Source organism: Hypanus sabinus, chromosome 3 (assembly GCF_030144855.1).
Source record: "Hypanus sabinus isolate sHypSab1 chromosome 3, sHypSab1.hap1, whole genome shotgun sequence".
NCBI lineage: Eukaryota > Metazoa > Chordata > Chondrichthyes > Myliobatiformes > Dasyatidae > Hypanus > Hypanus sabinus.
In genome coordinates, this window is record NC_082708.1 from 92,025,411 (window position 1) to 92,313,768 (window position 288,358).

General features: G+C 43.5%; 1 protein-coding gene across 2 annotated transcripts; it reads left to right on the plus strand.

The window, feature by feature from the left end:
* Positions 1–10,157: 10,157 nt before the first annotated feature.
* Positions 10,158–192,466, plus strand: nectin3b (nectin cell adhesion molecule 3b). 2 transcript variants are annotated; one of them, XM_059964779.1, is made up of 6 exons: positions 10,158–10,449; positions 88,570–88,911; positions 128,216–128,515; positions 164,381–164,498; positions 173,074–173,225; positions 190,718–192,466. In XM_059964779.1, the coding sequence occupies exons 1-6, from the start codon at positions 10,392–10,394 to the stop codon at positions 191,305–191,307; spliced, it is 1,560 nt and encodes a 519-aa protein (XP_059820762.1). In that variant the 5' UTR covers positions 10,158–10,391; the 3' UTR covers positions 191,308–192,466. The 2 variants fall into 2 exon arrangements, with proteins under 2 accessions (XP_059820762.1, XP_059820763.1); XM_059964780.1 differs by lacking the exon at positions 128,216–128,515 and having other exon boundaries at positions 10,160–10,449.
* Positions 192,467–288,358: the final 95,892 nt, after the last annotated feature.

Below are 288,358 nucleotides of genomic sequence, written 5' to 3' on the forward strand. Positions count from 1 at the left end.
CAAGCACCTCTGCTCCATCCACAATCGCAGAATTTCCAGGTGGTTTTTCATTTTAGTTCCTATCTCCTTTCCCATCAGGATCCCACCAGAAAGGCCTCAAAACTCTGTTTCTTTCTGGACATTAAACAGAACTAGTTCCCCTCTACCACCACTTTCCTCTGTCTAGTGGAACTTGTCCTCACTCTTAATAATTTCTCCTTTGGCTCCTCCCATTTCTTTCAAACAAAAGGTGTACCCATGGGCACTTGCATGGGTCCCAGCTATGCCTGCTTGCTTGTCAGCTATGTGGAACTGTCAATGTTTCGAGCCTATACAGGTGGCTGTACCACACTTTTCCTACGCTACATTGACGACTGCATTGGTGCTGCTTCCTGCACCCATGCTGAACTTGTCGACTTCATCCACTTTGCCTCCATCTTCCACCCTGCCCTCAAATTTACCTTGTCCATTTCTGACACCTTCCTCCCCTTTCTCGATCTCTCTGTCTCTATCTTTGGAGACAGTTTATCTATTGATGTCCTTTAAACCTTCTGGCTCTCACATCTACCTGGACTATACCCCTTCCCAACTGTTACGTGTAAAAGTACCATCTCTTAATTCCTCCATCTCCACTGCATCTGCTCTCAGGATGAGGCTTTTCATTCCTCCTTAGGATATTCTCCTTCTTCAAAGAAAGAGGCTTTCCTTCTTCCACCATCAGTGCCACCCTTTTATTTTCTTTTATATTTCATCTTTTCTATTTCATGCATGTGCACGTCTGCTCTTATCCCATCCTCCTGCCACCCTACCAGGAATAGGATCCCTCTTATCCTCACCTACCACCCACCAGTCTCCACATTCAGCATATAATTCTCCCCAACTTATGCCATCTCCGATGGGATCCCACTACCAAGCACTTCTTTCCCTCTCCCCCACTTTCTGCTCTCTACAGGGATCACTCCCTATTCATTTGTCCCTCCCCAATGATCTCCCACCTGGCACTTATCCTTGCAAGTGGAACAAGCTCTACACCTGCCCCTACACCTCCTCCCTCACTACCATTCAGGGTCCCAAACAGTCCTTCCAGGTAAGGTGACACTTCACCTGTGAGTCTGTTGGGGTCACATACTGTGTCCAGTGGTCTCGGTGTGGCCTCCTGTATATCGGTGAAATCAGATGCAGATTGGGAAAATACTTTGCTGAACACCTACACTCCATCTACCAGAACAAGCGGGATCACCTAGTGGCCACTCATTTTAATTCCACTTCTCATTACTATTCCGATATTTCTATTTATGGCCTCCTCCATTATGGTGATGAGACCACACTCAGGTTGGAGGAACAAGACCTTGTATTCTGTCTGGGTAGCCTCTAAATCGATGGTAATGCCCCCTCTCTTCACCAATTTCCATCCCCTTGTATATATTTTGCACACTTGTTTGTCCTCACTTTTGTGCGAGGTTTTTCATTGATTCTATTGTGTTTGTTTCTATTTACTGTGGATGCTCATCAGAAGGTGAATCTCAAGGTAAGGTCAGAGTATATAGGCAAATACAAAAAAGAAAATAATAATAACAAATAGACCATAAATATTGAGACTACAAGTTGTAAAGTCCTTAAAAGTGAGTCCATTGGTTGTGAAGTGAGTTCAATGTTGGAGTGAATGAAGTTTTTCCTGAACCTGGTGGTGTGAGAATTGAGAGTCCTGTATCTTCCTCCTGATGGCAACAGTGAGAAACGAGCATGGTCTGGATGGTGGGGATCCTTGATGATGGATGCAGCTTTCCTGAGATAGCACACCTTGTAAATGTGCTCAGTGGTGGGGTGGGCTTTACCTGTGATACAATGGGCTGTGTCCATTACTTTTAGTCATTTTTTTTCTCTTCTCAAGCACACGGGCATTCCCGTACCAGGCCGTGAAGGAACCAATCAGTATAGTCTTCCCTGTCAAAGTTATAGATGACATGTTGACTCTGCACAAATTTCTGAGAAAGTAGAGACGCTGCTGTGCCTTCCTTGTAATGGTATTTACATGCTGGACACAGGACAGATCCTCTGAAATGATAATACCAAGTAATTTAAAGTTGTTGTCTCTCTCCATCTCCAAACCCCAATGAGAACTGGCCCATTGACCTCTGGTCTGCTCCTCCTGTATTCAATAATCAAAAACCCTAGTTTACAGTTCGTCCTCCAATCCAGGCATTATGCCAGTTGTGATGAGCATTAACAACTTGATATCTTTGTTAAGGGAAATTTGATCGAAGGAGGAGGAGAGTGGTATGTAGGGTTGTGTAATACAATGTGTTCATAAGGAACAGGAAAACAATGACACTCTCTCAGTATTAGTTACAAAAATGATTATTAAATACCAGCTAAAATAACCAACCTGCACTCCCCCAGCCCCCCACAAACACATACATACAAACACAAACAAATACACACACACTTCCATAATTATTAACACTTCCTCACACTCAGAAACACCTCAATTTGCCAGTATCTTCATGTTATTAACAAACGGTGCTATTAACTGAGAAAATGTGACATTTCAATTGGGTGAATTCTAGTAAAATGCTTTGACAAATTTGTTATTCTGTATTTTTTTCCAAACCATCATGCTATGCTTTTCTTGGTTTTACTTCTATTCTCTGCTAATCATGAAGGCCCTAAGTTAAGTAAATAGCATAAAAAATGAAATAACAATAGACAATAGACAATAGGTGCAGAAGTAGACCATTCGGCCCTTCGAGCCTGCACCGCCATTTTGAGATCATGGCTGATCATCTACTATCAATACCCGGTTCCTGCCTTGTCCCCCATGTCCCTTGATTCCCCTATCCATAAGATACCTACCTAGCTCCTTCTTGAAAGCATTCAGAGAATTGGCCTCCACTACCTTCCAAGGCAGTGCGTTCCAGACCCCCACAACTCTCTGGGAGAAGAAGTTTTTCCTTAACTCTGTCCTAAATGACCTAATCCTTATTCTCAAACCATGCCCTCTGGTACTGGACTCTCCCAGCATCTGGAACATATTTCCTGCCACTATCTTGTCCAATCCCTTAATAACCTTATATGTTTCAATCAGATCCCTTCTCAATCTCCTTAATTCCAGCGTGTACAAGCCCAGTCTCTCTAACCTCTCTGCATAAGACAGTCCAGACATCCCAGGAATTAACCTCGTGAATCTACACTGCACTTCCTCTACAGCCAGGATGTCCTTCCTTAACCCTGGAGACCAAAACTGTACACAATACTCCAGGTGTAGTCTCACCAGGGCTCTGTACAAATGCGAGAGGATTTCCTTGCTCTTGTACTCAATTCCCTTTGTAATAAAGGCCAACATTCCATTAGCCTTCTTCACTGCCTGCTGCACTTGCTCATTCACCTTCAGTGACTGATGAACAAGGACTCCTAGATCTCTTTGTATTTCTCCCTTACTTAACTCTACACCGTTCAGATAATAATCTGCCTTCCTGTCCTTACTCCCAAAGTGGATAACCTCACACTTATTCACATTAAACGTCATCTGCCAAGTATTTGCCCACTCACCCAGCCTATCCAAGTCACCTTGAATTCTCCTAACATCCTCATCACATGTCACAGTGCCACCCAGCTTAGTATCATCAGCAAATTTGCTGATGTTATTCTCAATGCCTTCATCTAAATCGTTGGCGTAAATCGTAAACAGCTGTGGTCCCAATACCGAGCCCTGTGGCACCCCACTAGTCACCACCTGCCATTCCGAGAAACACCCATTCACCACTACCCTTTGCTTTCTATTTGTCAACCAGTTTTCTATCCATGTCAATGTCTTCCCCCCAATGCCATGAGCTTTGATTTTACCCATCAATCTCCTATGTGGGACCTTATCAAATGCCTTCTGAAAATCGAGGTACACTACATCCACTGGATCTCCCCTGTCTAACTTCCTGGTTACATCCTCAAAAAACTCCCAACAGATTAGTCAAGCATGATTTACCCTTGGTAAATCCATGCTGGCTCGGCCCAATCCTATCACTGCTATCTAGATATGCCACTATTTCATCTTTAATAATGGACTCTAGCATCTTCCCCACCACCGATGTCAGGCTGACAGGTCGATAATTCTCTGTTTTCTCCCTCCCTCCTTTCTTAAAAAGTGGGATAACATTAGACATTCTCCAATCCTCAGGAACTGATCCTGAATCTAAGGAACATTGGAAAATGATTACCAATGCAGCCACAATTTCCAGGGCCACCTCCATTAGTACCCTAGGATGCAGACCATCTGGACCTGGGGATTTGTCAGCCTTCAGTCCCATCAGTCTACTCATCACCGTTTCCCTCCTAACGTCAATCTGTTTCATTTCCTCTGTTACCCTATGTCCTTGGCCCATCCATACATCTGGGAGATTACTTTGTGTCTTCCTTAGTGAAGACAGATCTAAAGTACTTATTAAATTCTTCTGCCATTTCTCTGTTTCCCAAAACACCCAATTCATTCTTCAAGGGCCCAACATTGTTCCTAACTATCTTCTTTCTCTTCACATACCTAAAAAAGCTTTTGCTATCCTCCTTTATATTCCTGGCGAGCTTGCGTTCGTACCTCATTTTTCTCCCCGTATTGACTTTTTAGTTAAGTCCTGTTGTTCCTTAAAAACTTCCCAATCATCTGTCCTCCCACTCACCTTAGCTCTGAAATACTTCCTTTTTTTTAATGCTATGCAATCTCTGACCTCCTTTATCAACCACTGTGGCCCCTTTCCCCCCCTTTGAATCCTTCCTTCTCCGAGGGATGAACTGATTTTGCACCTTGTGCATTATTCCCAAGAATACCTGCCATTGCTGTTCCATTGTCTTTTCTGCTAGGATATCCATCCAGTCAACTTTGGCCAGCTCCTCCCTCATGGCTCCATAGTTTCTCCTGTTCAACTGCAACACTGACACCTCCGAGCTGCCCTTATCCTTCTCAAATTGCAGATAAAAACTTATCATATTATGATCACTACCTCCTAATGGCTCCTTTACTTCAAGATCGCTTATCAAATCCTGTTCATTACATAACACTAAATCCAGAATAGCTTTGTCCCTGGTTGGCTCTCGTACAAGCTGTTCCAAGAATGCATCCCATAGACACTCTACAAACTCCCTATCCTGGGGTCCAGCACCAACCTGATTCTCCCAGTTCACCTGCATGTTGAAATCCCCCATAACTACTGTGACATTACCTTTGCCACATGCCAATGTTAACGCCCTATTCAACTTGCACCCAATATCCATGCTACTGTTTGGTGGCCTGTAGACAACACTCATTAGGGTCCTTTTGCCCTTACTGTTCCTCAGTTCTATCCACACAGACTTTACTTCTCCTGATCCTATGTCCCCCCTTGCAGAATCTCATTCCTCACCAACAGGGCCACCCCACCCCCTCTGCCCACATTTCTGTCGCTACGATAGCACGTATACCCTTGTACATTCATATAACCATATAACCATATAACAATCACAGCACGGAAACAGGCCATCTCGGCCCTCCTAGTCCGTGCCGAACTCTTAATCTCACCTAGTCCCACCTACCTGCACTCAGCCCATAACCCTCCACTCCTTTCCTGTCCATATACCTATCCAATTTTACCTTAAATGACACAACTGAACTGGCCTCTACTACTTCTACAGGAAGCTCATTCCACACAGCTATCACACTCTGAGTAAACAAATACCCCCTCGTGTTTCCCTTAAACTTCTGCCCCCTAACTCTTAAATCATATCCTCTCGTTTGAATCTCCCCTACTCTCAATGGAAACAGCCTATTCACATCAACTCTATCTATCTCTCTCAAAATTTTAAATACCTCGATCAAATCCCCCCTCAACCTTCTACGCTCCAATGAATAGAGACCTAACTTGTTCAACCTTTCTCTGTAACTTAAGTGCTGAAACCCAGGTAACATCCTAGTAAATCGTCTCTCTCTAATTTATTGATATCTTTCCTATAATTCGGTGACCAGAACTGCACACAATATTCTAAATTTGGCCTTACCAATGCCTTGTACAATTTTAACATTACATTACAACTTCTGTACTCAATGCTTTGATTTATAAAGGCTAACATTCCAAAAGCCTTCTTCACCACCCTATCTACATGAGACTCCACCTTCAGGGAACTATGCACTGTTATTCCTAGATCTCTCTGTTCCTCTGCATTCCTCAATGCCCTACCATTTACCCTGTATGTTCTATTTGGATTATTCCTGCCAAACTGTAGACCCTCACACTTCTCAGCATTAAACTCCATCTGCCAACGTTCAGCCCATTCTTCTAACTGGCATAAATCTCCCTGCAAGCTTTGAAAACCCACCTCATTTTCCACAACACCTCCTACCTTAATATCATCGGCATACTTACTAATCCAATTTACCACCCCATCATCCAGATCATTTATGTATATTACAAACAACATTGGGCCCAAAACAGATCCCTGAGGCACCCCGCTAGTCACCGGCCTCCATCCCGATAAACAATTATCCACCACTACTCTCTGGCATCTCCCATCTAGCCACTGTTGAATCCATTTTATTAGTCCAGCATTAATACCTAACGACTGAACCTTCTTAACTAACCTTCCATGTGGAACTTTTTTCATTTTTCATTTCCCAGGTCTGATCTCCCTGCAGCCATGTCTCCGTTATCTCAACAACATCATAATTACCCATTCGCACCTGAGCTTCAAGCTCATCCGCCTTATTTCTGACACTTTGTGCATTCAGATATAGAATTTTTAGCCCATTTCTCCTCTCTCTGTTTGAATCGCTGCCTATTGTGCTTAACCCAGCTCCCCGAACTCCCATCGGGCTATACGCCCCTAGAATTTTGTTGTCCTTCCTAAATTTACTTATTCTTTCTGCACATTTAACTCCATGTGCTGTCAGACCATCCCTCTATACATGTGTCCTCCTCATCACTTGTTCCGCCTCACCTTTCTCTATTACACACTTAATATTCTGGAACCGTGTAGTCCCCACCTGTCTACCTGGTCTACAGGTTTAAAATACTTGATAGAAGAGGTAGAAAATAAATCACCTTGAAAGTATATAGTTGTGAGCATAAGAGCTAAGATCAGTGGTAAGCCACTCAATAATTCTGGCCTGCTCTGCCAATTGGTAAGATCGTGACTAATTGTTTCAATGACAGAGTGTTTTGAAAAATAGTGATCACAACATAATTTTTAAGAGAGTTATGGATAACAGTAACCATGGACCCCGGGGGAAAGTACAGATGAAATATGTCTAATCCTCCCCATTGATGCTGTCTGACCTCCTCTATTCCTCCAGTATTTTGGGTGTTGCTCCTGATTCCAGCATCTGCAGTCTGTTATGATTCCCTGATCAAAATGCAGGGCTGGCATATTCCAGACAAGGTTGGGAAGCTGAGATGTGGAAAGATGCTGTAAATTAAAAGAGAAAGGAAGCATATGTAAGACAATAGACAATAGACAATAGGTGCAGAAGTAGACCATTCGGCCCCTCGAGTCTGCACCGCCATTCTGAGATCATGGCTGATCGAGGTTTAGGAAGTTGAAATCAGATAAGACCCTTCGGGGAAATGAAGAAAGCAGGAAAGAACTCAGAGTGAGGGCCTCCATCGGTCATAGTTGACCATGGATATTGTGTCCTAGCTGTCTAGAAATGCAAGCCTGGGCAGTATGATAAGGGGAGCAAGCTGTCGCCCATGTAGCAAGCTCCCCCTCTCTATGCAACTGATGAATCCAAAGGACCAGCAGAGACCAATACAGTTTGATACCAGCAGCATCGCAGGAGTTGCCAGTCAGCATTGAACTCAATGTAGGACTACCTTTGGCACTCCAGCTTTGGATTTTTCCCTGTGTTTACTCCAAAAGGCTTCCCCATGACTGGCTCTAGCTGCAAGGCAGTGGAGGTTTGAGATCGGAGTTTTCTTTCTCCTAGATGAGGTGCCAACCATGGCTGACAAACCCCATCTGCTCAAAGTGACTGGTTTTAAGGCAGCGGTAACCTGCCTTTGCCCCTTCACCTGTCAGTAGAATCATTTCCACAGGGCTTTGTAGCTAAATTACATATGAAGCTCAGGAGCTGGACTTGGTTGTCAGAGGCTACTTGAGGTGCAAGCCATTGGGAAGATTTAATAGGTAGTGGGAGCTTGTCCCCATTACTGTGCCCGGCTATAACAACCTAATAACAATCAGAGTAACAGGAGGATAACAAACAGCCAAAAGAATATCTTCAGCAAGTGAGATTACGGAAAATCCCAAGGTATTTTATACATAATATAAAAACAAGACAGTAGCTAGGGAGAGGCTAGAACTGCTCAAAGACAAAAGAAGAAATTGATGCCTAGACACAGTGGAAGCTGCATGGTACCAAATGAGTACTTTGCACTGGTATTCACCAAGGAAAACAATTTGCAGATCAGTGTGGGCTATGCTAATATTTTTGTGCAAATTGATATTAAGAATGAGGAGGTACAAGAAATTCTACAAATGCTGGAAACCTTGAGTAACAAACACAAAATGCTGGAGGATCTCAGCAAGTCAAGCAGGATTTATGACAAATAACCTTAATAAGGAACTGAGATACACGATCAGGGACCATTTGGAGTATTGAGGGTGGAAGTTGCCTGGAGTGTGCCACCAGTAGAATTGGTGGAAGCAATTTAAGAGGTATAGGTAAGCACCTGAATAGGTAGGGGATGGAGTGATATGGATCATTTGCAGGCAAACAGTTTAGTTTGGCTGGCCCAAGCATTTGAGGCCAAACAGCCTGTTCCTGTGCTGTTTTTTGATGTTTTATGAATTGATCTACCATATTTTTTCTTTCACTATGGCACACTGATCTTGCCTTACTGCCTTGGATACTTCTAAACGTTCTTCTTTAACAGCTTTAAAATATTTTTAGCATTTTTCCTGATTTATGTTAAGCCAGGTAGTTTGTAGATTCTTGCTTTCTGTCTCTCTATATTGGATTCTGTTAAATAGTAATTCAAAAACCATGTTATTTTCCAATATTGTGGTTCTTTCCCTGAAACTTGGTGATTCTGGAAAATTAGCACCTATATATCTACAATCTTGTAACCAATTCTCCTAGGTACTCTAGGTAAGTTCAGCAAAATTTGGATATTTGTCAGTCCACTGCTCCACAGTTTCACTCAGTACTATTTCCTTGGTTTTATTATTTTCCTGAATTTTCCCTAATTCCCGAACTATAATTATTTCTGGAAAGTCACTTGTATCCTCTACAGTAAAGAAAGCTACCAAATAGTTGATCTCCTTTGTTTCACATTATCAATTTCCCTGGTTTACCTATTATAGAACTAGCTTCCTTTAAAAAAATCATTTTTTAATTTTTTTCCAATTCAATAGGGTTAAGATTACTCCAAGCCCTTTCTTGGGAAGAGTCTGTGGGTGCTGGAAGTTTGGATTTCATTAGGTAGCCCATTATCTGCAAGCACGGCCAAAATAGATCTTAGGGCTTCCTCCTGTGTCCAGTCAGCAACTCAAAGTGAATTGTGATTATGTTAAATATTTGCAGTTCTAAAAATGTATTACCTGCAGAAAATCTTTAAACTTTCTAATATTTAAAGTAGATTTAAAATGTGTAGACAACTTTCATAAATCACTATAACTTATGTAAATAGTGAATTTATGAATAGCGAAATTGAGTTAATGTTGTTGATATAAACCATTTGCAATTATAAGAACTATTACAATTCTTTATACTTTATCTCTAAGTTTTAACCTTTATTACAGATTTGAACAATGCACGATTTTGACGGACATTCTGCTTCCCGTTTGCAGTTGTTGATCGCGACACCTGCGCGACGTCCCTGTTAAGGTTGCTAATATTTTTCTAAACGAAGTAACTGTATACAATATATAAGATATTCACAAGATGTTACTTTGACAAAGAGTGAATGCAATTGCTGAAAAAAATCACCAATCCTTTTAAAATGGTGTACTTTTAAGGTTGACTTTAATTTTGTCATTCCGAATAAGGGCATCTTTTAGTGATGACCTCGCAGAACTGGTTCCTTTAATTAATGTGTACGGGGAGCGGTTATGGGAGGAACAATTTGTATCTTGATCGCAACTTGAACATCAGCCGCACATGAATTAACAAAATGTACTAAAGATGACCTGGACAGTGGGAGCAAAGAATTAACCCGGCGTTCCCGAGACTGTGGCGTAGGTGGGTGTATCCGTTTGTGGAGTGGTGTTGCTAGCACCTCCCCTCGCCGCCCTGTTGCAGCAGGCTAGGGCACGGAGGCAGCGGCGCCGGACCCCAGTCCAGTGGAGTCCAGTCCCGGCTCCGGCTCCGGCTCCAGTCCAGTCCGGTTCCGGCTCCGGCTCCGGTCCTCCCGTTCTCGCGCTGCCTCATTGCTCAGCGAGCTCAGTGGTCAAAGATGGCGGGGAGCGAGGCTCCGGCACCGTTATTGCTGTGGATGCTAGTCTTGGTGTCGGGTAAGGACACATTGGGGTCGTTATGCTTTAAAAAGAATTATTTGTACGCTTCCTTGTTTCGTTTATCGATTGCTTTTTTCGCTCGTTATCTCTGGCTGTCGAACTCGTAAGTAGAAGTTTGTCGGAGATTTCTCCCAAGCGTTGAAAGTCTGTGTTTCTGGAATCAAGTTAAAAAAAAATCCTTCAACTTTTACCCCCGACGCAATTTGGTTCACGGTTAGTTGAAATCGGTTCACACAAGAATGCCAATTGTAGTTGTTAAATTTCGAACAACTAACTTTTAAAGATGAGCGTGAAGAAAGATTTGTGGAGTTTTGAGACGTTGGTGCTTTATCTGTTTTAGGGGTTGATTGTCTTCGTGAGGCTGGGGGTTGGGGAAAACAGGTAATTGAACCCAGCCCAGCCCAGTGTCATGTGACCACTTTTCCTTGTTAAAGAAAGGTAACCGCTTGTCAATTACTAGGCAACTAAATCTGGAATGAAGCACACCCCAGGAAACTCGCAAACAATCCCTTTACTTATTTAATGTATGTGTTATTTTGGCGTACATAAAATCTGCCTAATGGCAGTATAGATGAGTGTTTCTGACAACACTGACCATAAAAATGAGGAGATATGTATATATAGCTGAATATCTAACTATTTAGCAGAATGTTCTTTTAGCATAGATATATAAATATAACATCTGAAGTAATTTGAGTTTCTTTGCCATTAGCAAGAACGATTTTCATTACATTGTATGTGAAGTTTCAATTTTATAATGAACAGATTTGTACAAAGTTCAGGATGGAGACTTCCTTTTAATGAGCAAAGATAAAGATAAGATTCAGTATTGGGACAATGGGTATATGTTGAAATCAAATTTACTTGTTTACTCAGTGTATATAGTCCTGTTTGATCTTTTTTATTTGATTAAAGTGCATAAGTGAGCAACTGCCTGTAGTACAACATGAACTGGATTGGTTTAAGTTTATTTGAAAAGGCCCTCATATTTCTTCTTTTGCCCTATTTGTGTTTAATATGTAATTAGTGCATGAAAGTATTCATATCCTTTCTAAATCTGTTTGGAAATGTGGCTGATTTTTAATAAAGAGACACCATATTTTATATATGAGGATGAAAAGCACTGTTGGTGACTTTTATTCAGCTAACTATCCAGGAACAGGGGGTTAAATAAAAACCAAGATATGACTTGTCATATTTTATACAGTGGATTCCAGTAATTGGGACACTTCAGGACCAGTACATTTTGGCCCAATTAAATGGCTGCCCCAATTCCGAAGTTTTATGGAAATAAGTTAAAAGTGCAAAAGGAACAAACTACTGTTTCAATGAGTACCAAATTATGTATTTAATAAGATATAGAATAAATTAGAATACTACCAATACTACTACAGCAGAAACATAGAAAACCTACAACACAATATAGGCCCTTTGGCTCACAAAGTTGTGCCGAACATGTCCCTACCTTAGAAATTACTAGGCTTACCTATAGCCCTCTATTTTACTAAGCTCCATGTACCTATCTAAAAGCCTCTTAAAAGACCCTATTGTATCCACCTCCAGCACCGTTACTGGCAGCCCATTCCACACACTCACCACTCTCAGCGTGAAAAACTTACCCCTGACATCTCCTCTGTACCTACTCCCCAGCACCTTAAGCCTGTGTCCTCTTGTGGCAACTATTTCAGCCCTAGGATAGCCTCTGACTATCCACACGATCAATTCCTCTCATCTTATACACCTCTATCAGGTCACCTCTCATCCTCTGTCGCTCCAAGGAGAAATAGACGAGTTCACTTAACCTATTCTCATAAGTCGTGCTCCCCAATCCAGGCAACATCCTTGTAAGTCTCCTCTGCACCCTTTCTATGGCTTCCACATCCTTCCTGTAGTGAGGCGACCAGAACTGAGCACAGTACTCCAAGTGGGGTCTGACCAGGGTCTTGTATAGCTGCAACAATTCCTCTTGGCTCCTAAATTAAATTCCATGATTGATGAAGGCCAATGCCTTCTTAACCATGGAGTCAACCTGCACAGCTGCTTTGGGTGTTCTATGGACTAGGACCCCAAGATCCCTCTGATCCTCCACACTGCCAAGAGTCTTACCATTTATACTATATTCTGCCATCATATTTGACCTACCAAAATGAACCACTTCACACTTACCTGGGTTGAACTCCATCTGCTACTTCTCAGACCAGTTTTGCATCCTATCAATGTCCCACTATAACCTCTGACAGACCTCCACATTATCCACAACACCTCCAACCTTCGTGTCATCAGCAAACTTACTAACCCATCCCTCCACTTCCTCATCCTGGTCATTTATAAAAATCACGAAGAGTAAGGGCCCTGAGGTACTCCACTGGTGACCGACTTCCATGCAGAATATATAGAATCTCTCCATTGCTATTGTACTATAAAACTGTATAAATTCCTGATAGTTCTTTTGACAAAGGAATTCATTCTGTATGAACAGTGCAGACACCTAGTGTAGCTGATGGACTGCTTTTCTCCATAACTTCAGCAGGCTCCAATCGGACTCCACCACCAGTACAGAGCTTTTGACAGTTGCGCCCACCACATTTTCATTGTACCATTGAAGACATTTGTTAGTACCTTCAAATTCTTTGTAGTTTGTAACTTGCTGCAAGGAGGAATGGGTGAATTGTGCTCCATCATGTTGTGCAAAGCTAATAGAGACTTATCCAAAAATACTGTAATAGCTGCAAGAAGTCATTCAACTAAGTACTGAACAAAAAGGAATGAATACTTTTGAACTGCTGACATTTCAGTTTTTGAATTTTTAGATTTTCATCCTTTACAATTTTACTTTTTTTGGGGTTCTGTGTGTGTGTGGGTGGGGGGGGGGAATGAGCATGTAATTCATAAATAGAAAGTCTTTGATCATAAATTGATCCAAAATCCTAGGTTGTAATACTCATTGATGTGAACAAAGGGCTGGCGGCTGAATAGTTTTTCAAGGCACTGGGTATAACAGTGCATAATATTCCTATTTTGTATAGTTGTGAATGTTGCCGCTCTGCCACGTTACTTTAGCCCATTCGACAGGTTGGTGGTGATTTTTTTCATACACCTGTTGGTGATTTTTGGATTGATTGTTACTGACAGGTTGTTTGGACAGTTGTTCTGAACAAACAGCTGTAAGGATCGCTTGCATGCAGAAGACTTAAAATATTTGAGCTATGCAATCTATCCCATTGTGATGCTTCAACTCTGAGGATTTTATTGATCTAGTTATAATATTTCAAGTTTGCACTTTAAATGTAGTTGTATTTTCTCATGATCAAGGCTGTGCTGACAAGGTCAAGATTTAATTTCCTTATTTTCTTATGAGAATCTTTAATTGCTGCAGTTTTTATGCTGGCATACTTTAAAAGTGCCATTGTTTTAGCTGAGTAATTACGAAACAACAGCAAAGCAGTTCATGTAGAGATGATGTATGTGCGATTGGAATTCAGTCAGTGCTGTTACCTTATGCTAGCTTTAAATAGAGTTTGTTGGAGGGTGAGTTACTGAGAAGCATTTTATTGATGGGACCGGATGGATCATATGGCAATAAAGTAGGTTGCTTTGTTCTATAGAGGAGCTTGATTTGAGTTTATTTGCCCAGTGGAGAACAATTTCTACTATGGAGATGGTGGAAATATTTTGGAAGGCAGGAGCAAGATGCTTAGCTGTAGAGATCTATGGTGGCTTATCTGTAGATTAACGTCATTTAAGATAGAGCTGTGAACCATCAAAGTTTACATAGTTCTGGGAGTAAGGAGGACTTTGAGGCCTTTCTGATGGGGTATGGAAGTGTATAGAGTCTGGAAATCCATAGTGAAAATGAGATGACCAGGGCTAGGGAACTTGAAGTCATTGAAAAGATCAAAAGCATTTCATGGATGTAGGTAGGAAGGGACAAAACCAGGGGAGATAAAACAAGGTAGAGGTATCCATATACAAGTTCGGTGGAGCAGAAACAATGGGTCTACGTGGACAGTTAGGTTTATAGATCTTTGGAAGGGGGTAGAAATGCAAAGTGGAACTTTTAACTCTGAGGAGGTTGGTGGTGGTGGTGGATGGAAGATCCCCAGAGTTCATAAGGTGCAGGTGACAGTGGCTTAGTGGGGTCCTGTTCAAGAAGTAAGTAAAAGGTGGTGTCTGAGAGTTGTCGCCTGGCCTTATCAGGCCTCAAGGGTGGCGATATTTGATTACTTCTGGTGTCATGTGCTAGTGACATTAGAAATCGAAAGATAAGCTAGATGAGTATGTGGCTGAAGAGCTGGTTTAGGGTATGGGTATTTAGGTTCTGGATTGTTGGGATCTCTGGAGGTAGGGGTGACCTGTACAAGGATGGCTTACCCTTGAGCTAGAGAGGGACCAATTACCTTGTAGGAAAATTTGGTAATGCTACATGGGGGATTTTGAACTAGAATCAGAATCTGGTTTACTATCACTGGCATATGTCATGAAATTTGTTAACTTTGCAGCAGCAGGACAATGCAATACATGATCAGTATATTAAAAAAATCTGAATTGCAGCAAATATATGTATGTTAAATAGTTAAGTTAAACTAAGTAGTGCAAAGCCAGAAATAGAAAAAAACAGTGAGGCTGCGTTCATGGGTTCAATGTCCATTTAGAAATCAGTTAGCAGAGGGAATGAAGCTGTTCCTGAATTAATAAGTGTGTGCCTTCAGGCTTCTGTATCTCCTTCCTGATGGTAACAATGAGAAGAGGGGCTGTCCTGGGTGGTGAGATGCTGCCTTCCTGAGGCACACTTCTTGAAGAGGTTTTTGATATTACAGAGGCTAGATGATAGAGATGACTAATTTTACAATTTTCTGCAACTTACTTCAGTCTGCAGGGTTTGGGACTCTTAGTAGGAGTAAGTCATGGGATTAAAGAATTAGCCAGTGAGAGCAAGTTAGTAATCAGGATAGTTGGGAGGGAAAGGAATACTCAGTTGAACTGCATTTATCTGAATGCACAATGCTCAACAGGTAAGGTAGACCCGCTCTGGACGTGGAGTGGCTCTGGGGATTGGGATGTTATATTTGTAACAGAAACATGGTTGCGAGAAAGACAGGACTGGTAAGTCGGGTACAGATGCTGTAGTGATACTAGGTTTGTGAACCCTGTAGAATTTTCTCTATTTCTGCATAAATATGACCTAAATGTGACCAGATCTTCACCCAAGTACTAAAACTAGATAAAGAGAACTCTATTAAATAAATAATACAAAATATTATTCTTGTTCATTTATTTATTGAGATAAATTGTCCAATATTACATGTATTTGTTGGAAGAAGTATGAATCTTTGTTTTCAGTAACTGGTGTGACCCCTTTGTACGGCAATAACTTCAACCAAACAATTCTGGTAACTGTTGATCAGTACTGAACATGAGCTTGGAGGATCTTCAGGCCATTCCTCCTTACAAAAATGCTTCAATTCTGGGTTGTTGGTTGTTCCTTGCATGAACTGCTTCCATAACATTTCTACAGGATTAAGGTCAGGACTTCGACTTGTCCATTCCAAAACACAAATTTTCTTCTTTTTGAACCATTCTGTGTTGATTTACTCTTGTCTTTCGGATCATTGTCTTGTTACATTATCCAGTTTCTAATAAGCTTCAGGTGATAAACTGCTACCCTGACATTCTCCTGTAAAATGTCGTAATACAATTTTGAATTCATTGTTCCCTTAATTGCAAGCTGTCCAAGCCCTGAGGCAGCAAAGCAGCCCCAAACCATGATGCTCCTTCTACCATGCTTCACAATTGGGATGAGATTTTGGTGTTGGTATGCAGTGCCCTTTTCCCTCCAAACATAGCAATGTGGATTTCTGTCAAAAGTTCAACTTTTGTCTCATCTGTCCACAGAACATGGTCTCAGAAGTTGAGACATGCAGCAATGTTTTTTTGAGAGCAGTGGTTTCCTCTGTGGTGTCCTTCGATGAACATTATTCTTGTAAAGTGTTTATAATAGTGGACACGTGAACAGAGACTTTAGCAAGTTCTAGAGATTTCTACATGTTTGTTGCTGTTACATAGAACATAGAAAGCCTACAGCACAATATAGACCCTACAGCCCACAAAGTTGTGCTGAACATGCCGCTACCTTAGAAATTACTAGGCTTACCCGTAGCCCTCTATTTTTTTAAGCTCCATGTACCTATCCAAAAGTCTCTTAAAAGACCCTATCGTATCTGCTTCCACCACCGTTGCTGGCAGCCCATTCCACGCACTTGGGTTCTTTTTCACCTCCTTCAGCCTTGCATGTTGTGTTCTGAGTGTGATCTTTGCAGGATGCCCACTCCTAAGAAGGAGAGTGTCAATAGTACTGAATTTCTTCCATTTGAAGGCAATTTCTGTTACTGTGGACTGATGAACTCAGGCCTAGCAATGCTCTTGTAGCTTTTTCCAGCTTCATGCATTTCTACAGTTCTTCTTCTAATGTCCTCGGAAAGTTGTTTTGATTGGGGCATGGTGCACATAAACAGGTCTTTCTTGAGAAGATCAGGCTCTGTCGGTAACCTGACTTTGTGTGTTTTTTTATAGATTAGGACACCTCTACAACCCACACCTCCAATCTCATCTCATTGATTGGAACACCTGACCCCAAATAACTTTTGTAGAAGGTATTATGCCAGAGGTTCACATTTTTTCCAACAAATATATGTAATGTTGGACCATTTTTCTCAATAAATAAATAAATTAATTAATTAACAAGTATAATGTTTTTTTGTGATATTTATTTAATTATGTTCTCTTTATCCAGTTTTAGGACTTAGGTGGTGATCTGATCACACTTTAGGCCATATTTATGTCGAAATAGAGCAAGTTCTACAGGGTTCACAAACTTCCTAGCACATCTCGTATATTATGCTTAGTGGCAACATTCTTTGGGGATTGTCCACTGAATTAGTAAATTGGTTAATTATCGTCATGTTCTGAGATATAGTGGTAGAAGGGAAAATAATAACAAAATGCAGAATGGAGTTACCAAGAAAGAACAGTTCAGGCAGACAATAAGGTGCAAAGCCATTATGAGGTAGATTGTGAGGTCAGGAGTTCATCTTATCATGTTTAGGGACCATTTAGTAGTCACATGTCAATCGGATAGAGACCTGGTGGTAAATCTTTATTTTCTGCAGTATATAATGAGCTAGAAGAGAGAATGTTGTGGATGGGAGATGTAATTGATATTTTTTTACAGGGTCAGTGAGGTAATATGTGTGAACTTAGAAACAAGAGGATCATTCTAGTGGGGCTGTATTATACATCAGCTATTAGTGGGAACTTGAACAGGTGCTCAGTGTTGTGAAAATAATATGTGTTTTAGTGGAAGATTTTAATTTCCCTGGTATTACCTAAGCTACACAATATCTTAGGGACTGGGCAGGGTGAAATGTATCCTGGTAAGTTTCCTGAATCATGAGTCCTACATGGAATGGTGCAATACTGGACCTCTTGAGGAATAAAGCAGGGCACGTTTCTAAAGTGGCAGTTAGAGAGTTCTTTGGCTCTAGGGATAGTTTTAAGACAGTGATGTAAATGGATAGGAGAGGCCAACAGATTAGGGACCTAAACTAGAGCAGAGCTAATTTTGGGGGTGTTGGGTAAAATTTAACAGAGCCTCTTTGAAAGGAAAGGTTTGAATGGGAAATTGGAGGCTTTTAAGAGTGTAATATCAAGGTTGAGAGGTTCTCTAGCAATATTGAGAGTAAAAGCGTGTCAATGGAGAGAGGAGGTCTTAGAGGTTTATAGAGCCACCAATCCCTTTAGCCACATGAGATGGGTGGAATTTTTAACTAACTTGGATTTCTGTAGTGTTCTCGCTCGGGTGTAACGGAACGCCGAACTAAGCACCGAATTAAACCTTTGTCAATGACGACAGGATCACAGTAAGATTAACCATTTACTGTTCACTCTTCCACATTAACGTATGGTGAAAACTATTGATAAAACAATACAAGATTTGTACAGCATTTGTTTCCTTCTTGATATTACATTTACATCGTAAATACTTGCAAGAGTAAAACTACAACAACTACATTACATTAAAGTGCAGCATACAGTCAGAATCTACCTACGCCATTGATTGCTTTAAATACACTTCAACACAAACTATCCACAACTCGTTAACTAACGAAAACATAAACCTTATCGACCGTCGTTACTTTTAACAGGATCGGCGTTAACATTTTAATTCAACATATCGATTAACTCATGACTTACAGCGTTGCCTTCACAATGTTCCTAGTGCGTAGAGAGAAAACTTTGCTGGCTCTTGCGCTCGCACATATCTTGACCCCCACCTTCCCGTTTCTCAAACCGATATTTTCCCACAGGACGCAGTGAAACCGGATGTGACGTCATCGCATGCCGCGATATCTCACAATGAATTTACTTTAAACAATCCTAACTTTAACTAGAATGCTAACAAACAAATTACTAAGTGAAAATATTATAAACTAAATAACTGCCATAAAGGCAACACAATTTCACTTGGGGGGGGGGGGGAATTCAAAGTTAATAAGAGATAAGGGAAACTAGTGGAGATGTTTTGGAGAGCATTGATACTACCGGGAAGGAGGTAATTGCAACCGTATATCACACATAATGAAGTACTTTGAGAGGTTGGTTATGGTGTGAATCAACTCTTGCCTCTGAGATGACCAGGATACATTCCAGTTTGACTACTGCCTCAACAGATCGTCAACCGATATGAGCCAAAGCTTCAGTTTCTCCAGTCTAGTGGCCACTCAGCTTAAACATCAGAGTACAAATACGCCAGTCGGCATTGGGGGTGAACTGTGGGGCCCAGCAAATAATTCCAATCATAAGGAATGTGTGCCAGAGTTTTTTTTACTTGGGTAGATTGGCTAGTCACCGAATATTCTAACAAACTTCAAAGTAACCTGATTTGTTGCATTATGATTTGGTATGGCAATTCAAATGCACAGGAACCTCTGAAGCTACAGAAAGTAGTGTACTGTGTCCTATACATCATGGGCTCATACGGTATCTTTCCACCATCATTAGAATCTACAGAAGTGCTGCTGCAATAAGGCAGCATCCATTATCAAAGATCCCCAACATCCAGGCCATGCCATTCTTTTGAGTTACCAGCAAGTAGGCAGTACTTAAGTCTAAACACTCACACCACTAGATTCAAGAACATTTACTTCCCTTGTACCATTTAATTGCTGTTCAGCAACACTATGCACAAAAAATAACTTTGTTTTTGTTCTACTTGCATTATTTCTTGTGAAAATTGGGTATAATTTGTGATTAATTTGTTTTTCCTTGTGAATGCTGCTGACATGATGCTTTGTCCCTGAAATTCTGTGATGCTTTTCTTGCAATTGTGTATACATCTATGTCAATAAACTTGACTTTGACATTTAGGTGGCTAAATCTGCAGATCCTGCCTTAGTGCATCCTTGAACTATGTTGGAGGCTAGAGAATTGTGGAGGCTGTTTTGGAGATATTTGTTTCATCATTAGCCAATAGTGAAATTCTGAAGACAGGAAGGTGGCTAATGTCTGTTGGTTAAGAAGCATTGCTAATGAGTTAGTTAAAGGTTTGTCATGTTGCATTAGTGGTAGGGAAGTTGCTGGAGGGAATACACCCCATCCTCGTTATGTGTCTTCAGACAATGCAGATATTCACAGCTATGCGAGGAACCTATTTCTACCAATGTCTCCTTATATGCATCCAAAACTCACAGTTATGCGAGGAGCACTGCTTTCCCGCCAATACAAGTCAGGTGCGCGCGCTTCACAATCTGACTTATGCCAGTCTTGCATTGGTTTTGGCAAGGTGTGGCTGTGCGATCTTGCACTCCTAAACTTTTGTTGGTTTTACCTATGGTGCAGTGATTTTGTGCTTGAAATATTTAACTATGCCTCCTAAGCGTCCGATGTCATGTCCTGGGCCAGCAGCCAAGCGGCAGAGAACCGCTTTAACACTAGAAAAAAGTTGAAAATTATAAACAGTGTGGCATCAGGTGAAGGTAACACAGCTCTGGGACGCTACTGCTGGGAACAGAATCTTGCCTTTAAACACTTGGACAGCATTAATCCTAAAAGTGCGTTTCCTGCCGCCTAACACAACATCGCTGATTCAACCACTCAACCAAGGTGTGATCCACATTCAAGGCGTATTTTTTTATATGGCAAACTAACTCTGAGATGCAACAGACGATTTTGAAAATCCTGGGAGTTTACCAACGGTGAGGGAATGGTGGAAGTCGGAACACTTGGCACAAATGACGATGGACATAGACCCAAGTTTAGAACGGAGTCAGCATTTTAGTCATTTCCTGCTGTCAGCCCTTCTTCCCTACAAGCAAATTTATGCTGAAAAACAAAATGCTGCCAAGCAAACAACCCTTACCACTTTCTTCAAACCGGTGTCACCACTTGCTGCTGGCAGTTCTAAGAGTTCTATCAGTCTTCCTTCACCCCTTGCTGTGCTTGATATGATCCCGACACAACCATCCACCTTATCCATGTAAAGCTGCCCAACACCACAACAATCACTCATCTCCCAGAGCAAACACACCTGCAACTGTTGGTGAGTACTGTACACCCTAGTATGTTAACTTTCTATGATTTATTACATTGAATATTACCTTAAATTGATGAAATATAATACGAATGTTGCCTTGTGGTATTTCTTTTGTGTCGTATTGGTATGAAAATGTGAATAAATTACAGATAAAGCATATTTAGGAAGCCCTCTGGAATGCATCCCTACTTTCTCCACTTAAATAATTATTCACATTATATGCCAACTGCGAGGAACGTATCCCCCATATATAACGAGGATAGAGTGTACTGTGGGTTTGGATAAAGTCTGATCAGGCTTCAGCTTGGGTCTGTGCTTTTAAGTTCTTTGAAGAGGTAACAAAAGGGTAGATCAGGGTAGCGCTGTGCATATTTTTTGTTTGAATTTTAGCAAGGCCTGTAAGCTTCTGCATGGTAGGCTGATCAGGAGAGTTGGGTTTCATGGAATCCAGGGAGAGCTCGTTCAGTGGTTTTCAAAATTAGTTAAGAGGTAGAAACCTGAGGATGCTGGATGAAGGTTGTTTCTGGAATTGGAGGCTGGCAACTTGTGGTTTGCCACAGATAAGTGTTGTGATCCCTGTTGTTCCTTGTTTATATACATGCATTCACATCCACATTATGAGGCGTAATCAGTAAATATATGGATGACATGAAATTAGGAGATGTTAATAGGAAAGATTATCATCGATTGCAGGGGATCCAGATCATTTAGGATCCAACTGGATTTCAATGTAGGTGAATGTGAGCTGGTATATTTTGAAAGTCAAACCAGTAAAAGGCTTTGCTGGGTATAATGGAACAGAGTGACTTAGTGCAAGCTGATGGATAGTCTAAAAATGGTAGACAGGCTGGTGAAAAAGGCATTTGGCATGCTGGCCTCATCAGTCAGTGCATTGAGTATTGAAGTTGGGACATTATATCGCGGTTGTATAAATCATTGAGGATGCTCCTGGGTACTCTTCTTTTATATTTGTGCAGTTTGTTGTCTTTGCTGTGTCGGTTTTGCATTTGTTCTATTGTATCTTTGTATTTGCTGTGAATTCCTGCAAGAAAATGAACCTCTGGGTAGTATGTACTTTGATAATTTACTTCGAATGTTGAATGGCAGAATGGATTAGTTCAGTTAGACATCATTAGCTTAATTAGTTTGGCACTGCATCACAGACCAAAGGGCCTGTTCCTGTGGTGTCCTGTCCCTTGTTCTAGTTTCTCATTTGTAATATTTCTATAGTTGAAATTATTTTTATTAAAACAGGAGGAGTTTTGTGATAATAACATAGACCTAGAGTAAAGGAAAGGGCCCTTTGATCCACGTTTAAGTGCTTATTAAGATACTTAAAAGTTGTTACATGCCTTCCCAAGTTCTTGGGCAGTATGTTTCAGCTTGCATTTGTCTTTTGGTGGTGGTGGTGGGGGGTGGGTGGGGAGGAACCCTCTACATCTCTTATTACCTTTACCTTAAATTTATGCTCTTTATAGGGAAAAGTTTCTCAATGTCTACCTTTTAATGCTGCTCATAACTTTGCAAGTCTCTATCATGCCCCACCCACACCTCAGACACTGCTGCGACAACCAAGGGAAGCAAACCCACCTACCCCATCTCTCCTTGTGACTGGAGCATTCAGTCCCAAGCAATAGCATTGTAACTTTCATTGTTACGCTCTCCAGTGATATTACAACCTTCGTATAGCATAGTGGCCAAAAATTCACACAGTGCTCTAGCTGTGATCTAACCAAAGTTTTATAAAGTTGTACTTGATTTCTTTGTCCTGGCTGATGAAGGCCAGCACCTCATTTGCTTTCTTCATCACTTTATCTATTTCTGCTGTCACTTTAGAGACCCATAGATTTATAAACCATGTTCCTACTGTTTGTCAGTACTTCCTAAAGCCCTACCATGCATAATACACGTCAATCCTTAACACTTATGAAAAAGCATTACCAGTTATCTGGACTAAATTACACCTGATGTTGTAGCACTTGACTTAAAAGCTAGTTAGGATCAACATGCAATCTAAGATTATCCTGCTCAATGTCAATACCATCATCACTTTTGTGTCCTTTGTGAACAAATCAAACTTTGTATATTCATTTTAAGTTTGTACATACAGTTTTAAAAAAAGCACTGTAAAAAACACCAGGACTGGTGATTACAAAAGCAGCTCTACACCATTATTTCTTTCTCCAATTAACATGCCAGCTCTGGATCCATCTTTCCTTAGCATCCCATGCACTATTCCCTCTAAACTGTATGGCCGTGCAGTAACTGAAACGCTCTTGCACACAGCCATTGTTGCCGCACAGCTGGAAGTTTCTTTTATATAATGCTAATATAATTTTAAAATCTGTGCTAATATAATTGTGAAATGCTCTGTAATTTTATTAATCCTTACATCTTCTAAATAATAAATGTACCACAATCTTAACTTTGAAATGTTTTAAAGCCTCATCATATTTACATTGTCAGTGTTTCAAGCTGCAACACTGTTACAAATTGTAACAATAAAAACAGAATGGAAGTCAGTAACTCATTGTTAATAGACCACCAGCCGACAGATTGTCAAAACCATCTAGTCAAAACATTTATTTTTGCCTGTCAGTTGTTTTGACTGCCGGATGTTGTTTATTTGTGTTGTGAGTTGTGGTTTGTGTTTGGTGTGCTAATTTCAAAAAAATACATTTAAGTGCTGTGAAGTGTTCAGCCCTATAAAAAATTCCTGCTGAGGGTAATGGTTGGTCCATGCAGCTGTTTTTTTAAAAAAAAGATTAGAGGGAATGTTGAACCAATGTTGGGTCAGCCTTTCATGTTTATCCATGTCAATTCCATGTGGAGTATATCAACTGCACAGCCCTAATCATTGTTTTTATTCAACCAAATTAGTTAGAAAATGATCTCCCACCAACAAAGGCATGCTGATTAATTTTAATCAGCCTTTTCCCTTTCCTATCCCTCAATTTTTTTTCCAGTAATTTCCCAATCACTGACATTAGGCTTTTTGGCCTGTGATTATCTCTGCTGCTATTTTTGAATAAAAACTCCACGTTTGCTGTCCTCTAGTCACCCAATAGTGAGATTTAGAGGTTTACAAGTTTAGAGATTTAAAGATTTACAATTTAAAAGGGAGATTACAAACTCTTGCAAGAAACAATGTTGCTATAGTAAAGTGATTTTAACTTTCCACATATTGACTGGGACTCCAGTAAGGTAAAAGGAATAGATGAGATGGTTTGTCAGAGTGTTCAGGAAAATTTATGTAATCAATACATAGAAGCCCCAGCGAGAGTGTGTGTGTGATACTTGATCTGCTGTTAGGGAATGAAACAGGACAGGTGACAGAAGTTTCTGTAGAGGAACATTTTGTGTACAGTGATCATAATGCCATGAGTTTCAAGATAATTATGGAAAATGATGGGTCTGGTTCACAGGTTGGGATTCTAAATTGGAGAAAGACCAATTTTGATAGCATCAGAAAGGATCTGGCAAGTAGGTACTCTCACTTACCAATTTCAAAAGTGAAATTTTAAGAGTACAAAGCTTGTTTGTGCCTCTCAGGATAAAATGTATAGGTATTGTGTCTAGGATACATTGGTTTTCGAGAGATATTGAGGCCCTAGTTTAAAAAAAGGAGGTGCACAGCAGGTAGGAACAAGTTTGGTAGTTGTGGAGTTTAAGAAATGCAAGAGAACACCTAAGAAAGAAGTCAGGAGGGCTAAAAGACATACAGTTGCCCTAGCAGACAAGGCGAATGAAAACCTCAAGGGATTCTGCAGATATGTTAAGAGCAAAGGTATTACAAGAGATAAAATTGGTCATCTGGAAGATCAGAATGGTAATCTACGTGTGGAGCCAAAAGAGATGTGGGGAGATTTTAAATGGACTTTTTGCATCTGTATTTATAGGTACAGAGTCTATAGAGGTGAGGCAAAGCCACAGTGAGGCCAAGGGCCCGATGCAGATTACAGAGAAGGAGGTGTTTGCTGTCTTGATGTAAATTTGGGTGGATAAATCGCCTGACGAAGTGTTCCCTCCAGTCCTTGGAAAGGCAAGTGCAAAAGTTGCAGAGGCCCTAGCAGAGATATTTAAATCATAATTTGTGACAGGTGAGGTACAGGAGGACTGGAGGGTAGCTAATGTTGTTCTGCTGTTGAAGAAAGGCTCTAAAAAAAAATATACCAGGAAATTATAGGCTGACATTAGTAGTAGGAAAGTTATTGGAAGGTATTCTTAGGTACCAGATATGAGTATTTGGATGAGCATGGTCTAATAAAGAACGGTCAGCGTGACTTTATGTGTGGTAGGTTGTGTCTAACCAATCTTGTGCCATTTTTCAAGGAAGTTACCTGGAAAATTGATGTTGGCAAGGCAGTGGATATTGTTCGTGTGGACTTCAGGGCATTTGACAAGGTCCCATGTGGGAGGTTGGTCACAAGTGTTCAATTACTTGGCATTCAAGATGAGGTAGTAAATTTTGAGGGAGAAGCCAGAGAGTGGTGTTACGTACCCGTGACAGTGTTACCCTTGTCACGTGACAGGTGTTGAAGCTATACTGGACTTGAGGTAATGGTTTTGTGATGGTGGAGTGATGTCATTTTCCCGCCAGTAGAGGTCATGTGACAGGTTTTTTTTTAACAGGGTATAAAAGGAGGACCCCTTCCTGTGAGGAGGGGCAGTTCGTGGCTGGATTTGCCATGTTGACTTCATGCCACTGCGTGATTTAATGTTATGACGCAGTTTAGTTGAAAGATGGAGTTTTATCTAATGCCTAAAGTTTAAAAGGTCATTGCCAGCAGTTTCTTTATAATACTGCCAGTTGAGAATCAGTGGAGAGTGAAGATCGGAGTTCAGGAGTCAAAAGATCGAGGAAAGTCGATTTCGATGGTGAAACAGGTTCGACCTTGTTTTGATCCTCATTCGGAAGGAATTCGTTGACTGTGCTCGTGTTAATCCCTGTGAATAGCAGAAAGGACTGAGTACAGTGTTGTAAAGGAAAGGTCAGTGCCTTTAAGCCGTTTCATTCTTCATCTTTCTAAGTCCCTCGTGGGAAAAGTTCGATTTGGAATTGCAACAAGACAACGTGAAAGAGAATTTAAATCATCTTAAAAAGTCTCTCCCTTTAATGGACTGTAAGCATTTTGAACTTTCGCAAAATTACTTTGAAGAACTGTTTTTGCAACATCACTTTAAGAACTGTTTAAGCTTCATTGCTTTAAGAACTGTTTAAGCTGCCACACAGCAGCTGATTTCCAGTTACGTTAGTGATTTGTTTACTTTTGGGGGGTTTGTTTTTCAGTTTTTAATAAATGTTTTGTTATCAAACCCCTGCCTCACTCATATATTTATTGTTGCTTGAATCCGTAACAGTGGTAATAGATTGTTGCCTCTCTGACTGGAGGCACATGAATAGTGGGATGCTGCAGGGATCAGTATTGTGACCATTGTTTGTCATCTGTATCAATGATCTGGATGATAATGATGATGATAATCTGGATCAGCAAATGGGCTGAAAACTGGCAGTGGAATTTAATGCAGACATGTAGGCTATGTCGAATGATATGGTACTGAGAAGTATAGTAGAACAAAGGGATCTGGAAGTATAGATTCATAATTCTTTGAAAGTGGTGTCACAAGCAGATGAGGTTGTAAAGAAAGCAGTTGGTGCGTTGGCCTTCATAAATTAATGAATTGAGTGCAGGAGATGGGTTGTTATTTTGAAGTTGTATGAGACATTGGTGAGGCCAAATTTGGAGTATTGTGTGCAGTTTTGGTCACCTACCTACTGGAAAGATGTAAATAAGGTTGAAACAGTACAGAAAAGCATTTACAAGGATGTTGTTGGGACTGGAGAACCTGAATTGTAAGGAAAGATTGAATAGATTAGGACTGTATTCTTTAGAACATTGAAGATTGAAGAGAGATTTGATAGAAGTATACAAAACTATGAGAAATATAGATAGGATAAATGCAAGGCAGGTTTTTTCCATTGAGTTTGTGTGGGACTACAAGTAGAGCTCATGGGTTAAGGTTGAATGATGAATTGTTTAAGGGGAACATGAGGGCAAACTTCACTCGGGTTGTGAGAATGTGGAATAAGCTGTCAGCGTAAGTGGTGCATGCAATTTCGATTTCAATGTTTAAGAGAAGTTTGGATAGGTACTTGGGTGGGAAAGCTATGAAAGGCTAAGATCTGGGTGCAGGTCAATGGGACTAGACAGTTTAAATGTTTCAGCATGGCCTAGATGGGTCAAAAGGCCAGTTTCTGTGCTGTAATTTTTTATGACTCCGTCAGGGTCGTGGCCTGAACCATCGACTGTTTACTCTTTTTCCATAGATGCTCCCTGGCCTGCTGAGTTCTTCCAGTTTTTGTGTATTAAGACTGTAAGATACAGGAGCAGAAGTAGGTCATTCAACCTATCGAGTCTGCTCCACCACTCAATTATCAGCTGATCCAATTCTTCCAGTCATCACCACTCCCGTGCCTTCTCCCCATACCCTTAGTTGCCCTGGCTCATCAGGAAGCAGAGCAAATACTTGCATTGAGGAAAACAATTCTGAATTGTCTTGCTGCTTATTTCTCGCCATCCATCAGTGACAACAATGACTGCATTTTGAAGTACATGCAACTGATGCTATTTTAAAAACTTCCCTCGAAGCACGGTGTGTCTGACAACCGCACAAGTTCATACATCTGATGCTACTTAGTAATTGTTTGGCAGCAGCCTCCTGCCCCAATTGAATGGCATAGTGTCCTAAATAAATGAAGGGAATCCTGGCTATTTCCTGCATTAGTTTTTGTTATTTAAGAGTTGTTCCAAATAGGCAGATGCCTTGATTGATCAATGGCCCAATTAACTGAAATCCGCTGTACTTGCCTCCACAAATCCTGGCTGTGCACATCTGGCCTGAGATTTAATTGAAAAGCCGTGGTACCACATGTTGCCTTCCAGCAGCATTGAGGAGATGAAACATAATACAGCACTGTAAAGGCTCTTCAGCCCGTTTATTTTCACTTACACCATGATCAATCTAACCCTTCCCTCCTACATAGCCCTTTTCATCCTTAAAATTTTATATTTGAAAATAACCCATATTCTGTTCATTAATCATAATTTTAAGTAATGATTGAGTTCAAAGTGCTTGTGAATTCAAGGTGCTATTTTAATCTTGTGCTACTATTGAGCATTGAAGGGAGTTGTTTTTGGAGTGTATCTTGGTATCTTGGTATAAGTACCTCTTATCTCATTACCAAATATGTAGATAAACCATCTCGACCACAAGGGACATATGTAAACAAGATACATATGTAAACTTATGGAATACTGAGTTGTGTTAGCATTTTACTTCAATGATGGTAGACTGTTGCAATATATGTATTTCTGTAACACTGGGAAAAGATCGTTATGGATATAACTATATCTTAATATTTCTTATAACTAAGAAAAACTTGGACAAGTACATGGATGAGAGGTGTATGGTCCAGGATATGGTCCAGGTGCAGGTCAGTGGGACTAGGCAGAAAAATGGTTTGGCACAGCCAAGAAGGGCCAAATGGCCTGGTTCTGTGCTGTAATGTTCTATGGTTCTATAAGTTTAAGTGAAATTTGTAGAATCAGTTCTGCTGGGCTTAGTTAACTAAGCCACGCATGAAGACTTGGTTGTCAGAGGCTATTCGAGACTCACGCCATTGGGAGCATTTTTAGATAGTAGGAGCTTATCCCTACTATTTTCCCCCCTACCCTTCCCCCCCGACCAACAGTTATGACGACTTTAAGAATCAAGCCAGGAGAAGGGGCAAAGGCAGTTTACTGGAAACTTAGAACCAGTAGCTTCAGGCAGATGAGGCTTGTCGGCTGTCAGTGGCTGCTCATCTAGGAGAAGAAAAAATCGTGTGAAAACTCCTCTGCCTTGTGGTTATACCCACTCAGAGGGGAGGCTGCGGAAGTAAACCCTGAGGAAAAATCTGGATCTGCAGTTCCTGAGGCAGTCCTGCTTTTGAGTTCAACCCTGACTGGCAACTCCTGCAATGCCACTGGTGCCAAACTGTATAGGTCTCTGCAGTTCCTTTAGATTCATCAGCTGCATGCCTGCTGCATTGGCAATTGTTCACACTCCATATCGTACTACCCTTTCTCGTATACTGGCTTGCTTATCACGTAGACAGCTAGGATGGTCAACCCTGATCCATGGAAGGCCTTGCATTAGGATAAGTATAAACCTTGTGGGTAGGGCGAATTACAACAGTATTAGGCAGGAGCTAGGGAGAGTTGATTAAGAGCAGCTGTTTTCAAACAAGTCCCCATCTGACCTGTGGAGGCTATTTAAAGACCAACTGCACAGAGTATAGGACCATGTGGATTTCCTCCCACAGTCTAAAGATGTACTGTTGGTCATTGTAAATTGTCGTTGGGCTAAGATTAAATTTGGAGATGGCTGGGCTGCAGAGCTCGAAGGGTCAGAGGGACCTATTCCATGTTATAGATTGAAAGGCAGAAAGATTAGATTAGTTCGGCACAACATGTGGGCCAAGCACCTGTTCCATCTTCGACAAATTTTAATTTTGGCCTTGACTGTTTGGATTGTCCATGAATCATGTGGAGTAATAAATTGCTCAAACAGATATCCAACTATTCCAATTATTTTAGATAATGGTAAAACATAGTATTTAGACCATTTAAATTATGTCATTTTTTTCCCTTTCTTCCCAAAACCCATAGACTTAAAGTCTTAAATCTTGTGATTTATTTTTGTGTATTGAATAGAGGTCCTCCCCAGGTTACAAAATACTCGACATGTAACTCATTCATGCAGAAGAGGGTTTGGGAGACAGTGGGATGAAGTAGTTGGTCAAAATGACAATAAAAGGTGACTTGAATAGAACCTGATGGTTAAGGGGTAATAACTGTTACTGAACCTGTTTGGGTGAGTTCTGAAGCTCCTCTTCTTGATGAGAAGAGACCATGGCCTGGGTGGTGGGTGTCCCTGATGATAATGCTGCTTTACTGTGACAGTGTTTCATGTAGTTGCCTTCAGTGGTGGGGAGGGCTTTATCCACGATGGGCTGGGCTGTATCAACTATTTCTGTAGGATTTTTCATTCAAGGACACTGGTGTTTTCATACTAGGCTTTGATGCAGCCAGTCAATATACTCTCTGCTGGACATCCATTGAAGTTTGTTAAAGTTTTAGATGTCATACTGAATCTTCACAAACTCCTAAGGAAGTAGAGATGCTGCCTAGCTTTCTTCGTAATTGTATTTGAATGCTGGGTCCAGGAAAAGTCCTTTGAAATAATAATGCCTAGGAATTTAACCCTCTTCACTTCTGATCCTCTGCGGACTGGCTCATGGACCACTGGTTTCCTTCTCTTAATCAGTTCCTTTGTTGTTATGACACCACTCAGCCAGATTTTCAGTCTCCATCCTCTGCTGATTCATCACCACCTTTAAATTCCCCTCTGGCAGTCAGCAAACTTGATTATGGCATTGGAACTGTGTTTAGCCAAGTAGCCATAAGTATAAAGTGAGTAAAGCAGGGGACTAATGACACAGCTTTGTGGTGCAGTTGTGCTGATAGAGTTTGTGGAGGAGAAGTTGTTGCAAATCCGAATTGTCTGCTGACAATAAGTGAGGAAATCCAGGATCCAATTGCACAAATTGGTATCTCTCCCATCTCTTTCAGCTCCACACATTGATTATCTCTCTGATCTCCAGAGAACCAATTTTGTCTTGGTATTGTTTGGCTCTCAATATATCTGTAGAAGCCTTTAGGATTCTCCTTCACCTTGTCAGCTGGAGCAACCTCATGTTGTCTTTTAGCACTTATGATTTCCTTAAGTGTTCTCTTGCATTTCTTGTACAAGTCAAGTACCTGATTTGTTTCTGTCTGTACCTCCTTTTTCTTAACCAGGGCCTCAATAACTCTAAACTTGTAATCCTTGTTTTTATTCTGACTGGAACATAGACACTCTCTACACTCAAACTTTCACTTTTGAAGGCCTCCCACTTACCAAGTACACCTGTGTTTTTTAAAAAAAAACAGCCTGTCCTAATCCACACTTGATAGATCCTTTCTGGTACCATCTAAATTGCCCTTTCTCCAATTTAGAATCCCAACCCAAAGACCAGTTCTATCCTTTTCTATGATTACCTTTAAACAAGTGGCATTTTGATCATTAGATGCAAAGTGTTCCCCATCAGAAAGCTTTTGTCACCTGCCCTGTCTCATTCCTGAATAGGAGGTCTAGTGTCCCACTCTCTCTAGCTGGGACCTGTATGTACTGATTAAGGAAACTTTTTTGAACACATTTGACAAACTCTTTCCCATCCAGCCCTTTTACATTATGGGAGTCCTAGTCAATATATTGAAAGTTGGAATCACCTACTATCACAATCTTCTGTTTCTTCCAACAGTCTGTGATCGCTCTACAATTTTGCTTTCCTGAATCCTAACATTCGTTAGGTGATTGATAATATAATCCCATTAAGGTTGTCGTATCTTTCTTAGTCCTCGTTTCTACCCATAAAGCCTCACTAGGTGGCTCACTCCAGCCTATCCTGACTGAACACTACTGTGACATTTACCCTGCCCCTCCCCTTTTAATGCCACCCCTACCCCTTTAATTCCTCCTGCTCTATCACGTCTAAAACAATGGAATCCCGGAACATTGAGCTGCCAATTCTACCTGTCCTGCAACCAAGTCTCACTAATGGATATAATGTCATAATTCAATGTGTAGATCCATGTCCTAAGTTCATCTGCTTTTCTTGGAATACTCCTTGCATTGAAATATATACAGCTGAGAACATTAGCCCCGCCATGCTTGACCTTTTGATTCCTGACTTTGTATGTAGGCAGAACCACACTTTTCTCCACAACCATTCCACAATCTATTCTGGCGCTTTGGTTCCCATTGCCCTGCAACTTTAGTTTAAGCCTCCTTCCACCCCCCACCCACCCGCCTGTTGAGCACTAGCAAATCTTCCTGCTAGGATGTTAGTCACCCTCCAGTTCAGATGTGAACCATTCCTTTGCTAAAGGTTCCATCTTCCCTGGAAGAGAGCCCAGTGATCCAAAAAATCTGAATCCCTCCCTCATGCACCAATTCCTTAGCCAAGTCTTAAACTGTATGATTTTCCTATTTCTGGCCTCACTGTCTGTCCTGACTTATCAACCCCTCAGCCTCCCAAATGATCTGGCGTTCATCCAGTTCTAGTTCCAACTGCTCAACATGCTCTGTTAGAAGCGGTAGCTGGATATACTTCTTGCAGGTGTAGTTGCCTCCCTGGAGCTCTCCTGTCTTCCCACATCCTCCAAGAGGATCACTACACTGTCCTGCCTGGCATCCCCACTGATCTAAATGTGCAACAAGAGTTTCGGGCCGAGACCCTTCATCAGTTTCTCCCTACAGATGCTGCCTGGCCTGTTGTGATCCACCAGCATTTTTTGTGTGTTGCTTGAATTTCCAGCATCTGCAGATTGCCTTGTGTTTATTTTTATTGGTCCTTGCCAAGTGCCTAATTATGCGCAATCCAATGTCTCCTTGGGAACTGTCTTCAAAATATGCAGATAACCCCCTGCTTGCTTCTTTTAAGCTCTCTCTCCTACACAAACCGATGTCTTCTTGGGACTGTGGCCTGCAAAATAGATCATTTGCTGATGGTACTGTGTGAATTTTAGTAGAAGATTTGATCTGTTGTGATTAGAATGGAGTTTCTGACTACCCTTGCAATATTTATTTTAATACAGCACAGTTAGATTATTTGTGTTGTTGAGTGTATACTCTTGCTATATGTGAAATGGCTGCCATTTCCCCAACACTGCTAAAGAATGCACAAATCAAGTGTTGTAATGCACTTGGGGGAAAATGAATTCTTCATCAGTTTCTCTGAAACAATTGCAAGATCTTGTCATAAGAAGCAGCTATTACAGATGTTTAGTGCATCAGTATATTTTCTTCTTAGCACCATTGAAAAATGCAGACAGTGGTAGCCAAATATAAAATACCACAAAGTTAAGTGTTTGATTTGCTATGCCTGGGCACTGCCCCAATTCACACATGGTCTATTGGATTTCAAGTATTGTTAATGAAAAGAAACCTCTAATTTCAGACAAAAACAGCAGGGTGGGGAATAATTAGCAGCAGTGAAGTGATCCAGAAATGTTCTGCTTTTTTCCTGATTGTTCAGGTAATCTTGCATGGTTCACTAATTAATTTCAAGAACTCTAATGAGCGTATTTGGTAAGTTTCTTTTCCCATGTTCTTATCTGTTTTAATAATCTTTTGTGTAAATAAATCTAAAAACCAATTTCTGGAAGCACTCAGGTCAGGCCACATTGGTGGAAAGTGAATCATGTAAAGAAGTGTTCCAGTAGAAGTGGTAGAGGCAGGTTCGGTATTCAGGTTCGGTATTGTCATTTAAAGTAAAATTGGATAGGTATATGGACAGGAAAGGAAAGGAGTGGAGGGTTATGGGGTGAGTGTGGGCCAGTGGGACTAGGAAAGCGTTCGGCACAGACTAGAAGGGCTGAGTTGGCCTTTTTCCGTGCTGTAATTGTTATATGGTTATATGTAACATTTTGTACCCTGGACCCCTCATCATAGGAGATAAAGACTAGTGCAGGTAGAGGAGAGTGGGTGAGCCAAAAGGCAGCAACTCTGGGATAATGTCAAATGATCTGATGTGGCAGTTAAGAAGCCTTTAAGATTAGATTAAGCTGCCTTTTCTGTGTACTACAAATGGAAGGATTGTAGAATGTGTCCAGCCAGTCAGCCCACACATAGAAAGGTACAGCACAGAAACTTTCTCTTTGGACCACAACATTATTCCAAACGTGTCATTTTAAATTAACCCCATCAGCCTGCATGTGGTTTATATTCATCCATTTCCTTCCTGTTAATTGTCTGCCTAAAAGCCTCTTAAATGTTGCTATTTGTAAGTGCTTCCACTATTTCGACTAATAACACACTCAAGGCACCTTTCAGTCTTGGTTTAAAACGTTTCTTTGTAAATCTTGTGCCTTCAAAGTTTGGGAAGTTAAATTAGGACAGAATTTGCACAGTAAATGGCAAGGCCCTGGACAGTGTTGTAGAACAGTGACCTTAATTTCTTAAAAGTAGATGGGGTCATAAGGAAGGCTTTGGCACATTGGCCTTCATAAATGAATTTTTTGAGTACAAGAATAAAGATGGCATTTTGAAATTGTATAAGATACTTAAAGATTCAAAGCACATTTATTATCAAACAATGTATGAATTATACATCTTGAAATTTGTCTGCTTATAGGCAGCCACAAAGCAAGAAACCTGAAAAACCCAATTTTAAAAAAAGACTAAAAAACACTGCACAGAGAAAGAGGGAGGAGATAAAAACACACATCATGCAAGCCAATGGCATCCCAAATCAGAATGAGTCCCATATCCGCTCTCGGAGCAGACAGAGTAGATCCAAGCCTCATACCAGCTGGATCAGTTCACAGTAGTGGTCGCCAACCCGTCAATCGTGATCGACTGGTCGATCTTTGAGAATTTCCGAGTAGATCCTGAAAAAAAGAAAAAAAGGAAAATAAATACATCAATACTGTTGAGAGATTGTTTCCGGGTTGCGGGGTTTTTGTTCCGTTGTTTCTGCCCAGTGCGCATGTGTCTAGCTCCCCCACACTACATAGTGTAATTCAGTGGTCCCCAACGACCGGGCCAGGAGGAAACAATATGAGTCAGCTGCACCTTTCCTCATTCCCTGTCACACCACTGTTGAACTTGAAAACATGCGAGGTTAGCAGTCGCCTAAACGCAGTGACACCCTCGCATGGCCAGCGGGAAGTACTGTTGCTACCGGCCTGGAGCGCAGACAGATGGGCGCCACCTCTAAACCTGTTTACCACACCGAATGTTCGTGGGGAACCCGGTGCTAAAATATTCACAGATGACCTAATTTGGGCTCAGGGTTTTGTAAGTAGCAGAGCAGCTACCGCGCTGTGATCTACTGAAACAAACTTCTGTCAGCCGATAGATCCCATCTACCTACGGTGGGGGGTGGGGAGGGGCGGGCGGGCAGGCACCTTGCTGCACCCCTCGCTCAGTTGGTCACTCTTTCCAGACTGCAACCGCCGCGGCCCCAGTATGGGGACCACTGGCTCTGATCTTGTCCTTTCATCCCACCCAGTTGCACCTGGCCAAGGCATCTGGCGGTGGGCAGATGGGAAGCTGGAGTTCGGGTCCGGAGGCTGTCTAATGAGGCAATGAAGCCCTCAAAACTGCTTCGGCACCTTGAGTCCAAGCACCCTGCACTTAAAGACAAATGCGTTGAGTTTTTTGAGTGGGAAAAAAACGTGAGCAAGTGGGACAGAAGCTAAGTGCCGAGAACCGAGAGCCGCAAAAACTAAATTGCAGAATAGACTGGACATAAGGAACATGTTGTGTTTAACACCACCCCCCCCAGGTCGGTAGGCCGCAAGAATATAGTTAATAGTAAACCGGTCCGTGGTGCAGGAAAGGGTAGGTACTCCTGGTGTTTATACATTACTTCTGGGCTGTGGGGTTTTACTTCCCGTCTTTTCTGCCCTGGTACACATGCGTGTAATTAATCGATCTGGGGTCGATCTTGTCTTTCACTAAGGCCGAGGTAGGAGATCTTGGGCTTAAAAAGGTTGGTGACCACTAGTTCACAGCTTCAGCCCCACGGACAAAGGAACAAACATTCACAGGAATGTGAACGAAGTTAATCTGACCCTTGCTTCTGTACCCAACAACTGGGCTTCCAGTCTATCTGGGGTGGTTTAAATTGTACAAGCACCACCTGGTGCCATATTCTTGGACCTTAATCCCAGCACCCCAATACACTTGGGCCACCCAGCCCAAAGCCATCCTGAATCTCAGCAAATCGGCTCTGCGCTTGGAGTTATCCAACTCTTCCACATCAACTCCTCTCCAAATTGCTCACTCCACCTCAGGCAGTGATGCAAACTCCACTTTACCTCGGCTCAAATACGTTGCCCTCTCAGTGTCCCAACATGACTCACTCCCCAAACCAGTCTCACCTCCTCACTGTCTGTGGTGATAGTTCACCACAATTTGCTTCAGAAAGGTGTTATAGGTAATGCATTTATTCAGATCTCTTGCCTATGGTTTACCAGTAAGCTGTCACATCTTCAGTAGTGCTATTTAAACCACCATTTAAATCTTAAAATAGGAATATTGTGATTTTTTTGGTCACCTACCTACAGGAAAGATGTAAGTAAGATTGAAAGCGCACAGAGAAAATTATAGACAGTAGGGGCAGGAGTAGGCCATACGGCCCTTTGAGCCAGCACCACCATTCACTGTGATCATGGCTAATCATCCACAATCAGTACCCCGTTCCTGCCTTCTCCCCATATCCCTTGACTCTGCTATCTTTAAGAGCTCTATCTGACTCTTTCTTGAAAGCATCCAGAGAATTGGCCTCCACTGCCTTCTGTGGCAGAGCATTCCATAGATCCACAACTCTCTGGGTGAAAAAGTTTTTCCTCAACTCCATTCTAAATGGCCTACCCCTTATTCTTAAATTGTGGCCTCTGGTTCTGGACTCCCCCCAACATTGGGAACATGTTTCCTGCCTCTAGCGTGTCCAATCCCTTAATAATCTTATGTTTCAAGGGAATTTACAAATTTACAAAGGAATTGCTGGGACTTGAGGATCTACGTTAATGGGGAGGGTTGAATAGGTTAGAACATAGAATATTGAGGTGAAATTTGATAGATGTAAACAATATTATGAGGGGTATAGATAAGGTAAATGTTAGCAGGCTTTTTCCACTGAGGTTGGATGAGATTAGAACTATAGGCCATGGTTTAAGAGTGAAATATTATAGGTTTAAGGCGAACATAAGGGGGAGCTTCAGTCAGAAGGACCTGAGAGCGTGGAACAAGTTGCTAGTGCAATGGTGGATGTGAGGTCAATTCAACATCTAAGAGAAATTTGGATAGTTACGTGGATAGGAGGGGCATGGAGGGATCTGGTCCGGGTGCCTGTTGATGGGACGAGGCAGGTTTGGCGTGGACTAGATGGACTGAGTGGTCTGATTCTGTACTGTAATGTTCGGTAACTTTATAACATAAGAATACTAACTGGCACATAGTTCTCTGAAACTGGCCAGGGTGTTGAAGACTTATTTGATATGTTTGCCTTCTTTGTTGAGGGCATTGACTACAAGGTGGACATGTGGGAGACAGCATATATTGGATTCTAGAGCAACAAAACTTCTGTAGGCAGATTAGGCAGCAACTGTAGAGGGAAGTGAACTGTCGGTCTTTTGGGTTAAGAACCTTATCTTATCCAGATGAAGGGTTTCGACCAGAAATGTCCATTGTCCACTTACTTGCATAGATACTACCTTACCTGCTGGGTTCCACCAGTGCTTTGTGTTGTATTGCGTCGAGTTTGGATGTCACATTTTTTTTTACAACTGTACAAGATGTTGGTCAGAATACACTTGGAGTATTGTGTGTTGTTCTCATTGCCTAGCGATAGGAAAGATATACAAGCAGTGTAGACAAAGGAGATGCAGTGGATGTGGTGTACTTGGATTTTGAGAAGGCCTTTGACAAAGTGCCACACATGAGGCTGCTTAGCAAGATAAGACTCCATAGAATTACAGGAAAGTTACTAGCATGGGTGGAACATTTGCTGATCGGCAGAAAACAGAGTGGGAATCGTATTGTGTGGCATGTGGCCAAGTGGTTAGGGAATTCGACTAGCGACCTGAAGGTTGTGAGTTCAAGCCCAGCCAAGGCAGCGTGTGTGTCCTTGAGCAAGGCACTTAACCACACAATGCTCCAGTCTACCCAGCTGAAAAGTGGGTACCGGTTAAAAAAAATGCTGGGGTCAACCTTGTGATAGACTGGCATCCTATCCTGGGGAAGTCTTGTACACTCAGTCGCTTCATTCTCAGTCACTTCATGCCACAGAAACTGGCATAAGCACTGGCCTGATGAGCCACAAAGGCTCAGGACAGGACTTTGATTCTGGCTGGTTGCCAGTTACCAGTGGAGTTCCACAGGTATCAGTGTTGGGACCACTGCTTTTTACAATGTTTGTGGCTAAATTTGCCGAAGATACAAAGATAGGTGGAGGAGTGGGTAGTGTTGAGGAAACAGAGAGCCTGCAGAGAGACTTAGATAGTTTAGGGGAGTGGGCAAAGAAGTGGCAAATGAAATAAAATGTTGGAAAGTGTATGATCATGCACTTTGGCTGAAGAAATAAACAGGCGGAGTATTATTTAGGTGGGGAGAGAATTCAAAATGCAGAGATGCAAAGAGACTTGGGAGTCCTTGTGCAAGATACCCTAAAGGTTAAGCTCCTGGTTGAGTCGGTGGTGAAGAAGGCAAATGCATTCATTTTCAGAGGTATAGAATATAGAGCAGGGGTGTGATGTTGAGGCTCTGTAAGGCACTCATGAGACTACACTTAGAGTATTGTGTGCAGTTTTGGGCACCTTATTTTAGAAAGGAAATACTGAGATTGGAGAGGGTTCAGAGATGCGGAGAAGTTACTTTAGTTAGAGGGTGGTATTTGTGGAATTTGTTGCCACGAGCGGCTGTGGAGGCAAAGTCATTGGGTGTATTTAAAGCAGAGATAGATGGGTTCTTATTTCGCCAGGGCATCAAAGGGTATGGGGAGAAGGCAGGGGAGTGGAGATGACTGGAAGAATTGGATCAGCTCATGATTGAATGGCAGAGCAGTCAATTGGCCAAGTGGTCTACTTCTGCTCCTGTATCCTATGGTCTTGTGTCCTGATGTTGGAAAGAGTGCAGAAAAGATGTTACTGAATGGGAGGGCTTACTGGGGAGAGGTGGAAGCCAAGGTAAGATCCTTCCTTTCTTTAGTGGAAATGGATACTGGGTCAGTGGTGAGTTCGTCATCTCAGATGTGGGAGTTGTGGGAGAACTCTGGTTTCCTTGATAACTACAGTGTCGATAAACAATATTCACCCCCCCAGAAGTTTTCATGTTTTATAACATTGAATCGCAGTGGATTTAATTTGGCTTTTTTTGACATTGATCAACAGCAAATACTCTTTAGTGTCAAAAGTGAAAACAGATCTCTACAAAGAGATCTAAATTAATAGAAATATATTAAAAAACTGATTGCATAAATATTCACCGCCCCCCCCCCTCCCTTAATAAGACAAGGTTTTATAATTAGTTAAATGGAGATCCATTTTTGGAGACCTGTGTGCAACCAAGGTGTTCCAATTGATATAGTGAAAATACACCAGTATCTGGAAGGTCCTAATTGCTGGTGAATCAGTATCCTGGCAAAAATTACACCATGAAGACAAAAGAACCCTCCAAGCAACTCCACAAAAAGGTTGTTGAAAAGCACAAGTCTGGAGGTGGTTGCAAGAAAATTTCAGAGTTAAATCAATCATCAAGAAATGGAAAGAATATGGCATAGTTGTACATCTGCTGAGTACAGGCTGTCCTCAAAAACTGAGTTACCGTGCAAAAAGGGGGCAAGTGAGTGAGGCCATCACTTGCTATGACATTTCTTGGAGTTACAAGCTTCAGTGGCTGAGATAGGAGATGTTATGCATACAACTGTTGCCTGGGTGCTTTACCAGTCGCAGCTTTATGGGAGAATGGCAGAGAAAATACTCATGAAATCTCTGCTTCAGTTTGTCAGAAGGTAGGTGGGAGACTGAAGTCAGGTAAAAGAAGGTTCTATGATCTGATGAAATCAAAATTGAGCTTTTTGGTTATGTCATGAAAAACACACAACCCCTTCCGTGAAGCATGGTGATGGCTGCATCATGCTGTGGGGATGCTTCACTGCGGCAGGATGTGGAAGGCTTGTGAAGGTAGAGGGTAAAATGAATGCAGCGAAATATAGGGAAATATTGGAGGAAAACCAGATGCATTTGGCAAGAGATCTGTTCCTTGGGAGAAGATTTGTTTTCTGGCAAGGCATGAAGCCAAAGCTACACAGGAATGGCTTAAAAGCAACAAAGTTAATGTCCTGGAGTGGCCAAGTCAGAGTCCAGACCCCATCCAATTGAGAATTTGTGGCTGAACTTGAAAAAGGCTGTTCATTCAGAATCCCCATGCAATCTGACAGAGTTTAAACAGTTTTGGATGAAGAATGAGGGAAAAATTGCAGTGTCCAGATGTGCAAAGCTGATAGAGACCAATCCACACAGACTCAAGGTTGTAATTGCTGCCAAAGGCGCATCCACTAAATACTGACTTGAAGGGGGTGAATACTTATGCAATCAATTATTTTGTGTTTTATATTTGATATTTAGATAACTTTGTGGAGATCTGTTTTCACTTTGACAGGAAAGAGTTTTTTTTCTGTCATAAAAGCCAAATTAAATCCACTGTGGTACAATGAAAACTTATGGGGTAGGGGTGAAAACTTTTTATAGCCATTGTACATCTGATAACTGCAGTTCCTTACGGACTATGTGAGGGAACTGGAGCTGCAGCTGCATGACCTGAGGAGGTGATAAATAGAAGCTACAGGGAGGTAGTCACCCGAAGTTTCAGGAGACAGGTAGCCAGGTGACTGACAGGAGAGGAAAAGACAAAAGGCAGAGAGTGCAATGTACCTCTGTGGCTGTTCACCTCAATAATAAGTATACTGCTTTGGAGGTTGATACTTTTTTGATTATTAAGGAGATCAAAAGTTACAAGGAGAAGGAAGGGAATTGTGTTGAGAAGGGTAGTAAATCTGGCATGATAACCCAATTTTGCTCCCATATCTTGTCTTTTGGATACTTTTGGGGCAGGGTGGATGATGACCTACCAGGGGAAAGCCACAGTGACTGGTCTCTGACATTGTCAGCCTCTATGCTTTAGAAGTTAAAGGGGTGAACTTATAGTTAAAAGTTAAAGGGTTAAAAGTATGTCTGTCTGTCTGAAGAGTAGTGCAATGTTGATGGGAGATTCAATAGTTAGTGAACTGACAGGAGATTCTATGGACGTCATTGATTTAGATGAGGGCATTGAAAACTATATCAGCAAGTTTGCTGACGATACTAAACTGGGTGGCAGTGTGACATGCGAAGAGGATGTTAGGAGAATACAGGGAGACTTGGATAGGCTGAGTGGGCAGATACTTGGCAGATGTCATTCAATGTGAATAAATGTGAAGTTATCCACTTTGGAAGCAGGAACAAGAGGGCAGAGTATTGTCTGAACGGTGTAGAGTTAGGTAAGGGAGAAATGCAGAGACCTAGGAGTCCTAGTTCACCAGTCAATGAAGGTGAATGAGCAAGTGCAACAGGCAGTGAAGAGGGCAAATGGAATGTTGGCCTTTGTTACAAGGGGAATTGAATACAAGAGCAAGGATGTTCTTTTGCATTTGTACAGGGCCCTGGTGAGACCACACCTGGAATATTGTGAACAGTTTTGGTCTCCAGGTTTAAGGAAGGACATTCTGGCAATTGAGGAAGTGCAGCGTAGATTCACTAGGTTGATTCCTGGGATGGCAGGGCTGTCTTACGCAGAGAGATTGGAGAGTTTGGGCTTGTACACGCTGGAATTGAGGAGATTGAGAGGGGATCTGATTGAAACGTTTAAGATAATTAAAGGATTTGATAGGATTGAGGCAGGAAATATGTTCCAGATGTTGGGAGAGTCCAGTACCAGAGGGCACGGATTGAGAATAAGAGGTCAGTTATTTAAAACAGAGTTGAGGAAGAGCTTCTTCTCCCAGAGAGTTGTGGAGGTGTGGAATGCACTGCCTCGGAAGACGGTGGAGGCCAATTCTCTGGATGCTTTCAAGAAGGAGCTGGATAGATATCTGATGGATAGGGGAATCAAGGGATATGGGGACAAGGCAGGGACTGGGTATTGATAGTGAATGATCAGCCATGATCTCAGAATGGCGGTGCAGACTCGAGGGGCCGAATAGTCTACTTCTGCACCTATTGTCTATTGAAAGAGGCTCTCAGATGGTATGATGTGTCTCCCAGGTGCCACAGTCACGGATAGCGCAAATCAGGTCCACAGCTACTTAACGGGGAAAGGTGAGAAGCCAAAAGTCATAGTATATACAGGTATTCCCCCCCCTTTACAAAGATGGAGCATTCTTATGAAAGCTTTCTTAAGCCGAAATGGCGTAAAGCAAAGAACCATTAATTTATATGGGAAAAATTTTCGTAAAATGAAAATCCTTTGTAATGTGCAAACAGACTAATGTAGGTCTTTTGTAAAAGTGAAGTGGTGTAAAACGAACATTCGTAAAGCGGGAAACACTTGTATTAGTATCAAAGACATGAATAAGAAAACGAATGACGCGAATAGAGAATAACAGGAACTAGATGGGAAGCTGTAAATCAGGACCTTGGGAAGTAATCTCTGGATTGCTGTCTGTCATGCACCGCTGAGGGTAAGACTAGGAAGATTGGCAGGAGTAGGGTTTCAGATTTGTGGTACATTGGGATTTCTTCTGGGGAAGGCATGACCTGTTTAATTAAAAAAAAGGATGGGTTACAGGTGACAGTTGGTATACAGGTAGATGTAGTGCATAGGGAGACTGACGGTGGATAAGCAATCAGTGCAAAATTGCAGTCAGTGCCATCTATTGAGTTGAAGTTTGTATATTTTAATGCAAGAAATGTCAGGAACAAGGGTGATGAATTTAGAACATGGATTTGTACATGGAAGAGTGATGTTTTGGTCATTATGGAGACCTGGTTGTCACAAGGGCTGTTAGATGTCTGGGGTTTAGATGTTTCAAAAGCGACACGGAGGGAGATAAGAGTGTTGGGAGAGTGGCATTGCTGCTCAGGGTTAGTATAGCTATCCATCCCACAGCAGGATGTCCTGAGGGACTGTCAACTGAGTCGGTATGGGTGGAAGTCTGAAACAAGAAGGGAGCAATCATAATAATCACAATAATATTGTGATTATTCTATAGACACCCCCATTAACAACAGAGATACTGAGGAATATTGGGTGAGGTAGATTTTGTAAAGATGCTATAATAGGGTTTTTATCAACTAATATAGATTGGCACTTCATTTGTGCAAATGATTTGCATGGGGCAGAATTTATTAACTGTGGCAGGATGGATTCCTGATGGAATATGTAGACAGGTCAACTAGATGAGAGGCTGTACTGGATTTGGTACTAGGCATTGAACCTGGGCAGGTGTCAGATCTCTTGATGGGTACACGAGATGTGGAATATCTTGTCAAGAGGAAGAAAGAAGAAGCTTAATTAATGTTTAGGAAACAAGGATCAGATAGAATTCTAAAGAGTTACAAGGTAGCCAGGTAGGAGCACAAGAATGGATTTAAGAGAGAAAAAGGGGCATGACAGGGCCTTGGCGACTAGGATTAAGGAAAATCCCCAAAATGTTCTGAGAATGAGAAGACCAGGAGGATAACTAAAGCAAAGGTCAGACTGATCAAGTATAGAAGAGGAAATGTACCTGAAGTTGGAGGAGATAGAGGAGATCCTTAATGAATACTTTACTTCGGAATTCACTAGTGAAAGGGACCTTGACATTTGTGAAACAGCATGAAACACGCTGAATTTCTATAACATATCGACGTTAAGAAAGAGGATGAACTAGAATTATTGGGGGGGAAATAGGATAGATATTTCCTGGGGTCAGATAGGATATCCCCAGGTTATTACGGGAAATGGGGTAAGAGATTGTTGCGCCTTTGGCGATGATTTTTGCATCCTCACTGGCCCCAAGAATGGTAGCAGGTGATTGGAGGTGGCAAGTGTTATTCCTTTGTCCAAGGAAGGAAGTAGGGATGAACCTGTGAATTATAGACCAATAAGTTGTACTTCAGTGGTGGGCAAGTTACTGGAGAAGATTCTTGAGACAGGATTTGCAAGTGTAGAGGGTTTTGTATGTTACTGCGTATGTAATCAAAATGGCATCTTTGTTTTGTTAAAAGTAAGAATGCTTTTTTGTTATGTAACTGCAGAGAGGGAGCTTTCTCTCGCTCTCGCAGCTTGTTTAGGTTATAGTTACTGATAAAGAGAATTGTATAAAGAGAATTGGGATGGATGTTATTCTTTTTTGTGGATCTGTGAGCTATGGTTTTGTGGACTTTTGGGAGTTGGAGAGGGTATCGCGAGGAAGGTGGACAACGCTGGAGGCACTCTGGTTGATCACTGCGGGTGGTCCCAGGTGCGCAGGTTGTGGAGGGTGGAGAAGATTGAATAGTGGACCGAAGACTTCGATGGTTGAGCTCCAACAATGTGCACTAATTGACTGAACCCTGATAAGTTCTGGCACCTTTTCTTTTTCTTTCATATATATTGTATTGCTATTAATCACTTAGTTCTAGTAAGATATATAAAGTGTATTCTGTAAATGTACCTGGTGTGCAGTTTGATATTGTGTGTGCGAGATTTTGCTAGTGTGCATTTCACAGCATCCACGTATACCGGGGTGTGGTTTGGTGGGTGGACATGCACCAGCTGACTGCATGAGTGTTACGTTTGTGGGGTGCTCGTCCCGGATTGAATTTGTGGTGAGCTGTGAAAAACGCCACGTTCAGTAGTGCAGAGGTGGATCGTGATAAGTTTGTAAAATGGTGTGAGTTAGAGGACATACCGGTGAATTATGCATGTGTGGTGAGCGGGGTGAATTTCTGCATTTTGGAAGGTGTGTTAGTGCGGGGGTTGAGTTTGGCCAAAGGTATGGGGCAGATAGAATTGCTGGTGAGAAGGTGTGGTAAAGAGGTGGAGGCTAGCTGTGTGTTGGTTTAGATGTGTGCTGACGTTATGACGCTGGAACTGCCAGCGACGGTCAGCGTCTCGGGGGAAGTGGGGCCTCCACACCCTCCTAGAGGACGAAGGTGAGGAGACACCAGAGGAGGAGCTAGAGGTGACCCCAGGGTAGGTTCCAGTAACCAGTAAAGGGGTGGGAAGGCTTGGTCAGGCCCCACCTCCCAGCTAGAGGGGAGGCCTCCGAGCTGGCAGCCGCTCTTAATTCCCTGGTGGGAGTGGCTGAGAGGCCACAGCCGAAGTTGGGGGTTTTCTCAGGAGCCGCGCCTACTCTGGACGGGGAGGTTGGCTTTGATACCTGGATCGGAAACACATCCCTGTTGTTAGAGGCATGGCCAGGCTTGGATGAGGAAAAGAGAGCAATTGATGGGAAGCTTGAGGGGCGCGGTGGCTGGAGTGGTCTGGGAGCTGAAAGCAGAACAGCCCTCAGCTTCATTGGCGGAGTATTTAGAAGCTTCGGAGGGGGTGTTGGGACTGTTAGGGGATTCCTGGCTGCCTTTAGCGGAGTTTCAACACATGGAGCAAGGGAGGGGGGAGAATCTCTCAGATTACATATTTTGGCTAGAGAGGATGCTTACTGGGTTGTGGCACCGGGGGGGGTAGTGAAGACGGACGAGGTGGCGAGGGTGAGGATGAGTCAGATATTTAGTGGTTCCCTGGAGGAGGACAAAGTGGCTTGGAGTCTCCGGCAGTCCTATAAAAAGAGCCCCCCCTCCATCATTTGGGCAGCTGCTCAGAGAGGTGCGGGAGGAAGAGAACGCATTGGGCCGAAAAAGGGGCTTGGGCCACTTGGGTCGATCCTCAGCAGTACAGGAAGTGGTGGCCGGGTTGAGGACTGAGAAACCCATGGGGTCCCAGGGGAGTAGGGACCCCCTTTTTGAGGGGATGGGCAGGGGGAGAATCCCCTTCTGGGGACGACCCACGCAGTGGGCTGGGAGTGCCGGGCGTCCCGGGAAAGGAAGGGTGGCGAGTAGCATGTGCTTTAACTGTGGGAAAGGGGCATTTCCGGCAGGTATGTGAGCAGTCAGGGGTGTGCTACAGCTGTGGGGAAGAGGGACACTTTCGGAGGGATTGTGAGAGACAAGGCGTCCCGTGGAGGGAAAGTCCTGGGTGACTAAGAAGGGAGAGGTGTTTGGAAACTTAGGAGAAACTCAGTGAGGGAACGGACTGGAGTCTCTGGAGGAACATCTTCCCAGAAATCAGCCAAGGGACCGCTGAAAGCCCAAGCCTTTATTCCGGCTGGACTGGTGGGACCCCGTTCCAGCGTGTGTTTACGAATAGAGGGAGTTTATGTAAAAGCCAACCTTGACACAGGATCGCAAGTTACCTTATTGTACCGGTCATTCTACAACAAATATCTAAAGAACTTGCCAGTAACCCCATTTGACGCACTGGAGATTTGGGGTGTAAGTGAGGGTGACCATCCGTACGATGGGTACCTGTCAGTGAGATTGGAGTTCTTGGAGGGCGATGTGGGAGTGTCTGAAGCTATTGAGACGTTGGTGTTGGTTTGTCCGGACCCGGTGGAAACCGGTAGCGCTGCTCTTCTGATGGACTCCCCTCTTGTGTGACGGCTCCTGGGAGCCTGTAAGGAGAAGGCGGGGGGGAACTTTCTGGAGACCCTCTCAGTACACCCAGTGTTTCGAGCAATGTTCGAAGAAGTGGGTGACCTCCAAGGGCTGGATCCAGCAAACGAGGGACGGTGTGGTGTACGCAGGCAAAGCCTAAAGTGATATGGCCGGGGAGGTGGCACTCGTGATGGGGACCCCCAGACACCACAAGCGGTGGTACATGCGAGGCGGATAGCCGTGAGTGTCAGGAACTCTACGGAGAGAGAAATCACCTTTAAGAGAGGGCGCATTTGTTCCTGGTGACAGTAATGTCTAGCGCCCCTCTGAGGCCCACTAAGGGGGAAGGTTTGGAAAACACAGGAAAGCTGACTGCTGAGGCCTTTAACTTTGGGAACTCTCCTGTGCTGGTGGCATGGAAACGCAGGCTAGTGGAGAAGATGTTGAAGCTGGAAGATGTTTTTTCCCTTGGCGAGTTTGATGTGGGCTGCTCCAAGAGCACTCATCATACCATCCGAGTGACTGAGGGCACCCCGTTCAGAGAGACGTCACAGCGACTGGCCCCTGCAGATGTGGAAGACGTGCGGCAGCACTTGTGCAAGTTAAAGGGAGCTGGAATCATCACTGAGTCCCGAAGCCCCTATGTGTCCCCAATAGTAATGGCCCGGAAGAAGAACGGAAAGCTACGCATGTGTGTAGATTATAGGACTTTGAACTGGCGCACTGTCCCTGACCAGTATACAGTCCCGGGGGTCGAAGATGTGCTGTCCTGCCTGAGTGGAGCGAAGTGGTTTAGTGTGCTAGGCTTGAGGACTGGATATTACCAGATCCCGATGAGTGATAAGGAGAAGACGGCCTTTATCTGCCCACTGGGATTCTTTCAGTTCGAACGAATACCCTAAGGCATATCAGGGGCCCCAGCCACCTTCCAGAGGCTCATGGAGAGGGCTGTGGGGATATGAACCTGCTCGAAGTGCTGGTGTATCTGGATGATCTGATAGTGTTTGGAGGAATATGAGGAGCGGCTGCTGAAGGTGTTGAGCCGGCTTAAAGAGGAAAGGTTGAAACTTTCCCTGGACAAATGCCAGTTCTGTAAGCCGTCAGTCAGCTATGTTGGCCATGTGGCGGCTCTTTTCCTAGCGTATGCGAACCGACTCACAATTAGATAGCCTACGGGGGTTTGCGAGCACAGAGCTTTGGAGCCTCTTCGCCATGGGGGGCCGGTTGACAGAGGCTTAAAAGTGAGGCTGAAGTTTTCGAATAAAGTTTTTCCTTCGACTGCAGTTACCGACTCCGTGTCGTAATTTTAGCGCTGTTTGTAGCACACCGCTACAATTGGTGACCCCGACGGTCCAAACGATTTTTGGACCAGAAATGACCGACGCCGCCTCTGTTCATGCGGTTTCGTTGAAACTGCCGGGTTTCTGGACACAGCGCCCGGACCTATGGTTCCAGCAAGCCGAAGCCCAATTCCACGTTCGCCGGATCACCTCAGAAGACACCCGCTACTACTACGTGGTGGGCTCCCTCGACCAGGACACAGCTGCCCAGGTCGCGGAGTTCGTACAGTCGCCCCCGGCAGACGGCAAGTACACGGAATTCAAAGCCCTGCTCCTCAGGACTTTCGGACTCTCACGGTGCGAGCGGGCTGCCCGTTTACTGCACCTGGATGGCTTGGGCGACAGACCTCCATCGGCTTTAATGAATGAGATGTTGTCTCTGGCCGAGGGACAAACAGGCCTCATGTTTGAGCAGGCATTCCTGGAGCAGCTGCCCGAGGACATACGCCTGCTGCTGTCCGACGCGGATTTCAGTGACCCCCGGAAGGTGGCAGCCCGGGCGGACTTGCTGTGGAACGCCAAAAAGGTGAGCGGGGCGTCCATCGCACAGATCACCCAGCCACGCTCCCGGCAGCAAACTAGTCCAGGCCCGGCCGCAGAGCCCACTAACCCCCGGCCCAATGACCACTGGTGCTTCTACCACCAGCGGTGGGGCGCAGAAGCCCGCCGTTGCCGCCCGCCCTGCAAGTTCCCGGGAAACGCCAGGGCCAGCCGCCGCTGATGGCTACGGCGGCTGGCCATCGGGATAGCCTCCTGTATGTGTGGGATAGCAGGTCGGGACGCCGCTTTTTGGTCGATACTGGGGCTGAGGTCAGCGTTTTACCTCCGACGAGTTACGACACTCGCAGCAGGGCACCGGGTCCCCCCCTGAGGGCCGTGAATGGCAGCACAGTAAGGACCTATGGCACCCGTCAGGTGCAGCTACAGTTCGGCCCCAGCCAGTTCACGTGGGACTTCACACTGGCCGCCGTAGCCCAACCGCTTCTGGGTGCGGATTTTTTGCGAGCTCACAGCCTGCTGGTTGACCTGCCCAGGAAGAGACTGGTACACGCCGAGACCTTTCAGACGTTCTCCCTGGGCGCGGCCCAGTTGCCAGCCCCTCACCTCGGCTCCATCACGCTGTCCGACAACGACTTCACCAGGGTCCTGGCGGAGTTCCCATCGGTTCTGGCACCGCAGTTCACAGCAGCCATGCCCAGGCACGGCGTACAGCACCACATCCCGACACAGGGACCACCCCTCCATGCCCGTGCTCGGCGGCTTCCCCCGGACAAGCTCCGACTGGCGAAGGAGGAGTTCCAGAGAATGGAGGAATTGGGGATCATCCGGCGGTCCGACAGCCCCTGGGCTTCCCCCCTGCACATGGTGCCCAAAGCGACGGGGGGCTGGAGACCGTGCGGCGACTACCGCAGGCTGAACGAGGCTACCACACCGGACCGCTACCCTGTGCCGCACATTCAGGACTTTGCGGCAAACCTGCACGGCGCCCGGATCTTCTCCAAGGTCGACCTTGTCCGAGGGTACCATCAAATCCCGATGCATCCTGACGACGTCCCCAAGACGGCTCTCATCACCCCGTTTGGCCTCTTCGAGTTCCTCCGCATGCCGTTCGGCCTGAAGAATGCCGCACAGACGTTCCAGCGGTTAATGGACGCGGTGGGACGGGACCTGGACTTCGCGTTCATCTATTTGGATGACATCCTCATAGCCAGCAGCAGTCGTCAGGAGCATCTGTCCCACCTCCGTCAACTCTGCGCCCGACTGAGTGAGTACGGTCTTACAATCAACCCTGCCAAATGCCAGTTCGGACTTGATACCATTGACTTCCTGGGCCACAGGATTACTAAAGACGGGGCAACCCCTCTGCCCGCTAAGGTAGATGCGGTCCGCCACTTCCCCCGACCCACCACGGTCAAAGGCCTTCAGGAATTCGTAGGTATGGTCAATTTCTACCGCCGCTTCCTCCCTTCAGCTGCCCGGATCATGCGCCCCCTGTTCGCCCTGATGTCGGGTCCGAGCAAGGACATTACCTGGGACGAGGAGTCCGCCGCCGCTTTCGTTCAAACGAAGGAAGCTTTGGCTGACGCCGCAATGCTAGTACATCCCAGAATGGACACCCCTACCGCCCTCACAGTGGACGCATCAAACACGGCAGTCGGTGGGGTGCTGGAGCAGCTCATCGCAGGTCGCTGGCAACCCCTGGCGTTTTTCAGCAAACACCTGCGGCCACCCGAGCTCAAGTACAGTGCTTTTGACCGGGAACTGTTGGCGCTCTACCTGGCAATCCGGCATTTCAGGTACTTCCTAGAAGGTCGGCCCTTCACCGCGTTCACGGACCACAAACCGCTTACCTTTGCGTTTACGAAGGCATCCGACCCCTGGTCATCCCGCCAGCAACGCCACCTGTCCTACATCTCTGAATACACAACGGATGTCCGGCACGTCTCGGGTAAGGACAATGTCGTGGCGGATGCGCTCTCTCGCCCTACCGTTCATGCCCTTTCCCAAGGGGTAGACTTTGAGGCACTGGCAGAGGCACAGCAGGTAGATGAGGAGATTCCGAGTTACAGGACTGCAGTCTCTGGTTTGCAGCTCCAGGACTTCCCCGTGGGCCCAGGTGAGAGGACCCTACTCTGTGACGTCGCCACCAACCAGCCCCGTCCGGTCGTCCCCGCAGCCTGGCGGCGACGTGTTTTCGACTCCATTCATAACTTGGCGCATCCCTCCATCCGGACAACTGTCCGGATGGTTTCCAGCAGGTTCGTTTGGCACGGACTCCGCAAACAGGTCAGTGAATGGGCCAGGACGTGCATGCACTGCCAGACGGCCAAGGTTCAGCGGCACACCAAAGCCCCACCGCAGCAGTTCCATCCCGCCCACCGGCGTTTCGACCACATTCATGTGGATATCGTGGGCCCCCTGCCAGTGTCGCGCGGAGCGCGTTACCTCCTGACTATCGTGGACCGGTTCACAAGATGGCCAGAGGCGGTCCCGCTCACCGACACCACCTCCGAATCTTGCGCCCGAGCCCTGATCGCCACCTGGATATCCCGCTTTGGTGTACCAGCCCACATTACCTCCGACAGAGGCGCCCAGTTCACCTCCAGCCTGTGGTCAGCTATGGCCAGCCTTTTGGGGACTCAGCTGCACCACACCACTGCCTACCACCCACAGTCGAACGGGCTAGTGGAGCGTTTCCACCGTCACCTGAAGTCGGCCCTCATGGCCCGCCTGCGAGGAGCCAACTGGGCGGACGAGCTTCCCTGGGTCCTTCTCGGCATCCGCACAGCGCCCAAGGACGACCTGCACGCCTCGTCGGCCGAGTTGGTATACGGCGCGCCCCTGGCCGTCCCCGGGGAGTTCCTACCAGCCCCGAGGGGGCAAGAGGAAGAACCCGCTGCAGTCCTGGGCAGACTTCGCGAGAAGCTCGGTAACCTGGCCCCCATACCCACTTCACAGCATGGGCGGCACCCGACCTGCGTACCCAAAGACCTACGGAACTGTAAGTTTGTGTTTGTACGAAGGGGCGGGCATCGGCCACCGCTGCAGCGGCCATACGAGGGGCCGTTTACGGTGCTCCGGAACAACGGGTCCACGTTCGTGCTGGACGTTGGGGGGAAGGAGGAGGTTTTCACGGTGGACCGCCTCAAGCCGGCCCATGTGGACCTGGCGCAACCGGCCGAGTTTCCGGCGCCTCGGCGCAGAGGCCGACCTCCCAAGCAGGTTCTGGCCCTGGCTGTGGACATTGGGGGGTGTATCGCCGGTTCTGGGGGGGGGTTATGTGGCGGCTCTTTTCCTAGCGTATGCGAACCGACTCACAATTAGATAGCCTACGGGGGTTTGCGAGCACAGAGCTTTGGAGCCTCTTCGCCATGGGGGGCCGGTTGACAGAGGCTTAAAAGTGAGGCTGAAGTTTTCGAATAAAGTTTTTCCTTCGACTGCAGTTACCGACTCCGTGTCGTAATTTTAGCGCTGTTTGTAGCACACCGCTACAGCCACATAATTTTGGGAGAAGGAGTGGCTGCTGATCGCGATAAGATAGATGCAGTGACCACCTGGCCGAGACCCCAGAAGGTGAGCGCGCTATGCTCGTTTTTGGGTTTCTGTGGATATTACTGGCGATTCGTGAAAGGGCATGCTGAAATGCGTCACCTGTTGAACCAGCTATTGTGTGGCTATCCACCTGTGGGGAAGAAAAGGAAGGGGGACCGAGGGCAGGAAGCAGGAGGATACTGGAATCCGGCGGAGCCTTTCGATCAAGATGGGATGATCAATGTGAGGAAGTGTTCCAATCCCTGAAGAGGGCGCGACCCAGGCCCCGGTGTTGGCTTTTGCTGATCCCCGGAAGCCGTATGTGCTGCCCATTGATGCCAGCTGAGAGGGTCTAGGGGCTGTCCTGTACCAGGAACAGGGCAATGCATTGAGGCCGGTGGCATTTGTCTGCTGAAGCTTGTTGCCATCGGAGAGAAACTATCCCACTCACAAGTTGGAGTTCCTGGCGCTGAAATGGGTGGTGGTGGACAAGTTGAGCGACTGTCTATACGGGGCCAAGTTTGAGGTGAGACTGGATAACAATCCTCACTTATATCCTGACTTCGGCGAAACTGGATGCCACAGGACGTCGGTGGTTGACAGCTTTGTCGGTATATGATTTCAGCCTGAAGTATCGGCCGGGAAGCAAGAATATCGATGCGGATGCTTTGTCACATCAGGAGCCTGGGGAACCAGAGATGGACGAGGAGTAGGAGAGCAATCCTGCCCCTGGAGTGAAAACCATGTGTAAGTTTGCTATCACTGTGAAAGCCAAGGAAAAGGAGAGGCCAGAGCGAGCAGTGGACCCATTGAGGGCTTCTGATGACACCCTGCCCCCGGTTTACTGTGACCTGACTGCCCTGAAGACTAAACAGTTGCTGGAACTAAGTCCAGGGGAAGTGGCAGCTGCTCAGCGCAATGACCCGGACATTGGCACTGTTTGGAGCGCGGCGGAGTAGGGGGATGTGGCGTGGGCAGAGAAGTCAAAACACGCTTTGGTGCCTTGTTATTGAGGGAATGGCCTTGGTTAAAGTTGAAGAACCAAGTCTTGTACCGGGTCACGTCGCCCCCAGACCACCCCCAGCGTTGGCAGCTGGTCATGCCTGAGAAATATCGGAAGACTCTGCTCCAGGCACTGCATGATGATTCAGGGCACTTGGGGTTGGAAAAGACCTATTCATTACTCAAGGACTGGTTTTACTGGCCCTAGATGAGGGGGGAGGTTGAAAAAAACTGTGAGAAGTGCAGTTGTTGCATCAGGAGGAAGACCCTGCCTGTGCAGGCGGCTCCTTTGTCACACTTGCAGAGTGTGGGACCCATGGACCTGGTGTGTATGGATTTCCTGTCTATTGAGCCAGACACCAGCAACACCGCGAATGTCTTAGTCATCACAGATCACTACACTCGATATGCTCAGACATTTCCCACTAAGGATCAGAAAGTGACTGCAGTGGCGAAGGTGTTATGGGAGAAGTATTTTGTTCATTATGGCCTTCCCAGGCGGATCCATAGTGATCAGGGACGGGACCGAGGGCCGGCTTATCCATGAATTACTGAGTATGCTTGGGGTTGAGAAATCCAGGACCACACCCTATCACCTGCAGGGTGATCCTCAGCCTGAGAGGTTTAATCGGACCCTGGTGGATATGCTTGGGACTCTGGAGATTGATCAGAAAAGTAAGTGGAGTCAGCACATCGGACATTTGGTTCACTGTTACAATTGTACTCGCAATGATGCTACAGGGTACTCGCCCTATTATCTGATGTTTGTTCGGGAAGCGAGGTTGCCCATTGACTTGTGTTTTGGGACTGAGGTGGGTGAATTACCTTCGAAGCCGTATCTGAAGTATGTGTCCAATATAAGGAGAGAGTTGAAAAGGGTGTTTGAATTGGCTGAAGCAGCGGCCACCAAGCAGAATCAGAGGAATAAGAGGAGGTATGATCAGAAAGTGAATTTCGCCCAGCTATTGCTGGAAGACTGGGCGGGTCCTTATGCAGAATTTAGGACTACCTGGGAAGCACAAGTTGGTGGATCGCTGGGCAGCTGCCCCCTATGTGGTAGAGAGCCAGATGCCGAAACTACCTTTTTACTGGGTGAGGCCCGAGGATGGGAAGGGGCCTGTCAAGGTACTTCATTGGAGCTACCTGTTGCCCCTGGGTTGAGAAGTGCAGCTGGATCAAGAGCCAGAGTGGGAGGTTGTGCCCAGTGTGAGGGCGAGGGAAGAGCCTGCTGCGGAAGAGACAGAACCAGTCATCACCTTCCAGGAAGGGATACTGCTTCAGAAGACAATAATTCAGGTGTGTGGGTCCCGTTTCCGTTTGCTAATTCCCCCATACCAGAAGAAGAGGCTCCTGGCCCTTCCCCCGCTGAGTTAGGTGAGAGGAGGGGGGTGTTGAGGGCAGACTGAGATACAGCTGGCATTGGGGGGAGAGAGGGTGGAACCCGAACACGAGACAGACGGCTCGCAGGTGAAGAGGGATCCCAGTGAGGGAGAGAGGAGGGTACAACAGGTAAACCGGGGGTGTCTGAGCCTGAAGGGGTGGCAGAGGAGGTACGGAGGTCTCAGAGAAGTAGGCACCCACTGGAGCGATTGACATATGCGGTGTCAGGGGAACCGAGTGTGATCTCTACTGTCCTGGGAAGTTATGTCACTGCTTTCTGCACTTGGGTTGGGTTTTGTGTCTTGCAAGAAGCATTGGGGAACTCTGTTAATGTCATGAGGGCATGACTTTTGTTGGTGGGGGAGAGAGTGTAGAGTGTTTCGTATGTCACTGCGTATCTAATCAAAATGGCTTCTTTGTTTTAAAAGTAAGAAGTTTGGTGGGTGGACGGAATATCCCCTAGACATACACTAGCCGATTGCGTGAGCATTACACGAGCATTTGGAGAAGCATAGTCTGATTAGAGTTAGTTGACATGGCTGTGTGAGGGGTAGATCAAAACTCGCAAGTCTCATTGAATTTTTTTGAGGATGTAACAAAGTATCCTGATGAAGGTAGAGCAGTGGATGTGGTGTGTATGGATTTTAATAAGGTGTTTAATAAAGTTCTCATAATGGGCTCATTCATAAAGGTATGGGATCCAGGGATACTTGACTGTGTGGATTGAGAATTGGCTTGCCTATAGAAGGCAGAGGGTGTTTGTAGATGGAGTATATTCTGCCTGGAGTTTGATGACCAGTGGTTTTCCACAGTGATCTTTTCTGGGACCCCTGATCTTTGATTTTAAGAAATGACTTGAAAGAGGAAGTAAAGGATGGATTAGTTTGCAGATGACAGGAATTCTGCTGGAATTGTGTTTAATGGAGGTTGTTGTAGGTTACAGTGGACATTGACAGGGTGCAGAACTGTGTTCAGAAATGGCAGATGTTCAACCCAGAGGAGTGTGAAGTGATTTTCTTTGGAAAGTTGAACTTGAGGACAGAAGAGAGTTATGGCAGGATTCCTAGTAATGTGGAGGAATAGAGGGAACTTGGGGGTCCACATCCATAGATCCCTCAAAGTTGCCATGTGTTGATAGGTGTGTTGCCTTTATGGCATTTGTTTAGTTTATAATATTTTTGCTTTAGTAATTCGTTTGTTAGCATTTTTTAGTTAAAGTTAGGATTGTTTAAAGTAAATTCGTTGTCTGTGATATATTGCGGCATGCGATGACGTCACATCCAGTTTCGCCGCATCTTGTGGGAAAATACCGGTTTGAAGAAATGGGAAGGAGGGGGCTCACATGTGCAAGATCAGCGCAAGAAAAGTTGTCTTTTACGCACTGGAAACATAGTGAAGCAACACCGTAAGTTCATGAGATAATCGATAGGTTGAATTAAAATGTTAACGCTGATTCTGTTAAAGGTATTGACGGTTGATAAGGTTTATGTTTTCGTTAGTTAAAGAGTTGCAGATAGTTTGTGTTGAAGTGTATTTAAAGCAGTCAATGGCGTAGGTAGATTCTGACTGTATGCTGCACTTTAATGTAATGTAGTTGTAGTTTTACTTTTGCAAGTAATTACGATGTAAATGTGATATCAAGAAGGAAACAAATACTGTACAAATTTTGTATTGTTTTATCAACAGTTTTCACCATGTTAATGAGGAAGAGTGAACAGTAAACGGTTAATCTTACTGCAATCCTGTTTTCATTGACAACAGTTTACCTCGGTGTTTAGTTCAGAGTTCCGTTACACCTGAGCGAGAACACTACAATAGGATTGTTAAGAAGGCATGTGGTGTGCTGGCCTTCAATTGTCAGGGGTTTGAGCTCGAGCAGCGATTTAATGTTACAGCTCTATAAAACCCTGGTGAGGCCACACTTGAAACATTGTGTTCAGCTCTTATCGCCTCCTTATCGGAGGATGTGAAGCTTTAGAAGGGGCGCAGAGGAGATTTATCAGGATATTGCCTGGAATAGAAAGCATGTCTTCTAAAGATAGATTGAGTGAACTCAGCCTTTTCTCTTTGGAGAGGAGGAGGATCAGAGGTGACTTGATAGAGCTTACAAGATGATAAGATCCATAGATTGAGTGAACAGCCAGAGACTTTTTCCCGGGGCAGAAATTGTTAATATGAGGGGACATAATTTGATGATGATTGGAGGAAAATATAGGGGGATGCCAGAAGTAAGTTTTTACCCAGTGGGGTGGCTGGTGGAGCAGTCAGATGCATTTGGGGCATTTAAGAAACTCTTAGATAGGCATATAGGTGATAGAAAAATGGAAGGCATGGTTAGATATATATTAGAAACATAGAAAGCCTACAGCATAATACAGGAATAAAAACACAAAATGCTGGCAGAACTCAGCAGGCCAGACAGCATCTATGGGAGGAGGTAGTGACAACGTTCCAGGCCAAAACCCTTCATCCTGATGACTCCTGACTAGTACGATTCCCATATGCTAATTATGCAGTGACGCACTTACTGTGAATTAGGGTATGGCGTTCAAGGGAATAAAGTTCAGAATCTGCCCTTTCTTGTATGAATTTCTGAAGCCCGCAGCCCATCCGAGATTCCTTTGACTTATCTACCTTTAGGTGGAGAGTCAGGTTTTGCCTGAGCTATTATGACGTAACCTTCCCCATTATTGAGGTTGGACTTAAACAGCAGGTGATTGACCAAAGTTGTTAATCCATAATGAAAATGGCAGAAGCAGACTAAATGAGAAAGGTGTGTAGGCAGTATAGTGTGGTGTATCTGCAATTATAGATTCATACCAGCACTAAGCAACCAACAACAGCCATTGTATCTGTTGTATGAAAATGTTTTCTCAAAATAACACCATCAAGGCTCCTTGAACATTTGAAGAGAATGCACTGTGATAGAGCAAACAAGAAGTTGGCTTATTTTCTGTCATTTTATGAAAACTTTCAGAAACAAAGCACTTTAAAACACATTTGCTAGCATTTCAAAACAAAACCTCAATGGTTTGTGTGCTCCATACAACATTTCATTGCTAAGTCTGGAGGAGGGTTCTGAGTATGATTTTGCATTAGTTACTCCAGACCAAATAATTAAAATGATTCCAGTCAGTGACAACTCTGTTCAAAGATGAATAGATGATGTCTGAGAATGTGGAAGACACATTGTGCAATATACTTAAGACAACAGAATTTGCTCTACAGTTGGATAAGAAATTTTGCCAGGCAACAAGTCTTTGCTTCGTGATTATGTTTGCTTCATAAAAGATGATGGGATGGTTCAAGGGTAATAGGAACACATATGAAGATGGAGTCAGTATTTTGGGTTGTTAAACAGTTTTTCAAAAAGAGGTACATGCATTCCACTCACCAACATCTTGTTACAAAACCCCTAAGTAATGGGCTGCACAAATCATTAAATACTGATACCACAGTGGTAAATAAAATCAAGTCCTGTGCTCTCAGTTCTCAACCATTTTGATAGTTTTGTATTGAGAATGATAAACAGTTTAAATGCTTGCAGTTGCACATAGTCAGGTGGTTCTCAAAATTAAACTGTCTGAGATGCTTTTATTGTGTGAAACTGAGAAAATTTATTGTAGGTTCTTAATTCTTGAATATTCTTAATTCATCAATTAAGAATATTAGGCATTGCTTATTTGTCAGAATTATTCATAAGGTTTAATGAAATATATCTTCAATAGTAAGGAATTGATGTGAACATAGTCAAATCAGTTGTCTCCATATTTCTGTCCAAGTTGACCCTATTTAAGTGCAGCATTAGTCATTGTGACCTTTTCCAATTTCCAAACCTCTCTGAGTTAGAAGACAAAGAATGAATATCAGATTATGATCTTCAAGTATATTGTGCCCACATCGGTGAGTTGCATAAAGACATGTCAGAGTTTTCAGGAACTTCTCTTGATCTAAATTTTAGATAGGGTAATAAATCTATTCCTGAAAGTTTGTAATGAGGAATTAACAGGAAGGATGGAGGAAGACCCAGTCTCATTACAAAATTACTTGAGCAAGGTTCAGAAAGTCATATCAGTGCTTTTGGTTGCATAAACAGATCTATGAATGTCATATTTAGTGGAGCACAGTTTCAGTGTACTCACCCAAATACTTTCAAAGCATTGAAACGGACTGCAAATCACTGAATGTGGGGATTTGATACTCCTGAGTAACATTCAACCTAATGTTGAAAAGTGGATATCACTGCAGCAAACCCATCCATCTCATTGAGAGGTGAAAAAAGCAATGAAGTAGTGAATAAATTATGCTCTAAAATTGTTGATGAAATTTTTTTTGCTGTAATTAAATCATTTTACTTGCAACCTTAAATAGAATTAGTGGATAAACTCTTCTCGGGCTTCCAGCCGGATGCAGATATTGATTATAACCAGCTTTTCAATAACAATCTCCCCCATCTTCATCGGGGATGATGCCTGGGCACATCTAGTCCAGTGGTATTTATACTCCTCTCCCCCCCCCCCCCCCAATAGTCTGTCCTTCCTGATCGTTTACAATCGAATTACAGTTCTTACTTAGAATGAGACCTTTGTCTTTGCTGAAATTCTTTTCCTCTGGTTTCATTTCAATGGCTTCCTTTACTGGAAATCCCAAAAGCCGTTGGTGTGGCACAGCAGTTTTGTACAGTCAGAGTCAATCCACTGCCAATACAATATTCTGCTATGATTTCTGCAGGTAACCCAAACCGATACACCTCCTATGCTCCTTGATGAAGGTTTCCACCAAGCGTCTGATACACACTGGCCAATATATGCTGCTCCACGTTTTCAGGGAATCCTGTAAATGCCAGCTGTCCTGAGCCCAGGTTATTTTTGACCCACATAAGCAGTAATTTAAGTTTCCTTCCAGGTTTGTGGATGGTATTAATCGGGTATTCAGGATCCTGGCAATCCTTCCAGAAACCGTGGAAGTATAGGCTAGGCAGACTTCCTGGTGTTTCTGTTGGCCCTTTTTGATTTCCAAATTGATTTCCTTCACCTTGTAACAAATCTGTAGAAATGTCTTATTTCCTCAGGAGACTTTCTGGATCAGAAATAGTTTTCTCATGGTTAATCAAAGTCGAAAGAGCAGCTCTGTGTTGGGAGGTGTGATGACGACTATTACTGTTGAGATCTAAGTCCGTGTGATTGGGTTTCTAATAGAAGCCATGCCTAAGGCTACTGTTCAGTTTCCATCATGTTATAATGAACCGGCGGCAACCATTCTTCTCCATCTCCATTGTAAAGTGAATGGTTGGATGTACATTGTATAGATGGTCTTGGAACTGTTGGAGTACATAGCGTCCACTAGGCCACTCTACGAAAGTGTCATCTGGCATATCTGAAGGAACATTTGGCGCGCAAGGGTGATGAACTCAAAGCCCTACCGCGAAGTCCTCCGTTTGGCCATAGCCAATGGTGAAGCGATTACATGGCCACTCCGTCCATTTGTTCATAGTAATCATTTTAATGAAGTTGGTCAGATTTGTCCCCAACAAAGGAAGACAGCATGGTCATTAAATGCTAAGCAAGGTAGTAAGTCAGAGAATCTATCCCACTGACAATAGGCCTTGGGGGATCTCTCCTTGTGAGCCTATTAAGTCTTGGTGGTACTGGTGCCTGAGGCAGAAGTATCTTGCGTATGCCTGCTGGCGGTCTTGTGTTCCTCAGTAATCAGCTACCTTGATTAACTGTGTGAAAACTATTTTGCACCCGGAGAGTCTCCCTGAGGAAATATGATGACTATGCATGACGTACCTACAGAATGGCTGCAAGGTGAAGGAAATTAATTGGGGCCCTATAAAGTGGTAAAGAAAAACCAGGAAACCCAACAACAAGGAGGAACCCATCGCTACTGCCTGTCTTCCCTATATTTCCATGGTTGTTGATAGGATCACCAGGACCCTGAAGAAATACCAGATTAATAACATCTACAAACCCCTAAGGAAGCTCAGGTCACAGCTTATGCAGATCAAAGATGACCTGGGACTCATTTACAAGATTACATGTCCCAATGGCTTTTGGGACCGCCTGGTAAAGGAAGCCATTGAAATGAGACTAGCGGACAGGAATTTTAACAAGGATGAAGGACTTGCAGTAAGTAAGATCTCCAATTCGATTGTAAACAAGGTGGGAAGGTGGAAACCTGATTGGATGTGGACCATCTAATCAGGAGGGACAAACTATGGGGGTATAAATATCACCAGACTAGACATATCCAGGCATCATCCTTGATAAAGATGGCAGAGTCTGTCATCAAAATGTCGGTTATAATCGATACCTGTGGAAGCCCGAAGAGTTTAATCATTACATATGCCAGGAAAGTACTAGATCCTTTTTCAGATTTGAGTATCTTTTGCAATTATTTGTCTCTTTGAATTTGCAGCACCGTCTTTCTTTCACTGTACATCATAACCAAAATCCTTTATAGTTTTTAATGTTATGGCCGGAAAGGGAGAGGAGATATTGGGAGCCAATGGAGCAGTAACCCAAAAAAAATTGGGAACCACTGTTCTAAGTGTTAGATATGGATACAATGGCTATTTTTTTCAAAAAAAAATTTTCATAGGTACAGAACATGGATGAGAAAGATTGGTTGATTTATAATTGTGCATCACCTCTACGCCATAGGTACCGCATACCCTACGCTGTAGTGTGGTGACGACGCTGACTGCAGCAACTGTGATTGGTCCGCTTGGTAGCATTGCACTTCCAGTTGCTTCTTCTCCGCCATGTCTGTACACAGATGTAAAATAGATGAACCAAATCATCAAATCTACCTGCTGACATGCGAAAATGTTTGAAATGCATTTCTTTGTCCATGTCTCTCACGAAGAAACTCAACACAGTGGCATAGAAACCCTACTGCCAACTAGCGTTTTGGCACACACCAGTGCATGCTACGGCATAGAGCCTATACAGAAGTGAAAATCAGGCCTACAGCGTAGCCTGTACGCAGAAGTAGAAATCAGCCTTTAGAGGGATATTGGTCAAACTGAGGCAAATGGAACTAGCTAAAGCTCTCACTCTATGACTTTGCCCCTCCAATATTTGATATTCCATTCTGGAAAAATAAAGGACCATATGTATCTACCCTATCTATGCTTCATAATTTTATGTATTTCTTTCAGGTTTCCTCTTACTCTCTGACATTCCAGGAAAAAATTATCAAAGTTTGTCCAACTGTCTATTGTTAATATTCTGTATTCCCATGCACCATCCTGGACCCTTCCTGTAATGTGGGATGACTAGAGTGTTTTACAAATGTACAATGTTTGTACATTACTTTCTGGCTTACTCATTGCAGCAAGTGATGAAGCCATGTGTGCTTTATGCACCTTTACCTTCCTATCGGTGTTCCAACTTTCAAGAAAGCTATGGATTTGCACCCCAAAATGCCAACAGTAATTAAATGCTCCTAACAATCTTGCTATATATGTTTTAATGTATGTGACAAATAAAGCTAATATTTCTCTCACATTTAGTCTCCAAATGTGCAAAATCTTACACTTGTCCAGATTAAGCTCTTATTTGCCACTTCTCTGCCCATATTTACAACTAAACTATATCCTGCTGAATAATTTGGCAATCTTCATCACTATCAACACCTCTACTAATTGTTGTTGTCTGCAACCTTAATTGGCCCACTTACAGTTTTTGACAAAATCATATATATACATACAACAGAGGTGCTAGTATGGCTCCTTGCACAATGCCACTTTTACAGATCAGCAGACACAATTAACATGCTTCTACCACTGCCCTGTGTCTTCTGTGGCCCAGGTAGTCCAATCGTCCAATTCTTCATAGAAGACCTCTAATCTTCTGAATCAGCCTGCAATGAGGGAGTAATTGACGGCTTTACCAAAGTTCATGTGTACTACATCGACTGCCCTACCATCATCAGTCATCTTCAGTATCTCCTCAGAACCTATAGGTTTGTAAGAGGATCTGCTCTGCTTAGTCATGCTGACTAATGTTAGTAAATTTCCTAGATGTGAGTCAATTGTATCCAAGAATCTTTTCCAATAATTACCTGAGCGTTGTTTTAAGGATTTGATTTCCTGGTACAGTATTGGCTACTTTCCAGACCAGGCCTTAAGGACTTGCCCACTTTTGTGTTCTTTAAGAGCTCCAACAATGATACAAAAATGATAACAACAGAGCCATAATGATGGAGGCAGGAAATAAGACCATAAGTCAGAAGAGCAGAATTGGGTAATTCCATTATTGCTGATTTATTACCCCTCTCTACCCTGTTTTCCTGCCTTTGACACCCTGATTGATCAAGTACTTATCAACCTCCACTTTAAATATATACCATGACTGGGCTCCACCTCTGTCTTTTGCAGTGGATTCCACAGATTCCCTGCCTTCTGGCTAAAGATGGCCTTCATCTATGTTCTAGATTGACATCCCTCTATTCTGAGGCTGTTCCCACTGGTCATAGATTCCCTACTATAGGAAACATGCTCTTCACATCCCAGGCCTCTGAGTATTTGATCACTCGCATTCTTCTAAACTCCAGAGCCATCAAATGCTTCTCATATGTTAACCCTTTCATTCTCAGAATAGTTCCTATGAACTCTTCTGGACCCTCTCCAATGGTAGCACATCTTTTCTTAAATAAGGGGCCCAGATCTGCTCACAACTTAAAAATGCCCTGTAAAGCCATTGCGTTCTTGCTTTTATATTCTAGTCCTCTTGAAAAGAATGCAAACATTGCATTTGCCTTCCGTACCACTGACTCAACTTGTTAACTAACCTTTAGGGAATCCATCATGAGAACTTTACACCTTTGATTTTTTTCTTTGCTAATTAACCTTTGGTCTGGGGAATGTGAGACAGGTTGGATAAGTTTTTCAATGTGAGAACAAGTGCTACCATGTAATTAAGTTTATAGGAGTTGGGGAACTTGTTAGCCATATGTTCAAAGAAGAAATGGAGGTCCTTCAAACCACCTTAATGTGATAGGTATAGAGAGGACCAGGAAATGAGAAACTCTCAGATGCAGGGCATCAGATGCAAGTTGAAAGGGAATGGACTCACAGAAAGGATGGTATCTAATAAGAATCTAACAAGTTCAGTGTGGCAAGACCAGAATGAAATGGTAGGTCTGCCAGATATTCCTGCTCGTGCATCTATGGTAGAAATTAGCAGCAGGTAGTCTGAGGCACTCTAATATTGAAAACATTAGGAGGAAGAGAGCGTGGGAGAATGGCTGATGTTTGGTGGGGTTATAGCCCAGAGGGAGGAATAAGGATAGAAACATAGAAAACCCTACAGCACAATACAGGCCCTTTGGCCCACAAAGTTGTGCTGAACATGTCCCTACCTTAGAAATTACCAGGCTTACCCTTAGCCATCTATTTTTCTAAGCTCTATGTATCTATCCAAAAGTCTGTTATGACCCTATCGCATCTGCATCCACCACTGTTGCTGGCAGCCCATTCCATGCACTCACCACTCTGAGTAAAAACCTAACCCCTGACACCTCCTCTGTACCTCCTCCCCAGGACCATAAACCTGTGTCCTCTTGTGGCAACCATTTCAGCCCTGGGAAAAAGCCTCTGGCTATTGTTACGAACCCCGTAACTGGGTCACTTACCAGCAAAGATCGAGAGGTCCATTGAAGTCTGATGGTACTATTTTTAAAAGTCTTTATTTATAAAGGGGCACAAAATTAAGATTAATACAGACATTCAGATAATATATGTCGTCAATACTTAATCTAAAAACGTGGGTATAATAATAATCATCAATTAAGCAATAGCTCTATCGTTTGTCTAGGGCAGGGGTCAGCAACCTTTACCACTGAAAGAGCCATTTGGACCCGTTTCCCACAGAAAAGAAAACACTGGGAGCCACAAAACCCGTTTGACATTTAAAATGAAATAACACTGCATACAACGTTTTTTTTTTGCCTTTATGCTATGTATAAACAAACTATAATGTGTTGCATTTATGAAATCGATGAACTCCTGCAGAGAAAACGAAATTACATCTCTGCATGCAACAAAAACATTTTGAACTCCGACAAAAAGACGTTGGGTTGAAGGTTACTTTTAAGTAAAATACTCAATGTCTATTTGAGTCCTTCTTGTATTTATGAAAAACGCCGAACTTAAATTTTCCGTCAGCAGCAAACCAAAAATAACATCAGCCAGCTGTCAACCTGAAAAATAAAAGGACTATTTCACTGAACAATGAAAAAATAAGAATATACGTAAAATAATAGGCAATTAAAATATTTATCATACTTGGTTAATGGGATTTCTGCTCTTGGACCTCAGCGCACAGTGTCTGCACATCAGGGCTGTATGACGTCACCTTCATCTTTACACAGGATAGCAAGCTGTCATCTGTGAGGCGTGCGCAATGTTTGTTTTTAATAAAGTTCATGTTGGAGAACACCTGCTCACACACATATGTGGATCCAAAGATCGACAGGACTCCCAAGTGCATACTTTTTAATGTTTACATAAATGTCGGGGATAGCATTCCATGTTTCGAACACAAGTTTGTCTGGTTTTAGGAGGTTTTCAATATCACTCCATTTGTGATTCTGAGCAAGAACGGCCTTCTGACGGGCAACATCTTCAAGGTCTGCTGTCAAGCGTCTAAACTTGGACTCCCATATGTCTTTGTCGGCTATGTCGGCCAGTTCCATCTCAAGATCAGGTTGACTCACACCTGCCAATGCAGTCGTATTCAGTAGGGATGGATCGATGCTTAGGGGAGTGACCGGGAAGGATAATGTGTTTTTTTCCTCTCTGAACTCACAGAAGCGTTTCCCAAATGATGTTTGCATTGCGATGATTGCAGAATGTAAATACTCCGAGTTTATCATGTCGTGACCTTGTTTGAATTCTCAAATTGGGGGAGTGAGACAATGTGCCTTTCTGTAAATCTCTGGCAAGCACTGTCAACTTGCGCTCGAATGCCAAAACATGTGTAGGGCTGGACGTCCTTTCCCCTGAAGAGCTGTGTTCAGTGTGTTCAGGTGCGCTGTCATGTCTACCATGAAGTGTAGCTTTTCCAGCCACTCTGGCTGTTCCAGCTCAGGAAAGGTGAGCCCTTTGCTGCCCAGGAAAGTTTTCACTTCTTCCAGACTAGCGACAAAGCATTTCAGCACCTCCCCTCTGGTCAGCCACCGGACTTTGTTGTGCAGCAGGAGATCAGAATATGCACTTTCCAGCTCGTCCAGTAACCAACGGAATTGACGGTGATTTAAACTTTTTGCCATTATTTTATTGACAATCTGAATGACAACATCCATTACTTCTGTGCATTCTGGAGGAAATGTTTGAGTGCACAGTGCCTCTTGGTGCAAGATGCAGTGAAAAGTCAGCAGCTTTCTGTCCAGCGACTTCTGCAGTAAAGCCACAAATCCCTTGTGCGCTCCTGTCATACCCATCAGTAGCTACTGACACCAGGTGGGTGGTCTTTATTCCTTTGGCTCTTAAACAATTCAAGACAGCCTCACAGATGCCCTCCCCCCGTGTTTGGTCTTTTAGAGGTATCAATTCAATCAGTTCTTCCTGTGGCCCAGCAGAGTTTACATACCGGCAGAACAGCGCTATTTGTTCAATATCACCTTTGTCTTTAGACTCGTCACAGGCAATCGAGTAGGCCACAGCTGAACTGATGTCTTTAATTTGCTGTCTTGTGATGTCTTCTGCCACTTTTATGGTTCTGTCTTTGACAGTCTTTGCAGAGAGGGACATATCCCTGATTTTCTGCACAATTTCACTCTTGTTTTTAAAGTCCGTGAATAGATGTTCTGAAATCTTAATGAAAGATTCTTTTATATATTCACCATCTGTAAACTGCTTCCTGTGCCTGACTATTTCCTGAGCGTCAACATAACTAGCGTATGTAGTTGATTTTCCAGACTTCACTTCTTGAAATGATTTTTGCTCAGATCAACCTTCCGCATCAGTTCCGAAACGGCTTTTTTTCTCTCATCTCCATCCGGATATTTTTGAGCAAAGGCTGCGTGTTTATTCTGGAAATGTTTGCTAGTTTCTCATTGCATACTAAGCATACCGGTAAACCAGTCTCGTCAGCAGTGAAAGCAAATGAATCTGTCCACGTATAATTAAACGTTCTGTTTTCTTCAGTCACTTTTCTTTTTTTAGAATTCTCCATAGTTAGCCTACCTTGGATCGAAAAATTAAAGAAATTGCGCACTGGCGGGTGTCAGGCATTGGCAGTGGTGACGTATATTAATAGCGATAAAAACACGTTGTAGCATTGTGCTACACGCAGTCAGTAAACTGCAGTCAAAGATAACTTGATTCGAACTAAACAACCTTGCTTTTAAGCCTCCCTCAACCCGCCCCCCCCCCCCATGGGCGCGGATGCTCCAAAAGACACGTACTCACAAACCCCCGTAGGCTATTTCCCTTAGCCTGAACGCTGGCTAATTGTGAGCCGGTTCGGATGTGCCAGGAAATGGGTCGCCACAACGTTTTATTTAGATTGTACAAGATCACCATAATCTTCAAATTTAGAATTACATTTCAAAAACTAACAAACTAACATAAAATACATTTTAATTAAATACTCAACATTTATTTTCCAAAGCCACAGGGAGCCGCAGCACAGAGATGAAAGAGCCGCATGCGGCTCCGGAGCCGCGGGTTGCCGACCTCCGGTCTAGGGGATATTGTATTGCCCGATGGAAAGCTAAAAGTCACTGTCCTTTCAAGCTGCAGCTCTTTTGGGTTTAAGAGAGACGGTTTTAAACTTGTCCGGGTCTTTTATGAGGCCAATCCATTGAGTCGGGGGAGTTGGTTCCCCGTTGTTAGTTCCAAGTCATTTTCCGTGGTACCAGCCACCAGCCCCCAGGCAAGGGAATCGAACGCACGTGGCTTCCTTCAAATGGCTTCCCGCTATTACGGGATCGCTAGCGTTTCTTCTGGTGCGTCTGAGGGGTTGTTCCTACAGCCCCTCTTTTATTCTGACTCGCAGGGTCATAGATGTCAATCAGGTTGTGGGTGATGCAATCTCTCCCTCAACCAGCCCACTTTGCCCGAGGGCATTCACGTAGCAGAGCATCTCAATCCACAAATCTGTCTCTAAGAGACAATGGCCATGTCCCGTAGCTTTACATGGCTATGGGGGAGGTGGGGGGGAGAAATGTGACATCCTGCACGACTCCCCCTGATGTCTTGGGCCCCCCGTTTGACTCAACCCAACAGTGATCCGGCGATTCTCACAAAGGAGGGGGCTACGGACGTAACACTATCCACACGATCAATGCCTCTCAGTATCTTACTCACCTCTATCAGGTCACCTCTCATCCTCTGTCACTCCAAGGAGAAAAGGCAAGTTCACATAATCTGTTTTCATAAGGCATGCTCCCCAATCCAGGCAACATCCTTGTAAATCTCCTCTGCATCCTTTCCATGGCTTCTACATCCTTCCTGTAGTGAGGTGACCAGAACTGAGCACAGTACTCTAAGTGGGGTCTGACCAGGGTCCTATATAACTGCAACATTACCTCTCTGCTCCTGAATTCAATTCCACGATTGATGAAGGCCAATACACTGTCTGCCTTCTTAACCATAGAGTCAACTTGTGCAGCTGCTTTGAGCGTTCCATGGATTTAGACCCCAAGATCCCTCTGATCCTCCACACTGCCAAGAGTCTTACCATTAATACTATATTCTTCCATCGTATTCTTATATATTCTTCCACCTACCAAAATGAACCACTTCACACTTAGCTGGGTTGAACTCCATCTGCCACTTCTCAACACAGTTTTGCATCCTATCAATGTCCCACTGTAACCTCTACCAGCCCTCCACACTATCCACAACACCTCCAACCTTTGTGACACCAGCAAACTTACTAACCCATCCCTCCACTTCCTCATCCATTTCATTTATAAAAATCACAAGGAGTAAGAGTCCCAGACCAGATCCCTGAGGCACACCACTGGTCACCGACCTCCATGCAGATCATGACCCATCTACAACCACTTTTTGCCTTCTGTGGGCAAGGCAGTTCTAGGTCCATAATCCAAGGGGACTTGGATCCCATGCCACCTTACTTTCTCAATAAGCCTTGCATGGTGTACCTTATCAAATGCCTTGCTGAAATCCATTTACACTTCATCTACTGCTCTTACTTTATCAACATGTTTAGTCACATCCTCAAAAAATTCGTTCAGGCTTGTAAGGGACTACCTGCCCTTGACAAAGTCATGCTGATTATTCCTAATCATATTATACTCCTCCAAATGTTCATAAATCCTGACTCTTAGGAGCTTCTCCATCAACTTACCAACCACTGAAGTAAGACTTACTGGTCTGTAATTTCCTGGGCTATCTCTACTCCCTTTCTTGAATAAGAGAACAACATCTGCAACCCTCCAATCCTCTGGAACCTCTCCCATCCCCATTGATGGTGCAAAGATCATTGCCAGAGGCTCAGCAATCTCCTCCCATGGTAGCCTGGGGTACATCTCATTCAGTCCCAGGGACTTATCTAACTTGATGTTTTCCAAAAGCTCCAGCACATCCTCTTTCTTAATATCTACATGATCAAACTTTTCAGTCCGCTGCAAGTCATCACTACAATCACCAAGATCCTTTTCCATAGTGGATACTGAAGGACGTTGAACATAGTGGATTTTGATTTTGAGCAGAGTGTTGCAAGTTTAAATTACCCTTTGAAGAAATCAAGTTTAGTTCTTCTGCCTTGTAGCGGAAGTTGAAATCCATATACATTGAGATTATTTATTCTGCTACTTTAAGGTACTATGAAAAAATAAGATTATGCTTCCTTTTGATACTTTGCATTAAACTGACATAATTTGTTATAATAGCTTTACCATATAAACATCGACAAATTTATTAATCTATAGATCCATTATATCATCTGGAAAAAATTGTGTTGAAATTTAGAATAATAATTGTAATCTAGATATTAATGGGAAGGTTAGGATTTATTAACCAATAGTTGCTCTAGTGAAATTGATGGTGAGCCTTTGCTTGCAACAAAGGCCTGCTTGAAGGCACTCAGCTGTTTTAACTTCGATGGACAAGATTTTGACTGACTAGTCAAGTCACGATTGTGTATGATGTAGTCTCATTCATCGGGTATCATCTTGATTAAATGGCCTGGATGATGACAGATGGGAATATGATGATTCTGGTTAATTGGGACACATTGGGATCAGTACATTTTGGCCGAAATATGTAGCTGCCTCAACAAGTCAAAGTTTCATGGAAATAGTTAAAATGGCATATTGACTGGCACCTCCTGAGTGCAAAGGGGATAGATGGGGCTGAATTTGTCAGGTGTGTTCAAGAACGATTCCTGACACAGTATGTGGACTGGCCGATGAGAGGAGGGGCTATACTGGATCTAGTTCTGGGTAATGAACCTGGTCAGGTGACAGACCTCTTGGTGGGGGAGCATTTTGGTGAGAGTGACCACAACTCCCTTAGCTTCAGCATAGCTATGGAAAGGGATTAAATCAGACAAAATGGTAAAGTGCTTAACTGGGGAAGGGCTAACTTCGAAGGGATGAGGCAGGAACTAGTGAGAGTAAATTGGAAGCAGATGTTCAAAGGGGAAAGCACAGAAGTAATGTGGCAGAAGTTTAGGGACCACTTGAGCTGGGTTCAGGATAGGTTTGTCCCACTGAGGCAAGGAAAAAATGGTAGGAAAAGAGAACCGTGGCTGATGAAACATGTGAGGCATCTCGTCAAAAGGAAAAAGGAGCATATGTTAGATATAAGAAGCAGGAAGTAGGAGGGGCTCATGAGAAATATAGGGTAGCCAGGAAGGAGCTAAAGAAAGGACTTAGGAGAGCTCGAAGGGGGCATGAGAAGGCCTTGGCATGTCGGATTAAGGAGAACCCCAAGGCGTTCCGCGCATATGTGAAGAACAGGAGGATGACGAGAATGAAGGTGGGACTACTAAAGGATAAAGAGGGCAACATGTGCCTGGAGGTGGAGGAGGTTAGGAAGGTCCTAAATGAATACTTTGCTTTAGTATTCACAAGTGAAAAGGATGTTGATCATGATGAGGTTGAAGTAGAGCGGGCCTGTGTTGGATAATGTGGAGCTTAAGGAAGAAGTAGTGCTGGATCTTCGTAAAAACATTAAGATTGATAAATCCTCAAGGCCGCATATGATACACCCCAGGTTGTTGTGGGAATTGAGAGAAGAGATTGCAGGAGCATTAGCTACGTTCTTTGAATCCCCTTTGGCTACGAGGAAGTGCCGGAGGACTGGAGAATGGCAAACGTAGTTCTTTTGTTTAAAAAAGGTAATAGGGAGAAACCTGGGAACTATAGACAGGTGAGTCTTACATCAGTGGTCTGCAAACTACTGGAAAAGATTCTTAGGGATAGGATCTACGAGCATTTGGAGAGGTACAGTCTACTCATGGATAGTCAAAATGGCTTTGTGAAGGGAAGATCGTGCCTCACGAGCCTGATTGTTTTTTCTGAAGAAGTAACAAAATAAATTGATGAGGGTAGGGCAGTGGATGTGGTCTACATGGACTTTAGCAAAGCATTTGACAAGGTCCCTCACGAGAGACTCATCCAGAAAGTCATGAGGCATGGGATAAGTGGACCCTTTGCTGTTTGGATAAAAAAAATTGGTTTAAAGGAAGAAAGCAGAGACTAGTTGTGGAAGGAAAGTATTCTGCCTGGAGGTCAGTGATTAGTGGAGTGCTGCAGGGATCTGTCCTGGGACCCCTGCTATTTGTTATTTTTATAAATGACCTGGATGTAGAGGCGGAAGGATGAGTGAGTAAGTTTGCAGATGACACGAAGACTGGAGGAGTTGTGGATGGAGCTGTAGGTTGTCAAAGGTTACAAGACAGACTGCAGAGTCTGCAGGCTGCAGAGTTGGGCAGAAAAATGGCAGATGGAGTTCAATCCAGATAAGTGTGAGGTGATGCATTTTGGAAGGACAAACCAGAAGTCTGAGTACAGATTAATGGTCAGTTACTTAAAAGTGTTGATGAACAAACAGACCTTGGGGTTCAAATCCATACATCCCTCAAGGTTGCTGCACAGGTTAGAGTAGTTAAGAAGGCCTATGGGATGCTAGGCTTCATTAACAGGGGGATTGAGTTCAAGAGTAGCGAGGTCATGGTGCAATTCTACAAATCTCTGGTGAGACTGCACTTAGAGTATTGTGTTCAATTCTGGTCACCACATTATAGGAAGGATGTGGAAGCTATGGAGAGGGTGCAGAGGGGATTTACCAGGATGTTGCCTGGTTTGGAGAACAAGTCATATGAAGCAAGGTTAGTAGAGCTGGAACTTTTCTCTTTGGAGCGCAGAAGAATGAGAGGGGACTTGATAGAGGTCTACAAGATTATGAGAGGCATAGATAGGGTGGATAGTCAGTACCTGTTTCCCAGGGCACCAAAAGCAAACACCAGAGGGCATATGTACAAAATTAAGGGAGAGAAGTTTAGGGGAGACATCAGGGGTAAGTTTTTTATACAGAGGGTTGTGTGTGCCTGGAATGACTAGCCAGGGATGGTGGTGGAGGCTAAAAACTTCAGGGGTATTTAAGACCCTTTTGGACAGGCTCATGGATGAAAGAAAAATAGAGGGTTATGGGGTAGTGTGGGTTTAGTACTTTTTTTTAAGGATTATATGGGTCGGCACAACATGGAGGGTTGAAGGGCCTGTACTGTGCTGTAGTGTTCTATGGTTCTATGGCATACAAAATGCCATTCAATTGAGTAACCAACAACCTAAATTAAATACAGAACAAAATCTAACAGTATTATTACAGTACTATGAAACTGTTAGTTCCTAATAGTTATTGATGAAGGAATTCATCAAGTGTACTCTGCTTTGTTCTTTTGATTGACTGTAAATGACCAAAATCAGTGGAGATAATGGGACTGCCTTCATACAATGCTTTTGATGATTGCATCAGCCAAATCTTCATTTTCATTGTAGCCGTCAAGGTGATTGTCAATATCTTAATTCTTTGTATTACGTAGGCAATCTACATTAGGGGTGCATAAAGAAGAGCTATTTTTTAATATCGGGGTGGCAATCAAGATTTTAAAGGCAGAGCAGTTTCTCTGAATTGCGTAACCAATCTGCAAGAGAGATTCATTAGAAAGGGCCAATAAGAATAGTTCAAGGGTTCCAGGGTTTGGAGTGGCTTTGGCACATCAGGCTTGGGTGGGGTAAATTGTCTTGCAAGTTAGTCTCTCTCTTTGTTCTTATTTGTTCATTCCTCATCTGTTAGGGCATTAGTAATTTAGTGTGAATGGGTCCAGGGAATGTGTGTTGTACTCTGTGTGGGATGTGGAAAGTCTGGGAGACCACCAGTCTCCCTGATAAACATATCTGCAGTGAGTTGCAGCTCTTGAGAGAATGTATTAAGGAACTGGAGCTGCAACTAAGTGACCTTCGAGTCATACGGGAGAATGAGGAAGTGATAGACAGGAGCGACAGGAGGTAGTTACCACTAGGTTGCAGGGGACAAGTAACTGGGCGACCTTCAGAAGAAGCAGGGAGTATACTTGTGGCCATTCCCCTCAATAAGCATACAACTTTAGATACTATTGAGGGGGTGATCTACTGGGAGGAGCCACAGAGTGACTAGGTCTGTGGCTCTGAGTCTGGTGCTGTAGCTCAGAAGAGCAGAAACGTGAAGAGGACTGCAGTGTTGTAGGAGATTCCATAGTTAGAGGAACAGAGATGAGGTTCCGTGGACATGATATAGAGACCCAGATGGTATATTACATAACAACAACACACACAAAATGCTGGTAGAACACAGCAGGCCAGGCAGCATTTATAGGGAGAAGCGCTGTCGACGTTTTGGGCTGAGCCTGGTGCCGGGATCAGGAATGTCTTGGGTTGGGTTCATGGCATTCTCAAGGGTGAGGGTGAGCAGCCATGAGTCTTGGTACATATTGGCACCAATGATGTAGGGAGACAAGGTGAGGAGGTCTGAAAAGAGATCTTAGGGAGCTAGGTAAAAAGCTGAGAAAGCAGGACTTCCAGGGTAGTTATCTATGGATTGTCTCTGCCCCATGCCATTGAGGGTAGGAATAGAGTCATTGGGATCGCTTCTGGGGAAGGTATGACCTGCACAAAAGGTCAGGTTACACCTGGATCCGAGGGGGTCCAATGTCCTTGCAGGCAGGTTGGGTAGAGTTGTTTGAGTGAGTTTGAACTAATTTGGTAGAGGGATGGGAACCGGAGTGATAGTACTGAAGATTAGTCAGCTGGTTTACAAACAGAGGCAATGTGTAGTGAGACTCCCAGCAAGGGGAGGCTAATGATGAGGCAAAATTGCCGTCAACTGGGTGAGCTGCACTGTAAAAGGCAGACAAAATCGAAAAGGTGTTATATTTAAACATGCGGTACATGGAATAAGGTCGATGAACTTGTAGCACAGTTACAGATTAGGAAGTATGATTATGTAGGGATCACCACTGAATCATGTCAGAAAGAAGATTACAGCTGGGAGCTTAATGTCCAAGGATACACATTATATTGAAAGGACAGGCAGAAAAACGGGGTGATGTGGCTCTGTTGGTTTAAAAAAAATGAAATTAAGTCATTAGAAAGAGGTGACTTAGGGTTGGAAGGTGTTGAATCATTCTCTTGTGGGTCTGTGGAATTTCAGTACTTAATGTCTCCACATTATAAGTAACATAGGTTCATCCATTTTACAATTTCCTGCTGCTGAGTTGTCATTTGTTAAGACAAATTTTGGTGAGTAACAGCCAAGTGTTTATTTTGTGTTTATTTTGTAAAAAGATCCCAATGGGAATTATATACAGACCCCCAGTGGTAGTAAGGATGTGGTCTACAAGTTACAACAGGAGATAGAAAATGCATGCCAAAAGGACAATGTTACAAGAGTCGTGGGTGATTTCATTCGGCAGGTAAATTGGGAAAATCAGGTTGGTGCTGGCTTCCAGGAGGGGAAGTTCCAGAACACCTATGAGATGGCTTTTTAGAGTAGCTTGTGGTTGAGCAAGATCAGCTATTCTGAATTAGATGTTGTGGAATAAACCAGAATTGATTAGAAACCTTAAGGTAAAAGAACCCTTCAGGGAAAGTGATCATAATATGATTGAATTCACCCTGAAATTTGAGAAGGAGAAGCTAAGGTAAGATGTTATCAGTATTACAGTGGAGTAAAGGGAATTACAGAGTCATGAGAGAAGAGTTGGACAAAATTGATTGGAAAAGAACACCGGCAGGGATGATGGCAGAGCAGCAATGGCTGGAATTTCCAGAAGCAACTCGGAAGGCACAGGATATATATACATCCCAAAAAGGCAGAAGTATTCTAAAGGCAAGATGGCACAATCACGGATAACAAGAGAAGTCAAAATAAAAGCCAAAGAGAGGGTATCTAATAGAGCAAAAATTAGTGGAAACCTAGAGGATTGGGAAGCTTTTAAACACCAATAGAAGTCAACTGAAAAGTATTAAGAAGGTAAAGATGGAATAAGAAGGTAAGCTAGCCAATAATATTAAAAAGGATACCAGTAGTTTTTTCAGATACTTGAAGTGTAAAACGTGAGAGATGAATATCGGACCACTGGAAAATGATGCTGGATGGGTAGCAATGAGAGGTAAAGAAATGATGGATGAACTGAGTAAGTATTTTGCATCAGTGTTCACTGTGGAAGACACTAACAGTATTGTGGTGTCAGGGGTCACGAAGGGATGCCTTTCAAGTTGTCCATCATGTCCTTCACCACTAAGAAATCGTCCAGAGTATCAAAGCTGTGTTATTTCTAACATAACACTACAGAGATTTACTGTAGTCATGTATTTTCTGTTGCTGCTCCATAGTTTTTTTTTCTCCCATTTTAATTGTATACTGGATTCTCTATTAAATTTTGTGAATTTTAGAGAAAATATTAATGTTTTGAGGCTGGAACATAGAACAGTATAGCAAAGGAGCAGGCCCTTTGGCCCATAAGTTATGCTGACCAGCTAAAAAGTAAATTAAAAAAGTTAAAACCCTAAAACCAATCCCTCCTACCTGCACAGTCTCCATATCTCTCCATCTTCCTCATATTCATGTGCCTATCTAAACGTCTGTTAAATGCCTCTAATGTATTTGCCTCTACCGCTATACCAGACAGTGCATTTCAGGCATCCACCACTCTCTGAGTAAAAAAACTTGCCCCTCACGTCTCCTTCGAGCCTGCCCCATCTCGCCTTTAATGCATGCCCTCTGGTATTAAACATTTCTACCCTGGGGAGAAAGATGCCCGCATACTCTATCTAAGCCTATCATGACCTCTGTTAGATCTTCCCTTAGCCTCTGCTGCTTCTAAGAAAGCAACCCAAGTTCGGAGTAGTTCGGAGTACAGGGCTATGGTGGGAAACTTTGTCACATGGTGCGATCAGAATCATCTGCAGCTTAATGTGAAAAAGACTAAGGAGCTGGTGGTGGACCTGAGGAGGGCTGAGGCACCGGTGACCCCTGTTTCCATCCAAGGGGTCAGTGTGGACATGGTGGAGGATTACAAATTCCTGGGGATACGAATTGACAATAAAGTGGACTGGTCAAAGAACACTGAGGCTGTCTACAAGAAGGGGCAGAGCCGTCTCTATTTTCTGAGGAGACTGAGGTCCTTTAACATCTGCCAGATGATGCTGAGGATGTTCTACGAGTCTTTGGTGGCCAGTGCTATCACGTTTGCTGTTGTGTGCTGGGGCAGCAGGCTGAGGGTAGCAGACACCAACAGAATCAACAAACTCATTCGTAAGGCCAGTGATGTTGTGGGGGTGGAACTGGACTCTCTGACGGTGATGTCTGAAAAGAGGTTGCTGTCCAAGTTGCATGCCACCTTGGACAATGACTCCCATCCACTCCATAATGTACTGGTTAGGCACAGGAGTGCATTCAGCCAGAGACTCACTCCACCGAGATGTAACACTGAGCGGCATAGGAAGTAATTCCTACCTGTGGCCATCAAACTTTACAACTCCTTCCTCGGAGTGTTAGACACCCTGTGCCAATAGGCTGGTCCTGGACTTACTTCCACTTGGCATGATTAACTTATTATTCAATAATTTATGGTTTTATATTGCTATATTTCTTCACTATTCTTGGTGCGGCTGTAATGAAACCCAATTTCCCTTCGGATCAATAAAGTATGTCTGTCTGTCTTCTGTAACCTCTCCAAAGCCACGATGTCCTTCCTATAGTGGGAATGATCAGAACTTATGCAGTACATTATATGTGAGCTAACCAGAGTTTTATATAGTTTACCCAGCCTCAGTCATCAAACTGCTCTATGTAGATGACATCTGCATGTTCAGAGGTAGATCTCCAAATTTTAGTTAACACTTTCATGAAATACGAGAGAATGGGCCTTAACATTCATCAAAATAAAGCCCTCCCAATCAAGTGTGACAGTGGAAGAGTGTGTATGGAACCGGAGGAGATAGTAGAGGTACTTAATGAATACTTTGCTTTATTATTCACTATGGAAAAGGATCTTGGTGATTGTAGGGATGGCTTGCAGTGGATTGAAAAGCTTGAGCATATAGACATTAAGAAAGGGAATAGAGATAGCCCAGGAAATTACAGACCAGTGAGTCTTAATTCAGTGGTTGGTAAGTTGACAGGGAAGATCCTGAGAGGCACGATTTATAAACATTTTGGAGAGGCATAATATGATAGGAATAGTGGGCATGGCTTTTTCAAAGGCAGGTCATGCCTTCCAAGCCTGATTGAATTTTTTGAGGATGTGACTAAACACATTGATGTAGCAGTAGATATAGTGTACATATATGGATTTCATCAAGACATTTCATAAGGTACCCCATGCAAGGCTTATTGAGAAAGTAAGGAGGCATGAGATAAAAGGGGACCTTGCTTTGTGGATCCAGAACTGGCATGTCCACAGAAGGCAAAGTGTGGTTGTAGACAGGTCATATTCTGCATGGAGGTCGGTGATCAGTGGTGTTCCTCAGGGATCTGTTCTGGAACACCCTCTCATTGTGGTTTTTATAAATGACCTGAATGAGGAAGTGGAGGGAAGGGTTAGTAAGTTTGCTGATGATGCAAAGGTTGGTGGTGTTTTGGATAGTGTGGAGAGCTGTCACAGGTAATGGTAGAATGCCAATAGAATGCTAAGCTGGGCTGAGAAGTGGCAGATGGAGTTCAACCCAGATAAGTGTGAGGTGTTTCGTTTTGGTAGGCCAAATGTGATGGCAGGATATAATATTAATGGTAAGATTCTTGGCAGTGTGGAAGATTAGAGGGATCTTGGGGCCCGAGTCCATGGGGCACTCAAAGCTGCTGCGCGGGTTGACTCTGTGGTTAAGAAGGCGTACAGTGCATTGGCCTTCATGAACTGTGGGATTCAGTTTAAGAGCCAAGAGGTAATGTTGCAGCTATATTGGACCCTGGTCGGACCCCACTTGGGGTACTGTCCTCAGTTCTGGTCGCATCAATTCAGGAAGGATGTGGAAGCTATAGAAAAGGGGTGCAGTGGAGAGTTACAAAGGATGTTGCCTGGATTGGGGAGCATGACCTATGAGAATAGGTTGAGTGAACTCGGCCTTTTCTTCTTGGAGCTGGGGAGGATGAGAGGTGACCTGATAGAGGTGTATAAAATGATGAGAGTCGTTGGTCGTGTGGATAGTCAGAGGCTTTTTCCCAGAGCTGAAATGGCTAGCATGAAAGGGCACAGGTTTATGGTCTTGGAAGTAGGAGAAGTAAGGTCTTGACAGAGGAGATTGCAGTGTTAAGTTTTTTACATAGAGAGTGGTGAGTGTGTGGAATGGGCTGCCGCTGATGGTAGTGGGGGTGGATACAATAGGGTCTTTTAAGAGACTCCTGGATAGGTACATGGAGCTTAGAAAAATAGAGGGTAACCTTAGGTAAATTCTAAGTAAGTGCATGTTCGACACAGCATTGTGGGCCAAAGGGCCTGAATTGTGCTCTAGGTTTTCTGTGTTTCTAATCTGCCACCACTGCAAAATCTCTGCCAGTAAAAGTCTAATGAGACAAAGGAAGAATTGGACAATTTCCCATATATTGGTCATGCTGAATTGAGACATCAGTGAAGTTCATTGATGTCGTGAGTGAGCCTGCACTGGTTGTCAGAGGAAATGTTTTCAAGTTCATGACTTAAAACCCACACACATTGTGGTCTACCTGACAGTGATTCCTGGCCTTTATACTTATGAGGCACAGAATGGCAACAGCAGACACTTCATTTAGGGTAGACTTGCACAATAGGGCACTGATGCGTGCAGTAGAAAAGTGACCTGGGAATATAGATCCATAAGTCCTTGAAAGTGGCATGACAGGTAGATAGTCATAACGAGAGCTTTTGGCACATTAGTCTTCATAAATCAGAGTAAGTATTGAGTATAGGAGTTAGGATTTGTGTTGTAGATGTTAGTGAGGCCAAATTTGGAGGATTGTATGTAATTTTGATCAGCTATCTATAGGAACAATATCTAAAGCTTGGAGTGTAGAGAAAATTTACAACAATGTTGCAGGGACTTGCAGACCTGAGTTAAAAGAAACATTGCAATAAGTTGGGACGTTATTCCCTGGAGTGTAGGAGAATTTGAAGGGAATTCTTAGGTGTTTACAAAATTGAGGGTATTGATAGGGTAACTGCAAGCAGGCTATTTCCCCATAGACTGTATAAGATGAGGTCATAGGTTATAGGCAAACGATTAAATATTTAAGGGGAACCTGAGGGAGAACTGTTTTACTCAGTGGGTGATGCCAGTAGAAGTGGTAATGAAATTTCAATTGCAAAATTTTAACAGAATTTTGGATAGGTGCATGGATCAGGGATATTATCTGAGTGCAGGAAGATAGATCAGGGCAGGTAATGGTCAGCATGGACTAGATAGGCCAAGAGCTTGTTTCTCTGCTGTGGTACTCTGACTCGGTACTCTACATGCCCGAATTTAAGGATGTTATTTTTGAAGATGATAGATACTGTATCACCATCTTATCTTCCACAATTCTGTAGATACTGGAATTATTCATGTCAATTGAAAGGTAGCAAACCTAATCCATTATGAAAAGCTGAGGGGGTTGGTGCCAGAAGGAAGAGAATTACCAAGCTGTATGGAAGTAAAATGTGGAATTCATAATGAAATATGCAACAATGGATCATCTTTTGGGGGATACAGCATTGAGGACTGTCAATGTAGATTTATGAAAAGTAAATAACTTTCGAACTCTGTTGGAGTTCTTTAAAAATTTGATTAATAGAATATAGAAAGGTGACCCAGCAAAGATGGTCTATATAGGCTTTAATAAGGATTTTGTTAAGTTAAGTTAGTGTTACATGTCCGGCAACAATGAATATAGAATTGAGTCAGATTTTATTTTATAAACAAACATAAACATTTATTAAACTATGTTCAACAAAAGTGAAAAGTAAGCAAATGACTTAACAGGAAGTTAACTGCTGTACGGCAACTCTGGAACAGTTCTTAAAGTGGTAAATGCGAACAGTCTTAAAGTGATAAATGCGAACGCAGTCTTAAAGTTGTAAATGCAAACACAGACTTAAAAGTGGTAAATATGAAAGTCCAAGTGATTTATACAGTCAATTAGGGGAGACTTTCCTGAAGTAACAAATTCCTCGACGACATGACGTTTCTCCTGATCCCAGCTGAAATATGCCTTGTCCGAAGGATTCACAACGAAGGAAATAAAAACGGCTTAAAGGAACTGACCTTTTTCTTGGCGAATGAACACTGCACAACCCTTTCTGCTCTTACAGGCAGGGGTTATCTCAGATGCAGGTCACTATTTCCTGAACATAGATTCAATAAATGATTCCTGTATTAACTGCCGAACGACACCAATTTTACTTGATCCTTCGGGTTCCCGTATTCGGTAAAATCATTTTCATTTTTAGAATCTTTTTATTGATATGTAATCTTCTACAGTATAAAATGATACAAAACTTCAAATTGAGATATATATAATTAATAAAGCCGAATAATAAAAAAACTAATCATAATATATGAAAATGAAAAAAAAAATTATGAAGAAAAAAGAGAACCCCAACTAACTAAAAAAACCTCCACTATTAAAAAAAAGGAGAAAAGGAAAAAAAAACACATTAAGTATCAACCACCGGAGCAATACATCTTACCATTTTATATATATATATATATATAGAGAAAGAGAGAGAGAGAGAGAAAAAGAATCATCAACTGCCAATTCATGTTTATATAGAATAAAATTGGAAGGAAACCATATAAAATAATTCAAATTAAATGATAATATTTGGCAAAAGAGCCCTATCTTTTAAAATCGAATCGAGGTTCAAAAGTTCTACTTCTAATTTTTTCCAAACTGATACATAACATTACTTGAGAAAACCATTCAATTAATGTAGGGGCAGAGGTATCTTTCCATTTTAATAAAATAGCCCTTCTTGCCAACAATGTAATAAATTAAATTACATCTTGATCTGACGATGAAATACCCTGAATATGATGCAAAACTATTCCAAATAGAACAGTCAATGTATTAGGTTGTAAATTAATTTTCAGAGCTTTAGAAATTGTAGAAAATAAAGATTTCCAAAAAGATTTTAATTAAGAACATGACCAGAACATATGTGACAAAGAGGCTACTTCAGTTTTACACCTATCACAGTAATTGTCTGTGCTAGGAAATATTTTGGATAGTCTCTCCTTTGTTAAATATTAACGGTGAACAGTTTTAAATTAAACAGTGATTGGCACATATCGAAGAAGAATTTACCATTTTTAGAGCTCGCGACCAGTCTTCAATAACAAAGATCAAATTAAGTTCTTTCTCCCAATCTTGTTTGATCTTTAGTGAGAGGTTATCTTTTTGTAGTAAAAATAAATTATAAATTCTACCGATGGAACCTCTTACTAAAGGATTCAAATTCAAAATGGTATCCAACAAACCAGATTCTTGCATATATGGAAACTTGGATAAGTATTGTTGTAAGAAATGTCTAATCTGAAAATATTGCAGAAAGTTTGTATGAGATAGAGAATATTTGCTAATTAACTCTTCAAAAGTCATCAATCGACCAGCACAAAATAAAGCTGTAGAAGAACGGATCCCCTTATTTTTCCATAAGAGAAAAATGGGATCAGTTGTGGTAGGTTTAATAAAACGTTTTTGATATAGAGAGCTAGACAATTTGTTGTTTAAAATTTTAAAAATTGCGAAACTGAAACCAAATCCATAAGGACTGTTTAATAACAGGGTAGAGATTTAAATTTGGAATTTTAAAGAGCTGTAAAAGTAATGGAGCTCCTAATAATGAGTTTAAACAAAATTGTTTGACAGCTTTTAATTCCAAATCAATACAAACTGGTTTTTGGCTCTTATCGAGCTAATATAACCAAAAACATAATTGTCGGATATTAACAGTCTTAAATTAGGAAGTGCAAGTCCACCATCTTTTGTTAGATTTTTGTAAATGATACTTATTAATTCTTGGTCTTTTATTGTTCCAAATAAAGGATGAAATTATAGAGTCAATTTGATCAAAAATTGTTTAGTTAAAAAGATAGGTATATATTGAAAAACATTTAAAAATCTAGGTAAAATCATCATTTTCACGGCATGGATATGACCTATTAAAGAAAGATTCCATCTAGAAAATAGTTGTTTCATGGAATCCATTAAAGGAACTACATTAGCCTTATAAAGATTATTTTTTAGTAATTATAATACCTAAATATTTAAAAGAATTAACAATTCTAAATGGAATATCATTATATATAAAAACAAGGGCATTTAATGGAAACAATTCACTTTTATTCATTAAGTTTATACCTGAAAATTTTCCAAAATCTTTTAATATTTCCAAAATCTTTTAATATTTCCAAAAGATTAGGAATTGATTCCTCAGGGTTCGAGATAAAAACCAAAAGATCATCTGCGTAAAGAGAAATCTTATGTATGGTCCCATTCATAGAAATGCCATGAATATTTTTTAGCTTCATGGAGTGTTATGGCCAAAGGCTCCAGTACGAGATTAAATAATAAAGGGTTTAATGGACATCTCTGTCTAGAACCACGTGAAAGTTGAAAACAAAGAGAACCTGAAATTATTAGTAATAATCGTAACAATAGGATTCTTATAGATAATTTGAATCCACCTATTGAAATTATTACCAAATCCACATTTTTCTAATACTTTAAACAAATATGACCACTCAACTCTATCAAATGCCTTTTCTGCATCAAGAGAAATAACACATTGGGGTTCCTTAGATAATGATGAATATATAATGTTCATTAATCTCCAAACATTGGGGAAAGAGTAACGACCTTTAATAAAGCCTGTTTGATCCTTAGGGATGATTTTAGTTAAAATATTTTCCAAACATTGAGCCATTATCTTAGAGAGAATTTTTGCATCCATATTTAATAATGAAATCGGTCTATATGATGAACATTCAGTAGGATCTTTATCTTTCTTAAGGATTAAGGAAATAGAAGCTTCATAAAAAGAAGATAAACTACCCTTCTCAAAGGATTCATGAAATATTTCCAAAAGGTATGAAGAAAGTAATCTTTCAAATTTTTTGTAAAATCCTACTGAATAACCAAGTCCAGGAGCTTTACTTGATTACATTGACAACATAGCCTTCTGAATTTCATGCTTAGTAATTGGAGCATCAAGCATCTGTTGATCTTCAACAGTAATTTGAGTAAATTTAATCTTATGTAAAAAAAAAAGCCTTCATTTTGGAGCGATTTGCAGGAGATCTATAAAGATCAGAATAAAAATCCTGAAAAATATTATTGATGTTTTCATGGTTACTTGTTATATCTCCATTTTCTTTATGAATCTTTAAAGTTTGTCTTTTACCTCTAGTTGCCCTTAATTGGGAAGCTAAGAGCTTATTATTTTTATCCCCAAAATTATAAAACTGACTTTTCAATTTAAGCAAATTTCCTTCAATAGGATAAGTTAATAATAAATTATATTATGATTGTAATTCCACTCTTTTAAATAAAACAACATTTGGAGAGGTTGCATTGATGTTATCTTTAATTTGTTTAGAGATTTTATCTAATTCCATTCTTGTCTGTTTCTTCAACTTAGCTATATACGAAATAATCTGACCATGTGAATAGGCTTTTAATGTATCCCAAATCACTAACTTTGAGATGTTTCCTGTATTACTAAGGAGAAAAAAAACTTATATCTGAGTTTCAGTAAACTCAACAAATTCTGAGCTTTGTAACAAATGTTCTGGAAAACGCCAAAGTGGTCTGGTAGAAGCAACATCTTCCAGTTCAAATATTAGGTTTAAAGGAGCATGATCAGAGATAAAAATTGCATCATATTCACATTTCTGAACATTAAATAGAACTTGAGGGTCGACTATAAAATAGTCGATTCCTGAATATTTATGAACATGTGAGAAAAAAGAATATCCTCTATCACCAGGATGCATATGCCTCCGGACCTCAATTAAGCCATAATCAATTAAATCAGAATTAATAAGTGATGCAGAACGATTAGGGAATTGATGTTTGGATGATGACTTATCCATTAAAGGATTTAAACAAGTATTAAAATCACCACCCATTAATAACATATATTCATTTAGATCAGGTAATAGAGCAAAGAAAGCTTTAAAAAGTGAGAGATCATCAACATTTGGTCCATAAATATGAACCAAAGCTATTTTCCTGTTATGTATTGTTCTTTTAACAATCAAAAATCTACCATTAATATCGGCTATAATATCCTCCTGGTTAAAAGGAATATTGGAATCAATAAAAATAGAAACCCCTCTAATTTTACTTTGAGAGTTTGCATGAAACTGAGGATCCTTCCAAAATTTAAAAAATCGATTTTTATCACATAACCTGATATGTGTCTCTTGTGCAAAGATTGTATCAGGTTGGGATCAGTTAATAGTTTTAAATGTTTTCTTGCCCTTATAGGATGGTTCCAACCACGGACATTCTAACTTAACACATTTAACTGTTTAAATATCATCGTGAGACTTTGTATCTAAAAAGAATAGTTGGATGCATGTCAGGATAAGATAGTCGAGAATGGCAGAAATAAACAACAATAATAATTATTAGTGTATGCTCTGGGATTCCATAATGGGGATAAAAAATAAGAAAAGAAAAAAAACCCACCCAGACTACAAAGCCTGGAAATAAGTCGATATCAATCGACGCAAGCCCCAAAGAATGCATAAAAAACAATTATAAACTACCTGCCTAAATATAAAGTAAAAATGAAAAAAGTAATCTGTCTCCCTCTTCAGGATATAAAACTCAATATAAAACAGTTGACATATAACTCAATATAATTGATTTAGATGGAACTGTTCTTTTAAAAAAAGAAAAATGACCTTCAATTTTGAGAATAACTTCCATAATGTTAGATAAGGAAAGAGAAACACATCCAAAAAAATTCTTGAAATATTTACACAGAAGAAAAACAATCACCATCTTTAAATTATCCAACCTATCTTTAAAAAGTGAAGAAATCCAGATAATTACTTAAAAGATCTTTACAAAAGCATACGGACCAAAAAAGCAATTAATTCATTTAAATGCTACAAACAAAAAAATTCTAGATGGTTCAATTTATCTACAGACTTTCAACCGTTTTTCCACTATGTCTTCTAAGTTTAAAACCATTCAAACCAGTCTATTTCAGAGATAAAAGTACATTTTAAGGTAAAGACTTTTTATAACCATCAAATCTTTCGATTTCATCACTCCTTATGTTGCGAGACAATCGAACAGTTGTAAATCATTCAAACTTCAGGCTTCAGACTCGTCAGGCAGAGAATTAATAAAACGCAATGCTTCAGGTGGGTCATCAAAAATACAATCCCCAGAATTTTTGACAAAAAAGCCTTAATTTAGCTGGGTATTGAAGCGATGGATAAAGCTTTTTTTAATAAGCTGTATGCATAGCTGGAGCAAATCCAGGATGTTTCTTAACAATTTCACGAGGAAAATCTTCAAAGAAGCGAATCTCCAAACTTTGAAATTGAAACAACCTTTGTTTTCTTGCAAGCTTAATAATGCTGTCTTTGTCTCTAAAACGAAGAAAACACACAACAATATGCCTGTTTTTACCTTGGTCCAAAAGTTTTAAAGCACCGATTCTGTGAGCCATTTCAATCTCCGGCGGTTGTGGCCAAGCCTCTGGAAGTAAAGACTGAAACATTTTAGCAAAATAATCCAGTGTATTGGCAGGTTGTGATTTCTCTTTTAATCCAACAATTCAGATATTATTCTGACAGGACCGAGCTTCCAGATCGACGATTTGTTGTTGAGTCTTTTCCAAACGAGAAGAAAGGTCAGGTGCATTTTGACTAACTTTAAGATTGAGGCTCAGATAATCAATTTTTTCCTCAAAAGGGAGAAATTTATATTTTAGTTGAGTTACTTCAGTGATGATATAGCTGATTTGAGACTATACCCAAGGTGGTTCCTCCGAGGACTCGTCAGTTTTTTTAGGCTTTCCTTTGCCTGGGTCCGGATTCCTTTTGATGCTTCTTAGGGTAGACATAATTATAACTGTTGCTCTACAGATCCAACTGAATAAATTTAAAATTCAAAGTTTAAGTCGGAAAAGGGAGAGACTAAAGGTGGACAGAAAGAAACTATGTCTTGCATGTCCACAGGCGGGAGGCGGAGTCCGGTAAAGTCTTTACTCTCCAATACTTAGACTTTAAAATTAAATCAAAGATACATCAAACAAAACTGGCAGCGATTGGCGAAACTGCCGGCACAACGATTCTGTACTTTACAGTAGAAAGTAAAACTCCACTTTAAAACGAAACTGCGTCATGAGACAAATACGCAGCATAATGGAGTAACTGACAAATTAAATGACAACTCAACTCAAAAACTCCCAACGTCACAGCAGGCTTTCCCGTTTTATACCTGTTGGAACATGTCATCACATGACCTTACACTGACGGGAAAATTACATCACCCCACCATCACAAGACCATTACATCATGCTCACCAGATACACAATTACATCATGGTATAAGACAGTCGCAAGATACCCACGGGGTATGCAACATTATTAAGGTTGGAAATTATGAATTCAAGAATATTTTGATAGGGATTGGGAATTAGATAATGGTAAAAAGGAAAGAGTAAAAAGAAACACTTTTTAAAATTGTTAGCCTGTGATTATTGGAGTGCAAAAGGGATCTATGTTTGGGTCCTTGTTCATTGCAATCTATGTATGGGACCAAATGTCATTTACCAACTTTTATGATGCTAAACCTGTGGGATTGTGAATACAGAGGAGATTGGCAACTTGCTTCATGGGTTCTGGACAAAGTTGAGTGAGTGAATGGGAACATGGTAATGGAATACAATATGGGGAAATACTTGGCTATCTACTTTGAATGTTGTGATTGAATAAACTGAGCCATAAGATGTAACTGGTAGATGTAAAAAGTTTTATTCAAAACAGCAGATCTTTTGCAGAGAATTGAGTTCTCTCCTCAGTGTGTTATACTTTTTAAACACTAAGACAAAATTATTAACCTTTCAGTGGCTATGATCATCAACTTTGCCTGTCTATATTGAAAATATTAACTTTGCAGAATTACATATTTACAACTGTAAACTGGAATGATGTTTCCTGTAGATTTTACTGCCTTTTGTCAAAACTTTTTTTTCCCAAAATCTTAGAGCGCCATCTTATGTTTTATGCTTTATTGCAGGTTATGTTCCTTTTGTTACTCTTATTACTTCCACAGTATGAGATAGTTGAAAGTAAATCCATGTTTTCTGTGACTTGAAATCATGTACGGCTGGAGTTAATTTGCATATGTACATATTCTTCTATATTTTTATTAATTACATGCATAGACAAATACAAAATACATTATGATATTATGGAAACCACAACAACGTTGAAATGCCCCATATCTATGAATAGTAAGTTAACCATAATATTGAAAAGGTATATTTTTTTCTAATCTAAAGCAAAATCAAAACCCCCATAACAAAAAAAAACAGAAGAGGAGAAAAACCAGCTGTTTGGTTAAAAGAGAAAAAAAATCTTGGATGTATAGTCTTAACTTCAAACATATAGTAGCCATCATCATTGCTGAACAGTCGAAGATTGTGAAAGTAGTTCCTAAAAGGTCCCCATAATGTGAAAAATCTTGTCTCGGTATAGAAATAGAACACCTAATCTTCTCTAGATTTAAACATGGCATAGCATCAATCAACCAATGGGCATGAGTAGGCGGAGTGGCATTTTTCCATTTAAGCAACAAAACTCTTCTGTCTAAAAGAGAAATAAAAGCCAAAATATGCAAATCGTTTGGCTTAAGAGTAAAATCATTTCCTCCAACAATGCCAAACAAGACAGTCAGAGGGTTGGGTTTAAAGTTTACTTTAAAAAGCTCCGAGAAAGTTTGAAATACTTCTTTCCAAAATTTATCAAGCTGCGGGCAGGACCAAAACATATGAATTAGAGAGCCCTCTTCGACTTTGCACCTATTACAGTATGGAGAAAAATCTGAGTAAAAACGAGAGAGCTTATCTTTAGTCATAGGCTTTATGAATTACTTTAAATTGTAAAAGAAAGTGATGCGAACATAATGAAGAGATATGAACAAATTTAAAAATGTCATTCCAAGTATCATTATCAATTGAAATCTGTAGGTCTTGTTCCCAGAGATTTTTTATTTTGTCTAATGGGATGTTTCTCATTGCCAACAACATACTATAAATATTAGAAATAGGTCCATTATGAAAAGGTTTCAGAGTAAAAATTGTATCAATTAAATTCTTATCTGGACATTTAGGAAATGTATGAAGTTGAGAATGCAAGAAGTCTCTAATTTGTAAATATCTAAAAATGTGAGCTTTATGATGATTGTATTAATAGATATTTGATCAAATGAGGAAACACTGTCTCCAATCAACAGATCCTGAAAACATTTAGTACCTAGTCTATTCCACTCTTTTAAAAACTACATCAGTCAAAGAAGGTTTAAAAAAAATTAGAAAAAGTGGGACCAGAGAGTGAAAACCCAAATATCCCAAATATACTCAGTTCTTGCCTCAGGAAAATGGACCTGCTAGAATTTCTTTCTTTTGCACCATCATTTAGCTTTTAGTAATACAATCCTCATCACTGTCCTGGTGGAGATCACATTCCTGAGTAAAGACCAGAGCTTGAATTTCAACTTTGAAGCATAATAACAAACAATGAAGAGAAAATCTGCAGATGCTGGAAAACCGAGCAACACACACAAGATGCTGGAGGAACTCTGTGGGCCAGGCAGCATCTATGGAAAAAAGCTACCAGTCAACGTTTCGGATTGAGACCTTTCATTAGGACTATAATACTATGTGCTGAAAGGAGAGCTTACAGTATTTTTTATAGTGTGTGGAAAAGTGAACTTTTGCTATTGAATTATTATTTTTATATCTTAACAGGGGCTTTGGCTAGTCCTGTTGCAGTTGATCAGAAAATATCTGCAATCTTGGGGAAAAATGTCACCTTAAAGTGTTTTGTAACTGTGAAGGAAAATGTAACGCAGATCTCCTGGGAGAAGCAAGAACGTGGAACTACAGACACTGTTGCAGTGTTTCATCCTAAATATGGAATTTCAATCCAAGGAGATTATTCAGGAAGGGCTGAGTTCACAAATCCATCTTCAAAAGATGCAACCATTGTTATCACTGAAGTCAGATTTTCAGACTCTGGAAACTACATCTGCAAAGTGGTTACCTTTCCGTTGGGAAATTATCAAGAAACAAGCACAGTGACTGTGATTGGTATGTATATTCAACATTTTGCTATACTGTACAAGGAGAATTAAGGATTAATTTGGTTAAATGTGGCAAATTTCCTGCTTATCAATTTGCCACTAAAGGAATTCAAAGAAACAGACATCTGATCTGTTATTTGGGGTGTGGTGTTGGGAAAGGAGTAACCTGCATTTCTAATTAGCAGTACAAGTAGAGTGGTCAATGATATTTAAATAATTTCTTAAAATGGCGAAGTTGTCCATATGGAATTTGGCTTTGTTTCTCTGGATTTACCTTAAACATCTGTGCCATTCATTGGAGCTATTCCATGTATAATGTTGAGCAACATTCTCAGATGTCTTGTATCAGTATGTATTAACATATCAGTATATATTTCCCCTCCTGACACCAATCTGTAAATTCACTTTCTACCTATATAAGTAATTTTACAGAACTTTCTGGATTAGCGCTATGATAATGCTGTTAAATAGCCCAATTACTCACTGTTTCTGCACTCTCCATTTTTAGTGCGTATTAAATCCCGTTTGAAATGTACTATTGAAAGAATTTATAATGTGCTTATATGAAGTACATTCTTAGCCATAGTAAAAAGTTGTATACAAAAATATTGTTATCCCTTTTGCCAATTCTTAGATTTTAATCCTCTTGTCATTAATTTTGCTGTCGCTAAATGTTTCTACTTATTTTCTTGATCACAATGCTTCATGATTTAGAGCATTTGTATTAGGTTTCTCTATAAGAATTCCTTTTCTGAGGAAAATGGCACCAAGCTCTTATCTTTACATTAAATAAACTCGTGTAGCTGTGGCCTGCTGAGTTCCTCCAGCGTTTTGTGTACATCAATGTGATTTCCAGCATCTGCAGATTTTCTCCTGTTTGTAATTCTGCTTACAGCTAAACTACCATTCAACACCTTCCACTATGCTCTCCTCTGCAGCCCATTCAAGACCATGATTTTCTTTTTCCAATGTTTTGCTTGTTAAGTTCAGCACAATTTCTTTTGAAGTATGGGTGTAATTACAAAACCTAGAGCCAGCATATCTTTTAGCATTCTTGATTATTTGCAACATCTTTCCCCCACCCCACCATCATTATTCTATCGCCTAAGGGGAATGTGCCCTTTATTTTTATACTGCCTTTGCTTCTATAATTTTGTGCATCTCAACACTTAACTTTCCAAGAAAGTGCCCTGCAGATAGACCGATCTTCCAAGATTACATTCTTCCCGCTCTGTCAACCTACTCTTAAACCAAAAGTTTAAAAATGAACTGTGGATGCTAGAAATTTTGTTTTAATTATTGCAAAAGATGGAGATCACAAAGGGATTAAGGGAGTATGTGTGATAGCAAGAGAGCCAAGGGGGGAGAGGGTAAAGATGGAATGAGTTCAGAGAGGGTGGTGAGAGCGTGCTAATCACAAATACTCTTGAGGGAGTTTTGGGGAGAAGTAGATGAATAATAATGAAGGGAATGGAACTTAAAAAAAAGTACTGAAATGGAATGATGTGTATTGAAGAGAAGCAAATCATTGACAATACTGGAAATCTGAAATAAAGATCTTTCTAGGAATATTTAGTAGGCCAGGTAACATCTCCAGATGTCCTTTCTTTAATTGGACAGTTTTGATTCTATTGGAAGACTAATGATCTGAAATCGTTTACTTCATCGAAGTTCTGAGAGCTGTAAGATGAATGCTGTTCTTTGAGCTTGCATTAGTATTCATTGAAGGCCCAGAACAAAGTTGTCTGACTGGGAATAAGACTATAAGAATTAGGCCATTTAGCCCATCAAGTCTGCTCTACCTTTCAATCATTAGTGGATTTATTTTTCCCTCTCAACCCAATTCTTCTGCCTTTTCCCCATTATTTTTAATGCTGTTACTATTCAAGAACCTATCAATCTCCGCTTTAGATATAGCCATAGACTTGGCTTCCAGAGCTGTCTATGGCAATGAATTCTATTTGCCCACATTAGACCCATTATCACTCAACATCTCTCAAAGTACCATCCAAACTCCTTTTAAACATTGTAATTTTATCTGCTCCTACCACTTCCTATGGCAGCCATTGAAGACGATCATCATCCTCAGATGATGATTATTCCTCAGAAACTTACCCCTCAGATCTTGAAATTTGTCTCAAAGTGCAATACATAGAGTTTAGAACAGTACAATACAAGACAACGTTGTGGGCACTTCAGCCCATGATGTTGTGCTGAACTTATTAAGCTAATGACTCAACCATATCGCTTCCTGTTCTGCATATTAATGTGCCTATCTAAGAGTCACTTAAAACTTCTCTCTAGATGCTTCTACCAGTACCCATGATTGTGCATTTCAGGTCTCCACACTCTGCTTTAAGAAACAACTTGCCTTTCACACCTCCTTCGTACTTTCCTCCTTTTGTATAAAGTGCATATATTCTAATACTAGACACTTCAGTCCTGGAAAAAATACTCTCTGTCTATTCCATCTATATTCACATTATTTTTAAATTTCTATCATCTTCCTTTGCCCTCCATTAGTCTAAAGAAGCTGCCCCAGCTTTTCTAATCTTTCCTAATAGCATATTCTCCAAAAGAGGCAGCATCCTGGTAAACCAATTTTCTTGTAGCCTCCATATCATTCTTGTAATAACATATCAAGAATTGATTACATTTCTCTAAATGTGATCCAACCAGAGTTTATTAGGCTCTAACATAACATAGACCATTAGGCATAGGAGCAAAATTAGGCCATTCAGCCTGAGTCTGCTCTGTCATTTCATCATGGATCTCACTCAACCCATTACAGGTTTCCCCCGCTATTCGAAGGTAGAGCGTTCTTTTGAAATAGTTTCTAAGCCGGAATGTCATAAAACGAAGAAGCAATTACCATTTATTTATATGGGAAAATTTTGTGAGCATTCGCAGACCCAAAAAATAACCTACCAAATCATGCCAAATAACACACAAAACTTAAAATAACAGTAACATAGAGTAAAAGCAGGAATGATCTGATAAATACACAGCTTATATAATGCGGGAATACTTTTCTACAATTATTACAGCACTGTCCACCGCAGCAAAAATCTCACGCAAGTGCTCTCAGCAGCACTCGCGGTAAAAACACACAGCGCAAGCGCTTCCAGCAGAAGCGCTCTTTCCAGTAACCTTTAAGCTATGAAGCTACTGAATAACACATAAAATAGAAATAATGTATGCCATGGACGTCAAGTGATGACGTAGGATCAAGATGTGGAAATCCAGCTCTCCCGTAAAAACCAATAAAACAAAGTTTAAGTGAAGAACAGTTAATAACTACCTTCTAGAAACTACTTATAAACAATTCAGGACTATCTTTAGATATGCCTCCTAAACAGAAACAGAAGAGAACTACTACTTTGAAGACAGCGCGAGTTGGCAGGGAAAGAGGCCCGGCCGTTTTGGTGGAGCCTCGTACTCAAGTTGGATCTCTTCCCAACGAAGAGAATGTCGCCTCCGATGGTGCAGGGCAGGAGGCTGCGGCAATATCAACCGTCTCTAAGAAGAAACAGCGGGAGCTGCGCATGCGTGAAGAAATGGGTATGCACAAACAGGTGCAAACAAAACTACAAGTTCCAACTGTGACTGGAAGTGAAAATGAAAGTGAATCAGAAGTAGAATCAGACTCTCTGGAAAACACAGATGAAGAAATAGATGATGAAGAAGAAGAAGAACAGGAGGAAATTAAAGGTGGAAGACTTTCTGGAGACATAAGAAAAGCCCTGATACAAATAATGCATGAATTAAAAGTAATAAAAACAAATATTAGAAATGTGAAGATTACGCTTGATAAGGTGGTGGAAAAACAAAAGAAAATGGAATAAGAAAGTTTAAAAAGTTGGAAGAAAAAATGGGAGACACCACTGAAAGAGTGTACAAGATGGAAGATAATATCCTTGCCTGGACATCAGAAAGAAAATGGTTGTTGGAAAAAGTAGATGTGTTCGAAAATTTCAGCAGTCGAAATAATATTAAGATTGTTGGTCTTAAAGAAGGTATAGACGGAGAAGATTCAATAAAATTCTTTCAAAAATGGATCCCGGAAATCTTGAAAATGGAAGAGGAAAGTCAGTTAATTGAAATTGAAAGGGCTCATAGAGCTTTAAGACCAAAGCCCCAACAAGATCAAAATCCACGATCAATCTTGATAAAATGTTAAAGATATCAAGATAAAAAGATCTTGAAGGCAGCTGCTCAAGGTGCTAGAAAGAAAAATGGGCCATTGATGATAGAAGGGAAAACAGTTTTTTTTTATCCTGATATAAGTTACAACCTTTTGAAGAGGCAGAAGGAATTTAATTCAGTAAAAAAAATCGTATGGGAAAAGGGTTATAAATTTATATTGAGCTACCTAGCAACACTGATGATTTTTTTGGATAACGAAGAAAAAAGGTTTTTTACTGATCATCAGAAAGTGGAGGAGTTTGTATAAGAACTTCCTAATATTCGTGAGATGCGGTAAAAATTATGGAAATGAAATGGATTAAGGATAAAGACTGAGATTGGGATTGGATTTGATGGACATTTAAGAGTAAAAGAATATACAAATATACTTTAAGTATATGACAGAAGGGGAGCAAGATAAAAAAATTGAGGAATATTAATTGGGAGTAGAGATATTAATTTTTTTTCTTCTTCACTTATATTGTTTTTTTGGCTTGGGGGAGCTGGAGAAGCTTCTGATTGATTGCTGCGGGATTCACGTGTGTAATCATGACGATTGCCATGACCTGTAAAATGGAAGGGGGTAATGTGTTTCTATTCATTCACAACATTAGTGGGGGGGGGGGTATTTTGTTATTTTTTTTTCTTTACTATCTATCTTTCTTTTGTTTTTCTTTTTTTGCCTGGATGATTGAGGGGGGGAGACACATAGTAACATGGAGAATTTTAAAGAGATTCCCCAAGGTGTTATGAATGACTAAATTACTCAACTTTTAAAGTTTTAGTGTTAATGGGCTTAATGGACCTGTGAAAAGGGAAAGGAGTTTTAACATATATTAAGAAAATGAAAGGAGATGTAGCTTTATTGCAGGAAACACATTTAACAGAGACAGAACATCAGAAATTAAAGAGAGATTGGGTTGGAAGTGTTATTGCAGCTTTATTTAATTCAAAGTCGAGGGGAGTTGCAATTTTGGTTAATAAAACCTTACTGATTAAAATACAAAATGTACTAATTGATTCTGTGGGGAGATATGTGATTATACATTGTCAAATCTTTTTGGAATTATGGACTGTTATGAACATTTATGCACCGAATGAAAATGATGCAAAATTCATACAAGAAGCTTTTTTGAATTTGGCCAACGCACACGATAAAATATTAATAGGTGGAGATTTTAACTTTTGTTTAGACGCAGTTCTAGATAGGTCAACTAAGGCTGTTACAAAATCAAAAGTAATAAAGCTAACTTTATCATTGATGAAAGACTTAAATTTGATTGATATATGGAGAAGAATTAATCCAAGAGAAAGAGATTATTCATTTTATTCAAATAGACATAAAACTTATTCAAGGATTGATTTTTTCCTATTATCAATGAATATTCAGGATAGAGTGAAAAGTGTGGAATATAAAGCGAGAAGACTGTCAGATTATTCCCCCTTGATAATGACAATGATAATGATGGATAAGGAGGAATTGATTTACAGATGGAGATTTAATTCAATTTTATTAAAACATCAAGATTTTTGTGATTTTATGAAAAAACAGATCCAGTTTTTTTGGATACAAACTCATATTCAGTTGATGATAAATTTATACTATGGGAAGCAATGAAAGCATATTTGAGGGGCCAGATAATGTTATACTTCTAAAATTAAGAAAGAATTTTAAGAAAGAAAGAAAGGTGGAAATAGATCAATTAGAAAAAGAGATTACAAAATTAGAAAAAGAATCCCAAAGATATATGACAGAAGAAAAACGAAGACAAATTGTCAATAGGAAGCTACAATATAATACACTCCAGAGATATTAAATAGAAAAAGTAATTATGAGAACTAAACAGAGATATTATGAATTAGGTGAAAGATCACATAAGGTTCTTGCTTGGCAGTTGAAAACAGAGCAGGCTTCCAAAACAATAAATGCAATTAGAACAAGTGCAAATAAAATTACATATAAACCTTTAGAAATTAATGAAACTTTAAAAATGTTTTACTCCAAGTTATATCAATCAGAATCACAAAATGAGGTTGCTGCGATAGAAAATTTTTTATCACAGATAATTCTTCCAAAATTGAATTTGGAAGAACAGAAAGGATTAGATATGCCCTTTACATTAAAAGAGGTTGAAGAAGCTTTAGGATCACTCCAGAGTAATAAATGTCCAGGAGAAGACAGTTTTCTGCCTGAATTTTATTAAAAAATTAAAGATTTATTAATCCCTCCCTTTATGGAGTTAATATATCAAGCGGAAAGAACACATAAACTTCCAGAATCTTTTTCGACAGCGAAATACTATTTGGCAATAATAGTATTGCCAAAAAAAGATAGAGATCCTTTAAAACCAACATCATATAGGCCTATCTCTTTGTTGAATACGGATTATAAAATAATAGCAAAAATTTTATCTAATAGATTATCTAAATATTTACCAAAATTAATACATATGGATCAAACAGGCTTTATTAAAAATAGACAATCGGCGGATAATGTAACTCGGTTACTTAGCATAATTCATCTGGCACAAAAGGAGGAAATGAGTGTGGCAGTTGCTTTGGATGCAGAAAAAACATTTGATAGATTGGAATGGGACTTTTTATTTAAGGTATTGGAAAAATATGGGTTCGGAAAATCTTTTATAAAATGGATTAAAACCTTAAATACTAGTCCCAAAGCTAAAGTAGTGACAAATGGTCAAATTTCAACATCATTCCAGTTAACAAGGTCAACTAGACAAGGCTGCCCATTATCAGCTGCCCTATTTGTATTGGGGATAGAACCATTAGCTGAATTAATTAGAGCCAATCCAGATATTGTGGGCTTCAGAGTTAACCAGGAGGAGTATAAAATTAATTTATTTGCTAATGATGTTCTGATTTATCTAACAAACCCATTGCATTCGTTGCATAAATTATCTTTTAGATTGGAAGAATATGGGAAAATATCAGGGTATAAAGTAAACTGGGATAAAAGTGAAATTTTACCCCTTACTAAAGGAGATTATAGTCAATGTCGATTAGTAACTCAATTTAGATGGCTGACAAATGGTATAAAATATTTAGGTATAAGAGTCGATAATGATATAAAGAATTTATATAAATTATTTACCATTATTGAAAAAAATTCAAGAGGATCTTGATAAATGGATGATGTTATCAATAACATTAGTAGGTAGAGTTAATGCTGTAAAATGAATATATTTCCTAGATTACAATATTTATTCTGAACATTACCAATTCAACTGCCCCAGAAGTTTTTTCAAGAGTTGAATAAATGTGTGAGGAAGTTTCTTTGGAAAGGTCAAAGAATATCATTGGAAATGTTGACGTAAATTTGACCTAGGAAGGTTACAACTCCCAAATTTTGAGAATTATTATAAAGCAAATCAACTTAGATTTATTGCATCTTTTTTTGATGAAGAAAAACCGGCATGGATTAGAATAGAGTTGGATAAGATAGGAGAAAATATACCATAAGATTGTATATATAAATGGCAATTCAAATGGATATGGGAAAAGGAATCTCTTATATTAAAACATTTGGTCGATCGATTTATGGAATAAGATAAATGTGGATGATGAGATAAAGAAATCTTTATTAACAAAGAGAACCCTAATTCAAAATAGACTTATTCCTTTTACAATGGATAACCAACTTTTATATAACTGGTTTCAAAAAGGGATCAGATATATAGGTGACTGTTTTGAAGGAGGTATATTGATGTCGTTTGATCAGTTAAAGAATAAATATATGTAACCCCCTGGGTCGCTTCAGGGTCACTCAGCTCGTTTCCGTCTAGGGGGAGCAGCCTTCGGCCCCGCCAAACTGGGTCATCAGCTGGTGTGGATGCTGTGTGATGTCCTCGCCTTACCCAAAAAAAACAGACTGTACATCATAAGCGATTAAATGAGTACAATTTCTAAAGGTTACTATAACTAAGTGATTAATAATGATACAGTATATATGAAGAGAAAAATTAAAGAAAAGGCGCCAAACTTATCAAAGTCCAAACCACTTTGTGCACAACCGTTGGAGCTCAATTTCTGAAGTCTTCTGGCCACCATTCGATCCCCTCTGAACTCCTCGACTCGCAGCTCAGGACCCTCTGAACTCCTCGACTCGCAGCTCAGGACCCTCCGAATTGTCAACGAAGCACATCTAGCTTCATCCCCCCCCTCCTCGGAGTACCTCCCGGCCTCGGACCCCCGCTTGGGGTCCGATCCTCGCCCAGCTTACAGCATTGCGTCCTCTCTCTCGACCCCTTCGCGCCGATCTCCCCAAAAGCCAGTCAACAAAAGCTTACATACTCAGAAGAAAGAACATTAATCCCCATTTGGTTTACAAAGGAATATAATTCTTCCAGCACTCTCTCGCAACAAGGAAACATTCCTGCTTTTAACAAAACAAAAGAAGCCCTTTTGATTACATACACAGTAACAAAGGAAAAAAAGAAGAAACCCCCTTTACACACAAAATATCAAATAACACACTTTTCTGATATTTTCAATTAAAGGCTTATTTAAGAGATAAACTGGGTCAAACAATGTTAATGCCAAAACCTAATGAAATAGAAATTTTAATTCAAAAAGGAAAAATTAAAAAAAATACGACTTGTATGCATAATTTGATTTAAAAACAGACAATTAAACCAGGAATTCATAAGTCAAGACAAAAATGGGAAACTGATTTGAATATTAAAATTGATGAAAAAAATTGGTCAAGACTATGTCTTGATAGTATGACAAATACAATAAATGTCCAACTTAGATCAGTACAATATAATTTTTTACATCAATTATAAATTACACCACAAAAAATAAATAGATTAAGCTCAAATTTATCTGACCAATGTTTCCGATGTAATCAAGAAATCGGTACTTTTTTACACTCTACTTGGTCTTGTTTTAAAATTCAACCTTTTTGGATAAATCTAAGACTTTTACTGGAACAAAGTATTGGAATACAACTTCCACATAACCCGATATTATTTTTATTAGGCGATATTGAAGGGATAATACCGAAACCTAAATTGAATAGCTATTCAAAAAAGCTATTGCAGTTACTTGGAAATCAGATTCATACCTAACTATGGACTGTTGGAGTGATGAAATATATAGCTGCATTCCACTTGAAAAAATTACTTATAATTTAAGAAATGAATATATATTTTTGAAAATTTGGCACCCTTATTTACAAAAGATGGGATTAAATATATAGGTCCTTTGAAGATAAAATTATTAGTTATTTGGGGGAAAAATAAAGATATATACTAAAGTTATTTTGAACTCCATGGAGCATGTGGGGATCCTCCAATATCCAGGCAATCTTTCTTTCTTCCTTCTTTCTTTTTTTTTCTTTTTTCTTTTTTTTAGACCGGGATGTTAAGGGGGGAAGGGTTAAGGGGAGGGGGGAGGGCTAATATTAATTTTTATTACTCTATTATTCTATTCATTCTATGTAATTCTCTTAAAAATTTAATTAAAAAAATATATTAAAAAGAAGAAATAACGTACGCCCAGTGTAGTTTCACTTATCGGAATTGGGAAGACAGTGAGGACACAGATGATGGTGTGATAGGCTGAGTCGTCGGAGGTTGGGGTGGTGGGAGGTAGAGGAGTCTGGGGTGTCATCTCATCGTCGTCTGTTTCCATCAGGGCAGGCAGGTCACCTCTTCTATGTCTGCCTGCCTCAATGTCGAAGGTTGAGTTTCGTCGTCTGCTGTGGCTGATGTGGAAGGATTGAAAAACCACAATATGCTTGACTGCTTAGCCTCGCGCATTTTTCTATCATACAGTTCTTTTAAGCACTCAAATCATCCTGCAAATATGCCCTAAACCTATGTACCCTTTCAAAGTTAGTCATACTTTTCTGCAGTCATTGCAGCGTTGTCAATCTCACGCAATTGCTTCTCGTTCAGTTCCTGGACGTCTTCACTGCTGAGTTCAGTTTCAATTATTATCCTTTCCTCTTCATCAGCTCTTCATCTCTCAGTTCTTGGTCATGGGATGCCAAAACTTCTTCAACATCATCTTCGTCAACTTCCACAAACCCTTAGTCAAACTCACTATGTTCTTACTTCGTTCACCATGATCGAAACATTTAATTTTGTCTAGTTTTACACTCTTAGGCTTTTCTGATACCTTAGAACTCATCTTGTTAACAGATGCACAAAATAAATCGACATAAAGCACAGATGCTCACAGGCATGTGTTTAAGCAATGGAGGCTAGAATGCAGTTCTGGGGGAGGAGCTTGGCTGCTCGGCGTACGCTGCCTTTTTTCGTGCACTGACTTTTTTTGTAAGTGGAAACACCTGTTAGCAAAAACAGGTAACTAATGTAGGTCTTTGGTAACAGCGAGTTGATGTAAAGCGAACGTTCGAAAAGTGGGGGACACCTGTACACCTATCTTCTTGCTCTGACCATTCGGTAAACTATCAATTTTTGCTTAAGTATACCTGTGGTTCTGGCCTCCAAAGCTGTCTGTGGCAGAGCATTCCACAGACTCACTCCTCTGGCTTAAAAAAAATCCTGCTTATCTGTTCTAAAAGAACACCCCTCAGTTTTGAGGCTGTACCTCTAGTTCTGGACATCCCCACCATAGGAAACATCCTCTTCAAATCCAACTTGTCTAGTCCATTCAATATATGGTAGGTTTCAAATAGATCCCCAGCATTCTTTTAAATTCCAGTGAGTACAGGCTCAAAGCTGTCAAACGCTCCTCATATGTTAACCCCTTCATTCCTGGAATCATCCCCGTGAACATTTCTCTGGACTCCCTGCAATGACAACACTTCCTTTCTGAGATGGGGCCCAAAACAATTGACAATACTTCCAAGTGCGACCTGAATACTGTCTTATAAAGCCTCAGCATTATACCTTTTTATATTCTATTGCCCTTAAAATAAATGGCAACATTACATTTGCCTTCTTTACCACATAAATTAACCTTCCTGGAGTCTTGCATGAGGTTTCCCAAGTCCGTTTGCACTTCTGATGTTTTTCGCTCCATTTAGATAATAGTCTGCATTATTATTCCTTATTTGCCAACACTGTATTCCATCTGGCACTTTTTGTCCATTCTTCCACTATGTCTAAGTCCTTCTGCAATTACATTGCTTCCTCAGCACTGGCTTACCCTCTCATATCTTCGTATCATCTGCAAACTTTGCCACAAATTTATCAATTCCATTATCTAAATCTCTGACAAACAATGTGGAAAGTAGCAGCCCTGAGGAACACCACGAGTCATTGACAGCCAACTAGGAAGGGCCCTCTTTATTCCCACTCATTGCTTCCTGCTTGTCAGCCATTCCTTTATCCATGCCAGTATCTTTCCTGTATGCCATGGGATTTTTACCTTGTTAAGTTGCCTCATGTACGTCACTTTATCAAATGCCTTCTGAAAATCCAAGTAAATGATATCCACTGCCTCTCCTTTGTCCACCTTGCTTGTTTCTTCCTTGAAGAACTCAATAGATTTATCCCTTTTCAGAAACCATGCTGACTTCGATTATTTTATCGTTTGTCTCCAAGTACCTCGAAACATCTTTAATAATGGACTCCAACACTGAGGTTAGGCTAACTAATCTATAATTACCTTTCTTTTGACTTCCTCCCTTCTTAAAGAGTGGAGTGACATTTGCAATCTTCCACTCCTCCAGAACCATGCCAGATTCAAGTGATTTTCTTTTTGAATGATCATGATCATCTGTTATCCCTTCAGCAAACCCTCTCAGGACTCTGGGATGTAGTCCATCTGGTCTAGGTGACCTTTGAGTTTGCATTTTTCCTTCATAGTAGTAATGGCACTCCTATTTCCTGACACTGCCAGTGTCTTCCACAGTGAAGACTGATGCAAAGTACTCATTAAGTTCATCTGCCATTTCTCTGTCCCCTATTACTACTTCACCAGCATCATTTTCCAGTGGTTCAATATCAACTCTCACCTCCCTTTTACTCTTTATATTGTAGCGGTGTGCTACACACAGCGCTGTGTTACGTACCCTGTAACTGGATCACTTACCAGCAAAGATAAAGAGGTCCATTGAAGTCTGATGGGACTATTTTTAACAGTATTTATTGATAAAAATACCCAAAAATAATATCAATGCAAACATACAGATAATATACGTCATCAATACTAAATCTAAAAGCGTGGGTATAATAATTATCAATAAGAAATAGCTCTATCATTGTCTAGGGGATAATGTATCGTCTGATGGAAATATAAAAGTTACTCAAGTTCATTCAAGCTGCAGCTTTTGGTTGAAGAGAGAGGCGGAGTTTAGAACTTGCCCGTTTTCCTTTTTATGATGTCGATCCTTCGAAATGTTGTTGGTGTCCTTTTCCTTTTAGCTAAGCCGTCTTCCGTGGTCAGTCCCACCAATTCTGAGGCAAATGGAAAAGGACGCACGTGGGCTTTCCACCGGCTGCCGCTATTACGCTGTCACGGGAGAAATCCTCCTGGTGCGTCTGAAAGGGGTTGTTCCCCAGACCCTCTTTTATCCTTACGGGGTCTCAGATGTCAGTCAGGTTGGGGAGGATGCCATCCCCCCCCTACCAGCCCACGTTGCTCATTCCTTGAGGATGTTGATGAATAGCGCAGTGCTCAATACACAATTTCGTCTCCAAGAGACAATGGCCGTTTCCCGTAGCTTTGTATCGTTGAGGGGCCAGGAAATTCCAAACCCCCAGTGGATTCTGCGTCTCTCTCCCATTTCCTGGGTCTCCTGACCTGACTTAATAGCGATCTTGCGATTCTCAAAAAGGAGGGGGCACAGGCGTAACTGCTGGAATAACGACATGCAGTCGGTGAGTTGCAGTTGCGTTAAAGCTTTATTCAAATTTCGCGGCCTCACTTTTAAGCCTTCCTGTTTCCGCCATCCCCGGGTGGGAATGCTGTAGGGGGCACATATTCACAGTCCCTTGTGAGCCGGTTCGAGTGCACTGGAAAGTGCAACGCCACATAACCCACCCCACAGAACCAGCGATACACCTCCCGTTGTCCACAGTCTGAGTCGGTTTGGGAGGTCTGCCTCTGCGCCGCGGTGGGGAGCCCCGACCAGCTGCGCCGTCCACATGAGATGGTTTGAGTCAGTCCAATGTGAAAACCTCCTCTTCCCCCCAATGTGCAGTATGAATGTAGACCCATTGTTCCTGATCACCTTAAACGGCCCCTCGTAGGGCCGCTGTAGTGGTGACTGATGTCCGCCCCAGTGTACAGAAACAAACTTACAGTTCTGCAGGTCTTTGGGTACGCAGGTTGGGCTCTGTCCATGCTGTAAAGTGGGTATGGGGGCCAGGTTACCAAGCCTCTCACATAGTCTGTCCAGGACTGCTGCGGGTTCTTCCTTTTGCCCCTTGGTGCTGGTATGAACTCTCCTGGGTCGACCAGGGGTGCGCCGTACACCAACTCGGCCGACGAGGTGTGCAGATCCTCATTGGGCACCGTGCGGATTCCGAGCAGGACCCGGGGAGCTCATCCGCCCATTTAGGCCCTTTGAGGCAGGCCATGAGAGCCAACTTCAGGTGACAGTGGAAACGCTCCACTAGCCCGTTCAATTGTGGGTGGTAGGCAGTTGTGTGGTGCAGCTGTGTTCCCAAAAGGCTGGCCATAGCTGACCACAGGCTGGAGGTGAACTGGGCTCCTTTATCGGAGGTAATGTGGGCCGGTACACCAAAGTGAGATACCCAGGTTGCAATCAGTGCTCGGGCGCAGGATTCGGAGGTGGTGTCGGTGAGCGGGACCGCCTCTGGCCACCTCGTGAACCGGACTACAATAGTTAGGAGGTGCCGCTCTCCTTGCGACACTGGCAGGGGGCCCACGATATCCACATGAATGCGGGTGAAACGCCGGTGGGTGGGGAGAACTGCTGCAGCAGGGCTTTGGTGTGGTGCTGCACCTTGGCTCTTTGGCAGTGCATGCACGTTTTGGCCCATTCACTGACCTGTGTTACGTATTCTGGCAACAATAAATATATGAGTTCGGCAAGGGTTTCTTATAACAAGCAACACGTTTATTAAACACAGAAAACAAACCCCCCAAAAGTAAACAAACACTACCGTAACCGGAAACAGCTGCTGAGCGGCAGCCCAAACAGTTCTTAAAGTGATATTCCAAAAACAGTTCTTAAAAGTGGAATTGCCAAAAGTTCGATATGCTCACAGTCCATTTAAAAGGAGAGACTTTATAGGACGATTTAGGTTCTCTTTTACGTCGCTTGCTTCGATCCCCGACGTCGAACTTCCCACGAAGAATTCACGAAACAGAACGGCTTAAAGGCACTGACCTTTCCTTCTCCACTACCTTCAATCCTTTCTAGTTAAACCTAGGGATTAACACGAAGATAGTCAACAAAATCCTTCCAAATAAGGATCATACAACGGTCACCCCCGTTTCACCATAGAAAGCGATTCTCCTCGATCTTTAACTTCCAACTTCCAATCTTCACTCTCCACTAATTTCGAACTAACAGAATCATAAAGAACCTGCTGGCAATGACCTTTTACGCTTTAGCATTAAATAAAAACTTCATCCTTCAGCTAAACTGCGTCATCACTTCAAACACGCAGTGGCATGAAGTCAACCTGACAAATCCAGCCACGAACTGCCTCTCCTCACAGGGTGGGGTCTACCTTTTATAACCTGTAAAAAAAAAAAAACCGTCACATGATCTCTACTGGCAGGAAAATGACGTCACCACCATCACAAGACCATCACCTCAAGTCCAGTACAGCTTCAACCCCAGTCACATGACAAGGGCTCCACTGTCATGTGTCACGAGTACGTAACACCTGCTTGCAGAGTCCGTGCCAAACGAACCTGTTGGAGACCATCTGGATGGTTGTTCTGATGGAGGGGTGCGCAAAGTTGTGAATGGAGTTAAAAACTCGCTGCCGCCAGGCTGCCGGGACGATGGGGCGAGGTTGGCCGGTAGCTACGTCACACAGTAGGGTCCTCTCACCTGGGCCTACGGGGAAGTCTTGGAGCTGCAAACCAGAGATTGCAGTCCTGTAACTAGGGATCTCATCGACTGCCTGATGCGCCTCCACCAGCGCTGCATAGTCCACCCCCTGGGACAGGGCCTGGATGGTAGGTCTGGATAGGGCGTCCGCCACGACGTTGTCCTTTCCCGAGACATGCCGGACATCCATCGTGTATTCGGAGATGTAGGACAGATGTCGCGGCTGGCGGGACAACCAGGGATCAGACGCATTCGTGAACGCAAAGGTGAGCGGTTTGTGGTCCGTGAACGCGGTGAAGGGCCTGCCTTCTAAGAAGTACTGGAAATGCCGGATTGCCAGGTATAGCGCCAACAGCTCCCGGTTGAAAGCACTGTATTTGAGCTCGGGTGGTCGTAGGTGTTTGCTGAACAACGCCAGGGATTGCCAGCGACCTTTGATGAGTTGTTCCAGCACTCCACCGACTACCGTGTTGGATGTGTTTACTGTGAGGGCGGTAGGGACGTCCGTTCTGGGGTGCACAAGCATCGCGGCGTTTGCCAAGGCTTCTTTGGTTCTAACAAAAGCAGCTGCGGCCTCCTCGTCCCAGGTAATGTCCTTGCCCTTACCCGACATCAGGGTGAACAGGGGGTGCATGATTCAGGCTGCTGAGGGGAGGAAGCAGTGGTAGAAATTCACCATACCCACGAATTCCTGCAGGCCTTTGAGTATGTTGGGTTGGGGGAAGTCTACCTTGGCGGGTAGAGAGGTTGCCCCGTCTTTAGTAATCCTGTGGCCCAGGAAGTCCGAACTGGCATTTGGCCGGGTTGATTGTCAGGCCGTATTCACTCAGTCGGGTGTAGAGCTGACGGAGGTGGGACAGATGCTCGTGACGACTACTGCTGTCTATGAGGATGTCATCCAAATAGATGAATGTAAAGTCCAGGTCGCGTCCCACCGCGTCCATGAGCCGCTGGAACGTCTGCGCGGCATTCTTTAGGCTGAACGGCATTCGGAGGAATTCGAAAAGGCCGAACGGAGTGATGAGTGCTGTTTTGGGGATGTCGTCTGGATGCATCGGGATTTGATGGTATCCCCGGACGAGGTCTACCTTGGAAAAGATCCTTGCGCCGTGCAGGTTTGCTGCAAAGTCCTGAATGTATGGCACAGGGTAGCGGTCCGGTGTTGTAGCCTCGTTCAGTCTGCAGTAGTCACCGCATGGTCTCCAGCCCCTGTTTCTTTGGGCACCTTGTGCAGGGGGGAGGCCCATGGGCTGAAGGACCGCCATATGATCCCCAATTCCTCCATCCTCATGAACTCCTTTGCCAGTCGGAGCTTGTCCGGGGGAAGCCTTCGAGCATGGTCATGGAGGGGTGGTCCCTGGGTTGGGATGTGGTGCTGTACCCCGTGTCTGGGTATGGCTGCAGTGAACTGCGGTGCCAGAACTGATGGGAAATCCGCCAGGACTCTGGTGAATTCGTTGTCGGACAGCATGATGGTCCAGGTGTAGGGTTAGCAACTTGGCTTCACCCAGGGAGAACATTTGAAAAGTCTTGGCGTGGACTAGTCTCTTCCCTTGCGGGTTGACCAGCAGGCTGTGAGCTCGCAAAAAATCTGCTCCCAGGAATGGTTGGGCCGCAGCGGCCAATGTGAAGTTCCACGTGAACCGGCTGGAGCCGAACTGTAGCCGCACCGTGCGGGTGCAGTAGGTCCATATTGCGCTGCCATTTGCGGCCCGCAGGGTGGGTCCCGGTTCTCTGTTGCGGGTGTCGTAACTCGTCGGAGGTAAGACACTGATCTCGGCCCCAGTGTCGACCAAAAAGTGGCGTCCTGATTGTTTGTCCCAGACGTACAGGAGGCTATCCTGATGGCCAGCTGCCGTAGCTATCAGCGGTGGCGGCCCTGGCATTTTCCGGGAAGTTGCAGGGTGGGCTACAGCGGTGGGCTTCTGTGCCCCACCACTGGTGGTAGAAGCACCATTGTTCGTTGGTCTCTGCACTGCTGCCTTTGTGTTTTGTGGGCTCTGCTGCCGGGCGTCTGGTCTTCCGGGGGTCGCTGAAATCCGCATCGGACAGCAGCAGGCGTATGTCCTCGGGCAGCTGCTCTAGGAACGCCTGCTCAAACACGAGGCAGGGCTTGTGTCCTTCAGCCAGGGCCAGCATCTTGTTCATCAATGCCGATGGCGGCCTGTCTCCCAAACCATCCAGGTACAGTAAGCGAGCAGCTCACTCGCGCCATGAGAGTCTCAAAGTCCTTATGAGCAGGGCTTTGAATGCTGTGTATTTGCCATCCGCTGGGGGCAACTGTATGAACTCCTCAACCTGGGCGGCCGTCTCCTGGTCAAGGGAGCTCACCACATAGTAGTAACGTGTGGAATCCAAGGTTATTTGCCAAATGTGGAATTGGGCTTCTGCTTGTTGGAACCATAGGTGAGGTCGCAGTGTCCAGAAGCTTGGCAGTTTTAACAAAACCGCATGAACAGATATGGCGTCATTCATCTTCGGTCCAAATATCGTTTGGGCCGTCGGGGTCACCAATTGTAGCGGTGTGCTACACATGGTGCTGGAATAACGACACGCAGTCGATGAGTTGCAGTTGCGTTAGAGCTTTATTCAATCTTCGCAGCCTCGCTTTTAAGCCTTCCCGTTTCCACCCTCCCCGGATGGGAATGCTGTAGGGGGCACATATTCACAGTCCCTTCTCGCGTGCAGGCTTTTCCCCTTGCTGGTGAAGAAGACCTGGCACCCTTTTTGGGGCCAGCCACCCTGCTGGTGTGCACCATTTTGTGAGCCAGTTTGAGTGTGCTAGAAAGTGGGTCGCCACAATATAATTGAAAAAAAATTACTATCCTGCTTTATATTATTTGCTAGTTTACCCTCTTATTTCATCTTTGCCATATAGTTTTTTGTTGTTTTTTGTTGGATTTTAAAAGCTTCCCAATCATCCAACTTCCCACTCACTTTTGCTATCTTATATGCCCTTGTCTTTTATGCAGTCCTTAACTGCCCTTGTCAGTCATATTTGCTTACCCCTGCCATTTGGGAACTACTGTGGGGCATATCTATGCTGCTCTTGTGAATTATTCCTAGAGACTTCAACCACCTCTGCTCTACCGTCAGCCCCGCCAGTATCCCTCTCCAGTTCACCTGGGCAAGCTCCTCTCTCCTGCCTCTGTAATTCCCTTTATTCCATTGCCATACTGATACATCTGACTTGTGCTTCGCTCTCTTAAATTGCTGACTATTGAACTGAATGCCTTAACCAATAAAGACAAACATGCCATACATGGACTTTACCAGCTATTAACCTCTCTGGCCACTTTTGGGGAGCAATAGACGTGGACCACAGGAACTTCTGATCATCAATGCTTTTGAAGATGCATAACTCTGTATTCTCCCAAAAGTATGTTCCAATGAGACAGGAAAGGATGGTAGGATACAGGAACTGTGTTGTACAAAGGCTGTAGAAAATCTAGTCAAGAAGAAAAGAAAAACTTATGAAAGGTTCAAAAAACTGGGTAATGATAGAGATGGAGAAGATATATAAGGCTAGTGGGAAGGAGCTTAAGAAGGAAATTAGGAGAGCTAGAAGGCGCCATGAGAAGGGCATGGTGAGCAGGATTAAGGGAAACCCAAGGCATTCTCCAAGTATGTGAAGAGTACGAGGAGAAGTTGTGTTAGAATAGGACCAATCAAGTATGACAGTGGAAAAGTGTGTTTGGAACTGGAGGGGATAGCAGAGATATTTAATGAATACTTTGCTTCAGTATTCACTACAGAAAAGGATCTTGGCAATTTTAGGGATGACAAATCTAGCGGATTGAAAATCTTGAGCATATAGACATTAAGAAAGAGGATGTGCTGGAGCTTTTGGGAAGCTTCAAGTTGGATAAGTCTCCAGGACTGGATGAGATGTACCCCAGACTACTGTGGGAGGCGAGGGAGGAGATTGCTGACCCTATGCAATGATCTTTGCATCATCAATGGAGACGGGGAGGTTTTGGAGGATTGGAGGGTGGCAGGTGTTGTTCCAGTATTCAAGAAAGGGAGTAGAGATAGCCCAGGAAGTTATAGACCAGTGAGTCTTACTTCAGTGGTTGGTAAGTTGATGGAGAAGAACCTGAGAGGTAGGATTTATGAACATTTGGAGAGGCATAATATGATTAGGAATAGTTGGCATGGCTTTGTCAAAGGCAGGACATGCCTGATAGAATTTTTTGAGGATGTGACTAAACAAGTTGATGAAGGTAGAGCAGTAAATGTAGTGTATATGCATTTCAGCAAGGCATTTGATAAGGTACCCCATGCAAGGCTTATTGAGAAAATAAGGAGGCATGGGATCCAAGGAAACATTGCTTTGTGGATCCAGAACTGGCTTGCCCACAGAAGGCAAAGAGTGGTTGTAGATGGGTCATATTCTGCATGGAGGTCTGTCACCAGTGGAGTGCCTCAGGGATTTGTTATGGTACCCTTACTCTGTGATTTTTATAAATGACCTGCATGAGGAAGTGGAAGGATGGGCTAGTAAGTTTGCTGATGACACAAAGGTTGGAGGTGTGGGTAGTGTGGAGGACTGTCAGAGGTTACAGCGGGGTATTGATAAGATGCAAAACTGTGCTGAGAAGTGGCAGATAGAGTTCAACCCAGATAAGTGTGAAGGGTTCATTTTGGTAAGTCAAATATGATGGCAGAATATAGTATTAATGGTAAGACTCTTGGCAGTGTGAAGGGTCAGAGGGATCTAGGGGTCCGAGTCCATAGGACACTCAAAGCAGCTGAGCAGGTTGACTCTGTGGTTAAGAAGGCGCACGGTGTATTGGCCTTCATCAATCACGGAATTGAATTTAGGAGCCGAGAGGTAATATAGGACCCTGGTCAGACCCCACTTGGAGTACTGTGCTCAGTTCTGGTTGTCTCACTACAGGAAGGATGTGGAAGCCATAGAAAGGGTGCAGAGAAGATTTACAAGGATGTTGCCTGGATTGGGGAACATATCTTATGAGAATAGGTTGTGTGAACTTGTCCTTTTCTCCTTGGAGCGACGGAGGATGAGAGGTGACCTGATAGAGGTGTATAAAATGATGAGAGGCATTGATCGTGTGGATAGTCAGAGGCTTTTTCCCAGTGCTGAAATGGTTGTCACAAGAGGACACAGGTTTAAGTTGCTGGGGAGTAGGTACAGAGGAGATGTCAGGGGTAAGTGTTTTACTCAGAGAGTGGTGAATGCGTGGAATAGGCTGCTGGCAACAGTGGTGGAGGTGGATATGATAGGGTCTTTTAAGAGACTTTTGGATAGGTACATGGAGCTTAGAAAAATAGAGAGCTATGGGTAAGCCTAGTAATTTCTAAGGTATGGACATGTTCGGCACAACTTTGTGGGCTGAAGGGCCTGTATTGTGCTGTAGGGTTTCTATGTTCCACTCTAATCACTGTATTCTACATCTTTTTCCTTTGTAAAGGAAATAGTGCAGGGGGAAGGGCTTCAGATTTTTAGATCATTGGGCTCTCTTCCAGGATGGTGGGATCTGTACAAATGGGCTGCTTTGCACCTGAACTGGAGAGCGACTAATATCCTTGCAGGAAGGTTTGATAGTGCCGCGACTGGTGATTCATCTCCCGAACTAGAGTTGCAGGGGGTTGAGAAGCAGATACCAGGGTGTATAGAGGAGTGGTTGTGGGAATCTCACAGAAGCATTCCATGTGTTAAAAGGCATGGGTAGATTAGATATGGCAAAGTTATTTCCCATGCTAGGGGAGTTTAGGACAAGAGGGCACGAGTTCAGGATTGAAGCACGCCCATTTAGAACAGAGAAGCAGAGAAATTACTTTAGTCAGAGGGTGGTAAATCTGTGGAATTTGGTGCAATGAGTGTCTGTGGAGGCCATGTCATTGGGTGTATTTAAGGCAGAGATAGGTTCTTGATTAGCCAGGGCATCAAAGGGTATGGAGAGAAGGCAGGGGAGTGGAGATGACTGGAAGAATTGGATCAGCCCATGATTGAATGGCAGAGCAGATTCGTTGGGCTGAATGACCTACTTCTGCCCCTGTGTTTTATGGTCTTAGGGTCATACAAAAACAGGAATTGAAACTGAAAGGCTGTACGTGGTGGGAATAACGTTCTGAGTTGTCTGTTTCATTGCAAGGAGTATTGTAAGTAAGTTGAATGAGCTGAGAACATGGATCAGCATGTGAAATTAACGCAGCCATTAAGTGAGACTTGGTTGCACGAGGGGCAGGACTGACAGCATAATGTTCCTGGGTTTTGTTGTTTTACGTGATAGAATGAGAATGTTAAAGGGAGAGGACTGTGCTTTTTTTTTCTCCATAGATGCTGCCTTGCTTGCTGAGTTCCTCCAGCATTTTGTGTGTATTGAAGGGAGAGGGTTGGCTTTACTAGTCAGGGAATATGTCATGGCAGTACTCAGCCGGGACAGAGTGTAGCTCAGGGGCGGGCAAACTTTTTGACTTGTGGGCCACAAAGGGTTCTAAAATTTGACAGGGGGGCCGGACCAGGAGCAGATGGACGGAGTGTTTTGGTAATACACCTCATAAGAGAAAATAAAATATCATGGGATATGTAGAAAACATGTGCTTTAATTTCAATTGAAAATGAACAAATGCATTACAACAAAATATCTGTCTTTGAAGTCCCATGGTATTTAGCTATTTATTGAAATGACTTTTAAAACACTGAAAATTAAATGAATAAAATACAGCTTTTTTTAATAGTAACAGTTATTATTTTAAAGCACTGAAAATTCTGTTATCCTTCAAGATATTATCATCATCACTCTCCTCCTGACTGTCTTTATTTCAAAAACGATAGGAGATGCAGGTCTACTTGTCCTGCTCCTTCTTATTCAATTGTCCCCTATGCCAAAACTCAACAACGACCAGCACAAAGACAGAACACTGACAGTGTGCCAGTATGCGGAGCGCGTTATTTGATCTGGATCGCATTTTTTATTTTGAGAACGTACGTGCACCTGCGCACTACTCATGTCCATCACTTAACAGAAAAGACATGTAACATGTAAGGCTTATTGAAAAAAATATTTTCAAATGCATTTTTTACATAACACAACGAAGAAACTTATTTTTAATTTCAGTGGGAACAGTGTTGTTGGTCTCCCTTTTTAGCCAGCGCATCAAAGTCTGGATTTAGTTTTGTTGTGGCAATTCTCAGGATGGATCTGAGGTGTTGGTCAGTTAACTTGGATCTGTGGCTGGCTTTGTTGATGTTCATGACGCTGAACGCCTGTTCACACAAATAGGTCGAGCCGAACAAAGAGTAAAGCGCAAATGTGGAGTAATACGCTGCACCTCAACAAAGGTCAATGTATATAGAGTGCGTCATCTATTGGGAAAACGCCAGAATTGCGGGGGAAAAACGTTAACAAGGTTTATTAATATAATTCCATCAAGTTCTGCGGGCCGGATTTAAAAGCTTAACGGGCCGCATATGGCCTCCGGGCCGTAGTTTGCCCATGCCTGGTGTAGCTGGAGAGTTCGACTCCTGAAGCTGTGTTGGGGGTGGGGGGGGGGGGGGGGAGAAACAGGAATGACAAAGGGATGACCATGTTAATAGGATTGTATTATAGACCACTCAATGATCATTGGTGTTTAGAGGAGCAATTTGTAGGGAGATAACAGACAGTTGCAAGAAATGTAAGGTTGTGATAATAGATGATCTATTTATTTATTTTTAAAATTTTCCACATTTTGACTGGTACCATGTTCCTTTTAGAATAAAAGGCAGGTTTGCTATTTGTAGCCAATCAATTTTGCAAAATCTGGTGTGAAATTGACTGGTCCAGAGTTATTTATTCCCATTTTTCCTTTCTCCAATAATGATACTGCATCAGGTATTCCTCCTGTGGTGTGCCTGTGACCAAAGAGAATTGAAAAAAATAACAGCTTACTTGCTGTTTCCTCCATTGCTTTTAATTGAAGTGCCAGATGACTAGATGGCAACAAATATTGTACCTTTATTCCAGAGGGGAGACGGTAGGGTTCAGTCATTTAGTCTACTACCCTTGGATATTTGTTCCATATTTTGTCCCTCAAATCCTTTTTAAGCTTTCTCCCCCCTCACCCTTAAACCTATGTCCTCTAGACAGCATCCCTATGAATTTTTTCTGTATTCTTTAACTTAATCACATCTGTCTTTAGTGTGGTGACCAAAACTGCACACACTGTTCTAAATATGTCCTAAACAACACACTGTATAACTGTATCATGTCCTCTCAATTCTTATCCTCAGTGCCACAAATGCTGAAGTAAATGTGCCTAACACTGCCGTCACTACCCTGTCTACCTATGTCACCAGTTTTAGAAAACCATGTGCTTCCAAGGCCTTGTCATTCACTGTGAACATCCTGGCTTGATTTAAATGTTTGAATTGCATTCCAACTGTTATTTCTCCACCCATTTTCCCCGTTTATTAGTGTCCTGTCCTGATCAGTATTTTATTGTAACCTTATATTTTAGATCCTGTTGTTACCTTCAGAAATGTAAATTGACTGATTACATTGTAATGCAAATCATTAATGTATATGGCAAACAATTGGGATCCCTGTGGTCACAGGCCTCCCAACTGTAAAACCAACATTTCACTACCAACTCTGACTCTTACCAAGTCAATTTTGTATCCAATTGGCTCATTCACCCTAAATCCCACACTTTCCAGCCTCCTCAGTCAGTCTATTAGATAATAAGACCTTAAGAAATTGGAGCAGATTTTGGCCTATCATTTTGCTCTTCCATTTCATCATGGCTGATCAATTTTCCTCTCAGTCCCAATCTCCTGTTCCTGCCCCCCCCCCCCCCCCCACTGTGTATACCTTCATTCCTTGACCAAGAATCTATCAAACTGCCTTAAATATATATATAAAGACTTGGCCTTCACAGATGCTCATGACAATAAATTCCATAGATTCACCACTCCCTGACTAAAGAAATTACTCCTCATTTCTGCTCTAAAAGGATGCCCCTCTATTCTGAGTTTGTCTCCTCTGGTCTGAGACTATCCTACCCCAGGAAACATCATCTCCATATCCACTCTGTCGAAGCCTTTCATCATTTGAAAGGTTTCAATTAGATTACCCACTCAATCCTGGAATCATTTTCGTAAACCTTCTTTGAATCTTTTCCCGTTTCAGCACATCCTTTCTAACCAGCACACATGGGGCAAAGCAGAGTGATCTGCGTGCCCACTGTGCTCCAAGTGAGGAACCCTGGAGCACATCCTCAGCGGCTGCACAAGGGCACTTGGTGAGGGACGGTACCGATGGAGGCATGATCAGGTCCTGAAGACCATCATAGAAGCCATCAGCGTAGGAGTGGAATGGGCGAAGCGGTCCCGACCCTCCAAGCAGACCATTGCCTTTGTAAGAGCTGGGGAGCAGCCAATAGCCACAAAAGAACATTGGCAGGTATCCTGACCTCTGCTAGGGACTGGTAGCTGTTGGTGGACCTCGAAAAGCAGCTGAAGTTCCCCAGCTATATCTCAGCCACCACCCTGTGACCAGATGTTGTCCTTATGTCTGAGTCTACGAAGCAGGTGGTGATGCTGGAGCTGACAGTCCCATGGGAAGATCGCTTGGAAGAGGCCTTTGAAAGGAAGCTATCGAAGTACGCAGGACTGGTCAGCAACTGACAGCAGGCTGGTTTCTCTGAATTGAAGTTGGTTGTAGGGGTTTTGCAGCCTATTCCTTAGACAGAACCTTCAGCAATTTGGGCATCGAGGGGGAGAAGAAGAGGAGAGCCATCCGCAGTACCACCGATGCAGCAGAGAGGGCCTCAAAATGGCTGTGGCTCAAGAGAGGGGAGCCATGGAGTCACATGTAGCTAGCCATCTGGACACAAGCTGGGGTCTGATCAGCCCCGGCTGGGTCATCTGGAGAAGGGTGTATGATGTTGAAAGACCCGAAACACCCGATGATTCCAGGAATATCACCGATGATGTGTCCAGAGGCATCAGTAGATGTATGCACACAGATAAGGAGACAAAAACGGCTTACAATATTCCAAACGAGGCCTCGCCAGTGCTTTATAAAGACACAACATTACATTCTTGCTTTTATATTCTAGTTCTCTTGAAATAGATACTAACATTGCATTTGCCTTCCTCACCACAAACTCAACCTGCAAAATAACCTTTAGGGAGTCTTGCACAAGGACTCTCAACTCCCTTTGTGCCTCACTTTTGTATTTTCTCTCCATTTAGAAAATAGTCAACCCTTTCTTCTACTGAAGTGCATGACCATTACACTTTCCGACACTTCCCGTCTGCCCCTTCTTTGCCCATTCTCCTAATTTGTATAACTCATTCTGTAACAAAAGCCATCAATTCTATCTGACAAATCATTGACGTATAATGTGAAAAGAATTGGTCATAATAAAGACTTTTGTGAAATGCCACTAGTCACTGGCAGCCAACTAGAAAAGGCTCCCTTTATTCCCACTCTTTGCCTCCTGACAATCAGCCACTGCTTTATCCTTTGTATAATCTTTCCTCAAATACTATGGGCTCGTAGCTTGGGACCATAAGGCATAGGAGCAGAATTAGGCCATTTGGCCCATCAGGTCTGCTCTGCCATTCAATCATGACTGATGCTTTTTTCCCTCTCCTCAATCTCATTACATGTTCTTCTTCCTGTAACCTTTGATGCCGTGTTTAAACAGGAACCGATCAATCTCTGTGTTAAATACACCCCATGATTTGGCCTCCACAGCTGCATGTGGTAACAAATTCCACAAATTCACCACCCTCTGGCTAAAGAAATTTCTTTGCATCTCTGTTTTAAATGGGTGCACCTCTATCCTGAGGCTGTGCCCTCTTGTCCTTCTGAATTCCAGCGAGTACAGACCCAGAGCCATCTAACGTTCCTTGTATGATAACCTTTTCATTCCTGCAATCATCCTTGTGAACTGCCTCTGGAGCCTCTTCAATGCCAGCATGTCTTTTCATAGATGAGGAGCCCAAAACTGTTCACAATACTCAAGGTGCCAATATACCAATGCCTTATAAAGCCTCAGCATCACATCCCTGCTCTTGATTCCAAAACCTCTTGAAATGAATGTGAACATTGCATTTGCCGTCCTCATCACCGACTCAACCTGCAAGTTACCTTTTAAGGTGTTCTGCACTGGGACCCTCAAGTTCCTTTACATCTCAAGAATTTTGGATTTTCTCCCCACTTAGAAAATGGTTTGCGAAGTTGGCAACAAAGCTACCTATTCCATCATCTAAATCATTGATATACAGCATAAAAAGAAGTGGCCCCAGCACTGACCTCTGCAGACACCACTAGTCACTGCCATGCAACCAGATCAGGATCCTTTTATTCCCACTCGCTACCTCCAACCAATCAGCCAATGCTCTAACCATGTTAGTAACTTTCCTGTAACACCATGGATCCTTAAATTGATAAACAGCTTCATCTATGGCACCTTGTCAAAAGTCTTCTGAAATCCAAGTACACAACATCAACTGATTCTCCTTTGTCTATGCTACTTGTTATTTCTTCAAAGAATTCCAACAGGTTTGGCAGGCAAGGTTTTCCCTTAAGGAAACCATGTTGTCTTTGCCCTATTTTATCCTGTGGCACCAAGTATGCCATAACCTCATCCTTAACAATTGACTCCAACATCTTCCCACCGAGGTCAGGTTAACTGGTCTATAATTTCATTTCTGCTGCCGTCCTTCTTTCTTAACGAGTGGAGTGACATTTGTAATTTTCCAGTCTTCTGGCACCATGCCAGTCCAATGAGTTTTGAAAGATGCCTCCACAGTCTCTTGCAAAACTCTAAGGTTGAGTTCACCTGGTCCGGGTGACTTATATACCCTTAGTTCTGTCAGCTTTTTGAGCACCTTCTCCCTTGAAAAAGTAACTGCACTCACTGCTCTTGCCTCACAGTCTTCAACAACTGGCACTTCCACTGTGAAGACTGATGCAAAATACTCATTTAGCTCATCTGCCATCTCTATGTCCCCTGTTGTTATTTCTCCAGCCTCATTTTCTAGCAGTCCTACATCCACTCTCATTTCTCTTTTATTTTTTACATACTTGTAAAATCTTTTACTATCCACTTTGATATTGCTTGCTAGCTTGCTTTCATATTTCATCTTTTCCCTTCTGATGATTCTTTTAGTTGCTCTATGTAGGTTTTTAAAAGCTTCCCAATCTATACTCCCACTAATTTTTGCTTTATTGTATACCAGCTCTTTTGTTTTTATGTTAGCTGTGACATTCCTTATCAGCCATGGTATACTATTTTGCCAGTTGAGTATTTCTTCGTTTTTGGAATACATCTGTCCTGCATCTTTCTCATTTTTCCCAGAAACTCATACCATTGCTACTCTGCTGTCATCCCTGCCAATAACTCTTTCCAATTTACTTCAGTCAACTCCTCTCATACCACTGTAATTTCCTTAACTCCACTGAAATATTTCTATCTCATAGGCATTCAACAACCTCATTCTCTTGAGATCCATTATGAACCTGATTTTCCCAATTAACCTGCTTGTTAAAATCTCCCATGACTATCATAACATTACCCTTTTGACAAACCTTTTCTATTTCCTGTTGTAATCTGTGTTCCACATTCCAGCTACTGTTGGGAGGTCTATATATAATGGCCATCAGGGACCTTTTACCCTTGCAGTTTCTTAACTGAACCCACAAAGATTCAACATCTTCTGATCCCATGTCACTTCTTTGTACTGATTTGATGCCATTCTTTACCAGCATAGCCACACCACCCCCTTTGCCTACCTTCCTATCCCTTTGATACAACATGTTAAACAGCCAGGGCGTGTGGCACCTTGTCAAAGGCCTTCTGAAAGTCCAAGTACACAACATCAACCGATTCTCATTTGTCTATCGTACTTGTTATTTCTTCAGAGAATTCCAACAGGTTGGTCAGGCAAATTTTCCCTTGAGGAAACCATGCTCATTATGGCTTATTTCATCATGTGCCTCCCAAGTACTCCTAAAACACATCCTTAACAATCAACTCCAACATCTTTCACAGTGCTCCTCTCCCTTTTTCTTTCTTCAGTGGTCTTCTGCCCTCCACTCTCTGAAGCCCCTTTCTTCAGCCCTGTATCTCTTTAACCAATAAACTTCCCAGCTCTTTACTTCACCCCTCTTCCCTTCTTGGTTTCACATATCACCTTGTGTTTCTTCCTCCTCAGGTCCTGACGAAGAGTCTCAGCCCGAAACGTCAACAGCGCTTCTCCCTATAGATGCTGCCTGGCATGCTGCGTTCCACCAGCATTTTGTGTGTGTTCCTTGAATTTCCAGCATCTGCAGATTTCCTCATGTTTGCCTTCTTTTCCATATATGCTGTCTGGCTGCTGAGTTCCTCGAGCATTTTGTGTGCGTTGCTTGGATTTGTTGGTTGAAGATCTGTCTAACTAATGTTCTTTGAAGAGGCAGTTAATTATATTGATGAGGACAGTGCAGTTTACATGGGTTTCAGTTAGACCTTTGATAGGGTCCCACATGGAAGTCCGTTCCAAAAACCTATATAATATTTGTTGTAGCAAATGTTGAAAATTGGATCCAAAACTGTAGACAGGGTATGACAGTGAGGGTTGCATTTGTAACTGGTAGACTGGTCTGGGATTTCCCACAAAGTTTAGTACTTGTATGCTTTAATGATTTGGATGTGAGTGTAGGCATGTGAATTTGCGAATTGTAGGCATAAAAGTAAAACAAAAATTAGTACTTGGATAGTGAGTGTGGTCTTGTATTATAGAACAATATTGATTAGCAGTTAAGTTGGGCAGAACAATGGCAGATGAAATTTAATCCTCATAAGTGTAATGTCATTCATTTAGGGTGTGAGGGCTTCTAATAAGTGTCCAACATATACCAGCAGACCTGTGGGAAATAAGTAGGAATAACAGCACCAGCCGATTAGGTGAAGACTATGTACAGAATGTTTCTCTTGGCTGGGCCTAGAGTAGAACATTATAAAACTTTAGTTCAGCAACGATTGGAATATTGTTTTGCAATTCTAGTTGCCAAACCAAAAGAAGGACTCACTTGCACTAACAACCAACAACTCCAAGCGACACACACAAAATGCTGAACTTAGCAGCCAGGCAGCATCTGTGGAAAAGAGGAAACTTACCAGGAAGTTGCCTGGGATGGAATGTTTCTGTGATGAGAGAATGTTATGGCTAGGTTTGCATTCTTTGAGGCAGAGAATTGAGGGGAAATGGAGAGATACACAATTATCAAATACATTTGGTGGGTAGATGGTAAAAGTAAATTTCTCCATAGTTAAGTGTTTAAGACCAGAGAGCAAAGATCAAAGGTGAGAAAGAAATGGCTTAGAGGAGATCTGAATAAATTTCTCCCAGGTTGTGGTTATACTCTTATCAACTCAGTATCAACTGAGTGGATAGTAGAACACTCTCACAATATTTAAGAAGCATTGGATAAGCATTTGAATCACCAAGGCAGAGTAAGTTATGTGCTATCTGCTGGTAAATTGTATTGGTATCGAAAGGTATTTGATAATGACTCAATGAACATAGACATTTAAGAGCAGGATTAAGCCCTATTCTTACCCTCAAAGCCACATACAGCACATTCTGCTCTGTCTTATGGTCTATGAGTTTATGGTGTTCAGCCCTTCCTTCCTTGAACCCATCCTTGAAAACAATCATGCATTCTTGTCTACTTCTGTGCACTTTGCCAGCCTTTCCAGGTTTGTTGATTTTTAAACTAATCTCTTGTTAGGGTTTGCTACATACTGATTAAAATTCTCTCAATGTGTTTTGAAAACACCATAAAGCATAACATTGGCTTGTGTGTACTTCTGAAGTATGTCTCTTGATTAACAGGTCAAAATCTTTTCTTTCAGCTCGACAATGAAAAGTGTTGAACACCAATGTCGCTCTTCTCTAAGATGCTTTATTTGTGTTTGTAGTAACAAAGCTGCATAGTAATGACATGTAGATCAAAGCAGATATTCTGCAGATTGGCTTTTTCCTAGTGGCTACCTATTTCAATGCAATTTCCCATTCTCATTCTAACATATCTGTCCATAGCCTTCTCTACTGTTGCAGATGCAGCACCTCATTTCATCTGGGTAGCTTCCAACCTGATGGCATGAACATTAATTTATCAACTTCTAGTTATTTCTCCACCCTCCCTCCTTCTCTTTTTCCATTCTGCAGAATAGTTACCCAGTCCTGATGAAGGGCCTTTGCCTGAAACATTGATTATTTATTTTCTATCCACGGAATGTGTAGTAGATAAGCTGGTTTTAAGTACAGACAGTTTCCGGGTTATGAACGAGTTCCGTTCCTGAGTCTGTCTTTAAGTCGGATTTGTAAGTAAGTCGGAACAGCTACATCCGGTATTATTTAGCGTCAGTTAGTCAAATGTTTGTCTTAGTATATAGTATATATCTTACCTTCCTATGCATATAAAACACTTAAGAAACATATGTAGTTCAATAAATAAACCACTGCATTGCATAGTAATAATCGTAGCTTTCATCGGGGCAGGGCCTTTCACATGCTACATTATTCTCACTTTATCCTTTACCTGTATCCTTTAAAATTGTTCCAATGGTTGACCGACTGTAGCCTAACGCTTTTCCACTGACTGATGGTATTTCACCTCTTTCCAATCGCTTTATTATTTCCACTTCATTTTCAATCGCGATTGTTTTCCGTCAACAGAACAGAAAACTGCAAATTCAGCAGCAGCCGTGGGTCCACTGCTCCCCCGGGTCCTAAAACTCCACCCCGCAGTGAGACAGGTTAAATGGGACAAGTGGGGGCAGTGCTGACTGGAAGGGGTGAGGTCAGGGTGAAACTTGCTAAGAAATATTTAAGCCAAATACAAAGTTACATACTCAACACGGTGTTAACGGCATCGACTTAAAATGGCGGACGGCGTTCTCCTCCCTCTGTTCGTAAGTGGGATGTTCGTAACTTGGGGACTGCCTGTATAATGCTAGGGAGTAAATTATTTGATAGGTTTCAATGAGTTCCCCTGTCACTCTTCTAAATTCCAGTGACTACAGGCCCAAGAGCCATCAAATGCTCCTCAAATGTTAACCCCTTCATTTCTGGGATCATTCTCATGAACCTCCCTTGGACCCTCTCCAATGTTAGCACATCTTTTAGATAAGGCACTCAGATCTGCTCTGACCAATGCCTTTATAAAGCCTCAGAATTACATACTTTTGTATTCTAGTCCTCTTGAATTGAATGCTAACATTGTATTTGCCTTCCTTACTACTGACTCAGCCTGCAAGTTAACATTTAGAGAATCCTGCACGTAGACTCTCAAATTCCCTTGCACTCTGATTTTTGAATTTTCTCCCCATTTAGAAAATAGTCCACATCTTTATTCCTTTTGTACTTAACTTGATTTTGTACTTCATCTGCCACTTCTTTGCTCATTCCCCCAATCTTAAGTCCTCCAGGCACTTTGCTTCCTTAACACTACCTGCCCCTCCACCTAACTTTGTATCATCCACAAACTTTGCCATAGAGCCATCAACATGTAACACCACTAGTCACCAGCAGCTGATCAGAGAAGGCCTCTTTGCCTCTTGCCAGTCAAATCATGCCATTCAGTACCCTTACTGTAATAAAATGGGATGTTATCTGGTTAAGCAGCCTCACGTGCGGCACCTTGTCAAAGGCATTCTAAAAATCTAAATAAGCTACATCCACTGACTCTCCTTTGTCTATCTTACTTGTTATTTCCTTAAAGAGTTCCAATAGATCTGGCAGACAAAATTTCCCCTTTAGAATATCATGCTGACTTTGGCCTATTTTATCAAGCTTCTCCAAGTACTTCGAATCTTATTTTTAATAGTAGATAACGTGTCCAATCCCTTAATAATCTTATATGTTTCAATCAGATCCCCTCTCATCCTTCTAAATTCCAGAGTATACAAGCCCAGTCGCTCCAATCGTTTAACATATGACAGTCCCGCCATTCCAGGAATTAACCTTATGAACCTACGCTGTACTCCCTCAATAGCAAGAATGTCCTTCCTCAAATTTGGAGACCAAAACTGCACACAATACTCTAGGTGGGGTCTCACCAGGGCCCTGTACAGCTGCAGAAGGACCTCTTTACTCCTATACTGAATTCCTCTTGTTATAAAGGCCAGCATGCCATTAGCTTTCTTCACTGCCTGCTGTACCTGCATGCTTGCTTTCATTGATTGATGTACAAGAACACCTAGATCTCGTTGTACTTCCCCGTTTCCTAACTTGACTCCATTTAGATAGTAATTTACCTTCCTGTTCTTGCCACCAAAGTGGATAACCTCACATTTATCCACATTAAACTGCATCTGCCATACATTTGCCCGCTCACCCAACCTGTCCGAGTTACCCTGCATTCTCATAACATCCTCCTGACATTTCACACTTCCACCCAGTTTTGTGTCATCAGCAAATTTGCTAATGTTATTTTTAATCCCTTCATCTAAATCATTAATGTATATTATAAATAGCTGCAGTCCCAGCACCAAACCTTGCGGTACCCCACTAGTCACAGCCTGCCATTACGAAAGGGACCCGTTAATCGCTACTCTTTGCTTCCTGTCAGCCAGCCAATTTTCAATCCATGTCAGTACTCTGCCCCTAATACCATATGCCCTAATTTTGCCCACTAATCTCCTATGTGGGACTTTATCAAAAGCTTTCTGGAAGTCCAGGTACACTACATCCACTGGCTTTCCCTTGTCCATATTCATAGTTACATCCTCAAAAAACTCCAGAAGATTAGTCAAGCATGATTTTCCCTTCATAAATCCATGCTGACTTGGACTGATCCTTCTACTGCTATCCAAATGTGTCGTAATTTCCTCTTTTATAATTGACTCCAGCATCTTTCCCTCCACTGACATCAGGCTAACCGGTCTATAATTCCCTGTTTTCTCTCTCCCTCCTTTCTTGAAAAGTGGGACAACATTAGCCACCCTCCAATCAGCAGGAACTGTTCCTGAATCTATAGAACATTGGAAACTGATTATCAATGCGTCCATGATTTCTAGAGCCACCTCTTTAAGTACCCTGGGATGCAGACCATTAGGTCCCGGGGACTTATCAGCCTTCAGACTCAACAGTCTATCCAACGTTTCTTGCCTAATATAAATTTCCTTCAGTTCATCCTTTATCCTAGTTCCTTTGGCCACTATTACATCTGGGAGATTGTGTCTTCCCTAGTGAAGACAGATCCAAAGTACCTGTTCAACTCATCTGCCATTTCCTTGTTCCCCGTAATAAATTCACCCATTTCTGTCTTCAAAGGCCCAATTATCCTCCTTTATATTCTTGGCTAGTTTACCTTCATACCTCATTTTTTTTCTTGGCATTTTGCCTTTTTTGTTATCTTCTGTTGCTCTTTAAAAGATTCCCACTCCTCCAGTTTCCCGCTCATCTTTGCTATGTTATACTTTTTTATTTTTATATTGCCCTTTACTTACCTCATCAGCCACGGCCGCCCCTTACTCCCCTTAGGATCTTTCTTCCTCTTTGGAATGAACCGATCCTGCACCTTCTGCATTATTCCCAGAAATACCTGCCATTGTTGTTCCACTGTCTTCCCTGCTAGGGTATTGTTCCATTGAACTTTGGCCAGCTCCTCCCTCATAGCTCCATAGTTCCCTTTGTTCAACTGTAGTAATGACACATCCAATTTTCCCTTCTCCTTCTCAAATTGTAGGTTAAAACATATCATATTATGGTCACTACCTCCTAATGGTTCCTCTACCTCAAGGTCCCTGATCAAATCCGGTTCATTGCACAACACTAAATCTAGAATTGCCTTCTCCCTGGTAGGCTCCAGTACAAGCTTTTCTAAGAATCCATCTTGGAGGCATTCCACAAACTCCCTTTCTTGGGGTCCAGTACCATTCTGATTCTCCCAGTCTACCTGCATGTTGAAATCTCCCATGACAACTGTACCATTACCTTTGCGGCATGCCAATTTTAACTCTTCATTCAACTTGAACCCTACATCCAGACTGCTGTTTGGGGGCCTGTAGATAACTCCCATTAGGGTCTTTCTACCCTTAGAATTTCTCAGTTCTATCCATACTGACTCTACATTCCCTGTTTTTATGTCCCCCCTTGCAAGGGACTGAATATCATTCTTCACCTACAGAGCCACCCCACCCCCTCTGCCAGTCAGTCTGTCCTTTCGATAAGATATATAACCTTGAATATTCATTTCCCAGGCCCTGTCCGCTTGAAGCCGTGTCTCTGTTATTCCCACAACATCATACTTGCCAATTTCCAACTGAGCCTCAAGCTCATCTACTTTATTCCTTATACTTCGTACATTCATATATAATACTTTTAATCCGGTACTCCCCTTTTTCCTTTCATATCAATTCCTATTTCACTTGGCCATCCTGTATGATCTCTTCTTGAGCTTTCTAACGCCATTGATTCTGTTGTCCTTTTTAACTTCTCTTATTTTCACTTTCCCTTTAACTCCATCCTTGTATTTCCAGTTCATCCCCTCCTTCCCCCACCCCCCATTACTTAGTTTAAACACACCCATGTTGCAGTGGCAAACCTGTCTGCCAGAATGCTGGTCCCCCGCCTATTAAGGTGCAATCCGTCCCTTTTGTACAATTCATCCCTACCCCAAAACAGATCCCAGTGGTCCAAGAATGTAAATCCTTGCTTCCTGCACCAGTTCCTCAGCCACACATTCAGATCCATTATCTCCCTGTTCCTGCCCTCTCCAGCACTAGGAACTGGAAGCAAACCAGAGATAACCACCCTGGAAGTCCTGCTTTTCAGCCTTCTTCCGAGTTCTCTGAGGTCCTGCTGCAGAATGTCCTTCCTCTTCTTTCCGATGTCATTTGTGCCGACATGCACTACCACTTCCGGCTGTTCACCTTCACCCTTGAGGATTCCCTGCAATCTGTCCGTGATGTCCTGGATCCTAGCACCAGGGAGGCAACACACCATCCTTAAATCTCGCCTGTTGCCACAGAAACCCCTTTCCGTACCTCTTACTATGGAGTCCCCTACTACCACGGCTCTTCCTGATGTCTGACTCCTCGGCTCTGCTTCTGCACCAATTTTCGGCTCGCAGACCTGTCCACCTCTCAGACTGGCAGTATCTTCTGTCCTGACAGCTTCCAAGCGGGTGAACCTGTTTACGAGATACATAATATCTCTAAGCCATTGAGCATGTGTGGGTGGGACAACATCTTTGCACCTAAGAAGGACTGCACATCTGCCCAAAAGAGAGGTGAAAGACAATGTATGACGCTTAGTCGGAGTTAAATGCTTGTCAGCTTCTCCCGAAGTACGGAAAAGAGCAATCAGAGGGTTAGGTTCCAAATAGTAATTAAGTATGTGAGATAAGGTTAAAAAAAATCTCTCCAGAATCTATCCAAGCTAGGACAAGCCCAATACATATGAATAGGAGAGGCCTCGGCCCCTTTACTTTTATCACAACGGGGACTAATATCAGGATAGAACCGCGACAATTTAGTTTTAGACATTAGAGCCCTGTGCACCACCTTGAACTGTAAAAGGCAGTGGTGAGCACATAGAGAAGTTGAATTAACTGACTTAAGAATTGATTCCCAAACCTCATTGGACAAAGAAAAATTTAAATCATGCTCCCAGGCAGTTTTAATTTTGTCGAAGGGGACATGTAGAAATTAAACCTTTACCCAATGGATTCATATGAAGAAACAAATCCACAACATTTTTAATGGGTGCTATTAAAGGGTTGATAAAATGTCTGATTTGGAGGTATCTATTTATTTATTTATTTTTTAAAATTAGTTTTTTTATACATTTTACAGATTTAAAAACCCCAAATCACAATGAGGAACATTAATACATTGCAAAATTAAGCCTACAGTGACAATATGATACAAAGAAAAGGAATTTAAAAAAAATGCACCTAAATTGAAGACAAATAAACTTAGTATCCTCCCCAAGCCCCACAACACAAAAAAAACTCCAGACCAACCACAAAACAATATAGAGAATATAAATCAGGACAATCAAACTCCCAGACTGTGAATACACTTAGCAACAGAGGATAATAATGCCTACTACCAGAAAAAAAAGGGAGCTGAAAGCAAGGGACCGAAAAGAAAAAAACCCTAGTCAAGAGGAAAGTTATGAAAGTACCTGATAAAAGGTCCCCAGACCTTATGGAACTTTAGGTCCGAATTAAGAACTGAATAATGAATTTTTTCGAGGTCCAAGCAGGCCATAATGTTGTTAAGCCATTGAGCATGGGTGGGCGGGGCAACATCTCTCCATCTAAGGAGGATCAAGCGTCTAGCCAGGAGAGAGGCAAAGGATAATATTCGGCATTTGGTATGACTCAGACGTAAATCTGTCTCGCCCCAGAAACCGAACAAATCAATTAAGGGGTTTGGTTCTAGCTGCTGATTCAGAATATACGATAACGTAGTGAAGACATCTTTCCAAAATTTCTCCAAGCTAGGACAGAACCAGTACATTTGAATGAGAGAGGCCTCGCCCCTCTTGCATTTATCACAGAGCCTACTAATGTCAGGGTAGAATCGAGATAGTTTAGATTTAGACATATGGGCTCTATGAACAATCTTAAACTGTAAAAGGCAATGGCGAGCACAAAGAGAGGTTGACTTAACCAATTTGAGAATCAAGTCCCAACTCTCATCAGATAAGGAGGTATTTAAATCCTGCTCCCATGCCATTTTAATTTTATCCACAGGGGCCCATCGTAAGGTTGCTAATTTATCTCGAATAATTGATATTAATCCTTTACCTAATGGATTAATGGAAAGAAAAAAGTCCATAGCATTTCTCGCAGGCATTTCAGGAATGTTAGGAATTAAAGGAGCAATAAAGTGTCTAATTTGGAGATATCTAAAAAAATGAGCATTGGGCAGATTGAACTTAACAAACAGCTGCTGAAAAGAAGCGAAGCGATTATCAATGAAAAGATCTTCAAAATGTCTAATGCCCTTCCTATAGCAAACCTGGAATGCTGAATCATACGTAGTAGGTAAAAAAAAGGTGATTATGTATGACGGCTGGAAACGGAAAAACCATGGAAACCATAGCATTTCCTAAACTGAGCCCATATACGCAAAGTGTGTCTAACAAGAGGATTAGCTATTAATCTGGACAGACTGCTAGGGAGTGCAGAGCCAAGAAGTGCAGAGGTAGATAATTCTTTAGTGGAGCTCAACTCCATTGCCACCCAATTAGGGCACTCGGGTTGGGCATGGAAGAAAGACCAAAAAGTAGCACAACGTATATTGGCTGCTCAATAATATAAACGAAAGTTAGCTAAAGCCATGCCACCCTCTTTTTTAGATTTTTGGAGATGGATTTTATTAATTCTAGAGCACTTATTCTTCCACAGATATGACAAAATAATAGACTCTAAGGAATCAATAAAAGATTTAGGAATAAAAATTGGGATAAATTGAAATAAGTATAAAAATTTGGGGAGAACATACATTTTAACAACATTAATACGACCTACCAAAGACATAGATAGATGTGACCATTGTACCAGACTCTGTTTTATAGTATATGAAAGATTGGCAAAGTTTTCATGAAAGAGATCTTTAAACTTCCTTGTGACTGTAATTCCAAGATAAGTAAATTGATTATGGACTACTTTAAAAGGGAGATCACGAAATGTTAACTCTTGTGCTTCTTTATTAATTGGGAGAAGTTCACTCTTATGTAAATTAAGTTTATAGCCAGAGATCTGGCTAAACTGGTCAAGAAGTGAAAACATTGGAGGTAAGGATATAGACTGATTTGAAGGAAAGAGTAATAAGTCATCAGCATAAAGAGAAACTTTATGCTCAACACCCCCTCTCCAAATCCCGGTCAATTCAGGACAATTTCGAAATGCTGTCGCCAAAGGTTCTATAGCCAAATCAAAGAGAAAGGGACTTAAGGGGCATCCCTGATGGGTGCCACGTTTGAGATTAAATACCTGGGATTTCTGAAAATTAGTTAAAACAGAAGCAGTAGGACACAGGTACAGCAATTTGATCCAAGAGATGAAACTTTGACCAAGGTCAAATTTTTCTAAGACTGCAAAAAGGTAGTTCCACTCTATACGATCAAATGCTTTCTCCGCATTGAGGGAAATAACACATTCAGGAATCCCAGTTGGAGGTGAGTATAAGAAATTAAATAAATGCCGAAGGTTAAATAAAAAGGGCGACGGTTTTTAATAAAACCTGTTTGGTCATCAGAGATAATGGAGGGAATAACTGATTTGGAGATATCTAAGGAAACGAGTGTTAGATAGGCCAAACTTTACAGACAATTGTCAAAAGTTGCAAAGTGCTTATCTAGGAAAAGATCTTCAAAACACTTAATGCCCTTTCTGTGCCAGTCTAGAAATGTTAAATCCTGCATAGAAGCCTGAAAAAAATGATTATGTAGAATAGGACTAGAGAGAGAAAACCCGAGAAGCCCACTGTGTTTTCTGAACTGAGCCCATATTCTCAGAGTGTGTCTGATCACCAGATTAACAATTGATTTAAGCAAGTGGCAAGGAAGTGCAGAGATGGAGAGATTCTTACTAGAGTTCAACTCCATTGCCACCCATACTGGGCAGTCAGACTGATTATAAAAGTAAGACCAAAAGGTAAGAGAACGTATGTTGGCTGCCCAGTAAAATCAGCTTTATTTAGTCTGGGAAATTTGCCCTTCCATAGATAGGATGAAATATTAGAAACTAACGAATCAAAAAATGCTTTAGAAATAAAAGTTGGTAAAGATTGAAATAAGTATAAAAATTTAGGAAGAATAAACATTTTAACAACATTAATTTGACCTATCAAAGACATAGACAAGGGTGACCATTGTGCTAAGCTCTCTTTTATATGATTTAAAAGATTAGTGAAATTTTCTCCAAAACCCAACAGTTTCAAAAATTATTACTTATTATTGAAGGGAATGGCTGTAATCAGATTATGCTTCTCCAAGTGCTTGTAAATCCTATCATTAAGATCTTCAAAAATTTGCCTGCCACTGAAGTAAGACTCAATGGTTAAAATGTCTACTCAAGAGGTATGACTGCTATCAATTTGCGTAATTGTGCAATGTATCTGTAAATGTAGGTAGAACAATGTTGTAACTAATTGCCCTATTCTACAGACTAATTTATTAATTTTGTAGTGGAACCCACAATAACTGTGGGGGCTGGCCCTGAACCGCTTGTAGATGGTGCCAATGCAACAGTTGCAGCAGTATGCACAGCAGCTAATGGAAAACCTGAAGCAATTGTTTCCTGGGAAAGTGATCTTATTGGAGAACAGGAGCTGACAAAAATTTCTGCTCCAAATGAAACCGTCACTGTTATCAATCGGTTCAAGATCATTCCGTCCCGATTTGTGAGGAAGAGACCAATTACCTGCATAGTGAGCCATCCGCCATTGAATTCCACTGTTCGGGTGCCGTATGCCTTGGATGTACAGTGTAAGTATTTGATTTGTAAATTGTATATTTAAAATGCTATGAATCTAAACTGTCAATTTGATTTATGAAATAATACTGTTTACACATAATTGCTGTAAGTAGGTTTATTCTGAAAGTATGGTAAAATGTATTAAACTCAAATACAGGTTTCCCCCGCACTCCAAAGGTAGAGTAATCCAAAATGTTGTAAAGTGATGAAGCAATTACCATTAACTTATATGGGAAAAATTTTGAGCATTCTCAGACCCAAAAAAAACCTACCAAATCAAAGCAAATAACACATAAAACCTAATATAACACTAACATATAGTAAAAGCAGGAATGATATGATAAATTTACACACTATATAAAGTAGAAATACTGTAGGTACGGTGTAGTTTCACTTATCAAATTTGGGAAGGCAGCAAGCCAAAATTGATCTGGAGAAAAAAAATTGACACATACACGCATACATACGCACATGCATACGCACATACACGCATTCGCAAACAAATGCCCGCACAAGGCTTCACGGTCATTGTAGTCTTTCTCGATGTAAACACATGTATAAAGTGGGCATCTTTTTTTTGTAAAAGCGAAAATCCTCTTTGGTCAGCGAAAACAGGTATTAAAGTAAGTCTTTCATAACAAGTTGTCGCAAGTTGTCGTAAATCAAATGTTTGAAAAGCGGGGACCGCCTGTAGTAGAATTTTATATTGGTTTTTGAGGGACTGAAATTTTCCAGCTTGCTTTTTTTTCAGCAGCAAAGAAAAATGAGGGGTAATGCTAACAGTAAGCAGAAAAGAAATAGTAAGTAAAGTTGAAGAGAAGCATGGTTAGAGAATAATCTTGTTACCAAACTGAATCATCAGGCAGTAGAATCCTCGAAGGCAATTTGTATGCATGGAGGCAAGATCAATTACAATTTTTAGATATGGACCATGTTGCAAGGCAAGTGTGTGTGTGTGTGTGTGTGTGTGTGTGTGTGTGTATGTATGTTATAATCTGTCATAGAATGTTACAGAACAAGAAGGCTGTCTGCTATACTGTTCCCAGTGCATTTGAATGAGGTCATCTGGTAACATGGCAGGATTATGAATTATAGACAAAAAACTTTGAATTAATTGAGCCTCAAACATACTCTTTTATTCTATTTTCCACAAATACTGTGTTCTGCATCTCTCCCTTTGTCTTTCTTTATTTACATCTCTTTCAACAAGTCAGCTGCATTTAACAATCTTCTCCACCATGTCAGCCAGTGCCAGCACCTTCTATAGCATTCTGTTTCTCTTGGTTTTCTACCCTCCCACAGGCTTCCCCTTTTGCTTTCTCCATTACTTTCTTTTCTACAACCTAAAGCATCCATGTTCTCTAACTTTCAAAGGTCATCTGCCTGAAATATTAACTGTTTCTCTGTTTGCCTTGACATGTTGAGTGTGTCCAGTTTTGTTATTGCCTTGATGTAATTATCTGGTCCATATGCAAATAGTTGATCATGGAAAGGAGGGTTTTGAATGTGAAGTCTGTAGAATGATCTTTCCATCAGCATGAAAGTCAGATAATTTTGTAAGCTGCTTTAGTGCAACACAGCTAGTCAGAGTAAAGTTTACACTGTTCAGCAATGTGTATTTACATACAGTTGCAAGAAAAAGCTTGTGAACCCTTTGCAATTACCTGGTTTTCTGCAATAGTTATTCATAAATGGATGATCTTCATCAAAGTTGCAATAATTGACAAACACAGTTTGTCTGAACTAATAACACACAAACAATTGTACTTTTCATGTCTTTATGGAACACATTGTTTAATCATTCACAGTCCACATGAGGAAATGTATGTGACTCCTTGTATTTAATAACTGGTAGAACCTCCTTTAGCAGGAATAATCTCCATCAAATATTTCTTTCAGCTGCTGATCTGACTTGCACAATGGCGAGGAGGAATTTTAGACCCCTCCTTCATACAAAATTGTTTCAGTTCATCAATATTTCTGGGATACCTTGTATGAACAGCCCTCTTCAGGTCATGCCACAGCACCTCAATTGGTAAGCTCTGGGCTGTTACTTGGCCATTCCAAAACACAAATTTTCTTTCTTATGAACCATTCTGTTGTTGATTTACTCTTGTATTTCAGATTATTATCTTGTTGCATCATTCAACTTATATTAAGCTTCAGGAGACAGACTGCTGCCCTGACATTCTCCTGTAAAATCTTGATACAATTTGAATTCATTGTTCCCCTCAACAATTGCAAGCTGTCCAGGCCCTGAGGCAGCAAAGCTACCCTAAACCATGATGTTCCTTCCACCATGCTTTACAGTTGGGATGAGTTTTGGTGGTGTTGTGTGGTGTGCCCTTTTTTCTCCAAACGCAGCAAAATGGATTTCTGCCAAAATTTTCAACATTCATCTGTCCACAGAACATTGTCCCAGAAACATTGTGGAACATTCCCTCACTGTAGAATGATGAACACTCGGGTCTTTTGAAATACTTTTGCAGCTCTCTACAATTCTTCTTCTAAGGTACTTTGAAAGTTGTTTTGATCGAGGCATGGTGCACATAAATAGATTTTTTTTTTGAGAAGAGCCAGCTCTGTCAGTAAGACTTTGTGTGTCCTTTTTATAGGGTAGGGTACCTCCAATCTCATCTCATTGACTGAGACACCTGACTCCAAATGGCTTTTGTAGAAGGCATTACGCCAGAGGTTCACATCCTTTTTGAACCGAGACTGTGATTGTTTAAATGGTGTGCTCAGTATTAATGAGAAGAAGTACAATTGTTTGGGTGTTTTTAGGCAGCTTGAGTTTGTCACAGTTAGCACAGAACACCCCTGTGGCCATTCCGCTCAAAAATAATTATACTGCTTTGGGTACTGTTGTGGGAGATGATCTCCCAGGCATTGAGCATAGATCCATGGTACAGAAGGATAAGAGGGAGAAGAGGGGAACGATAGTGACAGGGGACTCAATAATAAAGGGAACAGACAGAGATTTCTGTGGACATGAGTGGGACACCAGGATGTAATGTTGCCTCCCAGGTGCTAGGGTCAGGGACATCTTGGATCATGTCTACAACATTTTGGAGAGGGAGGGAGAGCAGCCAGATGTCTTGGTACATATTGATACCAATGACATAGGAAGGAAAAGCAGAGAGGTCCTGAAAAGAGAATCTAGAGAGCTAGGTAGAAAGCTGAGAAGCAGAACCTCCTGGGTAGTACGAAGGGTGATTGATAAGTTCATCACCCAAGGTAGAAGGAGTCAATTTAGAAAACCCAGCACATTTATTTTTCAACATAGTCTCCTCCTACATTTACACACTGAGTCCAGCGGTTGTGGAGCAGTGAAGGAGTGGAGCTTTGAGGCTTTGACTCGAGAGTTTCTGGCAGTTTTGGCAGTTGGACTGTGCAGTCAAGTCAATCAAGATATGAATAGCTCAGCAGAAAGCAGTTGATTAGACAATCAAGATTTCAATAGCTCAGACTCAACAGAAAGCAGCTGATTGGGCAATCAAGGTCAGGTGACCAAGCAGTCTGAAAAGCTCAAACAAATAAATAGAGGAGTAGCTCAAGCAGAGCGGCCATTGAGTGAGTGGGCCAGTGAAGAAGTGGAGGTTTGGGGCTTTAACAAGAAGAGGCGGAGGACGAGCGTGCTCCCAGTTAGGCTTTACAGTGCCTCCTGAGACGATTCTGTGCCTCTCGTGTGAGATGCGGCAGTCTTGGGGGAGCTCCCCTCTCCCGCAGAGTCACATCTGGCAGAAGTGCATGCGGCTGGGCAATCTGGAAGACCATGTAAGGAATCTGGAGCAGCAGCTGGATGACCTTAGACTTATAAGAGAGAATGAGGCAGTCATAGACAAGAGCTACAGGGAGGTAGTCACGTCTAGGCTTCTAGAAGCAGGTTGTTGGGTGACAGTCAGAGGGGGGAAAGCGAAGGTGAGTAGGCAGGTAGTGCAGAGGGCCCATGTAGCCATTCCCCTGAATAATAAGCATACTGTCCTGGATACTGTTGGCGGAAACGACCAACCGGGGGGAGCCACGGTGGCAGGGCCCCCGGCACTGAGTCTGACCCTTTGGTGCAGAAGGGTGGGACAGAGAAGAGGAGAGCTGTCGTCATTGGCGACTCTATAGTCAGGGGAGCAGACAGGAGATTTTGTGGACGTGAGAAGGACACCCACATGGTTAGTTGCCTCTCTGGTGCCAAGGTCTGGGATGTCTCTGACCAGGTGACATTCTGGTATGAGAGGGAAAGCAACCAGAAGTCATGATACATGTTGGTACCAACGACATAGGCAGGAAGAGGTCCTGAGGTGTGAGTTTCAGGAACTAGGCAGAAGGCTGAAGAACAGGATCTTGAGGATGGCGTTCTCAGGATTGTTGTCAGTGCTACATGATAGTGATGCAAAGAATTGGAGGAGATGGCAGTTGAATGCGTGGCTGAGGAGTTGGTGCAGGGAGCAGGGTTTTAGATTTTTGGATCATTGGGATCTCTTCTGGGGAAGGTGGGACCTGTACAGATTGGATGGGTTGCACCTGAATTTGAGGGAGAGCAATATCCTTGCAGGTAGGTTTGCTAGCATGGTTCGGGAGGGTTTAAACTAATTTGCAAGGGGGATGGGACCCGGAGCGATGGCGCAGTAGAAGTGTATGGGTAAAGCTAGATCTAACATAGAGAGGCTTTGAGGAAAGAGAAGCAGAATAAAGGGTTTAAAGGCAGTAAGGTAGAAGAGCTAAAGTGCATGTACTTAAATGCAAGAAGCATCAGGAAGAAACACAATGAACTGAGAGCTTGGATACATACATGGAATTATGATGTAGTGGCCATTACAGAGCACCAGGGCAGGAATGGATTATCAATATTCCTCGATTTCATTGTTTTAAAAGGGAGAGAGAGGGGGTGGAAAGGGGAGGAGGGGTGGCTTTACTGGTCAAAAATACTATTACAGCTACAGAAAGGGTGGGTAATATAGCAGGATCCTCTTTTGAGTCAATATGGGTGGACGTCAGAAACAGGAAGGGAGCAGTTACTCTATTGGGAGTATTCTATAGGCCCCCTGGTAGCAGCAGGGATACCGCACAGCAGATTGGGAGGCAGATTTTGGAAAGGTGCAGAATAACAGGGGTGTTATCATGGGTGACTTTAACTTTCCTAATTTTGATTGGTACCTGAGTAGTTCCAGTGGTTTAGATGGGGCAGAGTTTGTTAAGTGTGTCCAGGATGGATTCCTGTCACAGTATGTTGACAGGCCAACTAGGGGGACTGTCATACTAGATCTAGTATTAGGTAACAAACTGAGTCAGGTCACAGATCTGTCAGTGGGTGAGCATCCAGGGGACAGTGATCCCTGGCCTTTAGCATTATCATGAAAAAGGATAGAATCAGAGAGGACAGGAAAATTTTTAATTGGGGAAGGGCAAATTATGAGGCTATAAGGCTAGAACTTGCGGGGGTGTGAATTGGGGTGATGTTTTTGCAGGGAAATGTATTAGGGATATGTGGTCGATGTTTAGGGATCTCTTGCAGGATGTTAGGGATAAATTTGTCCCGGTGAGGAAGATAAAGAATGGTAGGGTGAAGGAACCATGTGTGACAAGTGAGGTGGAAAATCTAGTCAGGTGGAAGAAGGCAGCATACATGAGATTTAGGAAGCAAGGATCAGATGAGTCTATTGAGGAATATAGGTAGCAAGAAAGGAGCTTAAGAAGGAGCTGAGGAGAGCAAGGAGGGGGCATCAGAAAGCCTTGGCGAGTAGGGTAAAGGAAAACCAAGGCATTTTTCAATTAAGTGATGAACAAAAGGATGACATGAGTGAACGTAGGACCGATTAGAGATAAAGGTGGGAAGATGTGCCTGGAGGCTGAGGAAGTGAGCAAGGTCCTCAGTGAATACTTCTCTTTGGTATTCACCAATGAGAGGGAACTTGATGATGGTGAGGACAATATGAGTGAGATTGATGTTCTGGAGCATGTTAGTATTAAGGGAGAGGAGCTGTTGGAGTTGTTAAAATACATTAGGATGGATGTCCCCGGAGAATGACGGTATATTCCCTAGGCTGCTCCACGAGGCGAGGGAAAAGATTACTGAGACTCTGGCTAGCATCTTTATGTCTTTGTTGTCCACAGGAATGGTACCAGAGGATTGGAGGGAGGTGAATGTTGTCCCCTTGTTCAAAAAAGGTAGTAGGGGTAGTCTGGGTAATTATAGACCAGTGAGCCTTACGTCTGTGGTGGGAAAGCTGTTGGAAAAGATTCTTAGAGATGGGATCTATGGGCATTTAGAGAATCATGGTCTGATCAGTGACAGTCAGCATGGCTTTGTGAAGGGCAGATTGTGTCTAACAAGCCTGATAGAGTTCTTAGGGGAGGTTACCAGGCATATAGATGAGGGTAGTGCAGTGGATGTGATCTACCTGGATTTTAGTAAGCCATTTGACAAGGTTCCACACAGTAGGCTTATTCAGAAAGTCAAAAGGCATGGGATCCAGGGAAGTTTGGCCAGATGGATTCAGAATTGGCTTACCTGCAGAAAGTAGAGGGTCATGGTGAAGGGAGTACATTCGGATTGGAGGGTTGTGACTAGTGGTGTCCCACAAGGATCGGTTCTGGGACCTCTACTTTTCGTGATTTTTATTAATGACCTGGATGTGGGGGTAGAAGGATAGGTTGGCAAGTTTGCAGACGACTCAAAGGTTGGTGGTGTTGTGGATAATGTAGGGGATTGTCAAAGATTGCAGGGAGACATTGATAGGATGCAGAAGTGGGCTGAGAAGTGGCAGATGGAGTTCAACTCGGAGAAGTGTGAGGTGGTACACTTTGGAAGGACAAACTCCAAGGCAGAGTACAAAGTAAATGGCAGGATACTTGGTAGTGTGGAAGAGCTGAGGGATCTGGGGGTACATGCCCACAGGTAGATAGGGTAGTTAAGAAAGCTTGTGGGGTGTTAGCTTTCACAAGTCGAGGGATAGAGTTTAAGAGTCACGAGTTAATGATGTAGCCCTATCAAACTCTGGTTAGGCCACACTTGGAGTACTGTGTCCAATTCTGGTTGCCTCACTATAGGAAGGATGTGGAAGCTTTGGAAAAGGTAGAGATTTACCAGGATGCTGCCTGGTTCAGAGAGTATGCATTATGATCAGAGATTAAGGGAGCTACAGCTTTACTGTTTGGAGAGAAGGAGGATGAGAGGAGACATGATAGAGGTATACAAGATATTAGGAGGAATAGATAGAGTGGACAGCCAGTGCCTCTTTTCCCAGGGCACCACTGCTCAATACAAGAGGACATGGCTTTAAGGTAAGAGGTGGGAAGTTCAAGTGGGATGTTAGAGGAAGGCTTTTTACTCACAGAGTGGTTGGTGCGTGAAGTGCACTGCCTGAGTCAGTGGTGGAGGCAGATACACTAGTGAACTTCATGAGTCTACTAGACAGGTATATGGTGGAATTTAAGATGGCGGATTATATGGGAGGCAGGGCTTGTACTGTGCTGTACTAGTCTATGTTCTATACAGATCTTGGACCTCCAGAAAGTGTCCACAGCAGGGGTGATTGATAAGTTTGTGGCGGAAGGTAGAAGGAGATGAGTTATTAACTTCAAACTTTCCGGATAATTACTCAGAGTCGAGCCGTATGTGCATGTAACAGGAGCGGTATAAGTCATCTTCTACCTTAGGCTACGAACTTATCAATCTGGAGGTCCAAGGTTCATATGCTCCACGACGGACTATGTGTGTACATGTAGGAGGGAACTATGTTTAAAAATAAATGTGCTAGGTTTTCTGAAATTGACTGCTTGTACCTTAGGCCACAAACTTATCAATCACCCCTTGTCAACCTTATCAATCACCTGGATTGCTGCGTATGCCACGTGCAAGTGAGGTAGAACACTACAGCACAGAAAACAGGCCATTTGGCCCTTGTCTGTGTGGGAAATTTATTCCGCTAGTCCCATTGACCTGCACCGAGTCCATAACCTTCCAGACTTCTGCCATCCATGTATCTATCCAATTTATTCTTAAAACTTAAGAGTGAGCCCACATTTACCACGTCAGATGGGATGGCAGCTCGTTCCACACTCCCACCACTCTCTGAGTGAAGAATGTTCTGCCTAATGTTCCCCCTAAAATTTTCTACTTTCACCCTGAAGCCATGTCCTCTCGTATTTATCTCTCCTAATCTAAGTGGAAAGAGCCTACTCTCATTTACTCTGTTTGTACCCCTCATAATTTTATAAACCTCTATCAAATCCCCCCTCATTCTTCTACGCTCCAAGGAGTAAAGTCCTTACTTGTTCAATCTTTACCCGTAACTCAACTCCTGAAGACACAACAGCATCCTAGTAAATCTTCTCTGCACTTTTTCAATCTTAACTGATATCCTTCATATAGTTAGGTGACCAGAACTGTACACAATTCTCCAAATTTGGCCTCAGCACTATCTTAAACAACCTATACTCAGTACTTTGATTTATGACTTCCAGGATGCCAAAAGCCTTCTTTACAACCCTGTCTACCTGTGACATTACTTTCAGGAAATTATGTATCTGAACACCCAGATCCCCTCGTTCCTCCGCACTCCTCAATGCCCTACCATTTATTGTGTATGTCCTACCTTGATTTTCTCCTTCCAAAATGCAACACCTCACACTTGTGTGCATTAAGTTCCATCTGCTATTTTCTGGCCCATTTTTCCAGTTGATCCAGATCCCTCTGCCAGCTTTGAAAGCCTTCCTCGCTGTCCACAACATATCCAATCTTAGTGTCATCAGCAAACTTGCTGATCCAATTTACCACATTATCATCCAGATCATTGATATAGACAAAAAACAACCATGGTCCCAGCACAGCTCCCTGAGGCACACCACAGGTCTTCAGGCTGAGAAGCAATCATCCACTGCCACTCTCTGTCTTCTCCCACACAGCCAATTTTGAATCTAGTTTACAACCTCTCCATGGATACCTAGTGTCTGAACCTTCTGAACTAACCTCCCATGTGGGACCTTGTCAAAAGCCTTACTAAAGTCCAGGTAGACAACATCCACATCTACTTCATCAACTTTCTTGATAACCTCCTTGGAAAAACTCTTACAAGTTCTGTTAAATACGATCTACCATGCACAAAGCCATGCTGGTTATCCTTAATCAGCCCTTGGCTGTCCAAATACTTGTATATCCGATCTCTCAGAACACCTTCCAATAATTTACCTACTACTGATGTCAGGCTCACCAGCCTGTAATTAAGTGGTTTTCTTTTGGAGCGTTTTTTAAACAACCGAACAACTTGAGTAGAAACAAGATGATTTGGCAAATTAAAACGTGGCTGAGAAGCTGGTGCAGGAGGCAGAGTTTCAGGTTCTTGGATCATTAAGATCTCTCCTGGGGGAGGTATGACCTGGTCAAAAGTGACGGGTTGCACCTAAAATTGAGAGGGACCAATATTCTCGTAGGCAGGTTTGTTCGAGCTGTTGGGGAAGGTTTAAACAAATTTGACAAGGATGGGAACCAGAGTGAAGGGTCTCATGATAGAATGGATGGGGAAAAAGTAAAGATAGCATGCAGTCAGGAAAGGCAGGCTGATGATAGGACATAATTGCAGCTAACAGTGTGAATATCAATGCATGGAGTACAAGAAACAAAATGGATGATCTTGTTGCTGTATTACAGATTGTTGGGTATGATGTGGCTATCACTGAATCATATCTGAAGGTTGTAGTTGGGAATCAAATATCCAAGGTTACATGTTGTATTGGAGGGATAGGAAGATAGGGAAAGGGGGTGACGTGGCTCTGCTGGTAAAGAATGGCATCAAATCATTAGAAAGATGTGACCTAGGATCAAAAGATTTTGAATTCTTGTGGGTTGAGTTAAGAAACTGTAAAGGTAAAAGGACCTCAATGGCATTTATAAACTGGTCTCCCAACAGTAGATGAGATGCGAACCACAAATTACAAAAGGAAATAGAAAAGATGTGTCAAAAGGGCTATGGTCATGGGAGATTTCAACATGCAAGTTGATAGGGAAAATCAAGTTGGAAATGGATCTTAAGAGAGTGAGTTTGTTGAATGCCTACGAGATGACTTTTTAGAGCAGTTTATTGTTGAGCCTACTTGGTGATCAGCTACACTGGATTGGGTGTTGCATAATGAACCAGAGGCTTCAAAAGAACCCTCAGGACACCAATGATTACAAATGATTCAGTTTAACTTGAAATTTGAGAGGGAGTGAGTAAATTCTGACGAGCAGTATTTCAGTGGAGTAAAGGAAATTACAGTGATATGAGAGAGGAAATGGCCAAAGTAAACTGGAAGGAGCTGCTGGCCGGGATGGCAACAGAGCAGCAATGGCGTGTGTTTCTGGGAAAAATGAGGAAGGTGCAGGATAGATGTATTCCAAAAACGAAGAACTACACAAATAACCATATAACAATTACAGCATGGAAACAGGCCATCTCGGCCCTTCTAGTCCATGCTGAATGCTTACTCTCACCTAGACCCACCTACCTTTACTCAGCCCATAACCCTCCGTTCCTTTCCTGTCTATATACCTATCCAATTTTTTTTTTAAATGACAAAATCGAACCTGCCTCTACCACTTATACTGGAAGCTCATTCCACACAGCTACCACTCTCTGAGTAAAGAAGTTCCCTCTCGTGTTACCCCTAAACTTTTGCCCCCTAACTCTCAACTCATGTCCTCTTGTTTGGATATCCCCTACTCTCAATGGAAAAAGCCTACCCATGTCAACTCTATCACCCTCATAATTTTAAATATCTCTATCAAGCCCCCCCGTCAACCTTCTACGCTGCAAAGAATAAAGACCTAACTTGTTCAACCTTTTTCTGTAACTTGGTTGCTGAAACCCAGGTAACATTATAGTAAATCTCCTCTGTATTTTAAGATGGCGCCGGTAACTGGCGACTCTGCGCGTGCTCTCCCGAGCAAACTGCCCTCTACACTGTCCTATACCCGAGAATTCCTTCTAAGCCTCCAATTTGCTACATCTGGCAAAATCAACAACACCCTGGCAAAGTTACTGACCCAGCTGGAGATCACCGACACGCCAGAATTGCTTCAACTCCAGACCGTACCTGGACCCGATCGTTGAGGCCTGGTCTGAGGTCCACCACGTTCCCAGAGACTGCTACTGTGTCGGAGCGCCCTGGAGACACGGCCCATTCTGACCAGCACCTCTCCGAAGCAAACGACCACACAGAAGTGATGTCGGAGACCTCAAGATACCCCAGACGCTTTCCCGGAGCGACCACCATAGAGCCTTGTTGGTGGCTATCCACAGCTGCTGGAAATGAGGCCGCCGACCTCCGCAACCGTGACACAGTTCACGGACTTGTTTCAGCCGGCAGCCCGGCCCTCCGGGATTAAGTGTCAGCTTCAGGGTGTGACCCGATCAACAGCCCAGGCCCCCGACGGTTGGAAGTGGCAGCGGAGCCTCCCCTGTCACTCGGCTCCGACCTGGAGCGCCCGACGATGCAACCCGCCGATCGATCCCCAACCTCAAAGAGCTGCCAACAACACACTGCATCGATGGAAACCTGGAAAGATGCACAAATTACTGAGGAAGCGTGGGAAAAGAGCTGGGCTGCTGGTCAGATTGAAGCAGAGGGGCTTTAGGATCCCTCTGCCCACCATCCTACTAGCTAATGTGCAAGCCATAGAGAACAAGGTGGATATTCTTAAAGGGAGACTCACCTACTGCAGGGAGATGCAGAACTGCTGTGTTTTCTGTTTCACAGAGACCTGGTCCTCCCCTGCCACCCCTGACTGTGCCATCCGACCAGAGGGATTTTCGACTGCACGGCATCTTTGGGCAAGACGAAGGGAGGTGGAGTCTGCCTACTGATCAATACTTTGTGGTGCTCGGACACAGTGGCACTGACAAGCTCCTGCAGTCTGGACCTGGAACATCTGGAATTCACCTCGGTAATACTGACAGCGGTCTACATTCCCCCCCCCCCAGGCGGACATGGAGTGTGCTGTGAATACACTGTATGCCAACGTTAGTGAACCTGAGACCTGGTATTCGGAGGCTGTGCTTATTACAGCCGGGGACTTTAATCAGGCCAACCTCAGAAAAGTGCTGCCAAAGTTATACCAACATGTCTCCTGCTCCACTAGAGGCCGGAATATACTTGACCACTGCTACACGGCAGTCAAGGATGCCTACCATTCTGTCCAATGACCTCACTTCGGAAAATCGGACCATCAGGCCGTACTCCTCCCCCTGGCTTACAAACAGAAACTGAAGTGGGAGGTCACAGTGTCAAAAGTGGTGTCGTGTTGGACAGAGGAAATGGATGAGGTCCTCTGTGACTGCTTTGAATCGGTGGACTGGTTAGTACTCAAGGACTCGGCAGCTAACCTTGATGAGTATGCCTCAGCTGTCATGGACTTTATCTGGAAATGCGCAGAGGACTGTGTGTCTCGCAAGACAATCCAGGTATTCTCTAACCTGAAACCTTGGATGAATTATGAGGTCCAGCCCCTTTTGAAGGCTAGAGCTGCGGCTATTAGGTCTGGAGATACCAGTCGCTACATGGAATCCGGAATGCCATTAAGGGCGCCAAGAGGCAATATTGAGCCAAGTTGGAAGCCCAGGCTAACCAGAGGGATGCCAGTAGACTATGGCAGGGTCCAAATGAGATCACTGGGTGCAAAGAAAAGGCTGGGAATATCAATAACTGTAGCCCTTCTCTTCCTGACGAACTTAACGTATTCTACGCAAGATTCGAACAGAAGAGGAGCATCTTGCTCCCTCTGGATGAACTGGACCTGGTGACATCAAGATTCATCATCACTGAGGAAGACGTTAGAAGAGCTTTCCTGGAGATAAATCCAAGGAAGGCGACAGGCCCAGATGGCATCCCGGGACGGGTTCTCCGGGCCTGTGCAAGCGAGCTAGCTGGAGTGTTTGCTGACATCTACAACTGCTCCCTGCTTCACCCTAAGATCCCCTCGTGTTTTAAGAAGGCAGTAATAATCCTGGTGCCGAAGAAAAGCAAGGTGGAATGCCTGAATGACTACTGACCTGTGGCCCTAACATCAATTGCTATGAAGTGCTTCAAATGATTGGTTATGGCACACATCAACCATAACTTACCGGTCAACCTCGACACTTTGCAATTTGCCTACCGGAACAACAGGTCAACGGCAGGTGCCATCTCTCTGGCACTACATTCCTCCTTAGAACACCTGGAGAATAAAGATGCATATGTAAGGCTCCTTTTCATGGACTACAGCTCTGCCTTTAATACCATCATTCCAAATAAACTGATTCCTAAGCTCTGGAACCTGGGTCTCAGCACTCAGATCTGCAGCTGGACCTTCAACTTCCTCACAGACGGGACCAGGGTGTACAAATAGGGGACAAGCTCTCCTCTACAATCACTCTGAGCACTGGTGCCCCACAAGGCTGTGTACTCATCCCCCTGCTGTACTCACTGTACACCCATGATTGTGTAGCCAAGTTTCCATTGAATTCGATATATAAGTTTGCTGATGACACCACAATTGTAGGCTGTATCTTGGGTAATGATGAGTCTGAGTACAGAGAGGAAATTAAGAACCTGGTGGCATGGTGCAAAGACAATAACCTATCCTTCAACGTCAGCAAGGCGAAGGAATTGGTTGTTGACTTCAGAAGGAGTAGCGGACCGCACAACCCCATCTACATCGGAGGTGCGCAGGTGGAACAGGTCAAAAGCTTTAAGTTCCTCAGTGTGAATATCACAAATGAGCTGACTTGGTCTAACCAAGCAGAGTCCACTGCCAAGAAGGCCCACCAACGCCTTTACTATCAGAGGAAGCTGAAGAAATTTGGCCTGTCCCCTAAAACCCTCACTAATTCTTATAGGTGCACCGTAGAAAGCATTCTTCTAGGGTGCATCACAACCTGGTATGGAAGTTGTCCTGTCCAAGACCGGAAGAAGCTGCAGAAGATCGTGAACATAGCCCAGCACATCACACAAGCCAATCTTCCACCCTTGGACTCACTTTACACCACACACTGTCGGAGCAGTGCTGCCAGGATAATCAAAGACAAGACCCACCCAGCCAACACACTTTTTGTCCCACTTCCCTCTGGGAGAAGGTTCAGGAGCATGTACGGCCAGATTTGGGAACAGCTTCTTTCCAACTGTGATAAGACTGCTGAACAGATCCTGACCCAGATCTGGGCCATACCTTCCAAATATCTGGACCTGACTTGCACTACCGTACTTTCCCTTTTCTATTTTCTAATTATGATTAATAATTTAAATTTTTATTATATTTACTTGGATTTGTACTTCAGGGAGCGCAAAGCGCAGAAACAAATATAACTGTGATGATTGTACACTCTAGTATCAATTGTTTGGTGACTAAAATAAAATATGTACTCTGTCTATTTTGTTGACATCTTTCCTATAACTTGGTGACCAGATCTGTACACAATACTCCAAATTTGGCCTCACCAATGTCTTGAACAATTTTAACATTACAGCCCAACTCCTATACTCAATGCTCTGATTTATAAAGGCCAACATACCAAAAGCTTTCTTCACCACCCTATCCACATGAGATTCTACCTTCAGGGAACTATGCACCATTATTTCTAGATCACTCTGTTCTACTGCATTCCTCAATGCCCTATCCAAATAGCAAAACAGTTTAACCATGGCTGACAAGGGAAGACTAAGCTAATGGGAAAGCAAAAGAGAGGGCATAAACAAAACAAAAATTAATGGGAAGAGATTTGGGAAGCTTTTAAAACCCTACAGAGAGCCACTGAAAGAATCATTAGGAGGGAAAAGATGAAATATGAAATCAAGCGAGCAAACTATATCAAAGTGGATAGTAAAAGCTTTTCCATGTAGGTTAAATTTAAAAGAGAGATGAGAGTGTGTGTAGGACCACTAGAAAATGAGGCCAGAGAAATAATAGTGGGGGCAAGGAGATGGTAAATGAACTAAATGAGTATTTTGCATCAGTTTTCACTGTGGAAGACACTAGCAGTGTGCCAGTTGTTGAAGGGTGTGAGGGAAGAGAAGCGAGTGCAGTTACTATTACAAAGGAGAAGGTGGTCAAAAAGTTGAAAGAACTTAAGGGTACATAAGTCACCCGGACCAGATGAACAGAATCCTAGGGTTCTGAAAGAGGTAGCAACAAAGATTGTCAAGACATTAATAACAATCTTTCAGAAATCACTGGATTCTGGCATGGTGCCAGAGGACTGGAAAATTGCAAATGTCACTCCACTCTAAGAAAGGAGGAAGGCAGCAGAGTGGAAATTATAGACAATTTAGACAGTGGTTGGGAAGATGTTGGTGTTGATTGTTAAGGATGAGGATATGGAGTACTTGGTGACATAGGACAAGATAGGGCAAAGTCAGCATGGTTTCTTTAAGGGAAAATCTTGCCTGACGAGTCAGTTGGGATTCTTTATGGACATTAGAAGTAGGATAGATAAGGGGATGCAGTGGATGTTGTATATTTAGGCTTTCAGAAGACCTTTGACAAGGTACCACACAGGAGGCTACATACCAAGTTAACAGTCCACAGTATTTTAGGGAAGTTACTAGCATGGATAAAATGTTGTCCGATTGTAGGAGGCCACGAGTGGGAATAAACAGATCCTTTTCTGGTTGCCTGGCAGTGACTAGTGTTGTTCCGTAGAGGTTAGTGTTGTGACCACTTCGTTTTATGCTGTATATCAATGATTTTAATGATGGAATCGATGGCTTTATTGTCAAGTTTGCAGATGATACAAAGATTGGTGAGGGATAGGTAGTGCTGAGGAAACAGGCTGCAGAAGGACTTGGGCAGATTGGGAGAATGAGCAAGAGAGTGGTAAATGAAATAGTGTTGGAAAATGCATGGTCATGCACTTTGGTAGTAGAAATAAATGTGCACATTTATCATAAATAATACAGCACTAAAAGATCTTTTAGACACTAATGGTTCATTCCGATCGCGACATTTTACTTGCAGTTTGCAGATGCTTGCATTCAGCTCATAACCTTCCCAATCATCTCTTCTCCACCTAATTATCCAAATGCCACTTAGAGTTTGTAATTGTACCTTCCTGTAGCAGTTCATTCCTGGAACCTACAATATTCTGTGTAAAGACGTTGCCTCAGGTCTCTTTTAAATCTATCCTCTCCATTTTATGTTTTTTTATTTTCTAGTTTTGGATTCCCTGGCCTCAGGAGAAGGCTGTGACCATCCGCTTTATCCATACCCCACATTATTTTATTAGATTCCCAGAGGTCACCCTTCAGTGTCCTATGATCCAGAGAGCGTAAAGGTTCACTGCGGCCAGCCTCTCCTTATAACTGAGGCCCACTAATCTAGGCAGCATCCTTGTAAATTTCTTCTGCACCTTCTCCACCTTGATGATGTCTTTTTCCAATAATAAGGTGATCAAAACTATATAATACCAGTTCTTAGTAGGAACCAATAGAAGGAGGAAATAGACACGTGCATTTTTTTTTTCCTGATTTTAGTCCCGATAAATGCTAACTATTTCTTTCCATTGATGCTGTTGGGCCTACTGAGTTCCTCCAGCTTTGTATATGTTGCTTGCAAGCTGGTCAGTTAGTAAACTATTGTCAGCATTAATTTGAAAGTTGGCTTCATTCTATTAATGTGATGCATTTCCTTAATCTTCCATTTTCTTGCCTATTCTGTTTTGTCATCTGAGAATTTGTTTCAACAAATGCCTTTATCTTTGTAAAGAGCATATCATATGTAATATATTCAATGTGTCTGTATTTCAGATTTGTGATTGTATAGGTAACCAACATATTCTCAACATAAACCTTATGGGTTCTAAAAGGCATGATTATGAGATTTTATAATTCACAATGAAAGACCCTGGTTTCCTTGGCTGCGTAAGTCTATGGAAGACACTTTCAAGTCCCGCCAAACTCGTGAGATTGAGATGGGTCATCCCACCCCAAGTCCCGTTTTGTATGGATGCTGTGTAATTTGCCACCCTCTTATAAATCAGCGCCACGAAATAACAGACAGTACACTGCATACAATTAAAGGAATTATATTCATAGATCTCAACTAAATGGTTAGTAAAGAATAACAAAAAGAAATGGGCCCATTTTAATTAAACAGGCAAATGTGCACAAGTTGGAGCTCATCTTTAACTTCTCTGTCACTTACATGCTGGGCCCTTGGTCACCACCTTCAGAACGTCACTCTCAATCCATCTAGAACAAAAGGGTCTCCCACTGGATTGTATGCTACAACCAGTTCTCCCCAGCGTCTTCTCTCTCCATCTCCCCAGCATCTTCTCTCTCCATCTTCCACCAAACAAAAGCCCAAGACCAACCTTATTTTCCCTCACCAAGAAAACCTCCCGCTAATTGGGTGGCATACATTCCACATCACCACTTATCTTGAACAATAACCCAAACAGGCTGAAAGCAGAACAGAGCTACTAAATGAAATACCTACAGCATAACAGTAAAGATGTGAACCAGGGCATTACAATAAGAACATAAGAAATAGGAGTAGGAGTAAGCCATTTGACCTGTTGAGCCTGCTCCACCAGCAATAAGATCATGTCTGATCTGACCATGGACTTGTCCCCACCTACCTGGCTTTTTTGCATAATCGTTAATCCTCTACTATTCAAAAATCTATCCAACCTTGTCTTAAGTATATCTACTAAGGTCTCTTCCACTGCTTCATTGGGCAGATTCACCACTCTTTGGGAAAAGCAGTTCCTCCTCATCTGTCTTAAATTTACTCCCCTGAATCTTGTGGCTATGTCCCCTAGTTCTAGTCTCACCTACCAGTGGAAACAACTTTCCTGTCTCCATCTTTCCTATCCCTTTCATAATTTTATATGTTTCTATAAGATCTCTTCTCATTATTCTGAATTCCAGTGAGTACAGTCCCAGGCAACTCAATTTTTCCTCATAGTCTAGCCTTCTCATATCAGAATCAGACTTTAATTGCAAGTACCTATACACACCGGCAGATGTTGTCTCTCTGCTCATAACAGATGATAAATTTAATTAAAATATAGATTATACATACAAGTAGTGCAATCCAAGTAATAGTTAACCGACAGTTAACCGGCAGTTAACTGTTCAGCAAAGTGACCGCAGTAGGGAAAAAACTTCTCCAGTGCCTCTGGAATCAACCTGGTGGATCTCCCCTGTACCACCTCCAAAGCCAGTATATTCTTCCTTAAATAAGATCAGAACTGCACACAGTACTCTAAATGCAGCCATTACAAACTTACAGCTTCTGCGAAATGTCTTGTGTTTAGAAAGTTGCTGGGCTCTTTTCGAATTATAAATATATGCTTTCTTGGTACAAAATAAAATGTATTTTGTAATGGTGAGAGATTGAAAAGAGATGATGTACGCTTCTGGCATTTCAGGCCAAATTCACATTTCACATTTTCTTCATTATATTCTACCTGTCTTGTTTTTGTCCATATCTTGGGTACTTCTGCATCCTCCGCCAACTCTCTTCCACTTGTTTTTAAATTTAGATATATTACACCTCATCATCTCATCCAAATCATTCATATTGGTTGTTAACAAATGGCTGTGTTCCTTGTGGTATGTTAAGTCACAGCCTTCACAATTTTAGTTTTCCAATAAGCAGTCCACTCCTAATTATCTTCAAACCTGTATGTTGTGTGACTTATTATGTGAATCTTATTGAAGGGCCTTACTGAAGGTCCAACTATACTGAATCCATTCTTTGGCCCTTACTAATTTTCTAGTTAAAATCTCCAAGTAACTTCTAACAGATCTATCAAACATTAATTTACTTTCATAGAACCATGTTGAATCTGCGTAATCCTGCTATTGTTATCTAAATATCCTTCTAAGTACCTCTTAATAGATTGCACCATTTTTTATCTGCTATTAAATTTGGACTAACTATGATAGAGTAACCATGTTTAATTCTCCTTTTTCTATTTGCTGCCTTGCAATTTACGGGAATGCCTTATGAAACAATGGTATGCTAATTGATGCACTGTTTGTTGTCATCTTAAATGAAATGGCACCCATTTAAAATATTGAAATGCATTTCTCATGCAGGGATTGCAATGGTTGTCCTTTCACCTGTTCATTTCCCATTATCTAGAGACCCAAACATTCCTTCTAGCTAAAGTAGCAATTCACTTATAATTCTACCCTAGCATGATGCTGTAAATTTGGTCCTCAAAATATGTACTCTCCTACACTGGACACATTGGGTAACTGTTTTGTGGAAGACCTCAATTAATTGTTTTCTGTTCCCAATCTGAGCTATTTTTTTGTGGTCTTCTACACTCTTAATATGAGAAATAACACCTCCTCTGCCTCTTGGGTCTATGGGCAACATTCTGAAGTAGATAACAAATTTAACAGTTCAGAATCAGAATCAAGTTTGTTATCACCGGCATGTGTCATGAAATTTGTTAACTTAGCAGTAGAGGAAAGATGCAATACATGATATAGAAGAAAAAATAAATAAGTAAATCAATTACAGTATACATATTGAATAGATTAGAAATCATCCAAGAAACAGAAATAATGTATATTAAAAAATTGGGGTAGAGTCCAAGGGTTTAATGTCTATTTAGGATTTGGATGACAGAGGGGAAGAAGCTGTTCCTTAATCGCTGAGTGTGTGGCTTCAGGCTTCAGTATCACCTACCTGATGGTAACAGTGAGAAAAGGGTTGGAGGTTCTTTAGTAATGGACAGTTTCAGGTGAACCACCTCCTCTGAATCAGAGCAAAGCAGTTTTACTGCAAGTCATCCATTTCTAATATTGATCATTTTTCTCTCTCCACTAGCATAGCCATTTCCAGCACTTCTGCATTTTATACCTTTTTATTTTCTTAAGCAAGGTGGCATCATTGGCAACTTATCAACTCAGCCCATCAGAGATCCCTATTTCCTGTCCATCAAGTTCTCATCCATTGCACAATGTAAAACGTGTCTCCCTTTCTCAGTTCTGATGAAGGGTCTCAAACATGAAGGGGAGGGGGAGGAGAAAATCTGGAATGATAGGAGAAGACAGGAGGGGTGGGGTGAAGCTAAAAGCTGAAAAGGTGATTGGCAAAGGGATACAGAGCTGGAGAAGGGAAAGGATCAGGGGATGGGAGGCCTAGGGAGAAAGAAAGGGGGAGGGGAGCACCAGAGGGAGATGGAAAACAGGCAAAGATTGATGGGCAGAGAGTGAAAAAAAGGAGGGGGGGAAATAAATAAATCAGGGATGGGGTAAGAAGGGGAGTAAGGGCATTAATGGAAGTTAGAGAAATCAATTTTCATGCCCTCAAGTTGGAGGCTAGCCCAGACGGAATATAAGATGTTGTACCTCCAACCTGAGTGTGGCTTCAACTTGACAGTAAAGGAGGCCATGGATAGACATATTAGAATGGGAATGGGACGTGGAATTAAAATGTGTGGCCAGTGAGAGATCCTGTTTTCTGTGGCGGGCAGAGTGTAGGTGTTCAGCGAAATGGTCTCCCAGTCTGCGTCAGGTCTCACCAATATTTAAAAGGCCACACTGGGAGCACCGGACTCAGTATACCACACTAGTCAACTCACAGGTGAAGTGTCGCCTCATCTGGAAGGACTGTCTGAGGCCCTGAATGATGGTGAGGGAGGAAGGGTGAGGGCAGGTGTAGCACTTGTTCTGCTTACAAGGATAAGTGCCAGGAGGGAGATCAGTGGGAGGTGGCGGAAGTTGTGGAGAATTATACGTTGAACCCAGAGGCTGGTGGAGTGGTACGTGAGGACAAGGGGAGCCCTATCCCGAGTGGGGTGGTGGGCAGATGGGGTGAGAACAGATGAGTGTGAAATGGGAGAGATGCGTTTGAGAGGGGGAAGCCCCTTTCTTTAAAAAAAGGAAGACATCTCCTTGGTCCTAGAATGAAAAGCCTCATCCTAAGAGCAGATGTGGCGGAGATGGAGGAATTGCAAGAAGGGGATGGCATTTTTTGCAAGAGACAGGGTGGGAAGAGGAATAGTCCAGATAGCTGTGAGAGTCTGTAGGCTTATAGTAGATATCAGTAGATAAGCTGTCTCCCGAGATGGAGACAGAAAGATCAAGAAAGGGGAGGGAGGTGTCAGAAATGGACCAGGTAAATTTGAGGGCAGGGTGAAAGTTGGAGGCAAAGTTAATGAAGTCAATGCATTCAGAAGGAGTGAGGTTGGAATTGGAGTGGTGAAGTCGAGACCGTTGATGTCCCATCAGCAGTTAGCAATAAAGAGATCCAGAGCAGGCAGAAGACCAGAGCGGGGTGTCCATAAGGAGGAGGGTTGAAGACGGGAGAAGGGGTCATTGGTGGGGGTGGGAGAGTCCTTGCCAAAGAAGTAGATACGAAGACACAGCCGGCAGAAGAAGAGTTCAGCGTCATGGCATACGCGGAACTCGCTGAGGTGTGGACGAAGGGGGACAAAGGTGAGGCCCTTACTGAGGACAGAGTGCTCTGCCTCAGAGAGTTGAAAGTCTGAGGGGATGGTAAAGACCCGGCATGGATGAGAGCTGGGATCAGAGGGGGTAGGCTGGTGGTATCGAAGGAGAGGAGAGGGTTGGGGTGAGAGGAAGATGGAGCCTCTGAGGGTCCAAGAGTTGACGGTGGGATCTGAGAGAGAGGGTATTGCAGAGTGGTGGTGGGGGAGGGGGAAACAGGAGTCACAATCGCAGCACTTGAAGACCCAGCCTGGAGTTCAAGGCTGGAGTTGCAGTTGGAGACTGCGCAATCGCATTGAAGGTGTCCATGGTTCACTTTTGAAGGTGAACCCGCATTGATGGTGCTGGAATCCGGATTTTGAATATGCCCTGGGTTGCCGGGACAGTCGAGATCAACAGCCGAGGCAGCAATCTCCTTGCTTTTTACATTCTATTCCCCTTGAAATAAATGCCAATATTGCAACAAGTCCTGCTATCTCAACTTTATAAGAGGTGTTGGTATTCAAGCACTGGCACACCTGTTGAGCTGGACCTCTTGTAACTTCTAAATTTTGTAGAAAATTCTACAAAAGTGGTGGATACTGCCCAGTCCATCATGGGTAAATCTTCCCAACTATTGAACTGTTACGTACACAGGCAAGGGTTTCTTATAACAAACAACACGTTTATTAAACACAGAAAACAAACACCCCAAAAGTAAACAAACACTACCGTAACCAGAAACAGCTGCTGAGCGGCAGCCCAAACAGTTCTTAAAGTGATATTCCAAAAACAGTTCTTAAAGTGATACTCCAAAAATAGTTCTTAAAAGTGGTATTGCCAAAAGTTCGATATGCTCACAGTCCATTTAAAAGGAGAGACTTTATAGGGCGATTTAAATTCTCTTTCACGTCGCTTGCTCCGATCCCCGACGTCGAACTTCTCATGAAGAATTTACGAAACAGAACGGCTTAAAGGCACTGACCTTTTCTTCTCCACTACCTTCAATCCTTTCTAGTTAAACCTAGGGATTAACACGAAGATAGTCAACGAAATCCTTCCAAATAAGGATCAAGCAAAGGTTCACCGTAGAAAGCGATTCTCCTCGATCTTTAACTTCCGAACTTCCAATCTTCACTCTCCACTAATTTCTCGAACTAGCAGAATCATAAAGAACCTGCTGGCAATGACCTCCTAAACTTTAGGCATTAAGTAAAAACTTCATCCTTCAACTAAACTGCGTCATCACTTAAAACACGCAGTGGCATGAAGTCAACCTGGCAAATCCAGCCACGAACTGCCCCTCCTCACAGGGTGGGGTCTACCTTTTATAACCTGTAAAAAAAAAACCCGTCACATGATCTCTATTGGTGGGAAAATGACGTCATTCCACCATCACAAGACCATCACCTCAAGACCAGTACAGCTTCAACCCCAGTCACATGACAAGGGCACCACTGTCATGTGTCACGAGTACGTAACACCTCCCTCCAAAAAAACATTTTTGGTCTGACAAGAACAAAAATTTTTAACAATTGCTTACAATTAAAACAAAAGTATAAATTTTATAACATATACAATACCATCATATAACAGCTTATAACTCACAATACAGTAGGAGTGTTACAATTAAAAAAAACACTCCATAAAAAAAATTACAGTGTACATTCAACATCGAGATAGACAATCAGCAAACACATTATCTTTACCTTTAATATGAGTTATCATAATATTGTACTCTTGTAACATCAAACTCCAATTTAATAATCTTCTGTTTTTGTTTTTCATCTTACTCAGAAAAACTAATGGATTATGATCAGTGTAAACAATAAGTGGTTTTTGAGTTGTACCAACATATACCTCAAAATATTCCAAAGCTAAAACAAGAGATAACAATTCTTTCTCTATTGTCGAATAGTTTCTTTGATGCTTATTAAATTTCTTAGAAAAGTAAGCTACTGGATGATCAACCTCATCACCCTCATTCCTTTGCATTAATACTGCTCCTGCAGCCTCATCACTAGCATCCACAGCCAATGAAAAAGATTTTCCAAAGTCAGGTGCCTTAAGCACAGGTTGTTGACATATCATTGTTTTCAATTTTTCAAATGCTTCTTGACAAGGCACCGTCCATACAAACTTCTCATTCTTCCGCAGAAGGTTAGTTAATGGAAGGGCAACATTAGCAAAATTCTTACAAAATTTCTGATAATATCCTACCATTCCCAAAAACCTTCTGAGAGTCTTTTTCCCCGTTGGAGTGGGAATCTCTAAAATTGCCTGAACTTTTGCCTGAACAGGAGCTACCTTACCTTGACCCACAACATAACCAAGGTAAGTCACAGTTGCATGTCCAAATTCACTCTTAGCTAAATTAATAGTTAAGTTAGCTTTTGAAAGCCTTTCAAACAATTTCTCCATCGCAATAATGTGTGCTTCCCAAGTATCATTTCCTGTCACTAAATCATCAATATAAGCATCAGTATCTTTCAATCCCTGAATCACAAAGTTAATCATCCTCTGGAAAGTACCTGGGGCATTCTTCATCCCAAATGGAAGAACATTATACTCATATAACCCAGATGGAGTTACAAATGCGGAAATCTTTCTACCTCTGTCCATTAATGGAACACACCAATACCCCTTCAATATATCAATCTTTGTAAGGAACTTTGCTTTTCCAACTTTATCTACACAATCATCTACTCTAGGAATTGGATATGCATCTGTTTTCGTTACAGCATTCACCTTCCTATAATCCGTACAAAACCTAATACTAGCATCTGGTTTTGGCACCATTACACATGGCGAACTCCAATTCGAGTTAGAATGTCTAATGATATTATTCTCTAACATATATTCAATTTCTTTCTCAGCAAATTCACATTTTTCCATGTTCATCCTATATGGATGTTGTTTAATAGGTTTGGCATCTCCAACATCTACATCATGTGAAGCTATAGTAGTCCTTCTCGGAACATTTGGAAACAATTCCTTATATTTAAAAATCAGCTCCTTCATCTGTTGTCTCTGCTCTAACTGTAAATGTGCTAATTTTTCATCAATATTTTCCAGAATGGTTGAATTTGGTAACCTAACAGAAACAATGTTGGATTTAGAATGAAAGTCAGATGAATCATCTATCATGTTCCTAGTTAAATCAAACTCATTCTCACTAACCACAACAGTCACAGTATCACATTGTTTCTCAAAATATGGTTTCAACATATTTATATGGCAAAGTTGTGTTGACCTTCTACAATCTGGAGTTTTTACCACGTAATCCACATCATTGATTTTAGACACAATTTCATAAGGACCATGAAATCTAGCTTGTAAAGGATTTGTCTGCACTGGGAAAAGAACCAACACCTTATCTCCAGGCTTAAACATCCTCATCCTAGCTTCTTTATCATACCAAGTCTTCATTTTCTCCTGAGCCAACTTTAAATTTTCCTTAGCTAAGCTACAAGCTTTATGTAACCTGTCCTTAAATTTCAGAACATAGTCCAACAAATTAGTGTGTACTTCCTTACTAATCCACTGTTCTTTCAATAAAGCTAAAGGTCCTCTAACTCTATGCCCAAACACAAGTTCAAATGGACTAAAACCTAAAGATTCCTGTACTGATTCCCTTACTGCAAATAAAAGTAAGTTTATACCCTCATTCCAGTCACTTTCATTTTCCACACAAAATGTCCTAATCATATTCTTGAGGGTAGAATGAAACCTCTCCAAGGCACCCTGTGATTCTGGATGGTATGCAGATGAAGTGATTTGCTTAGCTCCCAATTTATAAACTATCTGTTGAAACAATCCAGACATAAAATTACTGCCTTGATCAGTTTGTATCTCCTTAGGTAATCCAAAATAAGTAAAAAAATTTATAAGGGCCTTTGTCACAGTCTTAGCTTTTATATTCCTAAGTGGTACTGCCTCTGGAAACCTAGAAGAAGTACACATGATAGTCAACAAATACTGATAACCAGTTTTTGTCTTTGGTAATGGACCAACACAATCTACAATAACTTTAGAAAATGGTTCACCAAATGCTGGGATAGGTTGTAATGGAGCTACTGGTGTAACCTGATTTGGTTTACCCACAATTTGAAAAAGTATGGCACGTTTTACAAAACATCGCCACATCTTTTCTTAGACCAGGCCAGTAAAAATGTTTTAAAATCTTGTCCACAGTTTTCCTTACCCCTTGATGTCCACCTAAAGGCACGCTATGAGCTAAAGTCAAAATCTCATTTCGATAAACTTTCGGAACAACTACCTGGTAAACAACATTCCAATCCTCACTTGCAGGAATTGTAGGCGATCTCCACTTCCTCATCAACACTCCTTTTTCCAAGTAATATCCTACTGGCACCTTATCAATTTCACTATCTAGTAAAACCTGCTGTCTTAATTTTATAATCTCAGAGTCTCTATTCTGCTCTGCTATCATCTCCTTCCGAGACAAAGATAAATCTTTATAGTCAGACTTACTCCAAGAATCTTGTTCAAACAACGAAGATAAGAAAGTCTCTGACACATCCTCAAAACTCGAATCCTGAGTTGAACAGATCTGAGTAACAACCTCATTCTGCGCATCAATCTTTTTAGCCATAGCTCTAGTCACAACACAGGAAGAATCTGTGTTAGAATTCAACTCTGGTTCCTCTGACTCCATCGTCAAATGCACTTCAGGAAAAACTTGTCCACCTGCCAAATCATTACCTAACAGTAAAGAAATACCCTTCACAGGTAAGCTTTGCTGTAATCCTACTTTAACAAATCCTGTAACTAACCCTGACTTTAAATTTACTTTATGTAAATGTACAGGCATAAAATCACTTCCAACACCTCTTATGTAATTTACCTCACCAGTATCAGACTCTTCATTAAACTTCAACACACTGTCTAACATCAGTGATTGAGAAGCACCAGTATCCCTAAGGATTTTTATTGGCACCAGAGTAGATCCTTCCTTCAAGGATACAAATCCTTCAGTTATAAAATGATCATATCCCTTTCTAACTTGGTCAGACTCTAACAAAGCCTCATTGGTTTTTATCAAACCCTGTAACTTTACAGGTGCTTCAGTATGTTGCACACAAGCATCTGGAACTGCTTCCTTCTCTTTCTTTTTCAATTTGAAACAGCTATTACATGGCCAGGCTTCTTACAATAGTTACAAATAAGACCAAACTGTCTTTCCTTCACAGGCTTTCCTTTCTCATCAACTTTCTCATTAACCTCTGATTTACCTGGAGTCTCCATGTTATTTTTCCTCTTAAAAATTCTGCCCTGAGGAAATTTGTTCTTATGGATCAAAACATACTCATCAGCTAATCTAGCACAGTCCTGCAATTTATCAGTATCCTTCTCATTTAAGTAGGTCCTTACTTCAACAGGAATGCTTCTTTTAAATTTCTCCATTAAAATCAGCTCTCTCAATGTATCATAGTCCCCATTTACACTTTTAGAAGAAACCCATCTCTCAAAACACATAGCTTTATCATAGGCAAATTCCACATAAGTTTTTTCCACAGACTTTTTCAAACTTCTGAATCTTTCCCTATATGCTTCTGGGACAAACTCATGCGTTTAAGATATGCCTCTTTACAATATCATAATCAAGTGCTTGCGCAGCTGTTAAAGCTGTGTAAACTTGTTGTGCTTTGCCTTTAATTACACTCTGTAACAACACTGACCATTTATCTTTCGGCCACTCTGACATCCGAGCAATAGTTTCAAAATGTTGAAAATACCTTTCCACTTCTGTTTCACTAAATGGAGGAACCAATTTAATTTTTTGACTAGCAACAAACGTTTTTTTAGAACCAGAAGACTGATTCCCAGACTTTAATTCCTCCATTGCATATGCAAATTCTCTCTTCTTTTGTTCCATCTCCAATTTACACCTCTCCAAACCAGCTTTACTTTGTTCCAATTTCATTTGTTCGATTTGCAACTGCATCTCCAGATTACTTATTTGAAACGACTCTAAAATCGATTCATCAAAAACACCCGAGACCACATAGTGTGACGCGATTTTTCTCTGTATCACAGCCTTAGAAGTAGTCTGCAAAATACCTTTAAGTTGCAATCTACTAGCTATCTCAAACACCTCAGTTTTCTTCGCCTTCGCCAACACCTCCGCAACTGGCGAAGCCAGAAACTCATCAATATTCATTGCTGCCGAATACCACAAGCCAAACAAAAGAACCGAGTAATCCCCGTTTCCAAAACACCGATCTAAAAGTCAGCAAGCATTTCAACTCAAATGATTCAATCCCGGATGAGCCCCCATATTTAATGTTACGTATTCAGGCAACAATAAATATATGAGTTCGACAAGGGTTTCTTATAACAAACAACACGTTTATTAAACACAGAAAACAAACCCCCCAAAAGTAAACAAACAGTACCGTAACCGGAAACAGCTGCTGAGCGGCAGCCCAAACAGTTCTTAAAGTGATATTCCAAAAACAGTTCTTAAAGTGATATTCCAAAAATAGTTCTTAAAAGTGGTATTGCCAAAAGTTCGATATGCTCACAGTCCATTTAAAAGGAGAGACTTTATAGGACGATTTAAATTCTCTTTCATGTTGCTTGCTCCGATCCCCGACGTCGAACTTCTCACGAAGAATTTACGAAACAGAACGGCTTAAAGGCACTGACCTTTTCTTCTCCACTACCTTCAATCCTTTCTAGTTAAACCTAGGGATTAACACGAAGATAGTCAACGAAATCCTTCCAAATAAGGATCAAACAAAGGTTGCCCCCGTTTCACCGTAGAAAGCGATTCTCCTCGATCTTTAACTTCCGAACTTCCAATCTTCACTCTCCACTAATTTCTCGAACTAGCAGAATCATAAAGAACCTGCTGGCAATGACCTCCTAAACTTTAGGCATTAAGTAAAAACTTCATCCTTCAACTAAACTGCGTCATCACTTAAAACACGCAGTGGCATGAAGTCAACCTGGCAAATCCAGCCACGAACTGCCCCTCCTCACAGGGTGGGGTCTACCTTTTATAACCTGTAAAAAAAAACCCGTCACATGATCTCTACTGGCGGGAAAATGACGTCATTCCACCATCACAAGACCATCACCTCAAGACCAGTACAGCTTCAACCCCAGTCACATGACAAGGGCACCACTGTCATGTGTCACTAGTACGTAACAGAACACATCTACATGAAAACTGTATTTATGTTATTGTACTATTATATTTGTTATAGAAATCTACAGCATATTACAGGCCCTTCGGCCCACAATGTTGTCCCAATTATGTAGCCTACTCTAGAGACTGCCTAGAATTTTCCCAGCACATAACCCTCTTTTTCTAATTTCCAGGTACCTATCTAAGAGGCTCTCCAAAGACCCTATTTTATCCACTTCCACCACCGCTGCTGGCAGTGCGTTCCACATACCCATCGCTTTCAGTGTGAAAAACTTAGCTCTGACATCCCCTCAGTACCTATTTCTAAGCATCTTAAAACTCTGTCCCCTTGTGTAAGCCATTTCGGCCCTAGGGAAAAGCCTGTGGCTATTCACACGATCAGTGCCCCTCATAATCTTGTGCAAATATAAACATTTTTAATTTCTTTGTTATTTATTTATTTATTTATTTATTTATTTTTGCATTTGCAAGTTCTGTTGTCGTCTAGTTGAATGACCTAGTTGGACAGTCTTCCATTCATTCTAATATTGTTGTAACGTTCTCCTTCGCGTGTAACGAACGCCGAATTTAACGTCGAGATAAACCACAGTTAATAAGAACCAGATCGCAGTAAGATTAACCATTTACTGTTCACTCTTCACATTAACATATGGTGAAAACTGTTGATAAAACAATACAAGATTGATACAGTATTTGTTCCTTCCTTAATATCACATTTCAAGTGTAAATACTTGCAAAGGTGACTATAACTACATTACACTAAGGTGCAGTATACAGGGAGAGTTTACCTGCTCCATTGACTACTTTAAATACACTTCCATGCAAACTATCTGCGACTCTTTAACTAACGAAAGCATAAACATTATCTACCGTCGTTACTTCTAACAGGATCGGCATTAACATCTTAGTTCAATATATCGATTATCTATTAACTTACAGCGTTGCTCTCACTGTGATTTCTAATGCCTGCAAAACAACTTCTGCTCGGGTCTGCCTCGTGGTGAGCCCCCACCCTCGTGCTAATTTCAAACCGGTATTTTCCCACAAGACACGGCGAAACCGGATGTGAGGTCATCGCATGCCGATATATTTTACATGCAATGAATATACTTTAAACACTTCTAATTCTAACTAGAAAATACTATCGAATGAATTACTAAGCAAAAATATTATAAACTAAATAACTGTCGTAAAGACAGCACACTCCCCGCTTGACCTTCGTAAGGTCACAATGAGCAGAGTACAAACTTAGTCTCTTAATCAGTCATTGGGTAGAAGTAGAATAACTTCTGTAACTGGCCTTTGGTAAATTTTCACATCGCCTTGGTCGGTAGTCTTCAATTCGATCTTCCTGACATGTCCATCCTCGCTAGGGAATGTAGCAGTGATTCTGGCCGTTGGCCAGCTGTTGCGGGTGGCTTGCTTGTCCCTGAGCAGGACTAAGTCTCCAACTTAAAGATTCCTGTGGGGTTCTGTCCACTTTGTCTCTGTTGCAACAAAGGTAGATATTTTTGTCTCCACCGAGGCCAGAACTGATTTGCCAGAGCCTGGACTTGTCTCCATTGCTTTGTGTACAAATCCTTGTCTGAAAAGTCTCCTGGTGGAGGAGGTGCTCCTGCCTTCTGCGTAAGGAGCGTTGATGGCGAAAGTATAAAGGGGTTTTCTGGGTCAGAAGACACAGGTAGGAATGATTGTGCGTTTATAATGGCTGTGACCTCTGCCATTAGGGTGCACAGTACCTCGTGGGTCAATCGGGTGCGTTGCTGCATCTCAGGTTTCCTTTTCCGGGTTTTCGGTAAGGACGTGAACCGTTTGACTGCCTGCTCTTTGTTATCTGGTGAGCGCTGGCTTGGTTCTCTGAAAGGCAATGGGGCAACCCCATTATTTGCTTCATCTCTGAAGTCCTTGGTGTCTTTGGGTTTTAAAGAAATGGTATCTTGAGCTGATTGTGCATGTTTGTTTCCGTGCTCGGTTTGAACGAAAACTGACTGGCCCAGCGACTCGTCGCTTGCCTCGCGCTTGTTAACGCCTTGTTGTGCTTCCTTGATATACATGGAACTTGTGCAGGGTTGAAAAATCGAATGGCGGCCACTCTCTAGCACATTGGTCTTGAGTGTGTCGACCGTCGGTTTGTGTACGTCACCGAGACACACCTCTCCTGTCACCACCCAGCCCAGATCCAGACGTTGCGCGAAGGGGGCGTTGAGTGGTCCATTGACCTGCTGCCTAACCTTGTGTACCTGGATAACATCTCTTCCTAATAGCAGGAGTATTTCTGCTTTCGGATCCAGTTCTGGGATTTGTTTGGCGATGTGGTGGAGATGCGGCTGGTGTAGCACCGCACTTGGTGTCGGGATCTCAGCGCGGTTATTCATGATTTCATTGCACTCTAAGAGCGGAGGGAGACAGATGATGACTTTACCATCCAGGGACTCGATCTGGATGCCTTCTGCCTTCCTTCCTTGGGTTTCCATGTTGCCTGAGCAAGTTTTGAGGTAGTATGGGAACCGCTCACTCTCAATGTTGAACAATTTAAAGAACTCTGGACTGACTAGTGAACGATTGCTCCACTAATCCAGAATCACATAGGCTTTGATGGCCTTGTCTTTGGCTCCTTTAGGGTACACCTTAGTGAGGCAGATCTTGGAACAAGAACGACTTGACTGAGCTTGACCGCAAACTTCTGTACAGTTCGTGCTGACAGCTGTTGACCTAGAGTGAGCCTCTCCCTCCCCGCCGTCCTGTTGTGGGGGTGAAGGAGCGCTGTCAGTTTGCGGTGACAGGTCGGGATGCATGGCCCCGACGTGATCTGGGCTATCACATTCCGGACACTTCACGGCGATCGTACACTCTCTGGCGAGGTGAGAGGTTGAGGAACAGCATCTAAAACATATTCTTTTCTCCTTGAGAAGAGCCGTCCTCTCTTCAAGGGGTTTTTCCCTAAACATTCTGCATGCTTTCAGGGGGTGAGGTTTGTTATGCAATGGACAATACTTGCCAGGGTCGTTGTTAGTTGTAAGGGCTTCAGTCTTGAGCACTGACACGGGTTTATCAATGTTGAAAACATTCGAAGAGGATCTACCTGGCTTGGTGTAAATCGAACTGCTTCCTGGACCCACGAGGCTAGGGTCGTTTCGCCTCTTCGCCTCCTTGCGCACAAACTCAGTGAGGTGCTTAAAGGGAGGAAATCGACCACCGTGGTCTTCCTTGTACTCTGAGGCAACAGTCAGCCACCTGTCCTGCAGCCCAAATGGAAGCTTGTCCACGATTTGTCTAATCCCAGATGGAGTATCTAGGTATACTAGACCAGCTGAGTAGCCATCTTCTTTGGCGCCTTGGATCTCCATGAGTAAATCTCCGAATTCTCTTAACTTAAAGTGATCTTTGGCCGAAAAACCTTAGGAAAGTTTTCCAGACGTCGATATAGCGCCGCTTCAATAATGTCGGGGGCCCCATATCTCTCCCAAAGTCTCTCCCACGCTTCGCTTAAGGCTAGCTCGGGTTTGTTGATGTACACTGAACGTATGCGTCTCACCTGGTCGCGTGATTCTTTCCCCAGCCATTTCGCCATAAGGTCCAACCTTTGGGTTGCACTGAGCTGGACTCCGTCGATCACGTTGGTGAATGTGGAGTACCATGCACGGTAATTTTCGGGTTTATTGTCAAACTGGTACAGTCCCGAAGTGACGAGATCCCGTCGTGCTAAATACTGCAGCGTGGGATCGGCTGTAAGCGGCATGCGGGCTGGAGAAGTACGTTGGCGCCTATATGACTGAGAGCGCACGTTTCTCATGGAATTTGCCATCCTGGATTCGACCTCCGCGTCTCTTCGCATCGAACTTTGTAAGTTTGGTGTCAAAGAATATCGGTTGTCAGCTCTTTCATTCTTGACTTCATCACAGAGCCGCGAGGGTAAATTTTCTTCCTCGTAGCTGGGGAAGTTATCGAATACGTATGGAGAGGGGAGACGAGCCTGCCAGTCTGTTTGATATTGTACATAGTCGCTTGTGCGTTCCAGTCTGGTCCTTTCTAAAGTAGATCTTACTTCGGTCAGATCACGCGACCCTTCAGGTTCTTCTATGTACTCTGCTTCCGCCATGGCAGCTTCTTCTTCTCTTTCTAGCTGCAGCACTTGCAACTCTGTCGATATTTTTGCCATTTCCAACTGGGTTTCGGCTTCTCTGGCGGCCTTTTCGGCTTCTCTGGCGGCCCTTTCTTTCTGGATTTCGGCTTCTCTGGCAGCTTCTTCTCTCTGGATTTCGGCTTCTCTGGCAGCCTCTTCTCTTTGTCTGGCGGCCCTTTCTTTCTGGATTTCGGCTTCTCTGGCAGCCTCTTCTCTTTGTCTGGCGGCCCTTTCTTTCTGGATTTCGACTTCTCTGGTGGCCTGTTTCATTTTCAAAACTGCTTCTTGTCTGGCGTAACGCAGTCGCACCTTGGCGGCTTCTGCCTTGGCTCTTGCCTGTGTGGACTTACTTGATGTCGTTCTACTGCCCTTGTCGCTGGGCGCCATCGACTTGATCCCGGATCGAGCTGACATTGCAGCACTTGGAACACCTGATAATGCCGCTTTTTCACTGTAACGTTCTCCTTCGCGTGTAACGAACGCCGAATTTAACGTCGAGATAAACCACAGTTAATAAGAACCAGATCGCAGTAAGATTAACCATTTACTGTTCACTCTTCACATTAACATATGGTGAAAACTGTTGATAAAACAATACAAGATTGATACAGTATTTGTTCCTTCTTTAATATCACATTTCAAGTGTAAATACTTGCAAAGGTGACTATAACTACATTACACTAAGGTGCAGTATACAGGGAGAGTTTACCTGCTCCATTGACTACTTTAAATACACTTCCATGCAAACTATCCGCGACTCTTTAACTAACGAAAGCATAAACATTATCGACCGTCGTTACTTCTAACAGGATCGGCATTAACATCTTAGTTCAATATATCGATTATCTATTAACTTACAGCGTTGCTCTCACTGTGATTTCTCATGCCTGCAAAACAACTTCTGCTCGGGTCTGCCTCGTGGTGAGCCCCCACCCTCGCGCTAATTTCAAACCGGTATTTTCCCACAAGACGCGGCGAAACCGGATGTGATGTCATCGCATGCCGATATATTTTACATGCAATGAATATACTTTAAACACTTCTAATTCTAACTAGAAAATACTATCGAATGAATTACTAAGCAAAAATATTATAAACTAAATAACTGTCGTAAAGACAGCACAATTGTTATTATTCTATAGATTTATTGAGTATGCCCACAAGAAAATGAATCTCAGGGTTGTACATGGTGACATTTATGTATTTTGATAGTAAAATTTACTTTAAACCCATTTAACTGCAGTTGCCCCATATCTTTTTTTGTCTATGTACCTGTCCTAATGTTTGAGCTAAATTCCACCTGCCATTCCTTTACCCACTTTCCTATTGGAAAAAAATATTATGTTATAAGCTTAACCAATCTTCTTCATTGTCCACGTCGAAGTTATCATCTGCAAAGTTGCTAATTACACCACCTATATTCTGATATAAAGCATATATATGTGACAAACAACAGGACACCAATCCCTGTAGCATACTCTTGGTCACAGACCAAGACCAATATGAAAAGCAACCATGCACTATTGTTCTTTGCTTCCAGCTCAAAGTCAATTTTGTAGCCAGTTGCCAAGTTCACACTAGATTCCATGTGTTCTCGCCTTCCGGATCAGCATGTCTTGTGGGTTTTGTCAAAGGTCTTGCTGAAGTCCATGTGACATCTACTACCTGCCTTTGTCGGTCATTTATTGAAAAATACTAAATCAAATTTGTGAGTCATGATTTTCCATGACTATCTGTAATCTGTCCTTGCCTTCCCAGATGTAAATAAATCCTGTCTCTCAGAATTCGCTTTAGTGACTTGTCACACTACAGCTGTAAAAGGCTTGTTCTTAGAGCCCTTCGTAAATATGGTCATAGAGTTATACACCATTGAAACGGGCCCTTCCCTGCCGGCCAAGGTGCCATTTCAATTTGCCTGCATCTGCACCACATGACTGTAAATTCTTGTAGTCAATGAACTTGAAATATTGTAATTATATCCATCTTCTGGCAGCTTGTTCCATATTACCTTTTGCCCTCTGTGTGGAAAAACTTGCCTCTAATGGTCTGTTTAAAACTGCCTCATCACATCTTTAACTTATGCCTTCCATAATTTAACAAACATCTCTGTAAGGTCATCCATCAGTCTTAGCTTATCTAGTCTCTCCTTATAACTCAAGGTTTTGGCAGCATCCTCATGTAACTAAGACAATAAATAAAATAACGAGACAGCATACACTATCCTCCAGAATTTGGATTCTTGCTTTTGGAATATGTATTAATGATAACAGTGAAGGAATTTGCAGATATGACAATAAGGTTTGACAGTGAGGAATAAAACTTTAGATAGCAGAATGGTATTGATCTTGTAGTTTAGACAGCAAAATAGCAACCAGAATTAAATTGAGAAGTTGAGGTATTGGTTTGAGGGAGGTGTAACAAAGCAAAGGAATTGCACAGCAATGAGAGGATATCAGCTGGTGTGGAGTGGCGGAAGGACCTTGGAATATGTGTTTAAGGATCCTTTAGTATTGTGGGGTAATGTTCTTTATTTATTGAGGCTTAGAATATGAGTGGTGTGAGAAGGTTAAATCAAAAGTATAAGTAATATCACGAAGATCACTGTTGAGTACTGAATGCAATACTGGGCATTATCTTTCAAGATAGATGTAAAGATTCAGAGATTATTGAGGACTTTATCAGGTTTGGAAAATATTAGCAGGAAAGGTGATATAAGCTAGAGTTTTCTTTACAATAGAGTAGACTGACAAGAGATTTATTTAACGTGTGTAGAATTATTTGGGGTCCAGATAGAGTAAATGGCTATTTTTTACAGAAATTTTAACAATCTGCAGAAATTGATTTAAAGTAATTGGTGGAAACAAATTGAAGTGAATATTTGATAAAATAAGCATTTTATAATAAATGTATATAGAGTGATTATATTGAAAAAAAACAAGTGCTTTTGACTTGCAAGGCAATTGGTTAGTGAACAGTTCTCAGGAATGGAACTATTGGTGTAAACTGGGACTGCCTGTACATTTAATGGCAATGTTCTCTGGAACACTGAAATGCCAACTCCTCCTATAATTTGAGTGAAATTGTAATTATGCATCCAGATAAGGCCCATAATTTTAACTGTTGAGTAAATAATGCAGGGCGTATTAATTACAACAGTCAACATACTATGATTTGTTCCAGATGCACCTGAAGTAACAATGATGGGGTACGATGGAAACTGGTTTGTTGGAAGGAAAAATGTGCAACTTAAATGTAAAGCTGATGCAAACCCATCACCTTCTGCATACATATGGAGCAGGTATATGTGACTAATTTTCAAATGATACTATGAAACATTGGGTACAAATGTAACTGAGCAGTAACTAGAGATTTATGTCTAATAGATGCCTGTAACTTATGAGTGACCTTGATGAGTGAGTTAGAGTTCATGCCTGAGCATTTTTAATGTTTTCCTCTATGTGATGAAAGAGCTTTCTTTCTGTCACCATGTTAACAGTCTGATAGCTTATAGCTTCATAACAGCAACAAATTGGATTTATGAATTAAAAACAAAAACACACATTTCTATAGTTAGGATGTGAAGTTTACTGATAATAAAAAAAGTCCAGATCTGAATAAATATGTAGTAACAATCAAAGATGATGTGTGCAGAACTTTAAAGCTACTGAAGTACAGTTACTGATGATACAAGAAAACTGCCAGGCAAGATGCTTTTGCTGTGACAACATTAGATACTTCTGTATTAATAATTTTTTTTTAAATTGCATAAATTTGGGAATGAGTACTTTGGATTCTACTAAAATCATAAATTAATACAGCCTCTGAATCTTCCAGACAGTTAAAGAATCAGTTCACATGTAACTTCTCTGGTTTAAAATATTATTATAATGACAATTCGTTGCTGAAGTGGGATGATAGCCAATTCTTCCAGGTACTTTACCTGTTCCTTGCAATTGAAATCTCAGGAAGTTCTTTTCATCCTCATAACCCATTAACCCTTGTTTTACCATAAGCCTGGCACAATTGACTACTTGCTTCATCAATACTAGCTCTTGGAGTAGTTCCACTGGGTACGATACCAATTGATTTGCTCTGCCATCCTAATTCTCACGTTCATCTACACTGTAGATAAGCCTGTTAACCTACCAACCAGCATGCGTTAGCAAACTAGAAGGAAACTGAAGTACTAGGGCAAATCCACAGAATCACAGGGAGAGCATACAAACTCACTCCATACAGAGCATCAGAGTCCAGAATTGAACCTGGTTGCTGGAGATTTGAGGCAAGTAGGCCCTGTCAGTTTATGCCACTGTGCTGAATTTATGAATCTTTCTTACTTCATTAAGTATGGATAGAGAGGATATTAGAAGTATGTTTCTTTCCTATCATTCTGAAGTATATGACAAAATATAATTGGTTTTCTTCTTTCTCATTGTCTATCTATAAAAATTTAGTTTGGAATTTTTATATGAAATTCTTGAAATATAAAATTATTCAAATTTGCTATAAAAAATTTCGAACCAGATGATGCTGTACCTGGCCCTAGGTACAGATCACTGCAGTATAGCACTTGGTACAGACTACCTGTCTGAAATTTTCTCATCCACTACTGCCATTTGTCTGCTTTGCCATTCCATCTGCCTGATTTATTATCCCTTTCAACCTCATTCCCTGACCTTCTTTGACCACCTGATTAATCAAGAACCTATCAATCTCTGCTTCAATATACCTAATGGCCTGGCCTCGACAGCTGTCTTTGGCAATGAATTTCACAGATTTACCACCCTCTGGCTAAAGAAATTCCTCCTCATTTGTGTTCCAAAGAGACGTCCTTCTATTCTGAAGCTGTGCCCTTTGGTGCTAGACTCCCCTACTATAGAAAACGTTATCTCCACATCCACTCTTTCTAGGCCTTTCAATATTTGATATCTTTCAGTGAAATCCTGCCATCATTCTTCTAAACCCAGAAACATCAAACATTCATCATATGTTAATCCTTTCATTCCTGGGAAAATTCTTGTGAATGCCGTCTGGACTCTGTCCAAGCCAACTATGGACCCAGAAAATCTCAAATTAGATGTGTGAGACATTATTCCTCCTTAGATTATTGACTCCTAATCTTTCTCTGCCTTTCCAAGCAAACATAAATCCTGTCCATCTTCTCCCATTGATGTAAGATTCACTGGCCTGTATTTCCAGTCTTATTTATTCTACTGTTTTGAAATAGAGGATACCCTTCTCCATCGTGAATACAAATTAGGTATTTATTTAATATCCCATTCATTTCCTCAGCCTCTATGCAGATTACCCATTTTCCTTAATACCTCGTATAGGATCTTCCTTGATCCTACTTGGGTCTTGTCCAATATCCTTTATAAACCTCAAAGGGTCTAAACTTCCTCATGCAATAAAAATGCTGTTGTTATACCTATCCAGCAACTCCCCTTGATAAACTGCATGTTTTCAGTTGTTGCTTTTGATACTACTCAACTGTGATATTATTGTTAATCTTTTTCAAAGTGTAATAAAGTAAGTGCACTTAACATATATACATTTTAGGTACATGAAAATATCATACATAGCAAGTCTCAAAGGGGCTTGAAGTTAACTCCACTATTTATTTAATTGTGTGCTTTCACAAATCTGAAAGATTTGGCATATTCACAAGAACATTTCCCTTTTGCTTTGCCACGTTACATTACCACATTGTTAAAGCTCCAAAAACCAATATGTTTATATCAGCTTTTTTCAGTTATTTTACATGTATGCGTTGAGCCACCCCAGATCGTGCACATTTAGTGTAGGAAATTACAGGAGGAGGTGAGGATATTTCTCCACCTGTGAAAAATTTTAAATATTGTATTTATGCAATAAAAGTTAATGTTCCAGTGCAAGATTCTGCTTTCAGCAGAACTTTATTTGTTGATGGGAAAACAAGCAACTATCATTCCACGTGGTCAATCCTTGCTTTTTGATGGCTTCATTAGTGATAGAGGTAATAAGACAGAGGCTAAGGGATGGAACATTTGAGCTTTGGACCCGACAGCTGATGACCTGACCCCAGTGATAGAGCAATTAAAATCCAGGCTCATTAGAGTAGTTCAAGAATTTCAAAATATATTCTGGTAAAGGTTTGCATAAATTTAAGAAAAAAAATCTAAAATGTGCATTTGTGCAGCAGAAGGTTTTATACATCAGCATCGTGATCAGCAAAGTCATAATGGACCAAAAGGCCTGTTCCTGTGCAGGACTGTTTTATGGTCTTAAATTACCAGACACAGAAATAATGGATGGATTAGCTTTTGTGCAAATTAGCATGTGAACAACAGAATTTTACTGAGTTCAGGTTCGTGTAAAGAAGAAGATGAGAGGCTAAATGGGAGACCTTTGGGATAACAAAGAAACAAGATAAAGGATCCAGCAGCAGACATGCTCGGGTAGATTCAGTTAGTGTAAAGCAGTGCAACTAGGTAGTCTCAGTGATGAGTTGCTTTGTAGTTTGGGGCACATCTGTCATATAGGAAACTAGAATTGTGAATGTTCTTCCTATTACCTAGATGGAGGAATTTCCACTTACCTAGTATTGAATATCAGACGAGTAGTATGACAAATCAGGTTGAAGGAAATTGCCCCTGGTATAGTAGGGTGTTACAGTCCATCGGGTTTGATGACAATGTGGGGAGAATAGTTTTCAGGGAAAGTCTGCAGGGAAAAGATTGCTCTGTGAACTTTACCTTAAACAGCTGTGTCGAGTCATCAGCCGGGTCCATCAGACTCCAGACGTTTCAGCCCCTAACCCAGAATGTCCTCGGGATAGTGGGACAGCAGAAGGTGATCAGTCTTTAACCCCCGACAGTCAGACATCCAGCTCCTATTGTCCCTGCACAGCCAAAGCCAATTGGATGCTCTCTCTGCTGCTCTCTTCCTGGTTCTCCCTTATATCCCTAAAGCTGCCGTTACCTTCCAGCATGACTTGGCGGGAAATCCTCTTGCCCCCACTTCGACAGGGAAGTTCCACATCTGCCAGCCTTGCCGTCTGCAGTCCGCCACCAGGTCTTCATAACTCGCAAGCTTCCTCTTGTGGACCTCTTGGCATCGGGTCTCCCATGGTACTGTTAGCTCTATCACCACGAGCTTCTTTGCACTCTGACAATAGTAGAATGTCTGTTCGAAGTGTGGTCTTTACCATTGGTGGAAACACCAGCTTCTTTCCAAGATCGACCTTCATCTCCCAGTCCTTTGCCATGCTCAGGATACCGTCTCTACGCTTGTTTGTTGCTGCAGCATGTTCCCCGGTCCTGATGAAGTTGATGAAGTTTGGTTGGCTGTCCTTTTTGTGGTCCTTTTCCCTCACTGTCTCCAAAGTGTGGGCAAGTGCTCTCAAAACCTGGTCGTGTCTCCATCTGTACCGTCCCTGGGAAAGGGCAACCTGGCATGAAGAAAGAATATGCTGTAGGTTGGCTGGTTCCTGGCACAGATGGCACGTTGGGTCTTCTGTTACTCCCCAGTTCCACAGGTTTGTTGGAGTTGGTAATACATCATACACAGCATCAGTAAGAACTGGAGTTGGAAAGGTGTATATTTCCATAAGTCACTCCATGTCGATACTCTTTGTTCTGTTTCCCACTTTGTCGAGGTCCCTTGACTCCCCATCTCCACTGCTCATACATATCTAGCCACCTCTTCTTTCTTACTTATCTCCTGCTGAGCCAAGTGCCATCTGTCCTTAGGGTTGGCCTCCTTCCACCTGGTTGTTGACTCAAATCCCAGGCCTTGTCTGCCCTTACACACTATTCCAACAACGTCTCTGTGGCGAAATCACCACTCTGCTTCTTCTACTGCCTCTGCCACCTTTCATTTGCTCCCTGTCTGTATCTCGACTCCTGCTTCACTGACCTTATCGTCTTTGGTGTCTTTGAGGGTCATGATGAGGCGTGCTTTCCCTGCTTTAAATTCTTCCTCAACCAAGGAGAGGGGCAACTGGAGCCTGGCTGACTTGCTGTGTAGCCCTGTTAAAGAGAAACACTGCGGTACTCCTAACCACCTTCTCAGATACTGGTTAATCTTCCTCTCCATGCCCTCAATCGTTGACAGGGTGATGTCATACAGCATCATTGCCCACATTAGTCTGGGTGGGAGCCCACGTTGGAAGATCCATGCTAGTACTTGATAAGCTGAATTCCCTTTTATGTTATGGGAAATACATAGAAGAATCAAACCAACCAAGGCTTGTCCTGTCCAGTTGAAACATAGAAAACCTACAGTACAATACAAGCCCTTCGACCCACAAAGCTGTGCCAAACATGTCCTTATCTTAGAAATTACCTAGGGTTATCCATATTTTTCGAAGCTTCATGTACCTATCCAGGAGATTTTAAAAGACCCTATCATATCTGCCTCCACCACTGTCGCCAGCAGCCCATTCCACACACTCACCACTCTCCGTGTTTTAAAAAAATCTTACCCCGACATCTCCTCTGTACCTACTTCCATGCACCTTAAAACTGTGCCCTCTCGTGCTAGCCTTTTCAGCCCTAGGAAAAGCCTCAGACTATCCACACGAAAGATAGGAAATATTTTTGTGGAAGGTGGATCTATTGTATTGGATGTGGTAGATTAGATTAGGAGGGATAGTTCACTAAGGTCACAGTCACTTGTAAATTGCAGCTCTGATAAGGATTCTTAACAATATTATGGCAACACCTGTTGTAAGCAATCATGCAGGGAATTACAGGAGAGAAAGTGGTATAGTTGCATAGCTAATAATTCCATCACTTCTTCACAGTGCTAAAGACCATGGTTCACTCTTTAAAGTCTGGATGGAGTTTGCTGGTGTTTCCTGTGACCACAGGAATTTCTTCGAAATGTTCTGAACATTTTTCCTCCTCATCCCCCTTCCCAGCCCATATTTTAAAGACATACAGATTGCTGCGTCAGTTGACCACTATAAATTGCCCCAAGTGTCTGGGTGAGTGATAGAATCTGGAGAGAGCTGATGAGAATGATAAGATTGAAAAAGAATGTGATTAACATAGGGTTATTGTCAAATGGATGGTGCAGATTCTGGACTGAATGCAATATCTTCCTGATTCTGTGACTAGTATATGGATCTGGAAGATAGCAGTATGTACAAGGACTTTGGAAAGGAAAGTTTAAAGATAAGGCAGTCATTTATAAGATGGGGATCATGGGTTTTTCTTCAGCCCTCACTTAATTTCTCCTTTGGCCCACACTCCTAGTAATTTCTCCTTTGGCTCCTCCCACTCCCACCCAGTCCCTTCAAACCAAAAGTGTACCCATGGACAATCGCATGGGTCCCAGCTAGGCCTCCCTTTTAGTCAAAAATGTGAAACAGTCTATGTTCCAAGCCTACACTAGTATCACTTCCCGACTTTTCCTACACTACATCAACAACTGCATTGTTGCTGCTTCCTGTTCCCATGCTGAGCTTGTGGAATTCATCAACTTTGCCTCCAACTTCCACCCTGCCCTCAAATTTACTTGGTCTATTTCCGATACCTTCCTCGGAAGACAGTTTATCTACTGATATACAAGCACAGTGACTCTCATACCTCTTCCCACCCTGTCACTTGTAAAAAAATGCCATCCTCTTCTCTCAATTCCTCCGTCTTTGTCGCATCTGCTCTCTGTAATCTCCTGTGATGATGGCGATTGTGCAGGAGATGCTTTTGCCAATCCGAACTGACAAGTGAGGAATTCCAAGATTCAATTGCACAAGACATGAGTTGAGAGTTAGGGGGCAAAAGTTTAGGGGTAACATGAGGGGAAATTTCTTTACTCAGAGAGTGGTAACTGTGTGGAACGAGCTTCCAGTAGAAGTGGTAGAGGCAGGTTCGATATTATCATTTAAAAAAATATTGGATAGGTATATGGACAGGAAAGGAATGGAGGGTTATGGGCTGAGTGCAGGTCAGTGGGACTGGTGAGAGTAAGCGTTCAGCACGGACTAGAAGGGCCGAGGTGGCCTATTTCCATGCTGTAATTGTTATATGGTTATATGTTATAAGAGGGTATTGAGGCCCAGGTCTTAGAGTTTACTGTGGAGATGATGGTATTAAATGTTGAGCTGTAATCTATAAAGAGCCTCCTGATGGACGCACCTTTGCTGTCCAAAATGTTCCAGGGTTGCGTTAATAGCCAGTGAGATGGCATCTACTGCAGACCTGTTGCTTTGGTAGGCGAATTGGAGCAGATCCAAGTTGCCGCTCAGACACCAGCTGATATGCTTCAACGCCAGCTTGTCAAAATTCATCATCATTATGGTGCCACTGAGCAATAGTCATTGAGATAGGTTACCATACTTTTCTTAATTACTGTTCCACACAGGTCTTCAGTACTCGGCCAGGTGTTCCATTAGACCAGATGCTTTCCTTGGATTCACTCTCTTGAAGGCAGACCACAGTCATCTTCAGATACTGGGACCAAAGGATTGTTGGGAGACTTGGAGGTGTACAATGGTTCTTCTCTGTTCTGATGGTCAAAGCAAGCATAGAAGGCATTGAGTTCATCTGGAAGTGAAGCCCTGCTGTCCCCTCTGTTTAAGATTTAACTTTGTAGGAGGTTATGGCATTCAGACCCTGCCACAGCTGTTGAGCATCTCTCATAGATTCCAGTCTAGTCCGGAATCTCCACTTCACCTATGAGATAGCTTTTCAGAAATCATACGTACATCTCTTGTAACGTTCTTGATCTCCAGACTTAAATGCTACTGATCTGGCTCTCAGCAAAGCCTGGATTTCATTGTCCATACAAAGCTTTTGATTGGGGTAAACCCTGAATGACTTTGTGGGGATACACTCATCCACAATTGTTCTAATGAAGCCTGTTATGACTCTCTCCTTTAAGATTCCCCCTTCTCTAGCCTTTTATTTATTTCACCAATCAACTTCCCAACTCATTACTTTACCCCTCCTCCTCTCCTGGTTTCAATTATCACTTGCCATCTTGTACTACTACCTCTTCTCTCCCTGACTTCTTGTTCTGACTTTTTTCCCGTCCTGATTAAAGGTCACAGCCTGAAACATCGACTATTTACACTTTTCCATAGATACTGCCTGACCTGCTGAGTTCCAGCATTTTCTGTGTGTTGCTCAGATTTCCAGCTTCTGGAGATGTTCTCTTGTTTGTAGTTTTTGCAGATGCTGATGAACACACACATAAAACACTGGAGGAACTCAGTGTCTTGGCTTGTAATGTTAACAATTTATTTCCCTCCAGGGATGCTGTTTGACTTGCCAAGATTCACCAATTTGCTGGGAACAGAATCAAGTAACATCATGCCCCAAGGTCATTATATAGAGAAGATGAGCTTGGGACATGATGGGAAATAAGAAAGAATTAAAGAAAGGTGGCAATGACTAATACATAGGGAACATTTGTCAGGTCATTGGAGGAAAGTATGGAGAGAGGATGTCAGAGGCAAGTTTTATTTTACACAGAGCGTGGTGAGTGCATGGAACACACTGCCAGGGGTGGTGGTAGAGGCAGATACAATAGAGGATTTTAAGAAACTTTTAGGTAGGAAAATGGAGGACTTTGTCAAAGGAAAAGGTCAGATTGATTTACAGTAGGTTGAAAGATCATCAAAAAATTATGGACTGTATTCTGCTGCAGTGTTCTGTGTTCAAAAGCAGATAATTCAGGATTAATCTGGGGAAACTGGAGGGACATTTAGCATACTGTGTAATGGAGGGGGATTAAAGCTGGTGTTTAATGTATTTTTACATCCTTTTGTAGGGTAATGGTAATCAATACAATATTGCTCTTTTCTGAAGCATGTTGATGCAAGATCTGTAATTTTAATGTTTATAAAGATTATTCCAATTCCAGTTAATGTTCTTTGAATTGTCTAGATTCGAAGAACAGCTACCGGAGGATTTGCAAATTGAAAATGATACTCTAACTTTCAATAGACCACTTAACTACAACGATTCTGGTATTTATATTTGTGAGGTTGTGAACATTCATGGACATAGAAAAAATCAAAAAGTTGTCCAGATAAAAGGTATGTTTTATTTTTATATATATATATATATATATTTGCATCTTGACCCACTTGTTAGCTGTACATCACACCAAACATTTATTTTTAAAAGTTCAACTTGATATGTACAGTATATGAAAGTGCAGTCACCATTTCACAGAATCAATCAATATGTAAAGACTGGAGTGATTAAAAGGGCAGGCTCTACTTTCTGAACTATGGCAAGTAAATTACTTAGCCTATAATTTAACTAAATTTGGTCTTTTGTTTTATATTAATTACATTTCTTTTTTTTTGGTTCATGGGAAGTGAAATTCACTGTTAAAGCCAGTACTTATTGTCCATCCTTAATTGCCCCTAAATTGTGTAAACTGTGATTCAACCATATTGGTGGATTTAAAGTTACCTGTTGGACACAGCTGGAAAGAAATGACAGATTCCTATCTCTATAAGACTCTGGAACCATCTGGGTTTTTATGACAAGTTGGTGGTTTCAAGACCATTCCAAATTAATTTATTTACTTTAAGTTCCCCATTTGCCATTACAAGTTTCAACGTCATGCCTCTGAATCTAGATGAAGTACTTTAGCTGCTATTTTAGAATGCAGTTATTTTGCTAATAGTATAGTGACTGCATCCAACAGACTTTATTGGAAAAACCTGCTAGAACATAGAAGAGTATAGCACGGGAATGGGCACTTTGGCCCACAATGTTGTGCCGATCTAGCTAAAAAAAAAACAGACACCCAACGCTACATAATGTTCAAATCCATCCATCTTATTTACATCCATGTGCCTATCAAAACATCCCCTAAAAGTCTCTAACACCATACCACGCAGCGCATTTCAGGCATCCACTAGTCCCTGAACACAAAAACTTGCCCCTCACATCCCCTTTGAACATACCCCTTCTCACTTTCAATGTATGCCCTCTGGTTCTCAACCTTGGGAAACAGATACTTCCTGTCTACTGTATCTATGCCTCTCATAATCTTATAAACCTCTATCAGATCTCCCCTCAGCTTCCACCGTTCCAGAGAAATCACCCTGCTTGTCCAGCCTCTCATGATAGCACGCGCCCTGTAAACCAGGCGAGATCCTGGTAAACCTCCTATGAACCCTCTCCAAATCTCAGCATCCTTCCTATAGTGGGGCGACCAGAACTGTACTCAAGATGTGCTTAACCAGAGTTTTATAAAGTTGCAGTATAACCTTTTGACTTTTGAACTCTGTGCCTCGACTAATAAAAGCAAGCATTCCATAAGCCTTCTTAACCACCTTATCGACTTGTGTAGTCTCAAGGGGCTATGAACGTGGATCCCAAGAACTTTCTGATGAGCAACACTGCTTTGGATCTTGCACTTTACAGTGTACAGTGTCTCCTTGCATTTTTCCTACCAATGAGCAACACCTCACATTTATCTGGGTTAAACTCAAGAGGAAGAAAGAAACTTGAGGTTTAGGAAGCATGGGCTCTAAACAGTTACAAAGTAGCCAGGAAGGAGTTGAAGAATGAACTTGGGGCTAAAAGGATCGTGGTGAGTAGAATTAAGGAAAGCCCCAAGGCATTCTACACATGTATGAAGAATAGAAGGATGACAAGAATGAAGGTAGGACTAATCAGGTATAGAAAAGGAGCCACATGCCTGGAGTCAGAGGAAGTAGCGGAGGTCCTTGATGAATACTTTGCTTCAGCGCTCACCAGTTAGAGAGATGTTGACCTTTGTGAGAACAGGCTGATATGCTAGAATATTTCAACGCTAAGAAAGGGGATGTGCTAGAAGTTCTGATAAACATTAGGATAGTTAAGTCTATGGAGCCTGACAGAATATACACCAGGTTACTACAGGAAGCGAGGAAAGGGTGGCAGATGATTGGAAGGAGGCAAATGTTATCTCTTTGTTCAAGAAAGGGAGTAGGAATAACCCTGAGAATTGTGAGCATTGAATCTTACTTCAGTCATGGGCAAATTATTGGGAAAGATTCTTAGAGAAAGGCTTTATGAACATTTGGAGATGCATTGTTTGATTAGGGATAGTCAGCATGGCTTTGTGTGTGGCAGGTCATGCCTCATTACCTACTTTGAGGATGTAACAAAGCACATTGATGAAGGTAGAGCAGTGGATATAGTATGTATGGATTTTAGTAAGATGTTTGATAAGGTTCAGAAAATCAGGACACATGGGATCCAGTGAAATGTGGCTGTGTGGATATAGAATTGGCTTGTCCAAAAAAGGCAGTGGGTGTTTAGATGGAGTGACCAGTGGTGTTCCACAGGGATCTGTTCTGTGACTTCTGCTTTTTTGTGATTCTTAGGATGCATAGATGGGCAGAGAAGTGGGCAGATAGAGTACAACCCAAAAAAGTGTTAATAATTCACTTTGGAAGGTTGAATTTGAAGGTACAATACAGGGTAAATGGCAGGATTCTTAATATTATGGAGGAACAGCGTTATCAAGGAGTCCATGTCCATACTTCCTTCAAAGTCTCTGTGCATGTTGAATGTTGACAGGGTGGTTAATAAGATACATGGTGTGTTGGCGGACATTAGTTGGGGGATTTAGTTCAAGAGCTGTGAGGTAATGTTACAGCTCTATAAAACCCTGGTTAGAGTACACTTGCAGTACTATGCTCATTCTTGACACCTCATTTTGGGTTTCAGCACCTAAGTTACAGAGAAAGGTTGAACAAGTTATGTCTTTATTCTTTGGAGCATAGAAGGTTGAGGGGGGACTTGATAGAGGTATTTAAAATTATGAGGGGGATAGATCGAGTTGACGTGGATAGGCTTTTTCCATTGAGAGTAGGGAAGATTCAAACAGGACATGAGTTGAGAGTTAGGGGGCAAAAGTTTAGGGGTAACATGAGGGGGAATTTCTTTACTCAGAGAGTGGTAGCAGTGTAGACCAATCTTCCAGTAGAATTGGTAGAGGCAGGTTCGATATTGTCATTTAAAGTAAAATTGGATAGGTATATGGACAGGAAAGGAATGGAGGGTTATGGGCTGAGTGCAGGTTGGTGGGACTAGGTGAGAATAAGCGTATGGCACTGACTAGAAGGGCCGAGATGGCCTGTTTTCGTGCTCTAATTGTTATATGGTTATATTGTAAGTGTTTAAGAAAGGGTGCAGACAAGATTTACCAGGAGTATACAAGCATTTGGATGAGCTAGGCCTTTTTTCCTTTCTTTCTTTTTATTGGCATGTCTTGTTTTTAATTTTTCTTTCTTTTTAAATCTTTTTATTAATTTTAAACGTAAGAAAAGAAAACATCGATTACAAAGAGCTTGAGAGTACCTAATTAATAGGCTAGAATACAAGTACAAACAATTAATAATTCATATATGATAGTCTCCCAAACTCACAGTAGGTTGCAAAAAAAGGATAAGTTTAAAAAAAACAAATAAAACTAACCTAACCGACATGGGCTATTGCATCATATCAAGTACACACAGTAGTGTCAATAACTCCACACCTCTATCCAAATACTTAAAGATGATGAGAAAGGGGTTTAGGAAGTTCAGTTTAACTTATATGAATATGTTGGATAAATGGTCTCCAGATTTCTTCAAATTTGACCGAGGGGTCGAAAATGACACTTCTAATTTTTTCTAAATTCAAACAAGAAATAGTTTGGGAAAACCATTGAAATGTAGTTGGAGGATTAATTTCTTTCCAGTTAAATAGGATAGATCTTCTAGCTATTAATGTAATAAATGCAATCATCTGCCGGACTGAGGGGGATAAATTACTATTAGTTTACAAACAAGGGCAAGACCAAAACATCTGAGTTAATGAGGCACCTTCAGAGTGACATCTGTCACAGATTGGATTAACATGGGAATCAAATCGAGCAAGTTTGTCCTTGGACATATGAACCTTTAATTGTATGAGGGCATGTTTGGCACAAGTAGAAGAGGAGTTAACTAACTGTAAAATTTTGAAGTTCTTTTTCCCATTCCTTCTTAATTTTATCTGACATCCCTGGTTGTATTTTCATGATCATATTGTAAACAACAGTTACTAAACCCGTCTGACAAGGGTTCAAAGCTAGAATTTTTTTCCGTAATATCAATTGGGTATAAATTCGGAAAGGACTGCAACATATTATTCAAGAAATTTCTAATTTGTAAGTATCTAAAAAAATGGATTTTAGGCAAATTATATTTATTGGACAACTGTTCAAAGGACATAAAGCTGTTATCTAAGAATAAATCATGAAAACATGTTATACCTCTTGTTTTTCATAACACAAAGGCTTGGTCCATAAAAGAGTGCTGAAAAACAGTTAGATATAATAGGGCTTGATAAGATGAACTTATTCAAGCCAAAGAATTTACGAAATTGAAACCAAATTCATAATGTATATTTAACTATAGGGTTAGTTATTTGTTTATTCAATTTAGATAAAACAAAGGGAAGCGAAGATCCTAAAATAGAGAACAATGAAAAGTCTTCTACAGATTTGCATTCCAAATTTACCCATTGTAGGCTTTGTAATGTGATCGATTCCTGTGTCCAAAATATTAAATATCGGATATTAGAATCTTAGGTTTGGCAGCCACCTTCCTTCTTAGGCTTCTGTAAATATTTTTTACTTAATCTAGGATTTTTATTCTGCCATAAATATGAGGATATTTTAGAATCAATAGTATCAAAAAAATTTAGGAATAAAGATTGGTAGTGTTTGAAATAGATATAAAAATTTAGGTAGAACTATCATCTTAATAGCATTAATTTAACCAACCAATGACAAAGATAGTGGAGACCATCTAGTAACAAGTTGCTTGATTTGGTCAATTAAAGGTAAAAAGTTAACTTTAAATAAATCCTTATGTTTCTTAGTGATTTTAAAACCCAAATAAGAAAAGTTTTCCAAAACAACTTTAAATGGTAAATGTTTATAAATTGGAACTTGCGTGTTTAATGGAAATAATTCACTCTTATTAAAATTTAGTTTATAGCCAGAAAAGCTACTAAACTGAGCAAGCAAGGATAAGATAACAGGAATAGATCTCTCAGGGTCAGAGATGTATAATAACAAATCATCAGCATATAGTGATAGCTTATATGTCCTCTTCCTGTGGGTAATACCAAAAATATTAGGTGAGTCATGAATAGCAATGGCTAAGGGTTCCAAAGCAATATCAAATAGTAGAGGACTTAAAGAGGACGTGCCTCGTGCCACGAAACAGCTGTAAAAAGGGAGATCTATGATTGTTGGTAAGAACCGAAGCCAAAGGCTTATAATGTATTATTTTAATCCATTATATAAATGTCAGGCTAAAATTAAAATTCTGCAACGTATTAAATAGATACGGCCATTCAACTCTATCAAACGCTTTTTCAGCATCTAAGGAAATGACTCTTTCTGGGATTTTAGATGGAGTGTAAACTATATTAATTAATTTTCTAATGTTAAAAGAAGAATAACGATTTTTAATAAATCCAGTCTGATCCTCGAATAATTTGAGGTAATATATTTTCCAGTCTAGTGGCCAAAATTTTGGTAAAGATCTTAGAATCCATATTCAGTAAAGATATAGGCTGATATGATGCACATTCAGTAGGGTCTTTATCTTTTTTAAGAATTAAAGAAATGGAGGCATCATAAAAAGATTGTGGTAGTTTACCTACAGATAGTGCATCCTTAAAAAAATTACATAACCAAGGAGAGAGTTCAGAAGAAAAAGATTTTAAAAAGTCTGCAGTATAACCATCCAGACTAGGGGCTTTACCTGAATTCATTGAAAAAATAGCCTCTTTTATTTTGGTTTCAGTAATAGGTGCATCTAATGATACACAATCCTCAGTTAATTTTGGGATATTCAATTTCCTTAAAAATTCATCCATTATAGAAGAATCAGCAGAAAATTCTAATTGATATAGAGAATTATAAAAATCTTGAAAGCTTTATTTGTCTCTTTATGATCAATCGTCAAAGTGCCATCTCGTTTACAAGTCTTAATAATCTGCTGTTTAACCGAAGCAGTTTTCAATTGGTTAGCCAATAATTTACCAGATTTGGCCCCATGGATATAAAACTGAGTCCTAGATTTAATTAACTGATTTTCAATTGAAGAGGATAGTAACAAACTGTGCTCCATTTGAAGTTCAACTTTCTTTTTATAAAGTTCTTTACTAGGGGTAACAGAGTAAACCTTATCAATTTCTTTAATTTTATCAACCAACGTAAGTATTTCAGTGTTAATTCGTTTTCTGACTCCAGCAGAGTATAAAATAATTTGTCCACAGATAAATGCTTTAAAAGTGTCCCATAATGATCCACTAGAAATCTCTTCTGTAAAGTTTGTTGAAAAAAACAAATCAGTTTGTTGTTTAATAAAGTTGAGAAAGTCTGAGTCCTGAAGTAGAGTTGAACCACCATGATTTAACAGTTAAGGATAGATAGTTTCAAAGGTGCATGATCAGAGATAGTAATAGAGTCATAGTTACAATCAATAACGCCTGTAAGTAAATGATGATCAATAAAGAAATACTCAATTCTTGAATAATTATGATAAACATGAGAGAAATATGAGAATTCTTTATCCTTGGGGTGTAGGAATCGCCAAATTTCAGAGATTCCAGAATGAACCATAAAGGATTTAATGAGAAAGGCCGATTTATTTGGAAGAACCTGGGTGAACTTAGATCTATCCATCAAGGGATTTAAACAACTGTTAAAATCCCCACCCATTATCAACTTATGCTCGTTTAAATTAGGGAAGGATGTAAATATACACTTTAAAAATTCAGGACAGTCAATATTTGGAGCATAAACATTAACTAAAACAACTTTTAGGTTAAAAAGTAAACCAGTAATGAGCAAAAATCTACCTTCTGGGTCTGAAATTGTTTCATAATGTATAAAAGAGGTTGAGGAGTCTAGAAAAATAGAAACACCTCTTATTTTAGCTTGGGAATTCAAATGATACTATTGTTCCTTCCAAAACCTAAAAAAACATTGACTATCCTCCTTCCTCACATGAGTCTCTTGTGCAAAAATAATATTAGCATTCATTCTGTGGAATACTTTAAATAATTTTTTTTTGTTTAATCGGATTATTTAAACCATTTGTATTCCAAGAAACAAAGTTAATAATCTTATCCATATTGCTAATATTTATCATAGTAGATGTACGAGGCTAAGCAGAAGATAAACTCATGAATCCAGAAGAGGAGAGCAAGTTCAAAGAGGAACCAGAAATTACGACTCTTCAGCCATTTTGGTAGTTTCAAGTCAGCCCATGAAGGAAAAACCAAGCGAAAAGCAAAAGAGAACCACCCCTCCCCCCACCCACGGAAACCCAAGAAAAAGCCAGAGAGAGGCAAGCAGGCAAACTAACACTAATTTTATCCCCATCTCTCAAGACAGCAACTCAGGGAAAAAAAGTGGAAAAACTGACACAAAGCACCCATATTTAAAAAAAAAGTAAAGTGTTAGTATAACAGGGATTAAACTATAAAATTAATATTATTGGGAAAAAAAGATTTAAAAAAAGAGAAAAAATACTAAAACGTTAAAACCTAAAACAGGATAGCGTTATACTAATATTTCAAAAGAAGACTGTCAGACTTGGTCAGCCACACCTGAACGAATGTGATGTGTCCAAGAACTAAGATCTTACGGGAAGAAGAAACAACACCTTGGAAAGAGAAAGTTTGAAAAAACTGAATACTTCAGCATAAAAGATATAAAGCAAAAATGTATACAAACTTAAAAACATTTAATTAGTAGCTTTCAAAACTAAAAGAATAATAGTAAAAAAAACTCGAAATAAACCAAAAACAAACGTTTACTTAAACTTGTAAAAAATACACTATCAGCCATCACATAGGGATGTTTAAATTATGAAAGGTCCGAATCTGTAAGCTAATTATTAGCTTAAAGAAAAAAGCCGAGACGGTAAAGAGCCATTAAAAATGGATAATAAAAATACAATACTCGTAGTAGAAAAGTGCTGTTCTTCAAGAAATCTTTGGGCTTCAGCTGGAGAATTAAACAGCCGACAAGAATCATTGGGAAGCATGACTCTCAGCTGCGCTGGGGATAACAGCGCTTGTTTGTAACCTTTTCAATAGAATTCCAACATAACCGGTTTAAAAGCCATTCTTTCCCTCAGAACTTTAGGACAGTAGTCTTCCAGAATACGAAACTTAAAATCTTGAAAGCCGATCATACCCTTCTGTCAGGCAGCTCAAATCAGGCAATCTTTAATATGAGGATAGTGAAGCTGGAGAATCACTGGCCGTAGTCTCCCTCTGGGGCTGATTTTAAGCAAGAAATGCGGTGTGCGCGGTCGATTATTGGAGGGGTATCCAGAACATCTGAGCTGAAAACATCCATTAAGTATTTAGAGAAAAATATGACCGGATCACCCTTCTCAACATTTTCCGGGAGCCCGATTATCCACAGGTTTTATCTTTGAGATCGATTTTCAAGATCAATAATTTTAGATTTCAACAGTTGAGAACAGTTGAGAAGTCAAAGACAGCTTTTGTTCCAAAGTTTCAATTTTACGATCTCTCTGGCGAATAGCATCTTCGAGAGCTGAAATTCTTGCTTCTTGTTGTTGAATATCTAATGTAAGTGATTGAAGCCTTATGTCAACTGTCTTTAAAGTTTCATCCATCGAAGAAAACTTTTGAGGCGAGTTTGTTCTCCAGTCTCTCAAGTCTCTCATCCATAAGTTTCCCAATTGCGTCCAAAGTTAACGGTTCTTTAGTCAGTTTCGCTTCTTTAGCTTCTCATACACTGAAATTTAGAAGGATGAGAGGGGATCTGATTGAAACATATAAGATTATTAAGGGATTGGACACACTGGACGCAGAAAGCATGTTCCCGCTGATGGGTGAGTCCAGAACTAGAGGCTACAGTTTAAGAATAAGGGGTAGGCCATTTAGAACAGAGATGCGGAAAAGCTTTTTCACCCAGAGAGTGGTGGATATGTGGAATGCTCTTCCCCAGAAGGCAGTGGAGGCCAAGTCTCTGGATGCATTCAAGAGAGAGTTAGATAGAGCTCTTATAGATAGCGGGGTCAGGGGATATGGGGAGAGGGCAGGAACAGGGTACTGATTGTGTATGATTGGCCATGATCATAGTGAATGGCGGTGCTGGCCAGCAGGGCCGAATGGCCTACTCCTCCACCTACTGTCTACTGTCTATTGTCTATTCTCGTGATTTCCCGGCTATTTTGACGAGTTGGAAAATAATTCAAAAAGTCGGAAAGTATTTCATAAATATCAACCCCTTTAGTGTAGGTATGAATAGATCAGTTATGGGGTGATTGCAGGTAAAAAAAAGTAAAAGAATTGGAGTGAAGCCTAATGCAGCCTCACCCCATGAGCGCCATCTTGAGAGCCTCCTTTTTCTTAGGAGCATAAGAGATGACTTGATAGAGGTGTAAAAGACAATAAGAAGACAATCGAGTGGAGAGCCTGAGATTTTTTTCACAGGTCTGAATGGCTAATATAAAGGAGCATCATTTTAGTCTAATTGGAGGAAAGTATAGGCAGAGAAGTCAGAGGTAATTTTTTTTCACAGAGTGATGGGTACATGGAATGCCCTGCCAAGGGTTGTGGTCAAGACAGTTGCATCAGAACATTTAAGAAACTCTTAGATAGGCATATGGATGGTAGGAAAATGAAGGGCTATTTAGGGAAGATTTAGATTGATCTTAGAGTAGGTTAAAACATTATGGACTGAAGGGCCTGTAGTGTGCTTCAGTGTTGTATAATTCTATAACAGATTAGCAGAACACTTGGGTAGTGTTGATGTTCACTGGTTCAGTACTGTATATCCTTTATACTAGATACTGAGTGTGCAATAACCAATTACAGTGGTCAAAGGCATGATTCAGCAGATTCTGGAAATCCAGAGTAACACATAAGACCTTAAGACATAGGAGCAGAATTAGGCCATCCAGCCTGTCTCTAAGAATCTTTAGTTTTGCCCAGTGTCACGTACCCCATGACAAGGTTACCAAACCAGCAGAAATGGAATGATACTTTGGAGTCTGGTGGTACTGTAACTAAAAGTGTTTATTAGTAAACTAAGTAATACAGTACAATAAAAATCCAAATGTATATATAAAACAGGTTAGCAATGATATATACAGAAGTGTGGAAATATAAATCAAAACCAAGCTCTATCGAAGTCTAGGGGTAAATCAAGAGTCTTATGATGGTGCAGAGTTCAATTCAGTTTAGTTTAGTTTAAGTGGAGGTAGTTGTTGTGCTGTTGTGGTCACCGACTGTGGCCCCTCTGTATCAGGCCAGACTGTTCTTTAGTGGTGAGCCTGTCACCCAGATGAGGATGGACACACACACACAAGCCGCCACCGGTCTGCCTTCACACACTGTGAGCCTCTGACCGATTCTCCTGAATCGATCCTCCAAGCCCCCACCTTTCTGCGGGTGCAGTGTCTCGTGGCATGTCTGCCTGTGTCTCAGCAGACTTGCCTTTTATCTCCCCTGACGGGGGTACCAGCCATCCATCAATAGCATGTCCATCATCTGGTACTGCCTTGCTGTCTCAGCAGGAATGCTCACAAGCAGGGAAAGTCCTTAGAAGTAATGTAAACAATTATTGAAGAAGCCATAATACTAAATCATCTCTCTATCTCTCTATCTCTCTCTCTCTCTCTCTCTCTCTCTCTCTCTCTCTCTCTCTCTCTCTCTCTCTCTCTCTCTCTCTCTCTCTCTCCCCCTCCCTCCCTCCCTCTCTCTCTCTCTCTCCCTCCCTCTCTCCCTCTCTCTCCCTCTCTCCCTCCCCATCTGCAGCAGGAGGCCTCCCCCCTCTTCTCTCTCTCTCTCTCTCGCTCTCTCATTAGCAGCATAGTTCACAGGGTCAACTCTGGACCCCATCTCCATCTGGTTTGCTCATCACACATCACACCAGGAAAGATGGTAGGGTAAAGGAGCCATGTTGTGCCGTGGAGGAACTCAGCATGCCAGGCAGCATACGTGAAAATGAATAAACAGCCAACATTTTGAGCGGAGACCTTTCCTCAGGACTGAAAAGGAAAGGAGAAGATGTCAGAGTAAAAAGGTGGGGGGAGGGGAAGGTGGATTAGCTAAAAGATTTATTTATTGAGATACAGTGTGAATTAGGCTCATCTGGCCCTTTAATTTAGCTTTGTTGACACTGATCAAAAACACTTTAGTGTTAAAGTGAAAATGAATTTCTACAAATTGGGCTAAATTATCATTTTATTTATTTATTTAAATTATTAAATTATTAAACACAAAATAGTTGCATAATTACTCGCCCTCTTCAAGTCGGTATCTAGTAACTGCACTTTTGGCAGCAATTACAGCCTTGAGTCTGTGTGGATAGGTCTCTCTGTATCAGCTTTGCACATCTGGACACTGCAATTTTTCCCTATTTTTCTTTACAAAACTGCTCAAAATCTGTCAGATTGCATGGGGATCATGAGTGAACAGGTCTTTTCAATTCCACAAATTCTCAATTGGATTGAGGTCTGGACTCTAATGTGGTTGCTCCAGGATATTAACTTTGTTGTATTTAAGCCATTCCTGTGTAACTTTGGCTTTATGCTTGAGATCATTATCTTGTTAAAAAAAAATTCTTCTCCCAAGTCACAGTTTTCTTGCAGACTGCATCAGGTTTTCCTCCAGGATTTCCCTGTATCTTGCTGCATTCATTTGACCTTCTACCTTCACAAGCTTTCCAGGACCTGCTGTAGTGAAGCACCCCCACAACATGATGCAGCCACTACCATACTTCACCATAGGGATGGTGTGTTTATGATGATGTGTGGTGTTTAGCTTACGCCAGATGTAGCGTTTAGTCTGATGGCTGAAAAGCTCAATTTGCGTTTCATCAGAGTACCTTCTGCCAGCTGATTTCAGAGTCTCCCAAATGCCTTCTGGCAACCTCTGAGATTTCATTTGAGTTGCTTCCACAGTGGCTTTCTCTCTGCCACTTTCCCATAAAGCTGTGACGGTAAAGTACCTGGGCAACAATTTTATGTGCATTCTCTCCCATCTTAGCCACTAAAGCGTGTAACTCCTCCAGAACTGTTCCTAGGTCTCTTGGTGGCCTTCCTTACTAGTCCCCTTCTTGCACGGTTAATCAGTTTTTGAGGATGGCCTGCTGTAGGCAGATTTACAGGTGTGCCATTTCTTGATGATTGACTTAACTGTACCCCAAGGGATATTCAGTGACTTGGAAATTTTCTTGGATTCATCTCCTGACTTGCTTTTCAATAACTTTTTCACAGAGTTGCTTGGAGTGTTCTTTTGTCTTTATGGTGTAGTTTTTGCCAGGATACTGACTGACTCACCAGCAATTGGACCTTCCAGATACAGGTGTATTTTTACTACAATCAATTGAAACACCTGGACTGCAACATAGGTCTCCAAAACAGATCTCCATTTAACTAATTATGTGACTTCTAAAACCCATTGGCTGCACCAGTGATGATATGTTGTGTCATATTAAAAGGAGGGAGGGGGTAAATTCTTATGCAATTATTTAGTGTTTTATATTTATAATTAATTTAGATCACTTTGCAGAGATCTGTTTTCCTATTGACATATAAGTCTTTTTCTGTTGATCAGTGTCTTAAAAAGCGAAATAAAATCCGCTGTGATTCAATGTTGTAAAATAACAAAATGTGAAAACTTCTAAGGGGGGGAGGTTAATACTTTTTATAGGCACTATAAGGGACAATAAGGGAAATAACATTTAGGATTGCAATAAGGAGAATTTTTTTCACTGTGGAAGCTCTTGTCACTGTGTTTATTCAAAACTGATAAATTTGTAGCATGAAGAAAATCAAGCATTGAGGATAATGCAGGAATATGGAGTTACAGTTGTGGAGTCATACAGCATGAAAACATGCCTTACAGTAGTGGTCACCAACCTTTTTAAGCCCAAGATCCCCTACCTCGGCCTTAATGAAAGACGAGATCAACCCGCAACCCAGAAGTAGAAATAATGTAAAAACCAGGGGTACCCACCCTTTTTTGCACCACGGACCAGTTTAATGTTGACAACATTCTTATGGACCAGCTGACGGGGGAGGGGGGGGCGGAGGTGTGGGGGGTGGTGGTGGTGTTAAACACGACCGGAATACAGCAATACTTGAAGCAGGTTCCTTATGTCCAGTCTATTCTGCAATTTAGTTTTCGTGGTTCTTGCTCACGTTTTTTCTGCTGAAAAAACTCAATTTGTTTGTCTTTAAGCACAGGGTGCTTGGAGTCAAGGTACCGAAGCAGTTTTGAGGGCTTCATTGCCTCATTATACAGCCTCCCAACTGCCCACCGCCTTGGCCAGGTGCGGCTGGTTGTGGGTGGGGTGAGAGGACAAGGTCAGGGCCGGAGGTCCCCGTGCAGTCTGGAGAGAGCAACTGACTGAGCAAGGAGTGCGACAGGGTGCGCCCACCCCCCTTGTAGGATCTATCAGCTGACAAAAGTTTGATTCAGTAGATCACAGCGTGGTAGCTGCTCTGATACTTATGGAACCCTGAGCCGGAATTAGATCATCTGCGAATATTTTAGCACAAGGATCCCCACGAACATTCGGTGTGCTAAACAGGTTTAGAGGCAGTGCCCATCTGTCCGCGCTCCAGGCTGGTAGCAATGGCACTTCCTGCCGGCTGCGTGAGGCCAACCAGTGATCGCTGGTGCGAGAGTATCACTGCGTTTAGGCGACTGATGACCTTGTTTGGATTCAACTTCAACAGTGGCCGTGACAGGAAATGAGGAAATGTATAGCTGACTCATATTGTTTCGGTTGGGGACCACTGAATTACACTGTGTAGAGCGGGGAGCTACACGCATGCACACTGGGCAAAAAGAGCGGAACTAAAACCCTGCAACCCGGAAACAATCTCTCAACAGTATTTGTGTATTTATTTTTCTTCTTTTTTCGGGACCTACTGGGAAAGTCTCAAAGATCGACCAGTCGATCGCAGTCGACGGGTTGGCAAGCACTACCTTACAGTCTACAACGTCTGTGTCACGATTGGGAAACCTGCTCAATTAATCGCACCTTCCAGCACCTGGCCCATAACCTTGTATGCTTAGATGACTTAAGTGCATATTGAAGTATATCAAAGTTCAAAGTACATTTATATATGTACTTCGTATGTTATGTAAATACGTACAAAGATAGGAAATGAAACTTTGAGCATAGTGAGATAATATTTTTGATGCAATGCAAGGTCGCTGAGCTTAGATAATGGATCAGCACATGGAATAATTGTAACCATTAGTGAGATGGTTTCAGGAGGGTCAGGGTTCAATATCAGTAATTCTGTTGTTTTAGGCATGTTAGGGCAGGAGGAATTAATGGGGGAATTGCTGGCATTCCTACTTGGTGAAAACGTCACTGCAGTGCTCAGACTGGAAAGTCTGAAAATATACTGAGGCTATATGGCTGGAACTGAGGAATAAGCAAAGGATGACCATGTTAATGGGATTATATTATAAGCTATGTAGTAGTCCAGTACCCAATAGCAGAATTTATATTCTAGTGCTTTGGAAATGAATGCTATCATTGCATTTGCCTTCCTTTCCACCGACTGTGGTTAAGAAGGTGTATAGTGTATTGGCCTTCATCAATCATGGAATTGAATTTAGGAGTCAGGAGATAATGTTGCAGCTATATAGGACCCTGGTCAGACCCCACTTGGAGTACTGTGCTCAGTTCTGGTCGCCTCACTACAGGAAGGATGTGGAAGCCATAGAAAGGGTGCAGAGGAGATTTACAAGGATGTTACCTGGATTGGGAAGCATGCTTTATGAGAATAGATTGAATGAACTTGGCCTTTTTTCCTTGGAGCGAAGAAGGATGAGAGGTGACCTAATAGGTGTACAAGATGATGAGAGGCATTGATCGTGTGGATAGTCAGAGGCTTTTTCCCAGGGCTGAAATGGTTGCCACAAGAGGACACAGGTTTATGGTCCTGGGGAGTAGATACAGAGGAGATGTCAAGGGTAAGTTTTTTACTCAGAGAGTGAATGAGAGTGAGTGCGTGGAATGGGCTGCCGGCAACAGTGGTGGAAGTGGATACAATAGGGTCTTTTAAGAGGCTTTTAGATAGGTACACGGAGCTTAATAAATAGAGGGCTATAGGTAAGCCTAGTAATTTGAAATGGAAGGACATATTCGGCACAACTTTGTGGGCCGAAGGGCCTGTATTGTGCTGTAGATTTTCTATGTTTCCATGACTCAACCTGCAAGTTAACCTGTATGAGAGCTTTCAAGTCCCTTTACAACTCTGATTTCTGAATTTGCACCCCATTTAGAAAGTAGTCTACATCTTTATTCTTTCTACCAAAGTTCATGACCAGATGCTTCCCTACACTGTATTGACTTTAAGGTTCCAATGTTAGGACAGAAGAATTGCTCCCATGGAATCCAAAGAGAGTGAGATGGGTGGATTTAGAATTGTCTCAGGGTAGAAAACAGAGGTTGGATGGTGGTTGAAGATTATATCTTAGAATGGAGACCAGTAATTATTGATGTAGGTGTTGGAACCTTGTTTTTCATTATTTATATTAGTAGTTTGTATGTGATGTACTATGCCTGATCAGGAAGGTTGCAGATTACAGGAAATTATGAGCTGGTTTTGATTATGATTATCGTATATTACGGGTATCTTGAAGTGGGAATGAGTGGAAAGTGGAGTTTAAAACATAAATGTAAGATGATGTAGCGATGTGCTACACACAGCGCTGAAATAACGACACGCAATCGGTAAGTCATTTCAAGACTAGTTTATTCAAATTTCGCGGCGCTGATATTTAATCCATAGCACCCGGCCTTTCCGGGCGGAAATGACGTCAGGGGTGCATTACCAAAGTCTCCCCCCGCGCGCTGGCTATTTGTGAGTCAGTTCACCTATGCAGAAAGTGGGTTGCCACATAACCCCCCCCCCCCCCCCAGAACCGGCGATACACCCCCCCCAATGTCCACAGTCTGGATCAGCCTCTGTTTGGGAGGTCTGCCTCTGCACCGCGGTGCCTGAACCTTGACCGGCTGCGCCAAGTCCACATGGGCTGGTTTGAGTCAGTCCACCGTGAAAACCTCCTCTCTTCCCCCATTGTTCAGAACGTATGTGGCCCCGTTGTTGTTGATCACCTTGAACGGCCCCTCATACGGCCGCTGTAGTAGTGCCCGGTGTCCGTTCCTTCGTACAAACACAAACTTACAGTCCTGCAGGTCTTTGGGTACATGGGTTGGGGTCCGTCCATGCTGTGAAGTTGGGACGGGGGCCAGGTTGCCGAGCCTTTCGCGTAGTCTGTCCAGGACTGCTGCGGGTTCTTCCTCTTGCCCCCTTGGGGCTAGTATGAACTCTCCCAGGACAGCCAGGGGTGCGCTGTACACCAACTCGGCCGACGAAACGTGTAGGTCCTCTTTGGGCACTGTACAAATTCCAAGCAGGACCCAGGGAAGCTCGTCCACCCAGTTAGGTCCTCTCAGGCGGGCCATGAGAGCCGACTTCAAGTGACGGTGGAAGCGTTCCACCAGTCCGTTCGACTGTGGGTGGTAGGCAGTTGTGTGGTGTAGCTGTGTTCCCAACAGGCTGGCCACAGCCGACCACAGGCTGGAGGTGAACTGGGTGCCTCTGTCAGAGGTAATGTGGGCCGGTACCCCGAAGCGTGCTACCCAGGTTGCGATCAGTGCTCGGGTGCAGGAATCGGCAGATGTGTCGGTGAGGGGGACCGCCTTTGGCCACCTCGTGAACCGGTCTACCATAGATCAGGGAGAAGGCAGGAGAGTGGGGTTGGGAACTTTTCTGAGTTCTAATGAAAGGTCATCCACTGTAAATGTTAACTCTGCTCTGCCTCCTTAGGTGTTGACTTCTTAGGTGCATTTTGTTTCAAATTTTAGCATCTATTGATTTGATTCTTAAATCTAGAAATAACGGACACTGCCTTTTCAATATTTTGGTTTTCATGTTTGTTATAGCAAGTGGTTGAAATGTTCTTAGTTTGTTTCATCACTTTGCTACTTGGGTCTTGATGGATTTGTGCATGGAACTTTTCATTGAAATGCAGCTATTCGATTTACCACAATTGGCACTTTGTTACACATCTTACTATTATCTTCTCAGCACTAAACATTTATGTTGTGTTCAATTAGAATTAATTAGAAAAACATTGAATGGTGTTTTGGGAACAAACTATACATTCACTCTATTCTCCAGTATTTTTTATGAATTTTGCAAAGAATAATGTTCTTTGTCTTTTCAAGAATTGTTACTGATTAAAAACAAACAGTCTACCGCAGCTGCTCTTTAACTTATCAATAGGAAAGAGATAATCCTGCAATTCATTACATTCAGTGCTGTTCCTGAAAAGTGTATTTAAATTTAAAATGTTAAGTAAACAGCATTAATCTTACCAAGTGTTTTGTAGCTTTCAACTGTACTAATGAAAGCGTTTACTTGATTGAAGATGAGAAACTTTAACATGTTGCTGTACATGTTTTTATTGCTTTTCCATCTCCACCTATCCCTTTCCTATTTATAATTAGATCCGCCTACTACTACTCCATTGTGTACAACTGCACCACTTATTTATTCATTAGCAAGCGTAACAGGTTTGGATGGTTTTACACCAAAGATTCAGATTCCACCATCAACCCTGGCATCTCTGAAGATCGATAACTTAGGAACAACGATTGGAGGTGTGGTTGGTGGTACACTTCTTCTCATGTTGGTTGTCATTATCATTGTCATGATTTACTTGAGACGCCGGCGTACATTTCGAGGGGACTATTACACAAAGCAGTATGCTGGAACTGCAGATGTTCAGAAGGATTCACAGATGAGTGTCTTACCATCATGTCAAATTGAGCCATACAGGGATTATGATAAGATTGAACGGAACCTCACACCAAACAATGTGTTCCAGAATTATCCCATTGCAATACAGAAACGTGAATGGCAAAATGAGGATAGTATAAAAAGCAGGTATTCTGAAGGTGTGGAAATACCCAATGACTACTACGAAGACCAAAAAATTTGCAATGCATCTCAGTGTGACTACTATGATGAAAACGAAGATGACCTTGTCTCACATTTGGATGGTTCAATAATTTCTCGCCGGGAATGGTATGTCTAGTAATGATGGATATTGGAGTAGAAGAGGGTCTTCAATTCATTTGGGTATTCTAGATTGTCATTTCTTGTGTGTGTATTTTTCCACAATATTTTGGTAGGATTCCTGTTTTCCTAAAGGAAGAACAAAATGAGATTTTTGTCATGAAAACGAAGTATAATTTTGAACTAAATTTGCACCCAGAGTAAGGTAAAATATTATAACTGCACAGTTCTGTGGTGTTGCTTGGGTTGAAAGTATGAACAGAAAATATTTAAATGTTTTGAGCACTGAATTCTGTGCTGTTAAGATATTGTAACTGTTTACAGTTCATTTAATTTGAGTTGAGGCTTTCAAAGTGACGAAGCAGTTACTGCCTTTCTGTTGACTACTGATTTCACTACTCCTTCCAAATAAGATCCCAATAATCCCAAATAAGGCTAGTGTTGATTAATATTGTATATAAAAAAACATAATAAACTTTACCTAAATGAAGTTGGTTGAAAAAGAAGCTGCTTCAATAATGTAAAGGTACTGTGGAAGTATCACTTTTGATCAGATTTTTCACTTTAAGTCTTAAATGTTTACATTGTCCCATCTTTTTTTTTAAACACATTACATTTTTTCAGGAAGTGCTTTTTGTTTTCTTGACTGTACATTGAAGACTACTGATTTTATATCATCTGTTCAAATGTTCATTGGTTCCCCAATCTCCAAAATTGTGCTTTATTTGTCTTTACAGGTTTTTCAGATCTTGAAATAATTTTGTTTCTTTTAAAAATATATATTAAAGTTTGAGTGATGACACTGTAATTCACTTAAGCCACAATAGCCAAAAATAAATTTTAAGTAAACTATATCCCTTGAAAATTAAAAGTGAGTTTTGTGATTGAAAAAGCTTCAATGTACAGTCTTGAACTTTTCCCTTTTCACTGGAAATACTTGGGTTCTGAATTGCTGATCATCACTTGTTTAAAGATGCAGGCATGTTTGTGGAGTTGCTTTTTTCATCTGCATGTGAACAGAAACCAGCTTGTGAAATGAGCTGTGGTGTACGGCTTCAGCTGGGCAAAAATGTTCTGATCATTATGTTGATGTATATAAATACTAAAGAGATTTACTGTACAGTACTTTTTGTACCTTATCTGTTTTATAAAGTTAATACAATGTTGATTTGATTTGATGTGCTGTTTGTTAAATATACATTTTGTTGGAAGAAACAGATTGGCTCATTTTAACTTCAGTTACTATTTGCAATATTGCAAAATTTTAATAATACTATTCTAAAGGCAGGGTTTTCCTACTGTATGAAGCCACAGATTTCTGTAATGTGCTATTTATTTTATTTAAATCCATTTTTATTTATAAAATTAACAGGATAAAGAAATGCTCGGCCTGAAATATCGACTGTACTCTTTCCCATAGATGCTGGCTGGCCTGCTGAGTTCCTCACATTTTGTGTGTGTTGCTTTGATTTCCAGCATCTGCAGATTTTCTCTAGTTTGTGATTTGATTACTACTCTCTTCCAGGGATGCCTACCCTGATGAAGTTTAAATCTTCCCTTCAACAGGAGTTCAGTAAAACCCTCTCATTGCTCTCCCTCTGTAATCTCTGTGGCTTTCCGACTTTTTGACCCTTGGCCCGAACTGTAGATCAAAAAGGTAGGGAGAGAGAAACACCAGGTGATTGGTGAAACCTGGAAGGAAAGGGAGTAAAGAGCTGGGAATTTGATTGATGAAAAAGACAGAAGGCCAGAGTAGTAAGAAAAAGACGGGGGACGATCACCAGAGGGAGGCAATGAGCAGGCAAGGAGATAACATGAGAGAGGGAAGAGGGGGTGGGAAATGGTGTAGGGGGTGGGGTCATTACCAGAAGTTTGAGAAATCAATGCTATCAGGTTGGGGACTACCCAGACGGAATAGAGCATGCTGTTCCTCCAACTTAAGTGTGGCCTCATCACAACAGTGGAGGAGTCTATGGATGGACCTACCAGAATGGGAAGTGGAATTAAAATGGGTGGCCACCAGAAGATCCCACTTGTTCTGGCAGATGGAGAATAGATACTTAGTGAAGTGGATTCCCAATCTACATCGGGTCTCACCGATATACAGGAGGCCACACCGGGAGCACCAAACACAGTAAATGACGTAACAGAGCACAGATGAAGTGTCACCTCACCTGGAATGACTCTTTAGGGCCCTGACTGGTAGTGAGGGAGGAGGTGCAGGGGCAGCAGAAGCACTTGTTCTGCTTGCAAGTGTAAGTACCAGGAGGGAAATCATTGGGGAGGGACAAATGGACAAGGGAGTCGTGTAAGGAGCTTGTTGCTGGGATTCAGTTGGAGGTGGTGGACATTTCAGAGAATTATGTGCTGGACATGGAGGCTGGTGGGGTGGTTGGTGAAGATAAGAGGAACCCTATCCCTGATAGGGAGGCAGGAAGATGGGTTAAAAGCAGATATGTGAAATGGAAGAAATGCGGTTGATTGTGATGTTGATGGTGGAAGAAGTGAACCCCCTTTGCTTTGAAGAAGGGGTATATCTCGTTCATTCTAGAATGAAAAGCTTCATCCTGAGAGTAGATGTGGTGGAGCGGAGGAATTGAGAAAAGGGAATAAGTAGCCGGGTGGGATGAGATATAGTCCAGGTAGCTGTGAGACTCAGTGTATTTATATAGATAAGAGCAGATAAACTGTCTGCAGAGATAGAGACAGAGAGATTGAGAAGAGGGAGAGTGGTGTTGGAAATGGACCAGGTGAACTTGAGGGCAGAGTGGAAGTTGGAGGCAAAGTGGATGAAGTTGATAAATTCAGCATGGGTGCAGGAAGCAGCACCAAAGCAGTCATTGATTTAGCATAAGGAAAGTGTGGGACGGTCAGCAGTGTAGGCTTGGGACATAGACTGTTCAAAGTAACTGACAAACAGGCAGGCATAGCTGGGACCCCTGTGAGTGCCCATGGCTACCCCTTTTGTTTAAAGGAAATGGGGGGAGCCAAAGGATAAATTATTAAGAGTGAGGAGGAGGAGGGGAACTGGCTGGGTCTGGTGTCCAGAAAGAAACGGTGAGCTTTGAGGCCTTCCTTTGCGGGATGGAGGTGTACAGGGACACCTGTAGTGAAAATAAGATAATGGGGGCCAGGGAACTTGAAATCTTTGAGAAGATCAAGAGTATGTGAGGTGTCATGGATGTCCATAGGAGGGGACTGAACTAGTGGGGATAAAACAGTGTTGAGGTATGCAGATATCCTTGCAAACCAGGCAAGTGCTACACCTGCCCCTACACCTCCTCCCTCACTATCATTCAGGGCCCTAAACAGTCTTTCCAGGTGAGGCGACGCTTCTCCTGTGAGTCTGTTGGGGTCACTTATTGTGTTTGTGGCCTCCTGTATATCAGTGAGACCCGACATAGATTATGAGACCACTTCACTGAGCATCTACACCCCGTCTGCCAGAACACTGCCGTCTCCCAGTGGCCAGTCATTTTAATTCCACTTACAAATTCACATTTCGATAAGTTCATCCATGGCCTCCTCCACTATCATGATGAGGCCACAGTTAGGTTGGAGGAACAACACGTTATTCACGTTATTTCTGTTTGGGTAGCCTCTAACCGAATGGCATGAACATCAATTTCTTAAACTTCAGGTAATAACCCTCCCCCCCCCCCCCCCCATCATTTCCCATCCGCTTGTCCCTTTCTCATGATACCTCTTTGCCTGCCCTTCATCTCCCTCCGTTGCTCCTCCCCCTTTTTCTTTCTTGCATGGCCTTCTGTCTTTTTAACCAATCAACTTCCCAGCTCCTTACTTCATCCCTTCCCCTCCAGGCTTCACTTATAACCTGGTATTTCTCTACCACCCACCCCCCCACCTTTTAAATCTATTTCTCAGCATTTTTCTCCTGTCCTGCCAAAGGGTTTTGGTCCAAAACGTCGACTGTACATTTTTCCATAGATGCTGTGTGGTCTGCTGAGTGTTTTGTATGTGTTGCTCGGAATTATAGCACCTGCAGGTTTTCTCTTGTTTCTAGAAGAAAAGTTCAAGCCCTTTTTTGTCACATAAGCTATGCAGACTGAAGTGTCATCTTTGGGATGTGGACATATAATAAAATTTTCATTCAGGTTTTGTTTGCTGCAGAATAATTTCCCAGCTGGATTTTTTCAACTCATTGATTTGTTTATCAGCAATATTTGAGAACAAATATCAAGTGCTAAAATTACTCATGGTATTTAGCAACTCTGGCTATGTGGTGTATTTTGCAGCAATGTTAAAGGATATAAGGAAATTTGTTTTTATTGAATTGTTTACATCACGCATCAGTAACATTTTTAATTAGCAGTTCTGTTGAGTGTGGTTTTTCTATCCCTGGAAGACTCAAGAACGAAATAGTAAATAGCATTCACAACATACTTCGATCTAGCAAGAATTAATTGCCTTTGTAATTAGGATAGAGAAGGACATAGGATTAAGCGAGGCTAATGCATGTTAGACATACGACCATAAGACATAAGAGCAGAATTAGGCCTTTTGGTCGATTGAATCTACTTTGTCATTCAATCATGTCTGATCCCTTTCTCCCCTCCTCAGCCCCACTCCCTGGCCTACCCGTAACCTTTGATGCCATGTCCAATCAAAAACCTATTAATCTGTCTTAAATACATCCAATGACCTGGCCTCCACAACTGCCTGTGGTAACAAATCCCACAAAATTCGCCACCCCCCCCCCCCCCAGTCTGGTTTTGGGCTTTTGGTTGGGAGGTGCTGTAAGAGGAGGAGGTGTGGAGCAGAGCAAAAGAGAAGATGCTCACAGAATCCTGCCTGAAGGAGTCACCCCACTATGAAGCTCTGATTAATTCACTGAAACATCTTCATCAGAATAAAATCAACCCATGCATACCACAAATGTTGAAACGGTTAAATTATTACATAGAAATGAATCTACAACAATGAAAAGATGACCAGTGTTGGAAATGGAATCAAGTAATACCCATCTCATTGGATACATTTGTCTCCAGTTTTCTTCCCTACTGTGGAAGCAGATGGACCTCAGAACTGAGCACATTTCTTCACTCTGACTATGAAAGAGAGCATCTGTCTGTCTATGAGAGTGAGAGTGTGTGTGTCTGTCTATGAGAGAGAACGTCTGCTTATGAGAGAGAGTGTGTATCTGTCTATGAGAGTGTGTCTATCTATCAGACTGTGCGTGTCCCCCTCTCTGAGAGAGAGTGTGTGTATCTGTCCATAAGAGAGAGAGTGTGTTTGCTTCTGAGAAAGAATGTGTGTCTCTATGAGAGAGAGCGTCTGTCTGTCTATGAGAGAGAATGTCTGTGTCCATCTATGAGGGAGTGTGTGTGTGTCTATGAGAGAGAGAGAGAGAGAGTGTGTCTATGAGCGTGTGTGTGTCTGTCTATGAGAGAGAGAAAGTGTGTCTGCCACTGAGAAAGAGTTTGTGTCTCTATGAGAGAGAGTACGTGTCTGTCTATGAGAGAGTGTGTGTGTTGGTCTGTGATATACAGAACATCTGTCAGTCTATCAAAGAGAGAGAGAGAGAGAGAAAAACAGTGTGCCTGTCCTGAGAGAATATGTGTCTCTAAGAGAGAGTGTGTGCGTCTCTCTATGAGAGAGTGTGTGGGTCTGTCTATGAGGGAGAGGGTGAGGGTGTGTGTCTGTCTCTGAGAGAGAGTGTGAGTCTGTCTATGAGAGAATGTGTCTGTCTATCAGAGTGTGTGTATCTGTCGATGAGAGAGTGTGTTTGTCCTTGAGAGAGAGTACGTCCGTCTATGAGAGAGAGTGTGTCTGTCTATGAGAGAGAGAGAGCGTTCCAGTCTATGAGAGAGAGAGTGTGTGCCTGTCTATGAGAGAGTGTGTATCTGTCTATGACAGAGTGTGTCTGTCTATGAGAGTGTGTGTGTCTGTCTATGAGAGATTGTGTGTGTCTAAGAGAGGATGTGCATGTCTGTCTATGATAGAGTGTGTGTGTGTCTGTCTATGAGAGAGTGTGTCTGTCTATGAGAGTGTGTGTCTGTCTATGAGCATGTGTTTGTCTAAGAGAGTGTGTGTGTCTAGGAGAGGGTGTGTATGTCTGTCTATGAGAGAGAGTGTGTGTGTCTGCCTATGAGAGTCTGTCAGACCAAGAGAGAGAGAGAGAGAGAGTGTGTTCGTGTCTATGAGGGAGAGAGTGTGTGCCTGTCTATGAGGGAGAGAGTGTGTGTGTGTCTGTCTATGAGGGAGAGTGTGTGTGTCTGTCTATCAGGGAGTGTGTGCGTGTCTATGAGAGAGAAGTGTTTCTGTGAGATCATGTGTGTGTCTAAGAGAGGGTGTGTATGTCTGTCTATGAGAGAGTGTGTGTGTCTGTCTATGAGAGACTGTGTGTGTCCAGGAGAGCGGGTGTATGTCTGTCTCCGAGAGACAGTGTGTGTATCTGTCCATGAGAGAGAGTGCGTTTCTGTCTATGAGAGAGAGTTTGTCTGTCTATGACAGAGTGTGTGTGTGTGTGTGTCTGTCTATCAGGGAGTGTGTGCGTGTCTATGGGAGAGAAGTGTTTCTGTCTGTGAGAGCGTGTGTGTATCTAAGAGAGGGTGTGTATGTCTGTCTATGAGAGAGAGTGTGTGTGTCTGTCTATGAGAGAGTCTGTCAGACCATGAGAGAGAGAGAGACTGTGTTCGTGTCTTTGAGGGAGAGAGTGTGTCTGTGTCTGTCTATGAGGGAGAGTGAGTGTGTCTGTCTATGAGCGTGTGTCTGTCTAAGAGAGGGTGTGTATGTCTGTCTATGAGAGAGTCTGTCTGTCCATGAGAGAGAGTGTGTCCGTCTATGAGAGAGATGGAGAGAGAGAGAGGGTGTGTTCCTGTCTATGAGGGAGAGAGTGTGTGCCTCTCTATGAGAGAGAGTGTGTATCTGTCTATGAATGTGTGTCTGTCTATCAGAGTGTGCGTGTCCCCCTCTCTGAGAGAGAGTGTGTGTATCTGTCCATAAGAGAGAGAGTGTGTTTGTCTCTGAGAAAGAATGTGTGTCTCTACGAGAGAGAGTGCATGTCTGTTTATGAGAGAGTCTGTGTTGGTCTATGAGAGAGAGCGTCTGTCTATGAGAGAGAAAGTGTGTGTGTCTCTATGAGAGAGTGTGTGTGTGTCTGTCCATGAGAGTGTGTGTGTGTGTCTGTCTATGAGAGAGAATTTCTGTGTCTGTCGATGAAAGAGAATGTGTGTGTCTGTCTATGACAGAGTGTGTGTCGGTCTATTAGAGAGAGCATCTGTCTGTCTATGAGAGAAAGAGTGTGTCTGTCTCTGAGACAGTGTGTCTCTATGAGAGAGTGTGTGCGTCTGTCTATGACAGAGAGTGTGTGTCTGTTGATGAGGGAGTGTGTGTCTCTGTCTATGAAAGAGAGCATCTGTCTGTCTATGAGAGAGAGAGAGAGTGTGTGTGTCTATGAGAGAGAGTGTCTGCTTATGAGAGAGAGTGTGTCTGTCTATGACAGAGTGTGTGTGTGTCTGAGAGCGATAGTCTTTGTTGTCTATGAGGGAGAGTGTGTCTGTCTATGACATAGTGTGTGTGTGTCAGTCTGAGAGCAAGTGTGTGTGTCTGTGAGCGAGAGTGTGTGTGTCCGTCTATAAGGGAGTGTGTATCTGTCTGTGAGAGAGTGTGTCCGTTTATGAGAATGTGTCTGTCTATGACAGTGTGTGTGTCTGTCTATGAGAGACAGAGAGAGAGTATTGCAGTCTCTGAGGGAGAGAGTGTGTCTGTCTATCAGAGAGAGAGAGAGAGAGTGTGTGTGTTCCAGTCTGTGAGTAAGAGAATGTGTGCCTGTCTATGAGGGTGAGAGTGTGTGTGTGTCTGTCAATGAGGGAGACTGTGTGTGTCTGTCTATCAGGGAGTGCGTGCGTGTCTATGAGAGAGAAGTGTTTCTCGCTGTGAGAGCGGGTGTGTCTAAGAGAGGGTGTGTATGTCTGTCTATGAGAGAGAGTATGTGTGACTGTCTTTGAGAGAGTGTGTCTGTCGATGACAGAGTGTGTGTGTCTGTCTATGAAAGAGAGAGTGCGTTCCAGTCTATGAGAGAGAGAGTGCGTGCCTGTCTATGAGAGAGAGTGTGTATCTGTCTATGACAGAGTGTGTCTGTCTATGAGAGTGTGTGTCTGTCTATGAGCATGTGGTTGTCTATGAGAGAGTGTGTGTGTCTAGGAGAGGGTGTGTATGTCTGTCTCCGAGAGAGAGTGTGTGTATCTGTCCATGAGAGAGAGTGCGTTTGTGTCTATGAGAGAGAGTGTGTCTGTCTACGACAGAGTGTGTGTGTCTGTTTATGAGGGATTGTGTGTGTGTGTGTCTGTCTATCAGGGAGTGTGTGCGTGTCTATGAGAGAGAAGTCTTGCTGTCTGTGAGAGCATGTGTGTATCTAAGAGAGGGTGTGTATGTCTGTCTATGAGAGAGAGTGTGTGTGTCTGCCTATGATAGTCTGTCAGACCAAGAGAGCGAGAGAGAGAGAGTGTGTTCGTGTCTATGAGGGAGAGAGTGTGTGCCTGTCTATGAGGGAGAGAGTGTGTCTGTGTCTGTCTATGAGGGAGAGTGTGTGTGTCTGTCTATCAGGGAGTGTGTGCGTGTCTATGAGAGAGAAGTGTTTCTCTCTGTGAGATCATGTGTGTGTCTAAGAGAGGGTGTGTGTGTCTGTCTATGAGAGAGTGTGTGCGTCTCTCTATGAGAGAGTGTGTGGCTGTCTGTGAGGGAGAGAGTGTGGGTCTGTCTATGAGGGAGAGGGTGAGGGTGTGTGTCTGTCTCTGAGAGAGAGTGTGAGTCTGTCTATGAGAGAATGTGTCTGTCTATCAGAGTGTGTGTATCTGTCGATGAGAGAGTGTGTTTGTCCTTGAGAGAGAGTACGTCCGTCTATGAGAGAGAGTGTGTCTGTCTATGAGAGAGAGAGAGCGTTCCAGTCTATGAGAGAGAGAGTGTGTGCCTGTCTATGAGAGAGTGTGTATCTGTCTATGACAGAGTGTGTCTGTCTATGAGAGTGTGTGTGTCTGTCTATGAGAGATTGTGTGTGTCTAAGAGAGGATGTGCATGTCTGTCTATGATAGAGTGTGTGTGTGTCTGTCTATGAGAGAGTGTGTCTGTCTATGAGAGAGTGTGTCTGTCTATTAGAGTGTGTGTCTGTCTATGAGCATGTGTTTGTCTAAGAGAGTGTGTGTGTCTAGGAGAGGGTGTGTATGTCTGTCTATGAGAGAGAGTGTGTGTGTCTGCCTATGAGAGTCTGTCAGACCAAGAGAGAGAGAGAGAGAGAGAGTGTGTTCGTGTCTATGAGGGAAAGAGTGTGTGCCTGTCTATGAGGGAGAGAGTGTGTCTGTGTCTGTCTATGAGGGAGAGTGTGTGTGTCTGTCTATCAGGGAGTGTGTGCGTGTCTATGAGAGAGAAGTGTTTCTCTCTGTGAGATCATGTGTGTGTCTAAGAGAGGGTGTGTATGTCTGTCTATGAGAGAGTGTGTGTGTCTGTCTATGAGAGACTGTGTGTGTCCAGGAGAGAGTGTGTCTGTGTCTGTCTATGAGGGAGAGTGAGTGTGTCTGTCTATGACAGAGTGTGTCTGTCTATGAGCGTGTGTCTGTCTAAGAGAGGGTGTGTATGTCTGTCTATGAGAGAGTCTGTCTGTCCATGAGAGAGAGTGTGTCCGTCTATGAGAGAGATGGAGAGAGAGAGAGGGTGTGTTCCTGTCTATGAGGGAGAGAGTGTGTGCCTCTCTATGAGAGAGAGTGTGTATCTGTCTATGAATGTGTGTCTGTCTATCAGAGTGTGCGTGTCCCCCTCTCTGAGAGAGAGTGTGTGTATCTGTCCATAAGAGAGAGAGTGTGTTTGTCTCTGAGAAAGAATGTGTGTCTCTACGAGAGAGAGTGCATGTCTGTTTATGAGAGAGTCTGTGTTGGTCTATGAGAGAGAGCATCTGTCTATGAGAGAGAAAGTGTGTGTGTCTCTATGAGAGAGTGTGTGTGTGTCTATGAGGGAGAGAGTGTGTCTGTGTCTGTCTATGAGGGAGAGTGAGTGTGTCTGTCTATGACAGAGTGTGTCTGTCTATGAGCGTGTGTCTGTCTAAGAGAGGGTGTGTATGTCTGTCTATGAGAGAGTCTGTCTGTCCATGAGAGAGAGTGTGTCCGTCTATGAGAGTGTGTGTGTCTGTCTATGAGAGAGTGTGTGTGTCTAAGAGAGGGTGTGTATATCTGTCTATGAGAGAGAGTGCGTGTGTCTGTCTTTGAGAGTGTGTGTCTGTCTATGACAGAGTGTGTGTGTCTGTCTATGAGAGAGTGAGAAAGAGAGCGTTCCAGTCTATGAGGGGGAGTGTGTGCATGCGTCTGTCTATGAGGGAGAGTGTGTGTGTCTGTCTATCAGGGAGTGCGTGCGTGTCTATGAGAGAGAAGTGTTTCTGTCTGTGAGAGCGTGTGTGTATCTAAGAGAGGGTGTGTATTTCTGTCTATGAGAGAGAGTGTGTGTGTCTGTCTATGAGAGAGTCTGTCAGACCATGAGAGAGAGAGAAAGAGAGAGAGAGAGAGAGTGTGTTCGTGTCTATGAGGGAGAGAGTGTGTGCCTGTCTATGAGGGAGAGAGTGTGTCTGTGTCTGTCTATGAGAGAGTGTCCGTTTATGAGATAGAATATGTCTGTCTATGACAGAGTGTGTGTGTCTGTCTATGAGAGAGTGAGAAAGAGAGCGTTCCAGTCTATGAGGGAAAGAGTCTGCCTGTCTATGAGGGAAAGAGTGTGTGTGTGTCTGTCAATGAGGGAGAGTGTGTGTGTCTGTCTATCAGGGAGTGCGTGCGTGTCTATGAGAGAGAAGTGTTTCTCTCTGTGAGAGCCTGTGTGTGTCTAAGAGAGGGTGTGTATGTCTGTCTATGAGTGAGAGTGTCTTTGTCTGTCTTTGAGAGAGAGAGAGAGAGAGAGAGTGCATTCCAGTCTATGAGCGAGAGAGTGCGTGTCTCTCTGAGAGAGAGTGTGTATCTGTCTATGAGAGGGTGTGTCTGTCAATCAGAGTGTGCGTGTGTCCGTCTCTGAGAGAAGTGAGTGTATCAGTCCATGAGAGAGAGTGTGTGTGTGTCCATGAGAGAGAAGGGTTTCTGTCTGTGAGAGAGTGTGTCTGTCTAAGGGAGGGTGTATATGCCTGTCTTTGAGAGAGAGAGAGTGCGTTTCTGTCTATGATAGAGAGTGAGTGTGTCTGTCTATGAGAGCGAGTGTATCTGTCTATGACAGAGTGTGTGTGTCTGTTTATGAGGGAGAGTGTCTGTGTGTGTCTGTCTATCAGGGAGTGTGTGCGTGTTTATGAGGGAGAAGTGTTTCTGTCTGTGAGAGCGTGTGTGTGTCTAAGTGAGGGTGTGTATGTCTGTCTATGAGAGAGAGTGTGTGTGTCTGTCTATGAGAGAGTGTGTCTGTATATGAGAGAGAGTGTGTGTGTCTGTCTATGAGAGAGACTGTCTGTCCATGAGAGAGAGTGTGTGTGTCTGTCTATGAGAGAGACTGTCTGTCCATGAGAGAGAGTGTGTCCGTCTATGTGAGAGAGGGAGAGAGAGAGAGAGAGAGTGTGTTCCTGTCTATGAGGGAGAGAGTGTGTGCCTCTCTATGAGAGAGAGTGTGTATCTGTCTATGAATGTGTGTCTGTCTATCAGAGTGTGCGAGTCCCCCTCTCTGAGATAGAGTGTGTGTATCTGTCCATAAGAGAGAGAGTGTGTTTGTCTCTGAGAAAGAATGTGTGTCTCTATGAGAGAGAGTGCATGTCTGTTTATGAGAGAGTCTGTGTCGGTCTATGAGAGAGAGCGTCTGTCTATGAGAGAGAAAGTGTGTGTGTCTCTATGAGAGAGTGTGTGACTGTCTATGACGTACTGTGTGTGTCTGTCTATGAGAGAGAATGTGTGTGTCTGTCCATGAGAGAGTGTGTGTGTGTCTGTCTATGAGAGAGAATTTCTGTGTCTGTCGATGAAAGAGAATGTGTGTGTCTGTCTATGACAGAGTGTGTGTCGGTCTATTAGAGAGAGCATCTGTCTGTCTATGAGAGAAAGAGTGTGTCTGTCTCTGAGACAGTGTGTCTCTATGAGAGAGTGTGTGCGTCTGTCTATGACAGAGAGTGTGTGTCTGTTGATGAGGGAGTGTGTGTCTCTGTCTATGAAAGAGAGCATCTGTCTGTCTATGAGAGAGAGAGAGAGTGTGTGTGTCTGTCTATGAGAGAGAGTGTCTGCTTATGAGAGAGAGTGTGTCTGTCTATGACAGAGTGTGTGTGTCTGTCTATGAGAGAGTGTGTGTGTGTCTGAGAGCGATAGTCTTTGTTGTCTATGAGGGAGAGTGTGTCTGTCTATGACATAGTGTGTGTGTGTCAGTCTGAGAGCAAGTGTGTGTGTCTGTGAGCGAGAGTGTGTGTGTCCGTCTATAAGGGAGTGTGTATCTGTCTGTGAGAGAGTGTGTCCGTTTATGAGAATGTGTCTGTCTATGACAGTGTGTGTGTCTGTCTATGAGAGACAGAGAGAGAGTATTGCAGTCTCTGAGGGAGAGAGTGTGTCTGTCTATCAGAGAGAGAGAGAGAGAGTGTGTGTGTTCCAGTCTGTGAGTAAGAGAATGTGTGCCTGTCTATGAGGGTGAGAGTGTGTGTGTGTCTGTCAATGAGGGAGACTGTGTGTGTCTGTCTATCAGGGAGTGCGTGCGTGTCTATGAGAGAGAAGTGTTTCTCGCTGTGAGAGCGGGTGTGTCTAAGAGAGGGTGTGTATGTCTGTCTATGAGAGAGAGTATGTGTGACTGTCTTTGAGAGAGTGTGTCTGTCGATGACAGAGTGTGTGTGTCTGTCTATGAAAGAGAGAGTGCGTTCCAGTCTATGAGAGAGAGAGTGCGTGCCTGTCTATGAGAGAGAGTGTGTATCTGTCTATGACAGAGTGTGTCTGTCTATGAGAGTGTGTGTCTGTCTATGAGCATGTGGTTGTCTATGAGAGAGTGTGTGTGTCTAGGAGAGGGTGTGTATGTCTGTCTCCGAGAGAGAGTGTGTGTATCTGTCCATGAGAGAGAGTGCGTTTGTGTCTATGAGAGAGAGTGTGTCTGTCTACGACAGAGTGTGTGTGTCTGTTTATGAGGGATTGTGTGTGTGTGTGTCTGTCTATCAGGGAGTGTGTGCGTGTCTATGAGAGAGAAGTCTTGCTGTCTGTGAGAGCATGTGTGTATCTAAGAGAGGGTGTGTATGTCTGTCTATGAGAGAGAGTGTGTGTGTCTGCCTATGATAGTCTGTCAGACCAAGAGAGCGAGAGAGAGAGAGTGTGTTCGTGTCTATGAGGGAGAGAGTGTGTGCCTGTCTATGAGGGAGAGAGTGTGTCTGTGTCTGTCTATGAGGGAGAGTGTGTGTGTCTGTCTATCAGGGAGTGTGTGCGTGTCTATGAGAGAGAAGTGTTTCTCTCTGTGAGATCATGTGTGTGTCTAAGAGAGGGTGTGTGTGTCTGTCTATGAGAGAGTGTGTGCGTCTCTCTATGAGAGAGTGTGTGGCTGTCTGTGAGGGAGAGAGTGTGGGTCTGTCTATGAGGGAGAGGGTGAGGGTGTGTGTCTGTCTCTGAGAGAGAGTGTGAGTCTGTCTATGAGAGAATGTGTCTGTCTATCAGAGTGTGTGTATCTGTCGATGAGAGAGTGTGTTTGTCCTTGAGAGAGAGTACGTCTGTCTATGAGAGAGAGTGTGTCTGTCTATGAGAGAGAGAGAGCGTTCCAGTCTATGAGAGAGAGAGTGTGTGCCTGTCTATGAGAGAGTGTGTATCTGTCTATGACAGAGTGTGTCTGTCTATGAGAGTGTGTGTGTCTGTCTATGAGAGATTGTGTGTGTCTAAGAGAGGATGTGCATGTCTGTCTATGATAGAGTGTGTGTGTGTCTGTCTATGAGAGAGTGTGTCTGTCTATGAGAGAGTGTGTCTGTCTATTAGAGTGTGTGTCTGTCTATGAGCATGTGTTTGTCTAAGAGAGTGTGTGTGTCTAGGAGAGGGTGTGTATGTCTGTCTATGAGAGAGAGTGTGTGTGTCTGCCTATGAGAGTCTGTCAGACCAAGAGAGAGAGAGAGAGAGAGAGTGTGTTCGTGTCTATGAGGGAGAGAGTGTGTGCCTGTCTATGAGGGAGAGAGTGTGTCTGTGTCTGTCTATGAGGGAGAGTGTGTGTGTCTGTCTATCAGGGAGTGTGTGCGTGTCTATGAGAGAGAAGTGTTTCTCTCTGTGAGATCATGTGTGTGTCTAAGAGAGGGTGTGTATGTCTGTCTATGAGAGAGTGTGTGTGTCTGTCTATGAGAGACTGTGTGTGTCCAGGAGAGAGTGTGTCTGTGTCTGTCTATGAGGGAGAGTGAGTGTGTCTGTCTATGACAGAGTGTGTCTGTCTATGAGCGTGTGTCTGTCTAAGAGAGGGTGTGTATGTCTGTCTATGAGAGAGTCTGTCTGTCCATGAGAGAGAGTGTGTCCGTCTATGAGAGAGATGGAGAGAGAGAGAGGGTGTGTTCCTGTCTATGAGGGAGAGAGTGTGTGCCTCTCTATGAGAGAGAGTGTGTATCTGTCTATGAATGTGTGTCTGTCTATCAGAGTGTGCGTGTCCCCCTCTCTGAGAGAGAGTGTGTGTATCTGTCCATAAGAGAGAGAGTGTGTTTGTCTCTGAGAAAGAATGTGTGTCTCTACGAGAGAGAGTGCATGTCTGTTTATGAGAGAGTCTGTGTTGGTCTATGAGAGAGAGCATCTGTCTATGAGAGAGAAAGTGTGTGTGTCTCTATGAGAGAGTGTGTGTGTGTCTATGAGGGAGAGAGTGTGTCTGTGTCTGTCTATGAGGGAGAGTGAGTGTGTCTGTCTATGACAGAGTGTGTCTGTCTATGAGCGTGTGTCTGTCTAAGAGAGGGTGTGTATGTCTGTCTATGAGAGAGTCTGTCTGTCCATGAGAGAGAGTGTGTCCGTCTATGAGAGAGATGGAGAGAGAGAGAGGGTGTGTTCCTGTCTATGAGGGAGAGAGTGTGTGCCTCTCTATGAGAGAGAGTGTGTATCTGTCTATGAATGTGTGTCTGTCTATCAGAGTGTGCGTGTCCCCCTCTCTGAGAGAGAGTGTGTGTATCTGTCCATAAGAGAGAGAGTGTGTTTGTCTCTGAGAAAGAATGTGTGTCTCTACGAGAGAGAGTGCATGTCTGTTTATGAGAGAGTCTGTGTTGGTCTATGAGAGAGAGCATCTGTCTATGAGAGAGAAAGTGTGTGTGTCTCTATGAGAGAGTGTGTGTGTGTCTGTCCATGAGAGAGTGTGTGTGTGTCTGTCTATGAGAGAGAATTTCTGTGTCTGTCGATGAAAGAGAATGTGTGTGTCTGTCTATGACAGAGTGTGTGTCGGTCTATTAGAGAGAGCATCTGTCTGTCTATGAGAGAAAGAGTGTGTCTGTCTCTGAGACAGTGTGTCTCTATGAGAGAGTGTGTGCGTCTGTCTATGACAGAGAGTGTGTGTCTGTTGATGAGGGAGTGTGTGTCTCTGTCTATGAAAGAGAGCATCTGTCTGTCTATGAGAGAGAGAGAGAGTGTGTGTGTCTGTCTATGAGAGAGAGTGTCTGCTTATGAGAGAGAGTGTGTCTGTCTATGACAGAGTGTGTGTGTGTCTGAGAGCGATAGTCTTTGTTGTCTATGAGGGAGAGTGTGTCTGTCTATGACATAGTGTGTGTGTGTCAGTCTGAGAGCAAGTGTGTGTGTCTGTGAGCGAGAGTGTGTGTGTCCGTCTATAAGGGAGTGTGTATCTGTCTGTGAGAGAGTGTGTCCGTTTATGAGAATGTGTCTGTCTATGACAGTGTGTGTGTCTGTCTATGAGAGACAGAGAGAGAGTATTGCAGTCTCTGAGGGAGAGAGTGTGTCTGTCTATCAGAGAGAGAGAGAGAGAGAGTGTGTGTTCCAGTCTGTGAGTAAGAGAATGTGTGCCTGTCTATGAGGGTGAGAGTGTGTGTGTGTCTGTCAATGAGGGAGACTGTGTGTGTCTGTCTATCAGGGAGTGCGTGCGTGTCTATGAGAGAGAAGTGTTTCTCGCTGTGAGAGCGGGTGTGTCTAAGAGAGGGTGTGTATGTCTGTCTATGAGAGAGAGTATGTGTGTCTGTCTTTGAGAGAGTGTGTCTGTCTATGAGAGTGTGTGTCTGTCTATGAGCATGTGTTTGTCTATGAGAGAGTGTGTGTGTCTAGGAGAGCGTGTGTATGTCTGTCTATGAGAGAGAGTGTGTGTGTCTGCCTATGAGAGTCTGTCAGACCAAGAGAGAGAGAGAGAGAGAGTGTGTGTTCGTGTCTATGAGGGAGAGAGTGTGTGCCTGTCTATGAGGGAGAGAGTGTGTCTGTGTCTGTCTATGAGGGAGAGTGTGTGTGTCTGTCTATCAGGGAGTGTGTGCGTGTCTATGAGAGAGAAGTGTTTCTCTCTGTGAGATCATGTGTGTGTCTAAGAGAGGGTGTGTATGTCTGTCTATGAGAGAGTGTGTGTGTCTGTCTATGAGAGACTGTGTGTGTCCAGGAGAGCGGGTGTATGTCTGTCTCCGAGAGAGAGTGTGTGTATCTGTCCATGAGAGAGAGTGCGTTTCTGTCTATGAGAGAGAGTTTGTCTGTTTATGACAGAGTGTGTGTGTGTGTGTGTGTCTGTCTATCAGTGAGTGTGTGCGTGTCTATGGGAGAGAAGTGTTTCGGTCTGTGAGAGCGTGTGTGTATCTAAGAGAGGGTGTGTATGTCTGTCTATGAGAGAGAGTGTGTGTGTCTGTCTATGAGAGAGTCTGTCAGACCATGAGAGAGAGAGAGAGTGTGTTCGTGTCTTTGAGGGAGAGAGTGTGTCTGTGTCTGTCTATGAGGGAGAGTGAGTGTGTCTGTCTATGACAGAGTGTGTCTGTCTATGAGCGTGTGTCTGTCTAAGAGAGGGTGTGTATGTCTGTCTGAGAGAGTCTGTCTGTCCATGAGAGAGAGTGTGTCCGTCTATGAGAGAGATGGAGAGAGAGAGAGGGTGTGTTCCTGTCTATGAGGGAGAGAGTGTGTGCCTCTCTATGAGAGAGAGTGTGTATCTGTCTATGAATGTGTGTCTGTCTATCAGAGTGTGCGTGTCCCCCTCTCTGAGAGAGAGTGTGTGTATCTGTCCATAAGAGAGAGAGTGTGTTTGTCTCTGAGAAAGAATGTGTGTCTCTACGAGAGAGAGTGCATGTCTGTTTATGAGAGAGTCTGTGTCGGTCTATGAGAGAGAGCGTCTGTCTATGAGAGAGAAAGTGTGTGTGTCTCTATGAGAGAGTGTGTGTGTGTGTGTGTGTCTGTCTATGACAGAGTGTGTGTCGGTCTATTAGAGAGAGCATCTGTCTGTCTATGAGAGAAAGAGTGTGTCTGTCTCTGAGACAGTGTGTCTCTATGAGAGAGTGTGTGCGTCTGTCTATGACAGAGAGTGTGTGTCTGTTGATGAGGGAGTGTGTGTCTCTGTCTATGAAAGAGAGCATCTGTCTGTCTATGAGAGAGAGAGAGAGTGTGTGTGTCTGTCTATGAGAGAGAGTGTCTGCTTATGAGAGAGAGTGTGTCTGTCTATGACAGAGTGTGTGTGTCTGTCTATGAGAGAGTGTGTGTGTGTCTGAGAGCGATAGTCTTTGTTGTCTATGAGGGAGAGTGTGTCTGTCTATGACATAGTGTGTGTGTGTCAGTCTGAGAGCAAGTGTGTGTGTCTGTGAGCGAGAGTGTGTGTGTCCGTCTATAAGGGAGTGTGTATCTGTCTGAGAGAGAGTGTGTCCGTTTATGAGAATGTGTCTGTCTATGACAGTGTGTGTGTCTGTCTATGAGAGACAGAGAGAGAGTATTGCAGTCTCTGAGGGAGAGAGTGCATGTCTCTCTATGAGAGAGAGTGTGTCTGTCTATCAGAGAGAGAGAGAGAGTGTGTGTTCCAGTCTGTGAGTAAGAGAATGTGTGCCTGTCTATGAGGGTGAGAGTGTGTGTGTGTCTGTCAATGAGGGAGACTGTGTGTGTCTGTCTATCAGGGAGTGCGTGCGTGTCTATGAGAGAGAAGTGTTTCTCGCTGTGAGAGCGGGTGTGTCTAAGAGAGGGTGTGTATGTCTGTCTATGAGAGAGAGTATGTGTGTCTGTCTTTGAGAGAGTGTGTCTGTCTATGAGAGTGTGTGTCTGTCTATGAGCATGTGTTTGTCTATGAGAGAGTGTGTGTGTCTAGGAGAGGGTGTGTATGTCTGTCTATGAGAGAGAGTGTGTGTGTCTGCCTATGAGAGTCTGTCAGACCAAGAGAGAGAGAGAGAGAGAGTGTGTTCGTGTCTATGAGGGAGAGAGTGTGTGCCTGTCTATGAGGGAGAGAGTGTGTCTGTGTCTGTCTATGAGGGAGAGTGTGTGTGTCTGTCTATCAGGGAGTGTGTGCGTGTCTATGAGAGAGAAGTGTTTCTCTCTGTGAGATCATGTGTGTGTCTAAGAGAGGGTGTGTATGTCTGTCTATGAGAGAGAGAGCGTGTGTCTGTCTATGAGAGACTGTGTGTGTCCAGGAGAGCGGGTGTATGTCTGTCTCCGAGAGAGAGTGTGTGTATCTGTCCATGAGAGAGAGTGCGTTTGTGTCTATGAGAGAGAGTTTGTCTGTCTATGACAGAGTGTGTGTGTGTGTCTGTCTATCAGGGAGTGTGTGCGTGTCTATGAGAGAGAAGTGTTTCTGTCTGTGAGAGCGTGTGTGTATCTAAGAGAGGGTGTGTATGTCTGTCTATGAGAGAGAGTGTGTGTGTCTGTCTATGAGAGAGTCTGTCAGACCATGAGAGAGAGAGTGTGTTCGTGTCTTTGAGGGAGAGAGTGTGTCTGTGTCTGTCTATGAGGGAGAGTGTGTTGTCTGTCTATGAGCGTGTGTGTGTCTAAGAGAGGGTGTGTATGTCTGTCTATGAGAGAGTCTGTCTGTCCATGAGAGAGAGTGTGTCCGTCTATGAGAGAGAGAGAGAGAGAGGGTGTGTTCCTGTCTATGAGGGAGAGAGTGTCTGCCTCTCTATGAGAGAGAGTGTGTATCTGTCTATGAATGTGTGTCTGTCTATCAGAGTGTGCGTGTCCCCCTCTCTGAGAGAGAGTGTGTTTATCTGTCCATAAGAGAGAGTGTGTTTGTCTCTGAGAAAGAATGTGTGTCTCTATGAGAGAGTGTGCATGTCTGTCTATGAGTGAGAGTCTGTGTCGGTCTATGAGAGAGAGCGTCTGTCTATGAGAGAGAAAGTGTGTGTGTCTCTATGAGAGAGTGTGAGTGTGTCTGTCTATGAGAGAGAATTTCTGTGTCTGTCGATGAAAGAGAATGTGTGTGTCTGTCTATGACAGAGTGTGTGTCGGTCTATTAGAGAGAGCATCTGTCTGTCTATGAGAGAAAGAGTGTGTCTGTCTCTGAGACAGTGTGTCTCTATGAGAGAGTGTGTGCGTCTGTCTATGACAGAGAGTGTGTGTCTGTTGATGAGGGAGTGTGTGTCTCTGTCTATGAAAGAGAGCATCTGTCTGTCTATGAGAGAGAGAGAGAGAGTGTGTGTGTCTGTCTATGAGAGAGAGTGTCTGCTTATGAGAGAGAGTGTGTCTGTCTATGACAGAGTGTGTGTGTCTGTCTATGAGAGAGTGTGTGTGTGTCTGAGAGCGATAGTCTTTGTTGTCTATGAGGGAGAGTGTGTCTGTCTATGACATAGTGTGTGTGTGTCAGTCTGAGAGCAAGTGTGTGTGTCTGTGAGCGAGAGTGTGTGTGTCCGTCTATAAGGGAGTGTGTATCTGTCTGAGAGAGAGTGTGTCCGTTTATGAGAATGTGTCTGTCTATGACAGTGTGTGTGTCTGTCTATGAGAGACAGAGAGAGAGTATTGCAGTCTCTGAGGGAGAGAGTGCATGTCTCTCTATGAGAGAGAGTGTGTCTGTCTATCAGAGAGAGAGAGAGAGAGAGAGAGAGTGTGTGTGTTCCAGTCTGTGAGTAAGAGAATGTGTGCCTGTCTATGAGGGTGAGAGTGTGTGTGTGTCTGTCAATGAGGGAGACTGTGTGTGTCTGTCTATCAGGGAGTGCGTGCGTGTCTATGAGAGAGAAGTGTTTCTCGCTGTGAGAGCGGGTATGTCTAAGAGAGGGTGTGTATGTCTGTCTATGAGAGAGAGTATGTGTGTCTGTCTTTGAGAGAGTGTGTCTGTCTATGAGAGTGTGTGTCTGTCTATGAGCATGTGTTTGTCTATGAGAGGGTGTGTATGTCTGTCTATGAGAGAGAGTGTGTGTGTCTGCCTATGAGAGTCTGTCAGACCAAGAGAGAGAGAGAGAGAGAGTGTGTTCGTGTCTATGAGGGAGAGAGTGTGTGCCTGTCTATGAGGGAGAGAGTGTGTCTGTGTCTGTCTATGAGAGAGAAGTGTTTCTCTCTGTGAGATCATGTGTGTGTCTAAGAGAGGGTGTGTATGTCTGTCTATGAGAGAGTGTGTGTGTCCAGGAGAGCAGGTGTATGTCTGTCTCCGAGAGAGAGTGTGTGTATCTGTCCATGAGAGAGAGTGCGTTTGTGTCTATGAGAGAGAGTTTGTCTGTCTATGACAGAGTGTGTGTGTCTGTCAATGAGGGAGACTGTGTGTGTCTGTCTATCAGGGAGTGCGTGCGTGTCTATGAGAGAGAAGTGTTTCTCGCTGTGAGAGCGGGTGTGTCTAAGAGAGGGTGTGTATGTCTGTCTATGAGAGAGAGTATGTGTGTCTGTCTTTGAGAAAGTGTGTCTGTCGATGACAGAGTGTGTGTGTCTGTCTATGAAAGAGAGAGTGCGTTCCAGTCTATGAGGGAGAAAGTGCGTGTCTCTCTGGAGAGAGAGTGTGTGTATCTGTCTATGAGAGAGTGTGTCTGTCAATCAGAGTGTGCGTGTGTCCGTCTCTGAGAGACCGTGTGTGTATCTGTCCATGATAGAGAGTGTGTCTATGAGAGAGAAGTGTTTCTCTCTGTTAGAGCGTGTGTGTGTCTAAGACAGGGTGTGTATGTCTGTCTATGAGAGAGAGTGTGTGTGTCTGTCTTTCTGAGAGTTTGTCTGTCTATGACAGAGAGTGTGTGTCTGTCGATGAAAGAGAATATGTGTGTCTGTCTGTGACAGAGTGTGTGTCGGTCTATTAGAGAGAGCATCTGTCTGTCTATGAGAGAAAGTGTGTGTCTGTCTCTGAGACAGAGTGTCTCTCTTTGAGAGAGTGTATGCATCTGTCTATGACAGGGCGTGTGTGTCTGTTGATGAGGGAGTCTGTGTCTCTGACTATAAAAGAGAGCATCTGTCTGTCTATGAGAGTGAGAGTGTGTGTGTCTGTCTATGAGAGAGAACGTCTGCTTATGAGAGAGAGTGTGTATCTGTCTATGAGAGTGTGTCTATCTATCAGACTGTGCGTGTCCCCCTCTCTGAGAGAGAGTGTGTGTATCTGTCCATAAGAGAGAGAGTGTGTTTGCTTCTGAGAAAGAATGTGTGTCTCTATGAGAGAGAGTGCATGTCTGTCTATGAGTGAGAGTCTGTGTCAGTCTATGAGAGAAAGCGTCTGTCTGTCTATGAGAGAGAATGTCTGTGTCCATCTATGAGGGAGTGTGTGTGTGTCTATGAGAGAGAGAGAGTGTGTGTCTGTCTATGAGAGAGAATGTCTGTGTCCATCTATGAGGGTGTGTATGTCTGTCTATGAGAGAGAGTGTGTGTGTCTGTCTATGAGAGAGTGTGTCTGTCTATGACAGAGTGTGTCTGTCTATGAGCGTGTGTGTGTCTGTCTATGAGAGAGAGAAAGTGTGTCTGCCACTGAGAAAGAGTTTGTGTCTCTATGAGAGAGAGTACGTGTCTGTCTATGAGAGAGTGTGTGTGTTGGTCTGTGATATACAGAACATCTGTCAGTCTATCAAAGAGAGAGAGAGAGAGAGAAAAACAGTGTGCCTGTCCTGAGAGAATATGTGTCTCTAAGAGAGAGTGTGTGCGTCTCTCTATGAGAGAGTGTGTGGCTGTCTGTGAGGGAGAGAGTGTGGGTCTGTCTATGAGGGAGAGGGTGTGTGTCTGTCTCTGAGAGAGAGTCTGAGTCTGTCTATGAGAGAATGTGTCTGTCTATCAGAGTGTGTGTATCTGTCGATGAGAGAGTGTGTTTGTCCTTGACAGAGAGTACGTCCGTCTATGAGAGAGAGTGTGTCTGTCTATGAGAGAGAGAGAGCGTTCCAGTCTATGAGAGAGAGAGTGCGTGCCTGTCTATGAGAGAGAGTGTGTATCTGTCTATGACAGAGTGTGTCTGTCTATGAGAGTGTGTGTCTGGCTATGAGCATGTGTTTGACTATGAGAGAGAGTGTGTGTGTCTGCCTATGAGAGTCTGTCAGACCAAGAGAGAGAGAGAGAGAGAGTGTGTTCGTGTCTATGAGGGAGAGAGTGTGTGCCTGTCTATGAGGGAGAGAGTGTGTCTGTGTCTGTCTATGAGGGAGAGTGTGTGTGTCTGTCTATCAGGGAGTGCGTGCGTGTCTATGAGAGAGAAGTGTTTCTCGCTGTGAGAGCGGGTGTGTCTAAGAGAGGGTGTGTATGTCTGTCTATGAGAGAGAGTATGTGTGTCTGTCTTTGAGAAAGTGTGTCTGTCGATGACAGAGTGTGTGTGTCTGTCTATGAAAGAGAGAGTGCGTTCCAGTCTATGAGGGAGAAAGTGCGTGTCTCTCTGGAGAGAGAGTGTGTGTATCTGTCTATGAGAGAGTGTGTCTGTCAATCAGAGTGTGCGTGTGTCCGTCTCTGAGAGACCGTGTGTGTATCTGTCCATGATAGAGAGTGTGTCTATGAGAGAGAAGTGTTTCTCTCTGTTAGAGCGTGTGTGTGTCTAAGACAGGGTGTGTATGTCTGTCTATGAGAGAGAGTGTGTGTGTCTGTCTTTCTGAGAGTTTGTCTGTCTATGACAGAGAGTGTGTGTCTGTCGATGAAAGAGAATATGTGTGTCTGTCTGTGACAGAGTGTGTGTCGGTCTATTAGAGAGAGCATCTGTCTGTCTATGAGAGAAAGTGTGTGTCTGTCTCTGAGACAGAGTGTCTCTCTTTGAGAGAGTGTATGCATCTGTCTATGACAGGGCGTGTGTGTCTGTTGATGAGGGAGTCTGTGTCTCTGACTATAAAAGAGAGCATCTGTCTGTCTATGAGAGTGAGAGTGTGTGTGTCTGTCTATGAGAGAGAACGTCTGCTTATGAGAGAGAGTGTGTATCTGTCTATGAGAGTGTGTCTATCTATCAGACTGTGCGTGTCCCCCTCTCTGAGAGAGAGTGTGTGTGTCTGTCTTTCTGAGAGTTTGTCTGTCTATGACAGAGAGTGTGTGTCTGTCTATGAGAGAGAGAGAGAGTGTTCCAGTCTATGAGCGAGAGAGTGCGTGTCTCTCTGAGAGAGTGTGTGTGTGTCTGTCGATGAAAGAGAATATGTGTGTCTGTCTATGACAGAGTGTGTCTGTCCATGAGCATGTGTTTGTCTATGAGAGAGTGTGTGTGTCTAGGAGAGGGTGTGTATGTCTGTCTCCGAGAGAGAGTGTGTGTATCTGTCCATGAGAGAGAGTGCGTTTGTGTCTATGAGAGAGAGTGTGTCTGTCTACGACAAAGTGTGTGTGTCTGTTTACGAGGGATTGTGTGTGTGTGTGTCTATCAGGGAGTGTGTGCGTGTCCATGAGAGAGAAGTCTTGCTGTCTGTGAGAGCATGTGTGTATCTAAGAGAGGGTGTGTATGTCTGTCTATGAGAGAGAGTGTGTGTGTCTGCCTATGAGAGTCTGTCAGACCAAGAGAGAGAGAGAGAGAGAGTATGTTCGTGTCTATGAGGGAGAGTGTGTGTGTCTGTCTATGACAGAGTGTGTGTGTCTAAGAGAGGGTGTGTATGTCTGTCTATGAGAGAGAGTGTGTGTGTCTGTCTATGAGAGAGTGTGTCTGTCTATGACAGTGTGTGTCTGTCTATGAGCGTGTGTGTGTCTGTCTATGAGAGAGAGAAAGTGTGTCTGCCACTGAGAAAGAGTTTGTGTCTCTATGAGAGAGAGTGCGTGTCTGTCTATGAGAGAGTGTGTGTGTTGGTCTGTGATATACAGAACATCTGTCAGTCTATCAAAGAGAGAGAGAGAGAGAGAAAAACAGTGTGCCTGTCCTGAGAGAATATGTGTCTCTAAAAGAGAGTGTGTGCGTCTCTCTATGAGAGAGTGTGTGGCTGTCTGTGAGGGAGAGAGTGTGCGTCTGTCTATGAGGGAGAGGGTGAGGGTGTGTGTCTGTCTCTGAGAGAGAGTCTGAGTCTGTCTATGAGAGAATGTGTCTGTCTATCAGAGTGTGTGTATCTGTCGATGAGAGAGTGCGTTTGTCCTTGACAGAGAGTACGTCCATCTATGAGAGAGAGTGTGTCTGTCTATGAGAGAGAGAGAGCGTTCCAGTCTATGAGAGAGAGAGTGTGTGCCTGTGTATGAGAGAGAGTGTGTATCTGTCTATGACAGAGTGTGTCTGTCTATGAGAGTGTGTGTGTCTGTCTATGAGAGAGTGTGTGTGTCTAAGAGAGGATGTGCATGTCTGTCTATGATAGAGAGTGTGTGAGTCTGTCTATGAGAGAGTGTGTCTGTCTATGACAGAGTGTGTCTGTCCATGAGCATGTGTTTGTCTATGAGAGAGTGTGTGTGTCTAGGAGAGGGTGTGTATGTCTGTCTCCGAGAGAGACTGTGTATCTGTCCATGAGAGAGAGTGCGTTTGTGTCTATGAGAGAGAGTGTGTCTGTCTACGACAGAGTGTGTGTGTCTGTTTATGAGGGATTGTGTGTGTGTGTGTCTGTCTATCAGGGAGTGTGTGCGTGTCTATGAGAGAGAAGTCTTGCTGTCTGTGAGAGCATGTGTGTATCTAAGAGAGGGTGTGTATGTCTGTCTATGAGAGAGAGTGTGTGTGTCTGCCTATGAGAGTCTGTCAGACCAAGAGAGAGAGAGAGTGTGTTCGTGTCTATGAGGGAGAGAGTGTGTGCCTGTCTATGAGGGAGAGAGTGTGTCTGTGTCTGTCTATGAGGGAGAGTGTGTGTGTCTGTGAGAGAGAGTGTGTGTGTCCGTCTATGAGGGAGTGTGTATCTGTCTATGAGAGAGTGTGTCTGTCTATGAGAGAGCGAGAGACCGAGAGAGAGAGAGAGAGAGAGAGAGAGTGTGTTCCAGTCTGTGAGTGAGAGAATGTGTGCCTGTCTCTGAGGGTGAGAGTGTGTGTGTGTCTGTCAATGAGGGAGACTGTGTGTGTCTGTCTATCAGGGAGTGCGTGCATGTCTATGAGAGAGAAGTGTTTCTCGCTGTGAGAGCGGGTGTGTCTAAGAGAGGGTGTGTATGTCTGTCTATGAGAGAGAGTATGTGTGACTGTCTTTGAGAGAGTGTGTCTGTCGATGACAGAGTGTGTGTGTCTGTCTATGAAAGAGAGAGTGCGTTCCAGTCTATGAGGGAGAGAGTGCGTGTCTGTCTTTGTGAGAGTGTGTCTGTCTATGACAGAGAGTGTGTGTCTGTCTATGAGAGAGAGAGAGAGAGAGAGTGTTCGAGTCTATGAGCGAGAGAGTGCGTGTCTCTCTGAGAGTGTGTGGCTGTCTGTGAGGGAGAGAGTGTGGGTCTGTCTATGAGGGAGAGGGTGTGTGTCTGTCTCTGAGAGAGAGTGTGTATCTCTATGAGAGAGTGTATGCATCTGTCTATGACAGGGCGTGTGTGTCTGTTGATGAGGGAGTCTGTGTCTCTGACTATAAAAGAGAGCATCTGTCTGTCTATGAGAGTGAGAGTGTGTGTGTCTGTCTATGAGAGAGAACGTCTGCTTATGAGAGAGAGTGTGTATCTGTCTATGAGAGTGTGTCTATCTATCAGACTGTGCGTGTCCCCCTCTCTGAGAGAGAGTGTGTGTATCTGTCCATAAGAGAGAGAGTGTGTTTGCTTCTGAGAAAGAATGTGTGTCTCTATGAGAGAGAGTGCATGTCTGTCTATGAGTGAGAGTCTGTGTCAGTCTATGAGAGAAAGCGTCTGTCTGTCTATGAGAGAGAATGTCTGTGTCCATCTATGAGGGAGTGTGTGTGTGTCTATGAGTGAGAGAGAGTGTGTGTCTGTCTATGACAGAGTGTGTGTGTCTAAGAGAGGGTGTGTATGTCTGTCTATGAGAGAGAGTGTGTGTGTCTGTCTATGAGAGAGTGTGTCTGTCTATGACAGAGTGTGTCTGTCTATGAGCGTGTGTGTGTCTGTCTATGAGAGAGAGAAAGTGTGTCTGCCACTGAGAAAGAGTTTGTGTCTCTATGAGAGAGAGTACGTGTCTGTCTATGAGAGAGTGTGTGTGTTGGTCTGTGATATACAGAACATCTGTCAGTCTATCAAAGAGAGAGAGAGAGAGAGAAAAACAGTGTGCCTGTCCTGAGAGAATATGTGTCTCTAAGAGAGAGTGTGTGCGTCTCTCTATGAGAGAGTGTGTGGCTGTCTGTGAGGGAGAGAGTGTGGGTCTGTCTATGAGGGAGAGGGTGTGTGTCTGTCTCTGAGAGAGAGTCTGAGTCTGTCTATGAGAGAATGTGTCTGTCTATCAGAGTGTGTGTATCTGTCGATGAGAGAGTGTGTTTGTCCTTGACAGAGAGTACGTCCGTCTATGAGAGAGAGTGTGTCTGTCTATGAGAGAGAGAGAGAGCGTTCCAGTCTATGAGAGAGAGAGTGCGTGCCTGTCTATGAGAGAGAGTGTGTATCTGTCTATGACAGAGTGTGTCTGTCTATGAGAGTGTGTGTCTGGCTATGAGCATGTGTTTGTCTATGAGAGAGAGTGTGTGTGTCTGCCTATGAGAGTCTGTCAGACCAAGAGAGAGAGAGAGAGAGAGTGTGTTCGTGTCTATGAGGGAGAGAGTGTGTGCCTGTCTATGAGGGAGGGAGTGTGTCTGTGTCTGTCTATGAGGGAGAGTGTGTGTGTCTGTCTATCAGGGAGTGCGTGCGTGTCTATGAGAGAGAAGTGTTTCTCGCTGTGAGAGCGGGTGTCTCTAAGAGAGGGTGTGTATGTCTGTCTATGAGAGAGAGTATGTGTGTCTGTCTTTGAGAAAGTGTGTCTGTCGATGACAGAGTGTGTGTGTCTGTCTATGAAAGAGAGAGTGCGTTCCAGTCTATGAGGGAGAAAGTGCGTGTCTCTCTGGAGAGAGAGTGTGTGTATCTGTCTATGAGAGAGTGTGTCTGTCAATCAGAGTGTGCGTGTGTCCGTCTCTGAGAGACCGTGTGTGTATCTGTCCATGATAGAGAGTGTGTCTATGAGAGAGAAGTGTTTCTCTCTGTTAGAGCATGTGTGTGTCTAAGACAGGGTGTGTATGTCTGTCTATGAGAGAGAGTGTGTGTGTCTGTCTTTCTGAGAGTTTGTCTGTCTATGACAGAGAGTGTGTGTCTGTCTATGAGAGAGAGAGAGAGTGTTCCAGTCTATGAGCGAGAGAGTGCGTGTCTCTCTGAGAGAGTGTGTGTGTGTCTGTCGATGAAAGAGAATATGTGTGTCTGTCTATGACAGAGTGTGTCTGTCCATGAGCATGTGTTTGTCTATGAGAGAGTGTGTGTGTCTAGGAGAGGGTGTGTATGTCTGTCTCCGAGAGAGAGTGTGTGTATCTGTCCATGAGAGAGAGTGCGTTTGTGTCTATGAGAGAGAGTGTGTCTGTCTACGACAAAGTGTGTGTGTCTGTTTACGAGGGATTGTGTGTGTGTGTGTCTATCAGGGAGTGTGTGCGTGTCCATGAGAGAGAAGTCTTGCTGTCTGTGAGAGCATGTGTGTATCTAAGAGAGGGTGTGTATGTCTGTCTATGAGAGAGAGTGTGTGTGTCTGCCTATGAGAGTCTGTCAGACCAAGAGAGAGAGAGAGAGAGAGTGTGTTCGTGTCTATGAGGGAGAGTGTGTGTGTCTGTCTATGACAGAGTGTGTGTGTCTAAGAGAGGGTGTGTATGTCTGTCTATGAGAGAGAGTGTGTGTGTCTGTCTATGAGAGAGTGTGTCTGTCTATGACAGTGTGTGTCTGTCTATGAGCGTGTGTGTGTCTGTCTATGAGAGAGAGAAAGTGTGTCTGCCACTGAGAAAGAGTTTGTGTCTCTATGAGAGAGAGTGCGTGTCTGTCTATGAGAGAGTGTGTGTGTTGGTCTGTGATATACAGAACATCTGTCAGTCTATCAAAGAGAGAGAGAGAGAGAGAAAAACAGTGTGCCTGTCCTGAGAGAATATGTGTCTCTAAAAGAGAGTGTGTGCGTCTCTCTATGAGAGAGTGTGTGGCTGTCTGTGAGGGAGAGAGTGTGCGTCTGTCTATGAGGGAGAGGGTGAGGGTGTGTGTCTGTCTCTGAGAGAGAGTGTGAGTCTGTCTATGAGAGAATGTGTCTGTCTATCAGAGTGTGTGTATCTGTCGATGAGAGAGTGTGTTTGTCCTTTAGAGAGAGTACGTCCGTCTATGAGAGAGAGAGAGCGTTCCAGTCTATGAGAGAGAGAGTGTGTGCCTGTGTATGAGAGAGAGTGTGTATCTGTCTATGACAGAGTGTGTCTGTCTATGAGAGTGTGTGTGTCTGTCTATGAGAGAGTGTGTGTGTCTAAGAGAGGATGTGCATGTCTGTCTATGATAGAGAGTGTGTGAGTCTGTCTATGAGAGAGTGTGTCTGTCTATGACAGAGTGTGTCTGTCCATGAGCATGTGTTTGTCTATGAGAGAGTGTGTGTGTCTAGGAGAGGGTGTGTATGTCTGTCTCCGAGAGAGACTGTGTGTATCTGTCCATGAGAGAGAGTGCGTTTGTGTCTATGAGAGAGAGTGTGTCTGTCTACGACAGAGTGTGTGTGTCTGTTTATGAGGGATTGTGTGTGTGTGTGTCTGTCTATCAGGGAGTGTGTGCGTGTCTATGAGAGAGAAGTCTTGCTGTCTGTGAGAGCATGTGTGTATCTAAGAGAGGGTGTGTATGTCTGTCTATGAGAGAGAGTGTGTGTGTCTGCCTATGAGAGTCTGTCAGACCAAGAGAGAGAGAGAGTGTGTTCGTGTCTATGAGGGAGAGAGTGTGTGCCTGTCTATGAGGGAGAGAGTGTGTCTGTGTCTGTCTATGAGGGAGAGTGTGTGTGTCTGTCTATCAGGGAGTGTGTGCGTGTCTATGAGAGAGAAGTGTTTCTCTCTGTGAGAGCATGTGTGTGTCTAAGAGAGGGTGTGTATGTCTGTCTATGAGAGAGTGTGTGTGTGTCAGTCTGAGAGCAAGTGTGTGTTAGTCTGAGAGCAAGTGTGTGTGTCTGTGAGAGAGAGTGTGTGTGTCCGTCTATGAGGGAGTGTGTATCTGTCTATGAGAGAGTGTGTCTGTCTATGAGAGAGCGAGAGACCGGAGAGAGAGAGAGAGAGAGAGAGAGAGAGAGAGAGAGAGAGTGTGTTCCAGTCTGTGAGTGAGAGAATGTGTGCCTGTCTATGAGGGTGAGAGTGTGTGTGTGTCTGTCAATGAGGGAGACTGTGTGTGTCTGTCTATCAGGGAGTGCGTGCATGTCTATGAGAGAGAAGTGTTTCTCGCTGTGAGAGCGGGTGTGTCTAAGAGAGGGAGTGTATGTCTGTCTATGAGAGAGAGTATGTGTGACTGTCTTTGAGAGAGTGTGTCTGTCGATGACAGAGTGTGTGTGTCTGTCTATGAAAGAGAGAGTGCGTTCCAGTCTATGAGGGAGAGAGTGCGTGTCTGTCTTTGTGAGAGTGTGTCTGTCTATGACAGAGAGTGTGTGTCTGTCTATGAGAGAGAGAGAGAGAGAGAGTGTTCGAGTCTATGAGCGAGAGAGTGCGTGTCTCTCTGAGAGTGTGTGGCTGTCTGTGAGGGAGAGAGTGTGGGTCTGTCTATGAGGGAGAGGGTGTGTGTCTGTCTCTGAGAGAGAGTGTGTATCTCTATGAGAGAGTGTATGCATCTGTCTATGACAGGGCATGTGTGTCTGTTGATGAGGGAGTCTGTGTCTCTGACTATAAAAGAGAGCATCTGTCTGTCTATGAGAGTGAGAGTGTGTGTGTCTGTCTATGAGAGAGAACGTCTGCTTATGAGAGAGAGTGTGTATCTGTCTATGAGAGTGTGTCTATCTATCAGACTGTGCGTGTCCCCCTCTCTGAGAGAGAGTGTGTGTATCTGTCCATAAGAGAGAGAGTGTGTTTGCTTCTGAGAAAGAATGTGTGTCTCTATGAGAGAGAGTGCATGTCTGTCTATGAGTGAGAGTCTGTGTCAGTCTATGAGAGAAAGCGTCTGTCTGTCTATGAGAGAGAATGTCTGTGTCCATCTATGAGGGAGTATGTGTGTGTCTATGAGAGAGAGAGAGTGTGTGTCTGTCTATGAGAGAGAATGTCTGTGTCCATCTATGAGGGTGTGTATGTCTGTCTATGAGAGAGAGTGTGTGTGTCTGTCTATGACAGAGTGTGTCTGTCTATGAGCGTGTGTGTGTCTGTCTATGAGAGAGAGAAAGTGTGTCTGCCACTGAGAAAGAGTTTGTGTCTCTATGAGAGAGAGTACGTGTCTGTCTATGAGAGAGTGTGTGTGTTGGTCTGTGATATACAGAACATCTGTCAGTCTATCAAAGAGAGAGAGAGAGAGAGAAAAACAGTGTGCCTGTCCTGAGAGAATATGTGTCTCTAAGAGAGAGTGTGTGCGTCTCTCTATGAGAGAGTGTGTGGCTGTCTGTGAGGGAGAGAGTGTGGGTCTGTCTATGAGGGAGAGGGTGTGTGTCTGTCTCTGAGAGAGAGTCTGAGTCTGTCTATGAGAGAATGTGTCTGTCTATCAGAGTGTGTGTATCTGTCGATGAGAGAGTGTGTTTGTCCTTGACAGAGAGTACGTCCGTCTATGAGAGAGAGTGTGTCTGTCTATGAGAGAGAGAGAGCGTTCCAGTCTATGAGAGAGAGAGTGCGTGCCTGTCTATGAGAGAGAGTGTGTATCTGTCTATGACAGAGTGTGTCTGTCTATGAGAGTGTGTGTCTGGCTATGAGCATGTGTTTGTCTATGAGAGAGAGTGTGTGTGTCTGCCTATGAGAGTCTGTCAGACCAAGAGAGAGAGAGAGAGAGAGTGTGTTCGTGTCTATGAGGGAGAGAGTGTGTGCCTGTCTATGAGGGAGAGAGTGTGTCTGTGTCTGTCTATGAGGGAGAGTGTGAGTGTCTGTCTATCAGGGAGTGCGTGCGTGTCTATGAGAGAGAAGTGTTTCTCGCTGTGAGAGCGGGTGTGTCTAAGAGAGGGTGTGTATGTCTGTCTATGAGAGAGAGTATGTGTGTCTGTCTTTGAGAAAGTGTGTCTGTCGATGACAGAGTGTGTGTGTCTGTCTATGAAAGAGAGAGTGCGTTCCAGTCTATGAGGGAGAAAGTGCGTGTCTCTCTGGAGAGAGAGTGTGTGTATCTGTCTATGAGAGAGTGTGTCTGTCAATCAGAGTGTGCGTGTGTCCGTCTCTGAGAGACCGTGTGTGTATCTGTCCATGATAGAGAGTGTGTCTATGAGAGAGAAGTGTTTCTCTCTGTTAGAGCATGTGTGTGTCTAAGACAGGGTGTGTATGTCTGTCTATGAGAGAGAGTGTGTGTGTCTGTCTTTCTGAGGGTTTGTCTGTCTATGACAGAGAGTGTGTGTCTGTCTATGAGAGAGAGAGAGAGTGTTCCAGTCTATGAGCGAGAGAGTGCGTGTCTCTCTGAGAGAGTGTGTGTGTGTCTGTCGATGAAAGAGAATATGTGTGTCTGTCTATGACAGAGTGTGTCTGTCCATGAGCATGTGTTTGTCTATGAGAGAGTGTGTGTGTCTAGGAGAGGGTGTGTATGTCTGTCTCCGAGAGAGAGTGTGTGTATCTGTCCATGAGAGAGAGTGCGTTTGTGTCTATGAGAGAGAGTGTGTCTGTCTACGACAAAGTGTGTGTGTCTGTTTACGAGGGATTGTGTGTGTGTGTGTCTATCAGGGAGTGTGTGCGTGTCCATGAGAGAGAAGTCTTGCTGTCTGTGAGAGCATGTGTGTATCTAAGAGAGGGTGTGTATGTCTGTCTATGAGAGAGAGTGTGTGTGTCTGCCTATGAGAGTCTGTCAGACCAAGAGAGAGAGAGAGAGAGTGTGTGTTCGTGTCTATGAGGGAGAGTGTGTGTGTCTGTCTATGACAGAGTGTGTGTGTCTAAGAGAGGGTGTGTATGTCTGTCTATGAGAGAGAGTGTGTGTGTCTGTCTATGAGAGAGTGTGTCTGTCTATGACAGTGTGTGTCTGTCTATGAGCGTGTGTGTGTCTGTCTATGAGAGAGAGAAAGTGTGTCTGCCACTGAGAAAGAGTTTGTGTCTCTATGAGAGAGAGTGCGTGTCTGTCTATGAGAGAGTGTGTGTGTTGGTCTGTGATATACAGAACATCTGTCAGTCTATCAAAGAGAGAGAGAGAGAGAGAAAAACAGTGTGCCTGTCCTGAGAGAATATGTGTCTCTAAGAGAGAGTGTGTGCGTCTCTCTATGAGAGAGTGTGTGGCTGTCTGTGAGGGAGAGAGTGTGGGTCTGTCTATGAGGGAGAGGGTGTGTGTCTGTCTCTGAGAGAGAGTCTGAGTCTGTCTATGAGAGAATGTGTCTGTCTATCAGAGTGTGTGTATCTGTCGATGAGAGAGTGTGTTTGTCCTTGACAGAGAGTACGTCCGTCTATGAGAGAGAGTGTGTCTGTCTATGAGAGAGAGAGAGAGCGTTCCAGTCTATGAGAGAGAGAGTGCGTGCCTGTCTATGAGAGAGAGTGTGTATCTGTCTATGACAGAGTGTGTCTGTCTATGAGAGTGTGTGTCTGGCTATGAGCATGTGTTTGTCTATGAGAGAGAGTGTGTGTGTCTGCCTATGAGAGTCTGTCAGACCAAGAGAGAGAGAGAGAGTGTGTCTGTCTATGAGAGAGAGAGAGCGTTCCAGTCTATGAGAGAGAGAGTGTGTGCCTGTGTATGAGAGAGAGTGTGTATCTGTCTATGACAGAGTGTGTCTGTCTATGAGAGTGTGTGTGTCTGTCTATGAGAGAGTGTGTGTGTCTAAGAGAGGATGTGCATGTCTGTCTATGATAGAGAGTGTGTGAGTCTGTCTATGAGAGAGTGTGTCTGTCTATGACAGAGTGTGTCTGTCCATGAGCATGTGTTTGTCTATGAGAGAGTGTGTGTGTCTAGGAGAGGGTGTGTATGTCTGTCTCCGAGAGAGACTGTGTATCTGTCCATGAGAGAGAGTGCGTTTGTGTCTATGAGAGAGAGTGTGTGCCTGTCTATGAGGGAGAGAGTGTGTCTGTGTCTGTTTATGAGGGATTGTGTGTGTGTGTGTCTGTCTATCAGGGAGTGTGTGCGTGTCTATGAGAGAGAAGTCTTGCTGTCTGTGAGAGCATGTGTGTATCTAAGAGAGGGTGTGTATGTCTGTCTATGAGAGAGAGTGTGTGTGTCTGCCTATGAGAGTCTGTCAGACCAAGAGAGAGAGAGAGTGTGTTCGTGTCTATGAGGGAGAGAGTGTGTGCCTGTCTATGAGGGAGAGAGTGTGTCTGTGTCTGTCTATGAGGGAGAGTGTGTGTGTCTGTCTATCAGGGAGTGTGTGCGTGTCTATGAGAGAGAAGTGTTTCTCTCTGTGAGAGCATGTGTGTGTCTAAGAGAGGGTGTGTATGTCTGTCTATGAGAGAGTGTGTGTGTGTCAGTCTGAGAGCAAGTGTGTGTTAGTCTGAGAGCAAGTGTGTGTGTCTGTGAGAGAGAGTGTGTGTGTCCGTCTATGAGGGAGTGTGTATCTGTCTATGAGAGAGTGTGTCTGTCTATGAGAGAGCGAGAGACTGAGAGAGAGAGAGAGAGAGAGAGAGAGAGAGAGTGTGTTCCAGTCTGTGAGTGAGAGAATGTGTGCCTGTCTATGAGGGTGAGAGTGTGTGTGTGTCTGTCAATGAGGGAGACTGTGTGTGTCTGTCTATCAGGGAGTGCGTGCATGTCTATGAGAGAGAAGTGTTTCTCGCTGTGAGAGCGGGTGTGTCTAAGAGAGGGAGTGTATGTCTGTCTATGAGAGAGAGTATGTGTGACTGTCTTTGAGAGAGTGTGTCTGTCGATGACAGAGTGTGTGTGTCTGTCTATGAAAGAGAGAGTGCGTTCCAGTCTATGAGGGAGAGAGTGCGTGTCTGTCTTTGTGAGAGTGTGTCTGTCTATGACAGAGAGTGTGTGTCTGTCTATGAGAGAGAGAGAGAGAGAGAGTGTTCGAGTCTATGAGCGAGAGAGTGCGTGTCTCTCTGAGAGTGTGTGGCTGTCTGTGAGGGAGAGAGTGTGGGTCTGTCTATGAGGGAGAGGGTGTGTGTCTGTCTCTGAGAGAGAGTGTGTATCTCTATGAGAGAGTGTATGCATCTGTCTATGACAGGGCGTGTGTGTCTGTTGATGAGGGAGTCTGTGTCTCTGACTATAAAAGAGAGCATCTGTCTGTCTATGAGAGTGAGAGTGTGTGTGTCTGTCTATGAGAGAGAACGTCTGCTTATGAGAGAGAGTGTGTATCTGTCTATGAGAGTGTGTCTATCTATCAGACTGTGCGTGTCCCCCTCTCTGAGAGAGAGTGTGTGTATCTGTCCATAAGAGAGAGAGTGTGTTTGCTTCTGAGAAAGAATGTGTGTCTCTATGAGAGAGAGTGCATGTCTGTTTATGAGTGAGAGTCTGTGTCAGTCTATGAGAGAAAGCGTCTGTCTGTCTATGAGAGAGAATGTCTGTGTCCATCTATGAGGGAGTGTGTGTGTGTCTGTGAGTGAGAGAGAGTGTGTGTCTGTCTATGACAGAGTGTGTGTGTCTAAGAGAGGGTGTGTATGTCTGTCTATGAGAGAGAGTGTGTGTGTCTGTCTATGAGAGAGTGTGTCTGTCTATGACAGAGTGTGTCTGTCTATGAGCGTGTGTGTGTCTGTCTATGAGAGAGAGAAAGTGTGTCTGCCACTGAGAAAGAGTTTGTGTCTCTATGAGAGAGAGTACGTGTCTGTCTATGAGAGAGTGTGTGTGTTGGTCTGTGATATACAGAACATCTGTCAGTCTATCAAAGAGAGAGAGAGAGAGAGAAAAACAGTGTGCCTGTCCTGAGAGAATATGTGTCTCTAAGAGAGAGTGTGTGCGTCTCTCTATGAGAGAGTGTGTGACTGTCTGTGAGGGAGAGAGTGTGGGTCTGTCTATGAGGGAGAGGGTGTGTGTCTGTCTCTGAGAGAGAGTCTGAGTCTGTCTATGAGAGAATGTGTCTGTCTATCAGAGTGTGTGTATCTGTCGATGAGAGAGTGTGTTTGTCCTTGACAGAGAGTACGTCCGTCTATGAGAGAGAGTGTGTCTGTCTATGAGAGAGAGTGTGTATCTGTCTATGACAGAGTGTGTCTGTCTATGAGAGTGTGTGTGTCTGTCTATGAGAGAGTGTGTGTGTCTAAGAGAGGATGTGCATGTCTGTCTATGATAGAGAGTGTGTGAGTCTGTCTATGAGAGAGTGTGTCTGTCTATGACAGAGTGTGTCTGTCCATGAGCATGTGTTTGTCTATGAGAGAGTGTGTGTGTCTAGGAGAGGGTGTGTATGTCTGTCTCCGAGAGAGACTGTGTATCTGTTCATGAGAGAGAGTGCGTTTGTGTCTATGAGAGAGAGTGTGTCTGTCTACGACAAAGTGTGTGTGTCTGTTTACGAGGGATTGTGTGTGTGTGTGTCTATCAGGGAGTGTGTGCGTGTCCATGAGAGAGAAGTCTTGCTGTCTGTGAGAGCATGTGTGTATCTAAGAGAGGGTGTGTATGTCTGTCTATGAGAGAGAGTGTGTGTGTCTGCCTATGAGAGTCTGTCAGACCAAGAGAGAGAGAGAGAGAGAGTGTGTTCGTGTCTATGAGGGAGAGTGTGTGTGTCTGTCTATGACAGAGTGTGTGTGTCTAAGAGAGGGTGTGTATGTCTGTCTATGAGAGAGAGTGTGTGTGTCTGTCTATGAGAGAGTGTGTCTGTCTATGACAGTGTGTGTCTGTCTATGAGCGTGTGTGTGTCTGTCTATGAGAGAGAGAAAGTGTGTCTGCCACTGAGAAAGAGTTTGTGTCTCTATGAGAGAGAGTGCGTGTCTGTCTATGAGAGAGTGTGTGTGTTGGTCTGTGATATACAGAACATCTGTCAGTCTATCAAAGAGAGAGAGAGAGAATGAAAAACAGTGTGCCTGTCCTGAGAGAATATGTGTCTCTAAAAGAGAGTGTGTGCGTCTCTCTATGAGAGAGTGTGTGGCTGTCTGTGAGGGAGAGAGTGTGCGTCTGTCTATGAGGGAGAGGGTGAGGGTGTGTGTCTGTCTCTGAGAGAGAGTGTGAGTCTGTCTATGAGAGAATGTGTCTGTCTATCAGAGTGTGTGTATCTGTCGATGAGAGAGTGTGTTTGTCCTTTAGAGAGAGTACGTCCGTCTATGAGAGAGAGAGAGCGTTCCAGTCTATGAGAGAGAGAGTGTGTGCCTGTGTATGAGAGAGAGTGTGTATCTGTCTATGACAGAGTGTGTCTGTCTATGAGAGTGTGTGTGTCTGTCTATGAGAGAGTGTGTGTGTCTAAGAGAGGATGTGCATGTCTGTCTATGATAGAGAGTGTGTGAGTCTGTCTATGAGAGAGTGTGTCTGTCTATGACAGAGTGTGTCTGTCCATGAGCATGTGTTTGTCTATGAGAGAGTGTGTGTGTCTAGGAGAGGGTGTGTATGTCTGTCTCCGAGAGAGACTGTGTGTATCTGTCCATGAGAGAGAGTGCGTTTGTGTCTATGAGAGAGAGTGTGTCTGTCTACGACAGAGTGTGTGTGTCTGTTTATGAGGGATTGTGTGTGTGTGTGTCTGTCTATCAGGGAGTGTGTGCGTGTCTATGAGAGAGAAGTCTTGCTGTCTGTGAGAGCATGTGTGTATCTAAGAGAGGGTGTGTATGTCTGTCTATGAGAGAGAGTGTGTGTGTCTGCCTATGAGAGTCTGTCAGACCAAGAGAGAGAGAGAGTGTGTTCGTGTCTATGAGGGAGAGAGTGTGTGCCTGTCTATGAGGGAGAGTGTGTGTGTCTGTCTATGAGAGAGTGTGTGTGTGTCAGTCTGAGAGCAAGTGTGTGTTAGTCTGAGAGCAAGTGTGTGTGTCTGTGAGAGAGAGTGTGTGTGTCCGTCTATGAGGGAGTGTGTATCTGTCTATGAGAGAGTGTGTCTGTCTATGAGAGAGCGAGAGACCGAGAGAGAGAGAGAGAGAGAGAGAGAGAGAGAGAGAGAGAGTGTGTTCCAGTCTGTGAGTGAGAGAATGTGTGCCTGTCTATGAGGGTGAGAGTGTGTGTGTGTCTGTCAATGAGGGAGACTGTGTGTGTCTGTCTATCAGGGAGTGCGTGCATGTCTATGAGAGAGAAGTGTTTCTCGCTGTGAGAGCGGGTGTGTCTAAGAGAGGGAGTGTATGTCTGTCTATGAGAGAGAGTATGTGTGACTGTCTTTGAGAGAGTGTGTCTGTCGATGACAGAGTGTGTGTGTCTGTCTATGAAAGAGAGAGTGCGTTCCAGTCTATGAGGGAGAGAGTGCGTGTCTGTCTTTGTGAGAGTGTGTCTGTCTATGACAGAGAGTGTGTGTCTGTCTATGAGAGAGAGAGAGAGAGAGAGTGTTCGAGTCTATGAGCGAGAGAGTGCGTGTCTCTCTGAGAGTGTGTGGCTGTCTGTGAGGGAGAGAGTGTGGGTCTGTCTATGAGGGAGAGGGTGTGTGTCTGTCTCTGAGAGAGAGTGTGTATCTCTATGAGAGAGTGTATGCATCTGTCTATGACAGGGCATGTGTGTCTGTTGATGAGGGAGTCTGTGTCTCTGACTATAAAAGAGAGCATCTGTCTGTCTATGAGAGTGAGAGTGTGTGTGTCTGTCTATGAGAGAGAACGTCTGCTTATGAGAGAGAGTGTGTATCTGTCTATGAGAGTGTGTCTATCTATCAGACTGTGCGTGTCCCCCTCTCTGAGAGAGAGTGTGTGTATCTGTCCATAAGAGAGAGAGTGTGTTTGCTTCTGAGAAAGAATGTGTGTCTCTATGAGAGAGAGTGCATGTCTGTCTATGAGTGAGAGTCTGTGTCAGTCTATGAGAGAAAGCGTCTGTCTGTCTATGAGAGAGAATGTCTGTGTCCATCTATGAGGGAGTGTGTGTGTGTCTATGAGAGAGAGAGAGTGTGTGTCTGTCTATGAGAGAGAATGTCTGTGTCCATCTATGAGGGTGTGTATGTCTGTCTATGAGAGAGAGTGTGTGTGTCTGTCTATGACAGAGTGTGTCTGTCTATGAGCGTGTGTGTGTCTGTCTATGAGAGAGAGAAAGTGTGTCTGCCACTGAGAAAGAGTTTGTGTCTCTATGAGAGAGAGTACGTGTCTGTCTATGAGAGAGTGTGTGTGTTGGTCTGTGATATACAGAACATCTGTCAGTCTATCAAAGAGAGAGAGAGAGAGAGAAAAACAGTGTGCCTGTCCTGAGAGAATATGTGTCTCTAAGAGAGAGTGTGTGCGTCTCTCTATGAGAGAGTGTGTGGCTGTCTGTGAGGGAGAGAGTGTGGGTCTGTCTATGAGGGAGAGGGTGTGTGTCTGTCTCTGAGAGAGAGTCTGAGTCTGTCTATGAGAGAATGTGTCTGTCTATCAGAGTGTGTGTATCTGTCGATGAGAGAGTGTGTTTGTCCTTGACAGAGAGTACGTCCGTCTATGAGAGAGAGTGTGTCTGTCTATGAGAGAGAGAGAGCGTTCCAGTCTATGAGAGAGAGAGTGCGTGCCTGTCTATGAGAGAGAGTGTGTATCTGTCTATGACAGAGTGTGTCTGTCTATGAGAGTGTGTGTCTGGCTATGAGCATGTGTTTGTCTATGAGAGAGAGTGTGTGTGTCTGCCTATGAGAGTCTGTCAGACCAAGAGAGAGAGAGAGAGAGAGTGTGTTCGTGTCTATGAGGGAGAGAGTGTGTGCCTGTCTATGAGGGAGAGAGTGTGTCTGTGTCTGTCTATGAGGGAGAGTGTGAGTGTCTGTCTATCAGGGAGTGCGTGCGTGTCTATGAGAGAGAAGTGTTTCTCGCTGTGAGAGCGGGTGTGTCTAAGAGAGGGTGTGTATGTCTGTCTATGAGAGAGAGTATGTGTGTCTGTCTTTGAGAAAGTGTGTCTGTCGATGACAGAGTGTGTGTGTCTGTCTATGAAAGAGAGAGTGCGTTCCAGTCTATGAGGGAGAAAGTGCGTGTCTCTCTGGAGAGAGAGTGTGTGTATCTGTCTATGAGAGAGTGTGTCTGTCAATCAGAGTGTGCGTGTGTCCGTCTCTGAGAGACCGTGTGTGTATCTGTCCATGATAGAGAGTGTGTCTATGAGAGAGAAGTGTTTCTCTCTGTTAGAGCATGTGTGTGTCTAAGACAGGGTGTGTATGTCTGTCTATGAGAGAGAGTGTGTGTGTCTGTCTTTCTGAGGGTTTGTCTGTCTATGACAGAGAGTGTGTGTCTGTCTATGAGAGAGAGAGAGAGTGTTCCAGTCTATGAGCGAGAGAGTGCGTGTCTCTCTGAGAGAGTGTGTGTGTGTCTGTCGATGAAAGAGAATATGTGTGTCTGTCTATGACAGAGTGTGTCTGTCCATGAGCATGTGTTTGTCTATGAGAGAGTGTGTGTGTCTAGGAGAGGGTGTGTATGTCTGTCTCCGAGAGAGAGTGTGTGTATCTGTCCATGAGAGAGAGTGCGTTTGTGTCTATGAGAGAGAGTGTGTCTGTCTACGACAAAGTGTGTGTGTCTGTTTACGAGGGATTGTGTGTGTGTGTGTCTATCAGGGAGTGTGTGCGTGTCCATGAGAGAGAAGTCTTGCTGTCTGTGAGAGCATGTGTGTATCTAAGAGAGGGTGTGTATGTCTGTCTATGAGAGAGAGTGTGTGTGTCTGCCTATGAGAGTCTGTCAGACCAAGAGAGAGAGAGAGAGAGAGTGTGTTCGTGTCTATGAGGGAGAGTGTGTGTGTCTGTCTATGACAGAGTGTGTGTGTCTAAGGGAGGGTGTGTATGTCTGTCTATGAGAGAGAGTGTGTGTGTCTGTCTATGAGAGAGTGTGTCTGTCTATGACAGTGTGTGTCTGTCTATGAGCGTGTGTGTGTCTGTCTATGAGAGAGAGAAAGTGTGTCTGCCACTGAGAAAGAGTTTGTGTCTCTATGAGAGAGAGTGCGTGTCTGTCTATGAGAGAGTGTGTGTGTTGGTCTGTGATATACAGAACATCTGTCAGTCTATCAAAGAGAGAGAGAGAGAGAGAAAAACAGTGTGCCTGTCCTGAGAGAATATGTGTCTCTAAAAGAGAGTGTGTGCGTCTCTCTATGAGAGAGTGTGTGGCTGTCTGTGAGGGAGAGAGTGTGGGTCTGTCTATGAGGGAGAGGGTGTGTGTCTGTCTCTGAGAGAGAGTCTGAGTCTGTCTATGAGAGAATGTGTCTGTCTATCAGAGTGTGTGTATCTGTCGATGAGAGAGTGTGTTTGTCCTTGACAGAGAGTACGTCCGTCTATGAGAGAGAGTGTGTCTGTCTATGAGAGAGAGAGAGAGCGTTCCAGTCTATGAGAGAGAGAGTGCGTGCCTGTCTATGAGAGAGAGTGTGTATCTGTCTATGACAGAGTGTGTCTGTCTATGAGAGTGTGTGTCTGGCTATGAGCATGTGTTTGTCTATGAGAGAGAGTGTGTGTGTCTGCCTATGAGAGTCTGTCAGACCAAGAGAGAGAGAGAGAGTGTGTCTGTCTATGAGAGAGAGAGAGCGTTCCAGTCTATGAGAGAGAGAGTGTGTGCCTGTGTATGAGAGAGAGTGTGTATCTGTCTATGACAGAGTGTGTCTGTCTATGAGAGTGTGTGTGTCTGTCTATGAGAGAGTGTGTGTGTCTAAGAGAGGATGTGCATGTCTGTCTATGATAGAGAGTGTGTGAGTCTGTCTATGAGAGAGTGTGTCTGTCTATGACAGAGTGTGTCTGTCCATGAGCATGTGTTTGTCTATGAGAGAGTGTGTGTGTCTAGGAGAGGGTGTGTATGTCTGTCTCCGAGAGAGACTGTGTATCTGTCCATGAGAGAGAGTGCGTTTGTGTCTATGAGAGAGAGTGTGTGCCTGTCTATGAGGGAGAGAGTGTGTCTGTGTCTGTTTATGAGGGATTGTGTGTGTGTGTGTCTGTCTATCAGGGAGTGTGTGCGTGTCTATGAGAGAGAAGTCTTGCTGTCTGTGAGAGCATGTGTGTATCTAAGAGAGGGTGTGTATGTCTGTCTATGAGAGAGAGTGTGTGTGTCTGCCTATGAGAGTCTGTCAGACCAAGAGAGAGAGAGAGTGTGTTCGTGTCTATGAGGGAGAGAGTGTGTGCCTGTCTATGAGGGAGAGAGTGTGTCTGTGTCTGTCTATGAGGGAGAGTGTGTGTGTCTGTCTATCAGGGAGTGTGTGCGTGTCTATGAGAGAGAAGTGTTTCTCTCTGTGAGAGCATGTGTGTGTCTAAGAGAGGGTGTGTATGTCTGTCTATGAGAGAGTGTGTGTGTGTCAGTCTGAGAGCAAGTGTGTGTTAGTCTGAGAGCAAGTGTGTGTGTCTGTGAGAGAGAGTGTGTGTGTCCGTCTATGAGGGAGTGTGTATCTGTCTATGAGAGAGTGTGTCTGTCTATGAGAGAGCGAGAGACCGAGAGAGAGAGAGAGAGAGAGAGAGAGAGAGAGAGAGAGAGTGTGTTCCAGTCTGTGAGTGAGAGAATGTGTGCCTGTCTATGAGGGTGAGAGTGTGTGTGTGTCTGTCAATGAGGGAGACTGTGTGTGTCTGTCTATCAGGGAGTGCGTGCATGTCTATGAGAGAGAAGTGTTTCTCGCTGTGAGAGCGGGTGTGTCTAAGAGAGGGAGTGTATGTCTGTCTATGAGAGAGAGTATGTGTGACTGTCTTTGAGAGAGTGTGTCTGTCGATGACAGAGTGTGTGTGTCTGTCTATGAAAGAGAGAGTGCGTTCCAGTCTATGAGGGAGAGAGTGCGTGTCTGTCTTTGTGAGAGTGTGTCTGTCTATGACAGAGAGTGTGTGTCTGTCTATGAGAGAGAGAGAGAGAGAGAGTGTTCGAGTCTATGAGCGAGAGAGTGCGTGTCTCTCTGAGAGTGTGTGGCTGTCTGTGAGGGAGAGAGTGTGGGTCTGTCTATGAGGGAGAGGGTGTGTGTCTGTCTCTGAGAGAGAGTGTGTATCTCTATGAGAGAGTGTATGCATCTGTCTATGACAGGGCATGTGTGTCTGTTGATGAGGGAGTCTGTGTCTCTGACTATAAAAGAGAGCATCTGTCTGTCTATGAGAGTGAGAGTGTGTGTGTCTGTCTATGAGAGAGAACGTCTGCTTATGAGAGAGAGTGTGTATCTGTCTATGAGAGTGTGTCTATCTATCAGACTGTGCGTGTCCCCCTCTCTGAGAGAGAGTGTGTGTATCTGTCCATAAGAGAGAGAGTGTGTTTGCTTCTGAGAAAGAATGTGTGTCTCTATGAGAGAGAGTGCATGTCTGTCTATGAGTGAGAGTCTGTGTCAGTCTATGAGAGAAAGCGTCTGTCTGTCTATGAGAGAGAATGTCTGTGTCCATCTATGAGGGAGTGTGTGTGTGTCTATGAGAGAGAGAGAGTGTGTGTCTGTCTATGAGAGAGAATGTCTGTGTCCATCTATGAGGGTGTGTATGTCTGTCTATGAGAGAGAGTGTGTGTGTCTGTCTATGACAGAGTGTGTCTGTCTATGAGCGTGTGTGTGTCTGTCTATGAGAGAGAGAAAGTGTGTCTGCCACTGAGAAAGAGTTTGTGTCTCTATGAGAGAGAGTACGTGTCTGTCTATGAGAGAGTGTGTGTGTTGGTCTGTGATATACAGAACATCTGTCAGTCTATCAAAGAGAGAGAGAGAGAGAGAAAAACAGTGTGCCTGTCCTGAGAGAATATGTGTCTCTAAGAGAGAGTGTGTGCGTCTCTCTATGAGAGAGTGTGTGGCTGTCTGTGAGGGAGAGAGTGTGGGTCTGTCTATGAGGGAGAGGGTGTGTGTCTGTCTCTGAGAGAGAGTCTGAGTCTGTCTATGAGAGAATGTGTCTGTCTATCAGAGTGTGTGTATCTGTCGATGAGAGAGTGTGTTTGTCCTTGACAGAGAGTACGTCCGTCTATGAGAGAGAGTGTGTCTGTCTATGAGAGAGAGAGAGCGTTCCAGTCTATGAGAGAGAGAGTGCGTGCCTGTCTATGAGAGAGAGTGTGTATCTGTCTATGACAGAGTGTGTCTGTCTATGAGAGTGTGTGTCTGGCTATGAGCATGTGTTTGTCTATGAGAGAGAGTGTGTGTGTCTGCCTATGAGAGTCTGTCAGACCAAGAGAGAGAGAGAGAGAGAGTGTGTTCGTGTCTATGAGGGAGAGAGTGTGTGCCTGTCTATGAGGGAGAGAGTGTGTCTGTGTCTGTCTATGAGGGAGAGTGTGAGTGTCTGTCTATCAGGGAGTGCGTGCGTGTCTATGAGAGAGAAGTGTTTCTCGCTGTGAGAGCGGGTGTGTCTAAGAGAGGGTGTGTATGTCTGTCTATGAGAGAGAGTATGTGTGTCTGTCTTTGAGAAAGTGTGTCTGTCGATGACAGAGTGTGTGTGTCTGTCTATGAAAGAGAGAGTGCGTTCCAGTCTATGAGGGAGAAAGTGCGTGTCTCTCTGGAGAGAGAGTGTGTGTATCTGTCTATGAGAGAGTGTGTCTGTCAATCAGAGTGTGCGTGTGTCCGTCTCTGAGAGACCGTGTGTGTATCTGTCCATGATAGAGAGTGTGTCTATGAGAGAGAAGTGTTTCTCTCTGTTAGAGCATGTGTGTGTCTAAGACAGGGTGTGTATGTCTGTCTATGAGAGAGAGTGTGTGTGTCTGTCTTTCTGAGGGTTTGTCTGTCTATGACAGAGAGTGTGTGTCTGTCTATGAGAGAGAGAGAGAGTGTTCCAGTCTATGAGCGAGAGAGTGCGTGTCTCTCTGAGAGAGTGTGTGTGTGTCTGTCGATGAAAGAGAATATGTGTGTCTGTCTATGACAGAGTGTGTCTGTCCATGAGCATGTGTTTGTCTATGAGAGAGTGTGTGTGTCTAGGAGAGGGTGTGTATGTCTGTCTCCGAGAGAGAGTGTGTGTATCTGTCCATGAGAGAGAGTGCGTTTGTGTCTATGAGAGAGAGTGTGTCTGTCTACGACAAAGTGTGTGTGTCTGTTTACGAGGGATTGTGTGTGTGTGTGTCTATCAGGGAGTGTGTGCGTGTCCATGAGAGAGAAGTCTTGCTGTCTGTGAGAGCATGTGTGTATCTAAGAGAGGGTGTGTATGTCTGTCTATGAGAGAGAGTGTGTGTGTCTGCCTATGAGAGTCTGTCAGACCAAGAGAGAGAGAGAGAGAGTGTGTGTTCGTGTCTATGAGGGAGAGTGTGTGTGTCTGTCTATGACAGAGTGTGTGTGTCTAAGAGAGGGTGTGTATGTCTGTCTATGAGAGAGAGTGTGTGTGTCTGTCTATGAGAGAGTGTGTCTGTCTATGACAGTGTGTGTCTGTCTATGAGCGTGTGTGTGTCTGTCTATGAGAGAGAGAAAGTGTGTCTGCCACTGAGAAAGAGTTTGTGTCTCTATGAGAGAGAGTGCGTGTCTGTCTATGAGAGAGTGTGTGTGTTGGTCTGTGATATACAGAACATCTGTCAGTCTATCAAAGAGAGAGAGAGAGAGAGAAAAACAGTGTGCCTGTCCTGAGAGAATATGTGTCTCTAAGAGAGAGTGTGTGCGTCTCTCTATGAGAGAGTGTGTGGCTGTCTGTGAGGGAGAGAGTGTGGGTCTGTCTATGAGGGAGAGGGTGTGTGTCTGTCTCTGAGAGAGAGTCTGAGTCTGTCTATGAGAGAATGTGTCTGTCTATCAGAGTGTGTGTATCTGTCGATGAGAGAGTGTGTTTGTCCTTGACAGAGAGTACGTCCGTCTATGAGAGAGAGTGTGTCTGTCTATGAGAGAGAGAGAGAGCGTTCCAGTCTATGAGAGAGAGAGTGCGTGCCTGTCTATGAGAGAGAGTGTGTATCTGTCTATGACAGAGTGTGTCTGTCTATGAGAGTGTGTGTCTGGCTATGAGCATGTGTTTGTCTATGAGAGAGAGTGTGTGTGTCTGCCTATGAGAGTCTGTCAGACCAAGAGAGAGAGAGAGAGTGTGTCTGTCTATGAGAGAGAGAGAGCGTTCCAGTCTATGAGAGAGAGAGTGTGTGCCTGTGTATGAGAGAGAGTGTGTATCTGTCTATGACAGAGTGTGTCTGTCTATGAGAGTGTGTGTGTCTGTCTATGAGAGAGTGTGTGTGTCTAAGAGAGGATGTGCATGTCTGTCTATGATAGAGAGTGTGTGAGTCTGTCTATGAGAGAGTGTGTCTGTCTATGACAGAGTGTGTCTGTCCATGAGCAAGTGTTTGTCTATGAGAGAGTGTGTGTGTCTAGGAGAGGGTGTGTATGTCTGTCTCCGAGAGAGACTGTGTATCTGTCCATGAGAGAGAGTGCGTTTGTGTCTATGAGAGAGAGTGTGTGCCTGTCTATGAGGGAGAGAGTGTGTCTGTGTCTGTTTATGAGGGATTGTGTGTGTGTGTGTCTGTCTATCAGGGAGTGTGTGCGTGTCTATGAGAGAGAAGTCTTGCTGTCTGTGAGAGCATGTGTGTATCTAAGAGAGGGTGTGTATGTCTGTCTATGAGAGAGAGTGTGTGTGTCTGCCTATGAGAGTCTGTCAGACCAAGAGAGAGAGAGAGTGTGTTCGTGTCTATGAGGGAGAGAGTGTGTGCCTGTCTATGAGGGAGAGAGTGTGTCTGTGTCTGTCTATGAGGGAGAGTGTGTGTGTCTGTCTATCAGGGAGTGTGTGCGTGTCTATGAGAGAGAAGTGTTTCTCTCTGTGAGAGCATGTGTGTGTCTAAGAGAGGGTGTGTATGTCTGTCTATGAGAGAGTGTGTGTGTGTCAGTCTGAGAGCAAGTGTGTGTTAGTCTGAGAGCAAGTGTGTGTGTCTGTGAGAGAGAGTGTGTGTGTCCGTCTATGAGGGAGTGTGTATCTGTCTATGAGAGAGTGTGTCTGTCTATGAGAGAGCGAGAGACTGAGAGAGAGAGAGAGAGAGAGAGAGAGAGAGAGTGTGTTCCAGTCTGTGAGTGAGAGAATGTGTGCCTGTCTATGAGGGTGAGAGTGTGTGTGTGTCTGTCAATGAGGGAGACTGTGTGTGTCTGTCTATCAGGGAGTGCGTGCATGTCTATGAGAGAGAAGTGTTTCTCGCTGTGAGAGCGGGTGTGTCTAAGAGAGGGAGTGTATGTCTGTCTATGAGAGAGAGTATGTGTGACTGTCTTTGAGAGAGTGTGTCTGTCGATGACAGAGTGTGTGTGTCTGTCTATGAAAGAGAGAGTGCGTTCCAGTCTATGAGGGAGAGAGTGCGTGTCTGTCTTTGTGAGAGTGTGTCTGTCTATGACAGAGAGTGTGTGTCTGTCTATGAGAGAGAGAGAGAGAGAGAGTGTTCGAGTCTATGAGCGAGAGAGTGCGTGTCTCTCTGAGAGTGTGTGGCTGTCTGTGAGGGAGAGAGTGTGGGTCTGTCTATGAGGGAGAGGGTGTGTGTCTGTCTCTGAGAGAGAGTGTGTATCTCTATGAGAGAGTGTATGCATCTGTCTATGACAGGGCGTGTGTGTCTGTTGATGAGGGAGTCTGTGTCTCTGACTATAAAAGAGAGCATCTGTCTGTCTATGAGAGTGAGAGTGTGTGTGTCTGTCTATGAGAGAGAACGTCTGCTTATGAGAGAGAGTGTGTATCTGTCTATGAGAGTGTGTCTATCTATCAGACTGTGCGTGTCCCCCTCTCTGAGAGAGAGTGTGTGTATCTGTCCATAAGAGAGAGAGTGTGTTTGCTTCTGAGAAAGAATGTGTGTCTCTATGAGAGAGAGTGCATGTCTGTTTATGAGTGAGAGTCTGTGTCAGTCTATGAGAGAAAGCGTCTGTCTGTCTATGAGAGAGAATGTCTGTGTCCATCTATGAGGGAGTGTGTGTGTGTCTGTGAGTGAGAGAGAGTGTGTGTCTGTCTATGACAGAGTGTGTGTGTCTAAGAGAGGGTGTGTATGTCTGTCTATGAGAGAGAGTGTGTGTGTCTGTCTATGAGAGAGTGTGTCTGTCTATGACAGAGTGTGTCTGTCTATGAGCGTGTGTGTGTCTGTCTATGAGAGAGAGAAAGTGTGTCTGCCACTGAGAAAGAGTTTGTGTCTCTATGAGAGAGAGTACGTGTCTGTCTATGAGAGAGTGTGTGTGTTGGTCTGTGATATACAGAACATCTGTCAGTCTATCAAAGAGAGAGAGAGAGAGAGAAAAACAGTGTGCCTGTCCTGAGAGAATATGTGTCTCTAAGAGAGAGTGTGTGCGTCTCTCTATGAGAGAGTGTGTGACTGTCTGTGAGGGAGAGAGTGTGGGTCTGTCTATGAGGGAGAGGGTGTGTGTCTGTCTCTGAGAGAGAGTCTGAGTCTGTCTATGAGAGAATGTGTCTGTCTATCAGAGTGTGTGTATCTGTCGATGAGAGAGTGTGTTTGTCCTTGACAGAGAGTACGTCCGTCTATGAGAGAGAGTGTGTCTGTCTATGAGAGAGAGTGTGTATCTGTCTATGACAGAGTGTGTCTGTCTATGAGAGTGTGTGTGTCTGTCTATGAGAGAGTGTGTGTGTCTAAGAGAGGATGTGCATGTCTGTCTATGATAGAGAGTGTGTGAGTCTGTCTATGAGAGAGTGTGTCTGTCTATGACAGAGTGTGTCTGTCCATGAGCATGTGTTTGTCTATGAGAGAGTGTGTGTGTCTAGGAGAGGGTGTGTATGTCTGTCTCCGAGAGAGGCTGTGTATCTGTTCATGAGAGAGAGTGCGTTTGTGTCTATGAGAGAGAGTGTGTCTGTCTACGACAAAGTGTGTGTGTCTGTTTACGAGGGATTGTGTGTGTGTGTGTCTATCAGGGAGTGTGTGCGTGTCCATGAGAGAGAAGTCTTGCTGTCTGTGAGAGCATGTGTGTATCTAAGAGAGGGTGTGTATGTCTGTCTATGAGAGAGAGTGTGTGTGTCTGCCTATGAGAGTCTGTCAGACCAAGAGAGAGAGAGAGAGAGAGTGTGTTCGTGTCTATGAGGGAGAGTGTGTGTGTCTGTCTATGACAGAGTGTGTGTGTCTAAGAGAGGGTGTGTATGTCTGTCTATGAGAGAGAGTGTGTGTGTCTGTCTATGAGAGAGTGTGTCTGTCTATGACAGTGTGTGTCTGTCTATGAGCGTGTGTGTGTCTGTCTATGAGAGAGAGAAAGTGTGTCTGCCACTGAGAAAGAGTTTGTGTCTCTATGAGAGAGAGTGCGTGTCTGTCTATGAGAGAGTGTGTGTGTTGGTCTGTGATATACAGAACATCTGTCAGTCTATCAAAGAGAGAGAGAGAGAATGAAAAACAGTGTGCCTGTCCTGAGAGAATATGTGTCTCTAAAAGAGAGTGTGTGCGTCTCTCTATGAGAGAGTGTGTGGCTGTCTGTGAGGGAGAGAGTGTGCGTCTGTCTATGAGGGAGAGGGTGAGGGTGTGTGTCTGTCTCTGAGAGAGAGTGTGAGTCTGTCTATGAGAGAATGTGTCTGTCTATCAGAGTGTGTGTATCTGTCGATGAGAGAGTGTGTTTGTCCTTTAGAGAGAGTACGTCCGTCTATGAGAGAGAGAGAGCGTTCCAGTCTATGAGAGAGAGAGTGTGTGCCTGTGTATGAGAGAGAGTGTGTATCTGTCTATGACAGAGTGTGTCTGTCTATGAGAGTGTGTGTGTCTGTCTATGAGAGAGTGTGTGTGTCTAAGAGAGGATGTGCATGTCTGTCTATGATAGAGAGTGTGTGAGTCTGTCTATGAGAGAGTGTGTCTGTCTATGACAGAGTGTGTCTGTCCATGAGCATGTGTTTGTCTATGAGAGAGTGTGTGTGTCTAGGAGAGGGTGTGTATGTCTGTCTCCGAGAGAGACTGTGTGTATCTGTCCATGAGAGAGAGTGCGTTTGTGTCTATGAGAGAGAGTGTGTCTGTCTACGACAGAGTGTGTGTGTCTGTTTATGAGGGATTGTGTGTGTGTGTGTCTGTCTATCAGGGAGTGTGTGCGTGTCTATGAGAGAGAAGTCTTGCTGTCTGTGAGAGCATGTGTGTATCTAAGAGAGGGTGTGTATGTCTGTCTATGAGAGAGAGTGTGTGTGTCTGCCTATGAGAGTCTGTCAGACCAAGAGAGAGAGAGAGTGTGTTCGTGTCTATGAGGGAGAGAGTGTGTGCCTGTCTATGAGGGAGAGTGTGTGTGTCTGTCTATGAGAGAGTGTGTGTGTGTCAGTCTGAGAGCAAGTGTGTGTTAGTCTGAGAGCAAGTGTGTGTGTCTGTGAGAGAGAGTGTGTGTGTCCGTCTATGAGGGAGTGTGTATCTGTCTATGAGAGAGTGTGTCTGTCTATGAGAGAGCGAGAGACCGAGAGAGAGAGAGAGAGAGAGAGAGAGAGAGAGAGAGAGAGTGTGTTCCAGTCTGTGAGTGAGAGAATGTGTGCCTGTCTATGAGGGTGAGAGTGTGTGTGTGTCTGTCAATGAGGGAGACTGTGTGTGTCTGTCTATCAGGGAGTGCGTGCATGTCTATGAGAGAGAAGTGTTTCTCGCTGTGAGAGCGGGTGTGTCTAAGAGAGGGAGTGTATGTCTGTCTATGAGAGAGAGTATGTGTGACTGTCTTTGAGAGAGTGTGTCTGTCGATGACAGAGTGTGTGTGTCTGTCTATGAAAGAGAGAGTGCGTTCCAGTCTATGAGGGAGAGAGTGCGTGTCTGTCTTTGTGAGAGTGTGTCTGTCTATGACAGAGAGTGTGTGTCTGTCTATGAGAGAGAGAGAGAGAGAGTGTTCGAGTCTATGAGCGAGAGAGTGCGTGTCTCTCTGAGAGTGTGTGGCTGTCTGTGAGGGAGAGAGTGTGGGTCTGTCTATGAGGGAGAGGGTGTGTGTCTGTCTCTGAGAGAGAGTGTGTATCTCTATGAGAGAGTGTATGCATCTGTCTATGACAGGGCATGTGTGTCTGTTGATGAGGGAGTCTGTGTCTCTGACTATAAAAGAGAGCATCTGTCTGTCTATGAGAGTGAGAGTGTGTGTGTCTGTCTATGAGAGAGAACGTCTGCTTATGAGAGAGAGTGTGTATCTGTCTATGAGAGTGTGTCTATCTATCAGACTGTGCGTGTCCCCCTCTCTGAGAGAGAGTGTGTGTATCTGTCCATAAGAGAGAGAGTGTGTTTGCTTCTGAGAAAGAATGTGTGTCTCTATGAGAGAGAGTGCATGTCTGTCTATGAGTGAGAGTCTGTGTCAGTCTATGAGAGAAAGCGTCTGTCTGTCTATGAGAGAGAATGTCTGTGTCCATCTATGAGGGAGTGTGTGTGTGTCTATGAGAGAGAGAGAGTGTGTGTCTGTCTATGAGAGAGAATGTCTGTGTCCATCTATGAGGGTGTGTATGTCTGTCTATGAGAGAGAGTGTGTGTGTCTGTCTATGACAGAGTGTGTCTGTCTATGAGCGTGTGTGTGTCTGTCTATGAGAGAGAGAAAGTGTGTCTGCCACTGAGAAAGAGTTTGTGTCTCTATGAGAGAGAGTACGTGTCTGTCTATGAGAGAGTGTGTGTGTTGGTCTGTGATATACAGAACATCTGTCAGTCTATCAAAGAGAGAGAGAGAGAGAGAAAAACAGTGTGCCTGTCCTGAGAGAATATGTGTCTCTAAGAGAGAGTGTGTGCGTCTCTCTATGAGAGAGTGTGTGGCTGTCTGTGAGGGAGAGAGTGTGGGTCTGTCTATGAGGGAGAGGGTGTGTGTCTGTCTCTGAGAGAGAGTCTGAGTCTGTCTATGAGAGAATGTGTCTGTCTATCAGAGTGTGTGTATCTGTCGATGAGAGAGTGTGTTTGTCCTTGACAGAGAGTACGTCCGTCTATGAGAGAGAGTGTGTCTGTCTATGAGAGAGAGAGAGCGTTCCAGTCTATGAGAGAGAGAGTGCGTGCCTGTCTATGAGAGAGAGTGTGTATCTGTCTATGACAGAGTGTGTCTGTCTATGAGAGTGTGTGTCTGGCTATGAGCATGTGTTTGTCTATGAGAGAGAGTGTGTGTGTCTGCCTATGAGAGTCTGTCAGACCAAGAGAGAGAGAGAGAGAGAGTGTGTTCGTGTCTATGAGGGAGAGAGTGTGTGCCTGTCTATGAGGGAGAGAGTGTGTCTGTGTCTGTCTATGAGGGAGAGTGTGAGTGTCTGTCTATCAGGGAGTGCGTGCGTGTCTATGAGAGAGAAGTGTTTCTCGCTGTGAGAGCGGGTGTGTCTAAGAGAGGGTGTGTATGTCTGTCTATGAGAGAGAGTATGTGTGTCTGTCTTTGAGAAAGTGTGTCTGTCGATGACAGAGTGTGTGTGTCTGTCTATGAAAGAGAGAGTGCGTTCCAGTCTATGAGGGAGAAAGTGCGTGTCTCTCTGGAGAGAGAGTGTGTGTATCTGTCTATGAGAGAGTGTGTCTGTCAATCAGAGTGTGCGTGTGTCCGTCTCTGAGAGACCGTGTGTGTATCTGTCCATGATAGAGAGTGTGTCTATGAGAGAGAAGTGTTTCTCTCTGTTAGAGCATGTGTGTGTCTAAGACAGGGTGTGTATGTCTGTCTATGAGAGAGAGTGTGTGTGTCTGTCTTTCTGAGGGTTTGTCTGTCTATGACAGAGAGTGTGTGTCTGTCTATGAGAGAGAGAGAGAGTGTTCCAGTCTATGAGCGAGAGAGTGCGTGTCTCTCTGAGAGAGTGTGTGTGTGTCTGTCGATGAAAGAGAATATGTGTGTCTGTCTATGACAGAGTGTGTCTGTCCATGAGCATGTGTTTGTCTATGAGAGAGTGTGTGTGTCTAGGAGAGGGTGTGTATGTCTGTCTCCGAGAGAGAGTGTGTGTATCTGTCCATGAGAGAGAGTGCGTTTGTGTCTATGAGAGAGAGTGTGTCTGTCTACGACAAAGTGTGTGTGTCTGTTTACGAGGGATTGTGTGTGTGTGTGTCTATCAGGGAGTGTGTGCGTGTCCATGAGAGAGAAGTCTTGCTGTCTGTGAGAGCATGTGTGTATCTAAGAGAGGGTGTGTATGTCTGTCTATGAGAGAGAGTGTGTGTGTCTGCCTATGAGAGTCTGTCAGACCAAGAGAGAGAGAGAGAGAGAGTGTGTTCGTGTCTATGAGGGAGAGTGTGTGTGTCTGTCTATGACAGAGTGTGTGTGTCTAAGGGAGGGTGTGTATGTCTGTCTATGAGAGAGAGTGTGTGTGTCTGTCTATGAGAGAGTGTGTCTGTCTATGACAGTGTGTGTCTGTCTATGAGCGTGTGTGTGTCTGTCTATGAGAGAGAGAAAGTGTGTCTGCCACTGAGAAAGAGTTTGTGTCTCTATGAGAGAGAGTGCGTGTCTGTCTATGAGAGAGTGTGTGTGTTGGTCTGTGATATACAGAACATCTGTCAGTCTATCAAAGAGAGAGAGAGAGAGAGAAAAACAGTGTGCCTGTCCTGAGAGAATATGTGTCTCTAAGAGAGAGTGTGTGCGTCTCTCTATGAGAGAGTGTGTGGCTGTCTGTGAGGGAGAGAGTGTGGGTCTGTCTATGAGGGAGAGGGTGTGTGTCTGTCTCTGAGAGAGAGTCTGAGTCTGTCTATGAGAGAATGTGTCTGTCTATCAGAGTGTGTGTATCTGTCGATGAGAGAGTGTGTTTGTCCTTGACAGAGAGTACGTCCGTCTATGAGAGAGAGTGTGTCTGTCTATGAGAGAGAGAGAGAGCGTTCCAGTCTATGAGAGAGAGAGTGCGTGCCTGTCTATGAGAGAGAGTGTGTATCTGTCTATGACAGAGTGTGTCTGTCTATGAGAGTGTGTGTCTGGCTATGAGCATGTGTTTGTCTATGAGAGAGAGTGTGTGTGTCTGCCTATGAGAGTCTGTCAGACCAAGAGAGAGAGAGAGAGAGAGTGTGTCTGTCTATGAGAGAGAGAGAGCGTTCCAGTCTATGAGAGAGAGAGTGTGTGCCTGTGTATGAGAGAGAGTGTGTATCTGTCTATGACAGAGTGTGTCTGTCTATGAGAGTGTGTGTGTCTGTCTATGAGAGAGTGTGTGTGTCTAAGAGAGGATGTGCATGTCTGTCTATGATAGAGAGTGTGTGAGTCTGTCTATGAGAGAGTGTGTCTGTCTATGACAGAGTGTGTCTGTCCATGAGCATGTGTTTGTCTATGAGAGAGTGTGTGTGTCTAGGAGAGGGTGTGTATGTCTGTCTCCGAGAGAGACTGTGTATCTGTCCATGAGAGAGAGTGCGTTTGTGTCTATGAGAGAGAGTGTGTCTGTCTACGACAGAGTGTGTGTGTCTGTTTATGAGGGATTGTGTGTGTGTGTGTCTGTCTATCAGGGAGTGTGTGCGTGTCTATGAGAGAGAAGTCTTGCTGTCTGTGAGAGCATGTGTGTATCTAAGAGAGGGTGTGTATGTCTGTCTATGAGAGAGAGTGTGTGTGTCTGCCTATGAGAGTCTGTCAGACCAAGAGAGAGAGAGAGTGTGTTCGTGTCTATGAGGGAGAGAGTGTGTGCCTGTCTATGAGGGAGAGAGTGTGTCTGTGTCTGTCTATGAGGGAGAGTGTGTGTGTCTGTCTATCAGGGAGTGTGTGCGTGTCTATGAGAGAGAAGTGTTTCTCTCTGTGAGAGCATGTGTGTGTCTAAGAGAGGGTGTGTATGTCTGTCTATGAGAGAGTGTGTGTGTGTCAGTCTGAGAGCAAGTGTGTGTTAGTCTGAGAGCAAGTGTGTGTGTCTGTGAGAGAGAGTGTGTGTGTCCGTCTATGAGGGAGTGTGTATCTGTCTATGAGAGAGTGTGTCTGTCTATGAGAGAGCGAGAGACTGAGAGAGAGAGAGAGAGAGAGAGAGAGAGAGAGTGTGTTCCAGTCTGTGAGTGAGAGAATGTGTGCCTGTCTATGAGGGTGAGAGTGTGTGTGTGTCTGTCAATGAGGGAGACTGTGTGTGTCTGTCTATCAGGGAGTGCGTGCATGTCTATGAGAGAGAAGTGTTTCTCGCTGTGAGAGCGGGTGTGTCTAAGAGAGGGAGTGTATGTCTGTCTATGAGAGAGAGTATGTGTGACTGTCTTTGAGAGAGTGTGTCTGTCAATGACAGAGTGTGTGTGTCTGTCTATGAAAGAGAGAGTGCGTTCCAGTCTATGAGGGAGAGAGTGCGTGTCTGTCTTTGTGAGAGTGTGTCTGTCTATGACAGAGAGTGTGTGTCTGTCTATGAGAGAGAGAGAGAGAGAGAGTGTTCGAGTCTATGAGCGAGAGAGTGCGTGTCTCTCTGAGAGTGTGTGGCTGTCTGTGAGGGAGAGAGTGTGGGTCTGTCTATGAGGGAGAGGGTGTGTGTCTGTCTCTGAGAGAGAGTGTGTATCTCTATGAGAGAGTGTATGCATCTGTCTATGACAGGGCGTGTGTGTCTGTTGATGAGGGAGTCTGTGTCTCTGACTATAAAAGAGAGCATCTGTCTGTCTATGAGAGTGAGAGTGTGTGTGTCTGTCTATGAGAGAGAACGTCTGCTTATGAGAGAGAGTGTGTATCTGTCTATGAGAGTGTGTCTATCTATCAGACTGTGCGTGTCCCCCTCTCTGAGAGAGAGTGTGTGTATCTGTCCATAAGAGAGAGAGTGTGTTTGCTTCTGAGAAAGAATGTGTGTCTCTATGAGAGAGAGTGCATGTCTGTTTATGAGTGAGAGTCTGTGTCAGTCTATGAGAGAAAGCGTCTGTCTGTCTATGAGAGAGAATGTCTGTGTCCATCTATGAGGGAGTGTGTGTGTGTCTGTGAGTGAGAGAGAGTGTGTGTCTGTCTATGACAGAGTGTGTGTGTCTAAGAGAGGGTGTGTATGTCTGTCTATGAGAGAGAGTGTGTGTGTCTGTCTATGAGAGAGTGTGTCTGTCTATGACAGAGTGTGTCTGTCTATGAGCGTGTGTGTGTCTGTCTATGAGAGAGAGAAAGTGTGTCTGCCACTGAGAAAGAGTTTGTGTCTCTATGAGAGAGAGTACGTGTCTGTCTATGAGAGAGTGTGTGTGTTGGTCTGTGATATACAGAACATCTGTCAGTCTATCAAAGAGAGAGAGAGAGAGAGAAAAACAGTGTGCCTGTCCTGAGAGAATATGTGTCTCTAAGAGAGAGTGTGTGCGTCTCTCTATGAGAGAGTGTGTGACTGTCTGTGAGGGAGAGAGTGTGGGTCTGTCTATGAGGGAGAGGGTGTGTGTCTGTCTCTGAGAGAGAGTCTGAGTCTGTCTATGAGAGAATGTGTCTGTCTATCAGAGTGTGTGTATCTGTCGATGAGAGAGTGTGTTTGTCCTTGACAGAGAGTACGTCCGTCTATGAGAGAGAGTGTGTCTGTCTATGAGAGAGAGAGAGCGTTCCAGTCTATGAGAGAGAGAGTGCGTGCCTGTCTATGAGAGAGAGTGTGTATCTGTCTATGACAGAGTGTGTCTGTCTATGAGAGTGTGTGTCTGTCTATGAGCATGTGTTTGTCTATGAGAGAGTGTGTGTGTCTAGGAGAGGGTGTGTATGTCTGTCTCCGAGAGAGAGTGTGTGTATCTGTCCATGAGAGAGAGTGCGTTTGTGTCTATGAGAGAGAGTGTGTCTGTCTACGACAAAGTGTGTGTGTCTGTTTATGAGGGATTGTGTGTGTGTGTGTCTGTCTATCAGGGAGTGTGTGCGTGTCTATGAGAGAGAAGTCTTGCTGTCTGTGAGAGCATGTGTGTGTCTAAGAGAGGGTGTGTATGTCTGTCTATGAGAGAGAGTATGTGTGTCTGTCTTTGAGAAAGTGTGTCTGTCGATGACAGAGTGTGTGTGTCTGTCTATGAAAGAGAGAGTGCGTTCCAGTCTATGAGGGAGAAAGTGCGTGTCTCTCTGGAGAGAGAGTGTGTGTATCTGTCTATGAGAGAGTGTGTCTGTCAATCAGAGTGTGCGTGTGTCCGTCTCTGAGAGACCGTGTGTGTATCTGTCCATGATAGAGAGTGTGTCAATGAGAGAGAAGTGTTTCTCTCTGTTAGAGCATGTGTGTGTCTAAGACAGGGTGTGTATGTCTGTCTATGAGAGAGAGTGTGTGTGTCTGTCTTTCTGAGAGTTTGTCTGTCTATGACAGAGAGTGTGTGTCTGTCTATGAGAGAGAGAGAGAGAGAGAGAGAGAGAGAGTGTTCCAGTCTATGAGCGAGAGAGTGCGTGTCTCTCTGAGAGAGTGTGTGTGTGTCTGTCGATGAAAGATAATATGTGTGGCTGTCTATGACAGAGTGTGTGTCGGTCTATTAGAGAGAGCATCTGTCTGTCTATGAGAGAGAGAGTGTGTCTGTCTCTGAGACAGAGTGTGTATCTCTATGAGAGAGTGTATGCATCTGTCTATGACAGGGAGTGTGTGTCTGTTGATGAGGGAGTCTGTGTCTCTGACTATGAAAGAGAGCATCTGTCTGTCTATGAGAGAGAGTGTGTGTGTCTGTCTATGAGAGAGAACGTCTGCTTATGAGAGAGAGTGTGTATCTGTCCATAAGAGAGAGAGTGTGTTTGCTTCTGAGAAAGAATGTGTGTCTCTATGAGAGAGAGTGCATGTCTGTCTATGAGTGAGAGTCTGTGTCAGTCTATGAGAGAGAGCGTCTGTCTGTCTATGAGAGAGAATGTCTGTGTCCGTCTATGAGGGAGTGTGTGTGTGTCTATGAGAGAGAGAGAGAGTGTGTGTCTGTCTATGACAGAGTGTGTCAGTCTTTGGGAGTGTGTGTGTCTGTCTATGAGAGAGTGTGTGTGTCTAAGAGAGGGTGTGTATGTCTGTCTATGAGAGAGAGTGTGTGTGTCTGTCTATGAGATTCTGTGTGTCTGTCTATGAGTGAGTGTGTCTGTCCATGAGATAGAGTGTGTCCGTGTATGAGAGAGAGAGAGAGAGAGAGAGTGCGTTCCTGTCTATGAGAGAGAGTGTGAGTCTGTTTATGAGAAAGAATGTGTGTGTTTCTCGATAGAGTGTGTCAATGACAGAGTGTGTGTATCTGTCTATGAGTGAGAGAGAGAGAGTGTGTTCGTGTCTTTGAGGGAGAGAGTGTGTCTGTGTCTGTCTGAGGGAGAGTGTGTGTGTCTGTCTATGACAGAGTGTGTCTGTCTATGAGCGTGTGTGTGTCTAAGAGAGGGTGTGTATGTCTGTCTATGAGGGAGTCTGTCTGTCCATGAGAGAGAGTGTGTCTGTCCATGAGAGAGAGGGAGAGAGAGAGAGGGTGTGTTCCTGTCTATGAGGGAGAGAGTGTGTGCCTCTCTATGAGAGAGAGTGTGTATCTGTCTATGAATGTGTGTCTGTCTATCAGAGTCTGCGTGTCCCCCTCTCTGAGAGAGATTGCGTGTACCTGTCCATAAGAGAGAGAGTGTGTTTGTCTCTGAGAAAGAATGTGTGTCTCTATGAGAGAGAGTGCATGTCTGTTTATGAGAGAGTCTGTGTCGGTCTATGAGAGAGAGCGTCTGTCTATGAGAGAGAAAGTGTGTGTGTCTCTATGAGAGAGTGTGTGACTCTGTCTATGACGTACTGTGTGTGTCTGTCTATGAGAGAGAATGTGTGTGTCTGTCCATGAGAGAGTGTGTGTGTGTCTGTCTATGAGAGAGAATTTCTGTGTCTGTCGATGAAAGAGAATGTGTGTGTCTGTCTATGACAGAGTGTGTGTCGGTCTATTAGAAAGAGCATCTGTCTGTCTATGAGAGAAAGAGTGTGTCAGTCTCTGAGACAGTGTGTCTCTATGAGAGAGTGTGTGCGTCTGTCTATGACAGAGAGTGTGTGTCTGTTGATGAGGGAGTGTGTGTCTCTGTTTATGAAAGAGAGCATCTGTCTGTCTATGAGAGAGAGAGAGTGTGTGTGTCTGTCTATGAGAGAGAGTGTCTGCTTATGAGAGAGAGTGTGTCTATGACAGAGTGTGTGTGTGTCTGTCTATGAGAGAGAGTGTGTATCTGTCTATGAGAGAGTGTGTGTGTGTCTGAGAGCGATAGTCTTTGTTGTCTATGAGGGAGAGTGTGTCTGTCTATGAGAGTGTTTGTGTGTGTCAGTCTGAGAGCAAGTGTGTGTGTCAGTCTGAGAGCAAGTGTGTGTGTCTGTGAGCGAGAGTGTGTGTGTCCGTCTATAAGGGAGTGTGTATCTGTCTATGAGAGAGTGTGTCCGTTTATGAGAATGTGTCTGTCTATGACAGTGTGTGTGTCTGTCTATGAGAGACAGAGAGAGAGCATTCCAGTCTATGAGGGAGAGAGTGCATGTCTCTCTATGAGAGAGAGTGTGTCTGTCTATCAGAGAGAGAGAGGGACAGAGAGAGAGAGAGAGAGAGAGAGAGAGTGTGTTCCAGTCTATGAGCGAGAGAGTGCGTGTCTCTCTGAGAGAGTGTGTGTGTGTCTGTCGATGAAAGAGAATATGTGTGTCTGTCTATGACAGAGTGTGTCAGTCTTTCGGAGTGTGTGTGTCTGTCTATGAGAGAGTGTGTGTGTCTAAGAGAGGGTGTGTATGTCTGTCTATGAGAGAGAGTGTGTGTGTCTGTCTATGAGATTCTGTGTGTCTGCCTAAGAGAGAGTGTGTATCTGTCTATGAGAGTGTGTCTGTCTATCAGAGTGTGCGTATCCCCCTCTCTGAGAGAGAGTGTGTGTATCTGTCCGTAAGAGAGAGAGTGTGTATGTCTCTGAGAAAGAATGTGTGTCTCTATGAGAGAGAGTGCATGTCTGTCTATGAGAGAGAATGTCTGTGTCCGTCTATGAGAGAGATCGTCTGTCTATGAGAGAGAATGTGTGTGAGTCTCTATGAGAGAGTGTCTGTCTCTGTCTATGACGTAGTGTGTGTGTCTGTCTAAGAGAGTGTGTGTGTGTCTGTCTATGAGAGTGTGTGTGTGTCTGTCTGTCCATGAGGGAGAGTGAGTGAGAATGTGTGTGTCTGTCTATGACAGAGTGTGTGTCGGTCTATTAGAGAGAGAATCTGCCTATCTATGAGAGAGAGAGTGTTTCTGTCTCTGAGACAGTGTCTCTATGAGAGAGTGTGTGCGTCTATCTGTGACAGAGAGTGTGTGTCTGTTGATGAGGGAGTGTGTGTCTCTGTCTATGAAAGAGTGTCTGCGTCTATCTGTGACAGAGAGTGTGTGTCTGTTGATGAGGGAGTGTGTGTCTCTGTCTATGAAAGAGTGCATCTGTCTGTCTATGAGAGAGAGAGAGAGAGTGCGTGTGTCCATCTGTGGGCGTATGTGTATCTGTCCATCAGAGAGAGTGTGTGTGTTTATGAGAGAGTTGCGTTTCTGTCTATGAGAGAGAGTGTGTGTGTGTGAGTCTGAGAGAGTGTCTCTGTCTATGAGAGAGAGTGTGTCTGTCTATGAGAGAGCGAGAGAGAGTGCGTTCCTGTCTATGAGGGAGAGAGTGTGTATCAGTCTATGAGAGAGACTGTGTGTGTTGGTCTATGAGAGAGCGTGTGCCTCTGACTATGAGTGTATGTATGTGTCTGTATAAGAGACAGAGAGTGTGTATGTCTGCCTATGAGAGAGAGAGTGTGCCTGACTAGGACAGTGTGTGTGTCTGTTTTTGACAGAGAGTATGTGTCTCCCTGTGAGAGATAGATTGTGTGTTTCAGTCTATGTGAGAGTATGTGTTTGTCTGGCTATGAGAAAGTGTGTCTGCATGGCTATGAAAGAGTATGCATGTCTGTCTATGAGAGAGAAAAAGTGTGTCTGCCACTGAGAAAGAGTGTGTGTCTCTATGAGAGAGAGTGCGTGTCTGTCTATGAGAGAGTGTGTGTGTCGGTCTGTGATATAGAGAGCATCTGTCAGTCTATCAAAGAGAGAGAGAGAGACAGTGTGCCTGTCCTGAGAGAATATGTGTCTCTAAGAGAGAGTGTGTGCGTCTCTCTATGAGAGAGTGTGTGTCTGTCTGTGAGGGAGAGAGTGTGGGTCTGTCTAGGAGGGAGAGGGTGAGGGTGTGTGTCTCTGAGAGAGAGTCTGTGTCTGTCTATGAGAGAGTGTGTCTGTCTATGACAGAGTGTGTCTGTCTATGAGCATGTGTGTGTCTGTCTATGAGAGAGAGAAAGTGTGACTGCCACTGAGAAAGAGTTTGTGTCTCTAAGAGAGAGAGTGTGTGTGTCTGACTATGAGAGAGTCTGTCAGACCATGAGAGAGAGAGAGAGAGAGAGAGTGTTCGTGTCTTTGAGGGAGAGAGTGTGTCTGTGTCTGTCTATGAGGGAGAGAGAGCATTCCAGTCTATGAGAGTGAGAGTGTGCCTGTCTATGAGAGAGTGTATCTGTCTATGAGAGAGAGTGTGTGTCTGTCTATGAGAGTGTGTGTGTCTAAGAGAGGGTGTGTATGTCTATGAGAGAGAGCGTGTGTGTCTGTCTATGAGAGAGTGTGTCTGTCTATGAGAGAGAGAACGTGTGTCTGCCACTGAGAAAGAGTTTGTGTCTCTAAGAGAGAGAGTGTGTGTCTGACTATGAGAGAGTCTGTCAGACCATGAGAGAGAGAGAGAGAGTGTTCGTGTCTTTGAGGGAGAGAGTGTGTCTGTGTCTGTCTATGAGGGAGAGTGTGTGTGTCTGTCTATGACAGAGTGTGTCTGTCTATGAGCGTGTGTGTGTCTAAGAGAGGGTGTGTATGTCTGTCTATGAGAGAGTCTGTCTGTCCGTGAGAGAGAGTGTGTCCGTCTATGAGAGAGAGAGAGAGAGAGAGAGAGAGAGGGTGTGTTCCTGTCTATGAGGGAGAGTGCCTCTCTATGAGAGAGAGTGTGTATCTGTCTATGAATGTGTGTCTGTCTATCAGAGTGTGCGTGTCCCCCTCTCTGAGAGAGAGTGCGTGTACCTGTCCATAAGAGAGAGAGTGTGTTTGTCTCTGAGAAAGAATGTGTGTCTCTATGAGAGAGAGTGCATGTCTGTTTATGAGAGAGTCTGTGCCGGTCTATGAGAGAGAGCATCTGTCTATGAGAGAGAAAGTGTGTGTGTCTCTATGAGAGAGTGTGTGTGTGTCTGTCCATGAGAGAGTGTGTGTGTGTCTGTCTATGAGAGAGAATGTGTGTGTCTGTCCATGAGAGAGTATGTGTGTGTCTGTCTATGAGAGAGAATTTCTGTGTCTGTCTATGACAGAGTGTGTGTCGGTCTATTAGAGAGAGCATCTGTCTGTCTATGAGAGAAAGAGTGTGTCTGTCTCAGAGACAGTGTGTCTCTATGAGAGAGTGTGTGCGTCTGTCTATGACAGAGAGTGTGTGTCTGTTGATGAGGGAGTGTGTGTCTCTGTCTATGAAAGAGAGCATCTGTCTGTCTATGAGAGAGAGAGAGTGTGTGTGTCTGTCTATGAGAGAGAGTGTCTGCTTATGAGAGAGAGTGTGTCTGACTATGACAGAGTGTGTGTGTGTCTGTCTATGAGAGAGAGTGTGTATCTGTCTATGAGAGAGTGTGTGTGTGTCTGAGAGCGATAGTCTTTGTTGTCTATGAGGGAGAGTGTGTCTTTCTATGAGAGAGTGTGTGTGTGTCAGTCTGAGAGCAAGTGTGTGTGTCAGTCTGAGAGCAAGTGTGTGTGTCTGTGAGCGAGAGTGTGTGTGTCCGTCTATAAGGGAGTGTGTATCTGTCTATGAGAGAGTGTGTCCGTTTATGAGAATGTGTCTGTCTATGACAGTGTGTGTGTCTGTCTATGAGAGACAGAGAGAGAGCATTCCAGTCTATGAGGGAGAGAGTGCATGTCTCTCTATGAGAGAGAGTGTGTCTGTCTATCAGAGAGAGAGAGACAGAGAGAGAGAGAGAGAGAGAGAGAGAGAGAGAGAGAGAGAGAGAGAGTGTGTTCCAGTCTATGAGCGAGAGAGTGCGTGTCTCTCTGAGAGAGTGTGTGTGTGTCTGTCGATGAAAGAGAATATGTGTGTCTGTCTATGACAGAGTGTGTGTCGGTCTATTAGCGAGAGCATCTGTCTGTCTATGAGAGAAAGAGTGTGTTAGTCTCTGAGACAGAGTGTGTATCTCTATGAGAGAGTGTATGCATCTGTCTATGACAGGGAGTGTGTGTCTGTTGATGAGAGAGAGAGAGTGTGTGTCTGTCTATGAGGGAGAGTGGGTGTGTCTGTCTATGACAGAGTGTGTCAGTCTTTGGGAGTGTGTGTGTCTGTCTATGAGAGAGTGTGTGTGTCTAAGAGAGGGTGTGTATGTCTGTCTATGAGAGAGAGTGTGTGAGTCTGTGTATAAGATTCTGTGTGTCTGTCTATGAGTGAGTGTGTCTGTCCATGAGATAGAGTGTGTCTGTGTATGAGAGGGAGAGAGAGAGAGAGAGAGAGAGAGAGAGAGTGCGTTCCTGTCTATGAGGGTGAGAGTGTGTGTCTTTCTATGAGAGAGAGTGTGTATCTGTCTATGAGAGTGTGTCTGTCTATCAGAGTGTGTGTGTCTGCCTAAGAGAGAGTGTGTATCTGTCTATGAGAGTGTGTCTGTCTATCAGAGTGTGCGTATCCCCCTCTCTGAGAGAGAGTGTGTGTATCTGTCCATAAGAGAGAGAGTGTGTTTGTCTCTGAGAAAGAATGTGTGTCTCTATGAGAGAGAGTGCATGTCTGTCTATGAGAGAGTGTCTGTGTCGGTCTATGAGAGAGAGCGTCTGTCTATGAGAGAGAATGTGTGTGTGTCTCTATGAGAGAGTGTGTGACTCTGTCTATGACGTACTGTGTGTGTCTGTCCATGAGAGAATGTGTGTGTGTCTGTCTATGAGAGAGAATGTCAGACCATGAGAGAGAGAGAGAGAGAGAGAGAGAGAGAGAGTGTGTGTTCGTGTCTTTGAGGGAGAGAGTGTGTCTGTGTCTGTCTATGACAGAGTGTGTCTGTCAATGAGCGTGTGTGTGTCTAAGAGAGGGTGTGTATATCTGTCTATGAGAGAGTCTGTCTGTCCATGAGAGAGAGTGTGTCCGTCTATGAGAGAGATGGAGAGAGAGAGAGAGTGCGTTCCTGTCTATGAGGGTGAGAGTGTGTGTCTCTCTATGAGAGAGAGTGTGTATCTGTTTATGAGAGTGTGTCTGTCTATCAGAGTGTGTGTGTCTGCCTAAGAGAGAGTGTGTATCTGTCTATGACAGAGTGTGTCTGTCTATGAGCGTGTGTGTGTCTAAGAGAGGGTGTGTACGTCTGTCTATGAGAGAGTCTGTCTGTCCATGAGAGAGAGTGTGTCCGTCTATGAGAGAGAGGGAGAGAGAGAGAGAGAGTGTGTTCCTGTCTATGAGGGAGAGAGTGTGTGCCTCTCTATGAGAGAGAGTGTGTATCTGTCTATGAATGTGTGTCTGTCTATCAGAGTGTGCGAGTCCCCCTCTCTGAGATAGAGTGTGTGTATCTGTCCATAAGAGAGAGAGTGTGTTTGTCTCTGAGAAAGAATGTGTGTCTCTATGAGAGAGAGTGCATGTCTGTCTATGAGAGAGTCTGTGCCGGTCTATGAGAGAGAGCGTCTGTCTATGAGAGAGAATGTGTGTGTGTCTCTATGAGAGAGTGTGTGACTCTGTCTATGACGTACTGTGTGTGTCTGTCCATGAGAGAATGTGTGTGTGTCTGTCTATGAGAGAGAATGTCAGACCATGAGAGAGAGAGAGAGAGAGAGAGAGAGAGAGAGAGAGTGTGTTCGTGTCTTTGAGGGAGAGACTGTGTCTGTGTCTGTCTATCAGGGAGAGTGTGTGTGTCTGTCTATGACAGAGTGTGTCTGTCAATGAGCGTGTGTGTGTCTAAGAGAGGGTGTGTATGTCTGTCTATGAGAGAGTCTGTCTGTCCATGAGAGAGAGTGTGTCCGTCTATGAGAGAGATGGAGAGAGAGAGAGAGTGCGTTCCTGTCTATGAGGGTGAGAGTGTGTGTCTCTCTATGAGAGAGAGTGTGCATCTGTTTATGAGAGTGTGTCTGTCTATCAGAATGTGTGTGTCTGCCTAAGAGAGAGTGTGTATCTGTCTATGACAGAGTGTGTCTGTCTATGAGCGTGTGTGTGTCTAAGAGAGGGTGTGTATGTCTGTCTATGAGAGAGTCTGTCTGTCCATGAGAGAGAGTGTGTCCGTCTATGAGAGAGATGGAGAGTGAGAGAGGGTGTGTTCCTGTCTATGAGGGAGAGAGTGTGTGCCTCTCTATGAGAGAGAGTGTGTATCTGTCTATGAGAGTGTGTCTGTCTATCAGAGTGTGCGTGTCCCCCTCTCTGAGAGAGAGTGTGTGTATCTGTCCATAAGAGAGAGTGTGTGTTTGTCTCTGAGAAAGAATGTGTGTCTCTATGAGAGAGAGTGCATGTCTGTTTATGAGAGAGTCTGTCGGTCTATGAGAGAGAGCGTCTGTCTATGAGAGAGAAAGTGTGTGTGTCTCTATGAGAGAGTGTGTGTGTGTCTGTCCATGAGAGAGTGTGTGTGTGTCTGTCTATGAGAGAGAATTTCTGTGTCTGTCGATGAAAGAGAATGTGTGTGTCTGTCTATGACAGAGTGTGTGTCGGTCTATTAGAGAGAGCATCTGTCTGTCTATGAGAGAAAGAGTGTGTCTGTCTCTGAGACAGTGTGTCTCTATGAGAGAGTGTGTGCGTCTGTCTATGACAGAGAGTGTGTGTCTGTTGATGAGGGAGTGTGTGTCTCTGTCTATGAAAGAGAGCATCTGTCTGTCTATGAGAGAGCGAGAGTGTGTGTGTCTGTCTATGAGAGAGAGTGTCTGCTTATGAGAGAGAGTGTGTCTGACTATGACAGAGTGTGTGTGTGTCTGTCTATGAGAGAGAGTGTGTATCTGTCTATGAGAGAGTGTGTGTGTGTGTCTGAGAGCGATAGTCTTTGTTGTCTATGAGGGAGAGTGTGTCTTTCTATGAGAGAGTGTGTGTGTGTCAGTCTGAGTGCAAGTGTGTGTGTCAGTCTGAGAGCAAGTGTGTGTGTCTGTGAGCGAGAGTGTGTGTGTCCGTCTATAAGGGAGTGTGTATCTGTCTATGAGAGAGTGTGTCCGTTTATGAGAATGTGTCTGTCTATGACAGTGTGTGTGTCTGTCTATGAGAGACAGAGAGAGAGCATTCCAGTCTATGAGGGAGAGAGTGCATGTCTCTCTATGAGAGAGAGTGTGTCTGTCTATCAGAGAGAGAGAGACAGAGAGAGAGAGAGAGAGAGAGAGAGAGAGAGAGTGTGTGTTCCAGTCTATGAGCGAGAGAGTGCGTGTCTCTCTGAGAGAGTGTGTGTGTGTCTGTCGATGAAAGAGACTATGTGTGGCTGTCTATGACAGAGTGTGTGTCGGTCTATTAGAGAGAGCATCTGTCTGTCTATGAGAGAAAGAGTGTGTTAGTCTCTGAGACAGAGTGTGTATCTCTATGAGAGAGTGTATGCATCTGTCTATGACAGGGAGTGTGTGTCTGTTGATGAGAGAGAGAGAGTGTGTGTCTGTCTATGAGGGAGAGTGGGTGTGTCTGTCTATGACAGAGTGTGTCAGTCTTTGGGAGTGTGTGTGTCTGTCTATGAGAGAGTGTGTGTGTCTGTGTATGAGATTCTGTGTGTCTGTCTATGAGTGAGTGTGTCTGTCCATGAGATAGAGTGTGTCTGTGTATGAGAGAGAGAGAGAGAGAGAGAGAGTGCGTTCCTGTCTATGAGGGTGAGAGTGTGTGTCTCTCTATGAGAGAGAGTGTGTATCTGTCTATGAGAGTGTGTCTGTCTATCAGAGTGTGTGTCTCTGCCTAAGAGAGAGTGTGTATCTGTCTATGAGAGTGTGTCTGTCTATCAGAGTGTGCGTATCCCCCTCTCTGAGAGAGAGTGTGTGTATCTGTCCATAAGAGTGAGAGTGTGTATGTCTCTGAGAAAGAATGTGTGTCTCTATGAGAGAGAGTGCATGTCTGTCTATGAGAGAGTGTCTGTGTCGGTCTATGAGAGAGAGCGTCTGTCTATGAGAGAGAATGTGTGTGTGTCTCTATGAGAGAGTGTGTGACTCTGTCTATGACGTACTGTGTGTGTCTGTCCATGAGAGAATGTGTGTGTGTCTGTCTATGAGAGAGAATGTCAGACCATGAGAGAGAGAGAGAGTGTGTGTTCGTGTCTTTGAGGGAGAGAGTGTGTCTGTGTCTGTCTATGACAGAGTGTGTCTGTCAATGAGCGTGTGTGTGTCTAAGAGAGGGTGTGTATATCTGTCTATGAGAGAGTCTGTCTGTCCATGAGAGAGAGTGTGTCCGTCTATGAGAGAGATGGAGAGAGAGAGAGAGTGCGTTCCTGTCTATGAGGGTGAGAGTGTGTGTCTCTCTATGAGAGAGAGTGTGTATCTGTTTATGAGAGTGTGTCTGTCTATCAGAGTGTGTGTGTCTGTCTATGAGAGAGTGTGTCTGTCTATGACAGAGTGTGTCTGTCTATGAGCGTGTGTGTGTCTGTCTATGAGAGAGTGTCCGTTTATGAGATAGAATATGTCTGTCTATGACAGAGTGTGTGTGTCTGTCTATCAGGGAGTGTGTGCGTGTTTATGAGGGAGAAGTGTTTCTGTCTGTGAGAGCGTGTGTGTGTCTAAGTGAGGGTGTGTATGTCTGTCTATGAGAGAGAGTGTGTGTGTCTGTCTATGAGAGAGTGTGTCTGTATATGAGAGAGAGTGTGTGTGTCTGTCTATGAGAGAGACTGTCTGTCCATGAGAGAGAGTGTGTGTGTCTATGTGAGAGAGGGAGAGAGAGAGAGTGTGTTCCTGTCTGTGAGGGAGAGAGTGTGTGCCTCTCTATGAGAGAGAGTGTGTATCTGTCTATGAGAGAGTGTGTGTGTGTCTGAGAGCGATAGTCTTTGTTGTCTATGAGGGAGAGTGTGTCTTTCTATGAGAGAGTGTGTGTGTGTCAGTCTGAGAGCAAGTGTGTGTGTCAGTCTGAGAGCAAGTGTGTGTGTCTGTGAGCGAGAGTGTGTGTGTCCGTCTATAAGGGAGTGTGTATCTGTCTGTGAGAGAGTGTGTCCGTTTATGAGAATGTGTCTGTCTATGACAGTGTGTGTGTCTGTCTATGAGAGACAGAGAGAGAGCATTCCAGTCTATGAGGGAGAGAGTGCATGTCTCTCTATGAGAGAGAGTGTGTCTGTCTATCAGAGAGAGAGAGACAGAGAGAGAGAGTGTGTTCCAGTCTATGAGCGAGAGAGTGCGTGTCTCTCTGAGAGAGTGTGTGTGTGTCTGTCGATGAAAGAGACTATGTGTGTCTGTCTATGACAGAGTGTGTGTCGGTCTATTAGCGAGAGCATCTGTCTGTCTATGAAAGAAAGAGTGTGTTTGTCTCTGAGACAGAGTGTGTATCTCTATGAGAGAGTGTATGCATCTGTCTATGACAGGGAGTGTGTGTCTGTTGATGAGAGAGAGAGAGTGTGTGTCTGTCTATGAGGGAGAGTGGGTGTGTCTGTCTATGACAGAGTGTGTCAGTCTTTGGGAGTGTGTGTGTCTGTCTATGAGATTCTGTGTGTCTGTCTATGAGTGAGTGTGTCTGTCCATGAGATAGAGTGTGTCCATGTATGAGAGAGAGAGAGAGAGAGAGAGAGAGAGAGAGTGTGTTTGTTGCTGAAATAGAATGTGTGTCTCTATGAGAGAGAGTGCATGTCTGTCTATGAGAGAGTGCCTGTGTCTGTCTATGAGATTCTGTGTGTCTGTCTATGAGTGAGTGTGTCTGTCCATGAGATAGAGTGTGTCCGTGTATGAGAGAGAGAGTGAGAGAGAGAGAGAGAGAGAGAGAGAGAGTGCGTTCCTGTCTATGAGGGTGAGAGTGCGTGTCTCTCTATGAGAGAGAGTGTGTATCTGTCCATAAGAGTGAGAGTGTGTATGTCTCTGAGAAAGAATGTGTGTCTCTATGAGAGAGAGTGCATGTCTGTCTATGAGAGAGAATGTCTGTGTCCGTCTATGAGAGAGAGCATCTGTCTATGAGAGAGAATGTGTGTGAGTCTCTATGAGAGAGTGTCTGTCTCTGTCTATGACGTAGTGTGTGTGTCTGTCTAAGAGTGTGTGTGTGTGTGTGTCTGTCCATGAGGGAGAGTGAGTGTGTCTGTCTATGAGAGAGAATGTGTGTGTCTGTCTATGACAGAGTGTGTGTCGGTCTATTAGAGAGAGAATCTGTCTGTCTATGAGAAAGAGAGTGTTTCTGTCTCTGAGACAGTGTCTCTATGAGAGAGTGTGTGCGTCTATCTGTGACAGAGAGTGTGTGTCTGTTGATGAGGGAGTGTGTGTCTCTGTCTATGAAAGAGTGTCTGCGTCTATCTGTGACAGAGAGTGTGTGTCTGTTGATGAGGGAGTGTGTGTCTCTGTCTATGAAAGAGTGCATCTGTCTGTCTATGAGAGAGAGAGAGAGAGTGCGTGTGTCCATCTGTGGGCGTATGTGTATCTGTCCATCAGAGAGAGTGTGTGTGTTTATGAGAGAGTTGCGTTTCTGTCTATGAGAGAGAGTGTGTGTGTGTGAGTCTGAGAGAGTGTCTCTGTCTATGAGAGAGAGTGTGTCTGTCTATGAGAGAGCGAGAGAGAGTGCGTTCCTGTCTATGAGGGAGAGAGTGTGTATCAGTCTATGAGAGAGACTGTGTGTGTTGGTCTATGAGAGAGCGTGTGCCTCTGACTATGAGTGTATGTATGTGTCTGTATAAGAGACAGAGAGTGTGTATGTCTGCCTATGAGAGAGAGAGTGTGCCTGACTAGGACAGTGTGTGTGTCTGTTTTTGACAGAGAGTATGTGTCTCCCTGTGAGAGATAGATTGTGTGTTTCAGTCTATGTGAGAGTATGTGTTTGTCTGGCTATGAGAAAGTGTGTCTGCATGGCTATGAAAGAGTATGCATGTCTGTCTATGAGAGAGAAAAAGTGTGTCTGCCACTGAGAAAGAGTGTGTGTCTCTATGAGAGAGAGTGCGTGTCTGTCTATGAGAGAGTGTGTGTGTCGGTCTGTGATATAGAGAGCATCTGTCAGTCTATCAAAGAGAGAGAGAGAGACAGTGTGCCTGTCCTGAGAGAATATGTGTCTCTAAGAGAGAGTGTGTGCGTCTCTCTATGAGAGAGTGTGTGTCTGTCTGTGAGGGAGAGAGTGTGGGTCTGTCTAGGAGGGAGAGGGTGAGGGTGTGTGTCTCTGAGAGAGAGTCTGTGTCTGTCTATGAGAGAGTGTGTCTGTCTATGACAGAGTGTGTCTGTCTATGAGCATGTGTGTGTCTGTCTATGAGAGAGAGAAAGTGTGACTGCCACTGAGAAAGAGTTTGTGTCTCTAAGAGAGAGAGTGTGTGTGTCTGACTATGAGAGAGTCTGTCAGACCATGAGAGAGAGAGAGAGAGAGAGAGTGTTCGTGTCTTTGAGGGAGAGAGTGTGTCTGTGTCTGTCTATGAGGGAGAGAGAGCATTCCAGTCTATGAGAGTGAGAGTGTGCCTGTCTATGAGAGAGTGTATCTGTCTATGAGAGAGAGTGTGTGTCTGTCTATGAGAGTGTGTGTGTCTAAGAGAGGGTGTGTATGTCTATGAGAGAGAGCGTGTGTGTCTGTCTATGAGAGAGTGTGTCTGTCTATGAGAGAGAGAACGTGTGTCTGCCACTGAGAAAGAGTTTGTGTCTCTAAGAGAGAGAGTGTGTGTCTGACTATGAGAGAGTCTGTCAGACCATGAGAGAGAGAGAGAGAGTGTTCGTGTCTTTGAGGGAGAGAGTGTGTCTGTGTCTGTCTATGAGGGAGAGTGTGTGTGTCTGTCTATGACAGAGTGTGTCTGTCTATGAGCGTGTGTGTGTCTAAGAGAGGGTGTGTATGTCTGTCTATGAGAGAGTCTGTCTGTCCGTGAGAGAGAGTGTGTCCGTCTATGAGAGAGAGAGAGAGAGAGAGAGAGAGAGGGTGTGTTCCTGTCTATGAGGGAGAGTGCCTCTCTATGAGAGAGAGTGTGTATCTGTCTATGAATGTGTGTCTGTCTATCAGAGTGTGCGTGTCCCCCTCTCTGAGAGAGAGTGCGTGTACCTGTCCATAAGAGAGAGAGTGTGTTTGTCTCTGAGAAAGAATGTGTGTCTCTATGAGAGAGAGTGCATGTCTGTTTATGAGAGAGTCTGTGCCGGTCTATGAGAGAGAGCATCTGTCTATGAGAGAGAAAGTGTGTGTGTCTCTATGAGAGAGTGTGTGTGTGTCTGTCCATGAGAGAGTGTGTGTGTGTCTGTCTATGAGAGAGAATGTGTGTGTCTGTCCATGAGAGAGTATGTGTGTGTCTGTCTATGAGAGAGAATTTCTGTGTCTGTCTATGACAGAGTGTGTGTCGGTCTATTAGAGAGAGCATCTGTCTGTCTATGAGAGAAAGAGTGTGTCTGTCTCAGAGACAGTGTGTCTCTATGAGAGAGTGTGTGCGTCTGTCTATGACAGAGAGTGTGTGTCTGTTGATGAGGGAGTGTGTGTCTCTGTCTATGAAAGAGAGCATCTGTCTGTCTATGAGAGAGAGAGAGTGTGTGTGTCTGTCTATGAGAGAGAGTGTCTGCTTATGAGAGAGAGTGTGTCTGACTATGACAGAGTGTGTGTGTGTCTGTCTATGAGAGAGAGTGTGTATCTGTCTATGAGAGAGTGTGTGTGTGTCTGAGAGCGATAGTCTTTGTTGTCTATGAGGGAGAGTGTGTCTTTCTATGAGAGAGTGTGTGTGTGTCAGTCTGAGAGCAAGTGTGTGTGTCTGTGAGCGAGAGTGTGTGTGTCCGTCTATAAGGGAGTGTGTATCTGTCTATGAGAGAGTGTGTCCGTTTATGAGAATGTGTCTGTCTATGACAGTGTGTGTGTCTGTCTATGAGAGACAGAGAGAGAGCATTCCAGTCTATGAGGGAGAGAGTGCATGTCTCTCTATGAGAGAGAGTGTGTCTGTCTATCAGAGAGAGAGAGACAGAGAGAGAGAGAGAGAGAGAGAGAGAGAGAGAGAGAGAGAGAGAGAGAGTGTGTTCCAGTCTATGAGCGAGAGAGTGCGTGTCTCTCTGAGAGAGTGTGTGTGTGTCTGTCGATGAAAGAGAATATGTGTGTCTGTCTATGACAGAGTGTGTGTCGGTCTATTAGCGAGAGCATCTGTCTGTCTATGAGAGAAAGAGTGTGTTAGTCTCTGAGACAGAGTGTGTATCTCTATGAGAGAGTGTATGCATCTGTCTATGACAGGGAGTGTGTGTCTGTTGATGAGAGAGAGAGAGTGTGTGTCTGTCTATGAGGGAGAGTGGGTGTGTCTGTCTATGACAGAGTGTGTCAGTCTTTGGGAGTGTGTGTGTCTGTCTATGAGAGAGTGTGTGTGTCTAAGAGAGGGTGTGTATGTCTGTCTATGAGAGAGAGTGTGTGAGTCTGTGTATAAGATTCTGTGTGTCTGTCTATGAGTGAGTGTGTCTGTCCATGAGATAGAGTGTGTCTGTGTATGAGAGGGAGAGAGAGAGAGAGAGAGAGAGAGAGAGAGTGCGTTCCTGTCTATGAGGGTGAGAGTGTGTGTCTTTCTATGAGAGAGAGTGTGTATCTGTCTATGAGAGTGTGTCTGTCTATCAGAGTGTGTGTGTCTGCCTAAGAGAGAGTGTGTATCTGTCTATGAGAGTGTGTCTGTCTATCAGAGTGTGCGTATCCCCCTCTCTGAGAGAGAGTGTGTGTATCTGTCCATAAGAGAGAGAGTGTGTTTGTCTCTGAGAAAGAATGTGTGTCTCTATGAGAGAGAGTGCATGTCTGTCTATGAGAGAGTGTCTGTGTCGGTCTATGAGAGAGAGCGTCTGTCTATGAGAGAGAATGTGTGTGTGTCTCTATGAGAGAGTGTGTGACTCTGTCTATGACGTACTGTGTGTGTCTGTCCATGAGAGAATGTGTGTGTGTCTGTCTATGAGAGAGAATGTCAGACCATGAGAGAGAGAGAGAGAGAGAGAGAGAGAGAGAGTGTGTGTTCGTGTCTTTGAGGGAGAGAGTGTGTCTGTGTCTGTCTATGACAGAGTGTGTCTGTCAATGAGCGTGTGTGTGTCTAAGAGAGGGTGTGTATATCTGTCTATGAGAGAGTCTGTCTGTCCATGAGAGAGAGTGTGTCCGTCTATGAGAGAGATGGAGAGAGAGAGAGAGTGCGTTCCTGTCTATGAGGGTGAGAGTGTGTGTCTCTCTATGAGAGAGAGTGTGTATCTGTTTATGAGAGTGTGTCTGTCTATCAGAGTGTGTGTGTCTGCCTAAGAGAGAGTGTGTATCTGTCTATGACAGAGTGTGTCTGTCTATGAGCGTGTGTGTGTCTAAGAGAGGGTGTGTACGTCTGTCTATGAGAGAGTCTGTCTGTCCATGAGAGAGAGTGTGTCCGTCTATGAGAGAGAGGGAGAGAGAGAGAGAGAGTGTGTTCCTGTCTATGAGGGAGAGAGTGTGTGCCTCTCTATGAGAGAGAGTGTGTATCTGTCTATGAATGTGTGTCTGTCTATCAGAGTGTGCGAGTCCCCCTCTCTGAGATAGAGTGTGTGTATCTGTCCATAAGAGAGAGAGTGTGTTTGTCTCTGAGAAAGAATGTGTGTCTCTATGAGAGAGAGTGCATGTCTGTCTATGAGAGAGTCTGTGCCGGTCTATGAGAGAGAGCGTCTGTCTATGAGAGAGAATGTGTGTGTGTCTCTATGAGAGAGTGTGTGACTCTGTCTATGACGTACTGTGTGTGTCTGTCCATGAGAGAATGTGTGTGTGTCTGTCTATGAGAGAGAATGTCAGACCATGAGAGAGAGAGAGAGAGAGAGAGAGAGAGAGAGAGAGAGAGTGTGTTCGTGTCTTTGAGGGAGAGACTGTGTCTGTGTCTGTCTATCAGGGAGAGTGTGTGTGTCTGTCTATGACAGAGTGTGTCTGTCAATGAGCGTGTGTGTGTCTAAGAGAGGGTGTGTATGTCTGTCTATGAGAGAGTCTGTCTGTCCATGAGAGAGAGTGTGTCCGTCTATGAGAGAGATGGAGAGAGAGAGAGAGTGCGTTCCTGTCTATGAGGGTGAGAGTGTGTGTCTCTCTATGAGAGAGAGTGTGCATCTGTTTATGAGAGTGTGTCTGTCTATCAGAATGTGTGTGTCTGCCTAAGAGAGAGTGTGTATCTGTCTATGACAGAGTGTGTCTGTCTATGAGCGTGTGTGTGTCTAAGAGAGGGTGTGTATGTCTGTCTATGAGAGAGTCTGTCTGTCCATGAGAGAGAGTGTGTCCGTCTATGAGAGAGATGGAGAGTGAGAGAGGGTGTGTTCCTGTCTATGAGGGAGAGAGTGTGTGCCTCTCTATGAGAGAGAGTGTGTATCTGTCTATGAGAGTGTGTCTGTCTATCAGAGTGTGCGTGTCCCCCTCTCTGAGAGAGAGTGTGTGTATCTGTCCATAAGAGAGAGTGTGTGTTTGTCTCTGAGAAAGAATGTGTGTCTCTATGAGAGAGAGTGCATGTCTGTTTATGAGAGAGTCTGTCGGTCTATGAGAGAGAGCGTCTGTCTATGAGAGAGAAAGTGTGTGTGTCTCTATGAGAGAGTGTGTGTGTGTCTGTCCATGAGAGAGTGTGTGTGTGTCTGTCTATGAGAGAGAATTTCTGTGTCTGTCGATGAAAGAGAATGTGTGTGTCTGTCTATGACAGAGTGTGTGTCGGTCTATTAGAGAGAGCATCTGTCTGTCTATGAGAGAAAGAGTGTGTCTGTCTCTGAGACAGTGTGTCTCTATGAGAGAGTGTGTGCGTCTGTCTATGACAGAGAGTGTGTGTCTGTTGATGAGGGAGTGTGTGTCTCTGTCTATGAAAGAGAGCATCTGTCTGTCTGAGAGAGCGAGAGTGTGTGTGTCTGTCTATGAGAGAGAGTGTCTGCTTATGAGAGAGAGTGTGTCTGACTATGACAGAGTGTGTGTGTGTCTGTCTATGAGAGAGAGTGTGTATCTGTCTATGAGAGAGTGTGTGTGTGTGTCTGAGAGCGATAGTCTTTGTTGTCTATGAGGGAGAGTGTGTCTTTCTATGAGAGAGTGTGTGTGTGTCAGTCTGAGTGCAAGTGTGTGTGTCAGTCTGAGAGCAAGTGTGTGTGTCTGTGAGCGAGAGTGTGTGTGTCCGTCTATAAGGGAGTGTGTATCTGTCTATGAGAGAGTGTGTCCGTTTATGAGAATGTGTCTGTCTATGACAGTGTGTGTGTCTGTCTATGAGAGACAGAGAGAGAGCATTCCAGTCTATGAGGGAGAGAGTGCATGTCTCTCTATGAGAGAGAGTGTGTCTGTCTATCAGAGAGAGAGAGACAGAGAGAGAGAGAGAGAGAGAGAGAGAGAGAGTGTGTGTTCCAGTCTATGAGCGAGAGAGTGCGTGTCTCTCTGAGAGAGTGTGTGTGTGTCTGTCGATGAAAGAGACTATGTGTGGCTGTCTATGACAGAGTGTGTGTCGGTCTATTAGAGAGAGCATCTGTCTGTCTATGAGAGAAAGAGTGTGTTAGTCTCTGAGACAGAGTGTGTATCTCTATGAGAGAGTGTATGCATCTGTCTATGACAGGGAGTGTGTGTCTGTTGATGAGAGAGAGAGAGTGTGTGTCTGTCTATGAGGGAGAGTGGGTGTGTCTGTCTATGACAGAGTGTGTCAGTCTTTGGGAGTGTGTGTGTCTGTCTATGAGAGAGTGTGTGTGTCTGTGTATGAGATTCTGTGTGTCTGTCTATGAGTGAGTGTGTCTGTCCATGAGATAGAGTGTGTCTGTGTATGAGAGAGAGAGAGAGAGAGAGAGTGCGTTCCTGTCTATGAGGGTGAGAGTGTGTGTCTCTCTATGAGAGAGAGTGTGTATCTGTCTATGAGAGTGTGTCTGTCTATCAGAGTGTGTGTCTCTGCCTAAGAGAGAGTGTGTATCTGTCTATGAGAGTGTGTCTGTCTATCAGAGTGTGCGTATCCCCCTCTCTGAGAGAGAGTGTGTGTATCTGTCCATAAGAGTGAGAGTGTGTATGTCTCTGAGAAAGAATGTGTGTCTCTATGAGAGAGAGTGCATGTCTGTCTATGAGAGAGTGTCTGTGTCGGTCTATGAGAGAGAGCGTCTGTCTATGAGAGAGAATGTGTGTGTGTCTCTATGAGAGAGTGTGTGACTCTGTCTATGACGTACTGTGTGTGTCTGTCCATGAGAGAATGTGTGTGTGTCTGTCTATGAGAGAGAATGTCAGACCATGAGAGAGAGAGAGAGAGAGAGAGAGAGAGAGAGTGTGTGTTCGTGTCTTTGAGGGAGAGAGTGTGTCTGTGTCTGTCTATGACAGAGTGTGTCTGTCAATGAGCGTGTGTGTGTCTAAGAGAGGGTGTGTATATCTGTCTATGAGAGAGTCTGTCTGTCCATGAGAGAGAGTGTGTCCGTCTATGAGAGAGATGGAGAGAGAGAGAGAGTGCGTTCCTGTCTATGAGGGTGAGAGTGTGTGTCTCTCTATGAGAGAGAGTGTGTATCTGTTTATGAGAGTGTGTCTGTCTATCAGAGTGTGTGTGTCTGCCTAAGAGAGAGTGTGTATCTGTCTATGACAGAGTGTGTCTGTCTATGAGCGTGTGTGTGTCTAAGAGAGGGTGTGTACGTCTGTCTATGAGAGAGTCTGTCTGTCCATGAGAGAGAGTGTGTCCGTCTATGAGAGAGAGGGAGAGAGAGAGAGAGAGTGTGTTCCTGTCTATGAGGGAGAGAGTGTGTGCCTCTCTATGAGAGAGAGTGTGTATCTGTCTATGAATGTGTGTCTGTCTATCAGAGTGTGCGAGTCCCCCTCTCTGAGATAGAGTGTGTGTATCTGTCCATAAGAGAGAGAGTGTGTTTGTCTCTGAGAAAGAATGTGTGTCTCTATGAGAGAGAGTGCATGTCTGTCTATGAGAGAGTCTGTGCCGGTCTATGAGAGAGAGCGTCTGTCTATGAGAGAGAATGTGTGTGTGTCTCTATGAGAGAGTGTGTGACTCTGTCTATGACGTACTGTGTGTGTCTGTCCATGAGAGAATGTGTGTGTGTCTGTCTATGAGAGAGAATGTCAGACCATGAGAGAGAGAGAGAGAGAGAGAGAGAGAGAGAGAGAGAGAGTGTGTTCGTGTCTTTGAGGGAGAGACTGTGTCTGTGTCTGTCTATCAGGGAGAGTGTGTGTGTCTGTCTATGACAGAGTGTGTCTGTCAATGAGCGTGTGTGTGTCTAAGAGAGGGTGTGTATGTCTGTCTATGAGAGAGTCTGTCTGTCCATGAGAGAGAGTGTGTCCGTCTATGAGAGAGATGGAGAGAGAGAGAGAGTGCGTTCCTGTCTATGAGGGTGAGAGTGTGTGTCTCTCTATGAGAGAGAGTGTGCATCTGTTTATGAGAGTGTGTCTGTCTATCAGAATGTGTGTGTCTGCCTAAGAGAGAGTGTGTATCTGTCTATGACAGAGTGTGTCTGTCTATGAGCGTGTGTGTGTCTAAGAGAGGGTGTGTATGTCTGTCTATGAGAGAGTCTGTCTGTCCATGAGAGAGAGTGTGTCCGTCTATGAGAGAGATGGAGAGTGAGAGAGGGTGTGTTCCTGTCTATGAGAGAGAGAGTGTGTGCCTCTCTATGAGAGAGAGTGTGTATCTGTCTATGAGAGTGTGTCTGTCTATCAGAGTGTGCGTGTCCCCCTCTCTGAGAGAGAGTGTGTGTATCTGTCCATAAGAGAGAGTGTGTGTTTGTCTCTGAGAAAGAATGTGTGTCTCTATGAGAGAGAGTGCATGTCTGTTTATGAGAGAGTCTGTCGGTCTATGAGAGAGAGCGTCTGTCTATGAGAGAGAAAGTGTGTGTGTCTCTATGAGAGAGTGTGTGTGTGTCTGTCCATGAGAGAGTGTGTGTGTGTCTGTCTATGAGAGAGAATTTCTGTGTCTGTCGATGAAAGAGAATGTGTGTGTCTGTCTATGACAGAGTGTGTGTCGGTCTATTAGAGAGAGCATCTGTCTGTCTATGAGAGAAAGAGTGTGTCTGTCTCTGAGACAGTGTGTCTCTATGAGAGAGTGTGTGCGTCTGTCTATGACAGAGAGTGTGTGTCTGTTGATGAGGGAGTGTGTGTCTCTGTCTATGAAAGAGAGCATCTGTCTGTCTATGAGAGAGCGAGAGTGTGTGTGTCTGTCTATGAGAGAGAGTGTCTGCTTATGAGAGAGAGTGTGTCTGACTATGACAGAGTGTGTGTGTGTCTGTCTATGAGAGAGAGTGTGTATCTGTCTATGAGAGAGTGTGTGTGTGTGTCTGAGAGCGATAGTCTTTGTTGTCTATGAGGGAGAGTGTGTCTTTCTATGAGAGAGTGTGTGTGTGTCAGTCTGAGTGCAAGTGTGTGTGTCAGTCTGAGAGCAAGTGTGTGTGTCTGTGAGCGAGAGTGTGTGTGTCCGTCTATAAGGGAGTGTGTATCTGTCTATGAGAGAGTGTGTCCGTTTATGAGAATGTGTCTGTCTATGACAGTGTGTGTGTCTGTCTATGAGAGACAGAGAGAGAGCATTCCAGTCTATGAGGGAGAGAGTGCATGTCTCTCTATGAGAGAGAGTGTGTCTGTCTATCAGAGAGAGAGAGACAGAGAGAGAGAGAGAGAGAGAGAGAGAGAGTGTGTGTTCCAGTCTATGAGCGAGAGAGTGCGTGTCTCTCTGAGAGAGTGTGTGTGTGTCTGTCGATGAAAGAGACTATGTGTGGCTGTCTATGACAGAGTGTGTGTCGGTCTATTAGAGAGAGCATCTGTCTGTCTATGAGAGAAAGAGTGTGTTAGTCTCTGAGACAGAGTGTGTATCTCTATGAGAGAGTGTATGCATCTGTCTATGACAGGGAGTGTGTGTCTGTTGATGAGAGAGAGAGAGTGTGTGTCTGTCTATGAGGGAGAGTGGGTGTGTCTGTCTATGACAGAGTGTGTCAGTCTTTGGGAGTGTGTGTGTCTGTCTATGAGAGAGTGTGTGTGTCTGTGTATGAGATTCTGTGTGTCTGTCTATGAGTGAGTGTGTCTGTCCATGAGATAGAGTGTGTCTGTGTATGAGAGAGAGAGAGAGAGAGAGAGTGCGTTCCTGTCTATGAGGGTGAGAGTGTGTGTCTCTCTATGAGAGAGAGTGTGTATCTGTCTATGAGAGTGTGTCTGTCTATCAGAGTGTGTGTCTCTGCCTAAGAGAGAGTGTGTATCTGTCTATGAGAGTGTGTCTGTCTATCAGAGTGTGCGTATCCCCCTCTCTGAGAGAGAGTGAGTGTATCTGTCCATAAGAGTGAGAGTGTGTATGTCTCTGAGAAAGAATGTGTGTCTCTATGAGAGAGAGTGCATGTCTGTCTATGAGAGAGTGTCTGTGTCGGTCTATGAGAGAGAGCGTCTGTCTATGAGAGAGAATGTGTGTGTGTCTCTATGAGAGAGTGTGTGACTCTGTCTATGACGTACTGTGTGTGTCTGTCTATGAGAGAGAATGTCAGACCATGAGAGAGAGAGAGAGAGAGAGAGAGAGAGAGAGAGAGAGAGAGTGTGTGTTCGTGTCTTTGAGGGAGAGAGTGTGTCTGTGTCTGTCTATGACAGAGTGTGTCTGTCAATGAGCGTGTGTGTGTCTAAGAGAGGGTGTGTATATCTGTCTATGAGAGAGTCTGTCTGTCCATGAGAGAGAGTGTGTCCGTCTATGAGAGAGATGGAGAGAGAGAGAGAGAGAGTGCGTTCCTGTCTATGAGGGTGAGAGTGTGTGTCTATGAGAGAGAGTGTGTATCTGTTTATGAGAGTGTGTCTGTCTATCAGAGTGTGTGTGTCTGCCTAAGAGAGAGTGTGTATCTGTCTATGAGAGAGTCTGTCTGTCCATGAGAGAGAGTGTGTCCGTCTATGAGAGAGAGGGAGAGAGAGAGAGAGAGAGTGTGTTCCTGTCTATGAGGGAGAGAGTGTGTGCCTCTCTATGAGAGAGAGTGTGTATCTGTCTATGAATGTGTGTCTGTCTATCAGAGTGTGCGAGTCCCCCTCTCTGAGATAGAGTGTGTGTATCTGTCCATAAGAGAGAGAGTGTGTTTGTCTCTGAGAAAGAATGTGTGTCTCTATGAGAGAGAGTGCATGTCTGTCTATGAGAGAGTCTGTGCCGGTCTATGAGAGAGAGCGTCTGTCTATGAGAGAGAATGTGTGTGTGTCTCTATGAGAGAGTGTGTGACTCTGTCTATGACGTACTGTGTGTGTCTGTCCATGAGAGAATGTGTGTGTGTCTGTCTATGAGAGAGAATGTCAGACCATGAGAGAAAGAGAGAGAGAGAGAGAGAGAGTGTGTTCGTGTCTTTGAGGGAGAGAGTGTGTCTGTGTCTGTCTATCAGGGAGAGTGTGTGTGTCTGTCTATCAGGGAGAGTGTGTGTGTCTGTCTATGACAGAGTGTGTCTGTCAATGAGCGTGTGTGTGTCTAAGAGAGGGTGTGTATGTCTGTCTATGAGAGAGTCTGTCTGTCCATGAGAGAGAGTGTGTCCGTCTATGAGAGAGATGGAGAGTGAGAGAGGGTGTGTTCCTGTCTATGAGGGAGAGAGTGTGTGCCTCTCTATGAGAGAGAGTGTGTATCTGTCTATGAGAGTGTATCTGTCTATCAGAGTGTGCGTGTCCCCCTCTCTGAGAGAGAGTGTGTGTATCTGTCCATAAGAGAGAGAGTGTGTTTGTCTCTGAGAAAGAATGTGTGTCTCTATGAGAGAGAGTGCATGTCTGTTTATGAGAGTGTCTGTGTCGGTCTATGAGAGAGAGCGTCTGTCTATGAGAGAGAAAGTGTGTGTGTCTCTATGAGAGAGTGTGTGTGTGTCTGTCCATGAGAGAGTGTGTGTGTGTCTGTCTATGAGAGAGAATTTCTGTGTCTGTCGATGAAAGAGAATGTGTGTGTCTGTCTATGACAGAGTGTGTGTCGGTCTATTAGAGAGAGCATCTGTCTGTCTATGAGAGAAAGAGTGTGTCTGTCTCTGAGACAGTGTGTCTCTATGAGAGAGTGTGTGCGTCTGTCTATGACAGAGAGTGTGTGTCTGTTGATGAGGGAGTGTGTGTCTCTGTCTATGAAAGAGAGCATCTGTCTGTCTATGAGAGAGAGAGAGAGAGTGTGTGTGTCTGTCTATGAGAGAGAGTGTCTGCTTATGAGAGAGAGTGTGTCTGTCTATGACAGAGTGTGTGTGTCTGTCTATGAGAGAGAGTGTGTATCTGTCTATGAGAGAGTGTGTGTGTGTCTGAGAGCGATAGTCTTTGTTGTCTATGAGGGAGAGTGTGTCTGTCTATGAGAGACAGAGAGAGAGCATTCCAGTCTATGAGGGAGAGAGTGCATGTCTCTCTATGAGAGAGAGTGTGTCTGTCTATCAGAGAGAGAGACAGAGAGAGAGAGAGCGAGAGAGTGTGTTCCAGTCTGTGAGTAAGAGAATGTGTGCCTGTCTATGAGGGTGAGAGTGTGTGTGTGTCTGTCAATGAGGGAGACTGTGTGTGTCTGTCTATCAGGGAGTGCGTGCGTGTCTATGAAAGAGAAGTGTTTCTCGCTGTGAGAGCGGGTGTGTCTAAGAGAGGGTGTGTATGTCTGTCTATGAGAGAGAGTATGTGTGTCTGTCTTTGAGAAAGTGTGTCTGTCGATGACAGAGTGTGTGTGTCTGTCTATGAAAGAGAGAGTGCGTTCCAGTCTATGAGGGAGAAAGTGCGTGTCTCTCTGGAGAGAGAGTGTGTGTATCTGTCTATGAGAGAGTGTGTCTGTCAATCAGAGTGTGCGTGTGTCCGTCTCTGAGAGAGCGTGTGTGTATCTGTCCATGATAGAGAGTGTGTCTATGAGAGAGAAGTGTTTCTCTCTGTTAGAGCGTGTGTGTGTCTAAGACAGGGTGTGTATGTCTGTCTATGACAGAGAGCATCTGTCTGTCTATGAGAGAGAATGTCTGTGTCCGTCTATGAGGGAGTGTGTGTGTGTCTAAGAGAGAGAGAGTGTGTGTCTGTCTATGACAGAGTGTGTCAGTCTTTGGGAGTGTGTGTGTCTGTCTATGAGAGAGTGTGTGTGTCTGTCTATGAGATTGTGTGTGTCTGTCTATGAGTGAGTGTGTCTGTCCATGAGATAGTGTCCGTGTATGAGAGAGAGAGAGAGAGAGAGAGAGAGAGAGTGTTTGTTGCTGAAATAGAATGTGTGTCTCTATGAGAGAGAGTGCATGTCTGTCTATGAGAGAGTGCCTGTGTCGGTCTATGAGAGAGAGTGTGTGTCTGTTTATGAGGGAGCGTTTGTCTCTGTCTATGAGAGAGTGCGTCTGTCTGTCTATGAGAAAGATTGTGTGTGTTTCTCGATAGAGTGTGTCAATGACAGAGTGTGTGTATCTGTCTATGAGTGAGAGAGAGAGAGAGAGAGAGAGAGAGTGTTCGTGTCTTTCAGGGAGAGAGTGTGTCTGTGTCTGTCTATGAGGGAGAGTGTGTGTGTCTGTCTATGACAGAGTGTGTCTGTCTATGAGCATGTGTGTGTCTAAGAGAGGGTGTGTATGTCTGTCTATGAGAGAGTCTGTCTGTCCATGAGAGAGAGTGAGTCCGTCTATGAGAGAGAGGGAGAGAGAGAGGGTGTGTTCCTGTCTATGAGGGAGAGAGTGTGTGCCTCTTTATGAGAGAGAGTGTGTATCTGTCTATGAATGTGTGTCTGTCTATCAGAGTGTGCGTGTCCCCCTCTCTGAGAGAGAGTGCGTGTACCTGTCCATAAGAGAGAGAGTGTGTTTGTCTCTGAGAAAGAATGTGTGTCTCTATGAGAGAGAGTGCATGTCTGTTTATGAGAGAGTCTGTGTCGGTCTATGAGAGAGAGCGTCTGTCTATGAGAGAGAAAGTGTGTGTGTCTCTATGAGAGAGTGTGTGACTGTCTATGACGTACTGTGTGTGTCTGTCTATGAGAGAGAATGTGTGTGTCTGTCCATGAGAGAGTGTGTGTGTGTCTGTCTATGAGAGAGAATTTCTGTGTCTGTCGATGAAAGAGAATGTGTGTGTCTGTCTATGACAGAGTGTGTGTTGGTCTATTAGAGAGAGCATCTGTCTGTCTATGAGAGAAAGTGTGTGTCTGTCTCTGAGACAGTGTGTCTCTATGAGAGAGTGTGTGCGTCCGTCTATGACAGAGAGTGTGTGTCTGTTGATGAGGGAGTGTGTGTCTCTGTCTCTGAAAGAGAGCATCTGTCTGTCTATGAGTGAGAGAGAGTGCGGGTATACGTCTCTGGGATTGTCTCAGAGAGAGTGTGTGTGTGTCTATGAGAGAGAAGCATTTCTGTCTGTGAGAGAGGGTGTGTGTGTCTGTCTATGAAAGAGAGAGTGCGTTCCATTCTATGAGGGAGTGGATACGTGTCTCTCTAGAGAGAGAGTGTGTGTATCTGTCTATGAGAGAGAGTGTCTGCTTATGAGAGAGAGTGTGTCTGTCTATGACAGAGTGTGTGTGTCTGTCTATGAGAGAGAGTGTGTATCTGTCTATGAGAGAGTGTGTGTGTGTCTGAGAGCGATAGTCTTTGTTGTCTATGAGGGAGAGTGTGTCTTTCTATGAGAGAGTGTGTGTGTGTCAGTCTGAGAGCAAGTGTGTGTGTCAGTCTGAGAGCAAGTGTGTGTGTCTGTGAGCGAGAGTGTGTGTGTCCGTCTATAAGGGAGTGTGTATCTGTCTGTGAGAGAGTGTGTCCGTTTATGAGAATGTGTCTGTCTATGACAGTGTGTGTGTCTGTCTATGAGAGACAGAGAGAGAGCATTCCAGTCTATGAGGGAGAGAGTGCATGTCTCTCTATGAGAGAGAGTGTGTCTGTCTATCAGAGAGAGAGAGACAGAGAGAGAGAGAGAGAGTGTGTTCCAGTCTATGAGCGAGAGAGTGCGTGTCTCTCTGAGAGAGTGTGTGTGTGTCTGTCGATGAAAGAGACTATGTGTGTCTGTCTATGACAGAGTGTGTGTCGGTCTATTAGCGAGAGCATCTGTCTGTCTATGAAAGAAAGAGTGTGTTTGTCTCTGAGACAGAGTGTGTATCTCTATGAGAGAGTGTATGCATCTGTCTATGACAGGGAGTGTGTGTCTGTTGATGAGAGAGAGAGAGTGTGTGTCTGTCTATGAGGGAGAGTGGGTGTGTCTGTCTATGACAGAGTGTGTCAGTCTTTGGGAGTGTGTGTGTCTGTCTATGAGATTCTGTGTGTCTGTCTATGAGTGAGTGTGTCTGTCCATGAGATAGAGTGTGTCCATGTATGAGAGAGAGAGATGAGAGAGAGAGAGAGAGTGTGTTTGTTGCTGAAATAGAATGTGTGTCTCTATGAGAGAGAGTGCATGTCTGTCTATGAGAGAGTGCATGTGTCTGTCTATGAGATTCTGTGTGTCTGTCTATGAGTGAGTGTGTCTGTCCATGAGATAGAGTGTGTCCGTGTATGAGAGAGAGAGTGAGAGAGAGAGAGAGAGAGAGAGAGAGAGTGCGTTCCTGTCTATGAGGGTGAGAGTGCGTGTCTCTCTATGAGAGAGAGTGTGTATCTGTCCATAAGAGTGAGAGTGTGTATGTCTCTGAGAAAGAATGTGTGTCTCTATGAGAGAGAGTGCATGTCTGTCTATGAGAGAGAATGTCTGTGTCCGTCTATGAGAGAGAGCATCTGTCTATGAGAGAGAATGTGTGTGAGTCTCTATGAGAGAGTGTCTGTCTCTGTCTATGACGTAGTGTGTGTGTCTGTCTAAGAGTGTGTGTGTGTGTGTGTCTGTCCATGAGGGAGAGTGAGTGTGTCTGTCTATGAGAGAGAATGTGTGTGTCTGTCTATGACAGAGTGTGTGTCGGTCTATTAGAGAGAGAATCTGTCTGTCTATGAGAAAGAGAGTGTTTCTGTCTCTGAGACAGTGTCTCTATGAGAGAGTGTGTGCGTCTATCTGTGACAGAGAGTGTGTGTCTGTTGATGAGGGAGTGTGTGTCTCTGTCTATGAAAGAGTGTCTGCGTCTATCTGTGACAGAGAGTGTGTGTCTGTTGATGAGGGAGTGTGTGTCTCTGTCTATGAAAGAGTGCATCTGTCTGTCTATGAGAGAGAGAGAGAGTGCGTGTGTCTGTCTGCGGGCGTATGTGTATCTGTCCATCAGAGAGAGTGTGTGTGTTTATGAGAGAGTTGCGTTTCTGTCTATGAGAGAGAGTTTGTGTGTGTGTGAGTCCATGAGAGAGTGTCTCTGTCTATGAGAGAGAGTGTGTCTGTCTATGAGAGAGCGAGAGAGAGTGCGTTCCTGTCTATGAGGGAGAGAGTGTGTATCAGTCTATGAGAGAGAGTGTGTGTGTTGGTCTATGAGAGAGCGTGTGCCTCTGACTATGAGAGTATGTGTGTGTCTGTATAAGAGACAGAGAGTGTGTATGTCTGCCTATGAGAGAGAGAGTGTGCCTGACTAGGACAGTGTGTGTGTCTGTTTTTGACAGAGAGTATGTGTCTCCCTGTGAGAGATAGATTGTGTGTTTCAGTCTATGTGAGAGTATGTGTTTGTATGAGAAAGTGTGTCTGCATGGCTATGAGAGAGTATGCATGTCTGTCTATGAGAGAGAAAAAGTGTGTCTGCCACTGAGAAAGAGTGTGTGTCTCTATGAGAGAGAGTGCGTGTCTGTCTATGAGAGAGTGTGTGTGTCGGTCTGTGATATAGAGAGCATCTGTCAGTCTATCAAAGAGAGAGAGAGCGACAGTGTGCCTGTCCTGAGAGAATATGTGTCTCTAAGAGAGTGTGTGTGCATCTCTCTATGAGAGAGTGTGTGTCTGTCTGTGAGGGAGAGAGTGTGGGTCTGTCTATGAGGGAGAGGGTGTGTGTCTGTCTCTGAGAGAATGTGTCTGTTTATCAGAGTGTGTGTATCTGTCTAAGAGAGAGTGTGTTTGTCCATGAGAGAGAGTATGTCCGTCTATGAGCGAGAGTGTGTCTGTCTATGAGAGAGAGAGAGCGTTCCAGTCTATGAGAGAGAGAGTGTGTGTCTGTCTATGAGAGAGAGTGTGTGTCTGTCTATAAGAGAGTGTGTGTGTCGGTCTGTGATATAGAGAACATCTGTCAGTCTATCAAAGAGAGAGAGAGAGAGAGAGAAACAGTGTGCCTGTCCTGAGAGAATATGTGTCTCTAAGAGAGTGTGTGTGCATCTCTCTATGAGAGAGTGTGTGTCTGTCTGTGAGGGAGAGAGTGTGGGTCTGTCTATGAGGGAGAGGGTGTGTGTCTGTCTCTGAGAGAATGTGTCTGTTTATCAGAGTGTGTGTATCTGTCTATGAGAGAGTGTGTTTGTCCTTGAGAGAGAGTACGTCCGTCTATGAGAGAGAGCGTTCCAGTCTATGAGAGATAGAGAGAGCGTTCCAGTCTATGAGAGAGAGAGTGTGTGCCTGTCTATGAGAGAGAGTGTGTGTCTGTCTATGAGAGTGTGTGTGTCGAAGAGAGGGTGTGTATGTCTGTCTATGAGAGAGTCTGTCTGTCCATGACAGAGAGTGTGTCCGTCTATGAGAGAGAGGGAGAGAGAGAGAGGGTGTGTTCCTGTCTATGAGGGAGAGAGTGTGTGCCTCTCTATGAGAGAGAGTGTGTATCTGTCTATGAATGTGTGTCTGTCTATCAGAGTGTGCGTGTCCCCCTCTCTGAGAGAGAGTGTGTGTATCTGTCCATAAGAGAGAGAGTGTGTTTGTCTCTGAGAAAGAATGTGTGTCTCTATGAGAGAGAGTGCATGTCTGTTTATGAGAGAGTGTCTGTGTCGGTTTATGAGAGAGAGCGTCTGTCTATGAGAGAGAGAAACTGTGTCTGCCACTGAGAAAGAGTGTGTGTCTCTATGAGAGAGAGTGCGTGTCTGTCTATGAGAGAGAGGGAGAGAGAGAGAGGGTGTGTTCCTGTCTATGAGGGAGAGAGTGTGTGCCTCTCTATGAGAGAGAGTGTGTATCTGTCTATGAATGTGTGTCTGTCTATCAGAGTGTGCGTGTCCCCCTCTCTGAGAGAGAGTGTGTGTATCTGTCCATAAGAGAGAGAGTGTGTTTGTCTCTGAGAAAGAATGTGTGTCTCTATGAGAGAGAGTGCATGTCTGTTTATGAGAGAGTGTCTGTGTCGGTCTATGAGAGAGAGCGTCTGTCTATGAGAGAGAATGTGTGTGTGTCTCTATGAGAGAGTGTGTGACTCTGTCTATGACGTACTGTGTGTGTCTGTCTATGAGAGTGTGTGTGTGTGTGTCTGTCCATGAGAGAATGTGTGTGTGTCTGTCTATGAGAGAATGTGTGTGTCTGTCCATGAGAGAGTGTGTGTGTATCTGTCTATGAGAGAGAATGTGTGTGTCTGTCGATGAAAGAGAATGTGTGTGTCTGTCTATGACAGAGTGTGTGTCGGTCTATTAGATAGAGAATCTGTCTGTCTAGGAGAGAGAGAGTGTTTCTGTCTCTATGAGAGAGTGTGTGCGTCTATCTGTGACAGAGAGTGTGTGTCTGTCTATGCGAGTGTGTGTGTCTGTCTGTGATAGAATGTGTGTGTCTAAGAGAGGGTGTGTATGTCAGTCTATGAGAGAGGCTGTGTGTGTCTGTCTATGAGAGAGTGTGTCTGTCTATGAGAGTGTGTGTGTCTGTCTATGAGAGACTGTGTCTGTCTTTGGGAGTGTGTGTGCCTGTCTATGAGAGAGTGTGTCTGTCTATGAGAGTGTGTGTGTCCGTCTATGAGTGAGAGAGAGAGAGAGAGAGTGTGCGTTCCAGTCTATGAGGGAGAGAGTGTGTGTCTCTCTGTGAGAGAGAGTGTGTTTGTCTATGAGAGAGTGTGTGTATGTCTATGACAGATTGTGTCTGTGGCTATAAGAGAAAGTGTGTGTGTCCATGAGAGAGAAGTGTATCTGTCTATGAGAGAGTGTGTCCGTTTATGAGATAGAATACGTCTGTCTATGACAGAGTGTGTGTGTCTGTCTATGAGAGAGTGAGAAAGAGAGCGTTCCAGTCTATGAGGGAGAGTGTGTGCCTGTCTATGAGGGGGAGTGTGTGCGTGCGTCTGTCTATGAGGGAGAGTGTGTGTGTCTGTCTATCAGGGAGTGCGTGCGTGTCTATGAGAGAGAAGTGTTTCTGTCTGTGAGAGCGTGTGTGTATCTAAGAGAGGGTGTTTATGTCTGTCTATGAGAGAGAGTGTGTGTGTCTGTCTATGAGAGAGTCTGTCAGACCATGAGAGAGAGAGAAAGAGAGAGAGAGAGAGAGAGAGAGAGTGTGTTCGTGTCTATGAGGGAGAGAGTGTGTGCCTGTCTATGAGGGAGAGAGTGTGTCTGTGTCTGTCTATGAGGGAGAGTGTGTGTGTCTGTCTATCAGGGAGTGTGTGCGTGTCTATGAGAGAGAAGTGTTTCTCTCTGTGAGAGCATGTGTGTGTCTAAGAGAGGGTGTGTATGTCTGTCTATGAGAGAGTGTGTCTGTCTATGACAGAGTGTGTCTGTCTATGAGCGTGTGTGTGTCTGTCTATGAGAGAGTGTCCGTTTATGAGATAGAATATGTCTGTCTATGACAGAGTGTGTGTGTCTGTCTATGAGAGAGTGAGAAAGAGAGCGTTCCAGTCTATGAGGGAGCGAGTCTGCCTGTCTATGAGGGAAAGAGTGTGTGTGTGTCTGTCAATGAGGGAGAGTGTGTGTGTCTGTCTATCAGGGAGTGCGTGCGTGTCTATGAGAGAGAAGTGTTTCTCTCTGTGAGAGCCTGTGTGTGTCTAAGAGAGGGTGTGTATGTCTGTCTATGAGTGAGAGTGTCTTTGTCTGTCTTTGAGAGAGAGAGAGAGAGAGAGAGAGAGTGCATTCCAGTCTATGAGCGAGAGAGTGCGTGTCTCTCTATGAGAGAGAGAGTGTGTATCTGTCTATGAGAGGGTGTGTCTGTCAATCAGAGTGTGCGTGTGTCCGTCTCTGAGAGAAGTGAGTGTATCAGTCCATGAGAGAGAGTGTGTGTGTGTCCATGAGAGAGAAGGGTTTCTGTCTGTGAGAGAGTGTGTCTGTCTAAGGGAGGGTGTATATGTCTGTCTTTGAGAGAGAGAGAGTGTGTTTCTGTCTATGATAGAGAGTGAGTGTGTCTGTCTATGAGAGCGAGTGTGTCTGTCTATGACAGAGTGTGTCAGTCTTTGGGAGTGTGTGTGTCTGTCTATGAGAGAGTGTGTGTGTCTGTGTATGAGATTCTGTGTGTCTGTCTATGAGTGAGTGTGTCTGTCCATGAGATAGAGTGTGTCTGTGTATGAGAGAGAGAGAGAGAGAGAGAGAGTGCGTTCCTGTCTATGAGGGTGAGAGTGTGTGTCTCTCTATGAGAGAGAGTGTGTATCTGTCTATGAGAGTGTGTCTGTCTATCAGAGTGTGTGTCTCTGCCTAAGAGAGAGTGTGTATCTGTCTATGAGAGTGTGTCTGTCTATCAGAGTGTGCGTATCCCCCTCTCTGAGAGAGAGTGTGTGTATCTGTCCATAAGAGTGAGAGTGTGTATGTCTCTGAGAAAGAATGTGTGTCTCTATGAGAGAGAGTGCATGTCTGTCTATGAGAGAGTGTCTGTGTCGGTCTATGAGAGAGAGCGTCTGTCTATGAGAGAGAATGTGTGTGTGTCTCTATGAGAGAGTGTGTGACTCTGTCTATGACGTACTGTGTGTGTCTGTCTATGAGAGAGAATGTCAGACCATGAGAGAGAGAGAGAGAGAGAGAGAGAGAGAGAGAGAGAGAGTGTGTGTTCGTGTCTTTGAGGGAGAGAGTGTGTCTGTGTCTGTCTATGACAGAGTGTGTCTGTCAATGAGCGTGTGTGTGTCTAAGAGAGGGTGTGTATATCTGTCTATGAGAGAGTCTGTCTGTCCATGAGAGAGAGTGTGTCCGTCTATGAGAGAGATGGAGAGAGAGAGAGAGAGAGTGCGTTCCTGTCTATGAGGGTGAGAGTGTGTGTCTATGAGAGAGAGTGTGTATCTGTTTATGAGAGTGTGTCTGTCTATCAGAGTGTGTGTGTCTGCCTAAGAGAGAGTGTGTATCTGTCTATGAGAGAGTCTGTCTGTCCATGAGAGAGAGTGTGTCCGTCTATGAGAGAGAGGGAGAGAGAGAGAGAGAGAGTGTGTTCCTGTCTATGAGGGAGAGAGTGTGTGCCTCTCTATGAGAGAGAGTGTGTATCTGTCTATGAATGTGTGTCTGTCTATCAGAGTGTGCGAGTCCCCCTCTCTGAGATAGAGTGTGTGTATCTGTCCATAAGAGAGAGAGTGTGTTTGTCTCTGAGAAAGAATGTGTGTCTCTATGAGAGAGAGTGCATGTCTGTCTATGAGAGAGTCTGTGCCGGTCTATGAGAGAGAGCGTCTGTCTATGAGAGAGAATGTGTGTGTGTCTCTATGAGAGAGTGTGTGACTCTGTCTATGACGTACTGTGTGTGTCTGTCCATGAGAGAATGTGTGTGTGTCTGTCTATGAGAGAGAATGTCAGACCATGAGAGAAAGAGAGAGAGAGAGAGAGAGAGTGTGTTCGTGTCTTTGAGGGAGAGAGTGTGTCTGTGTCTGTCTATCAGGGAGAGTGTGTGTGTCTGTCTATCAGGGAGAGTGTGTGTGTCTGTCTATGACAGAGTGTGTCTGTCAATGAGCGTGTGTGTGTCTAAGAGAGGGTGTGTATGTCTGTCTATGAGAGAGTCTGTCTGTCCATGAGAGAGAGTGTGTCCGTCTATGAGAGAGATGGAGAGTGAGAGAGGGTGTGTTCCTGTCTATGAGGGAGAGAGTGTGTGCCTCTCTATGAGAGAGAGTGTGTATCTGTCTATGAGAGTGTATCTGTCTATCAGAGTGTGCGTGTCCCCCTCTCTGAGAGAGAGTGTGTGTATCTGTCCATAAGAGAGAGAGTGTGTTTGTCTCTGAGAAAGAATGTGTGTCTCTATGAGAGAGAGTGCATGTCTGTTTATGAGAGTGTCTGTGTCGGTCTATGAGAGAGAGCGTCTGTCTATGAGAGAGAAAGTGTGTGTGTCTCTATGAGAGAGTGTGTGTGTGTCTGTCCATGAGAGAGTGTGTGTGTGTCTGTCTATGAGAGAGAATTTCTGTGTCTGTCGATGAAAGAGAATGTGTGTGTCTGTCTATGACAGAGTGTGTGTCGGTCTATTAGAGAGAGCATCTGTCTGTCTATGAGAGAAAGAGTGTGTCTGTCTCTGAGACAGTGTGTCTCTATGAGAGAGTGTGTGCGTCTGTCTATGACAGAGAGTGTGTGTCTGTTGATGAGGGAGTGTGTGTCTCTGTCTATGAAAGAGAGCATCTGTCTGTCTATGAGAGAGAGAGAGAGAGTGTGTGTGTCTGTCTATGAGAGAGAGTGTCTGCTTATGAGAGAGAGTGTGTCTGTCTATGACAGAGTGTGTGTGTCTGTCTATGAGAGAGAGTGTGTATCTGTCTATGAGAGAGTGTGTGTGTGTCTGAGAGCGATAGTCTTTGTTGTCTATGAGGGAGAGTGTGTCTGTCTATGAGAGACAGAGAGAGAGCATTCCAGTCTATGAGGGAGAGAGTGCATGTCTCTCTATGAGAGAGAGTGTGTCTGTCTATCAGAGAGAGAGACAGAGAGAGAGAGAGCGAGAGAGTGTGTTCCAGTCTGTGAGTAAGAGAATGTGTGCCTGTCTATGAGGGTGAGAGTGTGTGTGTGTCTGTCAATGAGGGAGACTGTGTGTGTCTGTCTATCAGGGAGTGCGTGCGTGTCTATGAAAGAGAAGTGTTTCTCGCTGTGAGAGCGGGTGTGTCTAAGAGAGGGTGTGTATGTCTGTCTATGAGAGAGAGTATGTGTGTCTGTCTTTGAGAAAGTGTGTCTGTCGATGACAGAGTGTGTGTGTCTGTCTATGAAAGAGAGAGTGCGTTCCAGTCTATGAGGGAGAAAGTGCGTGTCTCTCTGGAGAGAGAGTGTGTGTATCTGTCTATGAGAGAGTGTGTCTGTCAATCAGAGTGTGCGTGTGTCCGTCTCTGAGAGAGCGTGTGTGTATCTGTCCATGATAGAGAGTGTGTCTATGAGAGAGAAGTGTTTCTCTCTGTTAGAGCGTGTGTGTGTCTAAGACAGGGTGTGTATGTCTGTCTATGACAGAGAGCATCTGTCTGTCTATGAGAGAGAATGTCTGTGTCCGTCTATGAGGGAGTGTGTGTGTGTCTAAGAGAGAGAGAGTGTGTGTCTGTCTATGACAGAGTGTGTCAGTCTTTGGGAGTGTGTGTGTCTGTCTATGAGAGAGTGTGTGTGTCTGTCTATGAGATTGTGTGTGTCTGTCTATGAGTGAGTGTGTCTGTCCATGAGATAGTGTCCGTGTATGAGAGAGAGAGAGAGAGAGAGAGAGAGAGTGTTTGTTGCTGAAATAGAATGTGTGTCTCTATGAGAGAGAGTGCATGTCTGTCTATGAGAGAGTGCCTGTGTCGGTCTATGAGAGAGAGTGTGTGTCTGTTTATGAGGGAGCGTTTGTCTCTGTCTATGAGAGAGTGCGTCTGTCTGTCTATGAGAAAGATTGTGTGTGTTTCTCGATAGAGTGTGTCAATGACAGAGTGTGTGTATCTGTCTATGAGTGAGAGAGAGAGAGAGAGAGAGAGAGAGTGTTCGTGTCTTTCAGGGAGAGAGTGTGTCTGTGTCTGTCTATGAGGGAGAGTGTGTGTGTCTGTCTATGACAGAGTGTGTCTGTCTATGAGCATGTGTGTGTCTAAGAGAGGGTGTGTATGTCTGTCTATGAGAGAGTCTGTCTGTCCATGAGAGAGAGTGAGTCCGTCTATGAGAGAGAGGGAGAGAGAGAGGGTGTGTTCCTGTCTATGAGGGAGAGAGTGTGTGCCTCTTTATGAGAGAGAGTGTGTATCTGTCTATGAATGTGTGTCTGTCTATCAGAGTGTGCGTGTCCCCCTCTCTGAGAGAGAGTGCGTGTACCTGTCCATAAGAGAGAGAGTGTGTTTGTCTCTGAGAAAGAATGTGTGTCTCTATGAGAGAGAGTGCATGTCTGTTTATGAGAGAGTCTGTGTCGGTCTATGAGAGAGAGCGTCTGTCTATGAGAGAGAAAGTGTGTGTGTCTCTATGAGAGAGTGTGTGACTGTCTATGACGTACTGTGTGTGTCTGTCTATGAGAGAGAATGTGTGTGTCTGTCCATGAGAGAGTGTGTGTGTGTCTGTCTATGAGAGAGAATTTCTGTGTCTGTCGATGAAAGAGAATGTGTGTGTCTGTCTATGACAGAGTGTGTGTTGGTCTATTAGAGAGAGCATCTGTCTGTCTATGAGAGAAAGTGTGTGTCTGTCTCTGAGACAGTGTGTCTCTATGAGAGAGTGTGTGCGTCCGTCTATGACAGAGAGTGTGTGTCTGTTGATGAGGGAGTGTGTGTCTCTGTCTCTGAAAGAGAGCATCTGTCTGTCTATGAGTGAGAGAGAGTGCGGGTATACGTCTCTGGGATTGTCTCAGAGAGAGTGTGTGTGTGTCTATGAGAGAGAAGCATTTCTGTCTGTGAGAGAGGGTGTGTGTGTCTGTCTATGAAAGAGAGAGTGCGTTCCATTCTATGAGGGAGTGGATACGTGTCTCTCTAGAGAGAGAGTGTGTGTATCTGTCTATGAGAGAGAGTGTCTGCTTATGAGAGAGAGTGTGTCTGTCTATGACAGAGTGTGTGTGTCTGTCTATGAGAGAGAGTGTGTATCTGTCTATGAGAGAGTGTGTGTGTGTCTGAGAGCGATAGTCTTTGTTGTCTATGAGGGAGAGTGTGTCTTTCTATGAGAGAGTGTGTGTGTGTCAGTCTGAGAGCAAGTGTGTGTGTCAGTCTGAGAGCAAGTGTGTGTGTCTGTGAGCGAGAGTGTGTGTGTCCGTCTATAAGGGAGTGTGTATCTGTCTGTGAGAGAGTGTGTCCGTTTATGAGAATGTGTCTGTCTATGACAGTGTGTGTGTCTGTCTATGAGAGACAGAGAGAGAGCATTCCAGTCTATGAGGGAGAGAGTGCATGTCTCTCTATGAGAGAGAGTGTGTCTGTCTATCAGAGAGAGAGAGACAGAGAGAGAGAGAGAGAGTGTGTTCCAGTCTATGAGCGAGAGAGTGCGTGTCTCTCTGAGAGAGTGTGTGTGTGTCTGTCGATGAAAGAGACTATGTGTGTCTGTCTATGACAGAGTGTGTGTCGGTCTATTAGCGAGAGCATCTGTCTGTCTATGAAAGAAAGAGTGTGTTTGTCTCTGAGACAGAGTGTGTATCTCTATGAGAGAGTGTATGCATCTGTCTATGACAGGGAGTGTGTGTCTGTTGATGAGAGAGAGAGAGTGTGTGTCTGTCTATGAGGGAGAGTGGGTGTGTCTGTCTATGACAGAGTGTGTCAGTCTTTGGGAGTGTGTGTGTCTGTCTATGAGATTCTGTGTGTCTGTCTATGAGTGAGTGTGTCTGTCCATGAGATAGAGTGTGTCCATGTATGAGAGAGAGAGAGAGAGAGAGAGAGAGAGTGTGTTTGTTGCTGAAATAGAATGTGTGTCTCTATGAGAGAGAGTGCATGTCTGTCTATGAGAGAGTGCATGTGTCTGTCTATGAGATTCTGTGTGTCTGTCTATGAGTGAGTGTGTCTGTCCATGAGATAGAGTGTGTCCGTGTATGAGAGAGAGAGTGAGAGAGAGAGAGAGAGAGAGAGAGAGAGTGCGTTCCTGTCTATGAGGGTGAGAGTGCGTGTCTCTCTATGAGAGAGAGTGTGTATCTGTCCATAAGAGTGAGAGTGTGTATGTCTCTGAGAAAGAATGTGTGTCTCTATGAGAGAGAGTGCATGTCTGTCTATGAGAGAGAATGTCTGTGTCCGTCTATGAGAGAGAGCATCTGTCTATGAGAGAGAATGTGTGTGAGTCTCTATGAGAGAGTGTCTGTCTCTGTCTATGACGTAGTGTGTGTGTCTGTCTAAGAGTGTGTGTGTGTGTGTGTCTGTCCATGAGGGAGAGTGAGTGTGTCTGTCTATGAGAGAGAATGTGTGTGTCTGTCTATGACAGAGTGTGTGTCGGTCTATTAGAGAGAGAATCTGTCTGTCTATGAGAAAGAGAGTGTTTCTGTCTCTGAGACAGTGTCTCTATGAGAGAGTGTGTGCGTCTATCTGTGACAGAGAGTGTGTGTCTGTTGATGAGGGAGTGTGTGTCTCTGTCTATGAAAGAGTGTCTGCGTCTATCTGTGACAGAGAGTGTGTGTCTGTTGATGAGGGAGTGTGTGTCTCTGTCTATGAAAGAGTGCATCTGTCTGTCTATGAGAGAGAGAGAGAGTGCGTGTGTCTGTCTGCGGGCGTATGTGTATCTGTCCATCAGAGAGAGTGTGTGTGTTTATGAGAGAGTTGCGTTTCTGTCTATGAGAGAGAGTTTGTGTGTGTGTGAGTCCATGAGAGAGTGTCTCTGTCTATGAGAGAGAGTGTGTCTGTCTATGAGAGAGCGAGAGAGAGTGCGTTCCTGTCTATGAGGGAGAGAGTGTGTATCAGTCTATGAGAGAGAGTGTGTGTGTTGGTCTATGAGAGAGCGTGTGCCTCTGACTATGAGAGTATGTGTGTGTCTGTATAAGAGACAGAGAGTGTGTATGTCTGCCTATGAGAGAGAGAGTGTGCCTGACTAGGACAGTGTGTGTGTCTGTTTTTGACAGAGAGTATGTGTCTCCCTGTGAGAGATAGATTGTGTGTTTCAGTCTATGTGAGAGTATGTGTTTGTATGAGAAAGTGTGTCTGCATGGCTATGAGAGAGTATGCATGTCTGTCTATGAGAGAGAAAAAGTGTGTCTGCCACTGAGAAAGAGTGTGTGTCTCTATGAGAGAGAGTGCGTGTCTGTCTATGAGAGAGTGTGTGTGTCGGTCTGTGATATAGAGAGCATCTGTCAGTCTATCAAAGAGAGAGAGAGCGACAGTGTGCCTGTCCTGAGAGAATATGTGTCTCTAAGAGAGTGTGTGTGCATCTCTCTATGAGAGAGTGTGTGTCTGTCTGTGAGGGAGAGAGTGTGGGTCTGTCTATGAGGGAGAGGGTGTGTGTCTGTCTCTGAGAGAATGTGTCTGTTTATCAGAGTGTGTGTATCTGTCTAAGAGAGAGTGTGTTTGTCCATGAGAGAGAGTATGTCCGTCTATGAGCGAGAGTGTGTCTGTCTATGAGAGAGAGAGAGCGTTCCAGTCTATGAGAGAGAGAGTGTGTGTCTGTCTATGAGAGAGAGTGTGTGTCTGTCTATAAGAGAGTGTGTGTGTCGGTCTGTGATATAGAGAACATCTGTCAGTCTATCAAAGAGAGAGAGAGAGAGAGAGAAACAGTGTGCCTGTCCTGAGAGAATATGTGTCTCTAAGAGAGTGTGTGTGCATCTCTCTATGAGAGAGTGTGTGTCTGTCTGTGAGGGAGAGAGTGTGGGTCTGTCTATGAGGGAGAGGGTGTGTGTCTGTCTCTGAGAGAATGTGTCTGTTTATCAGAGTGTGTGTATCTGTCTATGAGAGAGTGTGTTTGTCCTTGAGAGAGAGTACGTCCGTCTATGAGAGAGAGCGTTCCAGTCTATGAGAGATAGAGAGAGCGTTCCAGTCTATGAGAGAGAGAGTGTGTGCCTGTCTATGAGAGAGAGTGTGTGTCTGTCTATGAGAGTGTGTGTGTCGAAGAGAGGGTGTGTATGTCTGTCTATGAGAGAGTCTGTCTGTCCATGACAGAGAGTGTGTCCGTCTATGAGAGAGAGGGAGAGAGAGAGAGGGTGTGTTCCTGTCTATGAGGGAGAGAGTGTGTGCCTCTCTATGAGAGAGAGTGTGTATCTGTCTATGAATGTGTGTCTGTCTATCAGAGTGTGCGTGTCCCCCTCTCTGAGAGAGAGTGTGTGTATCTGTCCATAAGAGAGAGAGTGTGTTTGTCTCTGAGAAAGAATGTGTGTCTCTATGAGAGAGAGTGCATGTCTGTTTATGAGAGAGTGTCTGTGTCGGTTTATGAGAGAGAGCGTCTGTCTATGAGAGAGAGAAACTGTGTCTGCCACTGAGAAAGAGTGTGTGTCTCTATGAGAGAGAGTGCGTGTCTGTCTATGAGAGAGAGGGAGAGAGAGAGAGGGTGTGTTCCTGTCTATGAGGGAGAGAGTGTGTGCCTCTCTATGAGAGAGAGTGTGTATCTGTCTATGAATGTGTGTCTGTCTATCAGAGTGTGCGTGTCCCCCTCTCTGAGAGAGAGTGTGTGTATCTGTCCATAAGAGAGAGAGTGTGTTTGTCTCTGAGAAAGAATGTGTGTCTCTATGAGAGAGAGTGCATGTCTGTTTATGAGAGAGTGTCTGTGTCGGTCTATGAGAGAGAGCGTCTGTCTATGAGAGAGAATGTGTGTGTGTCTCTATGAGAGAGTGTGTGACTCTGTCTATGACGTACTGTGTGTGTCTGTCTATGAGAGTGTGTGTGTGTGTGTCTGTCCATGAGAGAATGTGTGTGTGTCTGTCTATGAGAGAATGTGTGTGTCTGTCCATGAGAGAGTGTGTGTGTATCTGTCTATGAGAGAGAATGTGTGTGTCTGTCGATGAAAGAGAATGTGTGTGTCTGTCTATGACAGAGTGTGTGTCGGTCTATTAGATAGAGAATCTGTCTGTCTAGGAGAGAGAGAGTGTTTCTGTCTCTATGAGAGAGTGTGTGCGTCTATCTGTGACAGAGAGTGTGTGTCTGTCTATGCGAGTGTGTGTGTCTGTCTGTGATAGAATGTGTGTGTCTAAGAGAGGGTGTGTATGTCAGTCTATGAGAGAGGCTGTGTGTGTCTGTCTATGAGAGAGTGTGTCTGTCTATGAGAGTGTGTGTGTCTGTCTATGAGAGACTGTGTCTGTCTTTGGGAGTGTGTGTGCCTGTCTATGAGAGAGTGTGTCTGTCTATGAGAGTGTGTGTGTCCGTCTATGAGTGAGAGAGAGAGAGAGAGAGTGTGCGTTCCAGTCTATGAGGGAGAGAGTGTGTGTCTCTCTGTGAGAGAGAGTGTGTTTGTCTATGAGAGAGTGTGTGTATGTCTATGACAGATTGTGTCTGTGGCTATAAGAGAAAGTGTGTGTGTCCATGAGAGAGAAGTGTATCTGTCTATGAGAGAGTGTGTCCGTTTATGAGATAGAATACGTCTGTCTATGACAGAGTGTGTGTGTCTGTCTATGAGAGAGTGAGAAAGAGAGCGTTCCAGTCTATGAGGGAGAGTGTGTGCCTGTCTATGAGGGGGAGTGTGTGCGTGCGTCTGTCTATGAGGGAGAGTGTGTGTGTCTGTCTATCAGGGAGTGCGTGCGTGTCTATGAGAGAGAAGTGTTTCTGTCTGTGAGAGCGTGTGTGTATCTAAGAGAGGGTGTTTATGTCTGTCTATGAGAGAGAGTGTGTGTGTCTGTCTATGAGAGAGTCTGTCAGACCATGAGAGAGAGAGAAAGAGAGAGAGAGAGAGAGAGAGAGAGTGTGTTCGTGTCTATGAGGGAGAGAGTGTGTGCCTGTCTATGAGGGAGAGAGTGTGTCTGTGTCTGTCTATGAGGGAGAGTGTGTGTGTCTGTCTATCAGGGAGTGTGTGCGTGTCTATGAGAGAGAAGTGTTTCTCTCTGTGAGAGCATGTGTGTGTCTAAGAGAGGGTGTGTATGTCTGTCTATGAGAGAGTGTGTCTGTCTATGACAGAGTGTGTCTGTCTATGAGCGTGTGTGTGTCTGTCTATGAGAGAGTGTCCGTTTATGAGATAGAATATGTCTGTCTATGACAGAGTGTGTGTGTCTGTCTATGAGAGAGTGAGAAAGAGAGCGTTCCAGTCTATGAGGGAGCGAGTCTGCCTGTCTATGAGGGAAAGAGTGTGTGTGTGTCTGTCAATGAGGGAGAGTGTGTGTGTCTGTCTATCAGGGAGTGCGTGCGTG

Excerpts from the sequence above, each read along its gene's own strand:
- nectin3b (XM_059964779.1), top strand. The coding sequence starts at position 10,392 with ATGGCGGGGAGCGAGGCTCCGGCACCGTTATTGCTGTGGATGCTAGTC. Across the intron at positions 10,450-88,569 it reads GATGCTAGTCTTGGTGTCGG|GGGCTTTGGCTAGTCCTGTT; the intron begins GTAAGGACACAT and ends ATATCTTAACAG. Across the intron at positions 128,516-164,380 it reads GTATGCCTTGGATGTACAGT|ATGCACCTGAAGTAACAATG; the intron begins GTAAGTATTTGA and ends GATTTGTTCCAG.